The 288,358-nt window shown below is 39.7% G+C and overlaps 10 protein-coding genes across 15 annotated transcripts in view; 4 read left to right on the top strand and 6 right to left on the bottom strand.

Moving 5' to 3' along the window:
• Nucleotides 1-20,853, bottom strand: part of LOC139129662 (palmitoyltransferase ZDHHC3-like) — a 24,719-nt gene extending 3,866 nt beyond the window's left edge. Inside the window, exons 1-9 of one of the 2 annotated variants that reach the window (XM_070695335.1) lie at nt 20,696-20,853; nt 18,584-18,672; nt 16,216-16,295; nt 13,856-13,930; nt 9,552-9,664; nt 8,422-8,483; nt 7,379-7,475; nt 4,511-4,583; nt 1-3,701 (exon numbers count right to left, since the gene is read on the bottom strand). The exon at nt 1-3,701 is cut by the window's left edge and continues 3,866 nt beyond it. In XM_070695335.1, the coding sequence (XP_070551436.1) occupies nt 3,507-3,701; nt 4,511-4,583; nt 7,379-7,475; nt 8,422-8,483; nt 9,552-9,664; nt 13,856-13,930; nt 16,216-16,295; nt 18,584-18,672; nt 20,696-20,814 (903 nt within the window). In that variant the 5' untranslated portion in view covers nt 20,815-20,853 and the 3' untranslated portion in view covers nt 1-3,506. The remainder of the gene's footprint in view (nt 3,702-4,510; nt 4,584-7,378; nt 7,476-8,421; nt 8,484-9,551; nt 9,665-13,855; nt 13,931-16,215; nt 16,296-18,583; nt 18,673-20,695) is intronic. The other variant, XM_070695336.1, reaches the window with a different exon arrangement.
• Nucleotides 1-73,212, top strand: part of LOC139129659 (uncharacterized) — a 152,134-nt gene extending 78,922 nt beyond the window's left edge. The window contains exon 8 of one of the 2 annotated variants that reach the window (XR_011551637.1): nt 72,598-73,212. The gene's annotated coding sequence lies outside the window, so the exon portion shown is untranslated. The remainder of the gene's footprint in view (nt 1-72,597) is intronic. The other variant, XR_011551636.1, reaches the window with a different exon arrangement.
• Nucleotides 20,907-63,275, top strand: LOC139129660 (oxysterols receptor LXR-alpha-like). The gene is made up of 5 exons (XM_070695333.1): nt 20,907-21,289; nt 38,041-38,296; nt 43,623-43,963; nt 57,230-57,791; nt 58,877-63,275. Exons 2-5 carry the CDS (start codon nt 38,041-38,043, stop codon nt 59,116-59,118), a joined length of 1,401 nt encoding a protein of 466 aa, XP_070551434.1. The 5' UTR covers nt 20,907-21,289; the 3' UTR covers nt 59,119-63,275.
• Nucleotides 73,213-85,476: 12,264 nt separating the features above from the next.
• Nucleotides 85,477-124,281, top strand: LOC139127993 (cell adhesion molecule Dscam1-like). The gene is made up of 4 exons (XM_070693857.1): nt 85,477-85,668; nt 89,029-89,382; nt 122,641-122,787; nt 124,043-124,281. The coding sequence occupies exons 1-4, from the start codon at nt 85,614-85,616 to the stop codon at nt 124,279-124,281; spliced, it is 795 nt and encodes a 264-aa protein (XP_070549958.1). The 5' UTR covers nt 85,477-85,613.
• Nucleotides 124,282-124,574: 293 nt separating this feature from the next.
• LOC139127984 (cell adhesion molecule DSCAM-like) lies at nt 124,575-176,349 on the top strand. Its single transcript, XM_070693846.1, has 27 exons — nt 124,575-124,602; nt 125,413-125,697; nt 126,501-126,773; nt 138,914-139,216; nt 148,473-148,745; nt 150,301-150,585; nt 151,396-151,515; nt 151,798-151,968; nt 152,991-153,287; nt 154,444-154,743; nt 156,275-156,345; nt 157,454-157,694; nt 158,194-158,496; nt 158,971-159,107; nt 159,510-159,669; nt 160,284-160,401; nt 160,805-160,962; nt 163,641-163,658; nt 164,283-164,381; nt 164,812-164,997; nt 165,621-165,917; nt 166,391-166,592; nt 167,288-167,871; nt 168,848-169,096; nt 169,905-170,112; nt 170,566-170,777; nt 171,188-176,349. Exons 1-27 carry the CDS (start codon nt 124,575-124,577, stop codon nt 171,490-171,492), a joined length of 5,883 nt encoding a protein of 1,960 aa, XP_070549947.1. The 3' UTR covers nt 171,493-176,349.
• A 1,965-nt stretch (nt 176,350-178,314) lies between these two features.
• LOC139127977 (obscurin-like) lies at nt 178,315-220,648 on the bottom strand. The gene is made up of 44 exons (XM_070693832.1): nt 220,400-220,648; nt 216,132-216,229; nt 215,148-215,465; nt 214,273-214,593; nt 213,099-213,410; nt 211,605-211,919; nt 205,276-205,590; nt 204,393-204,704; nt 203,646-203,957; nt 202,891-203,208; nt 202,110-202,427; nt 201,638-201,934; nt 200,527-200,841; nt 199,302-199,619; nt 198,465-198,779; nt 197,576-197,893; nt 197,059-197,373; nt 196,114-196,431; nt 195,650-195,964; nt 195,126-195,443; nt 194,663-194,977; nt 194,168-194,485; nt 193,491-193,805; nt 192,605-192,928; nt 191,859-192,173; nt 190,831-191,148; nt 190,377-190,691; nt 189,814-190,131; nt 189,372-189,686; nt 188,778-189,098; nt 187,946-188,260; nt 186,828-187,145; nt 186,156-186,470; nt 185,490-185,807; nt 184,700-185,014; nt 184,119-184,436; nt 183,496-183,810; nt 183,042-183,359; nt 182,052-182,351; nt 181,512-181,692; nt 180,883-181,040; nt 180,075-180,365; nt 179,422-179,547; nt 178,315-179,126 (listed from the first exon to the last, which is right to left on the bottom strand). Exons 2-44 carry the CDS (start codon nt 216,190-216,192, stop codon nt 178,315-178,317), a joined length of 13,305 nt encoding a protein of 4,434 aa, XP_070549933.1. The 5' UTR covers nt 216,193-216,229; nt 220,400-220,648.
• A 6,682-nt stretch (nt 220,649-227,330) lies between these two features.
• Nucleotides 227,331-244,442, bottom strand: LOC139129649 (kin of IRRE-like protein 3). Of its 4 annotated transcripts, XM_070695315.1 has the most exons (12): nt 244,181-244,442; nt 241,087-241,190; nt 236,774-236,939; nt 236,027-236,181; nt 235,319-235,496; nt 234,753-234,907; nt 234,109-234,327; nt 232,830-232,973; nt 231,830-232,129; nt 231,335-231,613; nt 231,024-231,173; nt 227,331-230,548 (listed from the first exon to the last, which is right to left on the bottom strand). In XM_070695315.1, the coding sequence occupies exons 2-12, from the start codon at nt 241,157-241,159 to the stop codon at nt 229,404-229,406; spliced, it is 2,964 nt and encodes a 987-aa protein (XP_070551416.1). In that variant the 5' UTR covers nt 241,160-241,190; nt 244,181-244,442; the 3' UTR covers nt 227,331-229,403. The 4 variants fall into 4 exon arrangements, with proteins under 4 accessions (XP_070551416.1, XP_070551418.1, XP_070551417.1 ...); XM_070695317.1 differs by lacking the exon at nt 231,830-232,129; XM_070695316.1 differs by lacking the exon at nt 234,109-234,327.
• A 1,808-nt stretch (nt 244,443-246,250) lies between these two features.
• LOC139129648 (cell adhesion molecule 3-like) lies at nt 246,251-256,852 on the bottom strand. Its single transcript, XM_070695313.1, has 8 exons — nt 256,616-256,852; nt 254,766-254,829; nt 253,187-253,352; nt 252,595-252,728; nt 252,086-252,382; nt 251,417-251,704; nt 250,502-250,642; nt 246,251-249,597 (listed from the first exon to the last, which is right to left on the bottom strand). Exons 2-8 carry the CDS (start codon nt 254,818-254,820, stop codon nt 248,951-248,953), a joined length of 1,728 nt encoding a protein of 575 aa, XP_070551414.1. The 5' UTR covers nt 254,821-254,829; nt 256,616-256,852; the 3' UTR covers nt 246,251-248,950.
• Nucleotides 256,853-259,743: 2,891 nt separating this feature from the next.
• LOC139127968 (uncharacterized) lies at nt 259,744-277,118 on the bottom strand. Its single transcript, XM_070693820.1, has 15 exons — nt 277,102-277,118; nt 276,204-276,344; nt 275,941-276,089; nt 274,930-275,250; nt 273,619-273,948; nt 273,021-273,198; nt 272,687-272,841; nt 272,035-272,337; nt 268,276-268,596; nt 266,250-266,421; nt 264,201-264,343; nt 263,433-263,738; nt 262,939-263,061; nt 260,355-262,126; nt 259,744-260,132 (listed from the first exon to the last, which is right to left on the bottom strand). The coding sequence occupies exons 1-15, from the start codon at nt 277,116-277,118 to the stop codon at nt 260,106-260,108; spliced, it is 4,458 nt and encodes a 1,485-aa protein (XP_070549921.1). The 3' UTR covers nt 259,744-260,105.
• An 8,972-nt stretch (nt 277,119-286,090) lies between these two features.
• Nucleotides 286,091-288,358, bottom strand: part of LOC139129647 (uncharacterized) — a 23,359-nt gene continuing 21,091 nt past the window's right edge. Inside the window, exons 18-19 of the mRNA XM_070695312.1 lie at nt 288,249-288,358; nt 286,091-287,565 (exon numbers count right to left, since the gene is read on the bottom strand). The exon at nt 288,249-288,358 is cut by the window's right edge and continues 2,280 nt beyond it. Coding sequence (XP_070551413.1) covers nt 287,488-287,565; nt 288,249-288,358 — 188 coding nt within the window. The 3' untranslated portion in view covers nt 286,091-287,487. The remainder of the gene's footprint in view (nt 287,566-288,248) is intronic.

The raw sequence follows: 288,358 nt of genomic DNA, 5'->3' as shown, positions 1-288,358 counted from the left end.
TTTGAATTCTTGTCCGGACCAGAATTCACTTGTCAACAATAACAATGTAGTTTACACATGAACATGGTTGAGTTGACAAGCTGAATACTGTGTATCTCAACATACCTTGGGGAGAAAACAAGTAACTGTAGTTGACATTCAATCACAAACAGTGAAACATTCATTAAGAGTTACAGCTACTGGTCCTTCAACAGATGTTAAATTACATGTTGTGTCACAGGCAGGATACTGAGATGTCCACAGTACAGAGGTGTCTGGTTTACAGAGGTAGTGGTTTTGATAGATTTCTTTGTGTGACAACTTCACTGAATATAGAATTTAATCAGTGACATCCTGCGTCACATATTAGAACACCTTTACACTGACCAAGGATATCAACTTAACCCTTTGAGTGCTGAATTTTTCCCCAAAAAATTTTAGTCCAACATTTTACCAATTTTTATGAACTTTCCAGTAATTTTTGTGACAATTTTGGACAAAATGAATACAACGTTTCATTTGTCTCAGTTTATTATCAAAATTTTAGCAAAAATCTAACAAAAATTGACTTAAGTATATCTTATAAAGGTGACAAAAATTGACTTTGGCGCTCAAAGGGTCAAGACATTAGTGGTAGGTTTGAACATGCTGCTGTACAGATTCTGTCGCAGCATTTTGAAGAAAAAATGCAAATCTATGATTGTGACACTGGGTAAATCTAAAGAGCTGTCCGACAGTTAACAAGACAACATTTCACATACATTGAAGAACGGCAAAGGGTATCTTCAACACGCACAAGTGCAGACGAGCAGTTCACATCGATGGCAGAAAACTGAGAAATGTGTACTGCTACCGCTAGAGGGCGCTGTGATGAAAAGACTTCTGCTGTCAAATTTACAGTAATTGTGCTTGCATATAGCTTTCAGTAACAAAGTGATATCAATGGACTAGTCATGAGGCGTAAAATGATCATCACGATTTCACTTTGTAGATTTCATCTGATTGACAAATTTACTGAATTATGGTAGAATGCATGTCCATGAGAAGTATAAGACACTCAAATTTTCATGATTCCTTGCCACTTTTTAGCTCTCCACAGGGCTCATCATGTTGCATTAAGCTTTCAAGACCTTTCACTTGTAGTATCATAAACTTTTACTTTTTCCCAGACAGAACTACAAGTGTGAAACAACATTGAATTGCAAATATGCATAAAATTTGCTTTCCTAATCTGAAAATTTGCATGTTGACCTCTGATTTATATTCATGATTTTGGAATATGACATTTTACTCCCCATCACCCCTCCCCTCCCCCCCCCCTCCGGGTCCCCAAGCTGAGTAAGAGGAGAAGCTGGAAGTAAAACTGATAATTTATTTTAAAGTCCCCATGCTACCTAAAATAAGCCTGACAATCTCAAATGATCATTTACAGTTGATTTTATCATTTTTTTACCACTCTGGCAAAATGTGGTTAAAACATTTCAGCAAAACACCCCATGATTTAATGAGATTTCCTGTGAAAATTTCTGCCTCATCATAATGCAGTCACATGACTACGGAACACCCTAAGACACTGACAAACCGACCGATGGACAGTATGGAGGAACAGACTACGGCTGAAGTTCTCAAAAACACAACACATTTTCATTACCGAATGCTGTTTTGACATTGTTCACTATATCAATCATAATAAAAGGGATCTTCTAAACTACGGCTTTCGAAGCTACAGATACAAAGTGATAAAAAAGTTTGAAGTCAGGAACGTGAAAATGTTATGTTTATATGATCATAGTCATAATACAAAACCCACTAGTTCAACATTTTACTATTAGACTATTTGGTTTCAAATCAGTCACAGCAGTTGAATCGAAACTTATCAACAACAGAAAAACTGGGGAAGCCAGATTAAAGAATCCCTAAGCTACTATCTATTCATCAATTTTTAGCACCCCTAGGTTTTTACTTTACCATCAGGGAAAAGAACCCCCCTAAGCTGCTATATTTTCACCGATCACCTTGGTTGCTGTCATTTCCCACACTGACGTATTTCTCAGTTAAAGACAACGGAATCATCAATACATCTATGATTAAATCATTACTACAAACTAAAGTACTTTTTTGTATGTAAATGGTTTGCCATTAAATAAATATATACAACTGAAGAACTCTAAAACAAAAGCCAAGTTGCAAATGATAAACGTTTCATTCTGGCATGAACCTGTTCTGCATAAGACTTTGGAACCATTCAGTCATGCAATTATTTATCTTTTCTCTGATTCCCCCTCCCAACCCCCCACCCCCCTTTAAAAAATAAGCTATATAACAATAAATACAATCTCAGCCAGCAAATGAAATGTTTCTTCTGTAAATTAAAGAGGTTATAAAAGTTCCTAGTAAAGAAATAGACTGATCACCAATTCCTTCCAAACATAAATGTTAAATTTTTTTCAGAAAAACACTCAGTTGATTTATTATTAAGTCCCCTGAACTCTGTATGAGTGATAGTCTTTCTACATTCAAAATCACATTTTCTGATTTCAATTTTTTTTTAAAATTTAAATTATTCTGATGTTTTCTTCGCACCTGCTGTTTCTGTTAGTATTTCTGAACCAAAATAATCAGATTTATACAGTATGTACCAACCTCGCAGTCTGAGCTTTTTATCAATATTTTATGAGGTCTAAGGATTCTGCTTCATTTTAATCAGTTACAATGTGTCCCCTGGTTTATGACTAGTCTAAAATTTGCATGCGTAAAAAACATCTAAAAGCATAAAAAAATCAGGATGAAATTTGCAAACACCATTGCTAACAAAAAGTAAACATCACCATGGGCATTTTAAATGACTTCTACTCCGGAATAAAAGGGACGCAATGAGTTCTACAGACTCAGTACGTCCAAGAGATCATGTGATGGCGGTACAAACAAACCCATGTGTTCACACATGTATGGAAATACACATACTTCTCTTTGCATATTGCACACGTGGGTTTGTTTGTACCATGGTTCATTTGAATTCCTGGTTAAACCCATTGACTGTACACTGCTGCCTACAATAATTACTTTGCTATACGCTGCAGCTACAGCCGCTATATGTTCCATGCTCATTTGTGCCTTCTGCCTGACACTTGCACCATGAATTGAAAAAAATTCTGTATATACATATTAAAGACTCTAACTTCCCTTCTGTATATCAAAATGGCAAGCCTGCTCAGTACTGGGATCACAATAAGCCATATTACCACTTAAAACTATCCTGAGGGGTATTTTCCATTCACTTACTATGGAAGACACCCTAAGACAGGTGATTTCTACAACAAGGAAGGTTGGCCCATTATTCCTAGGGTATGACCCTGCATATTGAACAAACTGCCGTGCTGGTCGAGAAAAAATCAACATTACTGAAATAAATACAAATGCTCCTGCAAAAAATAAATCTGGCCAGATATTGATTGAAACAAGCTAGAGGCTACATACGCCCTGGGCAGCCTCGACACGTTGGTGGCAGCAGACACCATGTCTGTGTGTCACACATCATAGTGAGGAGTAGTGGAATAAGAGGACGACGACAGCTGTTGGCATGGAAACAACCAAAGGATCATGGGTCCTCTTCCGAAGACCTCACTGAGCAGGGCCATCTTGGGTTTCTTGGCTCTGGGAAGCTCGTCGCTCTTCTTTTGAACCGCTTCAACGCCCGTCTCATCATCAAAGATGGCTGTCAGCTGTAGGAACAATCAAACACAGACACAGTAAATTCAAATGCTGGATTCCTACCTATCATTTGTTGTACACTGATGGAAAGCAAAATGCAAAAATTTCACTTGCTAGAACTCAGCACCCAACAAAATTCAATCCTAAGGAACGCTAATTTCACATAACCATTAACTCAATTGCAAAAAACAGCATTTAAAACACAACATTTAAAACCCCCAGGACATCTTACAGACACTAACAGAAGAGCATCCTCATGAGATTAGACAGAAGGCAAGTTTTTTCATCAGATTCCAAGTTGGTGAATTTAAAAACAAAATAAAGTCATTTGCAACAGTTTCTTGTGTGTCTTCTACGTCATACAAACCTATTCAAAATTTGGCAGTTCACGTCGGGTTTTCATCATACCAGTACGCATTAGCTTTGAGTCTGTGCTGTGGAGAGTGAGTTTCTGCAGATGAAAGTCCCCTGTATCACGTACACCACACTCATTGTGCTCACTAATGTGTTTTATATGAAAACAGAACACAAATCATCGCATCTACCTCACTCACATTTTATATCAAAACAGAATACTCACTCACGTTTCATATGACAACAGAACACAAATCAGTGCACTCACCTGACTTACATGTTCACAAATCACAGACTTGAAGAAAGCCTTTTCTAACCCTGGTTTTACAACCACTCTCACTCACCTGCTCAAAATGCTGCTCACCAGTGAGAAAATTTTACACCAAGTCAGGGACAAAAGTGCGTGAACAACACCTATTTGTACATCCAAAATAAAAAATTCGGTAAATTGTTGGTTTCCACGTACCTGATCACAGAGTATTGCGGTGACAAAAAGTCCAAAGAGTATGGATTCGACAATTAATATGACAGTGTGTGCTCTGGCATGGAAGAGAAAATAAAAGACAAGAATGATGTCATTGTGGGTTATCAATGGCTGGTCAGCTCTGCTCTACTACATCCAGCACTGAAGAGACACATGAACGCTTTGCTGTATGTTTACATGTCTATACTGTATGTGTATATACAGATTCAACATTGGAAAGTTGAGTTAATTTTACGTTGCTGCCAATGCATGCTGGTTCACCCTTCACACTATGCTAATGATACGGAGCATGCCAGGTCACAGTTCACACTATGCTAATGATATGCAGCATACACATGACGTCTGTGTTCCAAGTTTAAGTTTTTATTCAGTGAAAATTACACCTAATTGTTTCTTCTGCATCCAGAGATTGCGTACTCCGTTTGATTTGAAAAGATGATATAAAGTGCATGTGTCAGTCCAAGCTAGAATATTGTCTGAGTTTTACTGTCTTTTGGCATTGGTAAGGTTGTCTATCAGTATCAATGTGATTGTGGCTTGCCAGTTCAAGAGATCTTGAGAATAAAATCTTGTCGGTAATTTCTGTCCTTTGCAATTTCTTCAGTGTGTGTATGTGTGTGTGTGTGTGTGTGTGTGTTTCTTTTTTTACACAGCACGAGTTTAATAGGCAGATTAACCCCCGAGGCCCCCATGCAAGGCCACTTGTGCAGTTACACTGTACAAAGGAATTGAGTAACTCATAAGCCTTCTTGTGAGAATACTTGGAGAAACGACTGAAGAGCAATGACAATGAATTGTTGAAACACGATTCAAAGCTGTGATGTAACTCACTGGGGCCTGGACGAGCTGGGGAACTGTTTGGATAAGTTGAGAGACGTGCAAATAATTAGCAGAATATTAAAGCATGGCCAAAACATTATATGTGCTTGTTTTTTATCCTGCGTGCTGAGCCCGTAACAAACATATTAAGTGATTCCTTTTTGTAAATTGAAAATTATCTTTCACCTTGTACAATCCTACACGTAAAAAGTAGATCAGAGAAAATTTGAAAGCTGTAGTAATTCTGATATAAAGCATGGTGACACTGCATTAGGGTGGAGCTGCACATTGCAAACAGGTTTTTTCAAAGCAATATTTCTTATCAGACAAGGAAACCCCTCATACTATATATTTTCAAAAAGCAGAGACTCTAAAATTTATTATGGTAGCAGTAGTTTACACAAAGGATAAGGTGGGTGTATATTTGGGGTAAAAGCCACAATTTTGGCATTAATGACAAAAATTAATTTAAGTCAAAAGCTTTACACTATTTTCTGAAATATAATATTTAACTTGAAAGAAGAGTATATGTACGAAAAAACGACCATTTTACTTTGCAATATCTATACTCATTCAAAATAGGCAAGGATTGAAAAACTGACGTTCAAAAAAGTGATTAAAATCATGATTAGTAAAATTCAAATGCCTCTCATTCAAAATGTAAGAACTTAATTGCCAAACAAAATAGTCTTTTTTTTTAAAGAGCATTTAAAAGACACAATGTGAAAATTTCAGAAAATTTGACCCTGCCAGAGTGGAGTTAAATTTTTTGGAAATTTTGAAATTGGGAGGAAAAAGAAGCCAGGAAATCGGGTGATTTGCATTCATTTGCATAAATTAACACTTCTTTATCACGAAACTTACGACTGCTTGACAAGCTAAAAGGTGAACCCCACCAACATTTTAATCTTGGGTTAACATATTAATTAAAATTGAATGAATATTGGCGAAAACGTGATTTTTGAGCAAAATATGCTATATTGGGTGCAGCGCCCCCTTAAGATCACGGTTCACAACTCTACTGTGTGTGCATGAAATTATACTTCAGATATTCACATTTTCTACCATGGATAGCACACTGTCAGTTAGTTTGTCTGGCAACCATGCAAAGATAAAAGGCTGATGCAGCTAGTACAAACCAGGTATGTGCAGAGATAAGAACAAACAGAGCCCTCTCTCTCATTTCAATAACAAGTTTCTTTTTGACACCGTTCTCTTGGCACAAATTAGAGTTTCCAATGTCATTTCATTGACCAATAAAACACATTTGCAAATTTTATCATAATTTAATCATAGGAATATCACTGATTCCCTAACCTCTAAATGAGAAACACCTCTATGCAGGAAATGACAGCAACCTTATACCATGCAAGATGTGAGGTACATGAATATTCTGCATTGATAAGGAATCATTACCACATAATTGTAATACCAAAACAATGCTCACTAATATAGTGTGCACAAATAAATACATATCCAATTCACATCTTGCAAATGAGCAACCAAAGTGATTGGTGAATATATAGTAGCTTTGGGGGTTCTTCATCCTGATAGTAAAGTAAAAAAAAACTAGGGGTACTAGAGTCCAATGAAGAGAGACCACCTTAGGGGTTCTTTAATCTGGCCATCCCAGTTATCTCTGTAGTTTACAAGTCTAAACTCCACTACTGTGACTGAGTTGAAGCCAAATAGTGTGATAATAAAATGTTGAATTCATGGATTTGGCAATATGACTATAACCACGTCAGGCAAAAAAAAAATGATTTGTTTCTGGTCATCGCGCACATCATTTCAAAGTGTGCCCATCAACTCTTTTTTTCCTGCTTTTCATTTGCCCCGATGGGAAAAAGGGAAAACTGTATCAAATTCCACAACAACTAAAAAAAAATTGAAAAAAAAAATTGCGTCGCCACATCATTTTTGCCACATGTCAATGACCAGACACAAACCTATAATTTTTTTTGGCCTAAACACAACATTTTAAGAGTCGCAGCTTTGACAGCCGTAGGTTCACATATGGGCGACACTTACATTTTTCTGCTCTGGTTTGACGGAGACACTTCACACTCTTTGCATTCCACCAGCCAGCTGACCAGAACCAAGATCAGGCTATAAATGCTGGCAACTCCTGGAATACAGAAATGTTGACGAAGTTAGTCACTGTTTTAAATATGGTGTACAGCGCAAGATAGGACAGTATCTGCCAAACTCAGGGTTGAGCAAATTATTTGAAGATTCACTGTTCCACACGTTAGTGAGCAAATAAAATCACTAGTTTCAGTTTCAACAAGCTCACTTGTCAACATTGCGTTGTTGGCTGAATAACAAACCAATCCATTGGGCTTGTCGGTTAAAAAATAACTGACTAGCCCTGTTATAAGAACTTCAAGCCCAGCCATAAAAATTTACCAGCAATGAACTTGAATTTGCGAACTCCTCACAACCCCACAAAGAATAGAATGTAGCTCTTGGTACAGTGATGTACCGTGTCATATACCATTGGCGCTAATTGTGATCGTAGGTTTCACACAAAGTAGAGCATCCCTTGCACAACATTGGAAGCTGCTGATGGAAATTCAGACAATTTCTTCTTCCATTTTTAGCCTATGTTGAGCAATGCACTTTGCATACATGAGAGCTGCGCATGGTTTCACTGTGACAGTAATCGGGTATCATTTCTTTCTCTTCACTCTTTATCTGAGAATTTTCAAGAAAGTCTTGAAAAAAATTTCTGAAAAAAAATATTTCATTTTTGCCTATTGATGAGTTTAGTGTAGCATCATTAGAAGTGAGGGAATTTTTGTAAACTGGTCTGTCTTAAAGTTGTGTAACATCGACTGTCCAAACATGAAAGAGAAAGAAATCAATTGCAAAGACTGGAAAATTATTTAAAAAGTACCAAAATATGCTCTCCACAACATTTTGTCTTCAAATGATTGGACTTTGATAAAAAAAGTCTACAAAAACGCTAATGGTGAACATTTGTGAAAAACCACTGTTAAAAGTCATTTCTATGAGATCTTTCTATGGACTCTGAATACAGGCAAAATTATATTTTGAAGACGTGAACTTACCAACATAAAACAGAAACTGAATAAAATATCTCTGATTGAATTCACCAACACAATTATTTATCCTGAAAATAAGAAAACCAACACACTTTAGAGTCTTACCCAAATAAAATTTGACAAGTCATTTTCAACGACGTAGTCCCCATCAAATATGAACAAAATGGTTGCTTGGTGGCCATATTGGGTCATATCACAAAAACAAATTAAAGTGCAGATGTATGCGTTATCCTTGTACCAAGTTTAAAAAGAAATCGGCCAAGGCATGTCTTAGTATGCGTGGACACACAGATGCATAGAGCCCAATCTGTAAGGGCAACTCAAATGTTAATACCATACGACGTAATTAAATCACCATTGAGGTACATTTGTAGTTGCAGTCAATCACAAAAATTCTGAATACAACCAGAATCTTTCTTTGTGGTCACCTTTACATAGTAGTCACCTCTTTATAGTGGTAACCATACAAAAATAATTGCATTATATTTTGTAATCAGAAGAAAACACTTGTTAGTGTGAGTTCAAGCACAGCACAGTAAACGTACACCATCAAGTTCCAGTGTTTTTGTTAGGATTGGTAAGCTGGTAAGTCAGGTAATTTCTGGTCAGTTTACCAGGGTTTAACAGGATATATCGGTACGGTACACAGTAATGTTTAACCATACGAACATTGTAATTTTTTCCATCAAAATATCTGGGCAACACTTTACCAATTTTTATTTCATCTTTCCATAATGTTTGCCATGACTTTGGACCAAATGGACATAAATTTTCATGAGCTACAGTTTTTTACCAACATTTTGGGAAAAGTCAGAAAAAATTGTCAAGATCTGAAAGAAATTGTTGGTGTTATATTCTGTAAAAGTAGCAAAAATTGACTTTGGCTCTCAGAGGGTTACGAAAGTTAGATATTTTACCAAAATTTCCCAATAAATTCAAAGCATAAGCACAAAGAATGTATTCACCAACAGTTGAAAACATACCCACATTGTACACTTTTTTTATCTTTGCACAATTTTTGAAAGAGAATACAACAGGCAACCTTTCATCATCAGACTTTGGTAAATCCCTGCAGTGCTCAATGGGGTGGATTGAACTATGTATCATGAAATAGGGGTGAAAACTACGAGACATACCACGGACAGTGGTGATCCATTTTTCTGATGCATCGACGACATATCCGACAGTGATGCGCCCTCGGTGGACGGTATGTCTCACAACGCTGACAGACGGTCCAACTTTCACCTTCCTGATTGGTAAATTGAAAAATATTGACAGTATCTTTTCAGGAAAACTGAGACAGTACTGTCTCTGAAGAAACATCTTCATTAGCGATACCCTGAATTCTGTTGTAATGCATTGCAGTTAGACTGAAAAATCCACCTCTTGAGGGCGCTGTCTACACTCCCCTCAAGCAATATATATAAGTATATGCTGTGAACACTACAAAAAACATGTTTGTATACAGTCAGTCTGACATATGTTTAAGCAGTAAACCACACTGAGCTACGGTATGCCATGAGATTTTGACCAGTTCATGACACACATGCATGTGCGATAGGGCAAATGCATATATATGTTGTGAACTGGACAAAACTAAGAGGTATACTGGCTGCTAGGGTGATTTATTGCAATTATATCATAATATTGAAATTCTGGCATGAAAATGTGAAAAAGGAATCTTTTTTCAAGCTGAGAGCTTGTGCGTGTTCAAACCATGTATATTGCGAATACAGAATGATTATTTTCACGTCTTGACCAATCAGATCGCTTTATTTGCGTCATCAATATACTGGTATGATATAATAGAGTTTATCCAACTCAATATGCGAGGTACATGAATATTCCTAGCCTGAAAGATCTGTTGCTCGAGGGCGCTCTCAGTGGTGAAGTGCCGAAAGCGCCCTCGTGGGACAGATCTTTTAGTCTGGAATATTCAATATGAGCAACATTTTGATACCCAAACAATGCTCATTAAAATAATTTGCATATATGAATACTAATCTACCTCGTACCTTACAAGTAAATGTTAAAACAGACAGAGAAAAGTAATCCTTTAAAGGCATACTGTCACCTGTTCCAATTTTGCCAGTTACCATGGAAAGTGAAAATCTAACCAATCACAGATTTTAAGCGGGTGGCCGCTTTTTAAAAACAGCGCCCTCACATGGGCATTTTGAATACAAAGGAATCCCCCTTTGACCATATATGGGCATATTTAGATTACAGGTGACTGTATACCTTTAATACCACATTACCATAATTGAATGTCGCACATTTTGCAAATACTGTTCAACTCTTTCATCAAGTTCAAGAGCAAATTGTCACCTCACTATCAAAGAGTGCTTATTGAATTTCAGACACCCTATCATTCCCATTTTCAAGTACGGTACATGTGTAAACCTCTAGCTCCAAAATTTGCAAAAAAAAATTTGTCAATCTGTGCATTATTGTAGAATTTCTACCATTTAGTCACTGTGCAAAAGCAAACCATGAGCCATCCCAGTGCATGCATATTGCAAGATTAGTGCCAACCCTCTACCGGTATCTATAATCTAGAATGAGCTTGGTATCATATCAATAACATTTCAAAAGAAACACTAAAGTTAATCCTTCTTCCTATTGTTACACTGTTTTATTGTTCAAAAGTTGTTGAGTACCAGCATGATGCCAGCCTAGTATCTATTGGGTTCTGGAAACAACTGAGCCCCGTCCCGGACCAGCAAATTCCGAAATCTAGCTATGATTTCCAGGCTCCGCAGAGCCACAGAGATCGGTGAAAGCTCTACCTTCACTTCATGCTGGTTGCTGGTCCGGGAGCTGGCTAAGATGGAGGGGAAATGACAGTGACACCAGTAAGGTTTACCAGATCAAGGGTACCATCACATGCATGTATAAAGCATTTTAAGTACACCATACCATTCTGTCTACTGAAGTATTAGAATAATTAGAATTGTATGTTTCACACAAGGGACAATAGCTGTAACAGCTAATAAAATTTTCATAATTTTTTTTTCTAGAAAACCAGCTTGTTTCCCATTCTCCTCACTAAAGTGTGTTGTTACTAATGTGTTGCCTTTGCTACCGCAAAGTAATACAATATTATCGTTGACAAATGAATGTCTAGTCCAAACTAGAATTTTGTTTCAAACATTTCATCACCTCGACAGAGTCTGTTCTGACATATCGAACAGTACATATGTTGACATAATTTTGGGAATGAAACAAGAAAATTTCCTTTTCGAACATTTTGTAAAAATACTGGAAAATACATTACCGGTACATGTTACAGCTGATGTCGCTTCAAAGACAATAGCAATCTAGTTTGAGATACAACATTGAAACTATCCTGGTATCTACAACATCATGCATATCTGTTTTTGCTACATCGTGACAGGCTACAAATATATAGATGGAAGCAAGCACTTGACTTTTTCAGAGTCATGCCTCTGGTAATTTGATCATGAAACTGGCATTCGTCTTCACTAGGAATCAAACTGGGACATTTTCTGTCAAACTGAGAAATTAGCAAATTGCAGTCTGTCTGAGATATTGCCTCCTGATCAAGCCCCCGGTAATACCCTAGCAACGGTGCTAATCCCATTGCCAGTACCGCTCATCCTGTGTTACCATGGGGACAAAAACAAGATGAGGGGAAATGTCTGAGTAATTTGGCTGGGTTTTTCAAATAAAATGGTTTCTTTTCGTTTTCCTTGTATTGTATTGAAAATTTTACTGAAACATCTCTTTGGCATAAAATCAATTATCAAGTAAATTAACATGCTGGCATACATTTCACTTGGTTTCTATGGCTACGGCTGCATCATCAGCGTTGTATAACCAAATCTCATGAAACTTACACAACCACCGAGGTGTTCAATTATGACGCATTTTCAGAGGGGAAAAAATTGTTTTTCCACAAAAGAAAAATATTTTGATGACACCTCAAGTTTTTGCACAGATGTCCTGGTCATCATAGCATTTCAGTATACGCATCAAGGAGAAAAGAGCCCATGGGAAATTACCAGGTACTCTTACCTCATACACTGGTGTGTGGTCATTTTATTTTGAAGCAAGGCGTTAAAACAACAATTGAAGCAGTCAGTTCAATGACCGTCCATCGCTTCACAATGAGAGCAGGGTGACTTGACTTGACCAAAGACTTGCTGGAGTTGGGGTGGGAAGGGGAGGGGGGGATGACGGGCGGGCAGGGGCAGCATTAATGTACAAAAAGTGACGAGTGTGCAACAGTCCAGGGACAATCTTGTGACATGCACCATGTCAGCAGTTACTGAATCGTCATGCAGGAACTACATGTGCAAAACTCAAATTTTGTACGGATGTGTCACAAAGCCATAATTGACCTGGAGTCCAATCTCCCACTATGATCTTGTATTTCCATCCAAGTTCTCAGCTCTTTCTTGTTGCATTCTTCATTAACCTTATCTCACCAAGATAATTCCAAGTTGGGTAAAGCCGGTGAGGCAAAGCATGTCCCACATTTTATATTTCAACAAAGACTAAAATATATTGAACATGTTGAAGACCCCTGAAAACAGAGATACCAGTACTGTCACAATCAGTGAAAATATGTAGAGATCTCGACTCAATACCATTCTTGCCTGACCCAGCAAGTGATAATATTGACAAATCTGGCAAGATGTGGATTAAACGTGAAGTTACAGGACCGTGGGCGCACAATAGGGGGATTTCTGATGACACAGCCATTTGCACACACTGGGCGGGAGTTTTTGAATTCTCATAGCATGGCTTTGACCGTATGATAAATTTGAATAATCATGATGGGCACTTTCCTGACATATGCAAAGAGGGCTCAAATGGTCGTACAGGGAACACATTTTGAAACATATGCGTTCTCCGACAAAAAAAGGAACATTTTTTCAGTTTATTTTTGACTCAAGTCTATAGAGTATATGCACAAACAAACATCATATGCAAGATTCAATGACAATGAACACTGAAACAAGGCAAAAATTATAGGATTCTGGGACAAAACATGGCACGTCTTATTAGTATAGCATGGCTTTTTTACATTTGTACAGATTTACAATAATCCAGCTTTTATAGGGGAAGTTTCCTGTTTAATGGCAAGGTAAATGTGTAGACCAGTGTTTGTGTGCTTGAAGAGTTTCATAAATTTTGAGTTAATGTGTTTTTGCCGCTAACTTTTTGCGCTGACAGTATCAAGAGTGTGTGTAAAAGGTGTGCACTGTACAGTACATGTAAGCTAATGTATGTGTGGAAGCAATACCATATACCTGTACAACCAACTTAACCTTCATCAAGATTCCATACAATCATGGCTGTAATCACATCTAAACAACGACCCACTACCGAAATATACCTTATGCCCCTATGCTTCATTCCACACTTCCCATGGTGCAGTGCGTGCAAGCTGCAAAACTGGGACTGGGGTTACCTTTGACTCATTCTCCTCCTGGGGCAATCTCTGGCAATACGTGTACAGCAGTGTTTCCGAACGGAAAATGACAGACTGCGTGGGCAGAGAAGGGAACACTGGCGTGTTAAACTTTTAACGCACTGAACACATGTTCTATGGTGATTGTTTATTTTCATATGCCGCTGCTACATTGTGGAATGGGCTGCCTTGGTCACATTCATTCTGCATCTAGTGATAAAGTTTTCAAATCAACCTACTTTTGCCTACCTATGCGACACTGTGTAAAGCGCCAGTGAATATTTTGATAGATACCAGGTGCTATATAAATTTCTTATCGTATCGTATTGTATGTAGGATTCACAGGCACGACACTGCATGTATGAAATGCAAAGATCCATTGCAGAAGATGTCACACTATGAGGAGATAGATAGGTCTATTGTCCACTGGCTAAAAACAAGTGATGTCAGAAAGCATTTTTTTTCAAAGACTACTTCCCGAAGCAAATAGTCTTTGATTATGTGCCTGGTCACAGGACGATGTCGGGAGTGTCGTCTGCAGCGTTGGAAATACAGCAAATGGTCACAGCATGATGACGACAAACCTCTGACAAAAAGATCAAGATTTTCCGTTCCAATAGGACTTGAACTGGGAGAGCTGCATCGATTACAAAGATTCAAGTGCAGATTAGGATTTCATTGCGTGTAAGAACGTTTTTCTATCTTTTACAAGAGACATTGGCACTATTGTAACCTCAGCGGAGAACCCACCCAGTGAATTTCACACGTCGCATTGCTGCAGTGCACACATATCAAAGCACATTAAAACAATGAAACAGAAGAGTATGAGCATGTGGCGTGTCATCAAATACATGTACCTATAACCTGGTCTTCATTCTGGCAATGTTGCCAGTTTAGTACCCTTTGTGACCGTGCATCATCAGAAACACATTCCTATATCCCTTCGGCACACAGCCGCGGGGAAATAGCAATGTATTTCTGGTAAGACTCGGAGGGGGGGGGGAATAAACAGGCACTATTGCCCTCATGACAAGGTAACAGATGCTAACGTAGATCTAAAGAGAAACCTGATTGGTTTCATCAGTTTGAAAGCTTCTACATCATACCATACACCTGTGAGTCATTGAAAAGTCTACACATACACAGCTTCAGCTAGCAGACTTTGATGATCATGGAGAGTGGTCTGGTTGCTCTTTCAAAATTTGCACTGCTTTCAACTGTTTGGAAAAATCTATCTTGTCTGCAAATTAGCAATATATTTGTTCCCTAGACACTCCACAAGACACATCTAAAGAAAAATGTATGTACTGAAGTGTCTGTAAAAATTAAGAATACATGTACGGGGTCAACATGTAAATTTTGGTACAAGAGAAACAAATCACCCAAGATTTACCGATATTTGAAATTCAAAATGGCCGCCATCTCTGTATTAACTCTATGGAGGAAAATAAAATTCTCGATTTCCACATAACTGGGCCAGTGAAAACTTCATCAACCCCACAAGCTTCATGTTTCATGCAGTAGAAAACTATATCCTGAATCAAGCCAGTGAATGCCGATTAAATAATCACTGCAATTTTTTTTAATTTCATTTAGAGGCTCTTTTTGTCATTTCTGTCATATGATGTTTTGTTTGTGAAACAGTTTGCATATTTAATTGTTCACCTTTTTATTTATTCTTGTATTTATTTATTTATTATTATAATGTTTGTCTATGGTTTGATGACACTTCCTGTTGGGATTGCTTTTGTATTTTATCATGTACCTATTTGTTCAATTATTTATCTGCTTATTTATTTATTTATTCATCTAATTTTGTATTCATTCATTCACTAATTTATTTATATTTCAATTATTTATCATCTACACCTTGGCAACATTCTACCTGGATGTACTAACACAGAAAATAATGCAATACATGGTGTAAAGAAGGACAGATAACGATGAGAAGTTCACTTTGTTATGACAAGTACCATGTACATGTAGTTCTAAAAATCAAAAATCTCTGAGAGGTGCGCCATTTTATCCCTGGTGAAAATCACTCAAAATATACCACAGACTGATAGCTAGTGCCGACGCCATGGTAAAATTGCTAAATTGGTGTAGTTTTGTCTACGCTAACAAAATATGTGTCAAACGTGAAGAGAGAAAAACAAAATCACTTTTTCATTCTGACAATGATTCTGACAGAGATCACACAGTGTATTTCTTGTTTCCAAAAAACAGTTTTCTGTGACACAGACCAGATACAAAGTGTAGATATATATCTTGCTGCAAATGAACACAAAGATTCTTTCCTCATTAAGTTTGATAAAAAAAAGCACAGCAACATTGTTTTGATGTTACCGCGGCAAACATACCTTGTCAAATATCGTCTTTGGTGGTTGACCAGCTCGGACATCAGAGAAGTCCAAAGCTGTTGAAGGGAGTGGTACAATGCCTGAAAATAACAACAATGACATCAATATGAATGTTCAATTGGCTGGAACTATAGATACATTTCAAACTTTTTTTATGTCGTTTGCCTTGTTTCTGTTTGCCATTTTGCTATGTTCAAATTTCCAAAAGTCACATTGAAATGCAATGTTTTCAGATTGTCAACACATCCTGTATCTGTAATGTGTCAAATTTTATAGTTGACCCTTTGAGTCCCAAAGTCTATTTTTGTCCCCTTTATAAAATAAACCCTAGTCAATTTTTCCCAAATTTTGCCAAAATTTTGAGACAAGCAACCTAGCGGCCGATATAGCACCGCTGTGTTTATGTAGAGAATAACTATTTTTGACACATGTTAATGAAGAAGGTGGAAATCTTTGATAGCTCAATGCAAAGGCCAGAAAAGTGGCTAAAATAGCTGCAAAATACACAATTGAAGATTTCATCATACTTTGAATATATCACATCGGATCGTCCCTAAGAACATGTCAACCAAAGCTATCTGATAAGTACCGGTAGTTTTTTGAGAATAAAATTTTCTGACCAAAAATGGCAACAATTGCCCCCAAAAATAAAAATTGCAGATTTCATCATAATTTCAAAAGATCAAATTTAGTTCATCTATAGAAACCTGTATACCAATTTCAAAGCTGTTAGACCAGTACTTTTTGAGGAACACATTTTTTGAGCAAAAATGGAAAAAATTGCCCAAAAATTCAAAATTGCAGATTTCATCATTATTTCAATAAATATTATTTAGTACATTTATAGAAACCTGTATACCAAATTTCAAAGCTATAAGATGAGTAGTCTTGGAAATACACATTTTTTGACTGAAAATTGCAAAAGTTGCCCCAAAAATACAAAATTACAGACATGGCAATACATATTACTTAGCTCATCTGTAGAAACCTGCATACCAACTTTCAAAGCTATCAGACCAGTACTTTTTGAGAAACACATTTTTGACTAAATATGGCAAAAATTGCCCCCCCCCCCCAAAAAAAAAAACGACGACGGACGACGATGGAAAATCAACCTATTTGATAAGCTCTGCGTCACTGACAGTGGAGCTAAAAAAGCTGTAGCAAATGAAATGTGAAGTCCATTTGGTCAAAAATTATAAAAAAATTACAGAAAAATTCATAAAAATTGGTAAAATTTTACACTAAAATTTTGGCGGGAGAAAATTACAGTGCTCAAAGGGATAATAACAAATGAGTTCAAGTTGAGCGAGAATACATTTTTCTACAATGACATAATTACATTGCATGGTCACGGTGTAGACAATAAAATGTAAGTAATTAATATTTTGCACTTTGACATACATGTATATGTGCCTCGGGAGAGATGCACGCTTTTTTAACCCTTTTCCTATCAAACAGTATCACTTCCCCATCTACCAAGTCAGTGAGAAGCAGTATCGTCCAAAACCGTATGTATTTTCACCCACTTTGGCTTGGTATGTTATAACAGCTTTAGTCTGGAAAAATCATGTTTACAGTGTCTTTCAGGGACCCTCAAATCTTCAATCTAACATACTTTTGTTTCGCTAGCTTTAACCAACTTGAACTGAAGGTAAAAATGAACTTTGCAGGTTCAGGGTTAATAATAGAACAATAAAAAATATTTTGTCAATCTCATTCTGTCTGGCCTATCACTGCTCAGTCAGTAAAAAGCTGTATTGAGCCAAAACCCTCTTGGCATGGTACATGTACATGTATTTTATAGCAGGTTTTGTCAACAAAAATCATGTATACAGTATCTGTTTTCAGGGCCTTGTGAAGAGGGACATGTATATGCCCCACTAGTTTTAACCAACTTGACCTGATGGTGACATATGAACTTGGCATGATTACGTTTGGCCAATCAGCTGACAACAGTGACCACTAAATAAACTTGCCAATTAGTGAGCACTGCCCCATCAAATCCAGCCAATCAGCAAGGAAAGATTTCAGAATGGCCAACTCAATGCAGTTTATATAAAACCACAATGAGCTCAGTCTTAGATAGGATTGCACCAATCAATGGCGCTTGCCATATCTCATTGTCCAATCAGCTTGGTCCGACTTAAAATCAGAGAAATATACTTGAGTCAAAAAATACTACTTGGGGTGATTCAGATCACAGTGATACCTCTTACGGGAAAATTCTCTGCTCTCTCTAAAAGTTCAATTCAGCACACTTTGGGCTTGGGTTATCATCAGTCAATGAGATTGGTCTGATTAGATTGGACTGATGTTGCATGTGGCAAGATAGTGAATACTGATTCCATCTGCAGGAAGTACTTACCGGGATCTGAAAAGACTGCCCTGGCATGGGACATCAGCAGGAAAAATATCAGGATGTTAAAAAGGACAGCGTTGAATCCGCCCCATAAGCTGAAATTGTGAAAGTGATACATAGTACATGTCAATATTGAGATTGGCATCCAGGCTATGGGCCGAGTTCCATGGGCCACCCAGCTGCGACACCCGGACATACCGGTACTACGGCATGGCCTTTGCCGTCTGGTTGATAACGATCACTGTCAATGGACCATAGTGCTAAACATCACAGATGAATTAGACAATCCCATGGCTGCTACGATCAAGTAACATTGTGCTTTCTGATCTTCAAATCATCATCCTTATGACAAATCCGATTATGGCAGATAATAATTATAATTTGTTGCTCATGTATCGTTACAAAGAAGCATGGTTGGCCAGCCACACTGGTGTCTGTATATGCAGACTGTCTTGTACTTTTGTCATCCTATTCTTCACAGGGTCAGTAAATGTAACCTTTGGTGATTTTTTTTCATTTTTTTTTGCTTGTATGTAGTTTTTCTATTCCTCAAAGCATGTTGAAAGACCCACTGCTTGGCTTATCAACACATCATCCGTACATATAAAAAGCGCTGTTGCTGTTCACGGAATTCCAGGCTGAACTAGAATTCAATTGTGTTATCTCAAAATGCTTTTGGGAATAGAACAAAAAACTCATTGACATTAAAGACAAAAACTGAAGAAATCACCAAAGGTTACAGCTACTGGCCCTTTCAATCCTTTCATCATAATGGTTTGGCCCAATGCTGTTATATTCAGTGGTAAAGTTGGACCTCTAAACAGAGAGAAATAGGGGTGAACAGGGTCATCCAAACGGTAGAGTTGTGCTATTACAAGTGGAAAGACACTGGTGTCTCAGCCACTGCTGGCTGCTCAGCCTTCATGATTTCAATCATACTTCTGTGCAGCAATACATACAAACAAGTTATCATCATTATCTTCTAACCCTTTGAGCGCCAAAGTCAATTTTGGTCACCTTTACAAAATATACCACAGTCAATTTTTTTCAGATCTTTTTCCAAAATTTTGAAAAAACTGTTGTTTATTAAATGTGATGTCCATTTGCTCCAAAATTATCAAAACAAATACAGAAAAATTCCAAAAAAAAATTGTAAAATGTTGCACTAAAATTTTGATGGGAAAAATTACAGCGCTCAAAGGGGAAAAAATAACATTTTGTGATCAGAGGGCCTAATTAAATCTGTGATGCCATTGGGGATTTATGACGCAGGCAACAAACATAATTTGTTCTTCTGCTTCGCCGTGGTCATACATGGTGTTATTTTTCAATCAAGAAAATTAGTCAATCTGTGAAAAGTTGTTGTGCTCAGCTCTCACAGGTGGTGGCCCTCAAATGTGATGAATGTGTGAATCTCTTGTCATCATGATGGCCACCAGGTTTAACCCTTTGAGCGCCAAAGTCAATTTTTGTCACCCTTATAAAATACACCTCCGTCAGTTTTTGTAAGATTTTTGCCAAAATTTTGATAAAAACTGAGACCAATGAAATGTTGTGTTCATTTGGTCCAAAATTATCATAAAAATTACAAAAAAGTTCATAAAAAATTGGTAAAATGTTGGACTAAAATTTTGAAGGGTTAAAATCTTTAAGTCTGCTTTCGCCGCAAAAGTTTACCATTGTCTTCTTTGAGACCTCCTACGATTAAAAAAAAAATGACGCGAAAGAAGCTTCCCCAACAGCTCTCGTTCTCGATACACCCTTTTCTGACAAAAACGCAATGATTTACCGGCGACTATGTGTATACTATATACCCTTCATTCTTTGCGAGTACTCTGTACGCTGATGAGATCGGTATAAAAATATCAACGATTTCCTCCTCCGCGTCACCCAGGAAATATGCAAGAAATGGGATTTCGTAATTATTATATATTGTATATCATTAATATTGAATCTCCCATCGGTACGACCGCATCTTTTGCAGCCTGAGCTATGATTATTTTGTGATTCATCCTAACCCTCCCAGTCCCATTGACTGTCGAAACTGGCCTTCACCGTTCTTGCTGAGAATTACACGTAAAAATAAAACTATTGGGTGGAAGATAGATATTTCCTAACCTGTTCGACAAAGATGGTATGATCAGCCACTCAATTACGACGTAATCAGCGTAAAACACTGCGACGTACGTGATAATTATACACGTTATACCGCAAGGGTCTGTCCTGAACACCACCATCTTGGAAACGTCATTTGGACCTCTTAACTTACTGTCAATTTTCAAGCACTGCGCATAAAAAGAACTCGTCCGAAATAAATATTTTTCAGACGTTACCAGAGGCCAAGCTGGCAGGCTGAATCGCCAGATTTCACGGCATTCGTGATTTGATAGCACACAGCTCCAAATATACCTAAAATTTAATGTTCTCTAAATTCATCAAGGCATTACAATATTTCGGCATTTTTGTACAACTGAATCAGACTAACCCACTGATTAATGGTTCATTCCAAAAGGTTAATGTTCGTTGTATTTTTTTATCGAGAATCCATGTTGTATCAGTCACGACTCCTGCATAGTGTGGCAAATTTCTTAGTGTAGCTTGTCAAGTTTGGGTTAAACTAGTCAAATATAGATTGTCAGCGGACAACGGAAAGACCGGAGCTGCTACAAGGAGATCATGTTCTTCAGGGAAGTTTTCTAATGTACATCAAAGGTGAGTGAGAGACCACATTTTCACGGCTACTTCGTCACTCCGGTCAAAACACGGTCGTGTACGAAAGTTGTGACCTGATTTGAAAATCTCAATCTCCCTTTGAACGCTTTGAGGTCTGTTTTTGGCCAACAATCCTGTTTTTACCGTCGGTATGATCTGTCATGACAGCTGTTGGTTGCTTTGGTTCGTCTTGTTTCCGGTACGTATCCAGTGCCGCTGCGAGCTGTACAAAACATACCGCGTTTACGCGTTTGTGATGATAACTCGTGACCCACAACCAGGGCGTCGATGGCCTAACACTCCCGTTAAAGTAGACAATCGGAAGTGTTCGGAAGTGTTTATATAGATGGGTGCTAATCGTTGTAGTTTCCAATCTATTTTTGTTGTCGTAACGAAATTTGTGTTTGTATGAGTCAACTGTTTCAGGTCGCTCATTCCCTCTATGCACGATGAAGTTAACATTGTACATCTATCCTTGCTGCGAATCCATAGCCTTTGCCACTTTGGTAACTTGGTCATTGGAGTGGCCCCACTCCCAAAAGAACATGTCAAGGAGTGGCAGGGCTCGTTTTCGTAGCAACATCTATCCGTACCCACTGACACAGCCTGAATGTGGATCCAATGGCGTGTTTTGTTTGTTTGTTTGTTTATTAGTTTTGTTTGTTTGTTTGTTTATTTAGTTTTGTTTGTGAGCTTCCGGTTGCCATATGTAAATATGGTAAAAGCAGCTAAAGGGGTTGCAGTTTCCACTGTCTGTCTGTCTGTCTGTCAGGTCACAGTCCCTGTATCACCAGTCTGGGGCCAACAGAAAGCCCATCGTCGCCAGACTGGTGACAGGGGGACCGTGGTCTGTTTAAATATATATATTATTATACATCTACCATCGAGAACAATAGAATTTTGCGTGCGCTAAAAAAGCCGTACGGAACGCCCGTTCCGTAACACGTACGGTTTCAAGGCACCCCATTCCCTGCGGCTGTATCTGCGCGTTCACTGTAGAACGGTTTCAAGGGACCCATTGGACGAGTGCCAGAACAAGTCTCGCGCGCGCTCTGTACGTCCGTGTGTAGTGCACACACTCCAAAACTTGCAGAAGCGCGTCCGAGATAGCGTTCCACACTAGCGCCATAAAATCGATCGACAGGAAAATTGTTGACATTGCACGAAAACTGTCACTACTCTGACATTTTGATGCCCCACTCACAAATGTAAGATGTATAATAATAAGGTTATCACGAAAATACCGCAAAGGATGCACTCGGACATTGGCGCCACGCATCGCCCTCCGCTTCGCGTCGGGCGATACGCTGCGCCAATGTCCTCGTGCATCCTTCGCGGTATTTTCGTAATAACCTCATAATATATATATATATATATATATATATATATATATATATATATATATATATATATATATATATATATATATATATATATATATATATATATATATATATATATATATATATATATATATATATATATATATCAGGGCTGTCAATTATAGCCGGTCACGGCGGCAAATCGCCGTCTGACACAGGTCTTGCCGCCGCCTGTTTTCCCTATTCAAGGCCTGCAATAATGATCTTTACACACGTTATGAATTCTTTCCTGTCCAAATTCTACCGTTGGCTGCGCTGTGCTACATTTCTGATTGGTTTCAATCGGTACTGTCAAAAGCTTTAGAGGTTCTGATTGGTTTTCGGACGTACACAATCGATATGGCTACGAAAGTCGACAGCCACGTTGGATTTATGGGTCCAAAAAGACCCCAAGAGGCTTACACTAGCTCTGGATATAAAAGTAATGTCAATATTTGTATCATTTTATTTTCCTGAGGAATTTCAGTGATCGGGGTTTCAATCCATCATTGGTATAGCATGCAATGTAGATTTCACGCCGCGTCTGAGCAAAGTGCCATAGCATTACGTGTATTTAGCGACTGGAATTTTTGATTTGTTTTCCCGTTTGCAGATCGTGAACACTCTTTACAATGAGTAAGAATCGTTTACTCAACGCAAAACAAACTTTGTGGGGATTGACATAATTTTTAGTGAGTTTTGACTACCACTGAATTTGTTTGCACCAAGCCGCCGTTCTATGAAATGTATTCATACGGTAGTACATGCTGTGTACTGTGGTTGTTTCGAAGGCCCGAGTATTGAAGTTTGATAAATATTTTCCGACATCCGAAATCTTTCCTCAAAAGCAAATATCGGTATTCCGATCCTTCAAAATCATTTACCAAGACCAACATTTTTTAATGTTTAGGGCAATCACAAAATTTAGCTAGGCTTGACTATATACTTTCGCGGTATCTTACATGTACGTGCGGCGGTAAACCATGTTTTGAATATGGATATAACATGCATGTAGTGAGCCTACCCACTTGGCAGGCGTGGGTTTCGACAAAACTCTGACTACTGTGAGGGATATCAGAATAGATACTATGATAGTCATCAGGAGAAAATATTTGATCGTTAACTTTTCACGCGCAAGGATTTACTACGTAAATAAATCAACATACTCTCAATCTTGTCGATTGAGAGGCCGACGGACGATGAAGCCACGCAAATTCATTAGCGGATGTAAACTTGAGTATTGTAATTGTTTGTATGACGTAGCGTCTACTCAAATGTCTCTGGTAATGGTCTCGTATTTACATTAGTATATTTTCACACTGGAAATTCATAGCCGGTAACTCTGAGGAGAGGTCTTGACACAGATAAAATAAAATTACAGCAGTATCAACCAGACGCAGATCGGAATTTTTCGTCGTGACGTTATGACATCAGCTTTGCAGTGGGGACAAGATTTTTTAAAATTCTAATACGTTTAGCTGTTTTTGAATGGGAACGTATTACAATTATTGAATTACTTTCTGCAGATGTTGTTTCTTAAGAAATAGTTTTTGCAGTTGTAGTTTCTGAAGCTACATGTACTGTTTCATCAGCCTGAGAATCACACAATCTTTAGGTATTGTCAGCTGGTACTGCCATACAAGCCTTGGGCTTAGACGAGTACTCCAGTGATTCTGATTATGGTTCAGATTATGATCTTTATTAAGCAGGTTGTAATTCAACACAATTTGTAGGCAAATAGTAATAACATGGTGTATCAATAAACATATGAACACTGTATTACTTCTGTTTGTCTTCCATAATTTATTTCACAAGATTCAATTTCATGTTACTTTTTATACTTCAGTTAATATAAACTTGACAGTAAATTGCCCTCAAAAGTGCCACAACAGGCCACCAATTGAAGATGAATAATTAGAAAAGCTTCAGCTTCAGGAGGGGGGACACCCCCCTCCTGGCCTCCCCCCGCGTGCGCTTGTGCGCACGCCCCGCACAAGGCTGTACCCTCCTGTTCTTTCACTTGTACCCTTCTATTCTGAAAAACATTGACAGCCCTGATATATATATATATATATATATATATATATATATATATATATATATATATATATATATATATATATATATATATATATATATATATATATATATATATGGTAATAGCTTTTAGGGATAGACTAGGGTTAGCAAAGAATGTTACCTTGTACCTTTGAGAATGTACACCAACTCCATAGAACCTCAGTCTCATCATTAACCAACCAGGTACCATATCGGTGTAGTCTGAATTCAGAAGCTGGGTTGAAACTATTACCTGATCTCAATCACCTGTGTCACGTTACACAGATAACTAGTGATATATGCGATATTTTGAAAATCAATATGAAGACATCAGCTTGGTTTCATTGGCAATATAATATGCAGTGTTCATATTTCAAATAGAACAATCACAAAAAGCAAAATCCTGTACAACAACTTCCCGATGATGAGGCCAACACCAATCTCATTTCAGTCATGGAAAAAACTGACACCACCGTGGGATCAATTTTCCACAGTCAGTGGTATTTAGCAGCCCTGTTCCTTTTCTCTTACAAAATGGAGAAACTGGAGAACGCATTCGTCAGTGACTGAAACTGAATGGGAAATCAGAAAATAAATGATGCGTCACATCTTGTAGGGCGACTTCTTATGACAGCATCGCACTTGCATCACAGATATACAAAAAAATATGCCTTGATGTTTTATATAACAACTCCTGAAATTACACTCACAAAAAAAGCCATATTGATCGGTTGAAAATATCAAAAATAGAATTGATTATCATTCTGAGAAAAGGACTGTATAACTAAGCTACCATGGAGGATAACTGTATTACATGACGGTTGTGTTGCCATCAGTGGTGCCAGAAACCTTTATATTTCATTCGTAATGTGAAACCAGGATCATGGCTTGGATTTACATGTATCACTGATGCTGAAATATTTCTTTTTTCATCCATATTTGAAAGCAAAATGTTACCTCAGTAAAGGTCACATAACCGCGAATCTCTTTTATTTGTCTGTGATCTGAAAATGGATGGGGTTGATTTTAAATGACATCAGAATTCTATCATTGATACCCAACCATTTTATTACTTGGGCTAAAAAATAAATTTTGCTGTCCTGATAACATGGTTGTCAAAAATAAGGTTGGTAGGTAGGCAGGGATATTTTTCAAAATATTTTTATTTTTAAATATGCATTTTTCAGGGGTTCAGGGCGCTCAAACACTGGCCACAACATTTCTAGAGAAATGTATCGTACATATAAAAGTATAAAAACATAAAAGACATCCTCGTTCAAGCAAAAATCAAATGCGAGGTAAAGAATCTGTGATTTTATGTTTTTGTTCTTTCTTTCTTTTTTTTCTTCTGTCTTTACGTAGCTCTAAAACGTCTAGGGTTGGCAGGTAAAAAGTAGGGTAGATCGGTTTATCTGAGCAGCACAATTTTTTTGGCTCATATTTGGTTTTATATATATAATACCAAAAAGAGCTTATATGATGACTCTAAGTGGCGTCTGTATGTCTGTATATTTGTGGGTATGTGCGGATGTATGTCCGTCACACACAAAGGCTCCCATATCGCCAAAGCTACCGTCTCGGTATTTGGTGTACAGGTAGATGTTGGGGTTGAGATATGAATTTGTTCAAATGAACACATCAGTGTCAAAAATGTGCAAATGAGGTAAGAAAAAGCGCGGGTTAAAGACGAAAATTTGTCCACGCGACAAAATACTCTGGTATGGATGCCAAATTTACAAAATCATTTTAAACTGTCATTGTTACTTGCCCACTAATCAGTGTGTGCAACCAAAAAAAGTGCCATGCCTCATACTGCAACTTAGTGCAAGGGTAGAACTACATACCATGTTTCATGTGTTTATGAAACTTGTTTCTACCTATTTACGTGCTTGGTTTAGATTTCAAGTTTTCTGTCTCCAGCAGTTTCTGGTCACCTGCAGTAGCAATGGTTTGTGCTAGCCAATATCCTAAAATGCAAACTTCAATCGGCTGTCTCCTATCTCTTTGCCCTCTAAGTCATTAACCTTGATGTCAATTTTCACATTGTTTTGAAGATGTTTTGCCATTTGTAGTAAGATTTGCACACCTGTCGAACAAGTTCAGTGGACCAATGACAGACAACCTTCTGGAGCAGCTGTTGGCAGGCCCCCTCACTGGCAGTATTCCCGCTAAAGTTTTGAGTGTATGAGCAACTTGGGCTTTGATGCCTGAAGGGTAAAAGTCCGGCAGAAGGACAGAAGTGAAAACTATGTCAAGTTATGTAAATCCAGTCAGGTACATGTAGTCACAACCTACACCGAATGCTTATGCATACCATGTACCGGTAGCGAGTGTGCTGCCAACAAGTGCTAAAACTCAAAATGCGAAAATAAATTCGGCACTGAGATCGCACCTTTCGCCTTGAGTTTCGATGTTTACCATTACCAAAACTACCGGTAATACCAATCAAAAGGACTGAAACTAAAGTTGCGCAAAACATGAAATTCCACTACAAGAGCAGTCGGAGATACCTTGCAACAGGCGCGTAAACAAGCCATAACGGGAAGACTGCCCCTAAGTGGGAAACATGAAGTCGGCGTGCATCCACATAGAGTTGAAACATTGGCACATTGCCCTTGTTCAATCAAAGCTCAAAATTCCATCAGACTGAATTTTGGAGAGTTGAAAACCAAGGGCCAGAAACCAAACCAGTGAAGACAAACACTACCTCCTGTTGACAAATGAAATCTTGTCTGGATTTAAAATTCAGTCATTAACACTAACAATGGACAGTATCGGTACACAAACACATGCTGTGTTGACAAGTTGAAAAGTACTGGTATTTTGATGTGATGTCTGGCCTTGAACAAAATGGTGTTGTACAAATTGAAAACTATTAAAAATGCATATGCATATGTAGGTTAGTAAAGCAATAGAGCTTTAACATACCTGTACAAGTTAAGCACACTGACATGATATATAAACTTTGTACTTTTGCCATTTACAAGCCAACGGTGGTATCAAGTTGATAAGTTTGCGCGTACCACTACCCAAGCATTGGCAAGACAAGCTGTGTTTGTGTCCCATACGCAGCCAAAATAGACTAATTTACCCGATAGTGCTTGAATTAAAGTATGCAGTTTTCCAAATTTAGGTCCAATCAACATACACGGTATGCAGACTTTGCAAAATTTACATGTATGCTGTGTGTACTTATAAAGATATCCAATACCGGTACATGTCAATTGTCAGTGACGATAGGTTGAACATCTTATGATTTTTTCACAGTTTTTGTTTTTTTAGGTCACCGGCAAGTTAAATAAAATTTCTTATTAAACTTGTTATACTGTAGTGTATTAGTTTTAACCAACATACATGTAAGTTGATCATGTGGTGAAAATTTTAACTTTGCAGGATAAGGGTTAGAGAGATCATGTCATATTGCAGTCAATTGTTAAATTGGATGTAATAAAAACTAGATGATACAAAGTTTTTCATCAATTTTATGGCATCTCAAATCCAAATAATAACGATTTCTTGCCATATATTAACACCCTCGGTCTGACTCTAGGCAGTAGTGTTGAGTTACAAACACATACATGTATCTTGTAGACTAGTCTGACCAATATTACGTATAGCTCTCCTTACTGGGCTAGTCAAGATGAGCCACCTGGCTGGCTTCCTGCTGCCCTAGATCATACAGTGGTTTTTTTGAAGCATTGGCATGAGACGAATCAACTAGACATGTTGTCTAAATCTAGGTATTGCCAACACTGTCGGTTGCAATTAACAGCTAAGCGGTAACATGAGTCGATCATAAAAAAAATCAACTCTGCAAAAGTTGAAACATTGTCTAGCAGACGCGGTGTAGTCAAACATCAACACCACATCTGTCCAAGCATTGTCCAAGTCTTTAACCCTTTGAACCCAGCTCGGACATAAATGTCCGATGACGTCATAGAGTACCAGGGGGTCAGGGTGCAAAGGGTTAATCACTTGCTTTCAGGTGTTTTGACTACATCTGACCTCCTGCAAGACAATGTTTCAACTTTGGCAAAGTTTATTTCTCTGTGGTCGACTGGAATTACTGCTTAGCTGTTAATTACACCTGACAGTGTTGGCAACACCTCAATTTAGACAATACATGTATGTCTACTTCGCATAATGCCAATGCTTCAAAGCAAACCACTGTGAGCTCCTAGAATCTTCAGGTGTGTTGATACAGTGTGTACAGCAAAAGATGGGCCCTTGTTCATTATTGTATAAACCCATTCAGCGCCAAAATCAATTTTTGTCACCGTTAGAAAATATACTCCAGTCAATTTTTTTCAGATTTTTGTCAAAATTTTGATAACAAACTGTAGCCAATGAAATGTGAAGTCCATTTGGTCCAAAATTATCAAAAAATTACAGAAAAATTCATAAAAATTGGTAAAAATGTTGCACTAAAAATGTTTGTGGGAACAATTACAGCCCTCAAAGGGTTAATATCCTCAACACTCATACCACCTGTTGCCCAGCTTACTACATGTACTAGGACCATCTATTTTTTTTATGTCCATGCTCTGACCAGCCTTGATGCTTGAAGGGCCAGTAACTTTTTATGAGTTTTTCACTATTTTGTTTTTATTGTCAACTATAATTTCTTGTTCTACTCCCCAAAGTATGTTGATGTACACAGTATTCAGTTTGTCAACTCAGCCTGTACATGTGTAAACTGCGTTGTTATTGTTGACAAGTGAATTTTGGTCTAGACTAGAATTCAAACTTGAAAACATGAATGACCATGCATTTTACACATGTAAAACGCTATGTTGACAAGCTAAACAGTGGGTGTTTCGACGTTTTTGGGCCAGTGGAATAATAAATTGTGATTGACATACAAAATAAAAATCATCAAGAGATAGCATTACTGGCACTTTGAACAATTCAACGATATGATACCCAAAACCTTTGTCTGGAGGTACTGCGCCACAATATACATGTTGCACAGTCCCTTGTGAGTAATTAGCCACATAAACAATATGACAGGATGCAACAAATGAGTATGGAGCGACAGGCGGAATTGCGGACTTCAGGAAATTGAATCATCCCTCTGATGGATTTTTAGCACCTCGTTGACTCCCGTCTAAAACAGAATTTAATTTAGTCGTGATTAGCGCTTGATTGGCACTAGCTGTGCTCATTGGGTAAGAGAGCTGCTACTGAAAGATGTGTCTCCGTGTCAGAAGCTAAGAGTTTTAAAAAGTCGCCTTCCCTTGAATCATAACCTGAAGGTAAGTGTCTACCCATGGATTAGTGCACTGTCATCAACCTATTCCATTGGTGTGCATCAGGAAATGCAGGAAAACATCCTTGTAATCTTGTAATTTTCTTTCTGGATAATTTTCTCAAAAGGCTTTGAATGAGATAAGTAGTCTTTTTGAATGTAATATGTGAAAAGGCAGTGTTGCTGTGCTATACGGTAGTTCAATGGAAGGATCAACACCTTGGTAAATATTTTGGGATTCCCAGTAGCACATCTGTTGCTACCTGATATGAGATGATATTCATATAAAGCAGGACAACCGCCGGTTGAAATTATTCCTAGATTGCTTCTTTTACCCACTTTCATAAAGGATAAGGCAATAATCTTTCTAAAGTTGAAAAGAAAACGTAACAAATGCGGTGAACTGTTCAAGTACAATGTATATGACATACACTATTTTTGCTAAGTTACTTCCTGGTTTATCGCTAAACTCCTGGCTCAACTCAGGGTCTCATGCTTGTCCTCCATATATCCAATCATGAGATGTACAATCTATGTGTTGTTTTCTTTGATTTGTTCATTTACCTCTCCGACATGTGACATGTATCGGCTGCTCTGCTTCGCTAAAATACAATAAGCATGCATTTCACAAAGGCATTGTGAAGTTCAGACCGTCGCCGATCCAGTGTATGCAAGAGGCACTAGATGAATTTTTGGGTTCGAGAAAGCAATACAACCACAGAGAAAGTACGTTTGGTTGTTTTATCTCGTTTCTAGTCGTGAATTTGCACCTAAACGTGGTCTGTCTAGGAGAACAGACAAGTCGATACAATGTACCAGTGCTATCCTTATGCATGTGTCCATATGCATCACATACCTTGCCGGTAAAGAGTCTATTCTGTTACGATTACGTGAACCAGCAAAGTCAATCTTCATCGGCCATACAGGATTGGATTTCGTTTGCCGTAATTTTTAGTATCTAGTGGTTTGTATGAAGAAATTAATAAACTGTGCGTATGCTCAATTATATGGGTATGTTGTACTAAATTTTGAATTTTTTAGTATCAGGTGTATTTCAGATGTAGGAATCCAAAGCGAAGGCAACGTAGCGAAATTGCAGTAGAAAATAACTGCTCTAGAAAAAACAATACAGCTGATACATGAAGAAACTGGAAACGATTTTAATGATTATGATAACAATATATGAATTGATACAATAACAGAAAAGAAAGAAAAATTAATCGAAATACTGAGTAAATATCTTTTTGTGAATGTGTTCCTGTATGTAATGTATAGCTGGCCAAGTATTAAAATAAATTAAAATCAATGTACGGTAATCTGTATTGCAATCACGCAGCACGAGCAACTGCACCACTGATTTTACTAACTCACATTCAACTAGAGAGGTTTTGGATTGTATTAATTGTACAGTTAAGGTACCTTCTAAAATTACCACCAATCAGAAAGCCTCAAAATTACTCTAAAATCTAACAAAAACTAACTTATGAAAATCCTTAACCCTTTTCCTGCCGAGCGCCCCTGTCCGTTATCCTGCCAAGTCGGTCAAAACCGGCCCCCTTTTCCGTGTCTACAGAAGATTGGCTCTCCTGCACGCTTTCCTGCCAGGCATTTGGCGGGAAAATACCGCATTTTCGGGGTACGATTACTGACCATATACGTGTTAGACTTCAAAAATTTTTGCATGCCCGTATAGAGGGGCAACCGCTGATGAGGTTGTGTCGCATAAGCTGCTGAAAGCGACTGCGGGTAATCACAGTAGAAATACCCTGCTTTCTCAGAAATGGATCGCTGGACCAATAATCCTCCACTGATGATTTACGGTCGATACCCATACAGACTAAGACGCCAATGAACGCCTGCACCTCTCGGTAGTCAGCGTTACGCCAGTGTTTATCGATCTTTCTAGCGATATATCGCTGGTGGAATTCGGCGTATTTATTAGTCTCGTCTTTTGCCAATCTGATCAGTGTAGCAGGAATAAACCTAAAAAAGTAATCGATCTCACGAGAGTGGCTGGGCAAGGTGAAGGTCGGTCCTCTTTCATGATCAAACTCGGTCTCCTCAAATATATTAGCATCGGTAGTTTCCGACATACGCCAGACAGGAGGGGTGTCGTCCTCCGCCAACACAGCAGCAACGTCATCATCGTCGTCAGAGCTTGCCTCACCTACATACTGCCTGTCATAAAAGTCATTGTCCTCTGCCGCATCCTCGTCAACCTCCGAGTCGGACTCAGCGGTGAAATCACCATCGTCTGGGCGTCTGGGCCTGAACTCGCCCGTAGCGGCATCAAGGATCATATCTGGCTCAAAATCAGGTGGGCTATCCTGATAACGAACCCTCCGCACTATCTTTTTCGGCGGGGACATCGCAGCACACGAAACTATGGCAGGAGCGGGGTGTGCAGCCTCTGCTGATGACGAGGACTCAAGCTCTTTCGCACTGGGCACAGGAACCTCTCCTGACGCAGGATGAGGGCTCATGGTGAACGCAACAGGTGGTGTCTCTCCCGGAGCAGCCGGGGGAGAACCAATGGCATCAGCCGTCTCGTTACTAACTGTCTCACTAGCAGCAGCAGACGTAGTCTCTGCAGATGTAGTCTCTCCCACCAGAGCAGATGTAGTCTCTGCAGGTGAAGTATCTCCCACAAGAGCAGCAGATGTCTCTGCAGGTGAAGTAGTCTCTATCAGAGCAGCCGGGTGAGAACCACTGGCAACCGGTGACCCACCATCATCATCATCGGCAGAACGATCAGTCTTACGTTTATGCTTACCACTGGGTTTTTCAGCCGGAGATAGCTTCGCCTCGCGTTTCTTGCCCGACTTCTTAGAATGTTTACTAGGGACATCACAACGATCGCTACCACTACCGCCCGGAGACTCTGCATCTTTGAGCTTCACTCGTCTGCTCGCCTTCAGAAAACTTTTGCGGTCCGTCAAGCTCATGTCTGGAACAGTGTCGACAGACTAGCAGGTCCCACCTTTTAAAGCCACAGGGAAACAAAGCCCTGGACATGATTGGACGCAGGGGTGTTTATATATGCAGCCACCTGTTATTATAATGGACCTACGGCAATCAGTCCACCAACCGGCGCTGACATTCCTACCCGTTATGTAAATTGCCTGTCCGTACCATTTGATATGCTAATAATACTCGTTTGCAATGCAAATCCCTCGAAGCACTAGCATAACATAGTCAATGTCATTAGCATCTCAACTTGACATTCCGTCCAGCTGGGTACGTGGCATGCGCACCTGACACCCAAGGACGTTGGCCCAAGCCCATGTTCAGTACGGGTGGGAAACCCGTATCTTTAACCTCATGTCCCTTCTAAGTATGCCCGAGCAGGGCATATTGTCATCCAAGTCGGTGACAAGCCAACACCGACAGATGCCCATTAAGCAGTAATGGACTGGCCGTCTCGTTCTTGTACGGCAACGAACAGTGCTTCAGCGGCTTGTTTAGGTCATAACCGTTGCCTTCCGAGCGGCTTACCCAACTAAGGCGGTCAAAGATGAAGGATTCCAAAATTGTCAACAGCTGTCTCGGCCTCATCCGTTGGGCAAACATGGCTCCTTCAAATAACGTGGCCAGCACGTTTACGTCATCAGCGGTGATGACGACCCGTCATTGATGCCCGAGTGCGTAAAACTTGGAATATACCGACAGGTACCTCTACCTGAGTCGGTCATACTACAGTATAAACCAAACACAGGTCTGCCAACCCCGTTAGACTCGGCCGTTAGCCGAACTTCACAGGGACAACATAGGCGTAACAAGTAGGTGAACACGGTTCACGCACCTAACCGCAGCCGCCAAGTCGGTGAACAATGGGATCAAATTTCGAGGCCTTGTTCGTGAATGGCAAGGCTGAGGCGGTGTGTTTCGTTGCACGGCTTGAACGTCTAGAGCCAAGTGCAGCCGACAACGTCCGACATCTGAGTGGGTAGTTTTTTCGAGAAGGTAACAAGTCGGTTAAAAGCGGTGGTTACCCTTCACAAATGTCGCTCAAGTCCGCTCGGATCAGTTCCATGTCAGGGACTAATCAAGCCGAGTCCGTCAAATCCGTCCGCACTTCCCGTCAATCAGGACTAAGTCCGTGATTTTCGTCTTGCACCATTGGCAAAAATTGCACCGCCAGCTGAGGCGGTCGTAGGCGGTTGCCTTATAGATTAGCGTTGCCGAGACGGTCAATTTCGGCCGCAATCTATGTAGTGCCTCAGAGCCAAGTTAGCCCAAACTCCGCTAGGATATGTCACCGTGCTAACCTGCCAAGTACGCTACTCGTCCCCCCCAAAAAAACCAGTCCCCCAACGGGGCAGGGGACTGGCTGGGTAGCTTCTGCACCTTTCCCTGTCGTTGGACTCCCTGTGAACCCATTTCGAGAGCAAACGCCGTTCCTCGCCCAGAACCTGTCCTCGAACGACCCCTAGTGTGAGCAAGGGTTTGCTACACGTAGTGCCGTCGACTAGGCAGGAAAGGGGGTACCAAAAAGTAGCCCGATTTCCACCGCCTTGGCAGGATAATGGCCGTGGCTGCTCAGATTCTAGCTACACCGAATTTCAAGCGGATTTTCACCGACTTGGCAGGAAAAGGGTTAATTAAAAGTGTTTCAAAACGTGTACAGAAGGGCTCAAAATAACCTCTAAAAACCCTAAAATCTCAAGGACGTCCTTTCAAGAGGGGGCACATAAGCTGTAACTTGTGGCAAGTTTTTCAGTATTCTGCTTCTGTATGTCAACTACCATATTTGACCCTCATCCTTTTGCCATGCTGAAATTTCAAGTATTCTTTTTGTCAACACAGCTTGTATGTGTGTTATGTAGTGATCATTGTTTATTGTTTACAAATGAATTCTGGTCCGGACTTGAATACAATTTTCAACAATAACAATGTAGATTATACTCGTATAGGTTGTGTTTATATGCTAAATACTTGGCGTTAAATTACAGTTTTGGGATTCAGTGCAGAAAGTGTATGGAAACCACAAAACAAAAGTTCAAAAAAAGCCAAAAGATACACCTTATGGAGCTTTAACAAAATCTTGAAATTACATCCCCAAGAAAATTGCTGATTGTACAGTATCAGCCTTCATCTGTGTTCCATCCTGCACCTAGTTTTGTGTGAATAGTTACTGCTGTGCATTTTGCTCTTTATTTAGAACGATAATCTTAACGGGGAAAATCTCAGTCCCTAGGTTACAACACCCTCATGTACTTTCTTGTCCCCATAAGAAGTTCAGGGTTCTCCACAAGTGGATTTTGGCCATACAAAAGAATTTGAGACACAACCAAAGAATAAGCAAATTGTGTATTGTTATGTAAATTTTTGCTTGTTATTGCTTGCTTGTTGCTTGTTAGTCCCCACGGACACCGTCCGGGGGGACTTATAGGTTTGGTCATGTCCGTGCGTGCGTGCGTCCGTTCACGCAGATATCTCTGAGATGCCTGGAGCGATTTCATTCAAACTTGGTACAAGGATTACTTCATATGTCATACAGATGCACGTCAATTTGTTTTGTGATACGATCCAATATGGCCGCCAGGCGGCCATTTTATTACGATTTTTTCATGTACAGAGCCATAACTCAGGCATGTTCCAACCGATTTTATTCAAAGTTGGTACAAGGACATCGACCAATGTCATAGATATGCACGTCAATTTGTTTTGTGATACAATCCAATATGGCCGCCAGGCGGCCATTTTATTACGATTTTTTCATGTACAGAGCCATAACTCAGGCATGTTCCAACCGATTTTATTCAAAGTTGGTACAAGGACATCGACCAATGTCATAGCTGTGCACGTCAATTTGTTTTGTGATACGATCCAATATGGCCGCCAGGCGGCCATTTTATTACGATTTTTTCATGTACAGAGCCATTACTCAGGCATGTTTCGACCGATTTTATTCAGAGTTGGTTCAAGGACATTGACCAATGTCATAGATATGCACGTCAATTTGTTTTGTGATACAATCCAATATGGCCGCCAGGCGGCCATTTTATTACGATTTTTTCATGTAAAGAGCCATTACTCAGGCACGTTTCAACCGATTTTATTCAAAGTTGGTACAAGCTTATTGACAAATGTCATAGCTGTGCACGGCAATTTGTTTTGTGATACGATCCAAAATGGCCGCTGTGCGGCCATTTTATTACGATTTTTTCATGTACAGAGCCATAACTCAGGCATATCTCAACCGATTTTATTCAAAGTTGGTACAAGGACATTGACCTATGTCATAGCTATGCACATCAATTTGTTTTGTGATGCGATCCAATATGGCCACTGCGCGACCATTTTGTTACGATTTTTTCATGTCCTGAACCATAACTCAGACATGTATCAAGCGAATTCATTCAAAAGTATTTGTATCACAGACCTAATGAAGAGGACTCTATCCTCTCTGAGGACCTGTAATCAAAATACCCATTAACAAGTGGGGACTGTGTCATCAACGATGACTTGTTGATATTACGAGATGTATCTTCAACATCTGAATACAAAAAGACATACATGTACATGTGTAGTAATTAATATTCAACTTTTTATTCAAGAAGAAACTTTGAAAGATGCAATGCATTTTAAGATATCCATCACACACCACATGGACACCATTTCACTCTACCGGTATATGTATATGACAATTTCAATACTGTGTGAAACCATATCATATATGGTAAAATCTGAGAAAGGGATGTGCGGTCTGGTGTACATTATGTACCTTTTTTTGAATTTGTAACAATTTAGTTTAGATCATCAAATTTTGTGGGGAAAAAAGGATTTCTTTCTCAACTGTACTGTCCAAAAGTTCTATATCCGTGTGAACTGTCATAATGGTGTATGCCGCAATCTGATTGGTCAGTTGATACTTAGCTGGAGGGTGTGCTTTGTTACCCTCACCGTCTGATGCTGACCTTTGTTTTATCAAGAATGTTTTAAATAACAGTTTTTAGCTCACATTTGGTATACATGTATGTATATATTTAAACCAAAAAAGCTTGTATGGGAGGTCGGTGGCGTCTGTATATGTACATGTACGTGTACCTATGTATTATAGTATGTGTGGATGTATGTCCGTCCACTTAAAAAACTCCAAAACTGCAACAGCTACCATCTTAGTATTTGGTGTACAGGTGCACCCAGGGGTGGAGATGTGAATTTGTTCAAATGAACATGTCAGTGTCAAAAATATGCAAATGAGGTAAAAAAAAGAGAAAATCCAGCAAATTGCTAAAACTCTGTAACCACAGGCCACATTTAGCTGAAACTTGGTATGCAGCTTCTTTATTGTGACTTTAGTTGGATTTGTTCAAATTGTGTGATTGGATTTTGATAGTTGTATTTTTGGAGCAATTCTTCCCATTTTTGGTCAAAAAATCTCTGAAAGCGCTCATCCAATTAACTTGAAACTTTGTATGCATGATCCTAGGGTTGTTTTCTGTCAGATTTGTTCAAATTATGGTGAAATTTTCATATGTGTATTTTTTGGGCAATTTTCCCCATTTTTGGTCAACAAATCATTTTCTCCCAATGTTCTCATTGGAGTGCTTTGAAACTTAAAACACTTCATCTTAGAGTTGTCTTCTGTCAGATTTCTTTAAATTGTGGAGAAATTTTCATGTTTGTATTTTGGGGAAAGTATTCTCAGTTTTGGTCAAAAAATCATTTTCTCTTTATTAAATATTCTGATTACTGTGAAACTTGGTATCATGTCCCTTGAGGCATCCTTAGTTGAGTATCTTCAAATTGTGGGTGAATGTTTTCATGTTTGAAGTTTTGGGGTAATTTTTCCGATTTTGGTCAAAAAACTGATCGCTTGGCCAATTAATTGCTTTGAAACATTGTATGCATGTTCCCAGGGGTAAATATAGTTCACTATACTCACTCTGGCCTGCCACATAGAATCAAGTGTGAGCCAAGTGTCATTGACGCTACATTTCAGGAGGGCAAAGTGATCTGTCTTAGCTTCAGTTGTTGGATGAATTCTGATAGTTTAACCTTGCCATGACATCTGTATTTTTAGTGTTGGAGTCTCACTCATATCTTCAATTTCTACAATGTTTATATTTTTATCCCAGATGAGTACAAAATACCTCAGTGAAGATGATGGACTGAAAGTTTGCGTTGTTTGCGGGGACAAGGCCAATGGACTGCATTACAGAGTTCTGTCCTGCGAGGGCTGCAAGACTTTTTTCCGACGCAATGTACGGCACCGAGACCGACTCAAGTGCGAAATGGACAAGCAAGGGAAGTGTGAGATGGATTTGTACACCAGGAGACAGTGTCCGGCATGCCGCATGCAAAAATGTCTGGCTTCTGGTATGCAAGTAGCAAGTAAGTCTGTTTTCCTACCATAGCGTTATTCATGGTTTCAGGTTTGTTACTAAATATAGCTGCACGCATGCGAGATTGTACACAACTGCTTGAAATTCAGACAAATTTTACTGTTGCTATGCGTAGCTGTTCTTGCAATTTGTGCTACCTAAGCCATAAATCATTGTGACTTTTAGTATGCAGTGTAACACTAGCATGTTTTATTTTTGTCCTTCTTATGGAAAATACGTACAAATATTTTTTTTTGCATATTGATATATAATAAAAGAAAAATGACGCCATTTGCAAACTTCGCTACTGATGATAAAGTTTACACTTAGTTGCGTTCACTTTGATAGTTGTGTACTTTGTGCAGAGGAAGGTACATTGTACGGTACATGTATGTCCTAGTTTTATTTTACTCATATTCTATCAGTGCTTTTTATTCAGATTTAGTGTTGTTTTAAGGTCATACGTGCCTTCAAAGTGAAATACTTAAACTTTTGCTCAAATTTTCCTCAATGAAACCTTCCACCTTTCTCTTACCAAATCATGAATAAAAAATCAGTGGTCTCCATGCAAAGTTTGGTACTAGAGATGCAAATTGCATGACATTTATCGATATTTTAAATTCAAAATGGCCGCCATCCCTGTGTCAAATCTAGAGGAAAAATAAAATTTTCGATTTTAACCCTTTCACCCCCAGTTCCCTGTATACAGGTCCAACTTTACCATAGAAAACAATGGATTTGGGACAAACCATGGTGGTGAAAGGGTTAAAACACAAAGAGGTGAAATTTTTTCTTATTTCATGAGCTTTAAAATGAGCCCCCCACAAGTGGTAGATCAGAAATAAATTGTGAAAATTTGAGAGTCTGAATGTCTGTCCCCGAGGCGCATTCTTTATTAAGGTAGAACATGCCTGAGTGACATACCGGTACTGGTATTCTGACACTACAGATGGTCAGGTAGCTTTCAATAGTTACCTGTCTTTCCTGAAAGTTGCCACCCAGGTTAAGTTTCATGTTTCTTAAGTCAGAAGCATACATGTACTACATAAGTTAGACAGTAAGAATTTACTGTCAGATTAAACAAATTGCGTGATAAACTGCATGTGATGTAGTTACGCCATGTTCACAAAATTAACAACATCATCTAATAACTACAAACGTAACTTTATGACAGCTTCATCCAAATTTGAACAATTTGAACCATATTCTGAGTCCAGTGAAGTTGTATGTGCATAGAATTACGCATTTGTACCAAATCCTTTAATTCACATGCAAGCTCTTAAGTTTCCGGACCATTTGTCTTGTGAGATTAATAGAATCTCACACTAGGACCTGGGATCAGATTTCTCACACGAGTTGGGGATATTTTGTCTCACATGAGCCGCAGACCAGTGTGAGACAAAATATCCCCAACTCGTGTGAGAAATCTGATCCCAGGTCCTTGGGGGTGTGAGATTCTTTTTCTCACATGACCACAAAATGTGTTAAATTCACATGGGGCACGTACCGGTACAACATTGTCCAAAATAGTGACAACTCTGTCGTCTGCCACTGTACTCTGACATGCTTACTTTGTAGTTCCAGCCCGTGTGTTACTCGTCATGCCATTGGATAACATTTTGCGCACGGAACGAAACAAGCTGTTTATCCTCCAATCAGAGCTCGTACTGCAGAGTGTGGGACAATTTCTTAGAGTGTGGGTTCTATTTTACCCACATCATTGATCCCACACTCCCAATGGCCAGGAATGTGACAATGAATTTTTCCCAGCTCAGCGCCAAGATTACCCCTCTTGGATGGGTTGATTGGTCAGAGATAAAATTATTTTTTCAAAAGAAATTACTTTTAAACACTTTTTAGCATATATTCTTTACAGGGTCGTGTATTTCAAGGAAATATGCCTATTAAAAACAGTAATTTCATCACTTTTATTTTTTTTTTTCAATACTATGACAATTATCAGATGTGAGGTTTTACAAACACAAGACCAAATAAGCATTTTTCATCATTTTCAGAGGACTCTTTGAAAATTGCATTAAAAACAGTTTAGAGTGACTTAAAATGTTCACTTTGTATACATTTACATGTAATTTACAGATGCCAGGTTGTGTATTTCACATGCACTCAGGTCAGCAGGGAAGTGCATCATTACTATTTCCTGATTGTTAAATCTTATTTCTGAATTATTTAACTTTTTTCCACATAGAACTACCTTTAGGCAGTTTATACTGTGGGTTAGAATTTTTCTGATTGATATATTTAATCATCGTTTGGGTTCTTTGGGTCCATATCCCACCTCATGCCCCTACATCATCAACAACAAGTCCATGCCAACAACCAATTACCTGACCTGGCCACACATTAGAGAAACTACAGCGTCGTTGACGGTATTTTTATGCTACGGCGCTAAAAGTGGACCTCAAGGCTAGACAGAGTGGGGTCGGAGCAGAGGCACGGGGGCCGTAAGCGACGTATGGGGTCTAGCCAAACCTCAAAAACAGAACGAAAGAAAAAGTGTTGTTACAACTTTAAAAATACCTTATACAGGATTTGAGCTAGAAGTAATAGAACACAACACAATTACATCACGGCTACTGTTCATTCATTCAAAGACGACCAAACTCGTAGAAAACGGGAAAAACCCTAAAGAAGCAATCGTCTTTGAAGTCTCAGGATGTTTTTATAACATCCTTTATCAATGAAAGACTGACAGAAAGAGAAGTTCTTACAAAGCAAACAAGACTACTTCAAATGTTAGTTGAAAAATAAAAAAGTAAACGTGAATACAAATACTCATAGATAAGTGAATAATTCAAATATTTGCGAGGGAAAAGCAGGTATACATGTAGTGATACAGTATCTCTCAGCGGTCACACAAAGAAGGCTGAAAGCACTGAGCATTGAAAAACAAAACCAGACATTCATTCCTCATTTCAAATTCTAAAGTGTGTTTTCAAATTATACATGGAAATACTTTGCAGCAACTGACTATTTACATTAGTTATTTCCAAGTTTTGATAAGATTTAAGTCGCTGTTTTGTAAGAACAATTCATCACACAGTACATTCAAGTATTTTCACTGATAGAGAAGAAATAACTACTTCCGGTACTTGTGGTGATTTGTTTATGTTTCTCTGTCTCAGTGTGGAGTGGCCCTGGTGTGTTGGGTAACTGAGAGCATGTAGCTAATTATTAGTAAAATGTACACAAGACCACATCAAGCCCTGCTGTGTTAATGTTCTAAAAATCGCTGATACACATCGATTAAAACAACACCTTGGCCACGTAAGTTTTGCAGCTTGATGGAATTTGAGTGCAATAGCGCTGATCACAAATAACGTCATTTTTCTTTCATTAATAACTTGAAAAATAAATGTTTGTCAGCATTTTTTGCAAGAACAATGAAAATAAAACCTGCTAGTATTACAATGGCTACTACAAGTCACACTAATTCGTATGTATTTATGTCTCAGACTACATGTACAAGCTGCAACAACAGCCACACATGCAACAAGAAAATGTCAGAATTTAAGGCAGTAGCGTCCATTGTTGCGCACATGCATCTATATTAAGTAACAACCTGAAATCGCGAACATGGCTATACCAACTTATATAAGGTGAAGTATTTTTCCATGCAACACCGGGAAGTGATATGCCTGGTGGGATAGTAAATGCATTTTCAGTACTTTTGTTGTGTCTGTGGAATGCATTTTCTTGATCTTATCCAAAAAATCTGCTCAGCATTCAAAAATCTACACAGCCCACACACATGTAACGTGACATAATTGTTTGATACATGTAGCTGAATGTCAATGTTATGCAGTCAAAGTTTGTATTCCAATACTCAGGGAGATACGACGAAAGAAAAGCCTGTTTTTATCGTTCTGAACATCACTTTTTTAACGCCTTTGCTACCATGGTTTGAACCAATCCCATTGTTTACTACAGTAAAGTTGGACCTTTAGTGAGGGAAATGGAGTGACAGGAACCAATATTTGAAAAATTAATAATTGTTATTCCAATCTAAAAACACCTAATTAACTGTTGAGCACTTCTGTCACTTTGTGTAGGGAAATACAGTATCATTCTTAAAATAGAACAAATAAGAATACGCAGGCAGAAGTGTTTCATTATTTGGGTTCAGCCTTGCTGTGATGGTAATTGACGATGATGATGTCCACAGCATCCCTATTGTTGCAGTTGTGAAAGAAATATGCTAGTTACGCAATGGCTTGTTTTTCTACGTGTTTAAGGTTACAGCTATGAGATCAAGAGTTTTAACAAATTGGAAATTTGCATGGTTGGGGGAAATGGGTTATACACTGTACATACATGTATGTGTTAGGTCAGGTTTTGACACTTCAATGATTTGTTAGGCCAAAAATAAAAAAAAATAATAGGTTTGTTTCTGGTCATTGACATGTGGCAAAAATGATGCAGTTATGTGATTTTTTTTCAATTTTTTTTAATTTTTGGTGGAATTTGATACATTTTTCCCTTAGGGGCACATGGAAAACAGAAAACGCACACACTTTGAAATAATGTGCTCGATGACCAGAAACAAATCAATTTTTTCTTCGGCCTTATACCGGTAAATGAAATTTTAGCTGACAGACTGACAATTGACAGTTTTCAGAGTATGGACTGGTATATGGACTGTAAACACTGAGGGGCCAGTTGCTGTAAAGCTCGATAATTTTTCGCTATTCATTTTTTAATGTTCAACTCTCGAATGCACGTTGAGATACATGTATGCAGTGCTTTTCTGATCAACTTAGCCTGTACATGGTGTATAGCTACACTTATAGATTGCCGAACTGTGAATTCTGGTCCTGGCATAAACAACAACAGTCAACGGCAATGTGCACATGTACAAACGTTGTGATAGCATTTCAACATGCCTTGGGAGAGTACCATAGAACAAGAACTTGCAGTTGACATACATGTACAAAATTAAAGTAGCGAAACATAATCAAAACAAGTCATCGTTGATGACATAGTCCCCACTTGTTAATGGGTAGTTTGATTACAAGTCCTCAGAGAGGATAAGAGTCCTCTTCATTAACTAGGTCTGTGATAAAAATATTTTGATACAGATGGCGCCCAATGGGCAAGAATGAGTTCCATGGTGATGAAAACATAAAACCAATGTAGGCCGCCAAAATGGCTGAAATTAATGCCAAGCAGCTGAGTAGAGCCACCGAGAAATCAAGTCACTGAAACTCCTGATACAAGAAGTTGTAGACGGCAACCAGTCTGTAGGTAAATATCTACACATGTATTTGAATGTCAAATGGAATAACATTGATGAACAAGTGATCCCTTTTGTTTTCCAGGAGTTTGGACCAAAGACAGACTTGCCACACGGAAACCAATCACCAAGAAACAAGATAAATCCGACAAGGACAGACCAGTGTCGTCGCTACCATCGCCAAGCTCTTCTTCTTCATCCTTGACCTCCTCTGTGTCACCGTTGGCATCACCAGCGTTGTCCAGCCCTCCTCCGCAAACACTGGCGTCAAAACCTTCAACTCCGACTTCATCTGTCCAGATGCCCCCTTCACCTGAAACCTTGCCATGCGAATCACAACCCATTGTGGAATTCAGCCAACAGCAAAAGGACTTCATTGACTATATTACGGTTGCCTTTGATACAGCCAGGAAAAAAATATCAGCGGTAAGTTTGTCCATAAGTACTTCAAGCCGCAAGAGCTGTGAATTTTATGCATTATTTTGCATTATTTCATGATTTTATTTTCAAACCAAAGTTGGTTCATGTAAATGTGCTAACCGAAGGACGTGTATAGAAGTATCATTGCTCGCTGATTTGGACCATGCCTATGCGTTATTAACAGGCTGAATAATAAAACTGGTGCTGCATTCATAAAATGGTGCCCCGCGGAGAAGTTCAAAAATACACAGTATTTCCTGCACATACACATTGTGATCATACCAGAAACAAGCATGATGCCATTTACTTGAATGCACAACATGATGGCCAACATTTTGTTGTTGTAATCTTTATTTTCTTTGTCACGTGATTAATTTTTGAAAATGACAGGAAATCTAAAATGATGTTAAAACATTTGCATTTACTTGTCATTGTCGACACTTATGGTAGTGTTAGACACTTTTTCAGTCATTAATGGGTCTTATTCATAGAAAACTCTTGGAAAACTGAGCATATTTTGAGATCAGTTTATCACACATTCGCAGCTATCGGAGCTTTAAGCTGAAATCCCCTGGCTGTATTTTCTTGAATTTTCTGCACAACAAATATGCTGTCCAGTCTTCGGAAGAAGTGTTTTGGATTCGTGTAATGAGCGAAAGGCAACTTTGCACAACCTGATGTACAAAGCGTGGCCAAGTACATTATGGAGTGCAAAGTTTGCTTGAGTCCATTATGGGCCGGGATGGGGTACATTATTGCTGTTATTTTATAATTTTGGCAATGCCAGTCTTTGTGAGATGTGGAAAACATTTGCAGTGTTCGCAGTAACTTTTTTCTCTTCGTGTACAGCATACGCATTAGTCTACTAAAATTGCGTAATGGCTGTATTTGCATGCGTAATTTCACTTCCGCGCTCAATTGATGAAAAAAACTGACTACAAAACACAATGAGCCATTCAATAAATTTACATTACCAATTTGGATTGTACGATGTACATGTAACATTATTTTAATGAAAACAGTTCGACGAACAACTTGAACAACTGGGCTGTGTTTCAAACACGCTTAAAGGGGAAGTTCACCAAGGATGATTTTTAGATATGTGGTAGCTCTGTGGTCATTTACCCAGGAAAACTATTTTCACTATTATAACTCGCAGGATTTTTTGCAAAAAACGATAAAATAGTACAGGAAGTTGCCCATGTAATTTGAATCATGGGAAAAAAGCTCCAAACTTGGAGCTTGCATAATGTGATATGGAAGGGACCATCTTCGGACGGGTATGGCCCCCACATTGTCCACTCACAGTAACACAGTAGTAAACAGCAACACAAAATCTGACAGTGGAAAGTTTATTATAAGTGATTCATTGTTTATGCAAGGATACTCAGTATAAACAAAAATTATGTAAATACGCACAGCCTGGTTTAAGCATGGGTGAGTGGACAATGCCATACCCATGGGAAAATGGTCCCTTCCATATCACATTATGCAAGCTCCAAGCTTGGCGCTTTTTCCCATGATTCAAATTACATGGGCAACTTCTTGTACTATTTCAATCGTTTTTTTGTAAAAAATCTTGCAAGTTATAAATGGCGAAAATAGCTTTTCCGGGTAAGTGACCACAAAGCTAGCACATATGTAAAAATCATCCTTGGTGAACTTCCCCTTTAAGCGTAACAGCAAACAACTGGGTATACATGCGACCATCGAACACATTGGGCAACCCAAAAGGTTAGCGTTATAGCAGGTAATCCAGGCTCTGGCAGTGTTCAAAATACATCAAAACATAACCATGGATATTCAGTCTCCCACTGCTCTTGGTAGCCTGTCAGTGGTTGTGGACGGGATTTTTTGGTAACCAGTGCATCATCATCATGGCTTCACTGTGGTGCTGATCCCCTTTTGCATGTTGTTGTATTGGCGACAACAGCACAATATGCCATGGATTCCGACATGGGTTCAATTTCACTGTGCTTATCGGTGTTCTCCATGTTGGGTTGCCCGGTAGTGTCTTTCGATTCACCCTCTGGATGATTTTGTTTTCACGGACTCGTTGAGCAAAGTTGAAAGAAAATAGAGTTGCATGCACACATGCATGCTGCATGTGTGCTTGATCAAATTTGGGAACAGCGAGACGCGATGATCATGCACGGTTGGTATTTAATTTGTTGCAACATTTCTGTCAGTCACTCACTTTGTGTCATCAGTTTCAGAAACTATCGCTCGCCTGAAAATTATTAACGTAGTTCATAGGCACAGCTGACATGATAACGTGCCATTGAACTACGATGCCGATTTTTCAGACTACGCCCAGAGAATCCGAAACTTTCCACACAAAATGAGTGATTGACAGAAATTTGCAACAAATTAAATGTCAAGCGAGCACTCGTCTTGTCTGGTTGTCACCTAAGCTCAGTCGCGGGGAGTGCTTTCGGAAACATTTTACTGTTATCCTTTGCATATAGAAAACGCATAAGAATGAACATGCGTAGAGAGTCAATTTCAATGCATAAATACATATTTTTTTTTTAACGTAAACGTGAAGACTGATTTTGGGCCACATAATATTTCTTTTACCGGTTCCATGATGCAGCGCGCACCAGGGTATACAAAGCATACGTTATACACATTTTTTTTTAGCCATAGGGTACACGCAGGGTATGTTACTCATAGAACCCTACAGCAGATTACACCCTGACCTATATTTTTGTCTCTGATGGTTAGAATATACACGCGACATTATTTGGTATAGCAAATTTGTGTTATTCTTGTATAACAATCCATCGTACGTCACAAATCAGTATGTTTTCGTTGTTTTGAGTGTATGTACCGTGTTTGATATAGGCACTGCAATGCATTGTGGGATAACCGAGAAAAGGTCTATTGGATCCATTATCAGTAATAATGAGTGGGGATGACATCATTAAATTTACTGGTATTTACAAAGCTGTAGTATAATAAGCTATATATGGTCTTTGAATGTGTCACTATGTCAATCCTTGGTGATCTATTTGGATGATTAAATGCAGGTGTGTGTTTATTTGTGGCAGCCATATCTGCACTACAACTCAAAAATTATTTCGTTGTTAAAATGTAAGTTGTGTGTTTGGTGAAAATGTTTGAAAAATGCTTCATGATCACACTTTGGTAATCATTGTTACTAAGTTGCATTTGATTTCAAAGCATCAAATTAAAATTAAAATGCAGAAAAGATAAATGGGGCTTTAGCAATAGAAATCATCCCAGTCAATGCTGTAAGTAATAGCTATAGCTTTTTAGTTTTTCAGCCAGCCACACAGAGCCTGACAAATTGATGGTTTTCCATCATCCTCTCACATAAAGTGATGTCTGTATGTATGTATGTATGTGTGTGTGTGTGTGTGTGTGTGTGTGTGTGTGTGCATGCATGTCTGTCTGTCTGTGTCTGTATGTATAAATATATGTATGTGTGCATGCTTGCATGCATGTATGTCTATCTATATGTTTGTCTGTCTGCCTGCCTGCCTGCCTGTCTGTCTTTGTGTATGTATGTAATATGTATTTTTGTATATGTGTATGGTGTGTGTGTGTGTGTATGCAGGCATGCATGTATGTCTGTCTTTATGTTTGTCTGTCTGCCTGTCTTCCTCAAGTTCCTGCCTGTCTATGTATGTAATATGTATGTGTGTGTGTGTGTGTGTGTGTGTGTGTGTGTGTGTGTGTGTATGCAGGCTTGCATGCATGTCTGCCTGTATGTATGTATGGATGGATGGATGGATGGAGGGACGGATTTATGGATGTATGTAACTATGTGTGTCTGTCTGCCCTCTTCAAAAACTCAAGAACCACTGTGTGGGTCATTTTGATATTTTTACAAAAATTCATTTAGCAGTTTCCCTAAACTAGCATCAATGAAAGTTTGACCTGCAGGTTATCTGTGCACTTAAATATTTTCAGACAGTAACATTTTGTAAGAAAAAGTCTTGTAGATTGGCATCTGTACACCTTTGTCATTCTGTGAGTTGGGTTCTATTTTTGTCCCTACATGACTTTTTCTATGTAGATTTTTTACCAACTCAGATGAATCCATCAGTATAATTGAACACTATTTAAAGCCCCAGTGCTGTTAACTTTCAATGGTTTTTAGCTCCCATAGCCATATGTATATATGGCAATGGAAGCTATTCTTATAGGCTAGGGAAATGTCTGTATGTCTGTATGTCTGTATGTCTGTATGTCTGTCCGTCAACATCAAAAACTCCAAAACCGCTGTACATTTCATCTTGATATTTGGTGTGTACATGGATGATGGGCTGTAGATGAGATTTTGTTCAAATGAAGTTGTCATTGCCAAAAATATGCAAATTAAGTGAAAAAATGTAAAAACAGTCAAAATTGAAAAACTCAATAACCACTGAGCAGATTACATGAAAATTAGCATGTAAGTACTTTGGGCTGACATGAAATGATTGTGCACATCTTGGGTCAGTATCTTGGACTTGCTATTTTTCATGAATTTTTTTGTAATTTTCTCCCATTTTTGGTCAAAAAATCTTCTTCTCTGAAACCACAAGTCCGATTGATTTGAAACTTGGTATGGAAGTGCATAGGAATGACCTTTCCCAAATTTGGGCAAATCGTGGTGAAATTTGCATATTTTTAGTTTACACGTCCATAGACTCCCATGTATAAGGCAGATCTCCATAGACTCCACATGTATAAGGCCACGAAAAATAAAAATTTAGTTTCTCATCTATTCATATTGCAAAAAGGATGCAGTGACACAATTTTTAGTCCCCATGGGTGAAGTCCAGGGGACTTATAGATTGGGTCATGTCCGTCTGTTCGTCCATCCATGAGTCCATCCGTTCACGCAGATATCTCGGATATTTTGACCAAATGTCATGTGACCTCGATGATCTTTGACCTCAAATATACATATTTGTCCATAACTGAGTAACCACTAGTGCTACATCCTTCATATATGGTATGATGGGAACCTTATGATGCCCCATATTGTACATCATTAATTATGCGCATATCTAATTTTGAGCGAGCCAATAGAGCTAGAGGTCTGATTTTTAGTATATAAGGATAACTTAGCAATTCATTTTTTTTGACAAAATTTCACTTGACCTTAGTGACCTTTGACCTCAAATATACATATTTGTCCATAACTCAGTAACCACAAGTGCTACAGCCTTCATGTATGGTATGATGGGACAGCTTATGACGCCACATATTGTACCTCATTAATTATGTGCATATCTAATTTTGAGCGAGCCAATAGAGCTAGAGGTCTGATTTTTGGTATATAGGGATAACTTAGCATTACAATTTTTTTGACAAATGTCACGTGACCTTGGTGACCTTTGACCTCAAATATACATATTTGTCCATAACTCAGTAACCACAAGTGCTACACCCTTCATATTTGGTATGATTGGACACTGTATGACACCACATACTGTACCTCAACAATTATGCACATATCTAATTCTGAGCAAGCCAATAGAGCTGGATGTCTGATTTTTGGTATATAGGGATAACTATAGGAGAGAAATTTTTTGACCAAATGTCATGTGACCTCGATGACCTTTTACCTAAAATATATGTTTATGTCAATAAATAAGTAACCAAAAGTGCTATGTCCTTTGTATTTAGTAGGATGGGAGACCTTATGACAACACACGCTTTACCTCATTAATTATGTACACATCTAATTCTGGGCAAGCGAATAGAGCTAGAGATCTGATTTTTGGCATATAGGGATAAATTAGCAATATAATTTTTTTTTTCAAAATATCATGTGACCTCGATGACCTTTAACCTTGATTATACATATATATGCATATCTCAGTAACCACAAGTTCTATACCCTCCAATTTTGATAGGATATTAGACCTTAAGATGTCACATCTTGTACCTCATTTATAATGCGCATATGTATTTCTTGGCTGGCCAATACTGCTAGAGGTCTGATCTTTTTTCCCGATTTAGAACCATAACTTAGACATGCCTCATGTGTTTCAAATTGGGAACAACGACATAGACCTATGTGCCCATAGATCTCAACATATACACTCCAGTGATACTTCTTAATGACCATATTTTCCTGCCCCATCAAGACTAATACTCCTATTACAAGTGGGGACTATGTCATTGTAAATGACTTGTTTAGTTAATGGTTGTATCACAGTATTCGATATATCTCATTCTGTATTTTTAGCTCCCATAGCCATGTGTATATATGGCAATGGAAGCTATTCTTATAGGCTAGGGAAATGTCTGTATGTATGTATGTCTGTATGTCTGTATGTCTGTATGTCTGTATGTCTGTATGTCTGTCCGTCAACATCAAAAACTCCAAAACCGCTGTACATTTCATCTTGATATTTGGTGTGTACATGGATGATGGGCTGTAGATGAGATTTTGTTCAAATGAAGTTGTCATTGCCAAAAATATGCAAATTAAGTGAAAAAATGTAAAAACAGTCAAAATTGAAAAAACTCAATAACCACTGAGCAGATTACATGAAAAATTAGCATGTAAGTACTTTGGGCTGACATGAATGATTGTGCACATCTTGGGTCAGTATCTTGGACTTGCTATTTTTCATGAATTTTTTTGTAATTTTCTCCCATTTTTGGTCAAAAAATCTTCTGCTCTGAAACCACAAGTCCGATTGATTTGAAACTTGGTATGGAAGTGCATAGGAGTGACCTTTCCCAAATTTGGGCAAATCGTGGTGAAATTTGCATATTTTTAGTTTACACGTCCATAGACTCCCATGTATAAGGCAGATCTCCATAGACTCCCATGTATAAGGCCACGAAAAATAAAAATTTAGTTTCTCATCGTATTCATATTGCAAAAAAGGATGCAGTGACACAATTTTTAGTCCCCACGGATGAAGTCCAGTGGGCTTATAGATTGGGTCATGTCCGTCTGTTCGTCCATCCGTGAGTCCATCCGTTCACGCAGATATCTCGGATATTTTGACAAAATGTCATGTGACCTTGATGACCTTTGATCTCAAATATACATATTTGTCCATAACTCAGTAACCACAAGTGCTACCACCCTTCATATATGGTATGATGGGACAGCCTATGACGCCACATATTGTACCTCATTAATTATGCACATATCTAATTTTGAGCAAGCCAATAGAGCTAGAGGTCTGATTTTTGGTATATAGGGATAACTTAGCAAAACAATTTTTTTTGACAAAATGTCACGTGACCTTGGTGACCTTTGACCTCAAATATACATATTTGTCCATAACTCAGTAACCACAAGTGCTACAGCCTTCATGTATGGTATGATGGGACACCTTATGACGCCACATATTGTACCTCATTAATTATGCGCATATCTAATTTTGAGCGAGCCAATAGAGCTAGAGGTCTGATTTTTGGTATATAGGGATAACTTAGCAATACAATTTTTTTGACAAAATGTCACGTGGCCTCGGTGACCTTTGACCTCAAATATACATATTTGTCCATAACTCAGTAACCACAAGTGCTACACCCTTCATGTATGGTATGATGGGACACCTTATGACGCCACATATTGTACTCATTGATTATGCACATATCTAATTTTGAGCGAGCAATAGAGCCAGAGGTCTGATTTTTGGTATAGAGGGATAACTTAGCAATACAATTTTTTTGACAAAATGTCATGTGACCTCGGTGACCTTTGACCTCAAATATACATATCTGTCTGTAACTCAGTAACCACAAGTGCTACACCCTTCATGTATGGTATGATGGGACACCTCATGACGCCACATATTGTACCTCATTAATTATGCACATATCTAATTTTGAGCGAGCCAATAGAGCTAGAGGTCTGATTTTCGGTATATAGGGATAACTTAGGAATACAATTTTTTTTGACAAATGTCACGTGACCTCGGTGACCTTTGACCTCAAATATACATATTTGTCTATAACTCAGTAACCACAAGTGCTACACCCTTCATGTATGGTATGATGGGACACCTTATGACGCCACATATTGTACTTCATTTATTATGCGCATATCTAATTTTGAGCGAGCCAATAGAGCTAGAGGTCTGATTTTTGGTATACAGGGATAACTTAGCAATAAATTTTTTTTACAAAATGTCACATGACCTCGGTGACCTTTGACCTCAAATATACATATTTTTCCATAACTCAGTAACCACAAGTGCTACACCCTTCATATTTGGTATGATTGGACACCTTATGACACCACATACTGTACCTCAATAATTATGCACATATCTCATTCTGAGCAAGCCAATAGAGCTGGATGTCTGATTTTTGGTATATAGGGATAACTATAGGAGATAAATTTTTTGACCAAATGTCATGTGACCTCGATGACCTTTTACCTAAAATATATGTTTATGTCAATAAATAAGTAACCACAAGTGCTATGTCCTTTGTATTTAGTAGGATGGGAGACCTTATGACAACACACGCTTTACCTCATTAATTATGTACACATCTAATTCTGGGCAAGCGAATAGAGCTAGAGATCTGATTTTTTGGCATATAATTAGCTATATATTTTTTTTTTCAAAATGTCATGTGACCTCGATGACCTTTGACCTTTGATTATACATATATATGCATATCTCAGTAACCACAAGTTCTATACCCTCCAATTTTGATAGGATATTAGACCTTAAGATGTCACATCTTGTACCTCATTTATAATGCGCATATGTATTTCTTGGCTGGCCAATACTGCTAGAGGTCTGATCTTTTTCCCGATTTAGAACCATAACTTAGACATGCCTCATGTGTTTCAATTGGGAACAACGACATAGACCTATGTGCCCATAGATCTCAACATATACACTCCAGTGATACTTCTTAATGACCACATTTTCCTGCCCCATCAAGACTAATACTCCTATTACAAGTGGGGACTATGTCATTGTAAATGACTTGTTGAGTCAATGGTTGTATCACAGTATTCGATATATCTAATTCTGTATTTTTTCCATTTTATATTCTGAATAAATACATTAAACATATTTCACTGTCTCCAGTACATTACATTTAAGTATTTTCACTTCATGCACTTTATCCCTTTCACACATGTTCAAATATCTGACCAGAGAACAAACACTAAATAGTCCAGGATGGGAGCTACAGTGTCATTGACGCTATTTTTTCCATTTTATATTCTGAATAATTACATTAAACATATTTCACTGTCTCCAGTACATTACATTTAAGTATTTTCACTTCATGCACTTTATCCCTTTCACACATGTTCAAATATCTGACCAGAGAACAAACACTAAATAGTCCAGGATGGGAGCTACAGTGTCATTGACGCTATTTTTTCCATTTTATATTCTGAATAAATACATTAAACATATTTCACTGTCTCCAGTACATTACATTTAAGTATTTTCACTTCATGCACTTTATCCCTTTCACACATGTTCAAATATCTTACCAGAGAACAAACACTAATAGTCCAGGATGGGAGCTACAGTGTCATTGACGCTATTTTTTCATTTTTAGCTCCCATAGCCATATGTATATATGGCAATGGAAGCTATTCTTATAGGCTAGGAAAATGTCTGTATGTATGTATGTCTGTATGTCTGTATGTCTGTATGTCTGTCCGTCAACATCAAAAACTCCAAAACCGCTGCACATTTCATCTTGATATTTGGTGTGTACATGGATGATGGGCTGTAGATGAGATTTTGTTCAAATGAAGTTGTCATTGCCAAAAATATGCAAATTAGTGCCAAAAAAGGCGTTTTTGGTAAAAAATCTCCTTCTTCATAACCGCTGGTCAGACAGCTTTGATATTTGGTATACAGGTCCCTAGGGATAACCCAACTTGGATTTCTTCAAATTGTGATGAAATATGCAAATCTGTATTTTTAAGGAATTTTTTTGTCATTTTTGGTCAAAAATTTATTTCATCAAAACCGCTTGTCTGACAGCTTTGATATTTGGTATACAGGTCCCTAGGGATAGCCCAACTTGGATTTGTTCAAATTGTAATGAAATAAGCAAATCTGTATTTTTAAGGAATTTTTTTGTCATTTTTGGTCAAAAATTTATTTCATCAAAACCGCTTGTCTGACAGCTTTGATATTTGGTATACAGGTCCCTAGGGATAGCCCAACTTGGATTTGTTCAAATTGTGATGAAATAAGCAAATCTGTATTTTTAAGGAATTTTTTTGTCATTTTTGGTCAAAAATTTATTTCATCAAAACCGCTCGTCTGACAGCTTTGATATTTGGTATACAGGTTCCTACAGATAAACTAAATATGATATACAGAATATATGATGAAATCTGCAATTTTGTATTTTTGGTGCAATTTTTGCCATTTTTGGTCAAAAAATGTGTTTCTCAAAAACTACTTGTCTGATGCCTTTGATATTTGGTATACAGGTTCCTGGGGGTTCTCTTAGTGTGATATAGTGAAATTTGATGAAATCTTCAATTTTTGCTATTTTTGGGTCAGTTTTTGCCGTTTTTGGTCAAAATATTGTTTCTCAAAAGTTACTCATGTGATAGCTTTTATATTTGGTATACATTGTTATACATAATTATGATGAAATCATCAATTTTGTATTTTTGCAGCTAATTTTGCCATTTTAGGTCAGGCCATCCTGAAATGAGCTATCAAAGATCTCAACCTTCTTCATCAATACATATGTCACAAAACGTTGCTCTCTTCATAACACAGCAGAGCTCTGTCGACCATTGGGTCGTTTGTTAGCTCCCATAGCCATATGTATATATGTTTACAAGTTTACATTTTATTGAAAATCTCAATAGCCACTGAGCAGATTAGATGAAAAATTAGCATGTAAGTACTTTGGGCTGACCTGAAATGATTGTGCACATCTTGGGTCAGTATCTTGGACTTGCTATTTTTCATGAATTTTTTTGTAATTTTCTCCCATTTTTGGTCAAAAAATCTTCTTCTCTGAAACCACAAGTCTGATTGATTTGAAACTTGGTATGGAAGTGCATAGGAGTGACCTTTCTCAAATCTGGGCAAATCGTGGTGAAATTTGCATATTTGCATTTTTTGGCTATTTTTTTCATTTTGATCAAAAATTTTTTTTAACTCTGAAACCACACGTCCGATTGAGTTGAAACTTAGTGTAGAGGTTTTTACGGGTGACGTCAGTAAGATTTGATCAAATTCTGGTGAAATTTGTATAATTTTATTTTATTGGGGGAATTGTTTCTATTTGTGATAAAAAAATCTTTTAGCTTGATTTTAGCTTGTTTTGATAACTATATGGGAGCGACCAGTGACATTGTCACTATTTTTTTTATTTTATAATCAATCGCAACTTCTTATCGTACTCCCCAAAGAATGTTGAAACACCCACAATTTAGCTTGTCAACTTAGCGTCTATATGTGTAAAATGCATTGTTATTGTTTACATTTGAATTCTAGTCCGGACCAGAAGTCAGTTTTCAACAATAACAATGCAGTTTACAACCATAGGGGCTGAGTTGACAAGCTGGATACTGTGTATATCAACATTCTTTGGGGTGAAGAACAAGGAATTATGGTTCACATTCAAAATAAAAATGGTGAAATTATCATCAAAAGTTAGCAGCACTGGGGCTTTAAACAAACTATATTCAGTGTTGCAGCCAGGACGTGCCCTTGCGACAATGTCCCCATAAATGGAACCCATCGTCCTGCATTCTCGCGTACTGCAAGTCACCTCATGAGTTGACTATATTAAATGGGTGTAGTCTGCAAGTAATATCTTTTATTGATGATGACCTTTGTTTCGCATGATTATTTTGAGGCTTACCGTATATTGACATACTTTTGAAGCTGTGATAAAAAGAAACTAAAACACTGCATTTTGCTGTAGTCGGACTGAGCTCAGATTGGAGGCAGATACGGTATAATGTTACAATTGCCTGACATTGCTTGAATTCTGTTCAGTGAAACGAATTTGTTACAAAATAATACAAAAGTTGATTGACAACTGACATGTTGTCCCCCAAAATGTGCAAAATGCCCTCCAAAGTAGAGGTAGTGGGACACACTGTCCCCTGCTTTAAAATTCCTGGCTGCAACACAGCTATATTCACTCAAATATGAACTGTATTGCCACTGTGGCCAGTTTTCAAACATTAAAAACTTTGCAATTTTGTTGCAACGTGATATTGAAATTCCTAATGCTTTCATTACGTAAAATGTGATAGCATCTGTGCACAAAGAGTGACCTAGGGAGTATGACTGAAAACCCAAGTAAAATTGGTACGCATGGTACAACCCTTTACAAAAACGCTTGGTACCAAGTGGCAGACTTCAAGAGTGCAAGGTTGTGTAGGGGTCGCAAAACGGGCCATTGCCAATATCCCAGTGTTGACGGTAACTTTTTCTCCTCGTGTACGGCATATGCATTAGTCTACTAAAATTGTGTAATTGCTGTATTTGCATGCATAATTTCATTTCCGTGCTCAATTGATGGAAAAATCTGACGACAAAATACAATGAGCTGTTCAATAAATTTATACATGATTCGGTTTGTGACATGCAACATTATTTTAATTAAATCAGTTCGACGACCATATTGAACAACTGGGCTGTGTTTCAAACATGCTGAAATGTATACATGCATACATGCGACTAGCTGTAGATATGCAGCTATCTGTGGCGGGGTAGCGTGTGTCTGTGCGGGTCATCAAAAGGTCAACCCCTCCACGGGGTTGACCTTTTGATGACCTGCATAGACGCACGTGGGGTTACCTTTTGATGACATGCATAGACGAACGCTACCCTGCCACACATAGCTGCGTTTCCACAGCTAACATGTGACCATCAAAACACATTGGGCAACCCAAAGGTTAGAGTTATTGCCGCTAATCCAGGCTCTGGCAGTGTTCAAAATTTATACATTTACACTAAGCATCAAAATGTAACCATGGATATTCAGTCTCCCACTGTTCTCGGAAGCCTGTGAGTGGTTGTGGACGGGATTTTTGGTAACCGGTGCATCATCATCACCGCTCACGGTTTCACCATGTCGCTGATTCCCTGTTGCATGTTGTTGTATCGGCAACAACAGGACAAAACGTCATGGATTTTTCGTACTCTCCAGTTTTTAACCAAAATTTTGTAAAAAATCGGAAAAAACTGTGTGGATTTAAAAACACAATTGTCTGCATTATATTTTCTAAAGGTGAGAAAAATTGACTTTGGCATTCAATGGTTAAATATGTGCTAAACAAATAACTGAATGAGTTGTCGGTGTTCTTGGTTTTAGCCGATGATACCAAAGAGTAAAGGGAGGGACCCTAAGCAAAACCTGCAAACGGAGGAGAAACACGAAGATGTCACAGAGGCGACTACAGACATTGACAGTCAGGTCAAATCAGGAGGATATGAACCCACAGAAGTGAAGGGTCAAGCGGGATCAACCAGCCAAGGTCAGCTGGGGGAAGGCAACGATGGTGAGACTGCTAAGGGCCCTAGCGAAGCAATGTTTGAGCATTTCATGGAAATGTTAATTGTGATTTTGAAACAGTTGATTGCCATTGCAAGATGCATCCCAGGGTTCTCAGAGCTGGCGTATCAGGACCAGGCCATTCTGATTAAGACATCACTCATCGAGAACATGATGCTTGGCAGTTCGGAATACCATGTGCCCGAGAAAGAAGGATTCCGCAATGTGGACAATGAGGAGATATATGGGAAGAAGGAGTGTGAGGAAGCCGGCTTTGGCAAGATTCAGGAAAGCATGTTGGCATTTTCCAAGGTCATGTCGGAACTAAAGTTGAAACACTCTGAGTACTGTTTACTGATTGCCATGACGATACTGTCACCAGGTGAGTCAGCCAATGATAGACAGGCGGTTGTGTAAATGATGACCAGGCAATAGTCAGCCAATTATAGATGGGCAACAGTCAGTCAGTGATAACACATATCGTCCGGATTCACCGTGTTTTTGCTTTTTAGTCCCCGCCGCAGATGAAGTCTGCCAGGGACGTATTCTCTCCTGTCAATAGTAGTAGCCCACTTTGAATGTGTTAACAGTCTACAGAGATAGTGTATTGTCTCTGGAGTTTTGATGTGTGCATTTTCATGCAGGAAAAGTGCATGGGAGCTGAACTCATACACGATAAAACGCCATTATAGATGTTAGAAATTTGTGTTCAGTGACACATTGTAAAGTTCAGTTTGACTGGAGCTCTGTATAGAAAGACTTAAACTTTTAATCAAACTTTCCTCAACAAAACTTTCAACCATTCTCCCGCAAAATCAAGAATAAAATTTAGGGGTCACCACATAAAGTTAGGTACTGGAAAAACAAATACTCTAATAATTAGTGATATTTGAAATTCAAAATGGCTGCCATCTCTGTGTTAACTCTATTTGAAAACCGTAAAATTTTCAGTTTTCAAAAAACAAGGACAGTGAAAATTTTCTTACTCCAAGAGCTTTCAAATGAGCCCCAACAAACAGTAGATCAGAAAAGAATCGTAAAAATTTGAGAGTCCAAAAGTCTGTCCCAAATAAGGTACTCCTTTGCGTTCTGAATACACACGTGTAATGAAGATCAGGGCCATTGACATCCCCTGTACTGGTATACCAAACAAGCCTAAAGACTGCCATCTTGAGGTATTATTTTTACCCATCATCCAACAGGTATCAGCCCAATTACAGGATGAGGTGCCCATAACCTGTTACCCAATGAAGCACTGAGGAGTAAAGTACCTTGCTCGGGGGCAAATTAGAGTCTTGAACTCACCATCCTCTGATAGTGAGTCTGTCACTCTGGACTTACCGGGTCTCAAACTCACCATCTTGCAATAGTGAGTATGGTAGTCTAACCACTGCCCCACAGTGCCACCATAACCACTCCCCCCAGTGGTGTACAAGACTTACACGTAATTTCCTGTTTTCCCTGCAGATCGTGAAGGATTGCAAGATCGTTGCAAAGTGGAGAAATTGCAGCAGGTGTTTGTGGAGAACCTGCTGGTGTGTACCAAAGTTAATCATCCACATGACAAAATCCTTTTCGCGAAAATCATCAGCAAGCTGACCCAGCTGCGGAATTTCTCAGAGCAATACACAGAGCACATATTGAATCTTCAGTTGAACGGCAAGCGGCTCATGCCGCTCCTAGCCGAGTTGTTCGATCTGTCGACATAGTATTCCCTCAAGGCGATATTGCAGGTGTTCTCTGGCAATGTGCAGCACCTCGGAAGCTTGCAGCGTATTGATTGGCTGAATATCATTGTGCTTAATGAATCATTCCAAAACAGCCAATTAGCGGAATTTCAGCCATGGTTTCAGACTCGTGAAAAATTGTTGTCTACTGATTAGCCATAACCTTCCGAGCTGCCGCCCCTGTTGATGTGCAGCATGCTTGGAAAGTTTTATCTGATTGGTCAATTGTCACTATTCACAGCAACTTAGGGAGTCTATTTGTACTATTCATTTATATTGGTAAGATTCAGCCACCCAATTGGATAATAGCTACCGAGACGCTGCACATAAGCCCTGCCACATTACGCAGATGTGAGCTAGGGGGTTTCATTTGGAATGTTATAGCAGTGCGCCCTCTGGTGGTGTAAACGGTGTAATGCTGACACAAGAATGTCCTCTGTAATATTGTGAATATTTTACAAATTCCATGTAATGGTACAAGGACAGGACAGGACAAACTTTTAAAAAAATATTCTAAATAAACTTAAAAGAGCTCACAAAATGTTGTCAGGTGAAAGGAACACTTAGAGATATAAAAAATACCTCAATTCGAAAATTTGTAACCTCAAAACTGAGGACATCCGTGACCATGTTAGTACCCCATGGTCTACTATGGAGTAACACAAAATCAGAGAGGATCTATCAAGTATTTGTGGAGAAAACCAGCAGACGTTGACTACGTTTTTCTTTTCATCATTGGGTTGGCAAAAGGCAGACTTCACATGTAATTGTGCTGCCAGGTCTGCTGAGTAAGGCGATGTAATTTTCACCTAAATTATTATTAAAATACAAAATGTTATTGTTTCGTAAGAACCAAAAAAACAAAAACGTCAAAAGTTACGGTAGTACTCTCTTTGGAAATCACCTATTTTTGAGTTGTCCATTAACTTCTATCACTCTCTATATTCCATGCAATATTGTTGTGTGCCTTTTTTTGTATGGAATGTCACTGAGTCGTCAGGACAAGACTGAAAATTACACAGCCGACATTGACATATTTTACAAATCAATGTAATGCCAGGGGTTCCAGTTGCTCCACAGAGCAGTAGAAGAACCCCTAAGGAATCTCAGTTGTTTTAACAGTGGAGATAGGGTGTTGTGATCTGTCCAAACACACATATCATGAACAAGAATCTTGCCACTGGGGGAGCTCTTCACTTTCAAAGCAAGCTGTAATTTATATAGTTTAAAACAAACCTTGACTCAGTGAATTAAGTTAATCTGAAATACTTGGAATGTGTTGCCTAACGTGTTTTGGTGAGTGTTTGAAGTAAAAGGAAAGAAATGCCGTTGGTTTATTTGTTTATCAAATAGTCCTATGTAAGCTTACATGTTATTTTATGTGGATTAGGCTGGCCCATACCGAATAGTTTTTACAAATAAACAAAAATCTTGGGGGGGGGGGGGGGGGGGGGGAGGGGGTTCTGTGTTGCAACACTGTTGAAGTGGCAGTGTAGAAATCTTGATTATTTTTGAAGGAAAGATTGGGCCAAGTAGTTCTTACATGTCACCAATTATTGAAAAATTTCTTATTCATGTTGTGGGTGGAATTTACATAGAGTGCCTCATAGAACAGTGCATCACAGAACAGTGGATTTCCTGTGCATCACAGAACAAGTGGATACTCTGTGTGTCACAAAACACTGGGTTCTCTGTGCGTCACAGAACAGTAGGTTTTCTGTGTAATGACATGGAAAATTAATTGGTTTTTATTTGCTAAATTATGATCAACTTGTCTAGGTAACATTGAAATCAGACTTCATAGTCACGAAATAGGTATTTGGATGAATCCAAATATTGCTGGAACTTTTGTTCAGCTTTTTTCTTTTATTCTGTGTCTATAATATTCCGTTCTTTGACAAAAATCAGTTTGTGAGTCATTGCGTTCTAACTCATATATTATAACATTTCACTGTGAACCTCTCTGGGGTTTTTTAAGTGTTCGTTGTTGTTTTTAACAAGTTTTAATCATCAATGAGATTTTCTGACAGTCAGTGGATGCATGGTCACAAATCTGAAGATGGTACAGTGACAATTTTTAATGAATATTCATGGTATTCAGACCATGAATATTCATGGTGGCAGCCATAAATATTCATGATATTCAGACCACGAATATTCATGGTGGCAGACCATGAATATTCATGGTGACAGACCATAAATATTCATGGTCGGCCAGTGGCCTCACAACAGTAATGCCACTGACATGTACACATTTGAGACGTTTATCATTTCCAATATGTTGTCAGAACCAGAGTCCTTATGTCAGAACTAAATCCAGGGATAAGTTTGGAAGGGCAATGATTAATTGTGTAATATGTTCTTTTTCGTGTGAACAAATGTGGAACACTTATGCCAGCTGCATTTGGAAGGATCAGAATGTAAGCAAGGAATATGTAGGAAAAGATTTTTGAGAATCATACAATCATGAGAAGACCTCAATGGCCACAAAACCAGCTCTTAACTTCATTTCAGAGAGTCAAATTTTTAATGCCACAGAGAAAAAATCTCTCTGCATGTGCAGTGTTTTGTTAAGGCAGGTACACCAGGTATATTTAACCGGGTTCAATTGGCTATGTTAATGGGTTCCCCTGTGATTTATCTGTGCAATTCTATTAGGGGACCTATTAATGCAAGATGCGAGTTATATGAGTATTAATTTATGCAAATTATATTAATGAGCATTGTTTCAGTATTGAAATTTTGTGCTGATGATTATTTATCAATGTTGGATATTCATGGACCTCACACCTTGCATTTTATACAGGGGACAACAGAAAAATCGCTTGGATTCCCACACCATATGTCCCCCAAACCTCAGTAAAAACACTCATGTGTTGAAATTGATCATGGTATGCAAATGCCTAACACATATAATAATTGAAAATATGGAAACTGTTGGACCATGCTAGTGAGCTGCATAAACCATCAATATCCATCTTGTTTGCAATTATGAAGAATTCAAAATGGCAGCCCCTCCTTTGTAAACTTTGTCTCAAAACGTTATATTATTGATTTAGACAAAAAGTAATTGTACAGAATGTGTTTGTGTATGGTTGCTCATGGCAATGACGTCATACCTACTCATTGATATGTTGCGATGATCACAGGAAATGTTGAAGGAATATTTGCATTTTCGGAAACCGCAACAATGTTAAAATTGACGGCAACTGAAATTTGGCTTGGCTTTATGCTGTAATTCTATGGCATCATCTGTAAGACCTTCAAAAAATGTAAACAGGGTTTCTAAGCTACTGGAAAGTCATTGAATTGTTCAAACCTCCTGAAAATTAAATTGAAATTGAAATTCCTGGAAAATAGGTAATCCACCCACAAATTTTCAAAAATAACAAGATCAGTTATGATATCGTAAAGAATTAAATGAATTGTAAAATGATATATAAAAATGATATCTTGTAACATGATATCTGGAAAATGGTATTTGGCCTTGAAAAGGTCCTTAAAAATTGCTTTAAGTCATTGCAAGTCCTTCAGTGACTTGGAGTGTACAGACCCTGTATAAAACAGCATTCCCGTCATGATGTTGTCTTGAGCTGCCTCAGATATGTATTAGTGTAAGTGTTTTTTATCGTGTTCCAGTGTCTTGAGGATTATAGATATCATGAAGCCTTACATGATTAAGGTATGCACAGCGTACTGCTCAGGGGATGTGTGTGTAATTATGACAGATCGAGATATATTTTAAGATAACTGTGTTGTTTCATATAGGAGCCCTAGGTAGAGCTGTTTGACAGTGAATCACTAATGAAACTGTAAAGTTGGATTTAACCTGTTCACCCCTAATTTCCTGTAAAAAGGTCCACATCCATAGTTGATAACAGTGGGTTTGGGCCAAACCATGGAGGTTACCGGGTTAAAAGCTTCTGTATGTGTACAGATATGTATCACTGTATTTCACCACTTTGTCTTCTCACGTTATTTTTGTTTCCCAAATGCTTGTAGTTGAGTCCATCATATTAGACATGTGTCCAGTAATATGATTTTTAATCTGTAATATAGAGTTTGAAAAGAGAACAAATATTTGTTAATGTGGCAGGTGAAGGTTGCCATAAGTTGGAATAAATGAAGTTTACTGTGAATGTCACAAACAGCCGTGTTCATTTCCTTCATAATGCTGACCTTGAACTTGAAGTGTGTCATTCCTTGTAATATACAGTGGGTTTGTATTCGGTGCCACCACTCTACATGTGAGACAGACAAACTGTATAATATACGCTTTTAGCTTAGATATCACCACACATTTCAAAGTCACCCACTCACTGACCAGTAACAGCAAAACAGCATGGGGCAACTCTGTCTGGACCAATAGCTGAACATGTGGTTACACTTGATCTGAACGAACGTAGCTGCTTCAGTTACAATTGCGGCCAAAAGTTAGGAGATGTTTGCTGAAGCTAAAACTCTCTCACACTCTCGAGTTGTTGCGCCGAATTTGAATTGAAACCCACTGCAGTCTCCTATAACCACTGCAGTGATTGGGCAGCTTGTGTTGATAACTGGTGTGTATACCTCTCTCTCTCTCTCTCTCTCTCTCTCTCTCGCCCTCTCTCTCTCTGCACACACACACACACACACATATATATATATATATATATATATATATATATATATATATATATTGTATATTAATATGAGTACCTGTACATGGTGCATTTGAACGAAACATTTGATGATTTAATTCATCACTGTATTTGTCTATGAAAACCTATTACCGTACCTCTGCTCTATTTACATAATTTTATTAAACAAACTTTGAACCATTGGCTATACAAGAACTAGACATATGCCTAAATTGAGGAGCTGCCAACACTGTAATTATCATCTACAGTGCGTTTCACCTGGGTACCACAACTCAGCGTATGAGACGCACACATTTCAGGTACAACACAAACGATAAGCTTGGATATCACGACACATTTGAAAGTCACCGACACATTGATTAATTACAGTAAACCAGCATGGAGCAGCCGCTCTGTCTAGACTGAGAGATACACTTTATCTACAATGTGTGGCTTTTTAGTTACTTTCTGTTAAAAATACCGTCATGTCTTGAACTCTCAGCTGAAATTGTAGATAAGTCTAGTGAACTGTTTATCTCTCAGTCTAGACACAGTCTGCCTCAAGCTGGTTTACTGTAATTAATCGACGAGTCGGTGGCTTTGAAATGTGTCCGTGATACCCAAGCTAATCATGTGTTCAGTACGTGGATTGTGTACGTCTCATACGCTTAGTTGCGGTACCTAGGTGAAACGCACTGTATATAGTAATATCAGTCAATATCAAAGAAATCAACTCTGCGAAAGTTGAAACATTGTTTTGAAGGTCATGAGTAGTCAAAAGCACACCCACACATATCCACACACATCCTGCCTCAGAATGTATCATTTGCAAGGGTTGTTTTTGTTAATCTGGTGGTGTTGTTTTGACCATGTCTTACCTCCTTCCATACAATGTTTCAACTTTCGCAGAGTCGATATCTTCGTGATCTACTGGTATTACCGCCAGACGACAGCTGACAGTGTTCGTACCCCTGAATTTCATCTTCACTTGCCAAGGCTTGCTGTTCGGGCAGCCGGACGTAGTTAGTGGAAGACTCCTGTCTGGCTAACAAGCCGTGCTGGCGGACGATGCCTGAATTTAGACAGTGTGTCTAGTTCTCCTATTGCAAATGGTTCAATGCAAATCACTGTATGATGTTTCAAGAGACACAAAGTACATGAAATCATTTAAATTACTCCATTATACCGGTAAATTGTTAAAGTATGGCGCGTAATGCATGCCAAAATTAACATCCGTTTTCTTACACCACTGACCGAATTTTTCCACTAGTCATCCACATTCGGCTTGCCGATTTCTGAACCCACTCACTGAATTATTCAAGTGGTTAGCGATTTCTGAACCCACTTACTGCATCCTTCACGTGGTCAGCGATTTCTGAACCCACTCACTTACATTCAAGTGGTTAGCGATTTCTGAACCCACTCGCTGAATTCTTCATGTGGTCAGCGATTTCTGAACCCACTCACTGAATCCTTCAACTGGTTAGCGATTTCTGAACCAACTCACTTACATTCAAGTGGTTAGCGATTTCTGAACCCACTCGCTGAATCCTTTAACTAGTTTAATTTCTGAACCCACTGACCGAATCCTTCAAGTGGTCAGCGATTGCAGAACCAACTCACCGAATCCTTTAACCACTTGCCTACATTCCGCTAGGCACCCCAGCAGGCTTGATATTTTTTCTACCATAATCCGGTCACTCAAAAAGAGACCGTCAAATTCACTCACGGATTCTGAAGGTGGCTGACCATTACGCTAGGGGGTCTTTATCAAAGCTTGTAAGATGTGACCCGGAAATAAATCTTTACTGAGTAAGTAGCCTAATACTCTAATAGATACTGAATCGCATGGTTCGCATGCCCAGCCCGCCTCACAAAACGTGTACAATAACAGTAAAAGGGGTGAAAAATGACTTATTGTCCTGACCAGAAGTCAGGCTTTCTTGACACACAAGACGAAACGTAATGACACCACCGTCAATCTACGCAAGCACAGTCCCTCTATGGATAGAGCACGGTCCCTCCACAAGGAGTGGAGGAACCGTGGATAGAGGGACTGTGACGCAAGTTTTGTTTTACTGTGGCGTCCATAGAAACCTATGCTCTTCGAAAAGGTCTGGTCAATCGAAACTGGAGACTCAGCCAAAGACGCGCAAAAGTTCGGCGAAAAACTGGAAAGATAAAAGATATAATATAGTGTTTACAGATTGTTCCGACTATAATGAGCTGTGCAAACAAACGTCTTGAACAGCTAAACTAACGATGGAGGCAGTCGATTGTAAGCTTCATGCAAGGCATTGCACGTTGTGACCGACGGTACGGAGATCAAGTTTGCTGAATGAATTGAGAGAGAAAAACATATATAAATAAAAATTCAATATTTCACCATCGTAATCATTGAATTAGTCGTTTCTTCCATTATGGAGTAGGCCTATTATGAAAATTTCGTTGAAAATAAATGACGGGACTGCTTCTGCTCCGTCTACTCAAACGAAGTTTGGTGTACGGCCGGGCTACGCTGTATGTACAGGATAGGCAATACATGTACAGCCCATCAACTTCGCATATCGTTGCCGTAATTGAAAATGCTCAGAAAGGAACAAATTATATCTTGAATACAGTATAAAAGTCTTACTAAGTAATTTAAAAGTAAGCTTATTTCCAAATAATATCAAACGTGACGGGTATCTAACTTATCCTCATAAGGACTACCGTAGTACAATTACCGGCTGGATGCCAGCACAACATTAATGGCGCTCCAGGCATGGTAGAAGTTCGAACACAAGAGAGATCCCGGCCGGCCTCACTGCAAAGTCGACCCCGTGCACACCCGGCCCAACAGCAAACTAACCTCTTGGTGTGATTCTGTTGTTATTTTTTAAAGAATTCATGACACATATATCTGCACAATTTGCTTAGGCTGTAGTCTAGAGACGTTCAGAGTGAGCTATGGCGTACCGCTAAGCATGTAATTTCGAACAAAAAAGGGTAAAAGTTAAAAAATAATGGGGCTTTAAGGCCAGGAAGAAAAAATAAAATAAAATTCTAAGCTACAGTATAAACTGCCTAAAGATAGTTCAATGTGGGAAAAAGTTAAATAATTCAGAAATAAGAATTCACAGTCCAAAATAGTAATGACGCACTTCCTTACTGACCTGAGTGCATGTGAAATACACAACCTGGCATCTGTAAATTAAATGTATACCAAGTGATCATTATAAGTCACTTTTAACTGTTTTTAATGGATTTTCCAAAGAGTCCTTTGAAAATGATGAAAAACGCTTATCTGGTCTTGTGTTTGTATAACCTCATGGCTGATAATTGTCATAGTATTGAAAAAAAATTGAAAGTGAAGAAATTACTGTTTTTAATAGGCATATTTTCCTTGAAATACACGACCGTGTAAAGAATATATGCTAAAAGTGTTTAAGAGTAAATTTCTTTTCAAAAAATAATTTAATCTGTGACCAAAGGATTTTTATTCTTTGAGTTTACAAATTCAAACATTGCAATTTGTTCAATCATCTTGTGCAGTGCAAAATTTATAAAATGACTGAAAAACAAAAAAAATTGGCAGAATTACAGTCTTTGTGATGTAAAATTATGGGTTGACATCACGATAACTGTTAATCTGTTTGAAGTACTAATATACTATAATTTAAAAAAGAAAAGATCATGCAGAAACGGTAAAATATATTGTCAGCAATGTAGTGTTAATTTTGACTTTACATCAAAATATGCCTTTGCTGGATACCAAATATATAGGGCGAAATATTAAAATCAGCCATGTTCAGCAAAATCCACACAACAGCATTGATCCTTTTCTAATTTGATTTGATTTGCTCATGTTATCCTTGTATGACAGTCAGTACAATATGGAACTTGAACACAACACAGTGAATAAGTATGCTGTAAATGAAATGGTGTGGCTGCATCCACATGCAGCAATAGGAGTGCCTTTGTCTCTCACCCCTCATTTCCAACCTGTCCCATCCCTGAAAAATAGTTTGGTCTTATATTTATAATGTTAATAATTTCTGTATTTGTTAAAATGTGCGCATCTCAAGAACTTTTGATCATAAACATTTTCATTGTTTTTATAGCTTACCAGTCAGTTAACCTGTTTATATTGAATATTTGCGCATTTTTCCGCAGTATTTGACATTTTCTGAATACCTTCTTATTCAGTTTGTCATTTTCTAAAAGTTTCAATGCTCCATTGTGTGGTCAAGCTTTCCACAAGCATCAAATGTGGTACTTCATATAGGAGGGTCTGCCTCTAGAGGGCGGGCATCATGAATAGTGTTTGTTGGTTAATTCCTCCACGTAAACTTCTGATTGTACTGTAAACATTGAACATGGCCGACGTCCGATTTTCCTGTCTAAAACTTTCACTCATTTTCGTTCATATGACTCTGAAACTCCAGGAAACGATTGGGAAGAAAGGGTTATCTTGAAATATTGAGGTACTCGCCGATATTTTGCAAAATTAAATGAGAAAAAATGCAAGGAAAATACCGACAGGCTTACACAATGACAGTTTCAGACTCGGAGGCATATGATCATCTCTGCAGATTATGCAACAGGCCAAGATCACGTGAGGCCATGAGGGGATATCCACGCAACTCAGTACCAAACACTAGCGCTCACAAAGTGAGCAAACACAAAGTGAGTACCCCTAACGTCAGCTCAGTAGTCTGTAATAGATTGTAGTCAACTAAGAAACCTTGGAGAAAGGCTTAACACTGTGGCTATGCCGCTAAGTCCCTTTTGATTTTTGTCATAGCTCAAAATCGTTCTCCCACACCTCAACCTGAGCCATGAACACCCCCACCAGTTTATGATATGACCCATCACGATGGCATGACGTCAACGGATCTTGAAGCTTGACAGACGGAAGTCTTGACAGACGGAAGTACTTGACAACAGCATACTGGTTTTCAACTCTAATACCTTCTCAGTCTATAAATAGACACGAGAAGGTAAAAATAATCCACTGACTGAGTGTGTTAGTTGACGTAACGCACTTGTTGTCGACGTAAAACTCAGAGGTCAAAGCTAATTTCGACCCCTTAGCATTCTAGTAAAATTGACACCACAATTTTTGTGACGACATGTGACGTAGCATGACGCTGTGTGACGTAGGGGTCTTGTTTCGTGTCATAAGTCGAAACTAATGAAGTTGAGCTTAGGGAGTTCAGTACTTGAAGAATTCAGTGACTTGGTTCAGAAATCGCTGTCCACATGAAGAATTCAGCGAGTGGTTCAGAAATCGCTAACCAATTGGAGGATTCAGTGAGTGGTTAAGAAATCGCTGACCAGTTGAAGGATTCAGTGAGTGGGTTCAGAAATCGCTAACTAGTTGAAGGATACAGTGAGTGGGTTCAGAAATCGCTGACCACATGAAGAATTCAGCGAGTGGGTTCAGAAATCGCTAACCACTTGAATGTAAGAAGTGGGTTCAGAAATCGCTGACCACGTGAAAGATGCAGTAAGTGGGTTCAGAAATCGCTAACCACTTGAATAATTCAGTGAGTGGGTTCAGAAATCGGCAAGCCGAATGTGGATGACTAGTGGCTCGGTCAGTGGTGTAAGAAACGGATGTTAATTTTGCATGCATTACGCGCCATAGTTAAAGCCCGGCTCGAAATGGACCGGGATCAGGATTAGTGCCAAGTTTGGGTGGGCGTTTTGGGGCATGGCTCTGCATATGTGTCTGTTGGCAACGGTTGCGATCGTTCGCATTATCTGCGTAATCTGTTTGCTCTCAAATCACACTCAGGCTTGGGTACGTACAGCCTTCGTTTCCGGTTCGTTTCAGTTATGCCATGGCAATACTCGAAAGAAAAAAAAGAAAGAAAAACTAGGAAGGAAAAGGAACACGTCAGGAAATGGTAGGAAATAGGTAAACGGCGACGTCATGACCGATCGCAAAAAAAGGAAGTTCGCGGAAGGGTCGAGACTTGCTTGAATCTCGTGTATCACGATATCTGTAATAGCGATCGCGGTCAGTTGCTCGGTTGCTTGGCGGCGGGGTGATATCGAAAAATTATCACGAGTTATGTTTATTTTCGGAGCAATTGCAAGTTTTGCTCGAAACGTTTGTTAACCTTCGACTGGAATCAATCCTCTCGTCTTTCTTTCTTCCTCCATGGTTATTGAAGGAATTAAAGTCCAGCTTTTGCCGAAATATTATTACGATGTAGCGCGGAATCAAAGCTGTCCTCAGACACGCGTATCCTAAAGCGTTTACAAGATTGGGTGATGGCGCTTAATACTTGCTCGTCTTGAACTGAAAGATTGAATGTTTCAACTGTTCAAATATCTTACAATTTTTGTTAAATTCTGATCACAGAAGTCCAAATGTAACTGGGATAATCGGTATGTCAAAACCTTACTAGTACCAGCCCTCCGAACACGACATGTCATTTCCACGTGTAAAAACACGTGTACATACGGCCGTTTTCGGGGCCAGCATATATATCCAAAACAACTGTTCAGTACCGTCACGTTCGGCCGTAGATTTGGAAGGGGAGAGTTGTTAAAAACGTGGATCTCTTCGACTGACTATAATTAAGTTGATCATGGAGGCTACCGCCATGTTTTGATGGTTATTTTCGATGCCATTCTCAATGCAAACTACGGACTCTGCTTACTACGCGCTTTTCGCTAGAAAACATCGTACTACGGGTAAGCTTACTGACTAGTCCTCTTGCTAACTCACGTCTGAAAATGGTTCACTTTCGTGATTTCATTGCACCATAAACGCTAGCAAAAGAGTTGATGGCAACACAAAGTTTTCATCCTTCGCTCGCTGATATAACTCTAAGTTTACATATAGTTTGTTTACATCGTAATTGTTCTCGTATGCACAGCAAATGTTTGACCAGTTTACGCCTCTGCACGTCACCGAATGATTGACAATTGTTTGAATCATGGAACGACTGTCTCCTGAGGGCCATTCCCTTTGTTCAGAAAGCGATTTTCCCCCTAATCGTCGTAGTTTTAAAAAACTTTGTGAAACTTTGCAGATACCTGTATGGCCTAGGTGTTTATGAAACACTCTATGTTCATGGTATGCCAATAATATATGTTTGAGCATCGTTTAGGCCGATTTTCACGGAGCGGTCTACCTAGCTATTGCCAGTTGTCACTCAAGCGCCATTATGAATTTTCAATAAGTTAGGGGCCTTTTATACCCGCACACCGGTTTAAAGTTCCGTATTTCTCTACCCAACAATTTATTCTGACATTTTGGATGTCAATTTGTTGTCAACTATAAAAAACATTTGGGTAACTTGACTGATATCTTCAGCATGATATGAAGTATACACCGGCGTGCTGCATACCCCATGGGTTCTACATTTGAGCAACTTGAATTACTGAGTTTTGATATTATAAAACGAGAATAACTATTTTATGATACTACACTTTTATAGGCTGCAAATATTTTTCCAGCAATCCTTTGAAGAGAAACAAAATTGCAAAAATGCAACGGTATCTCAGTACTTGTACACAGTTTACGTTTACATGGAAAAATTACCCATGATGCATTGGACCACGATGCCATATATTCATACGAGGAATGCCGCTTGCTGGAAATTTTGTAAGTTTTAGGACGATATGTACTACCACTTGATGTAACAATACGTCACATGTGCGCATGCGTGCTTTTTAACGATAACATTTTATCGTATTGCTCACCTTGTGACGTATCACGTGGCCGGATTACCCTTTAATATTTCAAGAATCCTGCAGGGAAGAGGGCATCATAATGTCGGTGGGAGAGTATATTTTCCGACATGTCAGAGGGAAAGCAGTTAATGAACAGCTCAACTTTCCCCTCCAAAATTAAGGTCAAAGATACCTAAAATCAGTATATCTGCCTTCGAAACATGTTTTGTCATGATTTTTTTTGAAATTGATGAAATTTACCAGTTGGCGGCACCTGCTTATCTGTGCTGTCAATTGTTACCCTGTAACCACAGACAAGAAGAAGTTGTCTATGCCTGTTAAACACAGTCCCGTGCCACTGTTATAAGGGCAGGCTTAAATCGATAACGGCTCATCGTTCAGTGTATTCTAGTACAGTGTGCGGAAATGAACATGTATTTCGCTTTTTCACTGGGTCACAATAACTTTTCGACTGTGGACAACTGCTGTAAATAAACTGCCTCGGTGATGTTAACTCTCGTGTTTTGACAGTGTGGCGACCAGTTAGTTTAGATTTTGGAATAAAGTGAATAAAAAGACATTATTACCTTACACTCGCGGTAGAATAGTGCAAGAGAAATTACCGAATACTCGATTATGCAGATACCAGTGAAAACAAACTTACAAACTTCTACTAGAGGGAATATCGTAGACCTTCACTTCCAAGTTATCGTCTTAAGTCGAATTTTTCACTTCCACCAGGTTTTTGTTTGCTTTGTTTATTTTGTTTATCTTTATTTAAGGGGTGTTTTTGCTGTATGCGTGTTTGTTGTTGTTGTTTTTGCTGTTTTGGGTGTTTTTTTATTTCAAACGCTTGTGTTTCGTAGAACCGCGCCAGTTGTTCATCGTACATGCAGACGGTACGATGTCTTTACCAGTCGGTCGTCGCAGGCTCTCGATCGCGACTTTTGTCCAGTTCTGCAACCGTTGGGGGCGCTGTGAGGCTTGCATAAATACTAGTAATTAGCGTCAGATTGGTCAATTAGAGGTCAGATTGGTCTAAAATGGGATGAGAATCTAAGTCTCACTGACAGTTACAAAGCTACTCCATTCAGCCGTCTTAATTCAACAGGAATTGTCAGCAATTCAGTAAATGATTTAAATTGGAAGATTTTCCATCGAGGCCTAGTCACAGGAAGCTTGGCCAAAACTTTCAATTTAAGTGATGGGAAATGCCATATTGTGGCCAAGAAGAAACACTGGCTTACATCTTATTTGAGTGTAAATATGTTAAAGAAATCTGGCAGAAATGTATTTCTTTCTTTGTCAGAAAACACAACTTTGATAATAATATCAATATCAAAAGATTAGCAATTGCAGGGATCGAAAATGATAATAATGCAACATCTGACATTATTTACTGTATTACTTCCTTTGTAAAATATACAGTTTGGAATATTCGAAATTCGGTTACTCTTGATTGGATTAAAGTTTCCCTTCAATCCTATGTCATGCAATTGAAATGTTATCTCTCCTCATGGATGAATACATTGTATTTCACTTATAAGATGATGAACAAAACTGAGGATTTTATCACAAAGTTTTCAAGCCTTGTAAGACTGGAAGGATCGAGAAGAATGCATCCTGAATGCATTCATATGATGATCTTTGTAATTAAACAGCTAATTATTTGTTTGTTTGTCATTTTCAAACAAGACGCATAGTAATTTTAATGAATTCACAGTTGTGTAGATTTGTTTTATTTGTGACTATGTTGAAATAAATTTATCTTTTTCAAAAAAAAAGTAATTAGCGTCAAGAAACGTAAACGACATACCAAGAAAGTCACTAAACTGGATAAAAATTCACCGTGTTGAACTTGAAACGTAGACGGAGTAACTGCAAAAGTCTCCCACACTTATTCGATCATTTTTTTAAACTTTGTTTTTCAGGTCCTTCGAATTCCCCCTTCAGAAATAATAGATTACATTTTTTAAAACGTTTACAAAACTAATATACATAACGCATATGCGCGTTGCTGCAGTTTTTCTTCTACTCGACCTCGGAAGGTTCCGCTACTGTGCACAGCTCTTTGCGCCCTGTCTGTAAAATGAAGTAACATACTGTTAAATGGTACGCTACTTACGCATGAACAGGTCCCAATTGTCAGACTTGGCGGCCATTGTTCGGACGGTATAGCACGTAAAATTCAAGTGTTTGTTCAACAAGGCCATCATTAGGCACGTGACGTGAACCAACCCCAGCCTGCCCGATCAACGAATATTTTAGTTGAAACCGACTTGAAGCATGCCGTTTCGCATGGAAACTCATTCGCGCTCTTCCCCACTAATCGAGCGTTCATGCAACCATTTTTCTAACTTTTGGGAACTTTTGAAAGTGTTCGGCAGAGGTTTTATTTCCATCCAGACACCACAGTCACTCGTGATCTATTCAGCTCTGGGACTATTCGCCCCATAGACGTGTGTACATATGCGAGAAAAAACCCTCGCATATGTACACACGTCTATGGGGCGAATTGTCCCAGAGCTGAATAAATCATAACTGTGCAGACACTCAGACATCCTTCAAACTTTTTTTTTCTGTTTTAAAAGCTAACGTGCGACTCGAAAATCAAAGTGCTGTTTTAATTTACAAACTTTTGTAACGCATGTCATAGTAGACGTGGAGAAATTTTGAAAGCACATGAAAAATTGGGGTCTATGAACAAACTACAAAATGTAAACAATCAAATTACCCGTTACTTTAAAATGGCGGCCATTTACTGGATTCATTCCGTGGGGAGAAAATTAATGAAGCGGTCGCTTTTTACAATTACAGGGGAGATGCATTTGAAACATAGTCCCTCCATACACAAAATAGGTCCACTGCATAACACGCGATCGTTGAAGTTTCACAGCCAACAGTTCTAGAACTGCCTTCGTTTCTCCTTTCTTACGGAAAAGCATTTCCCGGGGCGCTCACTCTGCACGGTTAAGTAACACTCACTGCCCACGTGCCGTTCACGAAGCATTTTCTCATGGGCTCAAACGCTGTACTGTCTCGGCTGGGTGCGTTGGCTCGTGAAGTCAGCTATACAGTCGTATCACTGAAGCGTGATGAAAAGGCGAAGATTGATCAAAAAGATCGGTGGAAAAAATATAAGCCTTGAAAAAAAATCTCATGTTTGTTCTCTGCGATACGCAAGCCGACGAAACTTTAACGCTTTCTTTAAACTTTAAACCGCACCTGTAAGATTGGACAGTTTTTCCCGTGAGACGCTGTGATTCACACCGTCCAAAGGGGTTTAGACCAGTGTGTGGATTTCAGATTAGCCTGGGGAGGGAGGGGGGTGTAAATTGGCGGACCGAACAATGCGAGAACCATGGGCCCCACACTTGATTCGCCATTTACCTTACAGTTCACCATGATAGTGACAAGTTATAACGGGGATCACAACTCTCCCGTAGAGGTCGCATGTCCACTTTACATCCTTGCTCGGCATGAGATCACAGCAAGTGTTTATCCCATCATTGGTAGAGATTGATACACGGTACTTCTTCTGTAAGGGGATACTCTCTTTACTGAGAGCGACAGACACCAGCTGCAGGCGACATGTCGTCCATAGTTCAGCTGGACACAAGACAAAATACTCCAATATATCCGCATAACAAAATTAAGGACGCTCCATGTGCATGGTGACAATTTTTGCAATTTTGTGTTTACCACCGTCGGCGCTTAAAGGGAAACAGTCGTCGGAACTGCGCCTATGCGAGTTTATTGTTTACAAACAATGTATTTCATGCACGATATCTAGATGCACCTCATCCTCATAGCTGCAACATTTAAATTATACGATGTAGATTATGACAGACATATTTTAACTTTCATCAATCACCATCGTACTTTGGATATAGTGTTGCCATTGGTCGTATGGGTCCCATACGACCTTTGACCGCAGTTCCGACGACTGTATCCCTTTAAACTAACCTACCAGATATATGCAAAATATTTTCGAATAATAGGAACTCTGCCGATGGCTATTTTCGTTCGGCAAACTTTAATTTATACATTCTTTATATATCAACACATTTACAATACATTATTCATCAAAAAGTAATTTGACTAATTTATTATTTATTTTGTCATATATCATTAAGTAGACAAAGTCTGATAGGAATGTGACTACTGCAAACACGGTGTATGAGTGAGCTTCTGCTTTCAGACTCTTTGCATTGAGGGATCGTCTCAGATTATCGCATAAGTCCAAAAAGCGAAATTCGTTCGTTTACGGGGGGAGGTGGTTTGACCCCCATTCAGTTAGTGACTCGGAACTTCACTTTCGCATTTTTTATTTTGTGATCACAAGATCTGCATTACATTGTGTGTAAAAATAAACAAAAACTGCACACTTGTACCAACAAATTTTGTTGTAACTGTTTCCAACTCGTTCGTGTCATGCTATGGTTTATACTCAAACTTGATCGATGACTTGACGATGTAAAATGGTCAGTGGATATATATTCTCCAGTGTAGCTAAAGCAGAATACTAAATTGTATTCTCAGGCCGACATCAACATTTCGCACTTTGGAACTTTAATTCAGGGGGAGTGGCTTTGACGTAAACGAAGGATTTCGTTTCTTTCACTTATGCGACATTTTGAGACGGCCCCTAACATCTCCACTCTGTTCAGCCATGCAGTTGCCATGTTCACATTGCAATCATTCGGCTTGCCAGTGTGCATTTATTAATTCTAATTTCTCCGATATCTGCCATAGCCAAAATACTTCCAAGGAAGACGAAATATCTTAATTGTGAAAAAGCGGATATTTTTACTATGAGTCTACCATTCTCATCTTGCCAAAATTATTTAAAACACCAGCTCACTCTCTTTATGTATATGCTGTCTAGAACATGAGCTCGATTCAACTGGAGTGCGTACCATCGCTCGCAATATGTCGTGCGGTAGGCCTAAAGGCAGATATTCTACATGTATCTGTCTGCTTGGCGCTCTGTATGATGTCTGTTAGTGTCTATGCCTGCACATGCATTAAAGTGCATATTGATCAAAGCACCCAATTCTTGCACTTTAATATCAATACATGTATGTATGTATCCTGTATTTGCCTCCGAAAAGATGGGTCTCACTTTTTTCTTTTTTGGCTTAGACCTATAAAATACAGTAATATTTCTAGAATTTACTGGAATGTTTTGAAAAAATATGTCAAAAGTCGATGAAGTGTTTTAGAGTGTTTCATGAAGCTATCTTAAATACAATTTTTCTTTTCTTTTTTTTTCCTTTGGCTGTTCAACAAGTGGACGCTGTTATACGAGTTTGTATTCGATGCGACGATTCGCCAAATGAGTGTATAATGCGATAGATGGCAATTCTCTCTACACTGCGTCATTTGAGTATGTTCATACATTGGGTTTTATTAATAACTCTGTTTTGTTACGTTCTATTTAAATTTTGTTTTAATTGATTCACTAGAAACATACTAATTTAAGTGTGTTAAATAACAGCGGCACGTCCTTATCTATAGACACACCAGCAAACTTAGTAATATATCGATAGCAACCTACTATATGTGGGTGTTAGCTTCAAAATACCTCATGACGAGCGAACTGTGAAATCTGGTCAGACGTGGGACGATATCAATAATCAACATTAAAATAACTATTCACCCTTTTCCAGCACTGGAGAATTTCATTTGTAATACTTTTCTTTAATTAATATCGCGGCTCTATGTTAAACATTCATGAATTAACTTGAAATGAGGCGATCGTCAGTCCGTAGTAATCAATTGAACAAAAATAAGTTCATATTAAAAAATTGTATCGCTTTATGAGCGACGATGCAATGAACTGTTGCATATAAGCCTAGCTGTCAGTGCGAATATGCGGGTCTGTTTATTAAGAGCAACATACAGTGGCAAATGCTGCCATCACAGATGCTATAACGGTACTTGTGTAAGGAAACATGCTGGTATCCAAAGGCCGGGGGTCCTTTACGAAGGGATTGGGTAACTGTGGATAAGCTGAGGCCCACGTAAAGACAGTTGTACACTCATCACTCACTCTCTCTCTCTCTCTCTCTCTCTCTCTCTCTCTCTCTCTCTCTCTCTCTCTCTCTCTCTCTCTCTCTCTCTCTCCCTTAAATGTGCGACCCAGTCATGAGTACAGTTATTATACAGTGCACACTGAATAGAGAGTGGACCTGAACACGGTCACATACAATACAAATGAGAAGCCTGACCCAATTGCCTTCACAGACAATGAACACAACGTGTGCCGCAGACAATTGTCGTCTCGGGCATTGAATAACACGCCGGCTACTAAAAATCAATTTCCAGCGACGGACACGAGTCATTTGTAAATTGATAGGACGATAACACTGTTTGTTTAACTTCTTATTTTTGCCTTTCGCCGTGCAAATATTTTGCGGATATCATTCGTTGTGACAAAGACTTGACGAGAGAGTGTTCCCCTATTGAAATTGTCACAGATGACGCCAAAGCAAACAGCAGACAGCCCCGAGAAAGGGGGCTGCTTGTTTAAAGCCTGTGTTCTTTCATAAATACATGTAGTCAATGTGCTCAACCGGTCATAATATTAGCCGTGGACAGAATCGAGGAATTTCTATTTACGCATGCGTGTGATTTTTGAAACGTGCACAGGCATAAGCTATATTTAGGTAAATCATGGGTAAATTCAGTGAAACCGAAAATTTTGGACATTCAGGGGGACTTTTTTATTTTATAAGGAGACAGGCACCCAGAACTATTCCATAAACTGCGTTTCATCAAACCTTGCGAAGCTTAGTTGAGGTTAACTAGATTCTCCTCTAGGGATCGAAAATACGTACATGCAGCGCGGTTGCTGCAGTTCCCAGTAGCCTTCCCTGAAAATTTTGTGCAGAGAGGAAAATGTAGCCCACCCCGCCACACAAAATCGCTGGTGATAGTTACGGACTACTGAACTGCAGCGAGCCGTGCGGTAACAGCTAATCTGCACGCCGCATGACAACGATGACGACTACTAAAAGCGGGTTATATTCTTGAGACAGCATAAATAAATAAAATAAAATAAAAAGAACCCAAATGAAATAGTGTCATAATGGCGAGAGACACGCGTGTATCACGTGATCCTTCATTTGCATGCGAAGAAAGAAAGGACGAATAGTACTGACAGCTCGTTCTGCCATATTTTGCATGACGTCATGTCGTCTGCTGCCAAGGCATTGGGGTATCCCTGTTTTCAATAATACCAAAGCCATTTCTTCAAATAAAGATCAGTCATACTCTTTGCATTGCAATAGCTACACTTTTGCATGGTGTTGGATCCGCTTGCCGTCGTGAAAATATACTGCAGGTACGTATTAAGGGACTGGTCAGTTTCTTCGGCCGGGGGGGGGGGCGGTGGATTATTTTTTGCCGATGTCAAAAAGTGGCTGACCCCCCTATTCCAAATTTCGAAAACAGGGTGACCCCCCATTCCAAATTTCGAAAACAGGGTGACCCCCTCCCCGCGCGCAACAACTGTAAAACAAAAGGTGGACATAAATTACATACATATATATATATATATATATATATATATATATATATATATATATATATATATATATATATATATATATATATATATTACATACATTTATATTTTAACAGTCATTCTGTGTTTTAATGAAATTGTTGACATGTCAGTTGTAAGATAGGAATTTCAAAGTGTCAATCTTAAAGTTTGAATACAGGTATTTCACACTTTCTATGCTTAACCAGATGTCCTGAACTGTTGTACAGAAATGGATGTCAATCATTAATATCAAAGAGGAAAAAGCAGTAAATCAAAAATTTTGATGGGTGTTAAGACTTGCCAGCCATCCAATTAAATCTCCTGAGGAGCCATAGAGAGACATTTTAGCCAAATCTGATGTGTGAAGTGTCTGCGATGACCTTTTCTTGTAACATTGGAACCATAACACCACAGCTAATAATGACAAAAACTGAATTTTTTAACTGTTATTTTGGTCATAAAAAAGCATCATTCTATGGAAAACCTGAGACACAAAGGAAAACTGTTGCATCAATGAGAACGAAAGATATCTTGTCATTTTTCTATCTCTAAAATAAGTCACCGTATCAATATATATTGTGAAATATTTGTGCATGTTGCTTCCTCATACTAAATTCTCATAGAGAGAACAGGAAAGTATCAGGAATTTGTAATCCTTTTCATATGAAATGCAGATTTCATAACAGTACACTTTCACTTTGCACACATCAAGATATCGCTGGCAGATATCGCTGATATATTAAAGTATGGCGCCCGAAGGGCGCGGAGAAAAATATGAAACATCCTGATATCTCTGATATATATGTCTTGTATAAGTCATGCACAGGAAGGGCGTGCTGAAAAATGTCTTATATATTAAAGTAATGCACTCGAAGAGCACGCTGAAAAATATTGAACATACAGATATCTCTGATATATGTATGCTTGATATGTTAAAGTTTGGCGTGCTGAAAAATATGTCTCATTATTAAAGTTATGCGCCGAAGGGCGCGCCGAAAAATGCAACTGAATGATGAAAATATGTCCGATTATTAAAGTTATGCGCCCGAAGGGCGCGCCGAAAAATGCAACTGAATGATGAAATTTGTGGCTGACATGATGCATTTTAGGCAATGATGAGCCTGTGTCGAAATTCAAAAACACACTGACCCCCCTATTGGGCATTTCAAAAACATGGTGACCCCCATCACCAAAGTCAAAAACAGGGTGACCCCCCCCCCATGAATTCACCGCCCCCCCCCCCCGAGAAACTGACCAGTCCCTAAACGGCGCTACAATATAGTTTCCCGTGCGAACAAGACATCCTTGGTAGACACATTTGCCCGCGGACCATTCAAACTTTTCAAAGTTCAAGCAAGGTCCCCAGTTCGACCATAGACGGTTATTCATCCATTGTCCTTGTTTCGCACAGCATTGTTAACAGTAGTAACGGTAATTTTCTGTCTCTGAATTCAGTCACTGTGTTACATGCAGATTTATGATTCTCGAGCTATCGTCTGACAAAGTTGCAGAATATTCACATATGTTTCCGGAATTTTTAAAAATTCTGAGTCACAATTGATGAAAAGAAGAGAGTACTTCTGAATCACAGGTTAGATAAATCAACCGTGTACTACGTAAAGCAGTATTCGAGATTGACGGGGTGCGGAGAGTCGCCTTGCGCTATATAATTAAAACACTGTTGGGACCGGGATTAATTATAGATGAAGTCTTAAATATCCTAAGTAATTGCGTTCTGTTAGACCATAAACGGATATTTTTTCTTACTTTTAAGTTTTTGCAAATGTGATGCGATTATACCTTACGCCTTCACGTTGTCGTAATACAATGAACAAGGTAACAGCATATTTTCTTCTCTGTCTGCCATATGCAGGGTAAGACAGACCATTTATGCACGTGCATAAGACAATTGAGGGTCATATAGGGTGTGTGTAGGTCGCTCGATAGCTCTTTAGGGAGAACATAGCTGTGAAAAGGGAAAAAAGTGGCATATGGGCATCAACGTGTTGCAAAAGTGTTACCATTATTAAAGAAACTCCTAAAACTCCCTCCCCAGGAATTCGGTCACTATTTATTGTAACCAAAACTGATTTTCACTGGTAGTGTCACGTGAAGAGATAAGTCCAAAATGCATAACACCACTGATGCTTTATCTGGTATTCGACACAGATGGTTGAAGTGCCTCGGAGTACACGGGACGGGTCTATGCAAACTCGTGTCGACCTTGCAGCCTAAGTCTGTCAAAGGCAACGGACTCATTTAGTCCTCGGAATAACCAATTCTACCAGCTCCTAAAGAGTGAGACGTATTTTTCCCTCCAGGCGTTTCTATTGTTCAGTCATCGTTCTTGTTGCTTCATCACAAACACCAAACAAATCTGTTGACAACTGTCACTTCTTTGCGTGTTTCCTTCGTATGGTACGTGCAAATTGCAGGAACCCGTCAGTCAGAATCGTAAAAATTAGTCGGTCATTCATAAACAATTTATTATCCACCGGTTGTCATTTTGATTCTGGCCAATGTTTGAAATCGGTGGATTCTGAGAGGCTTTTGACCAAACTGTACATTGCCATGCCCCTTCCAGCAATGACGTCATCATTACCTCGTCTATCGACCTCATTCATTGACCAATCAGCTATTGATTTTTTTTCCGCAAAACCTATCCTACGTCAACGTGACGACATCCCTGCATATGATAACATCGATTGCAAGCACTTCTCAAATTTGCCTTTCTTCTTCCCAAGATCAAATTTGTAATTACTATACTTATTTGGTACGTATCACTCACTCACCCACTCACTAAATTATGTACTACATTATCACCCATTTATAACTCACTTGCTCAATTTACTTACGTCGAAAGAAATGTGCCTCGAAAAAATTAACTGTTTTCGCATTACTTTTTGGGAATGAAAGAAAAATTTGAAATAGGGTAAGGATCACTGAAAACACATTATAAATTTCCGACGCGTGTTTGATTGTGTTTCAAAAATAATTTGGAACAGTGCCTTAGCCCTGTACCCTGCCACAAGGGTACATGGTCCCTTGTTTTCACTGTAGTGTTCTTGCTAGTCCCCTCTCTTACACTGTTTTCACTTTAAATCTCGACAGAGATGAGTTTTCTCCTTTCCTGTGATTTTGGGATTCATTTGCAAATGACAATATTTTATTTCTATGTGAAAGGAATGCGACAGGCGCATTAATATATCCAGATCACTTTTATGCGTTTTGTCGATTTTCATGCAGAATTCTCTAAAAACTGGATTTCATATGTAAGAGGTGTAGTTTGGCCATTTTTAAATTCCGAACGTTGAATACTAGTCAAATGATGACTATGCATATGCGTCCCGCTACACCATCACCAAGCTACCAGTTGAATCATGTGGGCCCACAAGGCGTGTAATAGAGAATGTCAGTGAGCGAAGCTCGCCACAGCCAAGATCTGGAGTTCAGGAGTACTTGTTTCGCCACAAGACCACTAAACTTGAATAAAGAATACTTCCGCACAAACGAAGAACCTGTAAACATTTTTCACTTATTTGAAGTGGTCCGAATCGAAGTAAAGTCGCAAAGTCACATCCAAGTCAAAACTCTTTTTTTCACCGTGTGAGTAGTCCTGGTCAGTTTCTGGCCGAGTTTGTTTGTTGTTGTTGCTGCCTTTAGGTAAAGTCTTATGTGAAGACTTCATAATTCCTTGGTTCGGGGCCAGCCTGAAAAATAACCCATGGTAATTAGCATGAGAATCAGCCTTGCAATCGATATCTCATGTACGTTTTGTCAGTTATTAAATATTAAAATTCAAGGCACGTTCCATACTCGACCAATAGAACAGGGGCTAATCGCCGGCAACCTCGCTGGATCATCAATGTCAACGGAAAAACTTTTCGCTGATTTTGACGGAGACTTTATAATATCGGCGTGAGTTTGGTCTCGTCATAGGCTTATTATGTTGATCTCTCTCCCACCCCCACCTCGGTAGCCCACAAAGCGTTTCATGAAACTCCGAGTTTTTAATTCAAACTATCATACTCTGCATTGAAATGCCCGCCGGGGTAAAATCGATGTTTCAACCAAAAGCGTGCTGAAACTCCCACTGCGTTGCACATATATGGCATGGCGACAGCGTTAGTATTGGGCCATGGTCATCTACGCAGACCTGGTGCGGCATTGCCAGTCGAAGACCACAGCAAACGCGATATCATTATCGTCACCATATCCTTGGCGACCCAGAAGGTGAACAGAAGCATGGTGGTCAGAACTCATAATAGTCTTGATAGATAGCAAATTTAAATAAAAGCATAGGATCATATTCTCTTCCTACCTCCATGTTCCTACCTACAAGAGCAAAGTACTTGAGTTGCTACTTGAAGCAAAACTAGATACCGGTTACCAGCAACTTCAGTCTAGGATCTCGACGTCGTCTTTTGGCCTTCGTCCATGGCATGGCGACGGCCCAAAGACGACGGCGAGATCTTAGACTTCATCACCTTGGGCGCAAAAGTAGTTTTCGCCAGTGAAAGCCGCTCGAGGGCTACAACTATGAATTCATCGTTTGAATTTTAACAACATCTGATTGTGGTCGAAGAAACTTTGAAGTCTGGAAACTAACTAAGATTTTGCTCATAAAATCATCTCTCTTCTCTCTTTACGGCGCGCCAGCACAAGTCGATCTACTAAAGGTAAATAAAACTTACATCCGTTACCATAGCAATATGCTGGTATCCTTCTAAGGACTTTCCGCCAAATAAATTATTCCATATCCGAAAGCGATGAAGAAAATAAAGGGCTGCCCATTGTGCTATGTTAGCTGAAATTCATAGCACGTTTTTTATTCTAAACACCATACCCGCAAATAAATTACAGATTTCACCCCGAGCATGGCGAGACACATATAGATAGATATGACATATATACATCAACAGTCTGTGCTTGGAATAGTTTACACACACATATAGTTAACATTGATTTGATTTGGTCTAACGACTAAGTCAAGAAACACGTAAACAGCAGATGTTTCGCTGAATGTATATGAACCGATTCCCATCTCTGGTAGGAACGGTGAGAACAGAAGTCCGCCTTTTGGCATTGTTAACTGGCCCTCACATTCGAGTACCAGCACCCTGGCCTCGGCGTTCCAGCTGTTTGTCGTTATTTCCGAGGGACCCGGACTGGGAGACAGCACGCTCTGCTGTTATCATTAAGCCCACGGACAGTTACTGTTTGTCCGTCGGACTGCTGACGACAAAGTCACAATGTCGTTTCCTTGTTTTACATTAAGGCGAAAGATACTTATAATGTTGTCTTCAAGCTCTAAAACTGTCTCGCTCTTTCATTAGCGAACATCTCGGCAAACTCTGGACGCCTATTGTTGCCAAGCGCGCAACGGCATTCCAGCAGCCGTAATATGTTTACACAATGGACAGTTTATTCTTAATAAGAAAAAAAAAGTGTGCTTCAAGTTTTCGTCACGCTGCGGTATCCTCGATGAATGATGCTTTTCTACTCCTTTATTGGCCCGGTATTGAAGTTGATAAGTTAATATGTGACCGTTAATAGTGGCCAGTACAAGGGAGGTTACGTCGGTTCTGTTGCCTTGCGACCTCTGCGCTGACCCGTCTCCCGGCGATTTGGCACAAATCTCATTCGAACGCCGTAACAATGCGAGCCGGGCCTTGTCTCTTTGAAGTGTGCCACAGAGCCCTACAATACTTCGGAAGATTTCCAAGATGTTTATGCAGCTGGGTGGACAAGATGTCGGCGTGTGGCAAATTAAGGGCCTTTGTGCTGGCACGTGGCACACTCAGAAACCATTCACTCACTACAACACCTGTTTGAACAGTGATATGCATATGAATAGCGACGGTTTCAAGGCACTCCAATCCCGCCCCTCGCAGGAAGCCATTGCTTGTTCATGTACCAGCCTTCCAAATATGGGCAATGGGGAGATGCGAAACTCTAGGCGGCACGCGAGAGGGCCGGGATATGATGTGAAAGGCAAACACGAGTTGATGGGATAGGGTACTGAAGTGGATATAAGCCGCACGTTAATACAGAGAACAACGCATTTGTTATGAGCAGTGGTTTGCCAACGTAGTGCAAACACTGGGATAATTCCAGACCAGCGCACGGCCAAGGGAAAACATTTCTTAATGGTAAATAACCGACAAAAAAGGGGGAATCAAAAGCAATTCGCGAAGGATTGGCTTATTGAATTGTGGTACGGTGGAGTTTATTGAACAATCGACCCACTTCAAAAGACAGTGAGCTACAACGGTATACACCGCTCGCTCGCTCGTATACTCAACAACGTTCACTCGATGGAATCCTACGTCAAGGCCCCATAGCGAAACACGGCGCTTGAGATTTCTCCGGGGAAAAAACACAACGACAAAAGAGAGGGATACCAATAGGTAGCCTCGATACTGCGGCCAGGATATATGAACCGAATACCGTTGTTTGTCGCGCTTTGTTGTCAAACTGGATTTTCTTCCCTTTAACTCAGCCAAGTTTACCGAGGGATCCGCAAAGGTATTTTTCAGAAGTGGATGGAAGCGTGAGCGTTCAGCATCCAGGAACGCACTGCCATTGTCCCGCGTTCAAGTGTGCGAGAATTCGCCCCGAGTGATCGAAAGATGAATCGGATTGTACTAACCGCCTTTCTTTGGACAATCATCGCACTTACACCTGGTGAGTCGGAGGTATTCAGTCACTCTATGCTTTGCTTCCCCCTCCCCACTTTAATGTAATTTACGAATTGCACTGTTGAATTGACACTCGTCTCCTATGTTTTATGAACACACGTACATATCCTGTCCTTCGACGGGTTGTCTTTATCTCTTAGAACTCCCTCGTAATAAAGGGACAAATTCTAGACTTAAGCACCTGGGTCCAATCGTAAATTTGCCTAGATTCGATCGGAAGAATATACGATTGGGGGAGGGGGGAGTTTGGTGTTCGATACGTGCGTCGTGAATTTGACATTCACATGCGATGACTTTGATGTGCTTTGTTTGTGGACGCAGGCATTTAAAGCAGCTATTGTTATGGTTGTCAAGAATACACAAGACTTGGTACAAGCTATTTGTCTAATTACCGCGTCTTCACACATTTAAAGTGGTTATCCACATTGTATAGGATTCGTCGCGTACAAAACGTGCCCTCAGATTTCCTTTGTTTCGACGCAATTTACCGAGTAAGAGTGGTTGGTGATGTTGAGGGGTATATCGTACGTCTACGGATGACCTTTGGGCCACGACCCGGGCTACTCCGTGCAAACGGCATACCCGCACTCCGTGAAGTCGTTCCAATCCGGTTGTGGACAGTGCGCCTGCGTCAATCTGACCGACATGGCTCGTTTTATTGCATGAATACACATATATATGATGGCAGCTACGTCATATAGACACACATAGACATATACACACACAAACGTAAACAAGAAATGTACCTCTTCTTCGAATGCCAGTTATCTCAAAACCTCGCAGAATTCACTAGGAAAGACTGAAAATACATATCAGGCCCTCATCGCTGAAGCAAAACGTTCCTTTGACAGGAATCGTCTACTTTGGTTCGCCATTACTCTAAATTTATACTTCATATTTCACACAAAATGAGAGTAGCATAATCTATGAACAAAAAAACGCCTATTCAAAGGTGACCATCAGTTTGTACTGATATAGAGTATCTCACTTAATCATCGTGCATGAGGTAAGTACTAAAAGACCGTGTTAAAGCACCTATAATAAGAGCATGCCAATGTAACACCATTCAGTTATATTCAAATGACTAATTGCGTCATGGTTTGACGATTTTAATTTCCTGGCATGGTGAGGAACAATAGAAAGTGTGCATCAATTATGCATTAATTATATTGTTTACGACATTTCAAGAAGCAGCGAGTGAATCTCGGGAATTTCGGTTGTTTTGTTTGTGCCGAAGAAGCGCAAAATATAGCACGTTTCCTGAACTATATCTGCATGCTTATCTTCTGTTTCCGGAGACATACTACCAAAACGTATGCTTGACTTTGTCCTATCAAAAGAGGCTTTAGGGTCGGTATATAAGTTAGCGTAGCACAGAAGCCCTTTTAATTTGGATTTTATCGTACATACTGATCTACAAAACTATCTCTATATTATTTACACGTATGCACTTACATGTACGAGCCAGTTCTTGCGTGCGTCTATGCAATAAGTGGTTTGTACCCACGTATATCTACTTATCTATCCATCAATCATTGATCAGTTCGTTGACTGATATATAATTTACTGATCTATACATACATACATACATACATACATACATACATACATACATACATACATACATACATACATACATACATACATACATACATACATACATACAGACATACATATTGTACATACATGCTATGATGCTGAAAAACCCAAATGTCGACGGTCTACCGGTGTAAGCGATAGTCGCGTCGACGACGCTGCACGAAACGTGGCGACATTTTCTGGCAGACAGAACTCAGAAAAAAATCTCCTACTTCAACATACTTGCAATGAGCAATGTCATTTTAAAGCGTTCACATTTCATTCAGAGAGTCTATATACCGATGCATAAAACCTCTCCAGGAGACACTGGAACCATAACCAGGCAGTGTGTTCTTGCGGAAGCACCCTATTGTGAGAAGCTGAGTTGCACTTTGAATAGCAATGGCGAGGCACATATGGGCGGGCCATTCGATCCCAGCGACCGTAATGATATAGGCAGACAATATGGTCAGGCGACACCACTATCATTGTACAATATTTCATGCAATTTACTTTGTATATAGAAAGCATCTTTTCAATCAAAGTTAATCATAATCTCGTTGCTCTCCGTTGGTTAATGCCCCCTGTACAATATGCACTGATCAATGAATGAGAAGACAGATTATTCTAGCGGGAAAATTCACACTACAAAATACATTATTATTTTCTATGAAACGAATTGATTTCGGTCCGCGAGGAATCGTTGGAGATTTTATGAAATGTCCGTATAGGCGAACGCTCTCCCTTGGGCAAAGAGTAAAAGATTTTACCTGTCTTGTTGGAAAAGGCGAAGTCCTGCTGAGGTATAAGTCTTTTTTCTCCAACCATTTCCTCGACAAATCCGATATCAGATCACCATTTTTACATAGATTGCCAAAACACTTTGTCATTTTGGGCATGACGTGGATACACCTCCACTCTTGAGTCCCAGGGCGATGAAAAAATTTTTTAACAACTGACAGGTTGTGTATAAACTGTTGGTTGGAACAATATGCACAGTGTATTTCTGAAAACAGGAGTGGGGAGCATGTTGTATGGACAGTCTCAGTCTGCGGCCGGGGGCATGGCCAGAAACAAATGGGGGATGGGGAGCTTACTCAATAGCACCAAGGAAAAGAAAGTTCATTTTGAATACTTACTAGAATGAAAAATGACGGAGTGAAATATGAATTCAATAAATGAATATATTGAATACAGAATGTATTGAAAGACACAAAATGTGTGTACAGAGATTTCGGAAAAACATTTTGGCGAAAATATGTTTCCGGTGACCAAGACAAATTGACCCCTGCAGTTCAAAAAAGCTGACCGTTTAATATATTTAAACTACAGAGAATAATATGCATTTAAGGTAGAACGCGCCCCGGAGACAGATATTTGGACTCTCAAACATTTCCAATTCTTTTCTGATCTACCACTTGTGGGGGCTCATTTTCAAGGTCTTTGAGTCAAGAAAATTTCACAGTCTTCATTTTTTGGAAATCGGAAATTTTTTATTTTTCTCCATAGAGTTGAACACAGGGATGCGGCCATTTTGAATTTCAAATATCTGTAAATTTTGGGCGATTTGTTTCTCTAGTACCAAAACTGCCTTTGACCCCAGATTTTTTTCTTGATTTTGAAAGTGAATGGTTGAACGATTCCCTTTTTAGGAAAATTTGAGCAAAAGTAAAGTCTTTCACTTCCAAGGCGCATATTACTTCAAATTGTGCTTGCTGAAACGTAGTGACAAATTTTTGGTCATCTTTGATTTTTTATTCATTTATAGTGATTCTCGGCCTGAGTACGACGAGAAGTAGCACGACGGCATCCCCAGCTCCAATCATCGGACCGCATTTCATCTACCAACCTCCAGGCCAAGTTGATTTTGCCAACACGCAGACAGGGCGGGTTGAGTGCAGCGCCTACGGCGAGCCGGAACCCCGCGTGAGGTGGGTGAAGCAAGACGGCAGTGCGGTGCAAAGTGTTGATGGCCTGCTCACTGTACAGGACAATGGTACTCTGATATTCCCGCCCTTTGAACCCGACAACTATAACAGAACGATCCATTCCGGTATCTACAGATGTATCGCGTCGAACGGTGCTGGGTCCATCGTGAGCCGAAACGTCCGTGTAAATGCAGGTGAGATAATTAAACAAACAGCGCGAGAATGACAATATTTTCATATTTGTACATATGTTCCGTGTTGACGCTACGGAGAAAAAAAAATGCGATTTTCTAAAAACTAAGAGGGTGGAAATTTTTCTTACACCAAGAGCTTTAAAATGAACCCCCACAAAGGATAGAATAGGTATTAATTGTAAAAGTTTGAGAGTCCGAATATCTAAAGCCCAGGAGCGTTCTACCTTGAGACAAAGAAAACTGCGAAAATTCCCTCAGGTATCGAATAGAAGCACGCGCCAATACGCCCACTGCACTGCTTCAATGGCGAAACCAAACATAAAATTTGAGCAAAGCTGAAGGATAGTGGGCCCTTACAGAACATTGTTGCATATCACCATAGTCCTAGGGGGGTCAAGATGGTTCATAAACGTAAGGAGCCCTCCAGTGAGATTGTTAATATAATCACAGCCCGAGTGTGGAGGGGCTGGGCGCAGTGTGCTTCAAGTGCGACAAATCTTCTTGGCTGGTCCCCGCCTCAGTGACAAGCACAAAGAGGCAGGTAACGGGAAACCGCCATGCATCGAATTACGAAATCTGATTGGTTGAATCATGGGGCGTTGTCATTGGCTGTTCAATTTTATTTGGAAGTAACGGTAAAATTATCACAGTTTCATGATGCGAACGTGGCTAGAATTTAACCAAGGATTTAATTGCCATTCTTACAAGTTTTAAAATATTGGCAGCTACCAGATTGGACTAAAAAGCACGCGACAAAAAATGATGCACTATGTGCGGGCATGCGCAATTAACAACTTCCGGGAGACCAAAAACTGTCTCATTTCAAAATGGCGGTTTGCCTGTATCTGCGTCTGTCTTACTACGTGCTGCGTCTAAGCACGTGAGACGCAGTGATCAGCGAACAAATCTTCAAGTTTCTTTTGACACTCACATCATACGCCAACATCAGTTATCACCATAATCTTAAGGGGTTAAGCTCGTTCATAATGCTAAGGACCACCTCCCCCAGTAAAGATTGTTCACATAATGAAGATTGGGCCCGGGTCCAGTGTTGTACAGTGTGCCAAACCCAGTCATACTAATAATATGTAACAGGTCTTACCTGAGAGCGAGCTCAGCGTAGGGTATATCGTCATTGATGTTTTCAGGCAATAGCATGCTAATTTCTGTGGTTGATGCATGTTGCATATCTTGGCCATTGAGGTTGAACTGTTGTCAATTGTTTTCTAGAATAACATTTAGGCCTATAGCAATTTAACTCGGAAATGCCAAGTTCACTAACGAAAATTATTTAAAACTGGTAAATTATATGATTCCATCAGTTTATTGTATTAAACAGGGGCGGGAACAGAGGCAGGCTAATGTAAAATACGTACTCGATCCCGTCGGTAGCTCTCAGCACACGATTTTTAATTCTCGCGTGAGTTGACCGTTCGTTCTCGCGAGAGTAGGCTTGTTTCAAAATGGCGGCGCCTAGTGATGACCGAACCGGGCCTTCAAAAGTGATCGAAAATAGTCATTTTAAACCAAATTTCACACTTTCTTTGAAACAGAGAGATTCTTTTGTCGGAAATACACATTGTGGAGTAAGATTTGTGGTAGATGATATCTTTAATTTCACGCAATCCGTGTAAAAGTATTCAAAATGGCCGCCCCCATGGAAGTGCTCTCTTTTCAAACTCGTAGGTATATAGAGATTCCATTCTAAATTTCTTGTACACACGTTAGTCTTAATGCTCGCTTCGCGAGCGGCCTTCGGCCGCTCTCGCTGCGCTCGCTATTAATAATAATTTGCAGCTGTGTTGCTTTGAACACAGCTTTTAACACTCATATTATGTGTCAACATAGGTTGAAATCCGTGATTGATTTTAAAAAGGTGTTAAATCGTTTTCCTGTGATAATAGAAATTCTAAGAGGTGCTGACTTATTTCCCTTTGTGTGTAATTGTACGCTGTCTCTCACGAAAAAAATTGCTTCCTCGTTACCATGGAGACAGCTGAGACCAATTGACTCCTGTTGAGACAACAATAGTAAAAATGATGGATCGTAAACTTCTGATTGATATCGGGTGAAAAAAAAAACTTTCTTATTGTATTCAATTAATGACATTTTAACGTTTATTTTGAATGGACTTCATCGCATCAATTGACGTGAAAGAGAATAAGACGCGCGACACTTGTGACAAAATCCAGTGTAGATTTCACAGCCGCGGGAAAAAAGGGATGAACATGATGTGTAACAGACGTCGAAAACTTATGTAGGCGGCTTGCACAGCTGCAAGGCACATTCATCGATGACTTTTTTGTATAACGCCACAGGAGTCGCAAATTAGTCTCCAATTGTTTTACGATGATTTGTTTTCTCACAAGTTAAAATGACAACTTCTTGCCCAACAAAGGGTTATTTGAAATCTCTCGAAAGTCAAGGATGTACAGGAAGTTTTTGTACCCATTTGGAGATGTGTCGTTAACCGTACAGTAGTTTTGATACAGGACCCTGGCAGATATTTCAAGAGCTGTCACCATTTAGCAGTTTGCGTTTTAAAGGACGAAAATATACTGCGTTTGGACTTTCTATTTTGTCTATATTATTTGGAGGCAGCCACCTGTACTGTCCGATTACCGGACAAAATATACTTTCAGTGGAGCTTTCTGACACAAAGCAATAAAAAGCCATTCCACTTTTGAACAGTATTGTCTGCCCGAAATACCCGTGCTTAAACAGCCTCTCATTGGACGCTTGATAGGAGCTTCATGTGAGGCTGCACTTTAAACTGAATCTTGTCAAACGTTTTGGCATCTTTTGAATTCACGCGTGTCTTTAAAAGATCCTTCACTTTTTTCTGTACCCACGAAAACAAGGACTTTGTGTCCATCCAGCGTTCGGTTTCCTGAACAATTGTATTAATTCATTTATGAAAAGTGTTTGATCATTCTTTGAATATGCAAATCAAACGATGATGAGTTATTATCAACTGAGAATATTTAATTGTCCAAAGTGTTGCATTGTCATTCAGGATCTGTCTGTTTAAAAATGGAACTACTTTGGAATCTTATACAGAGTTGCTGCTACGATTTTATCGACAGTTGGTTTCCGTGTTCGGCACTTTACCGAAAATGCCACGAAAGATGCAGAAAGTCGCAAAATTTTGGAGGACATGCTTGACGTCCCCTTTACACAGACCGCATCACATGATGCTAAAATAGTATCGTTGCGGCAAGATCTGCTGGGACTCCACACCTGCAACCAGGCCAGGAAATATTATTTATGGCGAGGCTATTTCGGGGTTTGGGGTGATAATTACAATGTATTGCTTTTCGGTGTCTGATGCTATTTCTGTACATACTCTTCTCCGACGGATTACAAATACATTCGAAATGAGGAACTGTAACACTTGATGAGATTCGGATAGGAAACGACTGTCTTGATTTTGCATGATGTGATTATGCTCCGTGCCGTGAAAACCAGACTCATCTCGTACAAAACTTGGGTGTTGAACTGTTGGGTGACTGACATCATATGATATGGCCTAGAAGCGGGGGGTTTAACCTTTACACCACATGTGCACAGGATGTGTGCTAGGGGTTATAAATCGACACAGCTAATGTTGAACCAGATGCGGAACTGGGTTTATAAGTGTTGTCAAGCCTGGGCTGATGTGGTTATCAGGAAGTAAGATTCTCTAAAGATGCTCGTATGTACCGATGTAGCGTGTGCTAGGGTCAGTGAGTTACCATTGGTACGACTCAGTGCACAGGGGACTCGTACTCCTTGTTTATTTGTGTCTGTATACAGACACAAATGTGTTTGTTATGTGTATGTGTTTGTGTTTGTTTATTTGTTATTTTTAATAAAATAACAGCGAAAAGCTGTTTTATTAATATTTGCCAATAATGAGCAGTTTATTTATTTATTTGTTTGTTTGTTTGTTTGTTCGTTTGTTTGTTTGTTGATATGTATTTCCGATGGCTAGGTTGAGGGTTAGGCTTAGGTTAGGGTTAGGGTTAGGGTTAGACTTATTCACTCCCTCTATATAATCAGACTAGAGGGAGTGAATAAGTCTAACCCTAACACTAACCCTAACTTAAGCCTAACCCTCACCCTAGCCATCGGAAATACATATCAACAAACAAACAAACAAACAAATAAATAAATAAATAAATAAATAAACTGCTCTTCTGAGAACTTTTTGTTAACAAATTGTCTTATTATTGATTTTGTCTCCCGTTTTCGCTTTTTGTGATTAGATGTTGCGAGCAACATAGTGAATGATTACGTCACGAGAAGTGATTTTAAAAGACATCGATGGTGCACTCTATATTTTTCTCTTCCTATCGAGTACTTGACATAAAAAAGTACACATCCAGCATTTTCAGGGGCAAATGTTACCCAAGGTGTATGGGAAGGCGAAGGTTCAAATGTTATCACGAAGCGAAACTGATGCAGACAGAGACACCGTCCTAAATGGGCATAGACTTTATAGAATTGCACGCATGCACCGCTGTGTCGAAAGCGTAGCTATACGACCGTTGCGTGAACCTGACAACCGTACTCAGATCGATATTTCAATACACAGAGTGGCTTTTGTTGACATGTGGGCTGGGAACCCATTTATAGTTAAGTAGCATATGTCATTTCTGCTCATGAAGGGAATTTAAATGCACGCTGTGCACTTTTTCCCTTATGTCGACTGGCAGAAGGTCCTCCCCAATACCCCGGCGAAGACGTCAACAGTGCCACAAAATAATGGATCGGTGACGCTTACAAATTACCAGTCGATGACGCGAGGGCATTGTACCGAAAATTGCTCCCACTGGGCGAAGTTTTAATGAATTTTCTCTCTCGATCTATTATGAGACTTGTCACGTCCCAATGCAGTTTAATTTCTTTGAAATATGTTTCGTAAGAAGACGGGTCCCTAGTCTGTTTCGCTGGATAGTTGTGCGAATAGTGAACAGCCCTTGGGGGCGGGGCGGGGGGGGGGGGGGTTCCGAGGCAGAGCCCATTATTAGTCATATGATGGTTTAATGAAATATTTGGTCCTATTTTCGGACTGCGCATGCTATTTGCGACTGCACCTATCAAAAACGTACGGGTCGATGTAAGCGACGTTTTTGTTCAGGAATAGTACACAGTATTGCGTTGGATTTTCAACAAGATAAAGCAACCTTGTGTCAAAACACGACAAATACGGAGTATATTAACTAATTGTGATTATAACACACCAGCTACGTAAATACCAGTTCGTATTATTCGATTTTGTAAGACAATATTGTTTCGGGGCGTGCTGACGGTTAAAACTTGCCCCCTCCCTGATTCCAACCCACGTAATATAGAAGCTTGTAAACGGCAACGCGCATGACAATGTGAAACGAAATGACTACCGACATCACGTGTTAACAGTACAATGACTTAAATTTTGACAAAGTTCTCGCTATTATCGTTCTGCAAAACAATTTCTTCTAGTGTTCGCCAGGTCGACATAATGCATTGCGCATGTGCACCGTGATTGTGTTGACACGAATCAGCTGTCAACTATAACAGGGAACATACACATATACGGGCCGTGTTGATAAGCTCAGCGCCAGGTATTTCAACATGGTTTTTAGGAAAGATGACAATATGCACGGTATAGTTTGAACAGTGCAAAGATACATCAACACCTACGGCGGTTGGGAAAGTGTACATACGCTAGGTGTGTACATCGGTTTCAAAAGATTTCTTGTGCGGTGCAAGTTCGTCTCAAGTTGAAATTTTAATTTAAGATACTTCTAAGAGAGGGTTAAAGACAAACGTCAGTGCTTTCGTTGATCATGCGCGTTTCAATTATTCAAGGCCTCTTCATGTTGGTTTCCGAAGGGGTACACGTCGTAAGTTAATTTAAACTGGCGGTGATCGTGCGACATAAGGTAAATAATGTCTTTGCCGCTTTTGAAATAATTTTAGAAAATTGCAATAAAGAAATCAAAATCACGGAGGCACTAATTTTCAAGGCCAGAATACGTCAGCTTCAATTTAAAAGGTCGTAGACACACCAACATCATGTCTGCAGTCAGTAGGCCTACCTAGTTCGTTGCAAAAAAGCCACAGTTCTGTCTTTCAAACCACCTAAATTCATGAATAAATGCAAGTCACTTTGCCGCCAATCGATCAAAGTAATTGCGACAAGACCAGAGTGCTGGCGAACTCCGCGCGGTTTTTCAGGTCCGGATAATGGAACGACCTTTCTTCGATTCAGCACAGAATGAGATTGCCCACTTTACGAGCCTAGCCTTTTTTTTTTTGTGTTGCAGTTCGCGAGAACTCTCATTGTGAGCACTTTCCCGGATTGCATTTTTGGAAAAGAGACAAAAATAGCGCAGGAACATGTTTCAATAAATGGTTATTTTGAACAGAGCCGACACAAAAAAAGCGAGGCCCGCGCGGTAGCAGGATTTGATTGCATTGGCGTTAAAACATTCACGATTTATCGATATCGCAGACAGAAAAGGAAAAAACCTCGCTTTTGTTAAACCAGTCAACATACGTACTTTTTGAAAGCCATTAAAACACAATTGCGTGTGAATTTTTCTCCACAATTTCGATTTCGGCGTCCACGTCAGCTGTGCGTTTTGTGCAAATAATGCTGTTTTGCCATAATTCCAGAATCGATAATTTAGAATTGGGGTCGGCAGCCGGGGAATGGAAAATGGGTAGTCATTCTATCCAAGGGTGATCGATTCCAGGTAACAATGTGACCAAAAGAAAAAGTAATTAAGCTTGGATCTTTGAAAGTTAGCTCTCGGAGGCCGGGCAGAAATTGTGTATGTGCTTTTGGACTAAAACGGTACAAAAACAAATTGTAACGGGAACTCGCTGCAGAAAGTGTTACTCAAATACACATTTTAAAGGCAAGGGGCCCTAGTCGTCCGAGTCGGAATTGCGCCTGCGTGGCTTTTTTGTTTACTAACAATGTATTTCATTCGCGATATCTAGATGCATCACATCAACATGACGGCACCTTATTACAGATATGCAAGGTACCTTATGACAGATATGTTTTAACTTTCATTAGTCGCAAACGTACCTAGGACACAGTGTTCACATTGGTCGTATGGGTCCCATACGAGTTTTGACGGCAGTTCTGACGAACCCCTCCCTTGAAACTTAACGTGAACGAAAGTGAATGCCATTCAACCATTTATTTTATCTTAATGGTAAGACCTAAAAAGTTAACCTAAGATGATTTCTTCTCAGGGGTCGTCGTCCACAATAAAGTGCCATTCACGCGAGACATCGTTCCTTGATCTTTGTGCTGACCTCAACTCCTCCAAACCCCGGCACTCAAGATAAAACTCTTGACCACGAAATTCGGGTATATTGTTGTTTACTTTGTCGCTTTCATTGTAATTTTGACGAGGAGTAGGGGTACCCGAATCAAGACGTCATCTCCAAACAAATGTTATTTTCCGCTTGCGTCAGTATTCTGTGTGGTCGACGGCCCCTAGGGGGAAATACTTCCCTGAATGGCAATTGGTTGCACGGCAAATAACGCCTCAAAACCGAAAGACTTAAACTTTTCCTCAAACCTTTCCCCAGGCAGCTTTAGAGGGATGCAGTCGTCTGAACTGCGCCTAAAGGTCTTATGAGACCAATACGACCAATGTAAACACTGTGTCCACGGTACGATGGTGATGGACGAAATAATAATCTACATCATATAATTTAAATGTTGCAGTTATGATGATGAGGTGAATCTAGATATCGTGCATGAAATACATTGTAGATGTACCTCATCAAGAAACTCGCACAGGCGCAGTTCCGACGACGGTTTCCCTTTAAAGCATTCTCTTGCAAAATCTAAAATAAAAGTCCTTGGAAATGATGGTACTCGCGACACAAATTACCTAAAATTTGCAGTTGCCAAGATCTATTTGATAACTCTACAAGGAAAATCAAATTTTCGATTTTTACAAAAATAAAACCTCACTTTCTTAAGATTGGCTTCAAAACAAGCCCATACAAGCAGTAGACCAGAAAAATATTTAAAAAAATTGAGAGTTCAAATATCTGTCCCGTAGGCACATTTCGCCTCTGAGAGGTATATTAATAGTAAGTTTCAACAGAAAGATAATACTTTGGACGAATAAAGAATAACCCTTAAACAAATCCTTGCAAAGAGTGAATTAGAGAAGAACTGGTAGAACTGTTGGATATGCATGCAATATCAAAAGCATCTCTGAGAGCGTCGTAGAGTGCAGGAACACAGAGGTTGTGGAGGCATCTAGCTCGTGCAATACGTTACTTGTCTTGGTACACATCCATTGAAATAAACGTTTTGGTGAAATTGGTGGGATTTCAAGCATTGCATGATTCTCAGCACGACCGCCGACTTGCCCGGCACCGGTCTATTTTTAAATATCAGAAGAGTCGATAATAACCCTGTCATTTACGTCAACAAGCTGTGCATGCCTATCCGTTACATCTTTACAATTTGTGCACGGTTTTGAAATCGATGAGTCCGAAAACATACACGCTTTTTATCGAGAAAAACGCACTTGTTTCCTGATGTTTATGCGGATTTAGGAGGGGGGAATGTGTATCCAGATTAGGGAGGGATAGTGTAGCGGCTGAATTTTGACAGCTAGATTTAACAGAATAGCTGGTATCTTTATCACGGATCCGGTAATGAGAAGGGAAGCTGGCGACTGGACTGGGAAGAGACAGATATGAGTACAGTCTGGAGGCGGACGTGTCCGGGAACATCAGCGCGTAAATATAGGGAAAGTATCGACACCATTACTTTCATGGACAGGCGTGACTTGAGCTCCATGAAAAACAAATGCATTGGTGAGCAGTGCGTTATAACACTCACTGCACACCGAGTAAATTGTGTGGGTACGGCGAAGACAAAAATAAACGCATAAACCCCCAGGCGTATCCAGATCACACATTATGAGTCGACACGTGATAGGGGCTCACTTTCCCAGCATGCTAAATCAGTGACCATTGTCGACATTTGTGCATAGGGTAACAATTAACGCTAACTGTGCTGGTTGGGGGAAAAAGCGCGTTATTAAATAACATTTCCGTTTAACAGGGCACTACTTTGTCTCTTGTTCGAACTTGGTCGCTGTTTCGATGGAAACAGCGTATCGGTTACTCGTGGCTGATTCGGTAAATTAATGTGGGTTGGTCCCACGAGAAGAGATTCGTGCGCGCTGGTGGAAACTTTGTGTACCAGCATATCTTGCGCACAAACAAACCTTTTGACGTAACAGCCTGCTGTCAAGCTTCTTTTACTTGTCATATTGCCAAGTGAATTTGATCTAAATTTTTACATAATTTGCTTTTTACGAATACATTTTTAAATTTAGTGTGCAACAGCGGCTATACAACTCTTCGTCGCAGTCTTCGTGAAAATCTACGATTTCAACGAGCATGGGCGGCAACATAAGTAACTCCCCTTGATTTATGGAACATAAACACTAAAAAAAAATAAACTTGTCAAAATCAAATAGACGCTCTTTAACAAAATAAGCGTATACTGCACATATTTTGCACATTTTGTCTTCTTTGACTCAAGAAAGCGATGGATTTAGTTTGGTCTTAGTTGGAGTGACCTTGTGACGTCACCACACTGACATTGTGGCCTTGATTGGTTGCTTATCACTTAATGAAATGTAAACAGTGTTTCCATACCTGTGTGTAATATTGTGTTAACTTCTGGAGGTGAAATTTTAAGCGATGGTACCCCTTGAACTGACGTCTTTTGCGAAACCACATTTGCATATGTCACACCTGAGAGTTGACAAAAATTTGTTTAGTTGTGCTAGGCGTGACTATAAGAAAGTATATTGTCAAACGGCATGAAGTCTGTGCCTAAACTGACAATTAAAATGTTCCTCACTTTCGTTCCACTGACACTTCCGTCCTGAGACTCTTAACCTGGTCGCGATAGTTCGCTCAGATAGGTGGTATTACTTCTAAATGTACAATAGAAAGCGATCTCACAATTATATCAGTTGGCATAACAGTTCCGCCAACAACAATATTTATTACTAAAGAATAAATCAACAACAACAGCGGGTATTCGCAGATACCCCTGTATTGTACAATGATTGACAACTCGCTAACAAGTATAGCAAAGATTGACAGTAACACATCAAAGAAATTGTTTCCGTGACGTCACAATTTACTTGAATAACACTGAAAACATGATAGCTATGTACTAGTACGCCTTAATGTCTTTGAACTGGCTGTACTCACAACACATAGAAATACACCAGTTCTCTGTTCATATGGTGTGCACTCAAACAAACTCAGCAGTCTAATAGTGACAACTCTACAGTATTTCCGGTCACTATGACAAATAAAAGTTATCTCAAAGTTTGAACACACTGTAGTAATTTTACAAGTGTACAGAAAATAAAAGTAGCCTATAGCAGTGAGGCTTTAACTCTAAACTGATACTCGAACAATGCAACAGTTCAGTAAAATTCAGTAAACACTAAACGTCAACCTGAACTCAGTTGTAGTTCTATCAAACTAATACAACAGTATTTCAGTGTCAGACAACTTGTACAAACACTCATACTATTCTAAGCCTTCTTGTAGGGAAATAACAATCGCCCACTTTTCGAACCAATTTCACCCACGATCCAAACTATAAACGTCCCTCCAAGCGGCAAAGAATCACTCATACAAAATCGACATACACTCGTGTGTGTGTGATTATTAAAGCACGATTTCGATTCTGCCGAAAGTTCGCATTCGTAAGTAAAGTTTAGGCGGTTCGAAGGACGAGAACAAGATCCCTGTTATCCTACAAGGGTGTCTATCTACTAAACCTGAGAGTTACTGTTCCTGACCTCCGGTCCGGTAGCGCGGCGTAGCGTTGAAGGTGCACAGAAGTTCCATATAGGCTGGTGAGTTCCCATTCGCGCCCAAGCTTCCGGCCTGTCCTTTCACTCGTAGCTACGTCACTCGCCCACACGTGGTCGGGGCTCGATGGATCGTTCTGTCAGAAAATGTCTCTCTTACCACATATGAATGCTCACTAAATGTTCTTGAGTCTCGCCCACACTAAAAGGTTTGATATTGAGTCGGTTCAGACGTTCACAACGTCTGAACGAAAAGCTTGAAAATCAACTGCACTCAAGCCGTGTGCGGCCATGCGGCCCCATGCCGTCTTCCAGCTTCTTCTACGTCACCAGACATGTGACATGTACGTCATAGCCCGCCAATCATTGGCGCTTAGCCGCTCAAACTTTCTAGGCTAGTGTTCTGTTTGCTGGCCACCACACAAGACCAGCAATAAGTTCATTGACTTCGTCATCTCCATCCAAAGATACGAAGATTTATAGAGTCCATGTCTCCAACAATATAACATCGCGAATCTTCTGAACAATCATTTTATTATTGTGTAAGTGTACTGAGTGCACAAAACACATTCACTCAATCATACGTGTAGAAATTGTCTGACAACATATGATAGTTACTTTTTCTCTATTAAATAAAAAATGAGTGAAATCACACATGTGATACCCTCCCTCCCCAAAGCATGTCATCCCTTATCCTCCATTTCCACCATCGGTCGATAATCGGCCGACTGGGAGTGTAAGGGGAGACATGCCAACAACCCTCCCTGGAACTGCCCCTACATGGAAATATGTACCACACAACTCTTTACAGTGGCTTTGACTACAATAGCTAAACTTCATCTTAATACGGACCTATTACATTGCGGTCTAATAAGGATGCGTTTGCTCTTCCTTGACAATCTGGAAGTCCCACCTACAAGTAACCACCCTAGTACGTAAGGTATACCAGGTAAGCCCTCTCAGGGGTGAGGTGTAAATACATGCAGTAGAACAGTTACATAATACGAATGTTCACAGATATGACCAAGGGTCATCCAAGGACAATCCAGGTGGGCACTGTTGGGGTGACTCTACAACATTACACTGCTAACCCTGCAAGCAAAAGAGACTGAAGCCATATAGGGTAATGAATGACTGGCTCCTCTGCTGCAACCAGTCAGTGTTGACTACTCCTAAAAAGAATACTGTAAGAAATTCTGTAAACACAAAAGAACAAAACCACACATAGACTTTGGCAAACACGCAGGCTAGCGACATGACAGGTTGCCGCCGTCTTTATATTTATGCTGCGTATAATTTGTTTGACCAATCTCTAACACGCCTCCACATCCAACCCGTACCAACACATCTCTGGTACTCTGTCGCCGACTCGTACCATGGCCAACTATCTCTCCGCCATATGTCACACTGTCCCCCAACTTGCGAAGCCATATGAGAAGGATAAATGTCAACTCGAAATCTTGCAATTACGCTACACGATAGCGTGTACGGGAACAATGCAGCAGGGCGAGAATTCCACCTAACACACCTGGTGGCAGGACCCTTTGAAATACTCCATCACAAACGGGCTCCTCCTTACATAGTAGCTACATGGCACACACACCTGTACATGAATCGGTACGTGGAAGCGGTCAATGCATAACTTAAAATTGTTTGGTAACATAACTCTATAGTCGTCCATGGCTGACTGTCGGTAATGGTATATATCGCCAGTCTGATAGATATGGGTTGTTTCCCAAAATAGGTGGCTTCGGCTGTGAAGTCGGCATGCGACGAATCTCATCCCTCTTGCAGACTCCAACATAACTTGGCTTTCTCTCAGAATTTCTCATGGCAGCCAGCTTTCTCGCAAAAAGCTGATGACTGTACACTTCTCTGTTTCTCAGACCAGGTAACTCTATTCTCATTCTAGTCCCCTGGATCACAGGGTAGCGAGGCATCTGAAGTGGTTCGCATCCCACTAATTCATTGTTCGGCATGAACGCTGGTGCTTCTGCATTTAACCTGTGATCGACATATCTCGTATTACTGTAGCCATAATACTGTGGTTTCTGTCGATTTCTCGTTGGATACCGTCGTTCTGTAGCTGTGTCATCTGCTACTTCCGTTTCAACCTTGACGCTAGGGGAATCAGTCACATCTTTATCATGTTTACTCTGTTCCGATGCCTGACTGGTAACATTCCCTACATCCTCTTCACAATGCACGGAACTCACTGCATCACTCTGAGCAGTTGCATCCACAGTTGGATTGCTGATATGGGTGTCTGACATATCTTTAGACTTAGCACTCTTGTCGTCGTCAGTACCACACGACATCACAGCTGCACTGTCTGGCTGAACGTCTGTATCTGCCATTCCCACATTATCACCAGGTGGGGTAGGTAGCATCACATTGCTGTTCAGGTTGTTGTCTGACGATGCTCCATCCATCTGTGTTGACTGGTTCTGTTGCTGATCGTGAGGTGGACTGGTATCTTCTGTATCACCATCAGAATGTGACTCTTGTTCAGGTGGATCAGCTTCTGGCATCTGTACTTCTGCGCGTCTTTTCGGACTACTTCGTCGTACCCTTATTCTCTGAGCCCAATTTTCATCACTGGAAGAACTTTCACTTTCTGCGTCGCTCGGCTCTGCAGCTGCTCTATTTGTATGTCTAGTCGGAGTTTGTATGCGGGTATTTTGCCGAGAGGGTTGTCTCCTTGGTACGCGCATAGGGCGATCTGGAGGAATTGCTGGTAGTGCGTAGCATGGCATCAGTAAATTACGATGGACTGTCTTACGCTTCCCTCCAAACTCTGGCTTCAGTACGTAGACTGGGATGTTAGGGCTCACCCTTTTCACGACCAGATAAGGACTGTGTTCCCACTTGTCAGCAAGCTTCTGTTTGCCTCGGATAGACACATTGCGCACCAACACACGATCACCTGGTTCTAATTCAGCTTCTCTTGCCTTCTTGTCATACAGGTACTTGTTCTTCTGCGCCTTGTTCGCCATTCTGCTGCCCGCTATCCTGTAGGCCATTTGCAAGTCTTTTCGCAGCTTCTCCACATACTGGTCATATGTCCCCTCTGCTTCATCAGTAGGCTCTAAGCCAAGGTATAAGTCTATCGGCAATTTCGGGTGTTGTCCATGCATCAGATACCAGGGGGAATAACCTGTGACCTCATGCGTTGTGCAGTTATATGCATGAGTCAGCATTTTGACTTGTTGAGCCCAATTCTGTTTCTGTTCTGGCTGCAACGTACCTAACATGCCTAGTAACGTCTGATTGAAGCGTTCCACAATTCCCGCCCCTTGTGGGTGGTATGGGGACGAATGTGACTTCTTCACGCCCAACAATGTGCAAAGGTGAGCAATCAACCGACTCTCGAAATTCCTCCCTTGATCGGAGTGGATCCTAGTTGGGATGCCGACTTCCTGCAAGAATGTGTCCATCAAGACTTTCGCAGTTGTCTTGGCAGTTTGGTTTCTAGTCGGCACTGCTATGGCATATTTAGTAAAATGGTCCGTCATGACCAAGATATCCTGGTATCCTCCTTTTGATCGCTCAAGGGAGAGGAAGTCTATGCACAGTAACTCTAAGGGCATCGTTGTCAATATCGGCACCAAGGGAGCAACCACACGACCTCCAGCTGCAATCTTCCGGCGTGTGCACCTCTCACATCGACGGATTCTGTTGATGATGTCATCTGTCATACCCGGCCAGTAAAATCGTGACCTCATCAGTTCTATACTACGCTCCTGGCCTAGATGACCCATCTCGTCGTGTAATGCATCCATGGCAGTCTCTCTATGGCTGGGTGGTAAGTATAGCTGGTACACTGTCCTACCGCTCTTTTCTGTTCTTTGCCTGTAGAGCACACCATTACGTAACCGATACTTCTTCCATTCTCGCAATGCTGCAGATACTTGGCGAGTCTCTGATGCACGTTGCTGACGGTCAGGCGGTTCACCTCTTTGGACATAGTTGTATATCGTGCCGATCGTCGGATCTGCCAGTTGTAGATCCTTCCACTCAGCATGACTAATGGTGGGTAATGTCGTAGTACCTTCTGGCACCATGTCAGCCAACGTCTGGACATTACATCTTGGAATTTTGCCGATGATTTCCATGGCTGGTACCATGGGGACAAGTTTACTTTCAAGAATTGCCACAACCATCTGGCTGCTCATTACTGTTGTTTCTTGAGGGGTTGGAGGGACCCAATCAAGCCAGTGAGGGCATCCTTCTGCATCTGTTGAGTATCCCGACTGTGGTTTCCTAGAGAGCGCGTCTGCATCTCTGTTGAGTACTCCACGACGGTATTCAATCCGAAAGTCATAATCTGCCAACCTTGCCATCCAACGATGTCCAGTAGCATCTAGCTTGGCACTGGTGGTAACGTACACGAGGGGATTGTTGTCAGTCAATACCAGGAAATGGCGGCCTAGCAGCATGTCAGAGAACTTATCCGTCACAGCCCACTTTAGCGCTAAAAACTCCAGCTTGTGGGCTGGGTATTTCCTCTCACTTTTCGAGAGCCCACGACTGGCATATGCCACCACTCTCTTTACATTTCCCTCGTGTACCTGGTATAGTGCTGCTCCAAGCCCTAGTAGGCTTGCGTCAGTGTGCAGCTCGAAAGGCAGTGAGTAATCAGGATATGCAGGACGGGTGGGTTTGTGAGACGCTCAACTAAGGTGTCGAATGCCACCTGACACTTCTCTGTCCACACAAATTCTGGTGGCTTCTGTCGTACCATCTTCCCGCCCTTCGTCCTTTGTTTTACGTAGAGTCCTGTGGTCAAGTCATTCAGGGGTTTCGCGATTTTGGAGAAACCTTCTACGAATCTGCGGTAATAGCCACACACTCCCAGGAAAACTTTGACTTCTTTAGCACTGCGGGGTACAGGCCAGGTCTTAATTGCTTCAGTCTTCGCTGGGTCGGTCTTCACCCCCTCATGTGACACAATGTGTCCCAAGAAGCTGACCTCTCGCCGAAAGAACTGGCACTTAGAAGCCTTCACTTTCAAGCCATGTTTCTTCAATCGCCTGAGTACCTCATCAAGACGCTGGCAGTGTTCCTCAAACGTTGAAGCGAATATCACAATATCATCAAGGTAGACTATACACGTGCGATTAACCAAGTCTCCGAGGCACTTCTCCATTGCACGCTGAAAGCTGCTAGCACTGTTACACAGCCCCATGGGTAAACGGAGACACTCGTAATGCCCAACCGGAGTCACGAAGGCTGTTTTCTCGATATCATCTTCGTGCATCAATAGTTGCCAGTAGGACGACTTGAGGTCAACTGTGGAAAACCAGTCGGCTCCTTTCAAGCATTCCATACTTTCCTCGATCCTTGGAAGCGCGTAGGCGTCCCGGATTGTCTTGCTGTTCAGACGTCTATAATCAATACATAGCCGGGTTGTCCCGTCTCTCTTCCCAACTAAGACAATCGGCGCTGCGTACGGCGAGTTGGACTCCCTTATGACGCCACAATCCATCATGTCTTGTATCAATCGACGAAGCTCCGCGTACTTTGCTGGCGGCAGTCGACGATGTCTTTCTCGTGTAGGTATGTCGTCCGTGAGTCTAATGCGATGTTTCACTAGGTCACACTTCCCAAGGTCTGTATCGCCAGTAGAAAATGTACCCAAGTTCCGACGAAACAAATCACGCACCACTCCAAGACGTTCCTTGGACAACAATGTTGGGTCTAGGTCAAATTTAACACCCTTTATAGTAGTTCCTTTAACGTCATCACATGAGTCACTGTTGGTATCGGCCTGGATACTGTTTACGGTTGCATCCAGTCTACTCATAGGGACACTTTCTACAGTTGTCACTGCATTGATTTCAGCAATAACACTGCCGGGTCTGATTGTTATGTTGTGGTTGTTGCCGTTGTATAACCTGACAGGAACTGTAGACTGATCCACTTGGCAACGCATCGCTGTAACAACTGGACTGGCCGTTGCTGCACAGCTGGGTGACAATGCTGGTTCAACGCTGACTATGTACTCATCATTCGCAGTTGCGCCTGACAATTTGCCGGTCACGATGACGCTACTTTCCGGGCGAATCGTAACTGGTCTCTTCAGAAGAGCACGTGCCGACCCCACATGGCCATCCTTGCCAGCAAAACGGTACCTGGACTGAATTCTGTCATACGCTCGCCTTCCTTGGACCGACATCTTGTCAACTTTATTGTGATTTGATTTTCTGATGACTGCCGCAGCTCGCATACATGGTTCTAACACATTCGTGCCAAGTGTTATGGGTATCCGGTCTCCATACTCGGTGTCGGGGACAACTATCACCAGGGCGTCCATCGTCTGTTCTACGCCATATATCGCTGACTTGGGTATACCACCCTTTCGCTGTACCTTATTTAATTCTTCCTCCAAGCGGTTTGCAAAGTCAGCTATACACTCATTGTCTCTTTGAAGACCCTTACTATAAAAGTTCGCCAGCAAGGTTTCCGCTGATTGCACATTACCATAGCGTTTGCGTAACTTTCTCAACATTTGGTCAAATGTGACTGTAGGTCCCATTCCATCAACTAGTCGGACCGCACCGCCTTTCAATGATGCTCTGATAGTTCGTAACATCGACATGGCAGACTCTTTATTTCCATGTATGTACGTCATGACTTCCCCTTCCCATGTCTGGAAGTCAACATCAGACTTGCGGTTTACATCACCAGAAAATGTACTTAACTTGTGTTTGTCTCCCAAGTACACTGCTGTATAATTACCATCGCTGTCTCTGTAAGTCGCAGGTGTAGCGTCAGAAGTTTGCCACTTATTACCATACGGGCCAATGGTCATCTTTTCTTTCTCCAATGCATTGTCTAGACGAGCGATTTCGTCTTCAAACAAGTCTTGACATGAAGAGGTGGGTATGTTATACTCTCCTGTACTCAGCCTTGTTGATATGGGGATTGAAGTCTCTCCTGTAGCAGGCGTGAAATTGGGCGATCTGGATCGGTCTGGTCGCGCAGGCGTACTCTGTGCCTCACTAGCTCCTCCTATCGCACCACCGACTCCATCATCAGCATCCCAGTTTTCCTTCCCACACCTGTACTGTTCTCTATGCTCCCAATCACGCCGTTCAATTTCTTGTTGTCTATACCTCTCTTCTACCTCTTTCTGAAATTGGACATTTTTCTCATTCTCTTCTGCCCGCATGGCTACCTTCCAAGCCTCCCTTGCTTGTCTTTCATCCGACAACCATTGCTCCTTCGCCTGGTTTAAGCGTTCACTCTCTTCGACTCTCCATCTTTGTTTCTCTTGCTCTAGCCTGAGTGAAATCTCTCTCTCTATATCTGTTTGGGTAAAGTCTTGTGGCTCGCCAGCTCTCCTACCGACTGCTGTATCTGCTGATGGGACAGATGACACTCCTGGCAAGCGCCTCACTCCCCGGCCAGCCATGCCCAACGAACGAGGGGTTGTTTCATCCGATGCCATTCTAGTCGTTGTGCAAATCACAGTTGCAAATACAAGCCACACGCACAGTGACATACAGAGCACGCAACTTACAGTAAATCACTTTGAAACTTATGTAACACTATACACTTGATAATGCTATGAAATGTAAATATTCTTAGCAACATAAAAGCTGGTTAAATAATTAATTTGTCAACTGTTTACCACCTGATCTGGATACTGGGCACAACCTTTTTGTTAGTTAATGCCCCACGTTGGGCGCCATTTATATGTCACACCTGAGAGTTGACAAAAATTTGTTTAAGTTGTGCTAGGCGTGACTATAAGAAAGTATTTTGTCATACGGCATGAAAGTCCGTGCCTAAACTGACAATTAAAATGTTCCTCACTTCCGTTCCGCTGAGACCTCTTACCTGGTTGCGAAAGTTCGCTCAGATAGGTGGTATTACTTCTAAATGTACAATAGAAAGCTATCTCACAATTATATCAGTTGGCATAACAGTTCCGCCAACAACAATATTTATTACTAAAGAATAAATCAACAACAACAGCGGGTATTCGCAGATACCCCCGTATTGTACAATGATTGACAACTCGCTAACAAGTATAGCAAAGATTGACAGTAACACATCAAAGAAATTGTTTCCGTGACGTCACAATTTACTTGAATAACACTGAAAACATGATAGCTATGTACTAGTACGCCTTAATGTCTTTGAACTGGCTGTACTCACAACACATAGAAATACACCCAGTTCTCTGTTCATATGGTGTGCACTCAAACAAACTCAGCAGTCTAATAGTGACAACTCTACAGTATTTCCGGTCACTATGACAAATAAAAGTTATCTCAAAGTTTGAACACACTGTAGTAATTTTACAAGTGTACAGAAAATAAAAGTAGCCTATAGCAGTGAGGCTTTAACTCTAAACTGATACTCGAACAATGCAACAGTTCAGTAAAATTCAGTAAACACTAAACGTCAACCTGAACTCAGTTGTAGTTCTATCAAACTAATACAACAGTATTTCAGTGTCAGACAACTTGTACAAACACTCATACTATTCTAAGCCTTCTTGTAGGGAAATAACAATCGCCCACTTTTCGAACCAATTTCACCCACGATCCAAACTATAAACGTCCCTCCAAGCGGCAAAGAATCACTCATACAAAATCGACCTACACTCGTGTGTGTGTGATTATTAAAGCACGATTTCGATTCCGCCGGAAGTTCGGATTCGTAAGTAAAGTTTAGGCGGTTCGAAGGACGAGGACAAGATCCCTGTTATCCTACAAGGGTGTCTATCTACTAAACCTGAGAGTTACTGTTCCTGACCTCCGGTCCGGTAGCGCGGCGTAGCGTTGAAGGTGCACAGAAGTTCCATATAGGCTGGTGAGTTCCCATTCGCGCCCAAGCTTCCGGCCTGTCCTTTCACTCGTAGCTACGTCACTCGCCCACACGTGGTCGGGGCTCGATGGATCGTTCTGTCAGAAATGTCTCTCTTACCACATATGAATGCTCACTAAATGTTCTTGAGTCTCGCCCACACTAAAAGGTTTGATATTGAGTCGGTTCAGACGTTCACAACGTCTGAACGAAAAGCTTGAAAATCAACTGCACTCAAGCCGTGTGCGGCCATGCGGCCCCATGCCGTCTTCCTGCTTCTTCTACGTCACCAGACATGTGACATGTAACGTCATAGCCGGCCAATCATTGGCGCTTAGCCGCTCAAACTTTCTAGGCTAGTGTTCTGTTTGCTGGCCACCACACAAGACCAGCAATAAGTTCATTGACTTCGTCATCTCCATCCAAAGATACGAAGATTTATAGAGTCCATGTCTCCAACAATATAACATCGCGAATCTTCCGAACAGTCATTTTATTATTGTGTAAGTGTACTGAGTGCACAAAACACATTCACTCAATCATACGTGTAGAAACTGTCTGACAACATATGAAAGTTACTTTTTCTCTATTAAATAAAAATGAGTGAAATCACACATGTGATACCTACTATCTATTTATGGACATATCATTGATTAAGACCGCGGAGCTTGAATTGTATTACGCAATAGACAGTGAGGTTTGTGCTTTAACACACCTGCTGAGCACAGGCCTAATGAAACGCAAATATTTATCGGCGGAAATGCAAATGTATTGACCGACATCTTACATGCGCCACGGTGAAAGCTTTTCTTAATGACTTTCCGAGATCGTCCGAACGGGTTTCCGGTTCTTGTCGATTTATCGTCGACTCGAAACATGTTTGTCTTCAGATTTGATTGTGGAAGCAGTGCAGGGACTCGATGGTTCTGTTTACATACTTTCAATTTCGCGAAGATTTCAATTATGAGTTGTAATCTTTTACCATCACTCTGGTCGAGTCATTATTGTAGTTTTTACTTACTATAACTTAACCCTTTGAGTGCTGTAATTTTTCCCTCCCAAATTTTAGTGCACAATTTTACAAATTTTTTAAAAAATTTTCTGTAATTTCTTTGATAATATTGGACCAAATGGACATTGCATTTCATAGGCTACAGTTCTTTATCAAAATTTTGGCAAAAATCTGAAAAAAAATTGACGGGGGTATATTTTATAAAGGTGACAAAAATTGACTTTGGCGCTCAAAGGGTTAAGGTAGTATGCGCCTCGAAAGTGAAAGACTTACACTTTTGCTCAAACTTTCCTCAAGGAATCTTTTATCCAGTCTCTTTCAAAATCAAGAATAAAAATCAGGGGTCACCGTGCAAAATTTGGTACTAGAGAAACAAATAACTCTTATCGATATTTAAAATTCAAAATGGCGGCCATCCCTCTGTTAACTCTATCTATGGAGGAAAACAGTCGGATTTCGAAAAACTAAGCAGGTGAAAAGTTTTCTTATACCAAGCGCTTTAAAATGAAACCCCACATGTGGTAGATCAGAAAAGAATTGTAAGAGTTTGAGAGTCCGACTATCTGTCCTCGAGGCATTTCCTACCTTAAATGTTCTCTCAAAAACCCTGCCCTGTGTTCTTATAGAATACCAGTTGTATGCAAAACGTTTAAGAATATTTCAAAACGTCATTATGCGTCTGGCGACCGCAAATTTTCGTTTTGACTACACGCATAAATGAAGTATATACCAGAAGTTACGTAATCTTTCACTGCTGTAATATGTGTTGTATGAACAAACAGTTTGACGTGTGGGTTTTGCCGGGCTATGACTGACTATTGAGGTCTCGTTTCTATACCCTTACGGGCAAACCATATGTTGAAATTACAGTTTCGTCTCGTAAAACGAAATTAGCGTGAGAACTGTAGCTGAACTAATTTCTCTCGAATCAAACCTTCGTTTTAAACCCAAAACTGCGTAACTTGGAGTAAGGTGCGCATGTCTTGGCTGGTCGGCGTAGTACAGTCTCCTTTGGAGAGTCCAGTTCCGAAAGATCCCCGGTATTTACAGTGGCTGCATCAGTGCTCAAGAGCTCATCGATTTTAAAGTGTCTTTTGCTATTCTTCGCGAGCTTTTGGAACTGAGCATTTCTAATAATTAAATGACGAAGCACTCAGAGTATACAGTCAGTCAAGATACACTGCGTTATCTTCATACAGTGTGAAAGGACACAGGCTGCCCCTGTATTTACCAAAATCGATATCGTTACAATAACCAAGTAAGGTAGAGAAAACAACTTCAACCATTATTTTTTCCGTTTTATTAGAAGATGGTCCCTTGACTAGGCACAAAACATACGTGCATTACATTTCTTTTTTAAACTCTTAGAAATTTATCTATAATCTTGTAAACGATTTGAAATCTCAATTTAATAGTCACTTTCGAAAGTTATTTTTTCCGGCGTGAAAATGCACAATGTTGTTTGAATAGCATCAGGAATGTCCTTGGCAAATTTCATGGAGAGGTCGACATTTTTTGAAACAAAAACTCATAGTTAAGGGACCCCTTGAAGAATTGACAGTTAAAAAGGATAGATCTACAGTTCACTCTGATAGGATAATATTCTGTAATCAACTTGTTGATTGAAAGATAGACCATGGGAGTATATTTGTTAGAACAACAACTACCAACATTTGGTTCGGAAACGGTCCGGTTGGTATGATTGTTTGTTTTTGCATTTCACGTTCTCCCCACCGGTAATGGTACCATTGATGTATCTTAGTGGCACAACTATGAACCAACATGCCGAGCAATATGAAAGAAAATTTATCCCCCGCCCCCACCAAAAAAGAACCCAGAATTTATACATTGATCGAATAGTAACTTGTCAACGCTAATACCTATGTTTTTCGAGCAATGAGGTTGCAAAGACGAAATGTTTCTTATGACTGGAATTGCCGCGAGACAAATGTACACACAAATAGCTTTGTTGGGACGCGGAATCTCACAACCACATTATTCCCAGTCTTACAGCGAGTTTATTTTGCTCTAGCACATAAGCCAGTATCAATTGAAAAAATTGCCCCAACGCAGGCTATTATGTATGATATAACTGCAATTTTATTATAGCTGACAAAGAAAGAGCCAGACAATACGGCAAACGGCTGAGACCCAGAACTGCACAATGCAGCAACGCTCAATGCTCCCTGTCATTAACTGTGACTTGGGGGGGAATTCATCGATGTCACCATGGTAACGGGTGATTGATTTGACCCGCGCTACCGCTTGTAGGGTGGACGTATAAAGGTCTTTGAAGAAAGCATGCTGGCAAGCAATCAATAGCATCATACACAGCGGACCGAGAAAGAAACCGCATTGCTCTGTATTTGATTCGTGACCATGGAACCCTGAACTGAAAGATTCGGGTACGTTTTTTGGGGGGTGGGAGGGAGTGGGGTACTCCGCCAATCCAGCCCCTTAACCATTGAGATGCCGGGGCACCCTAACTTGCACGACTAGACATTCCAGGTCCAACGGAACTCATGCGCGGTTTTGAATGCTGTATCAACTCCATGGCAACAGGGGTGCGAGGTTTTGTTCTCCAAACGTTGAAAAGATTCGAGTCGGCTTGTTTTGTAACCGAAATGTGAGAAAAATGTAAATGTGAGAGTAGCATACAAAATATGTTAAAAATTCCACTAGCTTTTGATTGAATTTCCATGAATTTTGTTCCGTTTGTGAAATTATTTCCTTCTTCTCCTCCTGATATCATGGCGCAATGCCAGTATTTCGATCTGTCCACATAGTGTGCAGGTCTATATAATATCCGATTTATCTTCTCGAAGAGAAATGAATTTCAGTCCAGACTCGAATTCATTTGTAAACACAGACAATATGTTTAAAAAGTTACAGCTGTTGCTCCTTCAACATCTTAAAGACAACAGAGCGCCTATATTTTTAAACGAAGATACAATTTATGTAACTTGCAACACGCAGTCCACCATACTGCAAAGCAATGGCAGAATAAGACTTATATACTAGTAGTCTAACAGTGTCACCGCAAAGCAAAAGAAGTTGCGATGCTGCGAGTGAATTAATCGGTTAATAGTGAAGTTATATTTGTATACATACACTTATACTTAGGCCGTAGTGTATGAAATTAGAACGAAACTCGAGATTTGAACATTGAAAATTCTTCGACTTTAATATGAGAAAAGCGGCATGTCACGTAAATGGAAGAGTTCCGTACATCTGAAAGTCGATAGGCGCAACGTCACGTGACCGGTTCACTGGTAACGAGGCGTCACCCGGTACTCAAAATATTGTGCCTGGGCATCGTATTTGTGACCTCGCAAGCAACATTTATGTATTACATGACTGTATATTACATGTACATGCTAACTTGCACAACATATGATTCATAGATGTGCAATACGTAATATATATTGCATAGTCAGGTATGCATGTCTCATGCCTTGCAGTGTTTATTTGCTCAGTCAGTAAACGGTTTGGAAAGTACCTTGCGATTATGTTGTATACGATGCAAAGCAGGCGTAGAAGTTAGTAACTACGTAATTAGTTACTATATCCGACGATTAGAGGTTTGTTGCACAGTTAACAGGTGTGCGATATGGTTGGTTGTTACACTGCGTGGTTTGTAGATATACCAGATATTGTTTGTATATAAATAGGAGGCATGCTAGTCTATAGCGAGTGACATAGCAGGTAAAAATTGCATGCATGAGATTTGTCTACATTACACGTTTCATACTTGCTCTACATGCTTCATTATAGTCGATATGCTTCATGTAGCTGCAGGTACCCGTCTGTAGTATGAATATGGCAACGCTCTTACATATCTTGATATACGTCCCTGACACGCGTACGGCACACTCGCACTCCACTATTCAATTTAGGAAATTGAATTCTTTTACTAATTCAAGCAGGACACCATCAGCCAGCATGCAGACTCGTTTGTCTTATCGCCAATCGTCGCCGCGCCTTTCCATTGCATCGAACTTGTTACATTAAGGTTGTTACATCCATCTTGTGGAGGCTATTTGCTATTTTATTAGTGTGATTACTGCTCACAATGCGGCCATCTGCTTGCCTACCTCATCTCAATTCCATTCAATATTGCTCCGTCTGACCCCCGGGGCTGTTCCAGGTACCTTCGATAACCCCTGTGAGTTGGCGTTTCGTCGCCAGGATAGATTTCGAGGAATCGAGCTATAGCTTTAACTGTAGCTTACTATAACAGTTACTAGAACTGTAGAACTGTTATTTAAACTCGATTTAAAGGATGATGGATGGCATCAAAACGCTTGCCAACTCACCCGTCGAGAACAAACAAACATGAATTTATCTTTTACTTTTTATGGACTAATTGTAATCAAACTAGAGGTGTTTTACTGTTTTTATGCTTGGACCGGCTCCGAGTGTTGTCCATTAGGATTTTCGCCTCTTTTTCAAATAAATGATGATGATGATGATGATGATGATGATGATGATGATGATGATGATCGGTGATGTGTTGTTGCTATTGTTGTTGTTGTTGTTGTTGTTACTATGCATGCAGGGCAAGAGATGAAGGTGTGCAATCATATTGCATAATACAGTGGTAAACTCTAGGACCGAGAAAAATTTGACTTCTCGCGTTAATCCGGCCTAGCCCTTTACTATTACCATAAATTGTTCTCATATTTGAAAAGTGAAACCAGAAGTTACATTTTTGTATTCTTCGTGGCTAATTTTCGTAAAATCGAATAAGAATAAAGAAAATTCCGAAACCATCTACCCTTTTTTTCCAAGTGCATTTTCAATTAGGCATCGCGGATCAAGTAAAACTGTCATTCGCGAAAGTCTTGGCCAGGCAGTTAGGACATAGAATTTAGATTAAAGAATTCAATTCCTCCTTATCTGCGCGTTTCACAATGACAACATTCACTCAGAACGTTCTATCTATCTGTTCGTATACAAATGTTCTAGTAAAACGTTACAAGGCATGAAAGGCCAAAGAAAACAGCCATGGAATCGTTTCTCTGTTTAGCGTATTGTCGTTACTATGCAAATGAACATCGGAATTAAACTAGCGACCGTTCGGATAAAACATGCTGGATTTTATCTCGACAGGAGCAAGAGACGAGCAAGGCGAAATGGCTTCTTCCCAGTCTAATATTCCAAAATACTATCGTTGGGAATGCATTGTTGTCAATCAGGCGCGTCTTCCTTCACGTCCGTTTTGCATACCGTGTGAATTATTAACTCCTCTACAGATGAATAATTAAAATAAAGTATTCTCAGAGAAATGCTTCTTCCGGTCGCGCCAACAACATTTGTTCAATTATGTCGACAGTCAGACGACCTTACAGAGATCTCATGCAAAGGTTATTTCCAATCATGTTCGTTTTCGTGAACAAGCAAGGGAAAGATGCAACATTTTTTTAAAAATCTTCCTACTATAACCAGCGCTGTATTTTGTAACATTTTGTGGGTTGAATTTAATCAAAAAACACATTCCTATTTTTACTAAACTAACTAACAAACAAACAAACTAACTAAATAAATAAATAATAAACAAAAGTTGTCAACGAGGCTGTAGGGTTCATTTTGTAACGGAGCAGCGCTATTACGAAGGTTATGTTAGTGTTACTGTCCACAGTCTACTTCACAATTAATCGTTAATAGGTGTTAATCGCCAATCCTGATATGAGATGTATCACCCTGAATGCTTCTGAACAATGCTCGGGTATTTAATTAGCACGCCCCGATAAGTTAATCTTACACTCACGAGAGAGGTTTAAATGACGGTAGCTAGTATGGAAATCATCTCTTTAAGGTCAGGGATGTCATTCTTAGAGGCACAGAGTAACATAGACAGAGTAGCAACACTTGCATGCCTTTTGTTCCATGGTCGTCTCGGTAGACTATTGGCTTTTCATATTAAAATGAGCTCCAAAGGTGTTAAACTTTTTGGAGGCTTTGTTTGTGGTTGATGATTACACGAGATTATGCGAAAAATACGACGAGATGGCATCGTACTGCCAGTCGCGTAGCAACCATAGTTACTTTGTGAGCTCTCAGGCCAGAAACACTGCTTCACGCCAATCAAAACATAACACGGCAGCAGTTTCATAAACATGTCCTTCCTTGACGCACGTGTAAAAGAGGGTACGACTGACCGTAAACCATTGAGTAAAACCAGACAGTATCGAGAAAAGACTTTCAATTTGGTTCAAACACACTCATTATATATTCATAAAAATATGAGAGGAATTTTTAAAACGGTAAAACTCGTTTTCCTGAAGCTCAAAACACTCCCGTTTTCGCCAGCACGTCAATTCTGCTCAGCACCACACGACAACAACAACACAAACTTTGCCGAACATACTTTCGCTTAACAATTGGCGAAAATCCGAAAACTACCGAAGGATTCATGGTCGGCACTCTTCGGAAAAGAGAGGCGACAGCAACCTGAGGCGAGGCGAACATGGATGGGTTACGTAACCGCTTCACGCCTTAAACAATACCTGTTGCCACTCTATCTATCTTTCTCTATGTTAGAGGTCAGGGAGCTGTAACTTTTGATAATTTTGCTTTAATGCCATCTACAAATTTCGTGTTCTACTCTCAGCAGCATGTTGAGATGCGCAGTATTCGGCTTGTCAACTCAGCCTGTACATGTGCAGACTGCATTGTTATTTGTCGCAGGTGAATTCTGGTCCGGACTGGAATTCAAATTTAAACAACAACAGTGAGTGCACTTTGCACGAATAGATGCTGTGTTGACAAACTAACTTGTAGGTGTTTTGACATGCTTTAAAGGTATACTGTCACCTGTTCCAATTTTGCCAGAGTTACCATGGAAAGAGAAAATCTAACCAGTCCCAGATTTTAAGCGGGTGGCCGCTTTTTAAAAACAGCGGCCTCACATGGGCATTTTGAATACCAAGGAACGCCCCTTTGACCATATATGGGTATGTTTAGATTACATGTGACTGTATAAGTGTAGAAGAAGAACTTGCCGTTGACATACAAACAATACAGTGAAGCCAACGTCAAATAGGTACAGCCGGTGGCCCTCTAAATCTGAAGCAAGGAGTATGCTTAAATCCGACGCCCAACTCACAGGATAAGCCTGGGACGATGAAAGGCAGATAAGAAACAATTATGGGGCGAAGACATCTATCTATTTGCTTCGAGGTGTATCATGTCGCATATTTTTATTCTTCCCTATCCTCATATCAAATTCTCGCCATTTAACCATAACGGTACACTGTTTGAAAATGAAAAGCCTCCAGTCTTCTATAGTAGACGTATAAAACTAAGCTACACGCACATTTTTGGGGGGATTATGGTTTGAAGCGTGGCTTTGCTTTCAACATCGGTGTAAAACCAGGCAAGACTCATTCCAACACGGATCTAATAAAACGATGCATGGCGATATAAATCCTTCATATTATGTTACTTTTTGAAAGCACAGTGTCCATGGCGACAAATTAATTAGTAAGAGGTCAACTGTATATGCATTTATCGGCTTTGTGGGCGTAATCGCTGTTCAGCACCCTTCTCTATCTTGATTGTTAATGGATAGCCGTGGGAACATGTCATCATCGAGTATTAGTTCCCAACGTCCGTGCAGAACGACGAGGCATTGTGCGGCACTAAATCGGTTTTCCATATCTATTAGCGGGTAATTCGTTCAGTACACGTCCCAATGAATGATTCGGTCGGGTCAACCACAAACTGAAACATGTCCCATAATGCAGCAGACGTCGTCGTTTTGCCGTCGTCAGATGACAACGACGCCAATTGCCGCGTATAGAAGTTACCGCCAAAAATTTTGTAGGGCAAAACAGTCATATTAATATCGTTGAGTGATTAGAATCTGGAATTTTTGAGTAGAGACTTTTTCAAATCGTTGAATTCGTAACGTTTTCATATATAATGAAAATTACACTGTTGATCGATAAATGGAATGCTCTATTTCAATTAGCTACTACTGAGATATTTAAAGTGTACCCGTATTTGTGCCATACATACATACATACATACATACATACATACATACATACATACATACATACATACATACATACATACATACAGAGGCACGTACATTAAGGCACTAATAGCGTCATCAAAAAGATACGACAAATTGACATAAAGTATGCAATATGGGAAATACTAATAAACATACAGAGACAGTGAGTTCGTCACATGGTGAAAATGTCTCCGCTCAACTGGTTTATCCCGAGTCTGGTGAACACGGCAGCCGTCATTACGAACCGAACACGCGCCATTACATCGCGCACAATCGATCTGAAGCAGGGCGGCAGACTCACAGACGCCGCTCTACGGATGAAACATCAATGTTTGACATGCGACGACCACATAAAGCGTGCTGGAGAGTAGTGAGGCATGATAACAGTACAACGACACGGCTTTCGAACTTACAAAGAACCCCACTTCATGGTCGTTACAACGTCAGAGATCAGTAGGATCCATTCTACTCTAGATATGACCGCCTTTCTGTGAAAGGTTTCGTGCAATAAATAACTGTGCGTATGACACAAAGGGATTTCGACTGGAAAATTACATTTGAGAGTAGTCTGACTTGAATTTTCTCTGATTTGTGTTTCTCATATCCTACATTTTATGTCTCCATGAAGTTTCTCAGGTGAGCAACTTACTGTCAATGATAATGAAAACTGACTACAAAATGTGTCGGTTGAATGTTAACATGTAAAGTTAGAGGGGTTCATTTTGGAACTTCGGTTGTAAATTGTGAAAAATTCAATGCCCCCCCCCCCAACTTAGGCATGGCGGCCATTTTGAATTTCAAGTGTCGGTAAATATTTGATTGTTTCTTTCATATGAAACCAGATTTTGCACAGTGACCTAATTTCGAAAGGAAATGTGTTGCCGTTTCCTTTCAGAAAATTTGAGCAAGAATCTTAAGTCTTTCAATTTCAAGGCGCGAACTACCTACATGAAAACTGACCACAACATCTGCTGTCGTTCACAATCGAAAACCGCCAATCGTGCATATTGCTTGAATAATTTGTACCCTCGGGATGTTTGCCAAAGTTCGTCATCGTGCCGGACCCAGACCACGATTGATCGGTAAACTGCTTCTCGTCATCCGGGCAATCTAATGAACAGTTGCCTCGTTTTCAAGATGCATGTATATCAAAGGCCGGAAAGCAGTATTAAAGGTATACAGTCACCTGTAATCTAAATATGCCCATATATGGTCAAAGGGGCGATCGTTGGTATTCAAAATGCCCATGTGAGGGCGCTGTTTTTAAAAGCGGCCACCCGCTTAAAATCTGTGATTGGTTAGCATTTCTCTTTCCATGGCAACTGTAGCAAAATGCCGACTGTCGTGATCATGACATTATACATAATCGTTGCAGATCGTGAACACGAAGCGATACAAAAATCATCAAGTATTTTTAATTTTTTATGTGCAACCCGTTAAGTTTCACAAACGATGAGTCATTGTCATATCATACGCATACTTTCATACAATATTGTTTCTCAAACATAATGATAAGCATTGGCACATTTTGTCATGACGCCTCGAAAACTTTACAACGGCGAGAATTTGCAAATTCAAGTCTCCCTAAACCACCAGCATGGTTGAAAAAAAAGAAAAATAAAGGAATAAAAATAAGACTGCTATTAAAAGAACAGCAAGCTCAAAAATTGAGACATGAAACAAAAGTTTATTCATGAGATGAGATCTAAACTTTTGTTTGCATTGTTTTCCACATAGATCATAAAACAGGCAGTTTCAGAATTTGTAATAGCCATATCGCAACAATACGGTATGACAGATCAATGACCCGACTGTGCGCGAAATAAATACTTTGATCGTTTGGATTCTCGGAAATTGAGTTTTGTGCGTCGTTGATATCACCTTGTCTCGTCTGAGCGATTAGTTGTCATTGCAGACCACTATTTGTACAACGACTTGATGTACTTTACAGATATTGACACGGTACAGAGTAGTAGCGGTTATTAACCTTTGAGTGCCAAAGTCACTTTTTGTCGCCTTTAAGAAATGTAACCTAGATTTCCCCCAAACTTTGATCAAACACTAGTGCCAATGAAAAGAGGTGTTCATTGGGTCCAAAATTGTCAAAAAATATCAAAAGAAATCATGAAATTTGTAAAATTTCGCATAAAAATTTTGGTGGGAAATTTTACACCACTCAAAGGATTAAAGTGCACTCCAGTGTCTGAAAAACCTATCCAACATAACCTTCGCATATACATACCCAATTGTACTAGTGTTCTTGTAATACAAGCGTGTGAGGCATTGTGTATGTTCTGTCTATCGAACAGTCGACAGTTAAAATTTTATTCCGCGTTTTTATGCTAAACTGGCTAATCATCTTCAACGTTCGGTGGAAGTACTTCAAAGTCACGTGTGATTATCTCACGCTCCCGTGGTTTCCCAGTTTCCGTTTCGAAATGGCGGCAAACACAATCAATTTCACGTATTTCCAATTTTCGACTTTGTTGCGTTTGCTAAGCGTCTTAACCCCGGAAAATAACCAAACTTCGTCAGCGTCAGATGATTAAACAGAGAAACCAGACTTGAAATCACAGAGAATGAAATAGGGAGATTTTATGGGGGATGAATCGCAATCAAAAAACCCATCCGAGTCTTCGTACAGCATAGTGTATCAAGTCCAGTTTAAAATGAATAAAAATGCAAATTTCTCTTTTCGGACATTGTTAATCAGAATGTGATATATCACTTACATTTAAATTGACAGATGTTAAAACTGTTGTCGATAATGGGGTATATGACAAAATAAATATATCTCATTCAGACAGAGAGTATTTTACTTAATTTCCGTTGTGACATAATTTCCGCTTTCAATCAGAAACATATGCTGATTAGGTAAACGATGACGCTACCTAACAACTGGGCATGGGAGCCTCGGCATGCAGGAAACTTACAGAGATGTGGTGAGTGAGTCCCATCTCATTTACCATGAGCGCTACCTGCGCGCTCGACATACTTATGAGCGCTACACTGCCTGCGCATGCGCGGGTCCGTTTTCTGGCAAGCCGCTTTGCGCAGAGGGTCTACGATCCCGTGGTCGATCATCTCAGAGGTGTCGCCGCGTGTGAAATTACAGATGTTGCTTTTCGGTGACTGCTCCCATGATCGAGAACTCAGCACTGCATGACCGAGGCTGACACGTTCGCTGACCCGTGTGTGCGACTCGGCACTAATGGACGCTCCCAGGGCCTGGAGTTGCAACGGTCGCCCGTGGGTACCTCGCCAGATGCGGACTGATCGATACTTGACGGTGTCTTTGAAAGAAGCTGTGCCGTTGTTCGCACACCCTATGCGAAGACGAGATTAGTCGCAAGCGTGATCGAACAATTATATCTTGAGAATTCTGCACGCCATGCATTGAATGTCTCAAGGCAAATGCTTTTTTCCACAACACGGTGTTTGCATGGCAGACTTGTGAAGTGGTGAAGTGATTAAATCTGGTGCATAAGTAGCACATTTTTTAGATTGAAATGAGCTTTTGGGAGAGTTACAATTTTCTTATATGCGCTATCCGGAAAAGTAGCTTCATTTTGTCGAATTTGTCCCTTATAAAAGGCACGGCATCGGGTCCCCCCTTAGACACAGGGTCGCCCCCCCAAGACACAGGTCGAGGATGGCACGGTTACTATTCTGGTCACACTCTATCTAAAAACATTGAGAATGAAGTACCCTCGTAAGTAATAGAGGTTTGGTTGTCCTAAAGTGCATGCAGATTGCACACTTCGAGTGGACACCGATACAGAAAAGTAAACTTCACTTGAAAAGTGACAATTCCTACTGTGAAAAAAATTAGACTTTCAAAGTTGTAATCATCGTTCATTTTAAAATCTATATCTATTGACTGATCGAAAAAAAATTCAATAAATAAAACCTAAATTTTCCGGTAGCCCGACCTACCCTATTTAAAACTTCTCGACCCTTAATTTTTTCACATATTTTAAAAACTACGTCTGATTTTGCTGCTTTTGATAGGTTGTCCTTCATTTCAAAAAGTTCCCGACAGACCTACCTAATTTTCAAAAGGCCTTTCGTTTGCACCAGGCCTGGAGAAATCCTGCCTTCTTTTGAAGCGCGCCACCAACGATAATTACTTTAAATTCTGAAATAATTCTCTTACATTTGCAGCTAAGCATGCCAGTTCGTTGTGTTTATTGTCGTCAAAAAGTTTTCTCTGATATTTCTTGCATTAGTTTCATTACATTCTGCAAAATGTCTTTGTAATAATCAACAGATTTGAATTATTAAAGTTAGAGAGAATCATTTTCAAGATCAAGAAAACCTGAGAATAGTTGAGGGATGGCATGATATGTAAATATGTTTTGTTTCAATGAAGTCAGATCACAAACCTTACCTCCATTGATACCACGGGTCATTAAGAGTATAATTTTTTAAACGATATATGATCGTCTGTTAAATGTTATATGATGATTTCATGAGTGACCGTGTAAATGATAATTTTTTAATTATTTATTTGTGTTTGTTTCTATTTCTCTTTCCTCCAGTACTATTGCAACCTTACGTAGTTCAAGTCTACGACGAGTACGTCATGAGGTCCAACACAGCCGTCTTCAAATGCCGAATACCAAGTTTTGTCAAAGATTACGTCACTGTGACGTCGTGGACACGAGGAGCGACCACCATCGTGCCAGGTACAAGACACGATACGATGTTCGTTTAGATGTTACGAAGTCACTTCGGGGAGGGTCGGGGTCCGATATACAGTTTTACTGGTCATGCACAAGGGTTAATAAAACAACTAAGACCTTGATCAGCTGCATCAGATCAGATTTTCATTGCTTGAACAATCAAAGTACATACACTCATGTGCGAGAAAAACAAGAGATGTGCTTCTGCAGTGGTCTTTGACAATTAGATAAAAAGGATATGTGATTGACTTCTATTCCGCATTTTAACCTATGCACTGCAGTATGAATCGACCGCGGAGAATTTTTCTACCGCACTCTACGGGTATGAAGGGAAGGCCACTCCACTCATAAAGTATTTCGTTCTGATACGAAAATGCGTCTTATCGAAGTTTCTGTGTCAGCCCATTTATAGGATTACTGGAGTTGGGATTTTGTTTGAACACAACCGTAGAAGAGGGACAAGTCTGGCGGCAGATATCTCAAAGGATTATGGGAGATGGCCAGGAACAAAATGAAATAATACTGATAGTGATGATTTCCGATGACATTCAGTGCAGCAAAAGTGACGTTGCAAAAGTCGCATTAAGGCCAAGAAAAATAAAAAGTTTGTTTCTCATCCTAGACATATTGCAAAAATGATGCGCTGACGCGTTTTTTACCTTCCCGTTTTTCTATTCTTCAACCACACAAGAACACGCAAAAAACGACAACGACATAGGAATGCTTGCAGAGATAAATGCACAGCAGTGTTGCTTTAGTATTTTTGTATCGCAACAGTTCTGCGTTTTGACTTTAAGTGCAGCAATGCACAGTTTTGACAGCTTAATATAATCAGTGACATATGTGTACAGTTCTGAATGGAATGATAGCCTTTACAGTTCAGTTTTGTGCACTATCGTCGCGTATTTTTGCGGGTTTTTTTTCAATTTTATTTCCCCATGAGTAGAAAAAAGGTTGACGCGGCGGGTCTGAATTGAAGCGCGCGAGGATGAGAAACAAACTTTTTATTTTTCTTGGCCTAAGTGATCGAAAAATAATGTATAAGTTTTCAGTGTTGATGGAAATTACTGCTTCTTGCCTCTCGCTGAAGCATGACGAAACTTCACTTTGCAATGTCATTGTTTGTTTGTTTGATTTTTGGGGGAATTGCTTGTTTTGCTTTTTTAGAGGCCAATACCTGTTATCACGCTTCCCCAGAAAAGTGTTTGCAGGAAAACTAAAGTTTGTTGTTCCCGTGTTTTCTTTCATTGGGCAACAGGTGACAGATATAGTATCCTTGACAACGGAGAGTTGCATATACGTCACGTGCGGGACGAAGACGCACAGACGAGATACCGGTGCACGACGACACACAGACTCACAGGTCAGCGGAAAACAAGTCAACCAGCAAGATTATCTGTCCACAGTAAGTTATCACAAAAATTGAAACATTTCCTCGCTCTCGTCGGAGATGAAGCAACTCCAAAGAGCTTTAAAGTTCAAAAACTACAAAGCTGACATTCATTCTTATCTGCGACTGATACATTTCATACTCTTGCCCAACATGTTCAGGTACTTTTATAAGACACGGAGGACGGGTTTGCACTCGGCTGGCAATGCACCCAAACTTACCGTCAGAGGGCGCAAGACATCAAGCTTGTCACTCTGGCCAGCTGGGCTGTTATGAATTCGCGAAGTGAGTGAATGAGAGAATTTGTGTATACAGTCGACATTATCACAAATATTGAGTTGCGTGTTTGAACTTAAAGAGTAAACAAGTTTATTTTTAATATTTTAATACATGGGACATCATGGGGTCTGAGAAGTTCCAGTTTGAGAGTTAAACATTTGGAAGTAAGGATGTTATGAATAATAATAGACCTAATATATTTACACGATTGTACTATTTGTTAGCTTTAGGTGGCAAACATACATCCGTCTTCGATAGGATTTTGTCAAAGGCGTGGGAAGAATTGAGGAATGTGGTGAAAAGCAATTGTGCGTGCCTGTGACCATCTGCTCTCGTTTCGATTGATGTTGAAAGTTGTTTTGCTGTTACTTATGGTGAAAGATCTTTATTTGCACCACGGAGCACCTGCCTATTGTGCCGGTTAGAAAAAAATATATATACAAACGAAATGAATACACCGAATTAAAATTACATGATCCCTGTTCATTGGATATGACGACCACATAAAACCACTTTGTACGATCTCAATAGAAGACGATACGTCCTGCCGTTTTGGCTTGAAAGATTGAAAAATACCCACCAAAACATAGCTATCATTTGTCAAACACGTGATTTGCTGTATTTGCCTCGTGGGGGAAGTGTTAAACAAATACTCGTACCCATGTCTATCAAAGCCTAGTCTTGCAGTCTGAGTGTAATAAATTGACCCCCTTGTTCATTTTATTAAATTTTTTTGCCGTAAGTCGTAGAAGATATAGGGATGCGTGTCTTCACCGAGCCCAGGTTAACAATCATCATTTCCACTCCTTCCAGAATATTATGATTTTGCAGAGGAAACTCTGATTGCTCTGTGCTGTGCACTTTTCTTTACAGCCATGTACCATACTGTCCTTCATTGTGTTGCACTGTGCTGCGCTGTATTGCAACGCGCTGCAGTGTAGTCTCTTCTTTATGATCAGATCCTCAAGATGCGGCGCCGGAGATAATATCCAGTGTTGCAAGTAAAACTGTGACGGCCGGTGGACGCGTGGAGTTGCCCTGTGTCAGCACGGCCTACCCCCAGCCGTCCCCAGCATACCAGTGGTTCAGGGGAAGACGCGCTGTTACCATGGACGACCGCGTGAAGCTGCTCGGCGGCAATCTGGTGATAGAGGGCGCTGTGCCCGAGGACAGTGGGCGATATACTTGTGAGTCAGAAAACGATCTCGCCAGCACAAGAATCCAGACTATATTGACAGTCACAGGTAAGGAGTCATTACGTCACCTGAAACAAATGACGAGACATGCAAAGAATAAGTATTGATATGAAAAACCAAATCCTCCAGCCGTACATCATGTGAATTTCTCGTCATTGACAATTCGACGAATGACCTCGGTAGGATGATTCTTTGGAATGTGTTGTACGTCTACAAGCACCAGTGAAGATGTTCTTATTTCTCCTATTTCATTTTATCAACAGTTAACTCAACTTTTTTCAGACTTGATAATAGGCTGAGGTAGCATGAAACGGCGTTTTCAATTTGTCATGACCTAATATATCAATACCCATTCATATTCAGAAGACAAATTTACCCAACAACTTACTGACTGAATTGCTCACTCACTCACTCACGCACTCATCATTGCCTGTATGTTGTGACTCACAAAACCAAATTTCACTTTCAACGATTTCCGTTTACATTTAGAAGACAAATGTACCTACTTACCTACTTACCGACCTACTTACCGACCTACTCCCTACATACCTACTCACTCACTCTCAACCAACCACCCACCACCCGACCCACCTACCTACCTACCTGTCTACTTACTTACTTACTTGCTCACTTACTTGCCTACTTACTTACTTGCTTGCTTACTTACTTACTTACTTACTTGCTTACTTACTTACTTACTTACTTACTTACTTACTTACTTACATACTCAACAACAACAACAACAACAACAACAACAACAACAACAACAACTCACTCACTCACTAACTCACTTACTTACTTTCTTACTTACTTACTTGCTTACTTACTTACTTACTTATCACTTTTTATAGAACCGCTATCTGTATATTTTGACCCACAACACCAAACCATCGACGTTGGTAGCCCGACTTCATTCAACTGCAGTGTCAGCGGTTCGCCGGTCACGGGCATCTCCTGGTTGAAGAACGCCAAGCCGCTAGAAGAGGACGAGCGCGTGTACACCTCGGAGAACGAGACGACGCTAATTGTCACCTGGGTGACGAGGGAGGATAAAGGGATGTACCAGTGTTTTGTCAGCAACAGCAGGGAGGCTGTCGAAGCTACCGTGCAACTAACTATCGGAGGTGAGTCGATAGAGTGGCCGTTCCCGATGCAACTCCCATTTATTTGCATATGATCCATGTTCACAAGCAATGGTTCCTTCCTTCCAGCTCGGAGACATAGCAGCCGTGTACAACATCGATATATTCGCCCACGGTCTCCCTGGTGCCAGTGCTATATCCACGTTATACGTAAAATACACGACATGATTACAAAGAGTCGTAAAATTTGGTGTTTTCAAGTATTTTTGTTCCGTTTATGAAAATACTCATTCTTATCTGACTTCCAAGATGATCATGCCTGAGTACTCAGCACCAATTTGTCGGCACAGTCTGCGTGTTAGACTGAAAGGTCCGTCGCGGGAGGGCGCTCTCTACGCTCTCCCCCTCCAGCGTAGAGAGCGCCCTCGAGCGACTAATCTTTCTGTCTATCTGGGTGTGTGTCATGTCCAGTGTTATTCGGTTACTCGGTTACTTTATCCCAAGAGTAACCGTGGTCAACGACAACATCGCATATTTTACAGAATGCGTTGTGTTTGTGAGACTATCACTTCATTTGTTGACGTCAGTACTCTAGGGAGAATAGGAAAGTGTAGACGTGTTTTTAATGAACATAACGAATTCGCTATCAAACGTTACAGCTACTGTATGTCTTTGCTACATTGAGCATCAAGCTTTGATTTGATGGAAAACGTAAAACTATCAAATTTCGAGGCTTTGAAAAAAAGAATCAGGTACTTGGTTATTGCATCTTGGCGTATAAGATCTGACTTACCAAAGGGAAAGGCGATGCCGAGGTACGTGTCGCGGTTAGAATCAAGAGATATCTTCCTTTATAAGGAATGCTTTGTTGTATCGGATTCTCCCTCGTTTATTTTGTTCCATTTCATGATTCGTAGTTGTACAAACGTTCTGACGGTCAATGCCCGTGTTTGCGGTGCACACGGAAAATCTTTGACTGTATGTCGAGAGTCGAGTGCAGAGGTGGACGTTGACGGCGCTATTCAAGATTGTCGAAACTAGCGGTACTCGACAGATCTCCCATTTAAAAAATAGTTTCACCACTGAAAGTCAAACGAACACACAGAGGTGTCTGCCGGAAGGCATTATTTCATGAAGGAAATACATCCGATTTCAATCACTCGAAAAAAGTTTGTCATGCGAGGAATTTCCATCTCGTCGAGCTTTTAAGGTATAATGCAAACTTACATACATACATACATACATACATACATACATACATACATACAGACATGCATGCATGCATGCATGCATGCAAACATACATACATACATACATACATACATACATACACACACACACACAACGGCATACTACATACATACATACATACATACATACATACATACATACATACATACATACATACATACATACATACATACATACATACATACATACATACATACATACATACATACATACATACATACATACATACATACATACATACATACACACACACAACACACCAACATACATACATACATACATACATACATACATACATACATACATACATACATACATACATACATACATACATACATACATACATACGTACAACATACGTACATACACACACACATATACATACATACATACATACATACATACATACATACATACATACATACATACATACATACATACATACATACATACATACATACATACATACATACATACATACATACAGATAGACAGACAGACAGACAAAACTGTTGGATGTATATTACTTTCGAGTCATTTATGATCAGCTACCTATTATATTTTTTCGTAAATTCCCGCTCAATTGAGCTGTCTGATATTCCCACGGCCATAGCTCCTACAGGGGATTTTAATTTTATTCATAATTACCTTTACAAGAAACAACGCGGTGGGTATTCTTTCTACCTATTGCTGCGCGATCACCTCATCGTGTGTTGTCGCCCAGTGCCAGAAAACGTGAACACCACCTCGCCACGTGTCGCGAGAGCGCCACCTATTGTTTATTTTATTAAAGTGGCGAAAGCTTCATTCTTTGGTCTTAATGAGAATGCTATAGCGTTGAGGTTGACTTTGATATTCAAATTCTGACACAGTTTCGTTAATTGAGAAGGCAGTACGCCAAACAATGCGATGGCGGGTTTAAAAGGCCCAAAACTGCAATTATTGATTGCAAACCTATGAATGGTGACTTTTTCAAATAAAGCATTATTCACTTTCAACAATGGTTTTAAATAGCGGTTGATTGGACCTGCTATGCGTGGTCAGCCATTTGCTTCAATATTATGGATACAAAAGTAATAAATTTGATTACAATTTTATTGTATCCAGCTATGCCCGAGAATATTTGGACAAGTGTCTGTATTTTTTTTGAAAATACATTACTGTCACCTGGAAACGTCATCGTGACGACTGTTCCGGTCGTGTTCAATTGTTCAGTTATATTCTTTTCAGCAGTGCGCGATCCCAAAACACGAAAACAGTCACATGACCCTACGCTAAATATTATTTCTTCAAGCTCTGCCACGATACGTCCAGCGGATGTTTTTCAGTTGCTACAAGATTCAAATTTCATTTTAAACGGGACTTTCATCCTGCGTGGTACTTATCCATATTCTGCTTATGGGATATTGCCAAAATGACTTGCTTGTCGGTAGATCCTGTGTGTGTTGAACTTGTTGTTTTAAATGACGTCATGGTACATGATTGTTTGTGATTTTACGTCGTTATATAGTTAAAGTTTCCTGTATTACCTGACTGACAGCGGTTTTCATTGATATCAGATGGCTTGCGTAGCTTTGTGTTCAAGAAGTGGCGTTCACCGCGTTTCGTTCAGAGGACCGAAACCCGATCGAAGAAATAAATTTTACTCAGAATATTAGCTTTGGTTTTCTGGTCACTGAAGTCGGACATGATAATAATATTTTGAATTTGAACGATCGGTAAATGTTGGGTAATTTGTTTCTCTAGAGCCAAACTTTGCATAGTGACCCCTGATTTTTATTCTACATTCGGCAAGAAAAAGGTTGAAAGTTTCATTGAGGAGAGTTTGAGCAAAAGAATTTTAAGTCTTTCACATTCATGGCGCCACAGACTAATAGATGGCGCGAACTACTTCAATCCTTTCAGCGCCAACGTCAGTCTTTGTCATCCTTATAAAATGTCATTTTTTCGGAGTTTTGCCAAACTTTTGATACAAAACTGTAGCCAATGAAATGTACTGTCCATTTGGTCCAAAATTATCAGAAAAATTATAGAAAAAATTCATAAAATTTGGTAAAATGTTGCACTAAAATTTTGGGGGGAAACAACGCTCAAAGGTTTAACACGGATATGTACATATCTCCCTTTTTACAATCATGGCGCGTATCTAAACCATGAATCATAGCACAAGTTTCGAGAGAGAGTAGAATGTAAACGTGTTTTACCCGCTTCCTTGAGGGCGCGGCACTCACGCGTTATTTGACATTTTCCCATTGTCCAGGCAACCACTTCTGACGACATCAGAAATAATGTTATCAGATTTTCACAAAATTTGCCCTTTCTGTGTCAATTGGCAGTGTGTGTATGCATGTACGTGTGTGTGTGTGTGAATGTGCGTGTGTCTGTCCAGAATACCTTCAATACACATGGACCCAGTACAAAGGTACCAACGCACCGAGCGTGCGAGAGTGCCTGTGTCGACTGCTCAGACACTGCCATTGTTCAAGAATTCAATAAAACGGGCCATCTGGCTGCCTTTCATGGTGAATAAATTTGAAGGGGAGGTTTTGATAGTCGATTTTCACGCTATAGTACACTTGGTGTCAGTGTTGATAGCTCTGCCTAGAATTGTAAAATAACAGGCAGTGTTCTGCAAAAAAAAATGATTTTTTTGGGGGGGAGGGGGTCGCTGTTGCTACCTCATACGGCAAGATAAGGATAAATTTCATACTCCAGCGTGACAATCAGACAGAATCTGTGGCCACTTGGCAGTGGAAGGAGACATACCGAGCGCTGCAAACTGTACTGACCGAACGATCCAATCTGGGAATCAAGCAATATACTAACCAACGTTCCCCAACCCGGTTGCGTGTCTTTTCCAATATCGCTATAATTTCCCTGCAGAGTCACCTATCAACTCTCACTTGCCTTGTCTTACCCAACACGCCCATGAGCTGACTAAACTTCGACTCGTCCACCTTGGCTTGCCTATGCACCTTCCTATATTCCCTTTCTATTTGTCCAGACCATGGAACAAGATGACTCGCTCCTCCGTTGTTGGACCCACCTGCAAACCAACCAACCAACCTTCCTAACATATTACTTACATGCTTACATACCTGCTACTGATCACTTTTGTTTTCAAGGTCTTAAGAAAATGAGGAATTTAGCTTCTCTTTACAATCAACGCACAGAAAATTCGGGGGCAATTTGAAATTCAGATATTGGTAAATTTGAAATCTAAAGTGCGAATGGTGATCCTGTGATTTCAGTTTTGTAGCAAAAGCGCTTGTTAGATGGAGAAAAAGGGCAAATTTTCAACTGTGTGTATGTATTACTTAAACTACAATCTGTCGATATTTTGGTATTTTTAGGAACATCATGGCATGAACTCCCTCTCTCTCCCTCTCTGTCTCTGTCTGTCTGTCGCTCTCTCTCTCTCTGACGTCATTATTAAGATTCACATAATCACCTGTTTCGCCAGTCTCTCACAGTATAAATGCGATAAGTGATTATCATTTCGAAAGGTGTTCGCATAATTTTCATCATGCCTGTTCGGCTGACGACGTACCGCTAGAAACCCTCGAAATGTTGAGTTTCGACGTAATAATGTATGTGGGGGAGAGGGGACAAACACTACACAGTATCTGTAGGCTTGGAAAGAAAACACATTAAAAGTGTCATTATATTGCCGTATAGATGGAAATGGAAGCTGTGGGCAATGGCACAATGGCTGTCATTGGTCAAGTCATTGGTAAAAAGCCAATTTTCTTCTAAGACGCAATCTCACTGGCGCTCTATTTTGGCACCTGTAAGTGTGAAACAGTCCACATCATCCGAGCAGACCATCTCAGAACCGAACCTTTTTGACACGGTCCACGCGCATACGACCTCTGCCGGGCATTATGTCGCACACCTACCGGGGATTCTCATTACGGGAAGAGTTTTGGCCGTCGGTTCCGAGTCTTTGTTGGACACAATAACACAGCAAGCTGGCTGTTTGCGCTACTCATCTCTGCTACTACCAGAGCTGCATGGAATTGACCAATCACCGTAGAGGCTCGACGTCACATTCCAGCTTCTATTTTTTGTGTATAATGCGGTGAGATCATTGTTAGTCCACCGCGGCCTCTGTCAACTTTTGTCCCGCAAAGTCATCGACAAACTTTCCCCTTGCCATACAAGAACACCTCTTCCGTGACAACCTGAATTTCCTCAACTATTGAAACTTTTGTTCGCAGGACTACTACAGAGAAAGCCTTTTCTGAACTTTTCTGAAGTCTTTGTCCGTGTTGGGTAATTGTATTCTGATCTATTGGCTTCTGCGGAAAAAAATCAACTTATTGTCTTCCGGCGATGCTGTCGTTCATCTCCGATAGGCCGGTCGATATTACCCGTCTGTTGGAATAACTCAGCTACGCTGCCGAACTTTCCTTCACAAAACAACAACTTTAACACAGAACCCAACCGGCCAGACGCGATGACACGGCTTCCGAGTCACCGCACGCCGATATTTTGTAGCGGGTTTGGCGTTTAGATTAATAAGGACAGGCTTCGCGTCGGAAGACTAGAAATTTCATTTTTCCCCTCGGCAGATGGCCGGGGCCGGTGGTGATAAGCAAAGCCGATGTATCGATCACAAACCACGAGTCCAGAATAAAACCCTAGCCCAGAACAAAATAACGTCATTCCTTACAGCCATGCTGACTGACACAATCTGTTCAGAGTCGGACACTAGGCTGCATATATTTTCTACGCACACAGTTAGCTGGGAATGTTATAAAAAGTTATCACACCGAGTTATTTGCATTCCCATCTTTCATACAATGACTACCACATAGAAAAGGCACACCCGACAAACCATTTACCTAATTTAATTAGCCTAATAAATGTTATCTTCATTCTTGGTTGTTCCCATGAAGCTCACTCGCGGTAGGGTGGGGTGGGGTGGGGTGGGGGTGGTGGATTTCAACTCTTCAATGGTGTAATTTGCATCGTTTTAGACTTTTTTAACGATTTCTTAGCTTGCCTTGAGTTATTGCACCGCGGATCTTCCAGGACTTGTCGCAAGTCGCGTCAACAGTTGTTCATTGTCAAAGGTCGTTTCCCGCTCGAGTGAGAAACGACGGTGCATGCATGGTCACGCGATCTTGCAGAAACACGCTTACATAAGGAAGAAAAGAAAAGAAATGAAAGAAAGATGTCATAAATGGGGAGCTACGGTGGTCAGGGAAGCCACGCTCAGAAATGGACGCCGGGGGACGAAGTGTGCGTCGCAAACGTCGACTGGAAAATAGTTCTACAAGTGTGCATTTGGACGCTTTTGTTGTTACCATGGTAGGCGCTCAGCGCTTTTGGCGCACATCTGCATCATCACTTGGAGGAACGAGACGCGGGGAATTGGAGGGGGGCCATATGCGCCGCAAAATACACTTAATGGGCAGCGTAACAATGGAGCTAACGTGGAGTGAGATTGATGCGGCCCGATTGAATGGGTGGGTGTCGTGTGTCCACCTCGCGTCAACTCCACTTACCGTGCCTGCTTCTGTTATGATAGAGCGCCCAGTCACTGACGCAAAAACTGCGCATTGTTTACAAAGCACAGCCAAGTGTGGAAAGAACTCCTAAGAAAATTTCAAGTGAGAGCCGTTGTTTTCTTTTGAAAGGATGAAACAAAAAGAATTGAACAAATCACACGGCTTAGAATTTGAGATAGACGTGACGGTACAGGCAGGCCGTGGTCTTACAATCCATACCGGTTCACAGGTTTTTCTCTGCACTGAATCGCCCGGCCGTTGACTGCAAACTAATTGCCTGTGATGTGTTGTTTGTGAGTTTACCGTACAGGCTACGCTACCAGACTCTCAAGAGAACCTGCTCGCGCGTGGTGAAACATGGCGGGTAGTGTGAAATAGGGTGATACCTTGGTCTTTCTCGACCTGGTAAAAGACGAAGACATTTCAAAGTAAACACTTTTGTACAGAACATTTAATCTGCATTTTTAGTCGTAAGTTAGTGAAAGTATCAGTAAAGAACTTTTCCTTCTCATGCGCACAAACATCAGGCACAAAACACACATGCACCTACAGCGCCAGCTAGCAATCTCCCTCGCCCCCTCTCTGTCTCTCTCTCTGTCTGTCTCTCTGTCTGTCTCTGTCTCTCAGAATTATAGGGACAACTTTATAAACAAAGCAAAAAATCAACAACTTCGACAACTTCAAAAATAACAAAAACAAAATAATAATAATAATAATAATAATAATAATAATAATAATAATAATAATAATAATAAATATGTTACATGTCGGAATGTATGAAGATTGCACCTATTAAATTTTATACAGAAATGTTAAGCCTAAGGTTTGCCTGATGACGTATGTATGACAAACAAAATGTGTTTGAAGTTTCAAACTTGAGTGATAGAGACGCTTTGACGTGCACACAACTCACTTGTTTTGATCGACATTTTAAGGCCACTTATTGACATCTATTCATTGAAAATCCACTTTTTGATCAATCAGTAGGTTCGGAGCACACAATGCAAACTCGTAGAATGTAATAGAAAAAGTCAATATTAGCTATGAAGCACTGTTGTGATGATAGTAATTAAGGATCCACATACACCCCTTTTTTCAAAAGCCTACTCGACCACTTGTGTAGTCGCGTCCCATTGGTCATCTCTGCGATCAAGTCGATAGGCGCTCACGCTCTCCGTCGGACGCTATCAGCCAATAGTGGCGAGTCTAACAAAGGCCACGGGAGGTTGCCCGCCGAAAGTGACAGCTGTTTGTCGAATGGTGGCTGGCTTTTGTGGGCTGTGTGCGAGTTACGTCAAACTGACAGATGTCGCGAGCGCTGCTCGACCCGTTCAAACTGTTCGCAGTCAGTCATATTCCGTGAAGCTGGCACTCACCACAGCCACGCCGCACTGGCAAAAAATATCGAAAGAACTCTTTAATTTTTGGTCACATTGCTATGGCATTTTAAGTCGGCGTTGGAAAATGTTTGGACTTGCGACACGAAGTTGTCTGTTACTTCTGCTGTATGTTTTTCAAGTGCAGTCTGATATTCCAGAAGGTAAGATCGAAACATGTCCCGTAGCGCAGTCGCGTTTGGGCTATATCACAGACAGACAGAGAACTCTTTAAAATGTATTTTAATTCTCATTCGCTTTTAAATCCGCCCACATCTCATGACCGATCGTGGTTTTTACTTAGTTCCAACTATTCGAGAATTCGATTTCGTCGATGTTGAATTGTACAAAATACTGAGTTATAATTTGAATTTCTTCTCGTGGATGAAAAAAAAAAGATACGCTATCGCATGAAAAGCATGGTTACTTTGAGCCAGATGGGTCTACTATATCGTCTGATTCACTAAAAGGGCTTTGGGCACTCATCTCGACGGCGGGAAACATCCTCTGAGAAACCGCACTTCGTTCGTGAAATTGTTATAATTCGACTCTTGTTTCCCGCGAACTGATCAGTACTTCGAAATCGTCGTCTATAAAATGAAGTGAATGATTCTACAGCCTCTCACTGTCAGTGAAATTCCCCGAGAACTTGAAAACAGGCTTGAAAAAAATTGAGAACCTTTTTTGTTGTATGAATCCGGTTCAGAGGTTCTGTAACCGAGCGTGATGACACGGGACTTATTAAAAGTGAGGGTTTTTAAAAGAAGCCCTGCCACGAGTGAGTCTATGACGTAGCAACTGCGAAATAAGTGACGACAAATCTGTGCGAGACAGACATCTTTGAAAATTCGATGGAGTCTGAAATGAAAACATTACGCCGGACTCGGAGTTGCTATTTTATAATATGAACTGCAACCCCGCGCGAATCGTAATCCAGCCGTGGCGGTCTGAGCAATAGGTTCAGTAAACCTAATGACGGGGCTTTTTGAATCAATCATTGCGCCATATAGCTCTCTCCCTAATTGATTTGAGAGACATAGGCTGGACTGTTCTCAACAAAAGCCCGTGATTAAAATAATGATAGTTCCAAATCTTACGCTGATGCCACAGTGGCGATGTTAAATATACGCCCATTCCACACTTTTTGTTACGGACATTCCATACTGCACACCACAAACTGAACTTTTCTGCTATATTTTCAAACTTAGAACGCGCAGCGTGCTTAACTGCGTGCATATATTCAAGTGGCATGCGACTGAGCAAAAAGAATTGCGCGGCGGCAAGCCTGCTTATTAAAACCTCACCACAATAGCATTGTTTCCAACTGACCGGCTTTTTAAATCATAGATGCTGAACAGATAGAGAGACTACATTTTTAGGATGTCGGTGTGTCTGTACCGACAATCTTTGACCCCAATATAGGGCCCCTCTTTCTCTTTCACTGAGGTTGGCCGGTCTTATTTGCATAATTACGAGTTACTCGCACCTAGCTATTAATTTCATACACTTCACTTGCTTGATTACTGAATTTCACACAAAATTTATTAATTAATGAGAGAAATGAATGGCTTGCGGGGTAAAACTGGCTTTGTAACGCGTCAATTAGTAGGCAAAGATTACTGTCGCTTAATTTGGTGTTTTGTCGGTATTTCAGTGGAAAACACAAAGCGTCGTCTACATATAGCTGCACGTAGCGGCTCCTAGTGTGCGTTACTTATTCCAGGCTTTTTGCATCCAATTCAGCGCTAATTCCCCTTTCGAGCGTTGCCATGGATACACATGGGTTTTTAATCCTTTGAGCATTTAAGGCAGCATTACCGATAGTCACCATGCATTACGGCAGTGTTGATATTTCAGCTGCTGAAAGTTTCCGGAAGAACCTGGTGTGTTTGTTGTTTGTTTGTTTGTTTGTTTTCTCCCAAGGCATTGTGTTCTTCTCACTGCATTCGGTAAAAATATTCCCAATGATTTTTTTTTCTGCAGAGTAACATGAGTTGTAGATATTTGAAGTTTTAAAAATTTCAGATCATAGTGGTTTTATATTTCAGCCAGGTTTAGTGGAATGTAATTAAAAGTACCATTGTCATCGGATCGGACCAGTGGTGTATGTAATCAAATTAATTAAAACCCCATTAGTTCAAGATCTTGCAGTTTGTAAAAGAAAAAGATTCTAAATCTCGCTCCCCTTCAAATTATTCCAAATTTCGCAGTGTACAACTTGTCGACATGGTACGACGGAATCTCAGTCCGAACTAGATCCCGTCTGTCGGTGATAACCTCGAGCGTTGCACACAATTCGTGGTGTATGTTTGTCGGGTTCGAATTTTTTGTTTCAAGATGGAGTGGAAGAGAAGAAACTGACCTAAATGTGGAACGAAAAATAATCTGAAAATACTTTCTGAAGTTACAGCTAATGCCCCTTCCAGTATAATAATAGCGCATGGCCAACTCCCATTCTGCCATTTGTTATTCAATTAGTTCCCCACTTTCCGCCTATTATTCTCCTCAGAGGAAGCGACACCACATAAAAGGAAAGCAGGGGAAAAGAAAATGAGCAAGAATGAGGTAGTCTGTCAGACTGAGTTCGCTTTGCCTAAGAGTCTCTGTAATCTCACGCTGTAAAGTGGAGCCACCCTCTCCATTCTAGTTGAGTTCAGATGGCGGGAAATGCGAGCATGTTGAAATAGACCACAGCGTAACGAACACACAAAAGGCTCGCTTCCTATTAGCCCCGTTGTACTGGCAGCGCCGCAATAACATCACTTCCGGAAAATTAACTTTCAAACTCCCGCACGTCGCGTCGCAGATGGTGGCTGGTGTGTGTGTGGGACGGGACTTGAAGGTAATACAAGGCAAGATCAGGACTCTGGGAACCATAAAAAGGCCATTTTACCAGGCAGCCAATTCAGTCACATCTGCTCTGTTGTTTAAAACCATAATGGTATTTTGAATGAATCATGAACTCGCTTCATGTTCTTGTTCGTTTACACTAATATTGGGCTCATCAAAACACAGCGCATTATTCGCGATAGTGGGCCATTTAATTTGTCAACTTTACTGGTGTACTTTGAGGAGACATAAAAACGAGAACGTATAGAACCTCTTCTTCCCTACTAGGGGTTAAGGTTATAAACCCTAAAATATCAACGATACCTGTGTGTTCATTTCTGTTCAACGTCATGATTTATCTGCAGCACACGATCGTATGAAAACGATAAAAAATTTACTGCTCGAATTTACATTCATTGCCTATGATTTAATTGTCGGCCTGGTTGTGCATTCAAGTCGGTAGTTTTGAAAATAAGGTGATTTCATTAGCGTATTTCCCTGATGCAAATATACCCAGTTACTGAGATAGTGATCACGTTATCAAGGACGACACAATGATCATGCGCGCTGAATTATACCTGACGAAAAAGTATGAACTTATCAATTGTTCACGGACCACGCGCATCTCATTCGAGCCGCGAGCGCAACGCCAGACATGATCCAACGAATTTAATCAGAATTATACCAAAACGAAACTTGTCAAATCCAAGATACGGGAACATGACAAGAAGCCAAACTTGAACTATCTCACGATCCATCTCCTATCCCGGCAAATATCCAAACAAGACCAAACCAGTCTGTGGGCCAACTATAGTGGGATATACCAGAACCTTGAAAAGCGGAGTCATTCTGTGGCTAAACCATGACGTGCTAATTTTATGTTCACCTTTTAAAAAAATCATAATTTTATAATTTTAACAGTGTGTCGTCTGTTTCTTACCCATACAAAGGCAGGGTTTATTTAGGATTTACATCTCGCCTAACCTGCCTTGCATTCCAGTTTGTTGTCATAGCAATTGAATACGCGATTAGTTGAAGCAAGACGTGATTTTTTTTGTCCGACGCTATAACGACAATCGTCATCGGAGTGGAACTTTTCTAAACAATATTGCGGAAAGACACCACTTTACATGTTGATGAGAAAGTGTTTGGTATAGCAGAAAACCTTGATCATAACTCTCCTTTTCTTTGTTTTGTTGTGTTTTTGTAGCTGCATTGCCGGTCGTTTTAGACAGTTTTGAAGAGCAGACACTACAGCCTGGACCCAATGTCCAACTCTCTTGCAAAGTCGCCGGCAACCCTCTCCCGAACGTCACCTGGACGCTGGACGGTCTCTCCCTGTGGGCCATCGACAACGGCCGCCTGAGCGTCGGCGAGTGGATCAACGAAGACGGTGACGTCATCAGCCACGTGAACATAACCGGGATCAGCGTTATGGATGGTGGACTGTGGCGTTGCCAGGCAACGAGCGAAATTGGGGAAGCCCATTACGAAGCTAGAATAAACGTCTTAGGTGAGTTATTAGAATCTGTAATCATTTATCGAATTTTGACGTTGATAGATTGCTCGAGGAACATGTTAAACTAGCAAGCGACGGTTGTCAAAGGGCACTTCACAATTAAACACCATACATTTCCACTCACATAGCATATAGATATTGGAATATTACGATTTGTTTTCTAGAGTCGCTTGTTACATTTATTGGAAACCATATAGCATTTCTACGTTATTCAAATCCTCTTAAAACCTCGCTTTTACTTGCTATCCGCAAATAGTGAACAAAGCGTCTCGTATTCCAAATAGCTGTCGTTGCCATGGCATTTAATCTCTCCGAACCAGCTCAACGCAAGCCCAAAATTTCTAGCTGTGTACGGATTCGAAAATCAGACCTCATACTCGTATGTTTGGTCACCGCGTGAAATTCCACTTCGATGCTGTTTTCGGTTCACAGCGTACAATGTAAGCACGGTTATGGTACTCACAATAGTCTAATTAACCCTTTGGGTGCTTAATTTTTCCCACCAAAATTTTACTGCAACATTTTACCAATTTTTATGAATTTTCTGAAATTTATGATAATTTTAGACCAAATGGACATCACACTTCATTGGCTACAGTTTTTCATCAACATTTTAGCAAAAATTTTTAAAAAAATTGACTTGGTTTTAATCTATAAGGGTGGCAGAAATTGACTTTGACGCTCAAAGGGTTAAAGAAAGTGTTAAACTCAGGAGAAGAGAGTCGTCAGTAAACGGCAAACACGAATCCGTAAACATAATTTATCAAATGCCATATTTTGTCTAGTTTTACCTAGTTCCTTACAAACTAAAACAAAAAGAAAACAAACAAACAAACAAAAACAATTTAAATATGTTGATGAGGTCGCATGTCGAGAGCCATCAGAAGACGAACCAATTGTTGTCAATGGTGATGGTGGACCTTGTTTCAGAGGATTGAGGCTGAAAGTTTACCCGTTAAATAAAAGACTTATGTAAACGATCCCCATCGATTAGAATGGATTGACAGCGGAATTATGGAAATGGTTTGACCTATATACAGAGAAATGGCGGGAATGGTTTGACCTATATACGGTTGAATGAGTTGGGATCGTAGAGTCAAAGGGACACGGCCACATTCGATAGATGTTATCTGTATAGACGTTTGATTGCAGAGAAGTAAATTATATCGCCAAATATAAGTTTTGTAGACAAGGCAGCTGTACACGGTTAGGTATCTGGATATTTGTTAAACAGCTTCATCAAAAACACACACACATCTGGCGTCTCCTACCGACACAAAACGGACGAACTTGAACTTAAAAACCCATGCCTGTTTTGCAAGCCACAAACTCCAATCTCAAGTCCCCAGGTCTGAAGTTAAGTGACGCTACCATTCCAACTCGTCATGAATTACTGGTAGACAGCGTCATTCAAGTTCATAGTTGATTACAAAAACCTATTGTATTTCATCCTTTATTGATCTCAGTATTTGTATTGTATTTTTCTGTTTTACTTCAAAGTTGATCAAACTTGTGCAGATTAATTATTTTTTTCTAAAGATTTAAATGTTTTTGCTTCTGCTACGCACACTTCTGGAACTCGTGTCGACGCCGGGATGGGATGTCCACCGGAGCGAAATTTCATCCGTTTCTAAAGACCCGTGCATGCGCACTTCAGAGAGACAGGAACTCGCACAGGCACATGCAAAAGAAAGAATGAATGAATGAGTCACTAGCAATGTGTAAGTGCCTGGATCCTCATGGCCAATAAAACTGAAATTGGAGAAAAAAACCCAATTAGGATGTATCACTGAATGGGCCGTTCTCGAGGACGATATGATTTATGCTCACCAAAATGATGAATGACAATACATATTTTGGGTGTTGCCGTGCGAGCAGGGAGGGAAATTTATCCAGCGTTTTGATCTCAAATGAAAGCACCTGAATTCCAGTGTCTAATATCTTCAGATATGTGTACGTTTAACCGATATCTTTACAATTGTCATTATTTGCTCTATTTTAGTTCCAGCTATAGTAGATAAGAAACAATTATGATAAAATTGCAATCAATCATACCGGTATGTACAGACAGGACATTCCTCTCTGTTGCAGAACAGAGTAATTTATCAGCTCATCCGGTTACAATGAAAACGACGCAACCATTACTTCAAAAGAAATCAAGTACGCTACTGTATTCGTTTATGAAGTAAAAACTTTCACGTTCGCCAATTTATGCCACTCAGACAGACAGACAGACAGACAGACAGACAGTATATATATATATATATATATATATATATATATATATATATATATATATATATATATATATATATATATATATATAAGTATATAGATGTCCTCATGGGAAATTACAGTGCTCGATGCTTAAGCAGAGGGTTATAAATAAATAATATTTATTAATTTATACATACATACATATATATATATATATATATATATATATAGATATAGATATAGATATACATATTCTTTACTTAAATTGTGTTTGTGATTATATATATATATATATATATATATATATATATATATATATATATATATATATATATATATATATATATATATATATATAGGTGCCCATGTAGATTTAGGAAATATATATGTAGGTATTCATGTGTGCATATAATCAAGACATTGTTCTGGCGTAGCGTAGTAACTGATACGATGTTAGCTGTGCAGGAGAGAAATACTGAGGAGAAGGAATTGAATTAGTGCGTAATACAGTAGCAGCAGTCTCATAAAGCCGTGCGTAATAGAGTAGCAGCTGATAGAGGTGAAGCCTGGCGCAGTACACTTCATAGCACTGCACTGGAATTAAGTTAGTGCGTAATACAGTAGACCAAATTAAATTAGCGGGCAATACATCAGCGCTGGATGTAGATGAATTAGTGTGTAATACGGTATCGCAAAATCGCGGGGTGGGAGCCTTAGGTAATACGCTGGAAGCCTGATAAGATGGAATGTAGGATAGGTACCGTTGTGCGTTATACACGGTCCCTTGGACGGACTTGTACATCTTCATGGGTAATAACCCGAGTTCTGCAAATTCGACTGATTTTCGTGACAGTTTGTTTGTCAAACTTCAAATCTTGAGCTTCAAGGAGAGTGCTATTAATAGAGAAATGTGTACATGTATTCAGTAACAAAGAGTCTCTTCATATCAACCGTGACTTATACGACTCTGAAAAAGTAGCTTGTTGCCCTTGTTTAACGTTTTCACTGTAAGATATTGTCCCTAAATATATGTTGTCAGGAAGAGAAGAGTTTTTAATTGAGACCTTTCTCCATTTAAAGATCATTCAACAAATTCTACGGTGCGAAAATCATTCAGCTTTGGGATTTAATCGTGTTCTGAATCGGTTACTGCAAGCAGAAAATAGGGTAGGTTCAGATCCAAGCTGCAGTACAATTTCGCGTTATTTTTTTGCCCACCTATCGAATTATTTTTGTACTTAAAATTTGTGCATCGGACAGGTGCTGAAATCATACAAACAGGTCCAACAGAAACGTGTTTTGGTCAGAACTCAGGCACATGCACTAAGTTATAATTTCTAGCGAAACTATTCAGTCAAACTGCGAGGAAAATCGAACTTCTACTAGATGTATCGTACCGTGGTCAGTGACCCTACCTTGCTCCAAGCTTGTTGACTCCCATGTTTATCGACTTCAGTTCAACCCTTGTTACATCGTTGTTATAGCAACGATGATTTTCAGTGTTTCATTTCTACACATGTACACCAAAGGCTCTTTCAGCATGTAGGCCCTGCCAGCCGTTCTATTAATAAGCAATGCAATCACCTCATCCCAAACAGTCTTATAATTGTGGTAATACCACTTAGAGTTTACCTCATTGTGTCATACTCCAATGTAGTTTTATACCGAATATCAAATAGACTCGGGGTGTATTTTCATTTGTCACGGGAAAAATCGATGTCTGATTTGTTTAAATTGCCACGCATATCAAATATTTTATTACTATTCAGCGTTTCGCTGGTCGATAAGTCGCGTTGCCACTATAATCTGTTCTAAGGACACTTACGTCGTAACGCGGTAAACACGCTGGATGTCGCTAAGCACGTTCTGATGTCCTGTTTTCTCTGATAGTCTCTCATACAAGTGCAATGTACGTTGGTTGAAAGTTTGCGCACAAACACTGAGTGAATTTTCACACTTTTGAGACTGCATGGCAGTAGCTCAGATGCCGAATTTTATGATCACTTAAAATTTCCAGACGGTTAAATGCCAACAATCGAGGAAATAGTGAGGCAGAACACTTTGCGGTAGATTTTTGACCACAAATATAATTCTCTTATTTTATGATTTATGTATGTTTGGCAAATGCAGGACCATGATACCATCTCCCCAGACGCTCATATAAATTTTTAATTTCCGACCTCGTTTTACACTGGTGTGTTTTGGCGAGAACGCCGGAGAGGGTTTTGAGATATTTCAACTTAAAATGCGATGAACCCGTCACCAATATGATCTTACTTGGGAGATTACGTCATTCCACACGTTGGAGTGACGTCATTCACTGGGGACTGATCGGAAATGAAACTTGCAACTTGACGAAGCGTCAGCCAATCAGAATTCACGGCATAATTTATTCGAATGACGACACTAAATGTCGTTTTTATGAACTGCAGACAATATAGCTTATAAAACATACTGTCGTAAAATTCAAATATTTTGAAATTTTCTGGTTTATGTCGGTGCTTTTTCCCTTCACCTTTAAAACTTCTAGATGTTGTTTTCGCCATTATCTGCCGGTAATAATTCAAATTGATTGTTCTCTAAATTCTTTACAATTATTATAAACATTGAGACAGCCAGTAAGATGCCATGGACATACAACAGAGATATTTTCAGAAATTTAGAATTATGAAACGAAGATAGGTGACGTAATTTGCCACAAGTTTGATTATCGTTGTTTGATTCAAAGCACTTGTAATAAGATGTCTTACATTAAATTATCGGCAGACAAACTTACTACGGTCCTGTTTTGGGATAGATTTATTCGACTATAAATGCATTCTGTTAATATTTTGACATCTACGCTCTACTCTATCAGTGCCTGATCGCCATTTATATTATTTTATGAAAAATGTGGACAGTCTGTCATTCTTCAGAACTTGTGATTACAACGAACTTAAATGTAGTGTATGCGCCTCGAAATTGAAAGACTTTGAACTTTTGGTCAAGTTTCTTCCCGTCCAAAAAATAAAGTGTAGGACTTGCCGGTCAAAGTTTTGTATTATGGAACAAATTAGTATCTAACAGTCACAGAAATTTGAAATTCAAAATGGCCACCATCCCTGTATAAACCCTATGGGTAAAATTTACTGTTTTCTATTTTCACAAACCTGAGAAGGTTAACTCTTTAGTCACTCCATGAATTCTCAAAAACAGAAGTCCAAATGTATGCCTGAAACCCTACCCTCTGTGCCCAAGTTCAGAGGTTGCCATAGAGCCATTATGGTGATTACCGGGAGGGCACATTGTATACATTTTATATTATATATATATTGTATACATTTTATATTATATATATATTGTATACATTTTATATATATATATATATATATATATATATATGTTTTCGAATGTCGATTTGGACTGATGTCGTCTTCACAATGTTGCACGTAGTTAAGACAAAGAGTGTGATCGACATAAAGTATGTGACCAGCATGACATATAGCGTATCGGCTCTTTTTCATATGTTTTGCCCGGAACTGAACCGTATCCTTAGAATTGACCGACTCCTATTAAACCGACCCACGGTAATCACATCAAGAAGACAGGGCAGTCTTACACTTCACTACCCACGCATTCAAGAAATACGTGCATATACTTAGGTTAGTAGCGTAATTTGGTAAATTGACATTCAATCTGGAGTTTGCAACAAAATTTATGTGCAACCATAAATTGATTTTTTTTTTCTTTCGCGCACGCCATCCAATGAAGATATCGGATTTCTTTCAATCAGAAGACTGCGTTATGGAGTGATTTTTTTTCCATCGCTTTGAAGTCTCGTTTGTAATCCCGCATTTTCTACGAACTTATTGGTATTTCATTACAGATTTCTTGTACACGTTGTGATATATTTGTCAGCAAAATCTCATGTTCACTTATGTGAACCGAAGTGAACCATCTCCTTTAGGCAGCCACGTCGATGTCAAAGTCTTTTCCCAGTCTTTCTGTAATCACACTTACCCGTATACCAAATGTCTGCAAACTTTTAGGAATGTATTTCTCACATCATAATTGTAGCCATGTTTAGTTCCTTGGCAAAGAAGTACGGCTGAATGCGTTGAAAACGCGACTCAGCAAATCAGCATTTCAAAATCTGGGCTTCATCGCGCCAAACTTTATTCCGATAGCACATGCCCTATTTAAGATCCGCATACCCAATCAATTTTTGTTCACATTTTGCGTACAACTGTGATTTTCAACACCTCTCATTTGCCCTTGGTGAAAGATACTGAAAAACACGAAACGTTATGTTCAGATCGACGTAGCCATCATTCTGAGACGCGTCTATTAATTATGGAACGCGTTTTTAAGTTCTAGCTTTGCCCATAAGTGGACAAACATTAACATCCATATATGAAAATATTATGTGGTTAAAATTGGCTTGCAGTAACTACGTATACACAATATGTAAACTATTAGTAACCTATTATATATTCTGTTGGTTTTTCCCCAAATTTTACAAAGTTTTGTTTGCTTTTGACATATTTTGCGGCAGAGATCACGGCCAGTGCCGTTGAGTCATAGAAAGAACACGGGCAACAACCGACACGGCGGAGAACGTCCGATACGGTAGACCTACAATAATCAAACTATATGCTTGCGTGAACTGGTTATGGATGGTGACCATGTACGTATACGGCACCTGTTTAACCTGATCACTGGCCACGATGATCGTCACCTTCGTGAGAAAACACTGTGCTCCCTATTCATTCCTCTCTTTCTCTCCACATTTACATTTTCAGCACATACATCTGGCTATGTAGCATGAAAATTACCAATTAGTTTTATCTTTGGACTGTCTGGCTGTACTTGTCTGCACGTGCGCTGTTTGGATTATGTCTCCAAGCTTGAACGGCATTCAGCGCTCGTCGCAGTCGTAATTCGGTGCGTGCCGTGTCGCTGGCTACTCCCTCCGCCGTGACTTGAATTTCAATGTCCCGTAACATTTCCAGTTGAGTGTGTGTAACGACATCGGTCACAGTCCCGTCGCCCCGGAAGGGAAGAAGTAACGCAACGAAGCAGAGAGAGAGAGAGAGAGAGAGAGAGAGAGAGAGAGAGAGAGAGAGAGAGAGAGGGGGGGGGGAATCACATGCGAAAACTCCCAATCATAGCGTTTCGTAAATGTATTGTGTATGATTGACGTGAGAGCAATTTTATCAGTAGGGTTATTCTAGTAACATCGGAGTGTACAATCACGTTTACAGAATAAATGCGAACTTTTCACAGTGAGTGAGTATTCTCAATCACGCCATATTTCAAGTGCGTTCGTAATGCCACCTCCGTAAAGCTTATTCTCAGTCTCTCCAACACGTTCGCATTCACTTTCGGTTGTTCTCTTCAGTACAGGCCTCCTGCGAGTTGTCTCTCCCGATGGGAAAATCGGCCCTTCAATGGACCGATCGCAAAGGACACGCGACTTATGTAACTTTCTGACCCTTTCAGACGGAATTACACCCTCCCTTCGGCGCGCCTACCCGTCGGACAAAGCCCTGCCACGACGGCCTATTTGCATCACAAAGGTGCACCGAGCATCTAATTTGCATACAGCTGCCTTCCTGGAACATTTTACGTACCTGTCAAAAAACCATCAATGACGTCATGCCTTAGACGTGGTGGCTCCATGTGGAAAATTTGACGATATTGTGATAAGTTTGCAAATTAGGTCATGATATGGAAAAGGAACAAGAAAGTTTTTCTTATTGAAAACTGACAAAGAGGAAAGCAAATTATAGAAGCGACAGTATGAATAGAGGGGAGCCATTGTTAGAATAAACAAAACTTGTATGTATGTATGTATGTATGTATGTATGTGTGTGTGTATGTATGTATGTATGTATGTATGTATGTATGTATGTATGTATGTATGTATGTATGTGTGTATGTATGTATGTATGTATGTATGTATGTGTGTGTATGTATGTATGTATGTATGTATGTATATATATGCATATATATATATATATATATATATATATATTTGTGTGTGTATGTAAGCAGTAAAAATTACTTCAAGTAAAAAGTACTGACATATGAGAAAAAAAATTGTGATGATATTTTATAGAAATATGCCATACCCTTTTCTTTCATGCAGTTAAATTCATCACACTGTTTTTAGACCAATGCGAGTCCCAAGAAATTGGGGAGGGGCTGATTAAGACTGAAATATCATTATTCCTGAAATATCATTATTCCTGCAGATTAGGGTTACATAAAGTGAAATTTAGATTGTACGAGGAAAAGTCTGTGTTGCTGACCACGCAACGAAGTCATAACAATGCATTTATCAACGGCGAAAGAAAGCGCCGAGTCAGCATTATTTGAACTTCAAGGTTCTTTTGTACAGATTGGAACAATCTTGACATGCTATCTTGACGCCTAGCCACTTGGAGGGATATAATTTTCAAAATTACTTCTTATTCTGAGACTTTTGTGAAAGTTTCAAGAAATGCACATTTTTACAAGCTAAGTGTGTTTTATTGCATTTCAATGCACATTCAAAACAATGGCATTGGGCTACACTATGGTACGTTGTCCTTGGCGGGCTGTCCCCTGGCAGTACTTGACAATGGATTAGGCCTAAGGTAGAATGCGCCTCGGGGACAGATATTCGGACTCTAAAACTTTTACAATTCTTTTCTGATCTACCACTTGTAAGGGCTCATTTTAAAGCTTTTGGTGTAAGAAAAAAATTCACCGTTTTAGTCTTTCGAAAATCGAAAATTTTATTTTTCTCCATAGAGTTAACACAGGGATGGCAGCCATTTTGAATTTCAAATATCGGTAGATCTTGGGTTATTTGTTTGTCTAGTACCAAAATTTGCACGGTGACCCCTGATTTTTATTCTTGATTTTGAAAGAGTCCTTAAGGAAAGTTTGAGCAAAAGTTTAGGCCTAATTCTTTCTCGTTCGAGGCACATACTACCTTAAATAAGAGTCACTTTTTATATCGTTATATTTTATTTCATGCTTCATTTTCTCGCTTGTCGTTCACCAGGTAATCCAGTTGTGAGAGCGATGCCCAACGTGACGGCAGTTTCCGGACGGGACACCACCATAAACTGCAGGGTAGCGGGTTATCCCATTGAAAGTATAGAGTGGCGTAAGAACGGGGACACCTTGCCTACCAATTTACGGCAGACAGTACTCTCTGACGGCACACTGATCATCGCCAGCACGGAGAAGGGACGAGATGAGGGCGAATACTCGTGCATCGCGACGAACCCACTGGGAACAGCGTCACGAAAGAAAGTTTTCGTCACCGTTAGAGGTAAATTCATTGGAGTCCCGAGTAGCCCTGCGTACGATATGCTGTGTGTTCCCGGCGTCATACCGCCGACGCAGCATCATATGCAGGGCTTAATAGAGTCTTGAGTTGTAGAATGCGGTTCTGTAGCGCACAACTGTCCCCGACGATTTTCGCCGACTTTCTCCACCATGCAAAAAATCGCCGAGGTCAGTCGTGGGATTCGGAATAGCTGTGGAAACGCAGCTATCTGTGCGCGTAGCTACAGTAGTGTAGCTCGAGGTTTTGCCTGGGTATTTGGGCTGGACGTCAAAACCAGACCAAATACCCAGGCAAACCCTCGAGCTACATGTGTGGCGCGGTGCCTACACTGTGTTTTGTGTGTACTAGTTATCTCTGGTAGTGATAGGCCCTTTTGTTCAACCCAGCTCAATGGCATGTCACACAATCTTTATTATTATTAGGGTGACCGGACGAGAGGCCCTATTCCCTACAATGGGGCTGACACAAGTTTTCTGAGAGTGAATGCTCGAAATCGAAGGCATAAAGGGGGACCCAGGTAGTGATAAATTGTACAAATTCACCTTAAGTATGCAACAGTTGTGCACATTTATGTCTATGAACAAGGTAATGACGTGAAAATCTTGAAGTTTATGAACACATTTTGTCAACAAACGTCAGAGGGGACTCCATCTTGGAAGTCGTCTAATCGCACGCGAATGGTCACTATGAGAGATCGCGTGAACGGAAACACTTGCATTTCACAGTGAATGTTGTGAAGACTAGGAAGTCAAAATAAGTGCAAAAAATTCGTAAAAAGGTTTTTTTTTCCTTCCGAGAAACTGCTGACGAAATTTTTACTTTGAAACGGCTATGACTTTTGGCATCATTTTCCAGGAGGGAAGGAATGGCCATGCGGGCAAATTGTACCTTAGATATTTTTCTACTTGTTTTGTGCCCTAAAATAGCTCAGCTATGCAGCGCAAATTAGCGCCCACGGTTTTTCCAAAGCAGGAAGTAAAGTTCGCAATAGTGCCGTACTTGAACAACGTGCTTTTTCACCGGTGCGCACCTGTCTCTGACCAGAAACGATGGCTTGTATCCATGATACTGTAAACACAAAGGTCAGCGTGAGGACAATCTTCCATTTTCTTTCACTGAGACTCATCAACCCATACAATATTCTCACAGAAATAATTTGGAAACTATCAATGCACCTTTCACCGACTCATTATTGTACAGTTAGTCATCTTTGAGCCATTTTAACAATATTTGATCCAATTTTTGGTCATATTGTCTCATTATTCCTCATTACAATATTCTCAGGGAAAGAGTTTGGAAACTTTGATTTTCCAGAGGCTGCCAAATTGTGATCATGCTAATAAGCCAAATTATTTTTTCAGATTTGGACTTTGAACCAACACTTTCAACAGGTGCCATCAAGATTTTGGCAAAAAATTTCAGTTTTAAAAATCGTCCGGTCACCCTATTATTATACTCAACTCACACTGGCAGAGAGCATGGTATGGTAAATTCCAAAATCTTTAAAAATCAATATTTTCCCATTTACTCCATTCAGTTCCTCCGGAAATCGATCCCTTTGAATTCCCGACCATGCTGCGGCAAGGAGACCGAACCCAGTTCCCCTGCGTGGTATCCAAGGGAGACATGCCCATCACGATCACTTGGAAGAAGGATGGCAGACCTATCCCAGAAGGCATTGGGATCTCCATCACCAACACCAACCTCTTCAGTAGCACTCTTTCCATTGGAGATGTCTCTCCCCATCATGAAGGGAATTACACCTGCGTTGTCCGCAACGATGCCGCCAAGGTCACATACACCAGTGAACTTATTGTTCTAGGTAAGCATCCTGTCGCATAATTCGCCTTGTAATTACTGCTAACATCAGTTACACTAGAGCAGGTGTTGTTTCCAAGCAGGTGTTTGAACTCAGAGGTGCATGAGAAAACAAAAATCACACCAAGATATCGCCAATAACATGTCTGTGTCAGTTATCTTTGAAGTCCTAACAATATCGCTGTAATTGAACTTTCCAGGAAATTGTGTTCCGTGACCCAGCTTTGTCAAGTTAATCACAGCTAAGGGGTTCTTTCTCCAAGTTCAGTATCATGATCAGATCATAAATTGACACTTATGACATTTGTAATGCCACACTCTGGGAGTAACAGTACAGTAATTTAATCCTTTGTCTTTGGTATAAAAAATGTAATTGCATGATGTGCTGCAGTGGTTCTGAATGTCGGTGATCGATAGATTGCCATTATTTACAGCAACTTGAGGGGTCTGAAACTACGGCTACTGTGAAACACTTTGAATTAGCTGCATATATGCATTTTAGCGTTCTTGGATTTTCTTTGCAATCAGCAGGTTCTTGAATGATCTACAACGACATCCTAACCATAAAAAATATCAGGAAATCCAATAAAGGATATATTGAACGTAATCCCAACCTGATTGGTTGTTTTGAAATGTACAGCAAGAAAATTGAGTTTCAGCCAATCAATTGGCTAAGAGCTTCTGAGGCACTGTACATATACCCAATATGTGTCAAACATTAGAAGGAGCCCTGCAAATTCAAAAGTTAGACTTGAGTCATTATGACAAGTTTATTCACATGGATATTCACGATTGCGCTTTGTTCTCCTCACAGTGCCTCCCAGATTTGTCAGCACACCGAAGGATTCATCGGTTATCCTGAACAAAGCTGTGACCATACCTTGTTCTGCGGCTGGTGCACCAACTCCCACAATTCAGTGGAAGAAGGCAGTCGGTAGGTAATACAGTGATCCAAATTTTAAACCTTGGGGCTCAGTCATATGGATTATCTTTACACATTAAATCATGATTTACAACACTTCAATTGAAATATAGTGTTAGTAAATAAGATTGAGGTCAAAAATTCGGTGCATTGAAAAGTTCCTTTCATTGAAAGCAATGAAATAATTGTTATCAAGAGCATTGACTAGCTCAGCATGAGGAACTGACCTGTATCAATATTCATGTTGCAGGGCCCCCACATTGTCAATAATACTTTTCCATATTTATGTTTAAGGCCCTGGAGCTTCAAATTTTGTTGCACTTCCAACTTACCAACGAATACGGGTGTCAGAGAGAGGCAGTCTCACCATTATTGGAGCACAGAAAGAAGACAGTGGTTACTACCTGTGTCACATTGGCAACATTGTTGGATCGGACAGCAAAACGGCCATGCTGACTGTGTACAGTAAGTGGCCAAACATGTTTGAAGTCAAACTTTTATTAAAAACTATCTACTGTTGATTGACCAATCAGAGTGCTCAATTCAGGGTGTTTTATCTACTCGTAAAGCCTTGGTCACCAAATTCCAGAAACGAATGACAGCGCCGTGGTAAAGTACTGTCCAATCAAAAGTGAACGTCATATTCTGTAGACATCTGGTACGTTTTAATATTCAAATTTGGTAACACAGTGGAAACCAGCTTCAACACAAAATCTGCTGTGGTACAAACATAAACTAATGTGCCCTAGGGCATTTATAGGATGTTCCATTACATTGGAAGGCTATTTCACAAATAAAAGTTTTAATTCATATCCTAAACATGTTACATTGACAAAGGGACGGTTGACGTAAACACATTGAAAACCAAAATATATCAGTTAGGGGCGATAGTTTTTAAGTCGGATAAAACCCTCGTACTCGGGCTCTTCTGGTATATAAAGTCCAACCCTGCGATAAAATGTCTCGGCCTGCGGCCTCGACATTTTATCGTTGGGTTGGACTTTATATACCAGAAGAGCCCTCGTACTCGGGCTTTATCCTATACAAGAGACCAGTCCGATAATGATTCCCATGGTGGACCAGTTATCACCCTCCCTTGAAAGAATATCCTATATAGGATTCTTTCTAGACTTCCATAGGACAAAATTCCATCCCACAGGATTGCCAATGGCAGACTACAAGAGTCAATAGGAATGTAGACACGTGGGACTACTTTGTGACTGAAATCCATCAAGGGTCCAAGACTACAAGAGGAGTCCTGTTTAATTTTCGTTAGTTATTACTGTGGGGTTTTGACATGAAATGTTTAACCAAAGAAATAAATAAATAATTTGAGATACAAAGTTTTGTGCAAATTTTGTTCAGATTTTGTAATCTGTAATGTCCTCCGACAAAGATCTCCATTGTTTCCTTGTCATAGACACAACAAAGTGAATCAGCTAAGGATTGATTTTGAAGTTCAAGAAATCATTTTACTTAAATTTCAGTACCTGCATACTTTGAGAGCCACATGGAAACCAAGGAAGTTAGGAAGACAGAGGCAGTGACCTTGACGTGTGAGGTCAAAGGTCACCGACCGATCACTGTGGACTGGAAGAAAAATGGTGAATTGTACACAAACCTGGAGACTTCAGAGTATCAGATTAGGACCAGCAACGAAGGTGATATCGTGGTGTCCACAATGAAGATTCTAGAAACTAAGAGAGGCGATACAGCCAACTATACGTGTCATGCTGCTAATGGGTATGGTTCTGATGTCAAGCAGTTTAACCTTGTCGTTCAAGGTATGAAACTTCGCGTCTGTGAATTTCTTTATTTAGCAAGTGTACAAGAGAAAGTTAATTTTGTGATGGTAGCTGCAAGTATGTAGAATGTATGTATGTATATGTGTATGTATGTATGTATGTTTTCACATAAGTACGTGTACTTATGTACATATGTATGTGTAATGTACATATGTATGTATAATGTACATATGTATGTATAATGTACATATGTATGTTTGTATTTACCACTTGTGCATGATTTTACTGTGATTAAATATTGCTCTGTGAAGTCAGTCTACATCATTTTCATCAAAAGAGGGATTTCAACAAAAGTTTGGATTTTGACTTTCTTATTACAGTTATTACCCTGTCGTGATGTGTTTTTTTTCCCCAACAATTCTATACTTCAAGCTGATCCAAGCATTCATATGCTGTGCACTTTCTCTTCAACAGCGCAAGTGTAAATTGAATACAGCTGATGGTATCACCTCATTTTGAGTCAGGGATAACGCTTATGAACTCGAAATAAACTTTTTTCATGTAAAATGACCGCATAAGACTCTGTTTGATTAAATTCCATGAATTTCATAAATGATCAAAATATGTTCAAGTGAAGAAGACTTGATTTCGACTTTTCAAGTGACTAGCAGAAAGAAATTGAAATTCTGCGTTGAAATGGGTTATAGACAGAGAGCTTATAAAGTGCAGAGAGCATGAAGTTGTAATCACCATAGTAATTACTTTCAACTTGCATATAGCCTCTTTAAATACAAAGTTCACGTTTCAGATCAGGTCAAAGGTCATTCCTGTTTGAGATGGAAAATCTAATCTGGGTGAGACGAATGGGAAAAAGTCAAACTTGTCAAATTTCTGTCAGTACAAGAATTAATATATTGTCACCTACTTGGAAACTTGGCATGTATGTCACAACGGGTCAAGTCAATCAACATGTTTACACTGTCTATATTTTGTGAGACTGAAAAACGTTAACGTCTTTATTAAAATGTGATGTATCCAACATGGTGTAGCTCCCTGTTTGGTTTTTATCTGACTTAAACTGACAGTGATAGATGAACTTTGCAGGATACTATGTCATATTGCCACAAAGATTATTTCTTGTTCTGAGATCATGAATGCAGACATTCCATAAAAATTTGTTTTATTTTTTTCACAGAGCCACCAGAAACTCCGACTAATCTATCAGCCATTAATCGGGGCAGTAGAAGTACAACGATAGCATGGCAACCCGGATTTGACGGAAACACCCCACTGACTGGGTACACTCTGGAGTATAAGAATGACTCTGACGCCTGGCAGGGTGGGTTGCCACATCTACGTGTGGAACCCAACGAGACGTCGCACACAATCACCGGACTTCATCCCTATTACACTTACAATGTACGCATATATGCTTTCAACGCTGTCGGTGTGAGTCAAGCCAGTAAAGATACCATATTCACCACACTACAAGAAGGTAATACCAATGCATTAAAAACATATCTTTTAGTGAATGTGTATTGCTATTGTGTTTTGTACTCTTTCTTCATAAACTAACTAGCTCTCGTTTTTTGCTGACACTCTTCTTGTACTTTTTCATATAATATAGCTATTTGTATATATCTGTGGGTGCAAATCTCTGTTCAAATACATGAATAAGTAAATGAATAAACAGACAAATGAATTAATATGGTGGAAGATGAAAGACTAAGTTATATTCACATTTTGCAAATTCATTTGAAAATACTGAGTATCGATGAAAGATATATTTGCAGTGTTTTGGTGAGAGTAGTGTTGCCCTGGTATATTTAATCAGAGTTTCCAAATCAATGTCATCGGGTTAGGGATTCAGTTTTGTAAATCAAAACAGTCATATTAAGGGACAACTTCTGTATTGCTGCAGCTCCCATACCTTTCGTATGTGTTCCCAAACCAATATTTAACCTTTTTACCACAATGGTTTGAACGGTCCTGTTGTGTTTCTATGGTAATCTTGGACCTCTAGAGAGGGACATGGGGGTGAAAGGCTTAAAACACTGAATTGGCTCATATGTGTCTGTTTGTAATATAGTCAACATTTATTTGCTTTGAGAAAGAGGACATCATTTAATTAATATCATGTGGCAGATAGATATTTATGTGATGTTTGTAGTTAAAATCACTACGATTTATTCTATTGAAGTTGCATTTTTCCTTCAAAGCAAATTCATCCTGTCGCCAAACAATAAAACCCTACATGATCTTTAAACGCGATTAAATTTCTAATCCATGAAGTCAGAAACTCATCCTTTTTTTCAATAAAAACTGCACAGCAGTGGTGACTGGATTAAATTAGATTATCTTTTGTTGGAAAAATTGAAAAAGAAGGATGTAATGTTCTCTGGACATGAAATTTTAATGAAGCTGCTTTGTGTTTTGTGTTGGGTTTCATTAAATCATTAACACGTTAAAAAAAATTTCTATGCATGATGATCAATTTATTAGAAATCTCTTATTCATACAATAGAGAAGTACAGATCTGCATTTTATGGGTCGATCTTGACTCGGCAGAGTTGTCAATTTTAATTAATTGACAAAGTATTTTCAATTTTAAGTGAACATCATTCATAGACAATAAATTATTGAAAATAGTATTTGACCATGTGAACCCTCTCATATCTGTTTTGCTTGAGAAAAGTCCAATTTCGTTCAAAATAAACATAGAATTGTACCACATTTTTAGAGGATTTTAACCTGATCACCCCCACTTGCCAGTAAACAGATCCACAATCACTAATGATAACAATGAGTTTGGGCCAAACCATTGTGGTGAGTGAGTTACGGGGTAAAACTATATGACAATTTTGAACTCTTTCTTTTTATTAGTAAATTTCATAATTTCTTGAAATTTATTTGAATGAATCATACACCAGTACATGTGTTAGACATTTTTAAAATCCTTGTTTCGACAGTCACTTATTTTGCAAAATAGGCATATTGAAGTGTGAATCTCCTTGCTTTCATTATAGCTCCATCTGGGCCACCTCTCAACGTTGAACTTGAAGCTGCAAGCTCTCAGAGCATACTTGTCAGATGGAGGGTGAGTATAAAGTGAATAGAATTATTTATTTATGGAATATCTGAAACATGCATGACCTGGTAACTGAACAGGTGAATAGCCAAGATACCCTTGTAGCAGAGCTGCTTGTGCGAGAACCTAGCTCCTTCCAGATTTTGTCACATCGTCAATTGCTGTAAAATATTACAAATTACAATGGCAGGTGCTGAAGTGGTTTTCTTTCTATGCAAGACAGCTGGTTTGAAAAGAGCCATCTCCTCAGGGTGTCAGTTGGTGTGGAATATTTCACAGCGTAGATTCTGTGTATCGCGTCAAACACAATCACAAAGCCACACTTCTGGTGCATACAGTCACCAGTTTAGAATGTTGTAGACTCAACTCAGACTCAAACTGTTGGCATACCATGCCACGGACAGTACTATTTCATTTGTTTAAAAGTTTGTACTGTCTTAAATGTATTGAAAAATGTTTTTACATATGTGCAAACTAGTTCACAATGCAAATTAGTTTACAATGCAAATTAGTTTCTGTACTGTTTGATCCAGCAGACTACAACAAATAGCTTTAATTTGGTGAATATTACGGACCATAACAGAAAGAGACGAAAGTGCCAATACATATCTTGTTACTCTGTTTGCACACAAAACTCCCTCATGATTACAACAGCTAAACTGATAGTCTTGCTTACTTTATACCGGTACATAGAAACCATGATCAATGTTCTGTTGATAAAATAATTGTTTGCAAGCAGAAATATTTTGATATGTGCAATGGATAACCAGTGACCCCAAAATCTGTAATTAAGCCAAGTGATTGGATTAATGCATGCATGATGCATAGGTCACCATTTGGGTCAGAGTTCAATGCTTGCATGATGTCACAGGTCACCATTTGGGTCAGAGTTCAATGCTTGCATGGTGTCATAGGTCACCATTTGGGTCAGAGTTCAATGCTTGCATGTCACAGGTCACCTGTTGGGTCAGAGTTCAATGCTTGCATGGTGTCATAGGTCACCTGTTGGGTCAGAGTTCAATGCTTGCATGGTGTCATAGGTCACCTGTTGGGTCAGAGTGCAAAGGGTAAAGAGCAGCGTGACTGAATTGTGATATTGATTTTCTTTGTTGCTTAGCAACCGAGAGCCGACCAGCAGAATGGGGTCCTAGAGGGGTACCATATCGGTTACCAGGAGTTCAATACATCCAGCCATTACTTGTACAGGACAGTTAATGTGCAGAAAAGGCGCAACGGCCAGGAGTTCACTGTGGAAAAACTGAAAAAATTCACCAAGTACAGCATCGTGGTACAGGCATTCAACAGTATCGGTGCCGGACCGAGAACTGACCCCAAGGTCATCATGACCCAAGAGGATGGTGAGTCTGGTCGCCTTGGATACAGTTTTTGAAAAACCGTCTCAATGAAGATCTTGATCACCTTTGAGGGAGTGGGTTATAGCACTTACAGATAGTGAGACTAATATTATAGCTGGAGAATCTGAAAACTTACATGTTTTTGAATATTTTTCTTTCAGTTTACATTTTTCAAATTTTTTTCTTACCATTATTGAAGTTTTTTTGAAATTACATTTGACTAGACACATGAATTCTATTTCACCATTTTGAAATGTAAAATATGTATTATAAAGTGGTGTTTGATTGACAATAGAAATGAGGGCAACAGCATACATATATCACATGAGGTATGATTTGTGTTATAGCAACATTTAACATTTTTGCAAAAACATAAAGTTGAAGAAATGCAATATCTATGATTACTTCTCCAGACAGTACTTTGAAAGACTGATTCTGTTTGGTCTCATTTTTTCTTTGAGGCCTGAAGACAAATAAACATTCATTCAATTTTTCTTTGAAGTGCCAAGCCAGGCCCCAGTCGGTGTCCAAGCCATGCCCCTCAGCTCAACCGGCATGAAGGTACTGTGGGGGACGCCACCCCTCTCCTCCCTGAATGGAATACTCCAGGGTTACAAGGTCATCTACAAGCCAATCAGAGACGACGAGGATGAGACGCAGACCTTTGTCCAGCAGAGCAAAGGGTTGTTTGTCAACATCTATGGACTTGAAAAATTCACCAACTACAGTTTCGAGGTGCTCGCTTACACCCGTGTGGGAGATGGCGTGAAAAGCTTTCCTATCTATGAACAAACGGAAGAAGATGGTAAGTACCCGGAGAAAAAAATATTTATGACTTTTTCTGAACCTTTTACCTTTCAGACAGTATCACTATCCCAACTGTCAAGTCAGTAAAAAGCAGTATTGAGCCAAAAACTAGAGTATTTTCACCAACTTTGGCTTGGTATGCTATAGCACTTTTTAGTCTGTAAAAATTATGTTTACAGTGTCTCTGTTTTTAGGGACCTTCAAATGTTCAATATTGCGTTAAAATGCGCCATATGGGACATATATAGTTTGTCCAAAGGTTTTCCAATAGTCAGAATTCTGCAAAACCAACACAAAATGATAACAGTTTGTCGTACCTTTGCTATACTAATATAAAACATAGAATATAAATAACAATGTGGCAATGTAAGCTTATTTAATGCTGATAATAAAACTCATACTAGCAAAAAAACCAGATTAGTCAGTTTGTAAAAAATTATTATTCACCATGAAACCTAATTTTTTTTTACAGTACCTGATGAGCCTGCTGACATAAAGGCACACGCTGTGTCCCCTACCAGTATAATGGTATCTTGGCAGCCTCCCATCTATCCAAATGGAATCCTCGAATCGTATACCATCTTCATCAGACACAGAGAAGGCAATGAGGTATTTATACAATCCTGCAAAACAGCAGAGTGTTTACTGTGATGACTGTGTGAAGTTGAGATTGTTATAGGTGTCAAGCAGGAGATCTTCGGAGGAAGAAAGGTGGTCAATAATGAAGAAAAAGACCTGCTGTGCAAAAAATTACCGAAGAAAAAAATTGCTGCCATGCTGCTATTTGTGTAAAAGATATTCAAATGAAATTAGATGGATAAAAATGTGAAAATGGGGGGTTAAAAAGTATGCATGCCATACAAAGTAAAAAAATTGTCAAAAACTTTCTGTATTGGTATTCTCACTTACCCCCTTCCAAAGATTCAAAGGTTCATTGCTAGGGCTATTTCAGTGTCAGTTGTTGCTTGGTGACATGCATTTTGTAATTCACCACAATGGCTGTTTTCACAGGTAACAGAAGAGTTACTGCTGAAGCCGCCGCCAGCAATATTGTACCACACCATCACAAACCTTCAGACAAACTTTGAGTACGACTTCTGGGTGATGGCCTCCACCAACAGAGGGAGAGGTCAGCCTTCCAGGATTGTCACAGAGATACTGCTTGAAAGAGGTAATGGACAACCCTGTGTAGTCGTAATGTATAGCTGCTTTTACAATGTACCACGGCCACTCACTGTGCGAGGCAAGCATGTTGCCTGTACAGTGTACAATATACAGTAAGCAGTTTTGCGTACACACAAATGAGAGTCACAGAGAAAGCTGCTAGCTGGGATGGTAGTCAAGATGATTTGCAGTCTGGCTTTGCATGCTGACTGACTTTACTTAATTAATGAGTCGATGAATGTGATCAGTACACTGTGATATCAAAAGTAATTGCCTATATTGTATGTACGGTGTGCTTATGCAACACAGTGATTTGGCTAGCTTATGGGAATTTTACTTTATGACTCAGTTAATTTCACAGACGTTGATAAACAATGCGGATTGCTGAATTTCTGAGACGTGCTTACTGTCGTCACACGGCACATTTCTGGGATTGCTGAAAAAAAGATCTTTGGTTCATTGGAATGACTTATCATTTGCAATAGTACAGCAACAAAGAATATAGGTCTACAATCTGTGGTAATGGTCACTTGAATTTAATGTAGTCTTGATGAAATGGAGCAGTTACTTTTATACGATCTTGCTTCCTAATTTTGACATCAAATATTTTACCATTTACAGTGGCAGCAAGAATCAGTTCCTTTCCTCTCATCTTGACAACGCCATGGAAACAGGATGTGGAGCTGCCGTGTGTTGCCGTTGGAGACCCCTTACCAACAGTCCAGTGGAAAAAGAACAGGTATACCATTTTCTCATCTCAGTTTACTGGTCAGTTCCATTGACTGTAGCTTGTCATTATGCGGAAAATAGAATGCTCAGAATTGGAAGTTATATATAATGTACCAACTGACTGCAAGTGACCAATAAAATACTTTCTCTAATATATTGAATTTGAATTGTTATTACTTCAAGTTTGATATTTGTAGAGCAGTGTAAAGAGTTATGCCATGGTTATCCAAAGAACATGATTTCAATAACATCACCGTAAGCACTGGTATATGTGTGCTATTCTTGACTGTAGAGGGCGCTGTTGACAAACGTTGCCTGGTCCCCATCAATTTGCTTAACTGGGTTATTGTGAACTGATGTATACAGCAGTCATTCAGTTTGCTAATCACTGCTGTCTGTTCAATGTAATACAGGTTAACAACACCAATAGAGCCGTCAGAACAGCTTCAAATATTTCAGAACGGTTCACTGTACATTAAGACTGCGAAGAGCCTTGACGCCGGTAACTACACTTGTAAAGCGGCAAACAAGTGGGGCACTGATGAAATCACCGTCCAGCTCAAAGTACAAGGTGAGATAATATTAAGGATATTAAATTTTGGTGCAGATGAAGATTTCATTTGAATTGTTGTATGTGATGGAAGCTGTGTAGAGATGGGACTCATAAGGTTTGTAGTTAATTGTCATGGTAATAGTGGGTTTGAAAGGGGACACAGGTAATCTATGGGTTATCACATGGGATATGGAGTATCACTTAGTGAGAGAATTTGCTGTGAGAGGGCACTGTTGCTGGATGTAGGTATGTCAATTAATTTGTCACACACAAGGAGTAAATACCGGTATTGTCATTGTTACTTCACTAAGCTTTGAAATTTGCAAAGTGTATGTGACTATAGGTTTGGCGCTCTGCCAAATACCACTAGGATTGTCATGTGACATTCATCTAATATGGTGCAGACTACAGCTGCCAAGTTTTGTATCACTTACTGGAATGTATGATGTTAAAGAGACATTCAGTAAATTGAATGAAAACTCATTTCTAAAAATTACATCTATGCGAGAATTAGTTGTTAGGCCAAGGGATGTTGACATGTACGTACCATGCGCTCATCAGTGACCAAAGTCACATGACTGCCAGTGGCCGCACAACAAAATTCGCGTGCTCATTCTATAATAGCAAAAGTCACAGTCACTATCAATAAGTCACATGATTATTAACATAAGTCATATGATCATTGATAAGTCACATGATTATCAGTTGCTGAGAGCAAAAGCTATATGATTTGGTGGGATAGACAGCATATAATGTTAACTACTAACATCAGCACATTAACCATTTCTTTCGCAAGCCGACCCATGGATCAACTCCCTACTAACACACTTCTCTCCCTATGCTGCTGGAGTACTAACCAAATACTAATCATTGTACTAACATAATCTTAGAAGTTGACAACATTGGTGACGACATGAATCAAAATGAACTGCATTGTTACATTTTGTATGAGACGCACATCATTGATGTGTGGGATAAAATGTGGCTGAAATTCCTTGGACTGCATAACAGTGTGTGACATTTAGAGTTATATTTTGACATGTTACATGTGAGATCACCAACATGTATGAAACATGGAGGAATGTTTCATTGAATGGGACTAGTATAGCCGTCATGGCCATGTGTTGGACCACATGATGATATACATCATGTGGGACGTGTGCAGCCATACATATTATGTTGATAAGTAATTGAAAGGACGACTTGAGTTCATTGTTTGTGGAGGTATCCATGTATCGAAAATTAAAGCCACTCTTCAAATTTCCAGTCATTCTATCTGTGAGAACATAAATATGTGCCAGCATTATTCTTTTTGGGTTTATGTTGTCCTCATTTTCATAAATCTGTTGTTAAGATGAACCTGGAAAGGTGGAAACTAGAAAATATCATTGAATGTGTTTACCAATGTGTTTACCAAAACAAAATCTGAAGCTTTCCCCAAGTTTGTGACTTTTGTGTCAAAACATAATGTTTAGCAATTGTTTTTCAAAACTAGCATTGATTCAATGTCAACAATTCACATAAAAACAGTTTGTAAAATTAAAAAAATGCTGAGGAAACCAAGATTTTGTGCGGAATATTGTTTACAAAAATCCTGAGTGATGCAGCATATGTATCATGTAAAACTTTTACAAAAGTTACAGACTTCATCACTTGGAAGCAAAAGGAAACACTGTATCTTATATCAGGACAGCAAATATACCATCTTCTATCACTGATTCAGAAATAACAAATTTAAAAATAGGAAGGGAAGGAGATATAGATAGAAAAGTATGAATGAACAATGATTTTGGAAGTTTGTTCAGATAGTGAGCATTATATTTTGTATTCAGGAACAATAGAGAGGACAAGGAAATATTTCCAGAATTGTAACCTGCATGTCTCATGGTAGACTAAAAATCTGTTGCCTGAGGGCGCTGTCTATGCCTCTCCCTTGTAGAGAGCGCCCTCAAGCCACAGATCTTCAGTCTTGTCTCAAGGCCTACAATGTACAGAACGTTCACAAGAGAAGTGTCATCCTTTTTTGAAATCATATGAAGATTGGTACATATTCTTTTATGGCACACTTGCAAATTACTGTCATGGGAATCAAGAAAAAACATCACAAGAGAATAGTGTCAATCCTTAATTTAAAGCTAAGTTTGGAATTCACTCGTGATTTGGAAATATGAATTGAATATTTGATCGTTTGAATGAAAGTCTGAAATTAGGATGAAAAAAACACATGTACTAAAAAGCCATGAGACATGCTCATTATTATGATACTAACCCAAGATTCTTATTAAATGATAGTATGTACCTCAAAAATAAAGGAACAGAAAAGTTACAGTTATCAATATGTGTCATGATATTACAATTTTAGGGTGTTGATAATTTCATGGTAAAAAATAAGGAAATTTGTGTCATAGAAACAACACGTTTTTTTGTCTGTAAAAAAGTTATACTCAGAATAGTAAGCCATTTTGAATTTATTTGTAAATTTTCATCGTCAGATACAAAAACTCCTGATTTCCAAACATTATCTGTTAAATTTCACATGAATGATTCAAAATCATCAACAAAATTGGACAATACATCATTGTTTTTGAGGTGCATACTACCGTAATGCTTGTTTTATTTACTCTGCATGTTTATTTTTAACCCTTGCATTTTGTTACCTTATTTTTATTTGCTTGTTGCACGTGACGCCTTTCTAGTGAAAAGAGAGGGTAAATGTAAGTACTGGGACCATCGGGAGAAACATCAGCTGGAAATTTTCCCACCAAAATTATTATGTGCAACATTTTACCAATTTTTTTGAATTTGTCTGTAATTTTTTTGACATTTTTGGATCAAATGAACATCACATTTTATTGGCTTCAGATTTTTATCAAAATTTTAGCAAAATTTAGAAAAAAGTTGACTGGTGTATATTTTGATATCGGCAACAAAAATTGACTTTGGCGCTGAAAGGGTTAATGAAATATTGTGAACCAAGAGAAGAGTTTACCAAACTACCAATCAACATTTCTTTCTCCTCCAAAATAAATTTTGTGACTATAGCCCTATCATTTTGATCTTACATGTACTTCTGAAACACCTATTAGAAGATTTGATCATTGAAAAAATGGTTGTGTATCTATTTACAATTGAAAGAAATGACAATGTCAATATGTTCTGTTTGGGAAGGCTGTAGTGTATTGACAAGAGTAGCTCCAACCAGTAAAGCAGACAGGGTCCGATTTTCGTCACCTAACGATTGATAATCGGCTTTTTGACACTGACTTATTTTTTGTGATTTCCTTAATTGTGATTTTTTAATTTATTTTTCGATTTTAATGCAAAATTTTATCTTACAGCACCACCAAAGGCACCCCATCTGACAGTGGCATACACGACGATGACGTCAATTCAAGTCAATTGGACAAGTGGCAGTAATGGCGGAAGCCCAATCAAAGGTAAGCAGGACTTTATCGATGGCCATTTCTTATCCATTGTAAATGAGATCTTTGTCACACCGGTTTGCCTTTTGATATGATCCAATATTGCTGTGGCAAACCAAAATATTTTGTGGTTTTTAGCCTTTCAATGAATAGGACTTGATTTTGCATGTGTATGATGAGTGCAAGTGTCCGCCTGACAGCTCTCAAGGCGATCTACGAAAATTTACAGTACTATCATGTCATGTCTAGCCAAACATGCATGTTTATGTTGGCCACACTAATAACCCTCTTTGTCAAAATTACTGATGGTTGCCAATAAATTCCTTCAAAGTGAAAACGCTATGCCAGGTATATTTGGAAAAACAGTATAAATCATTATGCAGCAATTCTAAAACCTAAAATTTATCCTCTAAAGTACATTTTGTGTTGTTTTTTTGAATGCCAGGTTTCCGCTTGTTTTATAAGAGAGACCACGGTCAGTGGGAAAATATGAGAGTGAATTTGACCGAGAGGTCCTACCGATTGGCAGAGCTATCCTGCGGCACTCCGTACAAGTTCTTCCTGGTTGCATACAATAGCATAGGTGAAGGCGACCACAGTTCTATCATAGACACACGGACTGATGGATCAGGTAGGTAGCTGTGTGAATCAGTGCTGGTGTCAGATTGGGTTTTCTAGTCATGCTACTGTACATGTGTATGAAACTCTGCTCTCATTGATTAGTTTTCTAACATTGATGAAACCAAACTTTTAGGGAAATAGCCAAACCAAATTCCTTTAAGGTAGATCATGCCTCGGGGACAGACATTCGGACTCTCAAACTTTTACAATTCTTTTCTGATTCACCACTTGTAGGGGTTCATTTTAAAGGTCTTGATGTAAGCAAACTTTTCACCAGCTTAGTTTTTGGAAAATCGAAAATTTTACTTTTTGTTCACAGAGTTAACACAGTGATAGCGGACATTTTGAATTTTAAATATTGGTAAATTTTGGGTAATTTGTTTCTCTCGTACCAAAATTTGCACGGTGACCCCTGATTTTTATTCTTGATTTAGTAAGAGAATCGCTGAAAGTTTGATCAAGGAAAGTTTGAGCAAAAGTTGAAGTCTTTCATTTTCGAGGTGCATACTAGCTTAAAGACCCAGTTCCCAACAATATCACTTGTAGTATTGTAGCTCCCATGTAACAAAGTTTGCATTGCATGCTGACAAGCATCTCAGTGTTTAACCTATCTGTCCATTTTTACATTTCCAGCGCCCATTGCTCCGCGACAGAGTCAATTCCTGAAGGAAGTGAATTCCACTTCGGTGACTATCAACTTACAGTCCTGGCAGACTGGAGGTTGTCCAATCAGAGGTTTTACCGTCCAGTATAAATTCAGCGAAAAGGACGAGTGGACGCTAGTGGCCAATGACATCCCTGCAAGTGAAGATTTCTTCGTGATTGAAGATCTGCGCCCGGCAACTCACTACAACCTGAGAGTGACGTCTTACAATGCGGCGGGTCCCAGCGCCATGGAAACTAGTGTTGCTACACTGAAATATGACGGAAGTAAGGAAAACTTTGATGGAGCCATTTTATTCCATGCTGTGATATTCCAGAATATATGTCTCTCCGTTTGATAGTTTTTCCATCGTCTCCAAGACAAGGCCAGTAGGCAAGGGAGATGTTTCTTAGTTCACTTGAGAAATCATTTTATCAGAATTGCCATGGGATCATGATGCAGTAGTTCTATGCAGTCATAGAGGAATAGAGGAGTAGAAATGTTACTGAAGTAGTTCTGATATCATGTATCTTCCCCAACCTCAGTGGAAACACTCATGTCAATCTCTATTTGAATCGTTTTCTCAACGCTTTGACTGCTCAGTATAGGTACATGTATGTTCTACAAAATCATAACTATCCTGGTGGGAAACTCCTCATTATCTGACATTCAGATAAATGAAAGTCTTGAGTCAGGAAATAGAAGTGGCCACCTTTGATTTTACCCCGCCATGTCTTACATTTTTTCCCCCAACTTACAGGCACAGTTCCACCCATGATCCTTCACTTGGAATCCAAAGGGAGGGGCCTACTCTTCTACGAAGACCCCCGCATCATCGTTCCGATATTCGTAGTGGTGACCTTCTTGATCATCGGTATCATGGCGCTTGTCTGTGGCTTTAAAACCCGGTGGAAATCAAAGCTTGTGAAGCGATCTCTGTACCTGGCCGCTCTAAATGAGAGGTTAGTTTATGTGTCTTGGTTTGCTCTCTCCTCAATTTCATGGAATTTTGTTTAATTTTGAAGAATGCTTTGAGATCCAGTAATAAAATTAACCGTACTACTATGAATCAGTGTGAAAATGAAATGCGCCACCAACAGTTTGCAGAAGCAGTAGTCCATGATAGCTCAATACATAAATTGTAATGAAGCCATTTGTATCACGTCAAGGGCCAAGCTCTCTGAGACTCTACAATTCACTCCTGAAATAGATAGGACCTCAGATACGACAGATACTCTTTGAACATTATTAAGAATCCTTAGATTTTTCAGCGTCCCTAACATTATTGACCTGAATACGTCCAGTGTAAAGGGACAGGATGTCTGCCAACTACATTGTGGGTCATCAAAAACTTTCTCTTTGTTTGCTGTGATGTGGCATGAACAATGTAATATAATGGAATGATGTACCCTGTACTTCCATATCAGCAATGGGGACGACTGAGGATTAGGTGGACGCACATTTCCTTGTGAACTAAAAGGGATTTTCTTAGGGGGTTCTAAATAAATGTGATGATATGAGTTGACTCCCTAGGCTACTGACAATTTGAACAAAATTTCTAATGTTTCCACTAATCTCCAGTCTTGCCCGGCATTGTACTTGAATGAGAAATCCCACTCTAAAAGGTAGGCACTAACATCGTTATTTTGATTTTCAGTGGTGTTGGGACCGGTTTTGGTGGACCTAGCACTCTAAACGGGGGCTACAGAGATCCAGCGAATCGGGGGGTTAACGTGATGCCAACGGCAGAGAATGAACCGTTCCTCTTGCCGACTGCCGTCATGCTGAACAACTCACCATCAGGGGAGTCGACAGATAGCCGACCAGAGGCTGACCGTCCAAGGCCGTGGGTTTACAAGTCAACTGACCCCGAGGAGAGTCAGCCATTACAGGCGGCCGCCATGCCGGACAAGAATAAAGCTACTACGTCACAGGATATGCATCTTGCAAGACCGAGCGGGTCGGTGCCGCTTAGCACATTCCATTCTCTCCATCATTCCGAAGAAAGCATCTACGCCTCGGCCAGCGATGATGGCAACATCAGCAGTAGCGGGATCCAGTTACAAGAAGCGTGCTACTTACCGTCGCCATCTAGAGACCGTTCTCCCAATAATCATACGTATGCCAGTGTGGATGAAATTGCAATGAACGGGCTGCCACCACTGCCCAAGCGTCCAAAGGAGTTATCCGTTGCGCCCTCAACCTCAACATTTGTTAAACACAGAGGCTCTCCTTTTCAAGGTAAGTTCTATGTCTTTTTCTACATCATTACAAAGTTTTGAGAGTAGTTTAACCCTTTTCCTGCCAGACAGTATTAACACAATTACTTCCCCATCAGCCAAGTCAGTAAAAAGCGGTATTGAGCCCAAACATGACGTATTTTCACCCGCTTGGCTTTGTATGTTACAGCATCTTTAGTCCAACAAAATCAAGTTTACAGTATTTATGTTTTCTACAGCCTTCAAATGTACAGTATTATGTTAAAATACACCATATGGAATAAGTTGTGTTTCATTAATTTTAGCCATCTTGACCTGATGGTGAAATATGGACTTGGCAGGAAAAGGTTAAATGAACAGAATAAAAATACCTGGAGAGACATCAGAATTGAAAGCTAATGACGCTATGAAATTTCCTCGAATAAAGTTTAAAAATCTCTGTTTCAAGTCTTGTACCACTGGTAAACTAAGCCTCGCCTGATTAGCCTTGTTCCAGCAATGTACACCTGAATGACATTTAGAGATAAATGCTTTTCTATCGATAGGGCTAGTGGATGATTGAACAGACTCAACTAGCCTTTAACAGTTTTATTTCCGTCATTTTACTCCTATGTGCTTTTTTGATCAAGTTTAAAGGCATGCGTCAGACGTCAGATTGTCTTGCCAGGAAATTTACATAGTTTACTAGATTACAATTTCAATGGAAAACAAAAGGCTATGACACCTTCATATCCTCTTACAGACTGGAACAAACTCGATCACTGGGATGGAGTCCTCTACTTTTAACTTTGTGCTAACATGGATTTTAATATATGCATTTTAAATTTTCATATTTTTTAATAGATATATATATATTTGTCACTGCTGCAATGCTAATTGCTCAAATTGGTATAATAAAGATTGATTGATTGAGTGAAACAGGTTTTTGTTGTGACTTCAATTAAATCCAGTTTCTATGGTAACTAAGCACTAATTACTCACTTTGGTTGGATATTCAGACAAACACAGGCACAGTGTTGCATCAACAGAAACAACGTCATCAACACATGAAGAACTGACCAAGGCGTTCGATGATAATGGGAACACAGAACACATGACATCAATGCCGTACGGTGTGCCACATGACCCTACAACACAGAGTGATATGGACAACGGTATCAGACACTTCACTGCCTCCCCACCCTATCCATACGTGCCTGAGAGGAGAGACAGCAGGCCAGCACAGCAACCAGCGTACGCCAATGCAGGTCAGTGTGATTGCAAAACTATTTGGGGGCAGGTTGGAACAGTGTTGGGCGGGGTTAGGGGGTAGGGCGATGGTAGATTGTTACGCAGTAATTCACACAAAAGAATGGCTGTAAGTTCAAAACTACAGTAAAAATCACTGTATTATTTTCAATGTGTTATTGTATTGATGTACTCAGGCATAGCTACTGTAAGTTGCCATTTACAGACTTACCATACTGCCCTTACAACGAGTCTGTAATACAAGCTGTCATGGTACCATCCCGGGGTACCATACCCTTCTATATACCAGTATAAAAGCCCAGTTCAGCAACACAAAACACATCTTTTAGTCAGTTTTTTTTGTCCTAAAAGTAGTTTTAGAGACTGTAAAGATCCATTATACCGTACTTTCCAAATTTTTGCATATCTGAGGTAGGGTAGGGTAGGGGCTTATACACGCATGTTAAAGTACAGCATTTTCAAAGTAGTGGAGGAGCTTGTACATGAATTAGGGAGCTACACTCAGATGGGTATGGTGGTAATTGTGTGGAACATGAGAATTAAAGGTATACAGTCACCTGTAATCTAAATATGCCCATATAAGGTCAAAGGGGCGTTCCTTGGTATTCAAAATGCCCATGTTAGGGCACTGTTTTAAAAAGTGGACACCTGCTTAAAATCTGTGACTGGTTAGATTTTCTCTTTCCATAGTAACTGTGGCAAAATTGGAACAGGTGACAGTGCAACTTTAATAGATGACAATATCGATTCAAACACTTAATGCCATAGATTGGCATTGATAGATTTTCTTTTTTTTCCAAATGGCAGTTCCCAAAGGCAGTCATTCTAGGCAATCAAATGTGAATTCCAGGAGGTCCAGCGATGGCAGTGAAATTGAAATGGCAGAGCGCCCTCAGGTGGCCGTGTACAGACAACCTCGTCACAGGCCGCACAGACGACACCAGCGGAAGGGCGCTCAAGTTGTCGGTCGTCCAGTCATCAGGGCATCCAGAGGGCCAAGCAGGAGACAGAAGCGGTAAGTTGTCTCTGTTGCTATCAATTAGTGGATAATTTTCAGTCAGATTTAATAATGTGGATTTTGTTTCTGGACGACTTGGGTTGGATGGTTTGACCAACTTGTTTGCCATGTTGTCAATGATGTTTGTCATGTATGGTCATTTTAATCTGTTGACTGAAATGATTGACCTGTTGACAAATATCTTCTCCATCAAAGTGTTGTATTATATAATTTGCATATTATATGCAAATTGCATGCAAATTTTTTTTGTCTGACATCATAGCTTCTGTCACAGCCCAGAAATTTTTCAGTGTGGATTGTGAATGAAACAAATAATTCCAAATACAACAACTCTTTTGAAATTTGAAATCTAATAGCTACATATTTGTATTTTCTAGCATGAATATTAATACCCGTTTCTCTCAGAAAGTGTATTCATGATATTCTCTGCAAATATTTTTTTCAATTCAGTGGTGAGAGTAGTGGTAGCAGCAGCAGCAGCAGTCCAACAGAAGACATGGCATTCACAACAATTGGCGATAACTTGTCCAGTCCATCAGAAGGTTACCTGTCCTACCAGTGTGACAGTCGGACTGGAACGCTCGGCAGTGGGCTACCCAGTGTTTGTACAGACAGCGACAATGACACAATCACTCCCAAACACAGCTCAAAGTCACGTGGAGGTCAGTATCCTGTAAAATGGCTTTTTGCTTTCCTTATCAAATTAGTATCAGTCGATAGTTAACTTGTATTCCCATGGAGGGAATACAACATCATCAGGAAGAGGATAATTCACAAGGTCTTTGTTGTAGTTTAGCGCCCTCAAGTGGTCAGTTTATGGGAATGAGCAGCACCAGGTATTCTGAGCCAATTACTTTGTGGCAATGTTAACGTTCCCTAAGCCTGCCAGTCCTGAAATCACTTATAATATTATCTTGAATTGATCAAAAACCTGAATAAAGTTTATAACAAATCACTTTTTTGCACAAAAGAATCGTGTGACACTTTCAAAAGTAAATAAAGGCTTGTTGACTTTCTGATTTCTTTCAAAGTATGAATGTAACATTCTATAATACATGTCCATTGCTTTTAGGATCAGTCAGTGAACCTGAGAGAAGTAGAAGACCGCCCTCTATGTCAACATTCAGACCGAGACCATCGAAGACACCGATACCCATGTCACATTACCATGCAAATTCACCGATGCCGAGTGGCGATAACATTCCAATGGGCAGTGTTGGACAGGGACAGCAACACTGGGATGAGCCTTGTGATCTGAGTCCATTGCGTTCCAGTTCACCGCCGGAGGGAAATGAGGAAATTGAAATTCACATGTTATCAGAACCAGCACTGAAGGGAAATACCCGGGGATACAAAGAGGAATATACAATTGTGTAAAAAAAAAGGTACATAAACCTTCAACGGAGAAATATATACTCTGAAACATTTTGACTTTTTTCTGTGTTTCAAAAATACAGAAACATACCCTGCTGTGGTTTGCTCATGACAGCTATGCTGAAGTGTACCATGGACAGGATCCCTGGACTGTCATTGGTTTCTATGGCAACATAGGTCACTGACCTTTAGAAACTTTGCAAACAGGCTCACAATGGAGTCAGCGTGATACTGAAAGTATACATTGTCTGCATGTTGTCATGGCAGTGTGTTGCCATGACATTGTGTTGCTATGGTGGTTTGTTGCCATGGCAGTGTGTTGTTTGTTTATAGAAGAGGTGGTAACCTCTAAAACTACCATTTTAGTGCAATGATTTCCCAAAAACCACCTTAAACAAATATTTATTTGTGCCCCAGTGGAGTTGATGAGGGCGGGCTAATGAGTACTGTGCCATTTTCGTTGAACACACTCCACAAATGTGATGTACAATAATTTCTTCTTTGCATGGTAAAAGAGTTGCATTCTTGTTACGTAAAGGAAGAGGCAGATTCTGCGCTCCATGGATTGAACTTTGACATCTGTCGAGAATCACCGTAACTTCAAACATCAAAGAAGGAAAGAGTTGAACTTTGACATACAGTGACTCTTGAAAATCGGTGAATTTCAACCTTAACATTGTTGACCATCCAAACACAATCAGTAGACTCAAAACCTTCAATGCATAAGCTTCAATACTAGGTAGTGATTCTGTGTATTGTGCAAATGAAAAAAAGTACCTGTTCTGAATAACAGACTAGGGACCAGAAAAATAGCCACTCTCTTGTTGAAGAGATATACTGGATACCCTCAAACTTAGCACAAAGATAACACAAAGACTTGAGCTTCAATGTAAGCTGCATCCCAAGACATCACAATCTTAATGTGATGATCTGGACAAGAATATTACATGACAAGATGCCCTGGAAGAAATGGAGAGCTGTACGGATCCACCCGGAGAATGGTGTGATCAGTTTTCAGAAGAAAAAGTGTACTGCTTATGCAATAACTTGAACTGATAATAAACATCCCTTGGAAGATTTGACTGATATCAGACATAGAGATCATAGACACTATACTAAAATGTAGCTCATGAACTTGGAGAATCTGGAGACACTGGAAGACATCATTCCAACTATGAAGTTACACATGACAACAGAAGAAGACATAACAGAAATATCAACATAAAAAAAAATGATACCGTAAAATCGGAGTTGGTAGCAAATTAGCCACTCAAAAGTTTTTAAGTTGTTGTGAAATAGACTTTAAACATGTTCTATGACACCTTTAAAGACATCAAGTGCATCATCAGAAATATCAGACACAAAACAGATGAAATATGCGTGGAGACATATCAATGTGATTACAGTGCAATGAGAGACAATCAGTACTATATTACAGTGGAGAAGGTGCAAAATATCGCTCTAGTCCACACCAACGTTCACCTCTGTTACCATGGTGATTACAGGTAACATAACAACAACGTCCCGATCAGCAATATTACTGGCAGCACACCATGCTCAGCATATTGTGATGTTGTCATCACATTGTGACACAATGCTGTTCAAAGCCGAACAGCTATAGAAATTCTGTGACTCTGATATACAGTGTATATTCACAACATTTTTACTATGCTGATACCAAAATGTTTAAAAAAGCCTTACTCACAAGTATTACCAAACATGAAACTATCAATTGATCTGAAATAATCGTGCCGCAAAAAATTTTGTTTTATATCATATGACATACCAAAGAAGGGCTTTCATTTTTCTCCACATTTTCCATTTATGAGAGTAGACAATTGTCTAGAAATGACATTCGTTTTTGCCACAAAGATTTTCTTATTATTTATAGTTGTAATTTATGCAAAATTATGTTAATTTATTCATACTGGGAATTGTGCAAAAGCTTGTTTACAAGTAGTTTATTTATTCAATAACATAACTGTTATATAACTATATCAAATGATTTATTTATTATTTACTTTTCATTTAATTTCACCAAGGAGTTTATGCAGTGTGTATGTTATGGAGAGAATGTATTTGAATACTTAAAAATTTTCCATCTATTATTGTTAATGGGACCAACATATGATGTGCATTTTATGTTATTTGTTGCATGATATTTCTACATAAGCAGATATGTGATGATTTTCAAAGGACAGTCAAAGAAGCTATTTTCCAACAAATTTTGATTCTGCAATGCTCTGTTTCTTTGTTTGTGGCCATGCTGTCATTGGATGAGTGACAGAGACAAGCTTGAGTTGAACTCTTTAATGGTTTGTTGATGAGATTTCATCGGTCTTAAATACCGGACAATTTGCATAATCACAGAGTACATCTGTCACTGCCTCTGCAAATACTGTTTGATTTGCATTATAACAATGAGTACATTTTTTCACAGTGATAATAAAGACTGTTCATTCTTTGCACTGACCAAGTCAGGATATGCATATATCAATGAGGCAAAAAATACAGTTCATTTTTGTACTGTGATAGGGAGTAGTATATTACATAATTGTCGTTGTTAAAGGAAATACAGCTATTATTGTGATGATAGGGAGTATCTCTGCCATATTGACATGAAATATCAGTACATTTCCTACCTTAGTAGAGAGTAGATTTATAGCTATAACGGGAAATAGAAATCCTTTCACAATTTGTCTGTCATTGCGATGGAAGTTTATTTTGCATTGTGATAGAAAATAGAAATAGAATAGAAAATCTGTTACTGTCTGGTGGAATACACAGTTAAACTTGATTTCTGTGAACTTCAGAACTCTTCAAATACAAACAAAAAAATCACATGTAACTTTTGACATGTGTGTTGTGTGTGTTTTGCATTACATTTCACAACTGAAATAATGCATTTCTGCAGTTGCCTTGTCTGGCTTACAAATTTAACATAACTGTCTCCTTTATTTGCTGGTTTACTGGAACATTATTTTTCACAAGAGAATGTATTGTAGATGTATGTTTCTGCAGACAACTGGTATTTCACTGGTGAATGCTGGTGTGAAATTAACTGAGTTTTCTGATTCCTGCACTCAAGCAAGTTTACCCGTTAGCTGTTTCAGAAACTATTCATCAATCATGATGTATATATCTGTACATTACATCTTTACATCGCCCATGAGTACAGTACATCACAGTGGATGTACATAGAGTATTTGTACAATCTAGCTGTAGCATTGCCAATATCACAAAGTACAGAACCAGTAGATTCTGGATATATGTCTGAAGCTTTTTACCACTATAGTTTGGCTTAAACCCATTTGTTATCAATAGTGACGGTAAATCTGTGCACAAGGAACTGACATCAACAAATTAAAGAACCCAGCTTTCCTACCATCTTTTGCTTTTGTGTCATTGTCAGTGTTTAGTAAAGACAGCAAGGCTGCCTCTTTTTAACATTTTTCTGTACATATTTATTTTCTTCCATGTTTTACAACCCCTTCCTCAAATGATTAACCTCTGGTTTTTCAACAAATAGGAAAATATTTCAAGATATTTTTCAGCTGCGACAGCAGATTCAATGTTGTGTACTACATACGAATGTTAGATTTCAGTGTGACCACAAATGAAAAATTATGGACGATGTCCAACCAGTATTTCATGAATGTTATGGTTTAGGTGGCAAAGTCATCTTGCATTTCGAGTTTGATCGGCCATATTTTCACAACTGTAGCTATTTTGTTTAACCATTGTCATTGCAGAGATTAGATATAAAGGATTGCAAGTCTTTGATAGTCTTTTTTTCAAGACTTGAAGTAGGTTTAACATCAACAATTTCAACTATTTGTAGATATCTATTCCAGGACCTGCAACAATGCCTTCAGCTGAAAAGTTTGCCACATGAAAACATTTGATATTCAATGCTATGGACGTTAAAGACCACTTTAAATGGCTATTCAGCACACATTTCCACTTGTGCCTGCATATAAAAACATCATTTTTTGACACAGCTGATGTGTTCATCAGCCTCACAATTTGAAATTTCGACTTTTTTACCAACAAAATCTGAATCTATTTAGGGCATGAATGATACTTGACAGTAGTGTTTCCGGAATTTTGGTTGAGAAAGAATGAATGGTTTGTTTGTTTTGTACATGTAACTTAAATTTTTATCTCCTACCTAAGTGGTCTGTCAATTCCTTGACCAAGCTGTTTCTGAAGTAGTTCAGCCAGCAATGTATTTCATATTGCATTCCAAGAAGCACTGTTTGCATTGTATATGCAATTTGTGCATATGTAATACATTATTGCATTGTTGTGGCATTATTACATTCCAAAGTGCTCAATTGCTCGTTGCATGTGCGATATTGCATATGCAAATTGTATATGCAATATTGCATATGCCATCTATCAGGTCAATGACTGTGTTGCATGGCAGGCGAGTCAGAGCACTGTAGGCATATAATCGTAATGCATTTCCGCTATTGCATTGCTGTACATTGTTGCATGCAATAGTATTATTTTATGAAACATGTATTACGGTATTGCTGACATATTATGTACATAAGTTGAGGCATTTTTTGTAGAATATTCCATCAAGCTGCTTTATTGACTTGCACAATGTTCAGTGTTTCCACAATGTCCTTGCTTATCACCCTGTCCACCTGGCACTGAGCGTTTTCAATTACCTTAATTGTTTGTTTTCTTTGTCACCGATTGGCTTTCTCTGTATTTATTATTACACCGCTGTAAATATACCCAGAAAATTTTTATGACTATTAATTTTTAATATTTATTACCATACAGACAGGTATGTGTAAAAGTTGTGCTGATTCCAATAAAAATTAATTTATGTAATGGAACATTAAATCTTAGTGGTTGTGGAACTTAATTTTGCTTTATTGTTTACAAGGATAGAGTTACAGCCCAACTACATGGACATTATTTTAGCTATAATGCACGCCTAAGCAAACTTTGCACTCCATAATGGACTTGGCTACACCTCGTACATTATATCATGCAAAGTTTGCTTTCATCCATTAACGACCGGGAAGGGGTACATTATTTGCTATCATTTCATAGTTTTGGCAATGCCAGTGAATTTGGAGATATAGACAACATCCGGGGCCACAATGCTGGATAATCGGATATATTATTAGTAATAGTTGGGAGGTGAAGTTAAAAAATTCTTTGATATTCTCAAAGTGACAATATCATTGCTGATATGACTGATCAACAGTGCATCAACATCATGTGAATGGGGATGTCATCACGTGCTTGTAGTGAGATACACGATTTAAACAGATACATAATACGTATTTGTGGCAAACATTGATATTTTTTTACATTTATGGATTGAGATTGTAGCATGTCATTGTGTAATTGAGCATATTTGCAGAGAAAAACCATGCTTGCTATTCACATCAGAACCTTCAAAGTCGCCCATTCACAAAGCGTCACATATTGAAGTTGTGGAACTCGAGCTGCAAAATGAAGGCAACGTGTATTTGATTATACAGAGATCTTTCATAAACATGGGATATAAAACTGAAGTGCTCATAAATTAAGCTTGTGGAGGCTACTGTGGTCTAAGACTGTCACACATAGTCAAATTGTAATGTTTGAGATTTCATAAAGAGCAATCACATAACCTACCCTGTAAGCAACACCACGGTTACTCTACCCGTGGCCGCATTTGCAAGATGAAATGTAATGTGCGACTCGTAGTTCAATGTTTCTCGAGAATCTTAGTGACTTGAATGAGTAGCTGAACAGGTTTTGCCACTAATACTGTGCCCACAGGACGTAAACGAACAACATCTTTGTAATAGTACGTAGCATAGAAATCGATCGATGTAGTGGTGAAGAATCCGGGCAAGCACTTTTCAGACTGAGTTCAAATCGCCAGGAAACGAGATTTGAAAATATTTTTTGGCGGAAAAGAATGTCAATGATTGGAAGAGCAATTACTGGAATTTTAAGCTAGGTAAATGTTATTGAAATATGTTTTGACATGTGGATCTCGTTTTGATGACTATGTTGTGATGGTATGAAGGCCCCGACCAGGCTTGGAACCAACAGTGCAATGTGAAACTCGTAGTCAATGATATTTTTCTCTAGAATCTGAGTTAGTAACTAGAATGAGTAGCTGACAGTTTTTGCCACAAATGAAATGCTAAACCCACAGGACGTAAACGAGCAAACTCTTTGTAATAGTACGTATCATAGAAATGCATCGATGAAGTGGGGGGAGAATTCGGGCAAGTTTGTTTCAGGCTTTCTGAGTTCAAATCGTCTGGTAACGAGATTTGAAAATTTCTATACTGACAGACCAAGAATTCCAATGATTGGAAGAACACTGACTAAATTACTAAGCCTGCTGAATGCTATTGAAGTGTGTTTTGACATGTGGATGTGATTTTGGACAACTGTGTCAGAATGGTACGGAGTCCTCAACTAGTCTTGGAACTGACAAGCTTTACTGCTTAGACTCCAGTATATCCAAATTGTTTTCAGTGGTCTAAAAGCTTACGCAGACCTACATGAAGAGTGATTTGTATGAAGAGGTAATGCTTTTATCATTCGTTCATCATAATCTGGATGCACATAAAGTTGACGCAACTCGTATAGAATTTTATTTACAGTTAGTGTTTATTAGAAAATTATAAATAAGCTTTATACAAAAATAATAAATTTTACATGAATTAATTCATCAGCGTTACTATAAAACAATGTTCATAGTGTACCAACATTTTAAATGTTTAAAAAACTAGGGATATTGTTCGAACAGATACAGTTATATGAATGTATTATGAATTCTGTATAAAAGCAGGACTAGTGGTTCAGGTCAAAGTTCTCTCTTTGGATTCTTGCTCTTTGTAACTGCTGGTGTAGCATTTCCATTTGATGTTCCCTACTGCTGCCGGAAATCAGCGCATTTCCATGGAAATGGGGTTCTGGAATTGTTGTAAGAGGTAAGGGAGTATGAGACTCGTGCAACGGGGCTTCAACTGGAGACGGCGTTATCCTTATGGGCCTCCGTTCTAACGGTGCTAGGCTGCTGAAGATAGATTGTGGGAATGCGCCAAAATGGCGCCCTCTACCGTCGTGGACAAGTGGAGGTAGTTGTTTTGTCCTGCGCTCGTCAGAGTATTGTCTTCTTTTGCCTCTTTTACGACGTCGACGACGATCTTCCCTCGGAGGGCGATCGCTTTCGTATGCTGGGGACATTTCTCCCTCTGAAGGTACCACCATTTCGCTGACAACTTTTTCTGCTTTGGAACCTTCCCCTCTCGTCATATCATATTTGCCCTTTTTCTTTCTTCTGTTATCTTTTGGTTCCAACCGCTCAATGTATTCCTGCTCCCCAATGACGTCACGTTGCATGTGTTTCTGTTTCTGTCTCTTTTTCTTACGCCTTGGTCTTATTGGTTCTTCTTCATCGACGTTTCGCTCTGCCCGTGGCTTTAAGTCGCCAAACCCTCCCATTGGTAGCCCGCCTCCGACATCACCCACCTCAGCAGTCGCATCAACGTCACCCGTAATGATTGGCCGGGCGCTCGGTTCACCTTTCTCTGGTAAGTTGTCGAGTTTCGCGTCTTCCGGCATGCCAATCTCAATGTTGTTTTGAAACTGCGAAGGGTTTGCTGAAAATCAAGACGGGAAAAAAGCTAATGTTACTTCCATGACACCTTATCGCCATACGTTGTTTTCAAGAGCAGGTGAAAACCCACTGCAAGCATTACTGCCACTGGGAGCTAATTACAATTAATACTGAAACCTCTGATTGCCAGGTTTTAGATTTGAATATACAACTTTTGATACTGAGCTATCACGCGTCACCAACTAAGTGACGAGTGCTACTGTATTGTGCTTCAATGAAGTCTGTTTTAAAGGTGAACACTTGAATTTCTGATTATCAGGATGTCAAAGTTCACTCACCTTTCTGTTCTTCTCGTCTTTTCCAAACACAGTAATACACTATGATGCCCACGGCGATGACAGCAACGATGAGCAATGACAAAGTTACCCAGAATGCAATAGTGCCAGCATTACTGCTACTGGGAGCTGCGATTAAAACAGAGAAATATTGCATTTCAGATAGACGTTGCAACATTTACAAAAAAAAAACCCTCAAAACATGTTCACTATGTAATTCTAATGTCATGAAACCACATATGATATATTCATGAACAAGGTAGAACGTTAATGCATTGCATCATAGACCCTCGAGAAATGGTCTATGATAGCATGTAACTATTAGCGCCTGTGTCGATCTAATTAGGCCATTAAAAGAAAAATCTTGGTTTGCCGTCCTTTGATTTTTGAAAAACGTACCAACCAGCCAGGAAAAAAACAAACACAGACATAAAACACAAGTGCATTTACATAAGCTCACTTTTATAATATTTTTATTTGTAATAGTGTTAACATTGTGTTTGTTTTCTTAATTTTATCCGAAAACCTACCAGCACGCTGACGGCAAACAAATAATTTTATTTAAAGCGCCTTATATCACAAACAAAATAGATATTGAGTGATATCGAAACATAACATAAATGATTTAATAGACAAGATGAAACAAATAATCTTACCTGTCACATCAATTGGACCAATAGTACAATTGCGTGGCGTGGTGAACGTCATGTGAGTTGATGTGCATGTGAAAACAGCGCCCTCCAAATCTGACGTCACGTTGACTTGCAGCGTGGCAGTGTACACGTCCAAAAGCACGCCACCAATCGTCAGTCCATCCTGATCCCATTCAAGTGTCGCTGGTGGCGTGCCTCCCTGAGAATAGCACGTCAGGACAGCAGTGTCTCCAATAATGAGATTTTCGCTTGATATCTCGCATACAGGAAACCCATCGTCCGGCATCACTGGGTCTGTAAGGGCAATCAATTATCAGGTATTTTCGTGCGATATTGACTGAACTCGTGGAAACTCACAGATGGGATTGGAGAGAAGAGAGAAGATTCTGAAGTATTTATTATGAAATTCCAAACGTTATTTTTTTCGTGTAGGCCACTTCTACACTATTACTTGTTTTGCTGTCTCCCATTATTATCGCTGCAGTTAAAGAGTTTTATTTGTAACATAGAGGAAGTAGAACATTTTATTGTCATCAGAAGAAGCAAACTTGATAAACATAAACGTAAAGGGGAACATTTGTCACGAATGTTTACAAATTTCTCGTACTGGAGAAATTTACACTTGGCGTATTATATTATTTCCGGGACACAGTATCAGTTTCACTCAGTTCTGTAACCTTTTGTTTTGACTGCAACAAAAAGTAATTGGAAAAAATCTGGGATTCTTTAAAGAAAGTCTATAGTAATCTGAGAAAGAAAAGACACAGCTACGTTGTCACCAGCAAAGAGACGACTTAATTTTGACACTCACCACCGACGTTTAATGTCATTGACCTTGAGGCAACCATGGGTGTGCCGAATTCGCTGTTTTGATTTAAAAGGCAATAGTATGAACCGCTGTCTCTCTTACGAACGTCGGAAATTTGTAGGTTGTATTCACCGCTCGGATGATCACCAACGACGTCATACCTAAGAAAGACAAATTCAACGTCAGTAAATGTTTCAAATTATTTTACATGATGTACACAGGGAAAGTGTGGGTTAACAGGTAAGGTAATTTACATAAAAATCTTCCCAGAGTTCCTAATTGTGAAACCAGTGGATATTTTTATTTCAAGTATTAATTTGACAGATTTGTTAACGCTGTCCCATCAACCAATAGCCTTCAACAGACCCGTCCTTTCCATAGAATTAGATTTTGCAGCAAGATGGTTTAATACACATAGTAAAAGGTACAGAATGCAGTTGGCGTGCAGACTCTGTAGGCTCGGTGATTTAACCGTTACGTCATGCAAAGACATTACAAAACATCTAGCCAACAGGCATGCTCGATTTAAATTGTCAATTTTTAACGAAGCCGTTTCTATTTCATTTGTATTATTCAGGTTTAGAAACGACACAATCATCTGACAAACACGGGTGGTTGTGGCCCTCGCTTACCTTGAGCTTTGTTGCTGGTCGGATTCGACTTGCTCGTCCGTTGATATGACGTCATTATCCTTGACCCAATGGATAAGACCACGCTTGTTAGGGACTGCGCATTCCATCGTCACATCCTGCCCAACTACCGCGTCCCTCTGATTTTGACTGAGAAAAATGTCCGCCGAGTTCGATTGCGAACCTGAAATATGCAAGAGAAAAAGGTGAGGGGCTGACATGGTCTTTTGGGACTATGAACAGCGTTTTGTCACTTGAACAGAAATATTGTATTTTCAAATTACAGGTTTCAAAAACCTCGTCAGAATTTCAAAAAAAGCGTTGGTTATGATGTCAACTGAAAGCTTACTTTACCTTCCCTGTTAAAAAATTCGCGTACATAAACTTTGATGAAATATTTAAATTTTAAAGAACATTACATATTTTTGCATAATTTATTCCAGGGCCTAGTTTTTTAATACAAATCCATGCGTCTAATACACAGGAGTGACCTTTTCGCTTTGGATTATTTCGGGAGAGGGATGGTTATTAACCAGTTCTTACTGTCGACTTCCAGTGGCCCAAGCTGACACGTGTCCGGTTCTTGGAACGTCGGATGATCGGAAGAACATACAAATACGGCATTATGCATGTCTTCAGTGACAGTTAACGTCAAGCCAAGTCGATCGAATTCACCGTTGCTGACTGCTACAGCCTGTTGCAAGTCACCATCCTTGGTCCATTCTAGAGTCGCTGGAGGGTCACCACCCTTGGATTCGCATATCAACGTAACGCTTTCACCAATCCTGAGGTTGTCGGTTGAAAGAGTGCAAATTGGATAGGCTATGTCTGGCGATTCGGGACCTACACAATAAGATTAATAATAGAGAGTTGCTTATGAATAAAATATATCCGGGATCCTAAATCACAATGTTTACAAATGTTTATAAGATCAATCTAATCCACAATCAATATAACACAGAACAAGAGAAAAGACGTTAAAATACATGGCTAAATATGTATTTGGAAGAGAGCATTAGCCTTTCCCATATGTGATGCACACCACATTAGGTCTTCATTGCAAATCATCAGATTTTGGGTAGAGACACTGATCAAAGGAAGAGAAACATTTATAACGAGATAATGCCTTTCAAATATGTAAACAGGTCAACTTCAATAAGGATATCGTCAACCAGCAAAGTTCAGTTACTTTTTATTTCACTGTCGGGATTTTATAATATATTTAAGATCAAGTTCAAGATGAAACAGGGAAAGAATGTATAAAATAGTACGATCGTTTAACAAGGCATGATTATCTAGTGTAACTTTGTAAATTATTTCAATTTAGTATCAGCTCTTATTTCATCAATAATATTTCAGTAAGCCCTGTTTGCTAAATCACGTTTAGGGTTCCGTTACATTTTCTCAGATATCTGATTCTTATATTTTTGTACTATTTGAATTTAATATTGTCCTGACTATTTCGTAGTGACATCATTCTAACAAATGATGGTGCAGTTACTCACAAAGTCTGAACACGGTTATTTTCATTACCTCTTATTGTTATTGTCATCTGTTCGCCTCGTATTTCCGGGCTGTTGTCGGACGCTGTCACGCGGTATTCGAAGACGCCGGAGTCATTGACTGACGAGTTGGTGATCTGCAGAATGTACTCTCCAATGGAGTGATTTCCAGTTATCGAATATCGACTGTCACCATTCAGGATGACGTCATCACTGCTGATATCGACGCCATCTTTGCTCCAGATCACGGTTCCTTCTTTGTGTGTGACTAGACAGAGCAAAACGACGTCACCTCCTTCGGCTAGGAGTTGGTCTTCGGGCTCTGAGATGAATTCGTGTACAGCGAGGTCTAGATAGGAAAATGTAAATTTCATCAGTCAACAAGTCACGAAAGAAATGAATAATTACAACAGATTAGTAGGTATGCATATCTGTAGTACATGAAAATTTGAAATTATACAATCATGTGATTTGGACAAACTTACCGAAAACTGTCAATTCTGACTCTTCACTGTCTATGCGCTTGGCGCCATTGGCTGTCTCTGTCACGTGACAGGAATATTTCCCGGCATCATCCATCTCAACGTTCTCGATATGCAAATAGTAATCGGTACCAGGCTGTGGACTCAGTATGGCCAGACGACTATTAGACACGACGATGTCCATATCACTACTCAGGATGACGTCATCCTTCTGCCATGATACGACGCCATGTTTGTTGTTCACTGAGCAAGGTAGAGTTACACGTCCTGTTTCCACAGCTGTGAGGTTAGTTGGCTTCAGTCTGAAAGATTGTTGATCTGGAAGACAACGAAGATGTTGATAATTGTATGCTATAAAGCAGAATATATATCGTTTGTGAGAAATCCTTAATTTTTCGTGGACACGGCTTTTTAAAGCCTATGTACCTGCATATTTTGGTGTTTCAAAAACCAGAACAAAGTACGTCTAAGCTTACGTAGGACGAAAAATTAAGCCATGAATAAAGCGGTAGCTTTCTGTGGATAGAAACATTCCCTATGTTATTCAAAAATGGTTGTATTTCTTGAAGAATTCAACGTTTGTTGTAAATTTTTAGATAAATCACTTCATTATAAAATTCCAATACCTGCAACAGTTACTATCGCGGCTTCTGATTGGATTTCAGGACTGTTTTCTGCTGCAGTCACCTTGCAAATGTACTCCCCAGCGTCCTCGTGACTGATGTCGCTGATTTGCAATGGGTACTCCCCGAGGGAGTAGTTTCCAATGATCGAGTATCGGCTATCATTCACGGTAATGACGTCATCACCGCTGATATCGACGCCATCTTTGATCCACATCACTAAGCCTTCTTTGTGGGCAATGTCACAGTTCAACCTTAGCGTTCCACTTTCCACCATTAACGTATCCTCTGGCGTTGAGACGAATGAATGGATCTCAATGTCTGAAAATTTCAAATTGGAATAATGAGTCACATCAGAAAGGTTGCTAACTGATTTGATAGTTTATGGTGTACTTCTGAAAAAAATTAAAGATTTCCTGTCGTGCTTCCATGACTGATTTATACATGAAGTAATTCTTTCGTTCACAAAATATGAATTATCATGTCCCGTTAATTTCAGGCTTAAGTTAAAATATTATCTTTTACAAAAAAAACATTCTTCATAATATCTATCCGTCTGGTACATTAATATCTATATATCTCACCGTAGACAATTAGCTCAGCTTCTCTGCTGTGTATAGCTACTGCACCATTGTCGGTTTCTCCTACGTGACAGGAATACTTCCCAGCATCCCCTAATTGCAGATTACTGATGAGCAGATTGAAATCGACATCCGGCGTCGGACTCAGAATGCTCAGGCGAGGATTGGCCACCGTAATGTCCATATCACTCGTCAGAGTGACGTCATCTTTCTTCCATGACAGGACGCCATGTTTGTTGTTGACCGAGCAGCCAATGACAATGCTCCCTTCCTCGACAGCTATTAGGTCAGTAGGCTCGCTTTTAAATGACTGTTGATCTGAAATTATATGACGTAAAACATTCATTTTTGACGATTAAATATCGGGAATCAGCCAAATAGCTCTTTAGGAAAAGTTGTTGAACTTTGTTTGTGATCAATGCTTCTAAACCTTTGTTCAAATCACACATATATCATTGGTAAGTAATGTACTGAAACATCGACACATAAACTAAGACTTGTCATTTAGTAACCTCTAATTAACATCGGTACATGCCAGTATAGGTCTTCAATGATAGGGTACACTTTTGTGATGTCCGTCTGATATAAAACCTGATGTATCGAGGCATATTTCCATATTGCTATTTCTTCAAGCTAAAGGAAAAGTTTTCGGAATTTCTGGAAATCAACACTGATCAACCCCATCAAATGCCGATCGTGATTTGCCGCTCACATCTGTTTATTGAACAGGACAACATGAATTTATGGTTGAAACTGCAGAGAAATAACCTAACACGGATATCCAGACACCTACCCTCCACAATCACTGTAGCAATATCTGAATATATTTCAGGACTATTTTCAGCCGCCGTCACTCTACAACCATAATCGCCGGCATCGTCTTTGGATATGTTAGAGATTTCTAGGTCGAACTCTCCTATAATATGATCCCCGACTATGGAATACCGGCTGTCGGCAAGAAAGCTGACGTCATCATTGCTGATATCGATTCCATCTCTGCTCCAAATGACGACACCTTCTTTTTCGATGACGTCACAGTTCAGTCTGAGAGTGCCACTCTCGACCATTGTTGTATCTTCAGGCGTTGACACGAACGCGTGGACTTCAATGTCTAAGTCAAAAAAGAGACAACGTACTTACAGTCATAACATTATTACATTTAAAAGCACGTACCTATCCACGTACGACGATATATCGATGCATCCATCCGTACAAAAAACGATTTGTGTATCTTTATAACTTTTATGTTTAAATGAACAATATTTTCATTTTGCTTAAAAATTCACTTGCGAATATTACAACTGGAATTTTGTTTCCGCTCATAATATTATGTTTCGTGATACTTTGATGGGTATTATGGCCACTGGTTTTGCAGTTTTGTAGTTTTGTTTAGTAATCATATTTGACCCATGTTTTCGATGTCATGTTCATGGCACCAATCCTTTTGAACATATCTTACCGAATACTGTGAGTTGAACATAGTCACTGCGCAATGCCTTGGCTCCATTGGGTGTTTCGCTAACGTAACATGCATAAATTCCAGCATCGTCCAGTTCCAAGTTTGTTATACGCAAATTATAGTCAACACCAGGTGTTGGACTCAAGACAGTCAGGCGACTATCGGGCACTATAATGTCCAAATCACTGCTGAGAAGAATGTTGTTCTTCAACCAGGAGACGATGCCATGTTTGTTGTTCACTGAGCATTGTATGGTAGCAGTTCCTTCCTCGACAGCTTCGACGTCAGATGGTTCAACTCGGTATGACTGTTGCTCTGTGGATAAACACGAGTAAAATATGAGAAATGGTATTATGAATGAAGTTGAGAAAGTCATTTATTCCATCTGTCCCAGGAATATAGAGCGAAGTGGTGTTAGAATGCAGTTTTGGCATTTGAAGTCATAGAAACTAGATCCATACCATTGCTGTAGTAATTAAGCTCTATGTATTATCACGGTTCTTTGTGATAGGGCCTATAGGGACCGTGGTATTATATTTTCCCAAGTATTATAACTTATTCAAGATATGTAAGGGCAGAAAGAAATTGAGGCAATGTAGAGTCATAACATAGAAATGGCCCGCAAAATATTGCATCACTATTATTAGCTATGAAGAGTCAAACCAACCGTACCAGCGACAGTCACCATGGCAACACCTGAGCTAATTTCAGGACTGTTTTCAGCTGCTGTAACATTGCAGACGAAGTCCCCAGCATCGCCGAGAAAGACGTTGTTAATTTGTAGTTTATACTCTCCAGTGGAATAGTTTCCCATGATGGAATAGCGGTCGTCATCAATGAGCATAACGTCATCAGCGCTAATATCGACGCCATCTTTGCTCCATACGACAGTTCCCTCTTGGTGGTTGACGCCACAGTCCAAGCTGAGGGTTCCAGTTACCACCATTGGTGTGTCCTCTGGTGTCGTGAAGAACGAATGGACTTCAGCATCTGTGAAGTGACAGATACGATATGCAACGTCAGCAGATAGATACAATACTTACAAGCTTATGTATGTGCTCAAAACTCTCTAAGTTTATATGTAAATACAGATTCTTCTTCTCATCTCAAAAGTATGACTACATGACTAATATTCAACTCGTCACCATAGGCTTCATGAGTGCACTGTACAGTGTTATTTTTAAAAATGAGTTCAAGGTCGGAATACAATTGATAATTTTTCCTAAAACGATATTGCATGTTGAACATGTGCTCTGTCGGCTATACCATTACTTCGTATTTCACCATACGTAGGAGGAGATTGAGGGAGAAATTCCCTTTTTTCCAGAAAAAATGATAAAAACCGATGGTACTGCTATTGCCATTATCTTTGAAGGATGTACCGCAAAAGAATTATCTCAATGACCATACCGAAATGTTTTATTTTTGAAGGATTAAGTACTGTCGTAGAAAGTAGAAGTCACCAAACTTTGTTATGTTTCATTTCTGTTGGTCTAGAAATTGGTGGCACTTTAAGGGTTCAGGTGTAGATGGCTTAAAGTTACTTTTTTCCAAAATCAGCCTTGTATCAAATACATTGGTTTAAAAGTTGGTCATGGCAGTAGGATTAAAAAAAGTGCCGAAATATTCAGTACGGTGTTTCTGGGACGCGTGCTTTGTTTCTCTTGTACGCACGATAATATAGTTCGTATCTGTCACACAATATTTGACCCTACCATCGAAGATATAAGCAAACTCACCATACTAACCCTACCACATATTTAGGAAAATTTTGTTGATTTCACACTTACCATACACAGTTAAATACGCCTCCTGACTATCAATTGCTCTATCACCATTAAAGGTTCCAGCCACATGACATGAATAATTCCCAGCATCTTCCATCTCGAGATTCTCTATGTGCAAGTTATAATCGATACCGTCAGTTGGACTTAATATGCTAAGTCGACTGTTAGGCACAGTAATGTCCATATCACTACTCAATGTGACGTCATCCTTCCGCCAAGATACGACGCCATGTTTGTTGTTAACCGAACAAAGTATCGTTGCGCTTCTTTCTTCCACACCTATGACATCTACAGGCTCCAACAAGAAGGTTTGCTGCTCTGCTCAAAAGAACAATCCAGAACAGGGGCGTCAATGTGCAAAGTGTAAAATTATGAATTAAACATGAATGTACGCCATCACTTTAGAACGAGAAAGTAGTTTTACAATGGCTAACTGGCAGGCGTTGGTATTTGCTATATGCACATATCTATTGAAGACTTGTACTGAAGTGATTACTTGTATCAACACAAAATTGCAGGATTTTCATTATACTGTGACGCTAAATGTCATCCTTGGGACACAGGTGGTACCCTCAAATTGAAATTCTACGAAGAGTTCGGCAAGTGTTTAATATGTAAATTACATTAAACAATTAAAAATCAAGACTTAAAACAAAATGGTTCGCTTATTGTGGGCGTAATTCCTCTTTACTGGAAGCATAATTTAACAAATGTAGATTGATACCCAAATCGTTATCATAATGGTTTCCTACGTTTTTAGCATAGGGGTCAACGCTTAGAATTGGCTAGAGATTACACATTTAAACTAAAAGGGTCGAACAATTAATACACAAACCTTCTACAATGACTGTTGCGACCTCTGAACGGATTTCAGGACTGTTCTCAGCAGCTGTGACTCTGCACACATAATCACCGGCGTCATCTAGACGGATGTCGTCGACGCGCAGCATGTATTCGCCAACTAACACGTGGTCTCCCGTTATAGAATAGCGGATATCGCCGATTGTCATGACGTCATCGCTGCTGATATCGACGCCATCTTTACTCCATATGACAGTGCCTTCTTTGCTGGCGATGACGCAGGCCAGCGTGAGAGTTCCGCTTTCTACCATGAGTGTATCGTCGGGTGTGGAGAAGAACGAGTGAACTTCAAAGTCTGAAACAAATATAAAAATATATAACTTTTTCTATCTTGACAATATGCAAATAGTGTATGATGTTGTGACAGTCTCCTTCAAGAAAACCTTTATCCCCTCGCATAATTAACAAGTCGAACTTATACAGATTACGTACTCATATACCTTCCTTCGCACACGTCTAACAAATTTGTAAACATTACTTTTCGCCGATTCAACATATTTATTACTGTCAACTAGCTCAAAGTTGCTCACTTGAGGACACAATCTTTGTAGGTAAACGAGTAACTCACCATAAACAGTAAGATGAGCTTCCTGACTGTCTATCGCTCTATCACCGTTCTCAGTCGCTGTAACGTGGCAAGAATACTTCCCATTGTCTTCCATCCTCAGATCTTCAATGTGCAAGTTATAATCGATACCGGGTGTCGGGCTCAATATACTCAGATGACTGTCGGGAACGATGATGTCTGTATCACTGCTCAGGGTGACGTCATCCTTCTGCCAAGACACGATGCCGTGTTTGTTGTTTACGGAGCATTGTATGGTAGCGCTCCCCTTCTCAACAGCCGTGGCATCCACGGGTTCCAACATGAAGGTCTGCTGCTCTGTATATGAAAATTGAAAATTTTTATCAGTCTTATTTTTAAATGAATCTTTAAAAATCATACACAATATGGTATCGATGCTGTATTTACTTTAATTGCTGCATTGAGCTTTTGAATGTGTCCATACCTTCGACAGTTACTGTTGCGACATCAGAACGAATTTCAGGACTGTTCTCAGCGGCTGTCACCCTGCAAACATAATCACCAGCATCACTGAAGCGTATATCGCTGATTTCCAGTTTGTACTCTCCGATGACATGGTCCCCTACGACTGAATATCGTTCCTCATCAATAGTCATGACGTCATCGCTGCTGATATCGGCGCCATCTTTGCTCCAGACAACAGTGCCTTCCTTGTGTATGATGACACAATTCAATGTGAGGGTTCCCGTCTCGACCATCAACGTGCTATCTGGTGTCCTGAAGAAAGAATGGACCTCAATATCTGGAAAGAAAAATATTTCTTGATGTCAGGAAAAGGTATTTTAAAGTTTAGATAATCTGTAAGATGTTACTATCTGCTTAAGTTAACAATGGTTTCGGCCTATATGATAAAAAACTGGAAGTAAACAGCATATATTATTACACAAACAATACTTCTGTATTTTACACAAAGCAGAACAATATCATTTTATTGAATCTCTCATGATCGCATAACATTACAAGACTACTCGAATACAAGTGACTTACCATATACTGTAAGTTTAGCAGCTCGACTGTTTATGGCCCTGTCACCATTGGCCGTCTCGGTCACATGACATGAATAATTCCCGGCATCCTCCAAGCTCAGATCCTCAATCTGTAAGTTGAAGTCAATACCGGGCGTAGGACTCAAAATACTAAAGCGGTTGTTCGGTACAATGATATCCGTATCGCTACTTAGGGTGACGTCATTCTTCTCCCATGATACCACGCCATGTTTGTCGTTAACCGAGCACTGCAAGGTGGCACTTCCTTCTTCTACAGATATGACGTCTGCAGGCTCCAACATGAAGGATTGTTGTTCTGTGGGAAAGAACAGAAATATCCCCATTGCCATGTTGATCACAGCTTTGCAAATGTAAGTCATATACTCACATCATATGACACAAATATTCATTGATTCAATCTCTACTTCAATCACTGAATAATCTGTACTGTGTACCTTCTACGATTACTGTCGCTGCTTCAGAGCGGATCTCAGGACTGTTTTCAGCCGCCGTCACCCTGCAAATATAATCCCCAGCATCCTCTTGACCAATGTCCTGGATTTCCAACTTGAACTCTCCTATTATGTGGTCCCCGATGATAGAATATCGACCACTATCGACGGTTATGACGTCATCGCTGCTGATATCAACGCCATCTTTGCTCCAGACAACGGTGCCTTCCTTGTGGATGACGACACAATTCAATATCAGCGTACCAGTTTCAACCATTAAAGTGTCATCCGGGGTCTTAAAGAACGAGTGGACCTCGATATCTGGTATTGAAAAAAAAAGTAAAATATTCATATTGCTTGATTACAGTTGATTTATTTTGCACCGAGCATTTTATTGCATTTTTAATATCTATTAATCGGTGACATGTATTTTTTCTCCTTACTGAAGGTTGTGGAATCATAGCTCATTGTTTTAGCTCATTTCTGGCCATGGACTTGACTGGTCGTAGAGGAATATTCTCATGATCCAAATTAGATAAAGTTTTGTTTTCATCGTATTTCTTCCTTTGTTACTTTTCTACAATTTTTTGTTACACTTTGATATTAATGCTATCGTATTAATTATTCTAATAATCACTGTAATTATCATTGATCATTTTCATATCTTTATCTAGTTAAATAACAATTTTCAGTTTTCAACATAAAAATACGGATAAAAATATGTGAGACAACTAACAAGAATAATTGTGCTGGTTAGTACAGAGAAGGCAACAAAATATGTCCGATTTGGTCAGATGTTGGTCAAGTTTTCATTGAAAGTTGGCAGCATTACATCAGTTTACCGTCTAGAAATAATTTTGAACTTGAAAATGTTAGAGTCTGGGACAGGGTACATAATAAAATTCAGTGTATACAAGACAGTAAAATGTTGTCTCTGCGGAACAGAGTGCCTTAACGGCAAATGGAAGCATTGTTTTCAAAACAATGACATTTAGCAAAGAACAGGAGATATATCTTAATCTGTTACCAACCGTAAACAGTGAGTTCGGCTGCCCGACTATCTATAGCTCTGTCCCCATTGGCCGTCCCAGTCACATGACACGAATAGTTTCCGGCATCTTCCAACTCCAGATCCTCGATACGCAAATTGAAGTCTATTCCAGGTGTAGGACTCACAATGCTTAGGCTAGGATCTGGCACTATGATGTCACCGTCGCTGCTCAAAGAGACGCCATGCTTCTTCCAAGACACGACGCCATGTTTGTTGTTTATTGAACACTGTAGAGTTGCACTGTCCTCTTCCACAGCGATGACATCCACTGGTTCCAACATGAACGATTGCTGGTCTGTCATGCAAAAAGTTATTAATTTTTTGTTACTTTTTCGAACCAAAACGGCTTTTAATTTTTCAGTCTATTGGCAAAGATTCGTTTTTCAAAACTAGATACATGTATATTAATCACATTGTCTGCTTTCAGCCGGTACAGTACTAGTGTAATAATGGTTAGACCATTTAAAGAAAATTCTTTGTTTACCGTCCTTTGATTTTTGAAAAACCTGCCAGTCAGGCAAGTAAAACAAACATCAACCAAACAGAAAAAAAAACACAAGTATATTAACATAAGCTCATTTTTTATTTGATTTCTTTTGGAAAAATAATATTTCTATTTGTAACAGAGTTAACATTATGTTTGTTTTCTTCATTTTCTCTGAAAACGCACCAGCACGCGGACGACTTACAAATAATTTTATTAGGGCGCCTGATGTCATAACCCACCTTCTACAACTACTGTTGCGACTTCCGAACGGATTTCCGGACTGTTTTCATTCTCTGCTGCAGTGACCCTACATACATAATCCCCTGCATCTGCGTGACTGATGTTCAAAACTTGCAACGAGTACTCTCCCGTCAGTTCGTCTCCGAGCACAGAATATCTACTGTCGTCTAAGATCACAGCGCCATCATCGCTGATATCGACGCCATCTTTACTCCATATGACGGTGCCTTCTTTGTGAGTGACGGCACAGCCCAGGATCAGCGTCCCACTCTGTACCATCAGTGTGTCCTCGGGTGTCCTGAAGAATGAGTGAATCTTCACGTCTGTTGGAGAACACAGAATGAGCTGTTAACTCGATTTGGTCGGTCACAATTGCTAATATCTTATGTTCACACAGAAGTTGTTCACTCTCCATCGATACATTAATCTTTAAATTTTGAAATAGGGTTATACGGGAATGCAGTTCAACAAGAGATGTCTTGTCCATAAAACGCTGAATTTTTCGTAATGGTTTAGAGGGCAATAGTATTAACTGATGCTAGTATTTGCATATTTTCAGTCAACGAAACACAGTTTTTTCTTCTTCTATGTCTCCCTTAAATATATGAAACACTAAATTGTTAGCGTTGCCAACCTTATATATTGTATACAGCACGCAATGTTATTGTTGAAAAGAGAATTCTAGTTCGGACATAAATTGTGTTGTCGACCACAATATTTGATAGTATAAACAACAGACTGTACTGAGAAGTTGAAAACAATGTATTTCGACATGATTTTAGGTGTGTAAAACAATGGACCGTTTATTTTACAGGTAGGACAAATATGATTGGGAAAACAAAGCAAAAGAGACAAATAAACAATTTTAAAATAGCAAATACGAACCATAAACTGTTAGTCCAGCTGACCGACTTTCTATGGCTCTATCGCCGTTTGCTGTCGCTGTCACGTGGCACGAATAATTCCCAGCATCCTCCAATTCAAGATTGTCTATGTTCAAATAGTAATCTATGCCAGGTGTCGGGCTGAGTATGCTCAGTCGACGATCAGAGACGGTAATGTCTGCATCACTGCTGAGGGTAGCGTCATCCTTTCGCCATGATACGACGCCATGTTTGTCCTTCACTGAACACTGAAGAGTCAAACTATCCTCTTCTACAGCTATGGTGTTCACTGGTTCCAACATGAAAGATTGTTGTTCTGAATGGAGAAAGCCATTGCAAAATTTAGTCCTATTGCTTTCATGTAGAAATGTGATTTATCATATTCATGGCATTAATAACACGATTGGAACTATTTTGGCATTATTGGATCCTCAAAATTGATATGTGCCATGTAGCTGAATGTTTAAGTTGCAATATTACAAATTACTGGTAACAACAAGTATATGACTAAAAAGAGAATCAGACAAGCTTACATTTACAGGTTAAAACGACCTCACTTCACCATCTAATTATCCGAAATTAGTTCCAATCGTGTTTAAAATAAATGGAATGTACATGTGTGTGACTAACAAAGACCTTTGTCCTACCATGGCACCGAGAACTTTTGAATTTACTCACCTTCGACAATAACCGTTGCTACCTCTGAACGGATTTCGGGACTATTTTCGCCTGCCGTCACCCTGCAAACATAATCGCCGGCATCTTCTCGACTGATGTTGGTGATTTCCAACTTGTACTCTCCGACTATATTATCCCCGACGATTGAATATCGACTGTCGCCATTTGTGAGAGCGCCATCACTGCTGATATCAACGCCATCTTTACTCCATATGACAGTGCCCTCTTGGTGTATGACGACGCAGTCCAGTTGCAAAGTTCCGCTTATCACCATTAAAGTGTCGTCTGGCGTTCTGAAGAACGAGTGAACTTCGATGTCTGGGAAAAAGAAGCCATCGTATTAATTTCAGATTCCAGAATCGCAACTTCAACTTGGCAAATAAAAACAGTAATTTCTTTCTAATATTTTGATTTAAGCAAATATTGATGTTCTTACATGAAATAAGTTAATTGATAAATATATACAATGAAAAAATCATATTGCCAATAACTTACCATAAACGGTGAGTTGGACTGTTCGACTATCTATAGCTCTATCGCCATTGGTTGTTGCTGTCACATGACATGAATAATTCCCAGCATCCTCCAACTCCAGATTCTCAATATGCAAATTGTAATCAATATCGGGCGTTGGGCTTCGGATGCTCAGGCGACCATCAGACACTGTAATGTCCAAATCGTTGCTCAGAGTGACGTCATTCTTCCGCCATGACAGCACTCCATGTTTGTTGTTGACTGAACACTGTAAACTTATGCTGTCCTCTTCTACAGCTATCACGTCAATTGGTTCCAACATGAACGATTGTTGCTCTGTTTTATGAAAAAAAAATTAAAAAAGAAAAAGGAATTTTAGTCGACAGCTCATACGCTAACAGACCATATGCAAATCAAGAAGCAGTACTTGTTATTCTTCCGGTCAATATCATGAACAGGTAGGTCAATAAAACTATTATTTTACCTTCTACAATCACTGTAGCTACCTCTGAACGAATTTCAGGGCTATTCTCAGCTGCTGTCACCCGGCAGACGTATGCTCCGGCATCTTGTCGACTGATATTGGCGATTTCTAAATTGTACTCTCCGAGTATATGGTCTCCGGTGATAGAATATCGGCTGTCTTCGATGGTCATGACGTCATCACTGCTGATATCGACGCCATCTTGACTCCATATGACAGTGCCTTCCTGGTGGACAATGACGCAATTCAGTCTGAGGGTTCCACTCACTACCATTAAGGTGTCGTCTGGTGTTGCGAAGAATGAGTGAACTTCAATATCTGTTAAGGAATAAAAACAACAATTTAACGTCAAGTCTTTAATAGCGAAAGTTGTTTTGCATGGAATACACAGATTTTATAACCATCTACAAAACATGAACTACTTACAATTCTATTAACAGAAAGAGCAGCATACCTCATTTGATACAATATTTGTGTCATGCGATATATGACACAAAATATATCACATAAACCGGCCTACTCACCATACACAATAAGCTCAGCTGCCCGGCTGTCTATAGCTCTGTCGCCATTTGCTGTCCCGGTCACGTGACATGAGAAATTCCCTGCATCCTCCAGATCTAGGTTCTCAATATGCAGATTGTAATCGATGTCGGGAGTTGGGCTCAAAATTCGGAGACGAGGATCAGGCACTATGATATCAAGGTCACTGCTCAGAGTGACGTCATTCTTCCGCCATGATAGGACGCCATGTTTGTTGTTCACAGAACACTGCAGTGTTAGACTGTCCTCTTCAACGGCTACAGTGTCCACTGGTTCAATCATGAAGGATTGTTGTTCTATTTGTAGAAAAAAGATATTTTATCAGTCAGTGCTTCTATTGATAAAAATTCGTGTGCAAGTTTAATCTCATGTTATTATAAAACAAGGGATATGTGAGCAATAAACACATTTCTAGCATAGGTGACATATGCGAAGTTCTAATTACCTTCTACCGTCACAATTGCCACCTCAGACCGGATCTCGGGACTATTTTCAGCGGCTGTAACCGTGCATACATAATCTCCCGCGTCGCCCCGGCTGATGTTCGTGATTCGCAACATGTACTCTCCGAGTATATGGTCACCAGTGATAGAATATCGCCGGTCATCGACGACCATGACGTCATCATTGCTGATGTCGACGCCATCCTTACTCCACACGACGGTGCCTTCTTTGTGTACAACAACACAGCTGAGTGTTAGGGTTCCAGTCACTACCATTAAAGTGTCGTCCAGTGTGGCGAAGAATGAGTGAACTTCGACATCTGTAAAGTAGAAAAGAAGCACATGCTTTATCTTCTGTTATTGCCAGCATGTCTACACCCTTCCAGTGACGTCAAGGTCAGGGGTAGGATAGGGTTAGAAATTTTAAAATACTTCATAATTTGCTAATAATCGTCTGCAGCCTATTTGAGGCTCGTAGCCCGATACAGCTTCCATCATCTTCATTTAAGAGGATGTAAAAGTTCATTGTTTTATCAAAGAGCAAACACGGTGGTACAAGGACCACTTGATTATCAAAATATGACAGTAATTTGTTATCTCAAATCCTACAGTTTGCTAGGTGACTATTAATTTTATTCCGGATTTTGCGCAAGAAAGAGGGAAATTTGAGCACGGATTGAAACCATTCAGTTTCCAAGCGCGTATACAAAGCAACCATTACAGTGATACCTAGAGGATAGTTTTTCGTTTAGTTTGTTGTCAGTCATTGTTTATTACATCAACAGATTGTTGAGTATTAATGAGCATCGTGTAAATAGCGGTGAGTCCACTGACTTTCCAATGTAGTACATGATGGAATTTGCATGTTGAAATTCTACTTACAACTGTTTTTACACCAATTCACTTCAGAAGCCAATTGTAAACTTTTATGCGAATTAATAGCTTACCATATACTGTCAGTTCAGCTACCTGACTGTCTATCGCTCGATCACCATTGGCGGTCTCTGTCACGTGACATGAATAATTCCCGGCATCCTCCAACTCGAGATTATCAATATTCAAATAGTAGTCAACTCCGGGCGTCGGGCTTAAAATCCTCAGTCGAACATCAGGAACTATAATTTCTGTATCGCTGCTTAGCGTGACGTTGTTAAATTGCCACGACACAACACCGTGCTTGTTGGTCACCGAACACTGTAGAATTGTACTGCCCTGCTCAACGGCGATGGTATCCACGGGCTCCAACATGAAGAATTGTTGTTCTGTTTACAGACAAGAGCAAAATTGAAAAGTATTTACTGTCAAATTTTATCAAAAACTAAGAGTGTTAATAAAATTTCGTCGTTATCTATCTCTGACGTTTCTTAAATGTTGATTTATGTTAACCAATGAAAATGCATGTTAGAGTAGGGGTGCGGCTTGATAAAAGCAAGCCTCCTATTCAACAACAATAAAGCCGTTTACCTTCCACCGTGACTGTAGCAACCTCTGAACGGATTTCAGGACTGTTTTCGGCCGCCGTCACTCTACAAACATAATCCCCTGCATCTTCAAGGCTGATATTGGTAATCTGTAACTTGTACTCGCCGATTGAATAATTTCCTATGATCGAGTATCGACTATCTCCTTCGAGAATGACGTCATCCTGGCCGATAACAATTCCGTCTTTGCTCCAAAAGAGAGTCCCCTCCTTTTCGATGACGACACAGCTTAGGATCAGAGTTCCACTTTCAACCATTGGCGTGTCCTCCGGCTGTGAGGAAAATAATTGAATTGCGGCATCTGCAAAGACATTAATATTTGATCAGGTTATTCTTAATAGACTAAAAAAGTACTTGTTGAGATTGACACAAATTAACCAAACAACGTAAAGAAGACCTTGCAATAACCTTGCTATTGTAAAGGTAATTAAGCTACAGTGTGCCTCGGATACACGTATTTGGACTCCCAAACTTTTACAATGTCTTTGGGTCTACCACTTATGAGGGCTTACTGAAGCATACGGAGTAAATACAGTTTTCATCTGCTTAGTTTTGTGAAAATCGGGAATTTTTTCCACTACAACCATAAGATGGTGGCCATTTTCAATTTTATATATTAGTAAATATTGGGTAATTTATTTCTCTAGTACCAAAATTTGCATGGTGACTACCTATTTTTTATTCATGATTGTTAGAGATGGTTGAAAGTTTGCTCGAGGAAAGACTGAGCAAAAGTTCATTTTCGAGGCGCGCACTATCTTGATACTGAGTATCACGGGTCAAATATTGTGTCTTATCACTCTGTCATTAAACTGTTCAGTTTGTTGTATGATGCATGAAGTTCATGTAGAAATCGTCGAAACAATTCTTACCGTAGACGGTCAAATTCGCGGCGGGACTTTCGATGGCGCTGTCACCATTCACGGCCTCGGATACATAGCAACTGTAGCTGCCTTCATCGTCAAGGATGACACCGCGGATTTCCAGGTCGTATTCTACTCCGGCGTCGGCTGTGACGATGTCAAATCGCTGATTCAGACCTATGATGTCCATGTCGGTGCTGATGATCACACCGTCCTTCCTCCACGAAAGAGTGCCGTGCTTATTGGCCACGGAGCACTCAAAGGTGGCGACGTCGCCCTCTACGAGAATCCTGCTGACTGGCACCTCGACAAAAGACTGGGGAACTGTGAAAAAAACGAAGGCATCAAGTTAATGAACGCAAGGTAATGGTATTGAGTTGACACAGTCGCTTACTGTTGGGCTATATTATCAACACCGTACAACAAATTGTTATTCTGGAGGTAGATTCGAGAACATTCGATAATTTACTTTGTTTACATGCCTGTACCGAAGTGTTTTCTAGAATTAACGCTATGACTATGCTACATGTTGTTTAGCTCTGTATCGCCATTTCAGTGATAAACAACTAGTTTATATTCGTCTAGAAAAGTATGCTCAATGTATTGGTGACTTTAGTAAAATATTTGCATTTCTTAGTACCGTCGCCTAAAGTGCTGTAAACTAAGCTTACAGTTGTCTGATGACGTGTCACTACTTTAACAAGTCAGTGCCAAAATGCAAAGACATACATCGGTGTAACATTTTCTGAACTATTATTATTTTTCTCGAAAAAATACTTTGCGGCATCCACAGCTGAACACGTGGTCAGCACGTGACCAGCCAAAAGATAAGCATATCATTCTTACTTTCTATAGTAACAGCAACCTCTGAAGACACCAGTTCCTCGCTGTTGTCGGCGGCTGTCACCTGACACTGGTAATCACCGGCGTCCCCGCTACTCACGTTTGTGATTTGTAAGTTATATTCTCCAATAATTTGGTCTCCCACCACTGAATAACGCGCGTCGCCAGTGAAGACATCGCGGTCACTGCTGATGGCTGCGCCGTCTTTATACCATACGAGCGTCCCTTCTTTGTGATCCACCACGCATGCCAATAGGATCGTTGTGGTCAGTACCCCTGATGTGCTGACCGGTTCCGACAGGAAACTTTGAACTGCAGCATCTAAAGTTGAAGATGTGACAGAAATCAAATTACATTTTTGCACGTATTATTTCAATATTATTTGAAATGAGAAAACGTTTATGAAACCTCTGTTAATATGCTAACACAACGTGTTTTGTAGAGACTTTAATTATTTGATTATGGCACGGCGTGATGGTGTTTTGTCCTATCATGCATGTGAATGGTCAGTCCATCCCTGCATTGACCATAACTTACACAGTTCATCTCTGGAATCGGCCATCATTAGTCAATTCCTTGATGAACATAATTAGCACATGCCTGAAAAACTAGGGGTAAAATTATCCCTGAATTGGCCATGGTTAGTCCATTCCTCCTAATTTGGCCATGATTAGTCCGTTAATGAGTGGCCATGTTTGGTCCACCACTGAATTGACCATGGTTGTTCCATCTCTTAAATGGCCATGGTTGATCCATCTCTAAACTGGCCATGCTTATTCCACCCCTGATTTGGCCATGGTTAGTTAATCCCCGAATGGTAAATCCCTGAATCAGCCAATCCCTGATTTGGCCATGGTTAAGTCCGTTAGTGGGTGGCCGTGGTAAGTACATCTCTGAATTGGCCATGGTTAGTCCGTTCCTTGAGTGGCCAGAACCATTACAATTAATGGTATCGTGCTAAATCGATTTGTCTTAGATGTCACTATCAGAAATACCCAGAAAGTCGTTTTTAGATACACCAAATGTCTTCGATGCTACATTGTATATGTGTGTATAGTTCAGAATAAAATTAATCTATCTACTTTCACACCAACGTTGTATTCTCTCGGATGATAATTATCATTTTCTCCGTTGATATTCTCTATTTCAAGGATTTTGTTTACATTTTCTGGTTTTACAAATCAATTTCAAATACACTTCAGTTTCAAAACAATATTTTAAAACCCACCAAACACTGTTAATCTGCCACGACTGCTTTCGACATCAGGGTCCCCGAGGGCGCCCTCGGAGAGGTAGCAAGAATAGAAGCCATCGTCAGTCAGACGGATGTCCTCTATCTTGAAGTTGTACTTTTTGCCCGGGTTCACAACGATCACTCGTAGACGCGTGTCGTTGACGATGACTTGGTCTTCTCTGGTAAGTGGGACGCCATCTTTCAACAAGTATATGTCACCGTGTTTGACATCGAGAGTGCAGGCTATTGTGACCCGTCCCCCTTCCACGACCTCTTTGGAGGCTGGTCCCTTGGTAAAATTCTGAGGCTCTGAAAACACAAGAAAGCGCCATAAAACCGTGAGCAATCACATTAAACATAGACTCCTTCACTTAAAATTAAGTACATTTAACTAGTTCCTTTCCATTCAATCTATAAAGAACGGTAAATGTTTCATAAACAAACTGGCATTATTGAACGCATCCCATGTATGACGGGTTGCCAAGATTACTGTCATAATCGCTGACGTTTAACATCATCTTAATACTATTTCATTACAATATTAAACATGATATATTTAATCCTATTACTCCTGTTATGAGTACAAAAGTGGCTATGTAGGTCTTATGGGTTTGTAACTTATAAGCCCTGTAATGTAAATATGCATATATGGTCAAAGGGGCGTTCCTTGGTATTCAAAATGCCCATGTGAGGGCGCTGTTTTTAAAAAGCGGCCACCCGCTTAAAATCTGTGATTGGTTAGATTTTCTCTTTCGATGGTAACTGTGGCAAAATTGGAACAGGTGACAGTATACCTTTAATTAATGAACGGTAACGCTGAAATATGACTATAGACATTTTGTTTGCCCGTCGACTTTAGACAGAATAATTACGTGTGTTAACGAAATGGATAGGATCGACGCGTGTATGCGTGCAGGTATAACAGTTCCTTGAAACTTTGAACGTTGAGAAACCATTTGGACAAATATAACTTTTAAAAATAGGCTGTGGTATATATTGTTAGGGGAGGTATGTTAATCCTTCAGCATAATTAAAACGGTAATTCTATTTAGGGGAATGATAAATACTTCAATATTGTCACAATGATGACTGCTACACAACTTACCTTCAACATTCAAGGTAACTGTCGGGGATGTTATCTCGGGACTGTTGTCTGCTGATGTCACTCGACACTCATAACTACCACTGTCGGTTGCGGTAACACCACTAATATGCAAACTGTATTCTCCTTGATCTGAGTCACCGACGATGGATTTGCGACCCTCTAGGAGAATGCTGAAGCCATCTTTTGACCAGATGACATTGCCCTCGATGTGGTCGACTTGACACGCTAATGTGACGTCATGTCCGATTAGAACGTCGGTGTCTTCAGGTACTATTATGAAACTTTGAATCTCGGCATCTGGAAATGCATATGAACCGAAAGTAATTGGTTAGCGAGAATAGGACGTAAAACTTCAGAAACATATTACAATAATCGATGACAAAATATTTATTTTCGGGGTGGGAGTAGGGTCTATGGTTAGACGTACTGTACTGTACATAGATTATATTTGCGACAATCCACATGTACTTACCGTAAACTGTCAGGGCTGCTGACCGACTCTCGATGGCTTCGTCACCAACCGAATCGTCCTCCGACACGTAGCACTTGTAGCTGCCGGCGTCGTCAAGGGTGACGCCTGATATTTGTAAGTGAAAATTAACTCCGTCTGCGTCGTCCACAACAGAGAAGCGGGGGTCACTGACAATGGTCCTCGTGTCCCTTGTCAAGATGGCGTCACCTTTCTGCCATGACGCGACGCCATGTTTGTTTTCCACTGAGCATCGGAGCACTGCATTCTCACCTTCTACTGCTGTGGTATCGCTTGGTTCTTCTAGAAACGACTGGCGCCCTGCGTGAAAAATAAACATTTTGCGTGATCTATTCCGAGGCAATGTCTTCGTATGGAGATATAGCAAGTCATTTGCTGTGGGAAGATCGAACAAATTGTTCCTTGCAGAGGAGGAACTTGGGAAACTTTCAAATTATTGTAACCGATTCCGATATTCTGTTTGCATTGATCCATTTACCCCATTCCGGTTAAAAATTGTCGAAATAACCGAAATCACAGACCAAGGTAATATGCGATATTTTTGCTCATGGAAAGAAATCGTTTTGATTAATTATTCCCCAGCTTCAGGTTTCGAAACCATTTCCATTATCCTTTTAGTGCTGGCGTAATATAAAGCGTTTATATTTATATTCTTGATTTTGAAAGTGAATGGTCGAAAAATATCTTGAGGAACATTTGAACAAAAGATTAATTCTTTCACTTTCCGTCGAAAATGTTACACATGTGATGGATAAGTTCTTACCTTCGACCTGCAGAGACGCTGGTGGCGACTGTATTTCAGGACTGTTGTCGGCTTCGGTGACCCGACACTGATAGAGACCAGCGTCCTCAGGCACTACGTCACTGATCAGAAGCTCGTATTCACCGTTGCTATGGATTCCCACAACAGAGTAACGACTGTCTCCATCATTGACGATGACGTCATTGGTTATGTCGTCGCCGTCTCTCGACCAGATCACAGTACCTTCGCGATGATCAACAACGCAGCTCAGGCTGACAGTGACGCCTTCGACAACGGAGACGCCCTCTGGCGTTTGCTTGAAACTTTGAATTTGCAAATCTACAAAAAAGTAAAAAAAAAGGTATCGTTGCTAATTCCTTATTGCTTCATCTGAAATGAGGTTTAGATATCTTCGTTGATTTATTGATTTGTATTTACACTATTTCACCATCGGAATTGTTGAAAATGTGCTTAGAGATGTGACGCAAAAGACTGATGACTGCATTAAAACATAGACCCTAGAGAAAAAAAGTTTTCTAGGGTTTTTCCTAGAGTCTATGCATGTATCATGCGCCAAGCGGCACAGACACTTCCAGAATACGATAGGTCGAGCGGGAACCTCTTTGGTCTTTAATGCTCTTACTCGTTGTATGACTATCAAAACTTTAAAATCTGATGAAGGTAAAACGCTTTGTGGCGTGTGGATTTCATTTATGGTATGTCGGGACACAGAAATAGAAGTGTTCAACGGCAAGTGAATAGTGTCTTAAACTTACCGAAGACGGTGAGTATCGCAACTTGACTCGATATCGCGTCATTCTCACCGGCAGCCGAAACGGTACACCGGTACTCCGCGGCGTCTTCGAGACTGACATCTTGTATCTGGAGGTCGTAGACCTGCCCGGCGGTTCCGCTTGAGATGCTCAGCCGAGAATCTGACGTCGTCATGGTAACGTTTTCACTGATGACCACGCCGTCTCTCACCCACGACACGATGCCACGTCGGTTTTCTACCGAACAGGAGAGCTGAGCTACGTCGCCCTCTACGACTTGAGTATCTGTTGGTTCTGTCAGGAATGTCTGTCTCACTGTTACAAACACGTGAAAGAAAAAAGTGTAAATGCCCTAACGGCTGAAACTTAATTTACAAAGATATATTTTACTCACATTTACATAAATCTAAATTGTCTATTTCATTTAACACTATGAAATCTCGCAGAAATTAAAATACTTGCAAAAATCGTACTTATTGAAAACACTAAAACCATTAGCATTAGTCACTGAGAGGTAAATTGAAAATGTGACCAGTAAAGTAAGTAATAAGAGCGCCTAAGTCAACGGATATAATAAACTGCGATCGTACTTGGAACCAATTTCTTAATTTTATCACTCATGTGTCATGAGTGTGTTTTTGAGGTAAATAAAATATTCTTGTTGTTTCTTGCCTACTGTATGTGTTATTGCACGATATGAATGTTATATAATGATGACGCCATTTCCCTAAAATTATGCTTGCAACTTACGTTCCACTACTACGACTGCAGGGTCGGAGGTCAGTGCATCGTGTCCCCCCGACCTGCTCACAGTGCACGTGTATGTACCAGCGTGTTGAATATCAATGCCACTGATGGCCAAGTTGTAGTCAACGCCTTCCAAGGGACTGTCAATGCTATAGGCTGTGTCTGCTGTGATCATCGTGTCGTCGATGTTCAATTGTTCCCCATCTCGTGTCCATGACAACTCCCCTGCCTTGTCGCTGATGGCGCAGGCCAGTGTTGTGGACCGTCCCTCCAGGATAGTCACGCCCACGGGTTGTGTTATAAACGCTTGGATTTCTGGAGAAAGGAAATGGGTTACAAAGTTATGATCGTCGTGAGATGGCCACATTCGGTATTGTTAGAGGGTTGCTAGGTTGTCACGTGATCTACCTGTCACATTCCCTGGTCACTTTTAATCACTGTCATAACATGTTCAGATACAGGAAGTTCAACGTCGAATACCTTACCTTGGGTACGTGACGATGAGGTTCAAGATGGAACTTGAATCAAACAAAGCAGTCTTGTAAAAACACAATGCAGCCGTCTTTAGAGAATATGTCTATTAAATACTTATTCCTTTTTGAATGATTTGGGACAGTATGTTATCGCGATAGGAAAAGTTAGCCGTCAAACGTCCACAAAGAACCGCTGGCTTATGTGACGCATTGAGTAATGCAACGATGTACTTGTAATTTCTGGCGTACACTGAACCTGAAGTCAAGAAATCATTCGCGACGTAACGCTGATTGGATGATTTGTAAGCAGAAAAAATAAAAAAAATCTGAATCGAGACAACGCGAAACAGTAACATCGATCTCGGAAAAGGCAAATATTCTGTTCAAAAGATGTTATGATCTCTAATTCTTACGTTCTACGGTAAGATTTGCTGTAACCGGTCCAATTTCAGGCTTGTTATCAGCGGCAGTCACTCGACAAGCATACTCTCCGGCGTCTTCTAACACTGCTGAGTTGAGCTGTAGGTTATACTCTCCCGCCGAGTGATTACCAGAAATTGAAAGTCTGTCGTCATCGGTGATGAGAACTGAATCGTCATTGGTCAGATCAACTCCATCCTTAGACCAGATGGCGACGCCCCCTTTGTCTTCAACGGTGCACTGAAACTCTACCAAGCTGCCGACGAGTACTGATTGGTCTTCTGGGACAACCAGGAAACGTTGTAGACCTACAACAGCGAAAGAAAAATTAACAGGTGTGTTTTGATTGGGACTGATGCGTACTAGAAAGCGCGATGGAAAAGAGTTCTGCATGTTTTGGTTATTTAAGATCAACTCTCCAGTATAACCTTCAAATCGCCGGCGGCATTGTCATAGGAAGGTTTTTTATACTAAAACGTTGTGCCGTTTTTACCCTAGTCTTGGTTACCGAGACTGCTCTGGGACCGGAAGATAGCCGGCAAAGCAGTCTGGGTAACTGACTCTATTTTGTCACTTTTTTGCCTCAGACTTCTGACCGACGAAACATTTATGAAATGTAGACTTTTGACCCATCTTTTACCTGAAGCACAACCGTAATTCTCATCGTCAAATTGTGTCTCGAGTCTTTGTGCTATACGAATTTTATTACTATCTTTCGGTTTTGAAATGGGCGTGACTTGAATATACGATGCTGGTATGTTATTAGTCTGGTTCCCTGACCCATTTCCCCGGTAGAGGGCGTGGGGAAATATAGGTTTAGGTACCGGGTAGCCATCTTGAACAGAATTTTGTTCAAGATGGCGGAGGTTAGTCACCTGACAGAACATGCTACAACAAATATGGCTGCTACCATGAAAACGCCGGTCAAAATTCGACTGGATCAGAATTATGTTCGAACACTGGTATCCGAACCAAAACATTGGCACACGAGACGGGAAACATAAACTGAAAGGATTAATCCAGAAGTACGGGGAAATAGAGGTGATTGAAGGCTGGCTGTGATATCGCAGCAGTACTTGTTGTGTGTATCGAACGCGCTAGGGTCATTGAGGTCATCGCCGACTGTGGCGTGACCCCAATGACCCTAGCACGTTCGATACACGCCACAAGTACTGCTGCGATCTCACAGCTAATTGAAAGCAAACTTTGTTGGAACTGTGAACGACGATTGATTTCGATGGATAGAATGGTGTCCGAATTTCGTGAAAAATGCCAGGCATCATGTCGACGTTCTAAAAGTATTAAGAGGTGTGCTAAATCACAGTGGCTAAATCATGGAGGTAGAAAGGCTTTCTTTCTACCTCCAAGGCTTTGTGGTACAAACAAGAAGTTGGTGTCAAGTGTATGGAAGACCGGTCACGACATGCGACATGCGACCTGCGACTTCAAAACTGCGACCTGCGTCCCGCGAGTTTGAAACATGCGACCTGCGACTTCGGCATTTAGACCTACGTGTAACCTGCGACTTCACAACAGCGACCTGCGTTTTTGTCAAACTGCGACCTGCGACTTCACAACTGCGACATGTGACAACAACACGTAACGTTTCATGGTGTTTTCCTCAGTATTAGATTGGAGGCGTCTTGCGTGAACTTTAATCCTTTGAGCGCCAAAGTCTATTTTTGTCCCCTTTATATATAAACCCCTGTCAATTTTTCTCCAATTTTTGCAAAAAAATTGGGAAAAACCTGTAGCCAATGAAATGTGATGTCGATTTGGTCCAAAATTATCAAAAAATTACAGAAAAATCATACAATTGGTAAAATTTTGCACTAAAATTTTGGTGGGAGAAAATTACAGCGCTCAAAGGGTAAAACGTGGAAAGGAGATTTAACGTTCAACATCGATCAATTAATAAGCCATTGCTTTCGCTTTGGTAAATCGTTCACCAAGTCTGGCAAAACTCAATTCATGTACACACCAGTTCACTCATTTTCATCTGGAGAGATAATTTTATGACGGAAATGTTGACAGTCCGTGTTAATGCATGGAAAATAATATGCTACGTGATAGGCATTTATATGTTTATATTATAATTTCAAATTATTTTAGATATTCTTCGTCTGCCTTACCTCGCTTCTTTCCTTATGTTATCGACAAACTTTTTGATTTTTAGAAATCTCTGGTATTTATCCTCATTTCACTGTGGTATAACCATCTAGCTGTCTGTTTAATTCATCAGTTGTCCCCCTGTATCATAACTGCGTCAGTGTCATTGCAAACATTCGAATTTTCAGTTATTGTCGTTCATTTTCTAACATTTCCAATTTTGTTCCAATTCTCTAGTGATTGCATGAGAGAAAATGCCGAGAGAGTTTGACCGGTTGACCTCGCTGTTAATTTTATGCAGGAAATTACAATAACAATGCTTGGTCGAATGACGCAGTGCCTTGAGGGTGGGATCGCCAGTGGTATAGGGGGAGGAGTACCTTCCCGATGGTGATAAGTGGTGCGGATTACCGTCGCCTAGGTGACTGGCGTTGCAAATACCTGGACTGAACCCACGCGTGGACTGAACCATTTGGGTTTTTTTGGGTGTCGATGGTACTTTGACAATAAAAGTAAAGATGCACAGATATCGAGTTTATTGTCTTGTTTATGAGCGGCCAGTATTTCCAACAGCATGAATTACGTACTAGAAGAAATAAATAATTTCGAATAAAACATCGCGAATATAACCACATTCCTTAAGCTCGACGTACCCCAAAGAACCATGAAATCGCCCGACTTTCGATTGAAGAGATGAGTTTTGCCAAACCGCGTATACAGAAAAAGTGGCAGATGACTTTATTTTTAGAATCATAGACAGTATAGCGAGATGTAAAAAATGTGAAACAGGCTCCCCATCTAACTATCCTAAATGTTTTTGTGTCGAGTTTGTGTTTGATTCGTTTCGAAAATGTGTTCCTACATTCTTATCCGATTGTGTGTGTTAATAAAAATGTTTGTTTCGCTTTGGATATTTGTAGAGAAGTTTGGATTAGTGTGTACGGTAATGTTTTGTTTGTGTGGGGAAAGCTTATGGCGAGACGCAGCCGGACCTATGTTGTTACAAAAGTTGATAGAGTCGCCCTTTGACGCTTGCGTTTCGAAACCCGGGTGTGGTTTCTCATCAGTCGCGGTGTAGATTCTTTCCTTAGTTTGTGTTTGTGAAAATTTATTTTAATGCATTTTAGTGGTCTTGCTTTTCGATTAGCGAGGCAAGTATATTAATTTTTGGTCACGTTGTGAGTCCGTTTGGTGGTTCGGTTTGTTCTATGTTTCTTTACTTCGGTAAATTTTGTTTTGACTGGTGTGTCTTTAGATTTTTGCGGAGGTTTGTGAATTTTTAGGCAATAAGTACCACTGGGGGTACGGATTTTATGTTTATTGGATCAAGATACTCACAAGTATCCTGGTTGATGTGCTTGTTCTCGTACATTTTGATTCATAGTTCGTTTACTTTGTTTACTGTTTGTTCTGGCTTGTTGTGTATAATACTGAGTGTTGCGTAATTGCCTTTCGCATTCGAGTACGTAATCGTTTGTGTTGACAATGACGAAAACCCGACCCTTGTCGAGGTTTTTTTTCCCCGAAATTTGTCTATTGTTTGCAAGCTGGTTTATCGCGATTCTTTTAGCACGCGACATGTTTTGTTTTCTTGTTTGAAAGGGTATCTCTAGAAGTGCGAGTTTAGCAGCTTCAGATAGCTTTCAAGTTTTTGGTGTTTGTTGTTTGTGGAGCCCAATTTGACTTTTCTTTGAATTTGTGTTGTTGCGATTGTTTGTGTCTCACGATGTAGCGTAGTCACATTTTACGACTTTATTTGTTGAAATCCTGAGGTGGTTTTATTCTGTTTGGTTTTGTTGGCGTCCGAATTAATTTTAAGGCCTTTGCCTAGTACTATTTTTCGGAGTTTCATAGTTTGAGCGACGATAGGTTGTTGTTGAATTTCATGTTGTTGTCGGCTTTTCTTTGGAAATAGCTGATTTATTTCCACGGCCATTTTTTCTGTCACGTTATTTTTATGTGTACGATTTTGTTATTTCTTTTAAGTGTTTGTGTGTTCTATGTCATTTTATGGTTTTTTTGGTAGTTCTCTTTTTGGAGTGTTGGTGGCCCTGAAAAGGGCCGCTCGGTATGGGTTTTTGTTAGCGCTTGGCGCGTTGTTTTGGCGATGAGCCTATAGCTTTTTTATGCTTCTTTCGCCGATTCGATGTGCTTGGTGAGTAGGTGTTTGCCGCCTTCTTGTCACTGTGTGTGCGTACATGGACAGTCTGCATAGCCCTTGAATGTGGTCTCGATTTTGATCAAACCATGGAGGTACCTCCATGATCAAACTTACAATTTAGGAGTATATATCAAAACTGATAAATGATTTATGTTTCACATGGGTTCACAAAAAGTTTCGCCCCGGTGTTCATTTTTAGCCCAGGAATTCATCTACCCACCCTTTACAGAGTAGTAAGCTTATGGGGCAAGTGAATATGGATGCGCCGGTGCGATTCAACGATCAACCTGTATATCGCATCGAAAGTCAACAATTTTACGGCACGGACTATGATTTTATAAGTTTATACACAGTCCCTCGTGGATAGAGAGACTGTGGTTTATATAAAAATTATAGGCGCGGGGTATTATGTATTGACTGATTACTGTAGCTATAGATAGGCTACATTCAGGACGGGCAGCGACGGGCAGTAATTAGTAGGCAAAACCACGGTCCCTCCACAGAGGGACCGTGGCAAAACAGGTGGTTTTCACCGTGGGCAGAACTCGGTGCAATGATACTGAACATTAATAGTAAGCCTGTCACCTTGAAGGTAATGCTGTAGGTGAAACAAGTAAGCTTACTTCAAACGCACGATGGTACAAACATTCCTACCTCCATGGTACAAACAACACCATAAGTGAAACACGGTGGTGAAACGTAAACATAGAAATACACGCGTTCCTACGTTGTGCCCACCCGGGCCACGCGATTAAAATATGACTGATACTGCTGGATAGTGTTAATTGGGTCGGTAAACAGTCAATTAATAGTTTAATTGACTACCTGGGTGATTGGCAGGTCGTGTCCAACGATGCATATGCAAAGCAGGCCAAAAGACAAAAGCCCCCAAAGTTATTGACAGCTGGCCAGGGGTCACCATGAATACGTAATGAAGCTTCATACGCAGAAACTGCGTAGTCAAGCCCTTCTTAACCGGTCAAACTCTCTCGGCATTTTCCGGCATGTGATCATCGGATGTTGCCATCTTTTCGTCTAATTTCATTTTTACTTTTCGTCAAAAATCGAATTGATCCAACTTTTGTTCAGTAACTGTTGTCTACACAAATAACATATGCAAAGTAAAGCAGTTAAAATAATACTGATATTGACAGAAGTGCAAACATATTTGCTAACCATGAATAGCCAGAGACCGACTCAAGTTCTTTATAGATAACGCGAGTTAAAACTGTAAAACAGGACATAATTAAACCCTCCTACAATCCTATTTCAGTCTTTAAGCCTAATATGTACATACTATAATATGTACATATTATTTTTGTGTGTATATAATATTTTAGATCATGTAGGCAGAAAGTTCCAGAAACTATTAAACACTGATGTAGACGTTTAAAACCCTATTGCTATTGCATTATTTCAGATCGGTTTGCCTTTCGTAAGAAGGAAAATAAATTTGTGCTCTTCGTTTGTGGAATTCTCTACCGTCACAGCTTCATGCACTTCTATCGCTGGTTGAATTCTTTCGCTGGCCGATTTTGCGTAGGCCAGCGGTGCGAAAATAATGTCTGGTCGCGAGAATGCGGTAAACCGGCTGTTTTAATAAAGTGCAATGGTGTCCCTCGTGTTTTCAGGCTCGTGTTCAGAGCAATGGTGCGAACAAATCAAGACTGATATCGCAGTTTGACAAACACGCAGGACGCAGGTCGCTGTTGTGAAGTCGCAGGTTAGGCCTACACCTTGGTCTAAATGCCGAAGTCGCAGGTCGTATGTTTCAAACTCGCAGGACGCAGGTCGCAGTTTTGAAGTCGCAGGTCGCATGTCGCATGTCGTGACCGGTCTTCCATACAAGTGAGCCTGAAAGTGCGAAACCCAAGAAACATGAGAAAAAGTTACAAGTGTTACTTTCATCCAATCACAGCTTGTTTTATTTTAACCCAATAGCGTCCATGTTTACATTAGCCGGTACCTGACCCTATATTTCCCACGCCCTCTACCGTGGAAATGGGTCAGGGAACCAGACTAGTATGTTATTCGAGGTAGGACGCCACTTACGTCTGACCACGGTGACGGTGGCTGGTTCCGAGACGAGAGTAACGATGACGTTGTTTCCGGTCACGGTACACACGTATGCACCAGCGTGACTGAGCTCAATATTGCTGATGACCAAGTTGTAGTCGACACCTTGCGTCGGACTGTCAATGCTGTACGCTGGGTCAGAGGTGACCATTGTCCTGTCCTCGTTCAGTGTTTCTCCGTCCAGTGTCCATGACAACGTCCCAGTTTTTTGTTGAATGGAGCAGAACAGTGTGACGGTCTGACCTTCGTCGGCGCTGACGTCTTCAGGTTGAGTGATAAATGACTGTTGGTCTGCAAAATTTAGTAAAAGTATGCATATAGTCCATTTAAGTACTGTATGCTTAAAATAATCCGAAAGGAAAGTAGTTTTCAATTACGTGACATAATTTAGCTGTAAATCGTTCAATGATGGATAAATCTTGCAAATGAAACGTAAGTAGATACATTAGGTAGGTAATGGGTAGGTAGTTAGGTAAGCAGGAAAGTAGGGAGGAACGTAAGTAGGTATGCATTCATGCATTCAGTTTTTTCCGATGCTTGTAAGCAAAAAATGGATGACTCATTACTCTAGAAATTTTATTTTTCACTTTATAAATGCGACCCTTTGTATGGTGCATGGTTGCAACTAAATTAATGAAAGCTGGTGTTTTGCTGCTTCCTATGCTTGCTTTGACAACTATGGACCAACTTAATAGGAACATAATATACTAACCGACACAATAACATCATATGATAAAAGTAAGTGATACTGACAAATGCCTCCTAGTTTAAATATTATATCTGTCATTCATCCCAATTTTTATGGCTTTAACGTTTTAAGACGCCTGTATTTAAGTTAAGCGGTACAATCCCTTTAAAGTATACTGCAACTCGTACCTGCTACACTCTTAGTTTGGCTGCCACAGAAGGCGATAAGGTTGACGCTAGCAACAAGCCACCTTGCTTAACTTTTGCTGTATATTACCTTAACACTAGCCTGTTCGTTTTATCCAGACAAATAACAAATTTGCCGGCTGTTCATTAAAATTTTTTTGCTGACTATTTTCCATTTTCAATTTTACATCCATGGTGGGGGACACACCCTCCGTGAACTATCTCCCCCTCCTGATCTGCCCATATACGACAATTTAAACTTTTGCTCTAACTTTCCCCAAGGAATCTTTCAATCATTCTCTTTCAAAATCAAGAATAAATATAGGGGGTCACCGTGCAAATTTGGGTACTAGAGAAACAAATTACCCAAGATTTACCGATATTAGAAATTCAAAATGGGCGCCATCCTGTGTTAACTCTATGGAGAAAAATAAAAATTTTCGAATTTCGAAAAACTAAGCCATTGAAAAGTTTTCTTTCACCAAGAGCTTTAAAATGAACCCCCACACGTGGTATCAGAAGAGAATTGTAAAACTTTGAGAGTCTAAATGTCTGTCCCGAGGTGCGTTCTACCTTAACCAACTATTGACCGATTACCTTTCATTGTTAGAGTGGCTTCCACGGGACCTATGGCGTCGCTGATACCCGCCGCCGTAACTCTACAAGCATAGGTACCGGCGTCGCTCTTCACGGTCGGTCCAATCCTCAGCCTGTATTCGCCCTCGTCCGTGTCGCCGACGATTCTCACCCTGCTGTCGTCGGTGATCACGGTCTCGTCATTGCTGAGGTCCACCCCTTCCTTCGACCAGATGAGGGTGCCTTCCTTGTCGTCCACGGCGCACGTGAAGACGGCGGTGAAGCCCACGGTCTTTGACAGGTCCCCCGGTTCTTCCCGAAAGCTCTGCGGTACTGTGGGGTGCAAGGACGGGTTAAAGTTTTATCAGTGTGATTTTCAGTGTGGTTTTTCAGTGTGATTGTGACTTTCTTGTGCAGACAACTGTGGCTGGAACTTTGATGTTGTAGGGCAAAAACAAAGCACTCATGTTTGTTACACAATAATACTCGTCTTTATCAGGAACTTAAAAGAACTTTAAATATAAGATGTACCTAACGAGCGAAACACCATTATTTCAGTGTCCATGATGTTTGACAGAAAAATGGTCATACAACATATACAGTACGTCAAGGAGGCTTATCTAGCAGGATATGTTGTTTGAATGCAGTAATTTGTGTGAATTTTTGCTAACTTTTGATGACGTTACATGGCCAAACTTTCGAAACTACTTGCACACTATCTACACTGCACTGTGATTGGTCGAGAGTGGATGTCCATATTCATGAGACGGGCATATTAAGAGGAAATTCCAACACCAAGGTGTTCCATCACACATCGGAGTGAGAGCAGTGCTATTCACCCATCACAGGTACTAGCTTGGCGTGTCCATAGAGCCGTAAGGAGCGTATATCTCCTTTTGCACGATTGAGCGCCATCTTATTGGGCACTCCACCGCTCCATACCTCTATCTGAAACGAACCCAAGCGTACTGAAGATAGGGAACTTTGCGAACGTGACTTTGCGATCATTATGTTCGATGTTATGATGTTGATAGGCAATGCGACAGTGGGTTGGTGTAAACTGCTGTGGAATAAATATCAATATGATCATACAGTCCTATTCATCGCAGAAATATGCTGTTTGCTCCAACAAACACTCTTCCCGTATAACCTTCTGTATAAGGCACTTTGGAGTACATGTACAAACGATTCTTACCGCGGACTGTGAGTTCAGCCTCCGTCGGCCCGATCGCATCGCTGCTCCCGCCGGCCGTCACCCGACACGCGTACGTGCCAGCGTCGTCCCCTACGATTGACCGTACCCTGAGGTTGAATTTTCCGGTGTCCAGGTCGAAACGCAGTCTGTACCGGCTGTCGTCGCTGGTAATTGTGTCGTCGTTGGTGATGTCCAGCCCGTCTTTGGACCAGATCACCGTGCCTTCTCTGTTGTCGACCGCACAGTCAAACTGGACTGTGTCCCCGGCGACAGCTGTCAGGTCACTCGGTGTGGCCCTGAAGCTCTGTGTTACCACGGCATCTGATTGGAGAAACCAAAGACAGTTACAGGAGATGATCATGACGGTAAAAGAAATCACGGTAATTTTTCTAGGGGTTGATGTAAAAGTTTGGAATATGTTAATACCTTCTCGAATATAATTATCTTGGTCTAGTATTCAGTTTAACATTTCGCTTTTAGTAGTATGCAGTCATGTCACTTTCCAAAATTTACATATCAGAAAAAATATTAAGTTGGAAAATGGCGATTTGAAAAATACTTAAGCGGAAATTTAACTCTGTAATTTCCATTGTTGCAAGAATTGAAAATTTGAAGTTTCGAATGTCACTTGCAAAAGTCAGCAACACACGGAACGTGTATATGAAGACATTTTTGCCAGAATCACATACAACATGCTGCAGCTAGCTGGTAAATAAATTGAACATAGCGGTCGTGGTGAAAAGCTTGAAGTTAGAAGTATGTTGTCATCACAAACTCGATGCTCACTGATATTATCCGTATTAAGAAGTGCTACTATACGTCGTTGTACGTCGCCAGGTTCAACATTCACGAAGGACAAATGCCTGTTTTCTCACCTACAACTGTCAGGGTAACTTCATCGGAAACCACCGCACTATCGCCGCCACCTCTCGTCACCGTGCACTGAAGAGTTGACTGGTCATCGAATGTGACGTCCGTTATCTGGAGATGGTAGTCAACCCCGGACTCTGGGGTCACTATGGAAAACCTCGAGTCGCCGATGGTCATCAGTGTGTCAAAGTTCAAAGGTTGGCTGTCTTTCAGCCACGTGACGAAACCTTTCTTGTCGGCGACGGAGCAAGAGAAGAGGGCAGTCTCCCCGACGACGACCGTCAAATCTGTCGGCTGTGTCGTGATACGCTGTGCACCGTACGCTATAATGGAAGGAAATCAAAGTCAATCAATAAATCGTATCGTCTTAGTATTTATGAATATTAAAGTTTCTCATAAGAGGGTGGAAGATATCAGTTGGCCTTTCTTTTTATGTCACGTAATATGATATACGACTTTCAATGTATTATGGACTCAACTGAGATCGCTTTAGCACATGCGCATCGGTTACGACATATTTCTTGTTAGTCCAGTGGCTTTTGAAAACCGAACTGTTAGGTGATTTTCATAAATTATACAATCGTTTTCTGGTTCTGTTGTGTGCACGAATAAAGGAAACGGAAGACATTTCTGTTGCCAGCCAATCTTCAAGTATGTTTGAAGATGCTGAACAAGACTGTTATCGCAGTAGCCAAATCTGTTTAATAGTTTATTTAAGATTAGGTTAAACATTACTTGAAACTGTGTACCAGGCAGCACTTTAGGCGTACGAAAAAAACATTGTGTGTGTCCGTTAACAAGCTCTAAGGAAATAAGATATCGATCGAGAACGTTTTTATTTTCATTGTTATGTCAGTTTGACCGATCAAAAACAGTAAAATTTGGCAAAATCATGCGTGAAAATGAGAAAAAAAAGTGTACGGTCTGAGGAAGTTCGAGCTACAGGAAATAAACATTTTGGCCTTAACTACACGTGTTTTAATACTTACCAGTTTTGATGAGATGTAAACATATTGCAATTAAAAACCAGTTGTTGATATATTTTCTCATATTAAAATCACTGTCTTCCGAGTGTGGAGTTTCTAACCTGGAATGAACAATGGCACATGGACAATAAGTCGAATAGCGAGATCTTGGTAGTTCAGTCTAGTGACAGGGACACCGGGAGTGCAGGGTGCCAACAAAGTTTTCGTTGCGACTACCTGGGGACGTATTCGACTAAATATATTTTTGTTACACACCGGCCCCGGATGATTGCGTCGAAAGGTTGCACAACACATACATTGCACAGTGATATGATATGCCGACCAATTGCAACTAAAATACTATTAGAGAGAACGTCTCTCCCACAATTAGAATTTGATATAAAAATGATCAATTTTCCTCTGGTTCTGATGAACGACTAGCTCAGGAAAGGGACATTAATTTAAGAGACATTTCGTTATTTCGAATCATTTTTTCTTTCGCGAGAAAACTTTTATACTATGATTCACTGGAACTTGGCTCTTCCAGGTTGCTAATAGATTTAACCGCATAAAACACGCCCCGATGACGTAATTTCTGAAGATTGACAGATTGCGTAATGGACTCCGAACAACCGGCAACGACAGTAGATTTGAACCAACCAGAATTTGGAGACTCACTGACAGACCAGTTACTGTATACTTCAGTCTATGCTGCCACCAACGCCAATGCCCCACGATTATCAAATCAAATATATATACCAGGCCAATGTCAAATGACAGTTTTTTCAACACTTGCATCCGCAACTCATGACTGCTGCAGTTTTCGAAAGCAAATCTACCGAATATGCAGGAAGAATGCTTTGAGGAAAACTGTGCAGTGTTTTTCTAGTCTCCCCAGCAAACGGTGTCTTTGTGAATTCAGAGCCGTCAGACGAACAGACAATGCGAGTCTGGTTTTCTTTCAACCGTTGTGTATTGGCAGTGGTCATTGCCGCGGGGCGTTGAATTAGACTTTGAAATCTAGTCTTAATAATTCAGAGATTTGCGGAGTGTTTTCACCTCTCTAGTTTTAAAGGTCAGTAAATTTGTCCAATGTAAAGTGGTAATTATTGTGTACTTCTTCAACAAAACCTCTGATTATCTAGAATTACCGTGCTTACACAGCTCCATCTCTCAAAAGGTTTATAACTTTTATTTGATCCTCGTGTTTTGTTGCGTTTGTTAAATAATAGGTTTCTTTTCTTCCGCCGAAATCATGTCGAAACACCATGTTGCTCGAAATGCCAACACAGCCTACATGCTTGATGTTCAATTATTGTTGACACATCTGAGGTTTGACTTCAGAACTATAGTTAATTTATCATAACAAAACACACATTGCATATTGTACGTGAAGCGTTGAGTTTGCATGGAGATTAAAGAGATTTATAAGTTTTATGGAACAAAAGCAATGAACACATCTTCAAAGGGTAAAGCTATGGTCAGCTAAAAATAATCAGAATTTATTCAGACATGGTGATCCATCAAGTGTGTTACATGCTGTCTTCATCACCGGTAATAGAGTACCACAACAACCGCTGATCCCATCACTACCCTATGCAATTGTCTCTGATCTTGTCAAGCACAAATAGGTACTACAAGCTGTTTGCTAATCGGTAGCAACGTGGAATCATGCCATGTACAAAGCTAGGTTTTGATATTTCAGAGACTTGTGGAAGACACGACTGCGTACAAATAGGAACTGTGAACTGTATCCAAACTATAGAGAGACATACCGTCCCTGATTATCATCATAGCCTACGGCTAGCCATCTACCTTAAAATAGGCATTAGCTGCGAAGATTGTATTGGTTAGTGGAGCAGAACAACTGCAACCAGTTAGTGAATAGTGAGTAAGGTATCCCACAATTCTGCATCTTAGTAAGGTATCCCACAATCCTGCATCTCAGTGAGGTATCCCACAATTCTGCTTCTCAAGGCCGTTTTGAAATAGTCGTTCCAAAGTAATGTAAGAACAGTGAACATTTCTTACATTGTTTTGCCTAATAATCTTGAATTTGGCTCAACACTTCGATGTGCCAAACCTATGGATTTTTTTTAATTGCTATTTTTCAATTCCATCGATTACTTCAAGTTCTGCGGAAAGTCTTAAGTATTGTCGTGGAGGTTGCGGTTGCGGTAAAGGTAGAATGCGTCTCGAACACTGATATTCGGACTCTCAAACTTTCTAAGATAGTTCTTAGGCCCAACACTATCATGGGGGCTAATTTTGAAGCTTGAGTAAATAAAGTTTTCACTGGCTAATTTTTGCAAAAAATCTGAAATTTAATCTCCCCCGTAGAGTTAAAGGGACATTAGCTGTAACTTTTGACTAATTTTTCACTACTCTGTTTCAATGTATCAACTACAGAATTTTACTATAATCCGATCATCATGACCAATGCCCGGTGTCCTGCTTGCCAGCACAGCCTGTGTATATGTGAAATGACCATTGTTATTGTTGATAAATGTATTTTAGTCCGGACCAGAATACAAAATTTAAACAATAACAATGCAGATTATACCCATATAGGGTATATTTATGAGCTAAATATTAGGAATTTCTCCACGGTTCAGGGATTCAAACCAGAAACTGCAGATGATACACAGAACAAACAAAATTTAAAAAATGACCGAAGTTACAGCTAATGGATCTTTAACACAGGGATGGCGGGCATTTTGAATTTTCAGTTGTGCTAAATATCGAGCCTCTTCGCTTCTCAAATACCCAAATTTTGAATGATGACCCTCAATTTTCATTCTCGATTTCAAAAAGAAACGGCTTAAAGTCTCCAAATAGGACACTCCGTTTTTAGACGCGAACCACCTGTTTTTAGAAAATATAATGTTATGACGTCATTATTCACTTTCATTTTCACTTCTGAAACATATCAACTTGCGATATCTGACTCAATGGTTTGGTATCAGTCATCTCTTATCATCATCGTCCTTACTTAATTCAAAACAGATATTTTAAAAGGAATACTTAATTTCCTATACAGTGTATCAATTTTCTGAAAAAAGAAGATATTACATCATAAACCGCCATGCTGAGAGTAAATATCGTTTTTTAACATCAAACTTTTACCTTTAAAGTATACGCATCGGAACTGAAAAACTGAAATTTTCCTAAAGGAAACTTTCAAAAAGTTTCATTCCAAAATAAGAATAGGGTCACCATGCAAATTTTGTTAGTATTGAAACAAAGTGTCCAACCTTTTGCGATACAGCATTTAGAATTCAAAGTGGCCGTCATCGCCGCATTAACTCCGTGGGAAATAATTAAGTTTTTTATTTTACAAAAATAATGCGGCAAAATTTTACTTTCTCCAAGAGCTTGAGAATAAATCCCCCACAAGCTATAGATTAAAGAAATATTTGAAAAATTTTAGAGTCTAAAGATCTGTCCCAAAGGCACATTCTGCAAACCGGACAAGTTCCTTTAACATTTAGCCTGTACCATAACAGTATGATTAGCGTAGTGTTGTTGATTTGCAGATCTATCATTCATCGCATTTTTGCAGTTTAGGTATTTTGTACAGAAAATCTTGTCACCTAACGCATAATCCATGAAATAATATCATCTCAAAAAATCAATACAGCTGGCGCTGCTTTAAAATATTCTTGCGTGAAGACGAGAACGAGACAAACTCAAATCAAGTTTCCTGCATAAAAATCATTTTCTCGTACTAAAACTATCATCGTCGGGACGCTGCATTAGTTTTGTTATATTTAGGAAAGAACAAAATCATATCGTATGATATAAAAATAGACTGAGCACGACCAAGGAGACGAATAGAGACCTCAGACAAACTCGGTCAGACTCAGAAGGTAATATTCATAAACTTGGAAATATATATACTGACTCCCAGTCAATCAGTAAAATACTTGGATGTTAGAATACCAATTTTAGCATATTGATGTTACTGTATTATCTTTTTATATATTGGTGATAGCAAATTTTGAAAATTGACGATAAATGAGCTCGGGACAATTGAACAGACATTGGCATAATGAACGACGCCCTCGCACAAAGGTATCCATTGCAAGTAATTACGTCTTGTAATTGTTGTCAATAACACTCGGTAATCGCTGTTACTTACTTTTCAATTACGCTGACCGTTATAGTCAGTGTAAATTGGACCAGATCACTTCACATTTTTCCCATTTATAATGACGATGTTAATGTTGAACAAACATTAAACTGGTGAAGAGGACAGGGGACTGGGAATATAAACAGAGAAAGTGACTTACTTCGCGTCTTAAAGGTCGGCATGTAAACAATTTGAGATTGCTTTTACGTAAGACAGGTGGCGTCCGGCGTAGCTTGAGTTTCTCATCCATCGATGATGTCCAGGGTTGGAATCTTCATCATCTTGATTGATGTCTCTCAGTGAACGAGCGCTTCAAGTAAATTGGTCTGGGTTGTTTTACGACCTGTCCAGGTTAATGGTCGCTCATTACAATGAAAGGTGATATACTGTATCCGAGATCAGACCAGTCGGAAACTTCACACGCATGCGTTGATTGGCGAGAGCGTTGCTTTCACAAGCAAGCGTGCGATTGGTCGAGCCTCCATAAGTTGTCCCCAGTCAGCCATATTTTGACCACTTGCGTTGAACGTTTTATTCGCGCAACGTTTGTTGATGGTTGCCACCGACAACAGTCTGGTATTATCGCCGATCGATAGTTGGGCCGTCAAAGACTATTGTTGGGTGGAATGAAAGAAGCCCCGCTAATTGTTTATCAGCTTGTCGTCTTTTGTTCGGACGCTGTAGCGTGTTGACCTAAGCAGTTACATTCAAAACACTCGGTGCATTTTTAAACTAACTGTTCCTTCTGCCAGAGTAGGTAGGTGTGTGAATCGCGGACCGTTAAACCTATGGAGTTGAGTCTAGCCTGTTCTGAAGCAAGTTACCACATAGACACAAGTGAAAATTACGGAAATGGGCAAAAGCGACCAACTTGGATACTGTCACAGTAGCACGTTGTAAATTATGGAGAAAGCTTAGTGTTTGTTCTTCTGTCTATTAATAGACGGAATGCTATCTGTAGTTTGAAAATGGCGCGTTTCAAGTTGGAAATTTCTGGTCTCAAACTACAAGGAAAAAGGCGCCATCCCCATAGGTGTGTGGTTGACAGATTGTGCAACGCGAAGCCGACTTCAAGTGAATCATCGTTTTGATTTTCTTCAAGCTCACTCGAAACTGACATAAACATAGAGTGTGTGTCAAGATGTTGGCGTCCAAAATTTCATCGGCCGGTCGCCATAAACCACGTGACTTCCGCATGGACCAAAATACATTCTAAACTTAGAAAAACTATTCGGGCCTACGGCATGGCAAAATTGATTAAATCGTTTTGCACCCCCTCGCATAGGTTTTTGGAAGTTTACATGAAAAACAAACAAGCAAACAAAGAATTTAAACAGGACTGTATCGCATGTGTTTTCTGTCTAAATATCTCTCTTTGCAATTTCGTAAAATGTACTTTAAACGCTCCCATGCTTGAAGAATATCACACTGTAAACACGATCGGAACACGAAAGTGAAGTAATGTCGGTTTAATCTGCAAACGTAAGCTCACCTGCTTTTCTTTGTTCGCAATTGGTAATTTGTAATATTGGAACTTTCAGCTGCGCACCTAACACTTTTGAGAAATTTGAACAATGATCCAATACTCCCAAATAAGTTCTAATCGTGTTCAGTAGTGTACATTCTGAAGGTGAAAAAAGTATCCGTCTGCCTTTGATTTTACAAATTTGGGCATGTGGAATTTTGTGCACATGCGTTTGAGTCGCTTACCCGCCGGGATGACATGAAAAATTTAGAGTCGATGCAGAACATAGAATATAAAACACGATTGGAACAATTTTGGGATAATTGGATCTTTATATTTTTCGAATTTCTCAAAAGTATTAGGTGCCATATAGCTGAATGTTGATATATTACAAATTACTCAAAAAACAAGCGATCAACTTTAAAAGAAATGCAGATAACCTTCCATTTGCATATTAAACCGACATTACTTCATTATTCAATTATCCCAAATTAGTTCTAATCGTGTTTATATACTTTACTTTACTTTATTGCTCAACAACACACTCAAGGAGTGCGGTAAGGCAAAAATTACAAAACTCCGCAAACACTGGATGAAGCTGCTGCTGGGGGAGGAACTAACGTACAAGAAATAAATTTGGCAAGAGGTAGTTTGTTTCGTGAGTAAAGATATACATGAACTTTTCTCTATCATTCAAATCATGAAAGCCAGGATTATACAAACTAGTGGATGAAAATAGACTATCTCGATAAGCTCTGTATTTTGGACATTCTATTACAAAGTGAAATTCATCCTCAACTAAAGACTTACAATGCTTGCAGAATCTTTCATTTGCAGGAACTTTTGGAATTGACCTTCTACCCAGTTCTATTTCTAGGTGTGATCCGAAATTCTTAGTTTTGTCAGCCACCTCCTATAGGTAAAAGATCTTATATCTAGCAAGTAACTTTCAAATTCAAATTTTGTCTTAAATAGTCTGTAAGTTCGGAGCTTATTCCTCTGCATTCCACACTTCCTTGTATCATTATGAATATTTCTCAACCATGTTTGATCATAAGTTTCACATAAACTATCATATACATTATTAACTGTGGAATTGATATTGCAAACACAAGACCATATATCACTCCCACTGTAAGAGTTCAAAATGCTTTGTATATAATTAGACCAATCTGAATTCAACCTGGATGTATAAGCAGATCTCAGTAAGATGTCATCTGATAAAACTAATCTATGCCAGTATTTGAGCATGTGCTTTATCACCAGAAAGTGAATTGGATATCTACCCAGCTCTCCAACAACACCATCAGACGGTGCATGTTTAGAGACTCCTAGGATAAATCTATAAAAAGGTATACTAACATCATTGAGAAAGTTACATTTGTCATTAATTTCATGTCCCCATATTTCACAGCCATATGTCATAATAGGAACAATTAAACTATCAAAGAGTGATAATGCAACTTTTACAGAAAGTGAACCATTTTGAAGGCCCTTACGAAGGCTGAAAAGAGCTTTCATTGCCTTCAATTTAAGATTATGAAAATTACCTTTGAATTTACCATTTGGGGTAATGACAAAACCAAGGTAACAGTACTCTTTCACTAAGTCAAGAGTCACTCCATTGTAAGTGAGTGTAACTCCTTTTACAAGATGATTACTTTTGTTAAACACAATAACTTTCGTCTTCTTTATATTAATAGACAATTTCCATTCACGACAAAAACTATGAAGTTTATCTAAGCAGCTTTGTAAGCCTGTTTCAGATTCGTTACACGTGTGGAATTAAACAGCTTGATTTGCCTTGAGTGTAGAGGGCGCTTTTCATGACTATCATACCCGAATCACTACTTTCGAGGAGCAGACATGTTTACATTGCATTATGGGAAACATAGCTGAAATAATAGGGTCATTCGTGCCAAAATGTGCCACGGCGCGGCCTCAACGGTACGCATGCAGGGTGTCTGAATGTCAAAACAAACAGCGTCTTGGTACCGTACTTTCATGCGCGTACAAGACAAACGTCTTGTATAACGACAAAATTCCATATCTAGGGCGATATTTTCCATATATGTTATTTATCTTTTATGAAGGTAAACGTGCGGGGCAACCCCAGCCTAGCCCTAGACCTGGTTTGAAAATACGAAACACACATGATAGGCCTACAAAACTGACACTCACAAACACGAGATCCATAACAGAGAAAAAGATACAGACTATCAAAATTGTTTCTTTTAGTGATTTTTTCTTGGTTCATAACGGTTTTCAGGATACAAGAGATCCCAGCCCCGCAACCAACCCGGCCCCAAGGCAAAGTCGCCATCCGTATTAACGCACCGGCCCACAGCAAACTCACGTCTTGGTTTTGATTCCGTTGTTTATGTAACTTTTGTAATGAGTGTATTATACATATATCGGAATTAAAAACTATTTGCTGTCGACTGTGATTTTAGCTGTAGAGAAGATCGTTTGGACTGTGATCGTATAGTTTAGCAAGTGCCGCCTTCCATTTGCATCATACTCAACTCACACTAGCAGAGAGGTATGGTACATTACAAAATTGGACAAAGTACAAAACTGAACTTTCAAAAGGACTACATAGTATCCAAGTTGTACAGTTAACAAACTGTTTAATAGTGAGAATGCTACTGGAGGGTCGAGCACAGATCTAGTGTTATTCAAGAATATAGGGTCCCTATCAAGACCTACAAAATTATACTCCATAGGTAAACCCTTTTTAAGATTTAAGAGCCTTTTCCGTTTGTGTAACACTGGAACAAGCGGAGAAATCTACCCCATGGCACTTTCCTAGAACAATAAAACTCGTTCTGTGATAAAATTTGTACCATGAAACTCATCATCTATTCCAATTCAATACTTAAACTATGATCACTCAATCTGAATTTCGATAAAGCTCTGAGAAGAGTAAAACTTGACAAATTGTTCAGGTATTTTTTCAAAATAAAATTCAGACTTGAAAGTTCTGTACGTAAATAATTTGTCACAACCTCTATTTTTCTTGTATCACTAGTACTTGACATATTCTCCTTACAAGTGATCCCTGGTAGTCTTCCTTTTATTTTCTTGTTTAACTGGGTAAATGATATCACTCTTTCGAGTCGAAAAACATTCATATGATTGTAACTTCCCAAAATACAAAGAATAAAATTTGCCCTGGCACCAATATTTTAATAACAGACAAATAAAGATTGATCCTTAATGGAAATCTGTCCAACTTTTCTCTAGTCCCTTCAAGTAGGGTACATAATTTTACTCACTCCCAAGTTAAATCTGTAATAAGACATAGACCTTCAAGGCAATTATTAGTACTTGTAATTTGAAAGAATTGTTATGATTAAGTATCAATACTTTTAGACAAAGTTTTGGACTCAACACCATTTCACTTAAAATTGACTTTCTGATGCTGAATAAAGCTTTCATTGCTTTATTTTTAAGAGTAAACTGATTCTGTTTGAATTTTCCATTTGGTGTAAAAGCTATACCTAAATATGTATACTGATTTACAGTTTCAATTGCATTTTTCTCATATTAAAATGATTGTTTCTTTATTGAACGGTTACCTTTACTGAAAACCATTGTTTTTGGTTTTACTTAAAGATTGTAACTTATTCAAACAAATCTGTAGATAAGTTTTGATACTAAATCGTCAGCATATAAAATACAATTTAACTTTAGATCTTCCATATCAACGGGAAAGAAAGAAATGTCCCCAAATATATTCGGAAGATGGTTAAGAAATATGTTAAACAATGTAGATGAAAGATTACAACCTTGTTTTACCCCCCCCCCCCCCCCTCTGAAGAAGAAAGAAACCAATCTGGAATTTTGATTGACGTTTTCACGTTATACTGAGTATTATCATACATGGAATCACAACTTTTGCATTTTTAAAAATAAACCCTTTCTGAAACAGAATCAAAGGCTTTTTAAATCAACAAATGCCACATAAAGAAGGTTTGATGATTTTTAGGCCCTTTAGTAGTGTCATTTTATGCGTGGGGCCATCTACTCCTGCATGAAGCGGGGCAGATAAACTTAACGATTTTCAAGGGTCAAGACGTAAGCATATATAAGCTTAGTGCCTGAGGAGCGCGAGCTGCTGGTCGGATGCTGAAAGTGGGTACCTTGTACAACGTTTCAAGTATTTGTTGTGGAAAAATAGCATCATCGTTTCTGAGACTACGTCATAATGTCACTGTCAAAGGTCCAAGGGACCATGATTGGGTGGCGAAATCATGCTTCATTGCGGGAAAGCCTCCAATGGGTTTGGGGTGGTAATAACAGAGATAGGCCGGGAAATCACGGCGTCAAAAACGTATTTCATTTTGGCCAACTTGGCCTATGTGACACTGACATTACTTTCAATATTTTGCCCAATATGGTTTCACGGTTTGACATCTGAATGCCAGTTTACAAGCGACAGAAGTAATAGTTGAAGTATGCAATGGTCACCCTCTGCCTCTCGGATCCATCGTCAATGTTCAACCTACCGTTACATCATACGTAACATGCATTGTATATCATATCGCTCACACATACATATACAGTTACGAACCGGCCGCAACGCCCGTGTCGACAATCATTGCACTGTCGTCAGTGAAGGAATGGTCACACAGATGCTCGTTAGCTTGGTAGTCTGCTAAATCAATCGATTTTCGGCTCGATCTATCGATCCCGTACTCGATCTGCGCGCCACTGCAATCTAGAAACTGCTCCATTTAGGCACGGTCCGGACCGTGATTTAGGTTGCAGTGGCGCACAGATCGAGAGTAGGGGGATCGATAGATCGAGCCGAAAATCGATCGATTTAGCAGACTACCAAGCTAACGAGCGCCTGTGAATAGTGTAAGGTCAATTTGTGCGGAAATACTAGCTATAGCAAAATAACAAGCAATAGGCAAGGTTCAGTCGCGCGATGTCGATGCCACGTGTGGATGTGGTGTGTCCACATGTGACGATTTGAGCGTTTTGGCACGAATGACCCCGTGACCTAAGCTTTATTTCCCACAATTCATTGCAAACACGGCCTTCGTTTGGAAGTAGTGGTTCGGGTATTCTTTGTATGCCGCCGTCTCGTCGTCCCTGTAGTTTGTTCACAGTCTCTCCACGCAAGTCTCTCCACACACCGGTGTACGTGTGTATGGAGGGACTGTGAGTTTGTTTGTTTCAAAATGTGAACTCGGTCATGGCCATGTACCAATGATACAAAGGTTGGAAACAGAGATCGGCGCCGTAACAGTCATCATGGGGTCGGTTACCACGGCCCGGTCAAATCACAAATCACAAAGTTGTATTTCTACGTCACGTTACGTCATGACTGCAGCCGAAATAGACAAACATCATTATGCAGTTAATTTTGACTGGCGTCGACATCATTCATCTGTTCAAAATGAAGCTCTGTTAACCAAATAACTTTAATCCTTTGTTATGATAATCGACTTCTACTTGGTGTCTGAAAGAAATACGTCATGACGTCTGATTTCCACCAAGTAGATTTTCTTGAGGAGAGACTGTGCAAACATACTATATATTTATGTCAGGTGTTGATGAATTCTGTCGTGGAGTCATAAACGAAATGATACATGAAATTCTCTCAAGATTTTCAAAAAAATGTGATATTTATTACATATGTATTCATTGGTTTTTACCATCTCTACTCATAATAATTAAATATATATATTTATCAGTCATGGAATTGAAACGAATCCATTTCAGTAAAGTAGGTATTTAACTGAGACTCAAAAGGGCGGTTTTTATATTGAGTTGATAATACTGCCTGTTTGGGAGATATCAAGGTAAAACTCGCCTGTGTTTCAGAAAATGAAAGTCCTCCACAGTAATTTCATTTTGACCCTTTAAGCTAGTCATTAAAAACTGACAATAACATGAAAGCACGAACCCCAGCGTTTTTCCGTAAACGAAGTTTTGTGAATCTTAGGCACTCTCGAAATTCTCCACACAACAAAACGCATATTGGCGCCATTTTCTTGATGACTGTAGTTCAATAGTTTTCCCCTGAGAAAAATATGGACAAAATTATTCTAGCTATTTTGACTTTCATTTTCGAGGCCGTGGTTGTCTGAACTATCATGGAAAATTACACTGTATTTACACGGGAGGGGAACCAATTTATTAGATGGAAAGTTATAAATGATACGAAACCCTTTGGCGGGAAAATTTGAAGTTTTTCAGGCACTATTTACGTATTCTGACTTCGTTCACGGAGAAAGAAAATGGCGTCGAGATCTGGCACAACATTACAACATTTTTCAAAAAATACTTTTGCCAGTGCGTGCCTAAATTTTCTTGATATCGTCTGATACATGTTTGTATGACTTGAAAATGACATATTTTTGGCGGGCTTCTGTCCTGATTTTGGTCTTCATTATTATATGGACACTGATTAACGAAAAAAAAATAACATCACACGTGTGTCAAACTACATCTTATTGTCATAATTTTAAATTTCAATAAATCGGTGCTACAGATTAGGTTTTTGACGCGGGGTTTTTCGTATCTAAAGCTTCTTGAATAGTTCAAATTGTTTATAAAATATTCATTTCTTGACAAGTATAAAAAATATAGAAAGATAGTAGTGCATTGGTACGATACTGTAATGTTTTGAGTTGGCACTAAGCATTTTTTATAGAAATGCAAAATTATAAAATGTCGGGTATTTTAAACTCACACCAACATACAAAGGCATTTGCTGTACTTGTAGGCACATTAAGTCGGCGGGTGGACTGGCAAGCTCGCCAACTGATTTTGCCCTGACTTTTGAATTCGGACACCTCTTTCGGTATGCTTCCGGAAAGAGCCGACTGCTTCGTCTTTCAACGTCAACTCTCAAGGATTGGGTCAACACAATTAGCAAGACTTTGTCATCGGCTAAAATCATCTACTTTTCCGGCGACAAAATGACAATGATTCATGACATAAGCAGTGAATTTTGCCATTAACTTTCATCATATGTTACACGACGTGTTCGATATTGAAAAAGTTATCACCATCGAACACAATCTACGTTAAGTATTTTCACGGTGCGCATGTGCACCGTTGGCCGAGTTTATGCAGGTGATAAGAACCGATGTGGTTTAAACTGTTCAAATTCTTTATAATTATGTACATTTTATCCACATCATTTGAAAAGTTCGCCCAAATTTTACAAATACACACACCACTGTAAGACAGACGCTACCGCTATATACATATTTAACAATGTACACAACAAACGATCACAATATACTACAGTACTTAATGTCAATGTTCTGTTCACAAGGGGACAGCGCCATCACAGCGACGAAATATTTACAAGGAGATCACAAACTCAGCAAAGAAAAGGATGTTCTCTCGCGTGAACAACCACGGACACGAGACAAAAGCCAGCGAAGACGATGTTCATTCTGGGCTGGCAACAAATATTTCAAAAACGTATGTTCCGAGCAGAAAACAATTTGTCGTGTACAAATCGCACAAAATCAGAACAGCAAAATTAAATGGCGGACTAGGCATTTTCCTGCTGAATCGATGAAATCGTCCTGTGACAAAGAAATAAAGTTTTCGACACAGTTTCTTTGGATGTGTTCACAGTTACAAAAAAGTCATTGCTTCTGTTGCCAAACCAAGAAGCAAACTTCGAAGTTCATGCGATACACAAACGCAAGATGCAACATGATGTTTACTCGTCTCTTGGAGACCTCTCCCTGTCTCGCGAGCGACTGTGCCTGTGTTTGTCACGTGATTTCTCGCGCCGCTCCCTGTGACCCCTGCGAGACCTCCTCTCTTCTCGTTCGTCGTCAACTTCCGTGGTGGCCACATCCGACTCTTCCGTCTTCCGTAGTTTCATCTCGAGCTGGTGTCTGTCCAGGCTGGAACTGATCGGCGGTAAATTCTTCGGGTGCCTCAGCCCGACGTCGCTGTCTTCGCTGTGGTCTGGGCGTGCCGGGGCGCTTTCTGCCAGCCTGTTTCTGTGATGGCTTGATCTTGGTCGGTGGCGACGTTCACGTCTTTCGCCTTCTTCTGCGTCGTCCCTCGAACGTCGACTACGACTGCGGTGTCGCCGCTCAGAGGAGTCCCTGTGTCGACGCTCTGACGACGTTCTGTGCGGGCGACGTTCTCTCGGAGTGGCTTCACGACTGCCGGCCGTTTCATCGTCCAGCGATCGACGACGGCGATGCTTGCGTTCGGAGGACTTTCGAGGTCTGTAACTCTCCGGGGTTGGCGACCGAGGTCGCTCTCCATCCTCTTCCGGTGCGGGATCGAATTCGCGCCGACTTCTGGAAGGTGACTTGGACGGTGTTGGCCTTGGTGTTGGTTTTTTGTCTGTTGATTTTGGTGTCTCCGCTGGCACCTCGTAATCCTGGTTTTGCCCCACAGAGCCGCCGTCGCTAATGGAGCGTTCCTTCTCTTCGTGTCTGTTGTCCCGTACGTCCTCAACGCTGTCTACCACGAAGTGGTCAAGCACACGCGGTTTGTCGCCATATTTGCGCGCATTGATTTCCTGCAGTTCCTGCGGCCCAATGATATTGTGGCGCTTTTTCTTCTTCTTGTGTTTGCGCCGGCGCCGTGTACTCGAGTGCATTGGCTGGTCTCGGCGAAGCTCAATGTCAGCGGTTCCCGGTCGTGCTCCAACGGGGGTGTGGCTCCTAACTGGAGGCAGCAAATTGGCTTTGCCGTACGGAATCTCTTGCTCCACGTGGTATCCTTGGTTGGCATAACCATTGTTACTGAGACCGTTTTGTAATGGCGCAACTGCTGGGTTTCCGCTTCCGACCGGACTCTGCGCAACCTCGGCCGTGTCTTCTTCAATGATTTGTTCGTCGGCTGCAGATGGTAAAGAGAGTCACGACAGAAGTTATGCTTTGTGTTTAAAGTTGGGAAAAGTGAAAAGACAACTAGATAAGATCTACCTTTCTCTGTACATCTGTATTTTATCTCCATCTCAATTTCTATAAGACTTCAACACATAGACTTACAAATGCCAACATGAATGTATGCTTACATAAGACAAGTACACAGATACATGAAACATCCATCCATACATGCAACCATGCAACCACCCGCCTATATTCTCCATCCATCCATTAATCCACCCACCCACTTACCCACCCATCCATCCATCCATACAGCCACATGCATGCAAGTGTACAGGCATTCATATACGCATCATTTTTAAAAAAGATTTTGAAATGACGAAATTAAAAAACATTAGGAAAAGGGATTATCTCTTTCTGAACACCATAAAGTCACTCCCATAGCCATCTTTGCACTGATAACAGAGAAAATCATTTTAACTTACGTTGAGGTTCTTTTTCTTTTCTCTTTTTCCACCAGAGACAATAGAACAACACCAGTGACACGATAATGACGACAAGCACTACAATTACTATGGAAATAACAATGACCAGCGACATTGAGTCTGACGACGTCGAGCTATCATTTCCGGGGTCTGCAAAAAAGAAAACCGATTTCAAATAAAATACATTAGTATATAATACCAATACCTCGTCATATGTGAAATTGTATCAAAATGGTACAGATTAACATCACAACACGTAGAGGTGACTCCAATTACATCATGTACTACCTTAGATATGCAATTTTCCTTACCAATTATACCTATAGTTGCAGTCGCCGATTCGGTAAAGTTGGCAGTAGTCACTGTACATTTGACCTCCGATTCGTCCATCGCCTTTGTGACGTTTGGCAGATACAGCTGGCTTCCGTTTACTCGGAACCTGTCGTCTGCGCTGTCGATTTCTTGATCATCAAAATACCACATGTACCCTGTGATTTGATGCTCAGTCTCTGCCTCGCACTCGAAGCTGCCGTCTTCTCCAGTGTTGGCGATCAACACGTCTGGGTTGATTTGAACTGTAAGTTCATTCACTGTGAAAGAGGGAGGCAAATACATTGACACACAGGCTATGGATGTCATAAAAGCTCATGAAATTAGTATCTATTAGTACTCACGTTAGTCTGTTTTTAGCTTAAGTAAGTATTCTATTTTACATTTGCATTAATATTTTTATAATACTCATTGCTACTGTTTACTTTTAAAGTTTAAGCCAAGCTCATGCTTTTCAACTTTACCGAATCGCTTACTTTTGATATCGAAAGGCGGAAATTGACAAGTCAGTGCTTGAGTATACGACGGGTGCGTAGAAGTGCAGGTGTACAGCGCCCCCTGGAGGTCGGCGCTCAGAACCAAACTCAGGTGAATCCTTCTTTCCTCGTCAGTATTGACGTACGATGGTTCTACATCGACGCCGTCTTTACTGAACTGCAGGTTAACATCCGAGTTACCGCCACTCGAGATACATGATAACACAACAGAATCGCCGTAAAATAGCTTTTGTGTGGAAATTTCACATAGTGGGGCTTGCGAGACGACAGTCACCAAACCTAGGTAAACGATACACTTCGTAATGTCAACTTGTATTTCAATCATGGAAGTTCTGCTTGCAAACCATGTACAATAACATTATAAGAAAATCAAAGTATAATGCATGAAAGGTGCGCTACAAATTCCTACGATAAAAGGAATAGAAAGACTAGAGGAAGACTTACAGATATTGATAGACACGAGTTACAGTGATTCAATATTTGCATAATCTCTCTCTCTCTCTCTCTCTCTCTCTCTCTCTCTCTCTCTCTCTCTCTCAATATTGCCACTGACAGTTGAAAAATAGCAAAATAGAAATTCCTACTTGCATCTCTAGACATTACAATATGATACATTAATTGTGCCTAAGATCAGACTCTGCCTGTACAAAATAATGGGTGTGTTAACATCTGAATAGTTGAGGGAGAGTGTACTCCGACGTAAGGCCTCGCCAAATGTCCTTCATTTTAATTCCAAAGAACAGAAATTTGTCTGTATCAGCAGAGCTTAACAATTAGATGACCATGTATGTGTTTCTGTCAATATTTTGTAATTTTAGTCACGATTAGAGAAAAATACATGTTTGAAGTGAGTTCATGATAACATCGACAAGATAAGTACAAACAATATATATTTTTGTAACGATTTCAGTGATTGGTTATCGACACGATTGCTGACAAGCTTTGCCTCTTGTATGCCTTATTGGAAGAGTTCACTTACCTTCTGTTGTCGATTCAGATGTCGTCTGACGTTGTTCCTGGGTTGTTGGTTGAACAGTGATTTCTGACTTGGTAGTCCTAGCCACTGTCGTTATTCTCCGAATAGTTGTTGCTTGTTTGGTTGTGGCAGGTTTGGTCGTAGCAGCTGTAAACAATAACCATTGTCGCAAACAGTTCGTTAGATTTGTAGTTCGTGTAGCTTGTTGAAACCACCAATCATCACCTCCGTCTTAAACGTGTACAATATCTACATACTGTCACTCATCGAATGAAAATATTGACAAACTATCATGTCTCTTCCAGCTCCCGATTTTCTTTCTCTGTCTTTGTCTCTCTCTGCTTCTCTCTCTGTCTTACCAAATCATTCGTCCTTCTCTTTCCAAGATTTGACACTCATTACACTGTCTTTCTATATGTATTTCTCACTTGCTCTCCCTCTCTCCCATTCCTGTATGTATGTATGTATGTATGTATGTATGTATGTATGTATGTATGTATGTATGTATGTATGTATGTATGTATGTATGTATGTATGTATGTATGTATGTATGTATGGATGGATGGATGGATGGATGGATGGATGGATGGATGGATGGATGGATGGATGGATGGATGGATGGATGCCTCTCTCTCTCTCCCCCCCTCTCACAGTACAAGAGATTTCCCATAATACATCATGATTTGTACCAACGTAGATTCCCCTGTGAAGTCAACCATGTCTCCTATGTGTAGACAAATTCCTGGACTAGTTGTAAAAATTCTGAAAACGTACTTTTAGAAACACCATTCTCCTCAAGTCCAATTTTAAAGGATTAAGAAAATTGTGCTTGATTGAGAGAAGAGAAAGGATTTTTGTAAATTTTCCACTGATTGTGTCCTCAGCCATACAGAATAAAGGGATGAAAAGTAGGGAGACTAGTTGCACCTGCTTTATGAAACAAAAGGATATTGATTTTGTCCAAATAGAAAAGACAAAAGAAATTTACATGCTAACTTTTTTCAGAGAATGACCCCTTCAGTTAGTCATAACTTGCTTCCCAAAACTGTGACATTTGTAGTACCTGCAGAATGTGACTTTTATGGTTATTTAATGGTTTCTTTGAAATTTATACTGCAATATTTCAACGTACTTTTAATAAATATAATTAATCAATTATCGTGAGACTTCACATTATTGCTTTTATACAAAACTGAAAAAGTTGTAAGAAAGCTAACGTCGTTGGTACAAATCAAACGGCATTGTGGGTAATTTATTGTACTGTGCCTCTCCCCCAACTTACCAATGCCTGTTGCTAAGGGTTGGGTTGGAACTGCCACCGGTGTCGTAACAACTTTGGCAGAGCCTGGGGACGTGGCTGCAGCAGTGATGGTCACAGCATTGGTTGTGGGGGCAAGTGTGCTTGCAGCATGTGTGGTAGCATGAGTAGTAGCAGCAACAGTGGTAGCAAGGGTGGTAGCCAGGGTAGTAGCGAAGGTTGTGGTGGGTAGTGTTGTGGTAACTACAGGAGAACATCACAACAAGCTCAGTGAGGTGCAGGACACTACATGTAGCCTACTAGCCTTCTACAAGGTTGCCACTTTTTGGAACTATGCTACTAATGTATCTGTGGCAATGAAACGAATTTCTAGCAACTACTCTACCGTGCTGTGTAAGATAATGTCAGCGTCGAAGAAAAGGAAAACGGTGATTGCCGGGGGTGATTGTCCTATTGATGGAACATGTGATTGTGTTCAGGCATATCTTTCACGCTATACTCTCTGGTGCAGACAGCATCACGTGCGGGCGCTCTGCGACCTCCAACATCTTGCTGAGAGGTTAAAGAGCGTGCGCGTACGATTCAAACCTTCTGAGTTCCGAAGACACAAGTGTTAGCGTTGGGATATTATAATGCCGGTTGTCCCTACATAAATATAATTATCTTACCTGGCGAGACAGTGAGCTCTGCTTCGTCGGAGGCGATGGATGTGATACTTCCCTGTTCGCTGACAAAACACGTGTAGGTACCGCTGTCGTCAGGTACCGCCGCTGTTATCTGAAGATTGTATACCCCTGCGCTCTGGTCCCCTACGATTGAATACCTGCAGGAAGATCAATAGAAAGATGAACTACTGCGTTCGTATTATGCAAAAGGTATTATGGGTGTATGGATGGTTCGACATCAGGCACTTTCGGTCCCTTTGCTTGTATGTCATAGGACAAAACGACATGTGACTTCTCAGAAAAAAATGTTGTCAATACGACAACTTGCAATTATATTTGGAGCCTTCATAGCTTCGAGTAGCGACCAAAACTTCATATTAACAATGATTTCTTTCATGATCATCAGACATTTAATATTTTACTCCTTAACAGTTGTAACTCTGAAGATGCAGTGTCGGCAAATTTAGCCATGTTGCCGGCAATTTTTCAGGAAAAAAACATGTCAGGAGAATTGAAAAAGACAACAGACAGTTTCAGAGACCATGAGACAGCGAACATGAAGTACATACCTTGTCGCTAGCGAGGGATCATTTACTAAAGTTTCGCTGGTGATCTGGCCAACTCCTGTTTTCAGCCAGGCTAAATCGCCAACCTTGTCGTTGACGGCGCACTCCAGCACAACCGTGTCGCCCTCCTTCGCGGTAGTGTCCACTGGCGTCGTCTGAAAGCTCTGCTGGGGCGGGGTTGCTTTAAGGTTGAAAGAAGGTTTATGAAAAATTTAATACTAGTCATACATAAGACTAGTCATATATAATAGTTTGAAATTTCCCAATGTGTTCTTTCAAGGGGCAGTAGCTGGGACTTTTAAAGGTTTTTATCCCTATTGTGTGTTTTTTGTCAATTGCAGTTTCTTGCCCCACTCCCCAACGAATGTTGAAACACCTACTATTTGTTGTCTACACATGTAAATAATTGTTATTGTTTACATTTGAATTAAAGGCTGTACCAGAATTGACGTGACCCAATAAAAATACAGTTTACGCATGTACAGGTTGAGTTGATAAGGTACATACTATGTACATGTATCTCAAAATGCTTTTTGGAGCCGAATAAGAAACATTCACAACATTTCAGCGATTGCCCTTAAAATAATTTTAAGAAAGTGAAAATTGTAGGTGGCAGTTAAACATAGCGCGCACTGCATACTAAAAGTGTTTCATTGTTAATCTGTGTCGATACTTTCACAATTATATTCCATTTGAAAGAAATTGGCTTACTTGTATCCACAGTAAGCTGAGCTCCAGGCGACGCTGTAGCTGAGTTGCCTCCCCCTTGTCCAAGAATACAGAAGAAACTGCCCGCGTCGGCGACTTCTACGTCAGTAATCGTCAGGAAGTACTCTCCCACAGACTGATCACCTGTGATTGAATACCTGTAATGCACAGAGCAACAAGCTGAGTCAGGACTGTGTTTGAGTTATGCCTGAGTATAACTTAACTGAGATAACTTGTAACAATTATATCAAACAGTGGTGAGAGAAAAAGAGAGCTTATGTGTACTATGAAACACTCCCCCGGCTAACTTTCAGTACAGTCCCATAGAATTTGTCCCTCTCTCTCTCTCTCTCTCTCTCTCTCTCTCTCTCTCTCTCTCTCTCTCTCTCTCTCTCTCTCTCTCTCTCTCTCTCTCTTTTGATTATTTTTAGAATTTAATGATCATGGATGTTCCATAGCACATGCATATTTAGGAATTTAAAATACACTGTATTTCGAAAATGCACTTTTACAGGAAATTTTTTTTGCTTTCAATCACATCTCAAACTCGCAAGTTATTTAATGTAATTTACTTTAATTTTATCCCTTTTTTATTTTATTTTAGACAATTTATCTTATTAGAAAATCATACTTATGTGACCCATCTTTTTTGTATTTATAAGGTTTTTATTTGAGTCACATAAATGGAAATACAGTCGCATTATTCATTACCGTCAGAAGTATCAAAAAAGACCCCCCCCCCCATCTTACCTGTCGGCGTTGAGAGTGACTACTGTGTCCTGGCTGACCATTCGGCCACTCTTGATCCACATTAGTATACCGGTTTTGTCGCTGGAGGCGCACTCCAGCGTCACCGTTGCCCCAACGAACGTTGTCGTGTCGGAGGGTCTGATGTCAAACGTCTGCTGTGCCTTGGCTAAAAGAAATGGTAAAATAGACTTATGACTGACACGCACGTGAGCATGAACAATATTGACACGATATTTTTTTACCAGTTATGATTTAACCGTACATCTGAGGAGAGATGTTCAAGTTGGTCACGTGCGATACTCATGTTGCCTTCACGACGAACAGTTACTCAAAGAGTCTGCAGTTTTCGACAACAGTTATGTTTACCATGGAGGTGAAATCTTCATGCTAGTAAGCACAACAATACGTAGTCGTGCTCGACAAAAACATGTGGCCCCGTCTTCGGTTCACACAAAAATACAACAAAAACGTGACCATGAATAAAATGTGTATTGTGATTAGCCTTCAGTGCCGCGGTGACCTTTGTAACCGGGCTGAATACTAATTCCTAGAATCATGGTTCTCATCGCCATGGAGACCAGCCAGACAACAATTACAAGACCTTAACCCTCTCCTGTTTAAGATAGAGGAACACATCTCCCAGCAACCCGAAGTGAAAAACCTCTCCTCTAAACTAATCGCACAGATTTATTGCCTGATATTTATGTTTCTGTATCTTCTATTCCGACAAAATGACGAAGATGATGATGTTATGGACTCTACGGCGGAACCTGCCAAACTTCCACTAAGCCTTTGAGTGCCAAAGTCTATTTTGTCCCCTTTATAAAATAAATCCCAGGAAATTTTTCTCAGATTTTTGCCAAAATTTTGAGAAAAAACTCTAGTAAATCTGTAGTAAAAAATGTTGTGTCCATTTGGTCCAAAATTATCAAAAATTACAGTAAATCATAAAAATTTGTAAAATGTTGCATTAAAATTTTGGCGGGAGAAAATTACAGCGCTGAAAGGGTTACGCTGGTCAAATTGAAGTCAAATTTGTCTTTGTGGTAGAGTGTGCCTTCTATGATTACCAACTTCTCCCCATAGTCAACGCTGCTTCCCATTCATAGCCTTCGGATATTTCAAAGTACACAAAAGTCTAATTCTCACTGATTTATTATAGTTATATTATGACTTATCTGTATGATAGTAACATTTTGTATCGTATTTTTGAATCTTGACAGACGGAGAATTTACGTGGATCGTTGGGACGAAAACTATCCACTTGTTTCACGTGACCTCACCATTGCCAGCATAAGTCTATCAGCTTCGCTTCCTGAAAGTCACGCGCCAATCTCTTTTGGAGCAATGCCTACTTTTCAAAAAAATATCGACCGTTAGTGATTAAGGACCCACGGTTACGTCACATCAACAATGGGTTCTCCAGGCCGGGGAATTGCAAGGTAATGAGCTTTGGAAGACGTAACACGTCGACCATTTTAAGGGTCGCTAGTCTGTTATTACCTAATCTATACACAGACTGACTGAAATTCACTTCATCTTCGACGGTTGTGTGTTTCGCAAACAATTCCCAAATGCAGGGCCAAAACTCTAGACGTTCGTCATCTGCCTCTGATATGAAGCAAAACTATACAACAGCCACCGGAACATTCTGAATTGATTCAACAAAACTGCGAAACGACTTCATTCTTTATCTGTACATTTGATGAGCGCTAAAAACCAACACGCGTCAATAAACACTTAAAATCTTGATCACACCTAGGCATAGTTTTACTGGAAACACAAACATTTGGAGAGAAGCTGTGAAAACATTTCGATTCGGGAGTTCAAACTGTAATTGCAACTGCCAAGCTAATGGTAAATTTATACACTTCTTTGCCATGGGTTGTACAAGAAGCACTGCCCTACAAAGTTGATAATATTGTACACGTGATTCCAACACGGTTCATCTTTCTCGACACAACGTACACAAAAATGGCACCTGATCGACCGGCAGACACACAAATACCTTTCCATTGGCAATTAGCCTCAAGACAATAGCGAAGTAATTGGACCTGAAATCGAGAACGAAACTCACAGCCTTACATCCCCTGTCATGGGCGGTGGATAGCGCCCTCTCACGACCAAAGTTAGCCACATAATGAGCAATGGGCTAAGTAGATTATTAAGTAATATTCTATTCTATTCTTTACCAGTAGAAGGGGTTACTTTAATCTATTCCAAGTTAGTAATCATCTCTGCATAATCCGGATTAAGCTCTAAGTGTCTACTTTCTAATTTGTTCTTTAATGAGTCGTAAATTAATTTGCCATAATATCCATTCATGTCATAATTTATTTACTAACCTACTAGTATCTGTAACTCATTACGTAGTAAAATGGCCATAGATGTTGTGTATCGAATTTTCAAGGATTATTTTTATCTGCTATGCAGAATTGATTTCATGAGCACTAGGTACTTGCATCGTCCAAGCAAAACACGTAGCGGCGATCCATCTTGATTGAATAGTGATGGATTAATGGTGTCAGAGGAGAGAAAATTATACGAGATTTCAACTCTGTTGATTAAAACGGACAGCCGAAGCACAGTTCACGTTGCTGTTTTTTTTGCGCAGATGTGTCTATAAAATCAGTCAGCGTAGATAAGTGTGACGTCACACAACTAGTCGTTCTGTAACGTGTGGACTGAACTGTCCACAGCAGGACAACTCCGTGTTGCACCACGGTGAAAATATTCGGCTCCGAGCGAAACAGCAAAACATCCAAGCTGTCGTCAGGATGGTGGCTTAACAGGACATTCAAATCGCTTTACAGCACCGTTCTTAAGATTTAGAATAATCGCAGCGTTACAAGCTTATTTGTTTTGCAGAGCGGTGTTTGTAATGCCACTCGACCTTTCACCTTTGCAAACAAATCTTTTTGTCCGCTCCACTTTTGCTTTCTTCCCCGAGGATAACACGATTATAGCCCCCTTCTGCGCATGATTGAAGAGATCTTTGATCTTCGCGTGGATTCGACGAGGTCACATTTTGTCGTACTTTTAGTAGGTGCAACCATTTGTAATGGTGTCGTCACAACGTAAGTGGCTCGAACAGCGTTCCCGATAATATCCCCTCTAGAAGATTGCTTGACAACAAAATTACATAGATTTTATTTTATCTCGAGTTAACAACAATAGCTAAATACGTGAAAAGAAGGCATTATATCCTAAAAATCAACACTCTGAAAAGTGTGTGTGTTAATCACGCGCCAGATTTGTTGTTCATGTAAATATTCGTGTTTTTTTTTAAAAAGGTCGTCTGGTTGAATTTTCAGGCGTGTCTGTTTGCGCAGTCTCAGAGTGGGCACCCATCCGTGTAAAATCGTTTCAATAGTTTACTCTCAAGAAGAACGACAATTTTTGTAATATTGCAACGTACAGCAGGGTCGTTAAAATGGCGATCATCATCTCGTTAACGTTTCTCGTTCCGAAGAACTTTAAAATTTTAAGCCCAAAAATATTTCCATTCACTGGAAAATGAGATTTTGTGATTACTACCTGTAGGATTTTTTGGATTCATTTCAAGGCAATACGGGATTCAGCGAAAATAATGACACCAGATACGTGAAAACATAGCCAATTTTACTTCGACAGACGTGGCTCTCAGAAGAGACGCGACTTTTAATATGTGGGCGGCTTAAGACCATCGACAGTGTAGCTCTCTCCAAACAATGGCTGGTTATCAGGGCGATAAAAATGAAAGTCGTTCAGTATTGAGCTGCCGTGGTCGTAAACAGCGATAAAGATCTAGAAGAGTGCTACCTGGCTAAGATGACAACACCCGTGTCAAAGGTCACTGGACCTGTCGAATTAACCTTTGGTGGCGTATGCAACACCAAAACATAGTAAATTTAAGAGACTCATGTCTCAAAAGTAATTAATCACAGATTGCATAAAAGGTTGGTGTTTGTGAGAGTTGAAAGTTGTTTCACAATTATGACCACGCATTGGTGAAGATTTTGACATGTTTGTGTGGAGTGTGTCGCGTCTTCGTGTTGTGACCCATCTTGTAACTGGTGACGCAAAAAAGCTACATTTAAGCTCGAAGCAGAAGATTTGATATAAAAAATAATGTAACAGAGTTGATTTGAAAACTGTCCAACATCGCATAATCCAGATTCATTTCTGCTTGTTCTCGAAATTCTTGAGTGTAATTACTGACGTCATAGGGCACTATCCGATAAATTCTTGTGTGTGTTTAAACTGTAGACCTCCCTGCTTCTCTTTTTTTTAAAATTAAATCTTATCGAAGACGTGAGAGCTTCAGCACTTACCTCCAGTTATGACCAACAAACAGGTCACCAGGAAAATCGATATGTGATTGGTCCTGCGAGAAGACGCCATCATTGTTATTCCACCACCTCGTAAGTTCTGCACCCTGTCGATAAAATGCACAAAATATAATTGAAATGTCCCCTAGGAGTTACCAGTAACCGGGGTGTCTGGATCGAAACGCGCGGCTTGCTAGACGCGGCTAGACCAATCTTCATGGTACTGTTGTTTGCGTCTGATCGGGGGGCATACACGTCTCATTCAATTTGAAGATTTCGCTTACAATATTATTCATATTATCGAACCGAGTAATTGTAAGCACTGGAAAAAATTCAATATTTTATGCATAATTGAAATACGAGCATTGACTCAATAACTCACGAAAGAAAATTAGTCGCAATTACTTCCACGCGTTGTGGAATTCAATGTGTACTGTGATTACTTCTATGTATCCCTGTAGACGTTTGGCTAATGCGTAAAGGAGCTTCCACATACAGCTAGCCAAGATTTCTGGGCAACTGCAGGAATCATTATTTTAATAGGTTGATGCAAGTTTTGGAAATACAAAGAGCAGTGACGTATTGCAGTGTGTCGTATGGTGTTTGAAGAAACATGACAGAGATCGATGAAATGTGGTTGCAATCTAGGCGTGGTGGCTTAAGAGCGACAGTCCCACTTCCAGGAATTTGTTTTAATTGTCTGAAACTGAAAATGAATAAATGAAACTGAATTGTAAATAAAAAAAACATGAATTTGAATTGGGAATAAAAACTATTTTGTTAGTCATTATTGCTTCATAGGGACGATTTTGAAGCACTCAAAACGTTACGTTTTAATGATATGCAGGACTGCTTTAGTTTTGAAAGGTAAACATAGAAGAGATCAGTGCTTTTGACAATCTCCCTGTCATTCAGAACACACTATGTTCCTAATGTTGCATCTCAGTGAATGGCAGCTAATACTGTATACGCACCAAATTGACAGAAAAGGGTTCACTTCACAAGTGAATGTGCACGCCATGTTGACACAGATGAACGCTGACCTCTGCAACGCACTTGGAAAAAATGGAATTACAATTCTCTGTGTACGTCGAGAAAAACAGCGAAGTGAATCGTCAAGACTCAACATTTTCTTCCCTTTCCAGGAATAATAAATTCATCAGTCTTATTCGAACAGCACTGACAGATGTGTGGTTAAATATATACAGTGTGGTTAAATATATACAAAAAAAAGAAAACGAAGAAATCGATGGATTTATGACCTGCTATAATTTAGCTACACATCCGTGCATAATGTGAAATATTTCTTCGCCTTCTCTTGTGTATGCTTACGATATTTCCCCGCAGGCAAGGAAATATATCTCCGTCAATTTCTCTGTTTTCCATTGCGTGTACGATTCTCCAACATATAAATACTAGCTTCAGATGACGATTTTTATATTAGATAGTCGTTTTGTGTATCATTTCAATATCAGGCTCGAATATTTCTACTCACTTGAACAATGGCAATCGATAGATTACAAAATAAAATTTATTACTGCAGTATTATTTGTCGTTAATAAGTATTAAGGCATATGGTCATTTTTACGGCAAATTTTTGAAAAACGATTTTGCGAATATTTCTACTCACTTGAACAATGGCAATCGATAGATTACAAAATAAAATTTATTACTGCAGTATTATTTGTCGTTAATAAGTATTGAGGCATATGGTCATTTTGACAGCAAAATCTGTGAAAAAAGATTTTGCTTTTCTTGTTGTTTATGATAGTCAACATTGAAAAATGTCGAGTGTTTCTTTATGTCAAAAATGGCAGCCACCTTAATGTTTAAGACACGGATTGCTCCTTTACGTGGGTGAGAATGTATATCGCAACGAGAAATTCATCTGTGCCACTCGGTGAAAATTGTGACTAAGATGGAAATTTTACTGCCTGAATGGAAATCCCTCTATGTCACTTCATGCAGATTATTTAAGCTGATTACGTAGCCACAGAATTTGAACGAACGCATTTATGTTAACGGTTCGACTTTCGTTTTCTAACGATACAATCTGAGATTCTCTCCGGCTTCCATGCCAACAGCGAGTTTATTCGTCATGTCGTACATATTGATTTGTACAGAAGGGAAATTGGTTCGCTCGTCGCCGCTGATCGCGAGAGAGATAAAATCCGTGGTCTGCTTGTGACACGGTTGTGTCTGGCAGCCAAGGAATGTGTTGGTTGCGTTCAACCCTCCACGTTTTCTCGCCCTTTGTTCTCAGACAATGCGGCGATGCCTTTCGAAACCACTTTCAATAGCTCTGCAGTGCACTCTCAGGGTTACGGCACCACGTCAGTACTCACTGCATGTTTCAAGTGTGGGAATATATTCCCGTTCTTTTGAACTCCCCTGAAGTGAAAGCTCAAAATTGGCAGCACCGACTATCAAACACTGCAAACTACCTCATGGTGTAGAGTGTAGTGTACACATTTGTAAGGAACTTGCTGCCTGTTTGTGCCACCTTCGAATGTCAACTGGAACCTTAATTATGTTCTATAAGCAGTGACCCCTATCCATTCACTTGAATCATTCGTTTCACACAGTGTTTGGTGTAAAACCATTTCCATGCGGGAATAACAAATGGTAAACAGTTCTACATTTTCACAAACTGGCGTTTACAACTTGACTATTTGGCGACGGACAATTACGGTCTTTGACAGTGAATACACTTTTTATTAATTAAGAATTAACGACTTAAACGCAAACACTCCACTTTTACCATTAAATTGGTTGAAACGGGCACGTAAATCAACACACTGACGTAAAGAATTATGAAAATATAATTGTGAATCCGTGAGGAAAATCGCGAAACGCTTCAATATGATACAGCCGTCTGAACGGAATGTGGCCGTGTTTCTGTGTTGTGAATGAATAATTTATGCACAGGCAGTTAGTCACCTCGTTACAGCGTCGCTCACCGTGATATCGCGTGCTTCCGAGTTTCATTTCAATCAAAATTAAACTTCCTGCGACACATTATCGTTTGCTAGAGGCCGGTTAAGCTTAACTTAGTTTGGAGTTATTTACGATTGTGTACGCTTAAAGGTGTACTCACCCCGACCAACGACTTCAGGTATTTACATAAGACACTCTCAGCTCGAACGTAAACTTTCACCTTTCCTGTCCCGAAAATCAAAACGTGCTTCCTTGTCGAGACTCCCACTTTCTTGGGATATCCAGATTTTACATATAGCTGATAGAACCGTCGAAAGCAGAAAGCATATCCGACGAGGGGTGGAAATATCTTGCCAATCCTCTCCACTAGCTATCACGTTTGAAAGCGAAGACGTTTGAAACTTTAAGCAGATGACCTCACTGCCACACCCACGCATGCGCGCGAGCAGCCAATCGCGTCTCTTGTCGGGCTAGTCGCCAAGGAGACATTTGTGTTTGTTTACTGGCGCGGTTTAAAAAAACGGGCTACGTCTTGTGAGTCAGAGTACAATGTGTCGTCTGCGTTTAACGACACACCCTCAAGGAAGAGACCGGACAATACTAACCAATCAATCTATGGTAGGGTGGTGAAGGGGTTCGCCCTTCTTAAACAATGACCATCTTCTATTGTTTTTTTTGTGTAGAATGCAGAAATACGATCGAACAATGTGACTCACTGAAAATATAAATGGAACAAAAATAACACGAGGCAGTCTCAATTTAGAAGAGTCAAGAGCAACGTTAAAGATGATTAATGGCCAAGACTTTAGAAATCTTACGAAATATTATCGATAACAGGGAGTAACAGTAAAAGATCGGAATACATGTACCGGGAAGTCGGTAGATAAATTTACCACCGTAATGCGGACAATCGTTGTGTTGCCAATTGTACAACAGTACAGTCCTTCCTCAAAAAAAACACAACACAACACAAAACAACAACAACGACGACAACAACAAAAACAACAACCGCACAAACACGTACACAACAACGTTTATAAAGAAATGACGGTGGCTCTTGCAAGGTGGTTGCAGTGTGAGGGCGTACTTTACATTCGTTGGCACGATAATTTGTTGACATTCTATTTATTTGCACGCTGGGTGCCCTTTCGATGAAAATTTTGCATTTTGCTCTAACCGGAACAAAAAATGATCGAAAAATCGTACAGTGTAATGATCACGATCATAAAATATATTTCTTGATACTTTCATTTTCTAATGCAACGCGATATCGGAAATGCCAATGGGAATTGACCCGCTAATACTAGATTACGAGCTATTACAGGAAGTTGAGCTGACGAACTCAAGTACCGCTAAACATCTTAGAAGGGAGAGCAGCGCCACAGTTAGGTCAACTCATTCATAGAAAGGGTCTTGAGAGATCCACACCACCGGTGTGGGCCACCGTAAATTTTCGCCTCAGAATGATTCAACCATAGGGATCAATAAATTTCCCATCCGCTCATTGTATGCTTGCACTGTCTAAATGTTTTAATTAACTTGCATTCATGGCTTTTCTGTTTCAATTTCACGTCGTATCGATTCTGGAGGAATTGTGTTCACGTGCACCGTAACATGGGGAAAACTGAAGGCCAATTAGCATAAATTATCGATGTGTTTGGCATTCTTTTTGTTTGTTGTTTTGTAGAAGACCCTTTCTTGTTCTCCTCCGCAGATTACGTCGAAATGATTTACCTTCACCTTGAAATCGTCGACGGAGATTGTATTAGAGGTCCAATGCAATTTGGTAATTGCTGACCTAACCCTGACATCGAGGTAAAATGCGCTTTGGGGTGAGATATTTGGACTCAAATGTTGATTCAATTCCTTTCTGATCTATCATTTGTTGGGGCTCACAAAGGTGTGGTTTCCTAATGCAGTAAAAGCCCATATCCCTTCAGAGGGTAGAATTCAGAGAAAACCAGGAGAGAATATGAAGATATTTTGAGGTCAAAAATTTCAAGAGTTATAGCTAGTGGGGTTCAATGTATAATAAATTCACCATAATAGTTTTTCGAAAATCGAAACTTTGTTTTTCGCACTGTGACCCCAGATTTTTACTCTTTATTTGGTGAGAGAATGGTTGAAAGTTTTACCCTAGAAATGTTTAAGTCTTTTACTTTCGAGACGCATACTACCTTAATTCATTTGTCAGCAATGACAATGCTTATATAACACTAAACATTGTGTTGTCGATGAATGGGCTAATACTCTTTATTACTGTATATACTTTACGAACAAGAATATTGAATAAAATTCTCTAAGTATATGTCAATCGTCCCCTGAACGGACAAAGTGACAACGCAGTCAAACTTAAAAAAAGAAAATTAATTGTGGATTTATTGCTTGAAATGGATATTACAATTTTTTACAAAAAATGAACAAGCGCTAAGGAATATAACATCCTATTAAAACCAATAGCTGAATGACCGTGACAAACTACTTGAATGAGCGAGCAACTTACATTCAAATTAATTCATTTCAAAATAAACACTGTACAAGGCGAAAGACAGTCGGCAAATCGTTATTGAAAATAGATATCTGCAGATTGATTTTCAAAGATCTCGATATTTCTAATAATTCTAAGTCAGTCGGTACTGTCTCTAAGGTTTTGATATGATACATTAAATGCGATAACTTGCAATTTTCACATTTTTAAAATCTTTGGGAGAAAGAAAACCACATTCTGTAATCATCGAGAACTCTACTGTTATAATTTTCAATTGTATGATCATAAACTTCTTTAAAAAGCAGTTTGAGTTGCTTGAGCTAAATGATATTCTCAGAAATGTGAAATTTGTGCAAATGATCGAATTCACTCTTTGTAATGGCGATTTTAACTATTATCTGAAATACTAAGACTACGGTTTTACCCGAATGTTTTTTGTCCTTGAGAAAATATATCTGGGGCATTTCATCTTTGCCATTTGTAACATGTTGTTGTGTTCAACACTATCATTTTCCCAAACGTCCGACCCTGTATTTGTCAAGTTGAGGTTGAAAGTAACATGATTGGAACTAATTTGGTATAATTGGATGGTGAATTAATGTCTGTGTAATCTACAAATGTAAACTCATATGCTTTTCTTTTTCAGTTATACACTTGTTATCATGTGTAACTTGCAATATTGAAACATTCAGCTATAGGACACCTAACACTTTTGATAAATTTGAAAAATATAAAGATCACATTATCCCAAATTAGTTCCAATCGTGTTAAGTTCTGCCATACTGAGACCCTGTATTGATAAAACATCTAATTGTTCAAAAGCCTCTTGACTTCCTGTTTTTTAATTCTTTCTTTATATACATAATCACTTTTCCTTGATTTTTGATTCCTGACGTTCTGATCTGCTGGAATGTTGTTTAATATAGACGGCACACTGTGCGTCTTTTGAATGTTATCGTCCAAGGTGGCATTAAACTGAATCATGACGTCATGCTTACGTCACAGTGTCCTCTGTACACGACACGGAATCATAAAAATATATATCAAAATCTGTGAAAATTTGGCACTTAATAAGTATAATACATTGAAAGCATACATAAGCTTAACTGCAATATTTCATCTCAGATAACAAGATAGCCTGTACAGGAATGGAAATCTCTTGTTTCTATCAAAAGTCGAAGTCAACGAGAGATCACAGTAAATTTTCCCGTGGCTACTGTCGAATGATGCCCTCTTGAGATCTCTTTAAAATATGTTATTTTACAATATTTACAATTACTACGCCTGGTACGTCTACAAGGTGAATGGAAATTTGAAGACTAACGAATGATGAAAAGTGTACACAGTTAACCAACCCGAGGGCAAATTCAACTTAACACCCCTATGTACACAACGCCCATAACATGGCTTCGCTGTACTTTCAAGAAAAAACTATTTAAATTATCCAAAAAGTACCAAAAATATAAATAAAGACAAACGGAGCTTATAAAAACATTTTTGAACATCTCGTATGATTACCATTCATCCTCGAAGGTTGAAACCCGTTGAAAAATCCGTAACTAGTCAATCAGGTGATCACGTGATACTATTGTCCTGTCAAGCCAGAGAGGACGAAGATACGTTTCTTCTGTACTTTTAACCCTCCCGATAAAACTTGTTCAGAAGATTTCATTTCATGGAAGGAGAACACGATTAAACAATCTGTTAAAGCATCTGTGAGTCAATCTATGAAATTTGTTTGATGAGTTTATTTTATTTCGTTTGAAATTTTGCATATAAAATATCAGTATTTGTTGCCGTTTGAAAGAAGTTTGTACCCTGCACAACTATTCAACGAAGCTGGCGCTCTGCATAATGGTAATAACGTTATCTCTTTCGATATTACGTGGACATCTGTGATAGCATTGAGAGTAGCAAGAGTGTCACTGTACTGCACAGTGTTTCTCACAGACTAGAGTCAGATCGATTACACATAAGACAGGTACAATGAAAGTAGATTAACCGCATATCAATTGGCACCGACCTAAAACGACAAATTCATGAACTGCCGTGATAGAATGTTGATGTCCGGATGTCGTGATAAATATGAATCCATCAGATCAACTTCTGTAAACTATTAGTGATGGGAGGAAAGTTGATTGAACTAAAAGCACCAAGCAAGCATTCTTGAGAGACCAACACAGTGGTGGCGTTTGTTATAAGCGTTGTTGTCCTTTCTTTGAATCATGCACATCCCCACCCAAACCCGAGTGGTTGAGTGCTCTGCTCCAAGAACTGCCCCGTTGAGGGATGAAGCATTCACACACCAAGGAAATCTCCTCAGCGAACAACGGTCTTATGGCTTTCCCCTCTTTCTATTATCAAAACGTTGGCTGAGCTCGATGCAGAATATCTGAGTTGCATAGTCGCTAAAGTATGCTTAAAGAGAAGGTGAAATGCGTTCTAGTCATTTTCTGTCCTTTCATCTGCCTTAATGCCTTCATCAGGCGATCGGTCCCGTTTGTGTTTAGAGTCACGTGACCGCTTCTTGCGTCGTTTCTTTTTAGATTTCTTGTAGAGATCTTCGTTTGGTAGCGTCATGGATCGTTCCAACTCCTCCATTTCATGACGTTGCATTTCCAACTCTGCCCTCTTGAAATACTCGCCGGGTGACAGTGACACTCGGTCTGGCCTTCTTGGTCTTCTCGTCTCGCTCTGAGATCTCGGCGTCTCTTTGGCGGTCTCGTTGTCGGCGCTGTTTCTCTTGGGTGACTCGGATCGTGACCTGTGCTCCGCGGGAGGCGTTGGCGGCCTTTTCTTGACGGTGACGGGAGTCAAGTAACCGTCATTGGAGCCCGGCTCCTTGCCTTTGGCTTCACTGCTGTCTTTGTGGCGATCTTTCTTATCGTCCCGGTGATGGCGCGCGTCGCCGTTCGGACTCACAACGTTGTGCTTGAGGACACGTGACTTGTCCTTCCTCCTGTGTCGTCTGCTGCGTCTGTGGTCGTCCTCGTGGTGTACGTAGTAGTTTACGCCGCTTTGTGGGTTCCCAGCGCCCTGCATACTGCTGATGACGGCCAACTTAGTCTGTTTTCTCAAAATCTTCTTTCCTGTAACAAAAGAATATCCCGTCAAAGATTCTTCAAAGCGAAAACTTGAATAATAGGTAAGAATACGGCTGGGGAACAGATATCCGGACTTTCAAATTCTTACAATCTTTTCTTGTTATTTACCACTTGTGTTGGAATGATTTTGAAGTTCTTGGAGTAAATGTAAATTTCAGAGTCTTAATTTGTGAAAATGTAACATTAAAGAGAGAGGGGTCGTCGGAATTCGGCTCAAAGGTTGCCAGGGAGCACTACGACCGATGTAAACACTGCATCTCGGGTACGGGTACATTGGCGATTGATGAAAGTTAAAACATGTTTGTTAACAATGAATATCGTAAAATTTAAATGTGGCAGCTATGTTGACGTGATGCATCTAGATATCATGCATAAAATACATTGTTTTGTAAACAAGAAAATCGCACATGCGCAGTTCCGACGACTCTTGCCTTTAAATTTGTCCCTTATAGAGTTAAGGCGGCAGCCATTTTAAATTTCAAATTTAGTTTAATTTTAAGGTACTGATTTTTCTGGTATCAACATTGCAAGGTGATAGGTTTGAGCAAAGGTTTAAGTCTTTCACTTTTGGAGACACATAGAACCTAAATTGAAATATATTGCACGTGTTTCTGCTTTAGCAATCTGTATAATTACATGTAAATACATCGGTCTGCTGAAATTTCACCACCATATACACTTCTTTAGTTAGCATGGAAGGATAAGTACACAAATTTAGTCAAAGTAGGTTATGCCAGACCACGTGATTGGCAGAGTCCTCTCATTGTGGATGTCGACCTATATGTCTCACTGTAAGTTGAAATTAGGAAGCGGTCATTAATGATTTCGACTCAGTTTAATGTTTGAAAATACAGGGGCATGTAACATCATAGCATAATAAATCGCTTACTTTGCTGTTCCCTGTTGTATTTCCTGTAACAGCAATACACTGTGATTGGGATTATGCAGCAGACGATGAGGACGATGAATAGGACGAGGCCGCCAATAGCGGCGATGAACTTGAAACTGAAGCCTTCGTCCACGGGAGCACCTAGAAATTGATGACAGAAAGGAAGTTGACTTGAATGAAAGCGGACAATTCTCTCTCTCTCTCTCTCTCTCTCTCTCTCTCTCTCTCTCTCTCTCTCTCTCTCTCTCGATTATAAATAATTGTACATGTTGTTGTTCGAGCACACTCTGATTTGACAAGTTAAGTTGGTGCTTCGGGTAATATTACCACAGATTAGCAATTAATATAACACATTGTTGTTGTTTACCTTGCTGTCCGTTGATGTTGACTATATTATGTTACCCAACACTGGGTACTATGTGTTGCCTGACTAATGTAAGCGACACACTGCCCACTAAGGGCGCATTACATAATATGAGAACTTTAATTTTCAAAAGAAATGCTGCGAATTTTTCACAAGTAAAAATTATTGATTTGGACACTAAGATAACGGTGAGCACAGTCCCTCCACCCCCTAAGGGACTGTTCGCTGAGTCAAAACAATACAGACGTTCAAATCTATTTGCAAAGAGTCGGGTCTTATAGAACCACTTTATGTACACGCCTTGGAACTGAAAGTTTCATACCTTTTAATAAGGCTTTAAGGAATTTGGTAAATTATATATTGTTCATGTCTCCTGAATGACTTTATTCTTGAATTTTGTAAGTGTGAATCAGGCAACCAGATAAAAAATTGATGACAGCCAATCAGAGTCCTTTATTCTGTGCTGAACTAACACGATTTCTAAATTCTGGCGACAAAATATCACAAGTTGAATATCAAATACTGCAGAAAATACATTGTCGTGTACTTACTGACGATGGTTATGGTTGCCGTAGCATAGCGGGTATCGATTTTGTTGCGAGCGACGCAGCGAAGTTCGCCTCCGTCCATGTTCTTCTCCCCGCTGATGACCGTCAGCGAGTTGTCGTTCTGGTCGAAGCGAAACCGTCTGTCCGTGTCGTTGATCCGCTGGGTCTGGTACTGCCACAGGTATGACGTCACTGGCGGGTCGCCGTTGGCGTTGCATTCGAATCTGGCGCCCTTTCCCTCGGCGATCTCCATGGTGACGGGGACGACGGTCACAACGATGCGGGGTATGACTGTTGGTTGACAAGGACGCAAAGGATGAAAAAAATAGTGATAAAAAAGTGTGCATGAGGCAGTTACTGACTGTTATCAACCCTTCAGTCTGCTGAAAATTAATGCAGCCTCTAGGCGACATCAATAACATTGTGTACCCGATAATTCTGTAGTTTCTCACTGTATGGCGGGATCCTAAAATTTCTCGATAAAATTAGCTCTTTTCGCACATATGTTTGAAAAAACCCAACTAATAAATGTACAAGTCAGCGGAGATTGAAAAATATCAGGAAAAAAGATGCATTTTATGATGTTTCAAAATAATCTGAAACTAAATCAAGATTCCAATGATCTTATCAGGCTATAGTATTTCGCGCCATTTCCTGTCTCACGAGACTTACGTTCAATATCAAGTGCTGGGAGGGAACATCGCTTGGCGCTGGTGTAAGTCGGGTGGCGGCCCGTGCAAGTGTACACTTTCCCTTGTCTCTCGGCCGTCAACTCTATGTCTAGCGAAATGCTGACGTCATTGCTTGTCTCTGTCGTGGTTGAGACCAAATCCCTGCCTCCGGAACTCCAGGTGAGAGCCACCTTCGGGTCACCGCCGGTGGACTGGCACACGAGGCTGACATCATCGCCCTCTTGAAGGTCCGCCGTGTCAATGGAACACGATGGATCTGTTGTAGGCGCAATTGCGTCTGTGGAGACAATAACCAGCAACCAATTATTATAATGGCGGGAAAGATTTACTTTCAGACGAGGTGAAGACAACCGAACAAGCCAAAGAAATATGAATGATTGTCGTTCTAGTGGAGGTGAACATAATGATAAATGCTCGTGAACAATCTCTCTCTCTCTCTCTCTCTCTCTCTCTCTCTCTCTCTCTCTCTCTCTCTCTCTCTCTCCTTACCTTGAACAACAATATTGCGTCTTTCAACCTCGAGGGTGTCAGCACTACAGATGTAGGTACCGGCGTGAGCTTTCCGAATGTCGATGATTTGTAAATTGTACACCCCTGTACTGACATCTCCGATAACAGTATACCTGAATAATTGACAAAAAATGATGTCAGTAGCGTTCCCTTTTACTTGTCTTTAACTCTGTATTCATAGGGCTCTCTTAATGGCCGTGTCCATGCCAGCTGACGGCATCACAGAGGGCAGCGCAGAGCTCTAAATTCTTTCTCTCCTTCCGTCCCAAAATAGCAGTAACGAAAATCTGCCCTAATAAACCAACGCCAAATACACATTCTCTCTCTCTCTCTCTCTCTCTCTCTCTCTCTCTCTCTCTCTCTCTCTCTCTCTCTCATACAAGCACAAACATATACATTACCACTCTCCTTTTACTATTTCAATTTTACGTCCTACAGTATATGCAAGACGGAGGCGGCTTTGTAGGCCACAGGGCGTGCGCCACCAGCAGTGTGGGCAACCATGACCTATCGTTCGGGACGACGGAGTAGCGCGTGTCGTCATTTTCCGGCATTGCGACAAGCCACTCACCTGGCGTTATCTGTAACCGTCCCTGAGATGATTTCCCGTCCCTCAGTGATGTGCTCGGTGCCGTGTATCCACCTGACCACGGTGGAGTTGTCTGCCACCGTGCAGGTGAACAACACGTCATAACCCTCCAAGACCACTGTAGGGTTCGTTTCTATTTGAAGTGTCACTGAAAAAAACCATTAAAATAGCAAATACGATGAAAATGATAAGAATATGGTTGTAAGCGTTTGGGTGTACAGCATCGAAAACTGCCAGGAGATACAAAACCTTCCCATTTTAGTATCATTAACATTTTAGGTGAGTTGTTAAATTCATTTTCAATTTTGTTACAAATTTCTGAAATTTCAACTGTCTTCTCCATCGACCATTTTTAGTTTCCATGAAGTGTGTTATAGCGTGTCTTCAAAGTTCAAGGTTTACATCGTAAACGATAGTCAACTGTTTTCGATGGAAGAGCTGCACTGCAATGGATATTTTTAGGGCATCTTAGGGATACTTTTGTTCAGTTTTATCACTCGTTTCAAAATCGTCGTCGATGAGAAAGTATGTTTTGTCTGAATGCACTGTATTCACAAGTCGATTTTCACGAGACTAATTTTCTATATTGACTAAAGAAGGCATTTCAATTTTTAGATATTCCCTATGTAACACCATTCACCACGACCACTTTCCTCGGTAAAAACATCGGCCATTCTCAGCTCAACGGCCTCATCATTTATGACAATTGTTTGAAAAATAACAAGGTCAGCGACAAATAATAAAAATTGTCATATTGGAAGGCAATTAATATTTCCACAGCATAAACACAGTAATTGCAAAATACTAAAGCTAGGTGAGTAAATGTAACCGAGTACTCATGATATATAGAGATTGTACTAAAGCTATCATGATATCGACATGGTCCATTGGCGAGAAATATTTCTAATTAATAGCGTTGTGTCATGTAGGCTTTTACAAGAACGTAAAGACTACCAATATGCTATATATCTGTGGGTTGTCATGGTGACTGAAAGCGTCTGTTACCATCACTTGATCCGATATAATTGCTATGATCTCTCCAACTAAAATTACACTGTGTGAGTCAAGTCGTTAACGGTGTTTACGAACGACTTTGTAACCGTGCATAAATTCCACTTTCTATTTTCAATGCTGTGTGTCGTACTGAAGTGGAGACTTATAAATTTGTGAACTATGGTCCATTACACAGACTTGACAAATGGAGTATCGAACATGTTGTGTTTCCCTGACCACAAATGACCGCGCCTTTTCATCGCCATGACGAACGCGCTGTCGTCACTCCCAGTTGATAAACGCGACGCGACAACGGGTAACAGTTATCATAAAGATTAGCAATGCTATTGTAACCGTGAAAGCAGATTTTTCAAAGTAAAAATCGCTGACAAAAACGAGTGAATTCCCCTGGCATCTCCTCGCGGAAAGCCACTCTATAGACACGCACGTGAGATCAATGAATATTTACAATATCATATTCACACCCGTTTTTGTCTCTGCCGTCAAAATCAGTCTACCACCACTGCCTTGAATCACCAACACCAAAAGAGCAAATATCTTGGCTTACCTGTAACCATCACCGCAGCAACGGAGAGCACGGTGTATAGCGTGACCTTTGACATGGTGTCAACCTGTCAAACAAGAGGTCAACAAGAAGAATTACGACGGGGATTTAAAAGGGTGACCGACAATGGACGATTGAATCTCTCGTCTGTTTGTAGCTTCAAGACAATCTGCTTGTGTCACTTAACATCGCTAACTACATTAACTTCAACAAGCACAGTTTCCTTAGCGATGACCTTAAATATGAATTGACATCACTTTTGACTTCACTGGTTCTGTTTGCTTCCTTCAGAAAACCTTTGTTAACGGATTGACCCTCCTTAATCACGGGACTGCGGCTAACGTAATGACCTCGGCATTGTGTTGTCAATGGACGCTATTGTCGCATCAGAGCGTAGGCAGAGGGTTGTACTATGTATGGCTTCGGATTCTGAGTACTATCGCCATGATCAAAGCGAAAATTCTGCCCGCAAGTAAAGAGCTAGGCAACCTCACCAGGTGTCTCGTCTCAGACACACAGAGTGGGCCGTCTTCGAAAAGAAACGGTGAACAAACACGCCAACCCCCCTACATATACTTACACCGCTGTTGTCCGAGTTTTGAATTACAGCGATCTAAAAAAGCAAACGAAACACAAAACTTCGCACACAACATGTGCAAATTTCAGTGGCGCTTTTTTTGTGATCTTTACCAGCTCTGTAATATCCGTTTGTGATTTCAACTTATTGCCAGTGTTCAGTCATGTAGGCAGAAGTGTCAAATTAAAAACGTACTCCGCTTTCCAGTTTTAGCCCCGATGTCTCTAAATATGTTTTGGCATGGAGCCCTCTCCGCAAGCTCCACAGTTTTTGATCACGTTGGCGTGTTTTGGCATACGCTTCACTGTGTTCGTATTTCCATGGCTTCGCATTCTCCCGCATCAATGGAAAGCAAATATAAACAGGCAAATAACTACAGCCACGCTTTTCAATTTTGCGAATACCATTAGAGTTGGAGGAGGGACTGTGCCAGTACTTGAGATGGCATATCCACAGCAAACTCAAGCATGGTCCAACCCTTCACACATCAAGAGTCGCTGTGTGACCCCCGTGTGTCTTGTTACCGCTAAGCAATCCTGGCCTTTTGAAAGTGATTTAAATGGCACAAAGGGTTTGCTTTGTGAATACGCAACGCCGACGGCTGATCTTAACAACAGTCGTAAAAAGAGAAAAATGGCGAATTGACTTCATTTGGAGAAGCCCTCTTAGACATCGAAACTTTAGCCTGACTTCATTGATTACTGCCCATCGGTTATCAAGACACACAGTCGGGGTCTGGGTCTGTGCGCAGGGTGGTACAGAGAATTGTCCGGGCAAAATCTCTGTCATTTGTCTTGACCAGGCACTTAAATCGATTGCAGGGCCAATCTCAGCGTGGCTGTGCATTGGTTCCATACAAAAGAAGACGCCATGCATATAAACCGGTTTTTATGTTGTCCTACATGCAGGGGCAATGGCCGACCGATTCTGCATTCGGTTAACAGTGCGACAAATTAAACGACGCGTCTTTCCTCGATCAACGAATTCGGTAACATGCGACACGTACGGTGCCGTCTAACGCAACATGTAGTGGTTCGACATGGCGAACAAATACATATTACCGAATTTGCATGCTTGTATTCTTATGGTGTACTGCTTTCTGAAAAGCATTATTCAAACTACAGTACAAGTATATATGTCCCAGGGCAGTCCTTTGGTCAGGCAACATAAAACAAACACAGCATATTATTCATATTATGAAAGGAATATTTGATCAAGTTCATTCAACGGAAGACCAAATCTCCAATATCCGATAGCAGTGAAGACAGTCACTCACCTGAGTTGCCGTCGTTTCTCTTGAAGCCAATCAATTTTTAACCAGCGCTTTTACGTGAGTTTCGCTCCGTCGGAATCGTTATAAACTGCCGAAATTGACGACCGACACCATATCATTGTCGTTGCTTCTCAAGCTGTTTTCTCCCGCGGTTATCGTGCTGGGAGTATGTGTGCGCTGGTTGTGTGTTTTGCTCAGTTGCTAGGATGACCTACCAGGTACTGCGCATGTGCTGGGTGTGCGTACGTCTTTCCTTGGCTGTGCTCGAGCGAAGGTTACTGTACGTGACGTCACAAACAAGCGAAAGTACTGTACGCCGTTATATACTCCCCACAGTTTCTTGCAGTGTCCATTCTTTCGTTTTTGTCCGGAAATGTGTCATGCAATTTTCGCGATAAAATTTTATGCCACCAGTATGCGATTGAACATTGACTTATTTAGGCCTGCGCTTTTTTGATTTTAGTAATTTTTAGAGAGCTAAATTTTACAGGCAAGACACAAATATTTAAGTCAATTCAGTTTAAAGCGTTAGTTGTAGTGCCATTTTCTCTCTGCATTTGGAGATCAATTTTTTTAGTTGTCGTTTAAGTAGCGCGTTCGTTACAAACAATTAGGACAACTAAAGACCATTAACAGACTATCGCTAAACACCTCATAGGTCACGCAAAGAGCCACGGTTTTCTGTTAACATTTGAAAAGACAACAAAAGATGAACGGGCAATGACGGTTGTGAAATTCATAAGTATTCCATAATACAAATAATTCAAATTCATTGACACCTTAATTAGTTATCGGTTATCTCCCCTCAGTCAATCCTTACGTAATTGAACCAGAAGAAATATAAAGATGAGGGCAGGACCTACTAATAAAATCAGCCGATTGAAACTACATACATCCAATTGACTCAAAAGACCCTAAATCGCCCATCTGGAAATACACTGAGATTACATAATCTACCTCGATGTGTATATGAATGAAACAGTCCATTGTGCTGTCCGTACGTACGGTTTGGTAAGGCCGGGGCCATAAACGTCCTTACCAACACCTGCTTTGACAATTCAAGATAATATTTGAAGCAAATTGACCTTAGCTTGAATCTAGTGAATCAAGAACAGCAAATGTTATAAAGTAACCAGAATAAAACTTATAATTTTGCGTTCAACTTTGTTATTGATACAACACACATGTAGTATGTGATCTTTACAGGGTGATACACTGTTGGATCGAATGCAGCTTTGACCTTGGCCATAGACTGTTTTAAAATCAGATTCTTGAAATCTTGATGCCACCGACAGTTATATTTGTCGAGTTTACTGCACTCGTTCTTTGACTGTTGGTCAAATTATTGGTGGGGAAAGAACGCCACTATATATGTTCCCCGGGGCCACTTGAAGGCGTTGACATTTTGAAGTGTAAACAGTAGTAGGAACGAGTTACATGAATGATTGCCATTTCTGGCCGTGCGATGGCAGTGTCCATCGAACAATTTATGGCCCATTACGCCAAAGGTTGTGTTTCGAGAGGAGGTCTCTGCCCTCAGCAACCCTCTTGGCGGGCAAAGTTCGAAACAGACGTACTCTCAGGCCTCATCTCCATTACAAAGGTGAGTGGCGCCCTCAAGGTCAGCAGAGGACAGGCAGGTAGCCTCGTTTTAAAATATCGCCATCTTGTATCCGTCTGAACTGACGAAGCTGATAGAAAGAAACGGTGAAATGAAGTATTGCTTAGTGGACGTCGTCTCTCTATGATGCATATGTAAATCACATGACCTGTATCATTTGTTGCAATTGTGTATTTGAACAGATTATTTAAAACGAGTACCAAGATTGTACGAGAAACTTGCTTTGGAAATAATAACAGCTCCTAAGCCCAGCAATCATACCTCTTGGCAATGTCTCACTCAACAGATTGTAAACACGTGATTTAACATCTGAAAATGTCACCTTGTTCCTGTCCCGCTGTCAAGTCTCTCAAATTAAAAACACAGCACTCTGTAGAGGTATGAAGTAAAAAGATCTGGAACTGGTTATTGCGTCCTTAGAGTACATTATGTATTTAATGCGACAACTTGAACACGCTGATAAAAGAAAACAGCATGATCTACACATTCTGCGTAGTGAGTTGTTAAATCAAGCTTTTTTATTATAAATATGATTCACATTTGAATTAATGCCGGCGAGTTCATATAATTCTTTCATTACGTATAAAAATTATAACTTCCTAGGGTTTGTGGGTTTCTTATTTTTTCCGTGTGAAAAAAATTAACAGCAATTGTGAGAGCTATTGTAGTATCCGTTTTCTTTGAAAATGTGAGACTAGTCAATTCTTACAATATATTTATGGAATGTAGGGTCCTGGTTTTATAATGACCTATGATATATTGTATTTACTATGATATTATACAGAAACCGAAATTGAATACAGTAACTTTGGTAAAAATATTATTGTCAAAAAAGACAATGATAAAAAAACACCAGAATTGTATCATGTAAAAATATAAATTCACACAGAGTTACAAAACAGTTAAGATTTCACACACGACCAGGTAAATACGAATATGGTTGATAAGTAATAGATGTTGCCATTTCAAACATTTATATATTGAGTTACACGGATGTGACATAAATACATGTTTCTATGAATATGACCACCCATAGCCAACCGGGCAGTTTACAGCAAATTGAATTCGTTATAAATTTGAAAAATAATGAATTTCTAGCGTTTCAAGGAGCAATTGTAAATAGTAATTCATATAGTAATTCAATTCAAATCATATTTTCTCTAGGCACAACAAAGCTCCCGACTTACAATAAAAAGCACAAACACACATGTACAATCTGAAAAAAAATCGGTGGTTTTTGATATTACATTCGAATTGTCGGTACAGAATGACAGTCTTTCTTCTTCTAACGACTGTATTTCCTACTGCTAAACGACCACTTTATATTTTTGCACTCTGGTCTTTGGAAAGATAAATTAAATTACAATATACTACACTAGTTTCTAACGCTACGACATTTCAACAGCAAAATATCTGTCCATTATGTACTCTTAAGATGTTAGTTAACTGCGTAAGTGCCATAATGCTGGAGCTGTAAACAGGTTCTTACAGGTTCTCTTCTGACTACAGGTATATACTTACAGGTTCTCTCTGACTACAGGCCTTATTGGGCCTCTAATGTCAGCTCTGATCGGTTTTGTCAAGTAGGTAACTCGTCAGCAATATTAAATTTGAAGGGTTGATGTTTCCATTCAATCTATTTTCAAATACTTGTACTGTACTTGTAAAGCAACCTTTCCGGCAATTAACAAGTCTGTCTTTAACGACGAATAGCGCTTCATGGTTTAGACATTCAAATAAGCACGCTGGTGGTAGGATATTCGAGATTAAAGGTTTTATTGTTTTTATGAAATTGTTTGGCTTTCATCTATTTCTTGTTCGTACCATTGATCGATGTTGCTTTCTTCGGGTGCGTCATCCAAATCCTTTTTTTCACTTTTTCTTCTTCTTCTTGGATTTCTGCATCAAAAAAAAGACAAACAGAATTCTCTATTATTGCAAACTGATATTATAATTTTTCATAAAATAGGGACAGATATACAAGGTATCGTGCGGTAATGTCCGGACTTATACAAGGTATCGTGCGGTAATGTCCGGACTAATTCAAAGAATCTCTTTAATGTTCCTAACATATAAAATATGATGCTCATCTATCATGCTCTTGAATTCATTATGTCTTACCTTATGTTTCCTGTCACCATGGCTACCACTTGCGACGCCGTCATTTGCAGTTGCCATGTCAGTTTCTTGGTCTCTGTCGTCAGTTTCATTTACTACGCTGGACGTTGTACCTCCTGTGTGGTCATTGAGTGGCACTCCAGCTGTATTCTCATCGATGTTGTCACGTCCCGCCATGACGTCATCACCATCAGTGTCTCGAACTGCTGACTCTCCACGACTGTCTGCTTTGTCTTCGTCGTTGTCATGTAATTGACTCTTCCTCCTCCTCTTCTTCTTCGGCTTTTCTCGTGAACCTGACGTTCGTTCCTTTGCATTTGCAGCATCCATGTCATGCGATTCAGATTTGTCTGCATTTTCGCGATCACGTTGTCTTGTCTTGGTCTCGTCCTTGCTGTCACGTGATTTCAATTTATGTTTCGTCCCTTTTCTATCGGATTCGTCTTGTTTCTTTTCCTTGTTTTTTGATTTGGCGCGCTTTTCATCATCCATGTCACTATTTGACTCAGAAGACGAACGAGACGATTCATGTTTTTCTCCTTTCTTCTTTTTCAATTTGATTTCTTCATCGCTACTTGAGTCTGATGAAGAGCTGGATGAGCAACTTGTATTCTCTTTCTTCTTCCTCTTTTTCTTTGATTTCTTTTTGAGTAAGCGACTTTGTGGCTTATCATCTTTGGTTGATGTGATTTCTCTCATCTCAATGTCGCCATCGCCTCCCCTGTAAAGTTGAGAAGCCTCCCAAATGTCATTGTTGGTTGTTGCTTCAGGACGATATGTTCCAGCATCATCAGCGGGAGAGGCTGATCTTTTGCTGTGTTCGGATTTCTCGCCCTCCTCGGAGCCAGTTTTATCGCCTCGATGTTTGCTCACTAGAACATCAGCGTCGTTATCCCGATGTTGTTTCGCTTTGTCACTTTTCTTTGTCGATGTTTCGCGTTCATAGGGATGTGTTTTATTTGAAGTATGGATCGCATCTCGCGCACCTTTGTGTTTCTGCACGTTGGCGTACTCATCTTCGACATGGTCACGAACACCACGTTCGCCCTGAGGGTCAATATGTTTACCCACTTTTCTACCACTGGTCCTTTTTGACTTGTGTTCATCTGCAAAATGCGCATGTTTCCCCGAGCCTCCTTCCCGGTCTGTGCGGTCATCTCTTCTACCAGTGCTTTGGCGCTCCTTTTTGTCAACATCATAGTCCCTTTTACTTTTACCATGGTGAGATCCATCGTCGTACTCGCCAATGTTTCTTATTCGTCTCGTACTGTCTTCTCCATCACTGTAAGGTCTTCGATAACCCTCATCGTTGTATCTGCCGCTTTGACGTCTTCCACCACGTTCATCCTGATAGCTACCAGCGTAACTCAAATCACCCGACCCGTTGCTGACATCGTCTTCAGAAAATCTACCGAACGTCTCACGATCATCTCCCTTTCTGTCGTCTTTATCAATCTCTTCTTCACCTTGTTTCCGAGCAACTGTTGCCTCTTTCGGTGTAGATGCCGTGACGGGCGTTTCTTCAACATTTTGTGGCGCGACGACGTTCCTGTTATGCAGTCTGCGTTTTGCTTTCGCTGACTTGTCGGACTTCTCGTCGTTGTATTCGTAACCCTCTGTGTGATGCGGGTAGAAGGTTTTTGGCCGCTGAGGGCCAACCGTCTCGGCGGCCTGGCTGTACCTGATGATGTCCATGATATATTTTCCCGGCCTCGGCACCGCAGAATCACCCGTGTTGGCGCTGTGACTGTCGTCGGTGACTTCGTTATCTTCAACTGCAGACAAAAAAAATCACGAAAGACGAATCCCTATATTTCAAACATTACCAAACATGTGATTGTAGGAAACACCAACGGCCATCGGTAATTTGTGGAGGCAATAAATATGGTTGACGTCTGAACGTATTCTTTCCCTAAAATTATCATTTTTTGAGGAAAAAATAAGTTTTTATCCTCACATAAGCTTTAATCGGGGAAGAATTGATTTCGAAAACCATAGCAAAGAAATCAAACAGGTTCAATATTGTGATCATTGCAATAGTTATGCCGACTTCCGTGAAAGTCCCTATTTTTAGCCTAGGATTCAGGATGGCAAATGGCGTGAAAGCTCTACATAATCTGTAACTTTCGACTATTTTTCTCCGTTTACTTCTATTTGTAACATACACATCTTTTCCTTCTTCCTTCAAAATCTTGTCGAAATGTCAGCCGTTCTGTTTATTAACAAACTTGGGGCTGTACGAGCGTTGAGATTCAAAATGTAATTTTTATCGCATAAATTTTAGTTACAGCTAGAATTCAATGGTAAAAACTAACACTGTAAGCAATACAATGTACATGAGTTTGTACATAACGCATTGTGTTGACAGGGCTAGCAATACTTGATATCTCAGTCAATACACTGTGGGGAGTAGAAGAAAAAGACAATTTGCCGGCAAACATTTTCAAAAGTTACAGCTAACTGTAAACAGTTGAACCAAAACAAACAAAAAACAAAAAATCGATGGGCAAGGAAGAAGCGCGTACGTCACATGTCGACAGTTATGTATGTTATATACAATACTGGATGGGTAACAATGCCTGCCTACCTTTCTTGGCTGAAGTGCATTTACAATCTTTGACGAATTTCATCACTATGACAACGATGACGAAAATGAGCGCGACACACGCTATGACGGATAAGCTGATAACCAGGGCTTGATTCTTCTTGCCTTAGGAAGGAAAGACATGAAATGCGGAAATCGATAAAGGTTCGAAAATATTTTTTTTATCACTGTACACTTCATCTTCAGCGTATCTGTACATATGACACACCTAAAAACTACCACATTTATCTGTGATAACACGTAATCGTGTCGGTAAATTCCATGGCAAAAGGGATGCATTTCCTCTAGTTTTTGACACAATCAATCATATGTCAAATGATTCCCTGTCAATGACATATAATTACTACAATGATACTGCATCCCATTTTTTCTTATTCATTGCACATGCACAGTATTCATTTCTACATTATTTTACCATGATCAGACCGGACAATCGATATTGCCAAACACAATACTCGCAATAACTTTTTACTTACATTTGAAGTTCAAGGGGCCAATTGTGCATTCTTTTGGCTGCGCAAAAGTCACGTGATCCGACGAACAAGTGAAAGTAGCACCCTGAAGGTCAGAGGTCAACACTAGTTGTAATGATTCTGAAACGGATTGGTAATCATAGACTGTGAAGTCAGGGACGAGTTGGTCATTGTCATGTTGCCATACCAATGTTGGCATGGGATCCCCACCACGTGACATGCATGTGATTGTAACGTTGCCACAAGTTTGCAAATCATCTTCAGTTGGGCCGCTGCATGCTGGGTAGTCCGGACTTGGAGGCTGGGCATCTACAGGTGACCATACAATTGACAGTCTAGTCAAACACTTGTTCGTGTCTGAGCAAAACCACATCACAAACACATTGGATGATTTTATATTCCGATGATGGTCTCGTCAAATTTCGTCACAGTTCACTTATTTGACGAACGAGTTTCCTTTTCATGGTCGAAATCTGATCTCGAATTTGTTTTTCTTTACGGTTCAGCAGACAAAGTGAACAAGTGTAGCGTAAATGAATCTGTTTATATATGAGACTACAATTTACATAATATATGAAAATGAATGGCCAATTGAAATTCTGTCTCTCTCATTCTCTCTCTCATTCTCTCTCTGACTTCGTGGCTTTGTGTGTTTCTATATGTGTCTGATGTTTGAAAATTATCTTCTGTGCAATTTTAATTGTCTGGCAAATCTAGCAATATTATATACCCAGTAATATTGACGCCAGGTTTTATTTGTTTATGACGTACCTCGTAACGTCAGTTGCACCGGAAGTGACGACTTTGATTGACTTCCGGTTGACTGGCATTTGTAGACCCCGGCGTCGCTTTTAAACAAGGGTTCTATTTTTAAAAAGTATTCTCCTCTATCTGCATTTCCAGTTATGGAGAATCTATCACAAAGTATTGGAAAAAAAATACTGTAAGGCAAGGTGAAGAAAAATGGTGAGGGGGTGTAGGAATTGAGCGTTTCGAAAATTCTGTGGGTAGTCGACGGGAGACTTGAAAGTTTTGCTCTGCCTATAGAGGGGACCTGAAAATATTTTGGTTTCCAACATTTTGTTGTCGTCTAATGGTTATATAGTTAGTTATAATCGAACAAAGACTAAAACAGTTTTGTGGCATTTTATATCTTTGATCTCGGAAAAATCTAAAAATGTATGAATACCATTAAATATTCGTAAAAACATAAAGTTGACCTCGTAACGGGGAAGAAGCTGCAACTGTATATATTTTTTTAGTATTTCTATGCAATGTATCAAATACTGTTTCTTGATGTCTCTCTACAGCATGCTGAAACACACAGTATTCAGTTTGTCAACAAATCCTATATATCTAAACATTAGTGATAATTGAAATAGAGTCCAGACTGAAAGTTACTGTCAATGATATAATGCGCACGTACACACAGGCTGTGTTGGCAAGCTGAATACCGGAAAGGTAAACATGCTGTAGGAGGTAGAACAAGAACGCGGTTGTATAAACTGAACAAAAATTTTGTCAAAATACAAAGTTAATACAGCTACTGCCCTGCCACTGCCTAAAGGCAGCGTCACATTCACTGCTTACTGGCAGTGACAGTGATAGCTCTGACTCTGATGTAGTCGAAGAGTTTGGGTCACATGACGCTAATGACAGTGACACATACTTGCACACAAGATCAGGCCAAGGAGCAACACATGGAAGACTAGGAGGGGTAGGAGACTTAAAGGGGAAGTTCACCAAGGATGATTTTTATATATGTGCTAGCTTTGTGGTCACTTACCCCGGAAAAGCTATTTTCGCCATTTATAACTCGCGCGATTTTTTACAAAAACCGACATAAATAGTACAGGAAGTTGCATTTTAGGGCTTTATCAACTCCATGTAATTTGAATCATGGGAAAAAGCTCCAGGCTTGGAGCTTGCATCACGTGATATGGATGGGACCATCTTCCGATGGGTATGGCATTGTGCACTCACCCACGCTCAAACCAGGCTGTGCGTATTTACATAACTATTGTTCATACTGAGTATCCTTGCATAAACGATGAATCAACTGTCCACTGTCAGACTTTGTGTTGCTGTTTACTACTAACCACTGAATCTACCACAAGCTTCGATGGTTATAGGAATATAGTCAGAACTATCACCCCACTCCATTGTTAAACAGCCGGGAAGGCTTGTGGTAGATTCGGCAATTAGTAGCTAACAGCAACACAAAATCTGACAGTGGACAGTTTCTTATAACCGATTAACTCAAGTCGGCTTAGACTGCTAAATCCAAGAAGTCCCCTGATGCATTTAAAAATGAATCAATTTAAGAATTTGTCCTAGGAATATGGCTCTATCATAAGAATAATGGTTTGCACGATAAGGACAACTTGATTAATCAAATGTCTATCAACATTTCCTATTTTGTTTTGTTTTTATTATATGTAGCATCCACGTACAGTCGTATACTCTTAGAAATGGTGAGACCCTCAAAATAAGTCGGTGGGATTTTGTGCTGGCTGCGAGATTTTAACTAGAAGATGTAAAAGTTGTTGATATGGAAATGGCTGCCTGCCATTGACTTTCAACGACGACAAAGATTGATGTATATTGAAATTCTGGAATGTGAAACCGGTTAGAGATCTAACAAAGACACAACGCTGCTATTAAAATATGCCAAGGCACGCTATAAATTCTAATGAAACATTCAAAATGAGTCATTATCACAAATCTGCGTACTTAAATACCGCACATTATATTCTGCATAAATAAATACTCCCAGGCCTATGTTTCGCTTTATGCAATCACTCTGCTAAATTAACTTACCTGTTGCTATAACCTTCTTCAACATCACGATCAGTGCTAATTAAAATGTCGTCTTGGTACCACAGCAACTGAGAGTTTACTTCCTTGTTGACGATTGCGCATTTGATTTCAACGCTGTAACCTTCACGTGACACTCGATCAGCTGGCACCATGTACAGATGTGGGGTTATGGCTGAGACAAAATGACAAACATAGATATGATGCATCTCGTCGTCAATGTGTCAAGCATTAGAAAGATTTATTTAGTTACACCATGGAGGTAGGTAGGTACTACCTCCATGGTTACACGTTACTACGTTCGATCAGTAAGCATAGCGTCTTTGTCACGTGATAACCAGACGTAACGTACGTGTAGCACAGACGTACGGAACGTCAAACGACGTTCCTACACGCAGTCATAATTATGTGCAGTATTTTTTAGATTTTCTCGATGATTTCGACGAATTTACACAAACAAACTCAAAAGGTGTCATTGTAAATCAGCAAACATCTTTGATATCAGAATATTTCGTAGAGTTTGCACCTGTACAAGAAGTAATTGCTATAATTTCCTTACATAAACGAAATATTGCAGTCGCATTAAACTTTTTATCTGCCGCGTACAAAAAGAATTCTTTAAACCACACAAATAACTGTATCAAAGAAAATCGGCCGATTTAAGGTACTTCGAGGATACAAAGAGCTACTATGAGAGTAGTCCTCACATAAAGAAATTAATATTTCTCAAAAATTACACAAGTTTCGCATGTTTCTGAGAAAAAATGCAGCAATATCATCGGGAAGGCGCAACTAAACCAAGCAGGGATACGCGCACACCACTGCGCGCCATAAGACGTACACGTAATAACGTGTAAATAAAGATCTCTTATTTGTTCAATTCCGATGTCAATTTACCTGACTTTCTGAGAATTTCAGAGCCATTGTGATTATCGTATTACAACCAAAAATATTATAGAACTTAAATTCTGCTGAGGTTTAAGTACAGTGGACCTTCAGAATAATATATGCAGGAATAACATTCATACCAACAACAATATTCAGTTCTATTGCGGACCTCTTCCAAGTCAATCCTCACTGTAAAAATAGCGGACGCCAGACGCGTAATTACGCGTTCAAAATGTAGATGTCCGTGGTCAAATTTGAACATCTAGTGTTCATATTGTTAACATCATGTTAAATATTATTAAAACGCTGATGTTCTAAACCTGAACACGGTCCACAACCATCTCTTTCAAGTGTTCAAAAACTCAGCAATATAAAAATTTTACAATTGTGTGAAACAATTAACTGTCTTTACTTTTTTTACTTTACTATGAATGGTTCTATTAAATTTACTACTGCTTCGCTGTCCGCCGAACGTACATGGATTTTGATGTAATATATTTCACACTTAGTGAAAAATATCCCCGTCTACAATTGCTGAAATTATTTTTTTTTCTAAAAAAGAAATTAGTATAGAAAATAAATTTACACTTTTAGTATGGGTTGAAATTTTGAAAAGTAGAAAACAAAACCAGAAAACCACCATCTACGTTTCTTGCATGTACATCGGCGTGCAAGAGGTGTTCTACTTCTAAACACTTGGTTTTGTGCCTTTTCTTATTCCATCATACATCAAAATTGAAAGCCACCAATTCATTTGGAACCCGTAAACTGTAGTGTTCAACATCTGAACACGTTAAATTGAACATTTGTAATATACAAATTTGAACGTGTAGTGTTTCTGAACATCTAGACGATTCAAAAAGTGTTACAAAAAGACGTGTAATTGATGTGTTATCCTTGAATATTTAACCTTATAGTTCTCGATCTTAGAAATAAATCAGTAACCAACCAACCAATCAATCGATCAATCAATCGATTAATCAATCAACAGACCAATCAATCAGTCAACCAATCAATTAATCAATCAATCAATGCTTTTTGGTGTGTTAGTTCAACTGGTAAACTCTTTAGGCGCCACTGTCTGATGTCATAATAGCAAACAGACCATCAATTTAAGATGACTAAATGATCTAAACCTTACTATCAACGTGGAGATACGCCGACTCGGAACGACCCTCCACACTTCGATTTCGTCTTCTTATTGTCGACTTGACCATACCACACTGATAGAACCCCGTGTCGTCAGCTTGGATGTCGTTTATAAGCAAATTATATACTTCGTTGCTATGATCGCCAGCTATACGGTATCGGCTATTGCCATTGGTTATTGTCGTATCACTACTTATAGCCACTCCATCCTTGTACCAAACGACACTTCCGATTTTCCGTCCAATCTGACATTCCAGAGTTATTGTTCCATATGGGAAGACTGTGGCGCTTTTCGGAGACTTTTTGATCCATTCTTGTGTGATAATTAAAGAGAAAATCACAAATGTAAAATTGCAGCATAAAAACACTAATAATATGGCAATGTAAGACAGGCCACTTTGCAGGGGCCAAGAAATATCAATATTGCCTGCTTTCATGGCAAGGAAAGCGAAACTAACAATGGGATATGTAACCAAGTGAAATTATTTCAAAGCCGCTCATATAGTACACACCGTTGTTTAACTATGAGTTGTGCCTTATGGTAATTAATGTTCTTTGTGTGAGACAACTTTTCAAGGTCGAGTCAGTACCTTTAATATGTGGCAATCCGCTCATATTGAAATAGTGTATCTTTCCGCGCCTTGTTTACCATACATGCAACAGAATCTGATTTTCATTCTTGTTGTTAGCTAGCTACAAACATGTTCTTTGGAGCGATTACCATCACATTTGAAACTATTGTCCAAATTAACTGCGTCAATTGGATCAAACCAACCCCATTACAGTGTATCTGTTATTAAATTAAGCTGAGCATTTGCCTTACTCTAACAATGTGCGGACGCGATTAATGTAGGGCCATTGGACTCGATACCCACAACATTACATGGCATACCAAAGAAACAAGATCATGCTCACTTCCGTACTTTAACAATGAATGATTGAATTCAACTACAAGGAGAGGAGCCTGTAGTGAGTCGATTGATATACATGAAGAACAAGGGACTACTTCTATCTAAAATGGATTTTAAAGTACGACTTGCTCTCAAGACTTTCCTTCAGGAGAGGTGTGTTGTATAGGAGCAGAACTGGGGTAGATTGTAAAAGGCACTATCAACTTGTTGTGCCGAAAGCCTACCACAAGATTGCATTGGCAGCTCATGATCACACTGGACATCTTGGACAGGAACGCACTCTTGACCTGTTGTGTCAGAGATTTTCCTGGCCCAAGATGTCCTAAAGATGTGAAGAACAAAGTTCTAATGTGTGAAAGGTGTACTGGAAGGAAAAATCCAGCCGAAGCCAAAATAAGTGCCCAACTTGTGACTACACCAACCAGTCAGCCTTTAGAACTGGTCTGTATGGACTTCTTGTCTTTAGAGGAATCCAAAAGATGTATCAAGGACGTCCTAGTCATAAGGGATCACTTTACAAAGTATGCTGTTGCAATAACGTCGCATGCGTAACCAAGCTGCAAGAACCACCGCCAAGCAATTAATAGCAGTTGATATTTCACTAATGGATTTCTGAGCAGACTGCACTCCTACCAGGGACGCATTATCAGGGAGTTTAGTAAGATAACAGGTGTTGACAAACGTGGAAAACTCCTTATCACCAACAAGGTAACAGACTTTGTGAGCGCTTCAACCGCATACTTGTTGAGATGGTAGGAATTTTGGACAATGAGAAGAAAAATAACTGGAAAGACTATGTGGCTCCCTTGGCACACGCCCACAACTGTACAAGACATGACAGTAGGGGATTTTCGCCATACTGCTTAATGTTCGGTAAACATTCACGTTTACTGTACATTTACCTTGCTGTGAAGCTGAATCACCCTGCACCAGAATCTTTAAAATCATTTGTGAATGAAATAGATTTGAAGAAATAGTTTGAAGAAGTAGTTTTGAGTTAGCTTATGATCACGCCACAAAAGCTGCCGGTAAAAGGGCAGAAGAAAATAAACTGAGATATGACCAGCGATTACATGATACATTACCTGTGCTCTCCCTGGCCTTTCGAAATTGTTAGTAAATTTACGAATTGGGTTCAAAAAATATTAGTAAGCAAAAATTATGTTATTCTGAGCCCACCAATTTTCAACAAGCACTTCTGGTACTCAATAAATGATTTTAAGGGGATAGAAATGATGAATGATTTCACTATAGACAAAGGAAAATGATATTCTTTTTTTTGTTTTTTTAACAATGAACACTATGGAAAGCCGTTCGGGACCCCTCGGCGAAAACTCTTTCCCCATTGAAAATGCATAGGTTGAAAACAAAAAAAGTTTTCCGTCGAAATATACAAAAAAATACCACCCGGCTACAACATAACTTTTAGCGGCGCCGTCAACTATCCGTATTAGCTATATAACACACCTTTTCCAGCGAAGAGTGTACAAGGCTGCTTTGTGTGCATCGACAATGTGTGACCAGCTGATTTGACAATAGACCATAATCAGTTTAGATTGGAACAATGAATGCTTGCACTTGTTGATCGGAATAGGGACCTTTATCAGCCTCAGTCATAACATAAATTACTAACGCGTAACTGTTTAGCTTTGCTGGTTCAGGTTGTTTTGCGCAAGAGTTCAAATATTACTTGTAACGTCCATGAGTAAATTCATGATTGTTGTCCTATTTCAATACAAGAATTTAACAGATCATCTCAGTGTGTGTCTTGAGTGATTTCCATCTAAGCTTACCCAAGTGACCTCTATTATCAAAATTAACCGTGTCAATCTGATCCAACCGGTCCAATTCTCTGCAGACAACTGTTTGCTGAGAATTTGCCTTACTCTAACATTATGCGGACCGGAATGCTTACATATACAATGCTGTTGTAGATTTGTTCATAAAATGCAGAGCATGGCTACTCTAGTAACCCATTTTATAGTAGTTATCTTAGAGAAAAGTGAAAATAGGCTGTTGGTACGACTGCATATAAGTGGACACACCGTTTATGGTGAATTAAAAAGGAATTTTCTTAGGAGTACGTAATGGGTGATCATATGAGTAGACTCCCTTCTAACAATTAAAGCAAAATGTTTGTGTGTCCACTAATCTAAAGCAAGGCTTTTGAGTATTTTTATCTAGATGTAATCTTCCAATAAAAATTCACTTTATGTTTCTTAATCCTCATTACTTACGCGATTGTTAGTATCTAAGCAATGACGTGAGCTGATAACTACACCTGTACAAGACAGCCCTTAAGCAATTGGAATACTTCTTAGAATATATCATGTAATGACAACAATATACATACAAAGCCAAGGAGACTGTGTACATACGCAGTAAAACAATGACAAAGAAGTAGTAAGATAAAATGACCTTCAAGTACGGGTATGCAAGTTAGTGCATAACCTTTTCACCAACCTACTGGTAGGCCCTGCATCGACCTTGCCAACTTAATTGATGATGGTGTCCAAACACTTGTGAATAAGCACGGGTTTATAAAGTCTTATAGCTCACATTTTAGCAACATCGTTGGCAAAATATATGCAGTGTACAACAATCGTTCAGAAAAACAGGACAAAGGACAAAATGGCTGCTTGTGTACAGCGTGCTCGGAAGGTTACATCTGATTAGTCAATTTTTACTTTTCACTGCAACTTAGGGAGTATTTTTGTATTATGGTAAGATTCAGCCAACCAATTGGATAACAGCTTCCGAGAAGCTGCACATTAACAAAAGTGGAGGTCTACTATCTCACATTTATCTTTTCTGATAACATGGGTTAAATAGTCACCTACCTATTTTCAACGGTCCAATGTTACACGTTTTTGGTTCACTAAATGTGGCATGGCTAGCAGTACACGCGTAGGTCACACCATCCTCGTTTTCGCTTACAGAAAGTTGAAATCCAACTTTGACCCCGCTCGGTGAATCCATGTTCATTTGTTGTATTGGTTGCTCGTCTTTACTCCACTGTAGACCTGGCAGCGATCCAACGCCTTGAAACTCGCAAGTAAAGAGTACAGTATCACCAAGATAGAGAGTGTCGTTCCTCATTTCTATTCGGCAAATCATGGAGTCGTGTGAGAGTAATTCGGGGGCTGAAAAATCAAATAGTGTAGCCTAAGTCTCCAATAAATTCCTTGCATTTGTGAATCTGAGCTTGTTGATTTTAGATTTCTATACCTATTTTTCACAACGAAAGAGCCACAAGTCTCGTCGTAATCTACACAAGTAGTGGTCTTCCCGGACGTAGATATCGAATGATGTCTAAAAGACAGGAAGGCTGCACAAATGGGAAAATGAGACCTTTATATAAAATGGCGTTTTACCTTGAAAATTACCTAGGCTATAATAAAGGTCCGTTTTCATGTAAATCTGCCTTCTTTTAAATCCCGGCAAACTTTATGTTGAAAATTACTTAGAATATGAATTGTCCTCATAACTCACATGTGATAACTTTCAACTCAGCCGGTGTCGACCACACATATCCCTGAACGCCCTCTTCCGTCAAATGACACGAATACTGACCAGCGTCGCTGTTCTGTAAGTTGCATATTTGAAGGATGTACTCTCCATTCGCTTGGTCACCGATAATTGAATATCTAAGTTTGATAAAACAAAAACAATTAACACAAATGCATCTGACCTCGAATTGGTGAGGTTAACACCCTTAGCTGTTGTTTACCTATAATTTCTGAAAGACTTGGTTGATACTGGAAAGTTACATTTCACGACAAACTGACTTTTTATTAGATCATGGCGTTCTACTGTTGACACTCACCTGTCTGAGAATGCTGTCTCCATACTTGTGTCTGTGCTGATCTTCTTAAGACTTTGTTGATTGTCTTGACTTCGATACCATTTCAGATATCCAACTTTGTGTCTTGTTTCACACTGTAAGGTAATGTTATCTCCCGGTTGTCCAACTCGTGACGTGGGTGATTGGGAGATAGTTTGCTCTGGTAACAAAATTAAGCTGGGTTAATTTTCCTGTTCAATGTTTTGACATGAGAAATTTGCTATTATGTTATGTACATTGGCAATGCGACAGGTCAAAAGGTAATCTTCAGATTCAAAGAAGAGCAGTTAAGAGCCTGCTTCATCATAGTTGCAATTGTCTGTACTGTTGCAAAAACTAAACTTTCTCCACCACCCCACCACCACCACCACCACCATCACCACCACCATCATAATCATCGTCGTCGTCGTCGTCATCGTCGTCGTCGTCATCATCATCAGCAGCAGCATCAGGAGCATCATCACCAAAAGCACCACGACAAAGAAGAAGAAGAACAGCAACAACGTTGACGGCATCAAACCTCTCAAAAGACACAAACGATTAACCTAGACGTATGGAGAAAAACGTAGCAAGAACTTACCTTGAATAACAATGACAGTTGCTGCCCTCGACATCAAGTAACTTGAACTTCCAGCTGCAGTAACCGTACATGTGTACGTGCCTGCTTCTTCTGACGTCACACTCTTTATAATTAAGTTATATTCCACGCCGACATTGGTTGGCGCCTCTACTTGATAAATGCGACTAGAAACGCCATTGTTCAGAATGTAATCACTGTTTAAAGGTTCGCCATCTTTTTGCCAAATGACAACACCTTCCTTGTCACTGACAGAGCACTGTAAGGTGTGGTTGCTGTCTTCTAAGAGAATAACACTGCTCGGTTCAACCAAGAATGATTGTAAACTTGAAGCTGAATGAAAGAACGCATACCAGAAAAGTATTTTAAGGGTAGCAGTTCTAGAACGCTTCACTAAGTTGACTTAAAGTAGAATTCCTCTCGGAAACAAATATTCGAACTCTCAACTTTTAAACTCCTTGCTGGTTCACTGTTTATGGCGTTTCATTTTTAGTTATTGGAGTCAGTGGAGTTTCTCTGGCCTACTAATTTTTTGAAAATCACAATAAACTTCTCAACAGAGCTAAATCAGGGATCGCGACCATTTTAATTAAATAAATTTTCAGGTATTGCTAACTGTTGGGTAAATGTTTTTCAAGTACAGTACTTTGCCCGGTGATCCCGGATTTTTATTCTTGATATGTTTCATTTGGGATAATTTAATCAAGAGATCGAGTTCTTCAATTTTGAGTTGTGCACTACCTTAATGGCGAAATTATTCAAACTCCACTTTCAGTGTACCTTGACTGTTCCACTCTCTCAACATGTGAAATATTTAGCCTTCAAACACAGCCCTAATAGGCGTAACATTCAATTGTATTATCCACAGCGAATTTTAGCTTTGACCAGAATTCGCTCTTCGACAATAACACATCATATAGAACGTAATGAGTCTTGCTGTGGAGGCTAACGATTTACATTTCAACATTTTCTTTGGAGAAATCAAGAAAATGCATTTTGTTTGAAGAGGAGAACTGTAGTGAAAATCTGTTTAAAAAGTTACAGATATTGTCCAATGAAGTAAGTATTGACTGACACGAAATGTCTATGTTCGAAGTATTCACTGAGTTCGATGTTGAGGCCCAAATGATGCTCATCGATGTATGGCAGTCAAACACTGAAAGATACTCAGTGTTAAAAGTTTACCATACCATGCCTCTTGCTAAAGAATTCGCACTAATGTCTGTCGATGTATCAAGAGCATTATCTGCACTTATCTTCAAACGATCGTTGACACAGTTAAGATTTTCGAAATATGACGACAGAAGTGCTTACCATTTACTGTCAGCCTGACGACACTGGACTCGATTCTGGGATTGTTAGCAGCTTGAGTAACAACACATTGATATATCCCAGAATCCTCTGCGACGACTCGATGGATGTTCAAGTTGTACTGTCGCTGTGACTGCCCCACGACTATACTGTACCTGTTGTCATAGGCGACAACACGTTCGTCTGCGCTGACGGGGCTGCCGTCAATGAACCAAATCAATGTACCTACTTTGTTGGCGACAGCGCATTCAAATGTAACGTTGAATCCAACAGCGGTTGTAATAGAAGTAGGTGTCTTTATGAACGTCTGCAATTCAGTGTCTACTGAAATATTCAAAAAATGCTTTTCACTTAAGAGTATACATATTTCATGTATATTCCTAACTATATCACCGGATAAAACTATACATCAGCCAACCATTCCTTACATCCATTAAACCATCCAACAAACACCCTACCCCTCACCGACCAGCCCATCTACCCGCACTATAACACACACACACACACGCACACACACACGTGCATATATGTACATGCACACAGATACATACCTACCTAACTACCTACCTACCTACCTACCTACCTACCTACCTACATACATACATACATACATACATACATACATACATACATACATACATACATACATACATACATACATACATACATACATACATACACACATACACACACACATACATACATACATACATACATACATACATACATACATACATACATACATACATACATACATTAATAATAATAATAATAATAATAATAACATACATACATACATACATACATACATACATACATACATACATACATACATATACATACACACACATACATACATACATACATACATACATACATACATACATACATACATACATACATACATACATACATACATACATACATACATACATACATACATACATACTCATGTGTAAACGCATGTCAATATCACAAAGATACAGATGAAGACAGAATTGATACATTGCTTACCTACATTCAGCTGAGCGGCGTCTGGAACAACCTGGCCATGGTTGTCTGACTTCGTCAACAGACATCGGTATGTACCCTGGTCTGAAGCTGTTAAATTGTGTATCTTTAGGCTGTACTCGTCACTGTCGCCGTCACCAACAATTTCATATCTGGAAATAAAACAGGTTTGAAAACACCAACCGGGCCTCAGTAGTCGTGCTGAGTAAAGAGAACTTACAAGTAAAAGCACTGCTGCACCGGAGACTTGAAATCGTCATACTCACCGATCGTCTGCAGCTATAATGCGATCGTCTTTAGATATCACCCGATCGTCATTGTGTAACCATAGCAAATGACCTGTTTTGTTGACAGCGACACAAGTGAGAGTCACCGTTCCTCTGATTGGTGCAACGGTGTCGTTTGGGCTTGTGATAATATTTTGTTACTGACCTACGATATAAGCATGTATGAAATATTAAATGGATTAGTTAACCTACAATTGCCACAGTGTGTATTCTTTAGTTATCAACGCACAGCGTAAGAAATGTCAGGCAGTTTAAAGCATATTACTGAATTCGTCCAAGATTTAAATTACAGTAGTTTGCTTTGAAGCATTGGCATTACGCGAAGTAGACATATTGTCTAAATTGAGGTGTTGTCAACACTGTCAGATGTAATTATCAGCTGAGCAGTAATTCAAGTCGACAACAGTGAAATCAACTCAGCCAAATTTAAAACATTGTCTTACAGCAGGTCAGATGTAGTCAAAACAACTACACCTGAAAGCCAATGATAAGACTTGGACAGTGCTTGGACATATGTGGTAGTGTTGTTTAGACTACGTCTGACCTCCTGCTAGACAATGTTTCAACTTTTGCAGAGTTGATTTTTTATGATCGACTCATTTTACCGCTTAGCTGTTAATTGCACCTGACAGTGTTGGCAACACCTCGATTTAGACAATATCTCTAGTTCACCTAATGCCAATGCTTCAAAGCAAACCACTGTACTGTTTTACTGCTGGCGCCAAACTTAAGGCACTTATGCACATTAACCATGTTGTTTCAAAGGCTTTTAAAATGCTTGGATATATCAAGCGTTTTTGTAAATATTTTAATAGTATCAAAGTTTTAAAAACATTGTATGTCTTCTACGTCAGAAGCCACGTTGAATACTGCTCACCCATCTGGTCCCCTCATCAATTATATTTAATAAAGAAATTAGAAAGAGTCCAAATAAAATTTATCAAGTATCTTTGTTTCCGTTCATCGATGGCTTACTCAAAGGCTCTGTATACAGGGCTCGAAATTAGCGGTAGTCCCGCGTCCACAGACTACCAACTTTTCCCTGGGGCTACCAAAGTCCATGAAATGGTAGCCCACACGGACTACCAAAGCCTGGGACATGAAATACTTGGCGTGCGATGTCCGTCACTTTCGGACGAGCTAAATGCAGTCAACATGCAGTTTCATTTGTTTGAAGCAATTATCCTTTCATCTATAACACGATTGGAACTAATTTGGGATAATTGGATTTGCATATTTTCAAATTTCTCAAAAGTGTTAGGTGCAGTATAGCTGAATGTTGCAATATTGCAAATTACTCATAAAAACAAGTGTGTAACGTAAAAAGAAAAGCAGATGAGATAACATTTGTAGATGAAATCGACATTACTTCACCATCCAATTATCCCAAATTAGTTCCAATCGTGTTCTGTGAAGAGTTTTTTCTGGTGACTATTACAATTTCCACTGCTATGTTGTTGTTTTCACAAGATGCATCTAGCATTTGATACTAGAATGTTGAGTTGCCTTTCCGTGTGCAGTCTTTGCATGCCAGTTCACACCATGCTGTTGATCGACAGCATACAAGACGTACGTGCTTGTGTCAAGTTTTAGGGTTTTGATGCTGAAATTTCACAAAACTGTAACTTCTATATCAAGAGATTATGTAATCAGTTTGATTTGAAATAGTAATATAAAACACTGTGTCAGTTAACTGAGTTTCGCTGTCTTTTATCTATGGTTGTCGATCAGTATCAATGTATTACGTTCTGTATAGAGAGACTCGGGTGTAACAAGGCATGCCAGTTCATAAAGATCATGAGAATATTTTTTTCTTTACTCAAGTTACAATTTCTTTGGATGTATAAGCCGATTTTGAAAGTGATAGAAAGTGTTAAAATATACATAAATTAGCAGAAATTAAGCGTTCGTGACACATAACATGGGGTTTCTCGAGTTGAAGCCCCTAGTTTGAAAACTAGCCGTATTTACTGCTATTTTGTGTTGCTGAACAGGGGCTTATACTCGGACGAGTACAGTATCCCTAAACTAAAATATTCATGGACTACCAGCCATTGTCACTGGGCTACCAACTTCAGAAAATGGTAGCTCAAGTGGACTACCAGGGTAAAAAGTTAATTTCGAGCCCTGGTATAGTAACCTATGTTATGAATTTCGCCTTCCAACATTGGAGAACAGGCGAAAATTTTTAGACACTCTTTTTCTTTATAAAATCCTTCACTCAGTTTATAGTGTACCAGATGTTCTTGCACAGATTCATTTTAACGTTCCTGCTTTTACCTTGCGTCGTGCTGTTCTTTTTAGACCAGTGTCAGCACGTACGAATATCTTGAAACACTCATTTTTATCACCATCTCAGACATATTTTAATTCTATCTGTAACAAGCAAAATTTAGATATTTTTAATAACTTCCGTAATTTTCGTCATGGATTATGTAGATCCTTTTTTCTGAATAATTACTTTTATCTAGATGTATTTCTGTGTATCTTTCGCTGTGTTGCTGTTTTTTTTAATGTGAATTCTCCTGTCTGTTTGTTTTCGTTGTAACTGTTATATATTTTTCGTTTTTGTATTATATTTTAATTTTCAAACGAACCTGTTATTGGGGCAACCTGTTGGTTCGAGATTAAATAAAAACAAATTACTTGTGTATAGTAATCAGCGACCGCGAACTTGAAAGATACCGTCGAAGTAAATCAAGGCCAAGCTCACATATACTTTGTTACATGTACATTACGTCACAATATGCACACTTAATATGTGACTGCACAGAAATGGACTTTTTCTTGTGGTTCACTTTGCTTACCCTTTGAGCGCCCAAGTTAATTTTTGTCGCCTTTGATACAGCGGTCATTGTTTTTAGGTTTGTGCCATAAAATCTAAACCAGAACAGAACTGAACACAATATTCGCCGTTCATTTCTTTTCATCGATTACAAAGTCACGCAGTAAAAAAGAAACTATTTGAAGGAAGTGTTATCCTCGATTTCAATTCTTAACATTCATTATAAAGCGCCATTTACCTGTACATGATGACATCGATGACGTCAGCAGAATCGAGAATAGGATCAGTGAAAACATTGAGGTAGCGTAGGGACTCTGGGTTGACTTGTTAAGGCTGCAAAATATTAAAATAAAAATATATTTTTAGTGATATCCATTCTGGCAAAGAAATCACATTCATTCAATCGATGAAATTGGAGTGTATAGTGATTTAAATATTGCCTTTTTCAACAGAATGTCATTCGCAAGTAATTCATTATAACATTGCTTAACGAGCAAACTGGTATTACAGCAATGTATCAACGTTGTAGATTGATTTGAACATGCTGTTCGCTTCTTTAAAATGAAGTATAACTTTAAATATGACAATTATTATTATTATTATTATTATTATTATTATTATTATTATTATTATTATTATTATTATAGACAGTATGCGTGTTTTCTTCCCGTTCTCTCAAAATATATCGATATACAAATTGTCATGCTATCTCTCCATATAATACATTCTGTACATGTTATTGTTGACAAGTGAATTCTCGTTCGCAAATGACGTCATTGATATATTTGTCCGCTTTCTTAGATTACACTTTTGGACGATGATACGACAATGATGCGACATATGCACAAATTGAATATACGGTGGTTTCAATCGGTTCGAATTCACAATGTACTGTACCCAGTCACCTGGCGGAGAAGCCACAGACAAAACCGCTTGGCCAAATCCCCAATCTCAAAAAAGATTGGTTCACTAACCGAGCTTAGTTGTTTACAATTTTTCTGACTGTAACCCCCTCCACACGCTGTAGAGTTCGTGAAGCACTCACACGCTCACTATCACACATCGCACAAAAACTTTATCGAAGCGAAGTAATGAATACATCTATTAAACTGGGCGAAAGAAAGCCTCAGAATGCGACGGCTAAGACTACAAGCTGCAACAACAGTCATACATGCAATATTGACAAAATTTGCCCGCGTTTCAAGCAGCGGTGTCCGATGACGCGCATGTGCAGCTATATTTAGTAACAAACTGTAACTGAGAACAGCGCAAGTTAGTTGACTGCGCTGGTATGTCCAATAATACATACTTTCACTTGATTTTATTGGGGGGGGGGAGTAAGAACAAGAAGTCGTGTTTTGCTAACGTTAAAGAATGTAGTATAGTATATCACAATTTGCAGTCTATGCAGTTTGAAGCTGTGCTTCTCCCGTGAAGCGTAAGACACACAACTGGATTACAGGTATCGGTTCTAGAAACTATGAGAGTTTTTCGAGACCTTTAGTTAGCATAACGGCTAAACTTTGTGCAAGCGGAAAATGTAAGTTGTAATTTGATTTCATTACTTGACGTGTGGCATTTTGACTTAATCGCGTTCTCTGGGCGTTTCTTGTAAATCAAGATGAACTACAGAAATCACATGTAGGGTGACTGTTGAAGAACCGCAACGCTAAGTTCACAAATACTCGAGATTTCAAATCATGATCCGACACTGAACCATTCTTTGTCACTCATAAAGCCAGTTTAGAGGTCCCTGTGTTTGGCGTGGTCGTTATGGCGACACTGTTGTTAGTCACACGAGACGCTATGACATAATCTAAGGGTGATGACACGCCCTGCAATAGTTATACCCTGACCTTTCTAGACTGTCCTTATAAAAGTTTCCTTTCAACCGTGACTGAACCGAAGCGTTTTACACACTGTCTTGTGAGTGCACTAAAGGGCGGCCATATTTGTTTGTTTCTTTCCTAGCTCCCAATTCGCAACTGATACGTTATATGAACACGAATCAATGTGTTTTTTCTTGCTTCAAAGATCAATGATGAAATTCTTGGACATGATTTCTAATAACATACGTCAACACCATCCGTACGGTGTTTGTAAAATCGCCACATAAGGTCTATTAGTCATAAATATAACTATACGTTTGATTTTGAGAACTTTAAAGAGTTTGTCAACTTCATTTTTACCACACGACTACATATTTGCGAAATTATCAGAACGTCTCCATAAGTACATGAGATTTTAGCGTATTTTCAAAGCGTTTCTGTTCTATAAAATTCCTTGTGACACGAGTATTTTTGCAGAACATTACGTTACCAATGTTTACACAATAAAGTATATGATGGGCGATTTGTGAGGATTTTCAAACAGGTTACCATCGATTAGGACATTTTCGAAACGGCAAAATGAAATTTTATAAAGGAGCAACAAACAAAGATAAATTATTTTTTTTTAATTTCATTGACAAATGTGGTGCAATCCTTCAGGGCAACACGCTGTCATTTTATTCTGCGTGTTAGTCTACTATCACGGCCAATCAGACTCTAAATGCGGGTTGTGATGAAGTCCCGAACTTTGACATAACAGTGATCATGAACAAAAACATAGCACACTAACATAGAATTTCAAACAATGGCAAAGTTTTTCTTCCCAGAATTGTTGTGCCTTCTGAGGTCACGGTCACTTCCTTTAAGAGAACAACTTCTGAAAAAGTCACTATTTGCATTGCCAGGCGTTACCACTTTGATCGGTCTTTGTTAACGCTCGGTCGACTACGAGTTGCCTTGAAAAGGAATAGGCTGCATGGTATATACGTACAGATCACTGCGAGAAACGAGGTCACTCTAGATTCTGCAATTGTTCCAGGATAGGCAAGAGTATCAACAAAGACAATCACAAAAACTCACATGGTTTTACGACAAGAAATACATAAACAAACCAAATGAAAACGTTTTTATCACATGCAAGTGACATAACTGTGGGTACACTTGCGATAACTCATAAAGGCGCGTCATAATGCTGTTTGCACAAAATAACGATGACGTCACCAACGGTAACAGTAAAGATCTCGTCTGCGACTTTCCAATTAATGTAACTTAGTTTAATTTGTTTGCCTCAGGTGTAAGACTATAGCTAGGCTTATCCCAAATATTCATATAATTTTAATGGCTTCACTGTTATTTGGCATGGAGAGTTCTTAGAATACTTCTAGCTGATTTTTTTAACTTTAAAAATCTCAACAATAAACTTCTTACCCGCTGGAGAAAAGTCGTTAGACACAGCCACCGAGCTCAAAAATATATTGCTGTCGTTCCCAGACTTAGTTGGTTTAATCCGAAACCATTAGCTTTCTTCGGTATCTCCTATGAGACCAAACACCACATTCAGTGAGAGTAATTCGTCATTTCTCGATGTACTCTTTTCCCCCGACTTGTGCGCCGATGTAAACTGTTTACACAAAACTGTCTTGGCTAAAAATATCTCCACTGCGCATGCGGTCATGCCGATGTCCCTTTCATACTTGGGCAACCGTATCTCGCATTACACTGCAAAACTTCATCTACTCAGGTTTCTACCAACACCAGAAATTCAGAAACGACTCTTAACCCGACAACAGCAAATGTGGCTCATCATAGACAAGTGGATGTGTATAGTTGATTGTCTGTCTGTTTGCCCCTGATATTGGTAGCAGGATAGAACACTTTAAACAAAATGACATTTGGTATGAAAATTTAAATAAATAGAAACAAAGGACATTTCAAGGTACTTCTTGTGGTAATTTCTCATTTTGCTCATTATCACGAATATCAGAGAGTTTAGACCATTTCATATTTCAAAGAAATCGATGGAGCATAAATATCATTGACAGGGCTCGGGCTAATGTGCGTTGCCTGACTTCAAGGAGGGTAGTTACAATTTAGTGCTTGAATGGAGATCGGAACCAATGTTCAATTCCTCAAGATGCAAGACATTCTTTCTTTTTCATTTGTGCAATTGTACTTATTGTCGTCAGCGATGGAACATTCCTCTGTTTAAGAGGGGATGCCCGAATGCTTATAAATTCACTTGCATTTCAGAAAGGCGGAATATTATTGGACATTTCAATGCAAGCAGGAACAAAAGAGATGCGATGACATCATTATGTCGGTCGTGCAAAGATTTATTCTGACAGGTTTTGGGGAGAGTATGAATATTCCAATTTTAGAAGGGCACACGTTCTCTTTCGATGCAAAGGTAGAGGCAAGCATTGTCTTTTATTTGCACCGGAATCACGTGACATTTAGGTCACGCGATCACTGATATTTTAAAAACCAGACAGAACAGGTTATTGTAATACTATTGGAGCTTTACATTTGCAAATTTCTGAATAAACTGGCCGTTTTGACTGCTATTTTAATGAAGGGTCATGATAAGAGTTTTTTTTAAATCCTCATTTATAATTGGCTGACAAATTACTGGAGGAAATGTTCTTCTATCGACAATACTTGACTGTTGGTAAGTGTATTATATATGGGGAGGGAATTGGACGGAAATTTACGATTCTTTAGCAATGCATACCTTTTAAGGTACACTGCACCCCGGGAACAGATATTTGGATTTTCATATTTTTCAATAGCGTTCTGGTCTACCTTTTGCGGGGACTTATATTTAAGATCTTGGAGTGAGAAAAATTTTCATCGTCCTCTTTTTTCGAAAACCGAAAATGTATTTCCCTGTACAGTCAACACAGGGATGGCGGCCATTTTGAATTCCAAATATTGATAAATGTTACTTTGCACGGTGACCCCAGACTTTAATTCTTAAGTTTGAAAGAGAAAGGTTGAACATTTTATTGAGAAATTTTGAGCAAAAGTTTAGGTTTGCCTCTTTCGCGGTGCCTACTACCTTAGTCCTTTAAAAATCCGAAACAGAATCTAAGTCAAGCTTACACTATGCCGATTTTATTTCATCGTTCTTTAAAACTGGTACAAAGCATTTCAATTTTATCAATCATAAAGACAAGGTTACAAAATTGTACAGTGCCTATTTACAAGTTGTTATTAGTTACAAAAAATGAGATTATTTCATACAACACGATATACACAACTCAGAAAATGATACCGGCGCTCTTATTAAAGTTAAAAATAGTTTATACTCATTTAAGCGGCTTTTAAAAAAATGGTACCGCGATTTTTAAAAGAAAGACATTTTTGATTACTAGACAGGGTTTTAAGTAAATATTTCGAAATGTAGGTATGTAATTCTCTAGATTTATTCGATGTTAACCATGCTATATTATCACACAGACGTGCAATCAAGGTTAACTTTAACAGCAACTAGCAAGTAAACATGAAAATGACATGTAAAATTCAGTTATCTACATGACATTACTATTTGATATCGAGTGTGATATTCAGTCGTTAGCTAAAACCAGGGTTGAAGTGTTACTCCTGAAATGCTATCTCGACTAATTTCACATTTTCACGGCATGAAAACAGCAAATCAAGCAAGGCTGTCGGGAAAATCGCCAGCTTCAATGCACTTGGTCGATTAGTATTTTGCCTTGGAGCAAATGTTATGCCACCCGTAACGTTTCACAAACCTAACTATGACGATACATCATGTTGAATTTTAGGATTTCAAAGTACGTACAAGCCTTTAAGATTCCACATTGTTTTGGTTTCATAATCGATTTTCGAACCTCTTCCCATTATAGCCTGAATCACCAGAACCAATCGATAAGACGACCTACTGACTGACCTTTGATTTTTCTCATTTTGACATAGGCAGAGTTAGTTCTGCCATGTCGTCTGCACCACATGCCTTGCCGTAAATAGTTTAGAGTGACATTGTTTCTTCTTAAAATGCCCTAAAATGATTCTTTCGTCAATTGCAAGTAATTGTTGCAGACCTATTAGTAGGCTGTTAAACGTTCGGAAACCCTGTCTTTCCAAACCCTTTTACGGAAACTTATCTTTAACATGACAAAGATCTTACTCTAAATATACATTTAAAAATATTCGATATTCGGTAATCTGCCCTTTACATGACAACATATTTATCGCAAAAAGACAGATAAATGATAGTGTTATTTCATCATATAAAACATGAAATTTCAATGTACAATTAATTTTAAAATGACAGAAAAGTAACATGAGGAAGTGTTGTGCATGGAAAGGAAAATACACAGTCTTGAAACCGTCGGTGGTTTTGGGGTTGGTTTTCACTATATCTGCAATACTAAAACCATAAACTTCTTGCCTATTGTTCTCTGAAATTGATAACTAGCGCATTTCATAGTTGGCTTGTTACGTGAAGATACAGTTGGTTGTGTAAATTATGTCAGATGGTACTGCGGTTGTACGGACCAGGGTGCAGGAAAAAAGTGCCGCGGGCTCCAATGGCGCCAGTGTCTGTGCGTCGCCTTTGTCGTCCCCTGGTTACAGACATTATACAAAACCGTTCAGCTTTAATCATGTCAAATCTAGTGAATAAGAGGACTCACTATCCGAATCTTTTTAAAAAACGCATTATAAATCAAAATGTCGAAAGAAGGGACAGGTAAACGAAGACACTGTATGCAGACTAGCTTTTGGCATTTTCGCTGGTAACCATGGCAATTTTCGTGGCTCTGCACAATAAAGACTGAACAGTATTTCTATGCTATTACAACATGCTTTATGATTTTGTACGGTATTTAGTACACAAGTTATTTCCTACAACTAAACTAACTAAAATGTTCAATATATGATATTCTACCTGTTACACTACTAGGTCACGTGAGCAGTGAAATTTCTGTTAAAATAGATTCTCCGGTAAAACACAGTTCAAAGGTTACAGGATGCTATTTAGTTTGATGAGCTAGCAGACTACCTACTTAATGCGACAGCATGATATTAGTTCGATGGGCTAGCAGTCTGCCTACTTAATGCGACCACAAGAAATCAACTACATGTACATAGTATAAGTAGCTGGTTGACTGATTGGCATTTACCACCATGCTGCACATGCGCAGTTTTGGCGACATTGAGAATCTGGAAAACAGCGCCAAAGCCAAGCAATCGTACCTCTGGGAAATGTCGATGCCACACTCAACATATTATAAATATGAGATTTTAATAACATCCGAAGATATCACCTCATCCAATTTCCCAGACTCTCAAGTTATAAACAGAACACTGTAGAAATATTTAACAAATACTGAGATCGTGAACGTGGAAATAATTCGTTCTATAAATACATGCACAATTGATGCGACAACTAAACATGATGGTGTAATTTGAAAAATACAGAATAACTGAAAATAGCATGACTTACACTTTCTGTACTGTGGGTGTTAAATCAAAAGTTTTTATTATCAATTAGGCTTCATAATTAAATTAAAGCTCGCGAGTTCATAAAATTTATATCACTATGTCAAAAAATCATCACTTTCTAGGGCTTTTTGTTTCCTGACTTTGTTGTTGAAAAAACGACTCGACAAAAACTTTTTTACAGCAAATGTGAGATATAAGCTTTGAGGCAAAAGTTGAAAATCTATTTCAAAAATTCACTTTTTTGAAACGTGAGACTAGCAAATTCCTACACTATATTTATAGCATATAGCGTCCTGGTTTTATAATCATATATTATATTATATTTAAGATATTATACAGAAATCGATATTACAGTGACGTTTGTGAAAATAATTCAAATCGTCAAAATACAATTATGAAACAGATTACCATATTTTCTTCCTGTAAAAGTGTAAATTTACAAAAAAGTTTACAAACAAGTTTACATTGTATACAAATAGTTACATGTTGAATTATATAAATGAAACATAAATACTTCTTTCATTAATGACCACCAATAGCCAGTCAGACAATTTACAGCAAATTCAATTCTTCATAAATTAAAAACAAAGGAGTTTCTAGTATTTCAATGAGAACTTGTAAATGACTTTTAAAGCATGGACGGTAATGGGTGGTTTGTTATACAAGTTGTTGCTGAAGATTGGAAGTCGTTCTACCTCGACCGACTAAATTTCATACTACTAAACGACCAATGTATATTTTTACACCCTGCTCATCGAAAAGACAAAATAGTACTGCTTTTTGTGATAATTACTTACTGAAACGTACTTCACAATGTACTAGTTCAGAATTCTATCACATTTCTGTAGTAACAATATTTGTCCGACATGTACTCTTTAAGTGTGTTCTTTTAGTTAACATTTAGTTAAATTTATTCATTTATATTTGTCCACCATCCTTTTCGGCAATTAAAAATCTGTCTTAAACGATGAACAGCCTTTCACTGTTGAGATGTTAAGCATGGTTGCAGTAAGTATCCGTTAACGCTCTCAAGCGTACTTTTCGGCAATTAAAAAGTGTCTTTATCCATGAAGTCTTTCAGTAATGAGATGTTCAGCTAAGCACGGTTGGGGTAGAGTATCCGTGATTTAAGGTATCATAGCTAATTTGTAAATTTTTGTTGATCTGTTTCTTGTAAATATCATTGTTGATCAATGTTGCTTTCTTCGGGCAATTCATCCAAATCTTTTCCCTTCTTTTTCCTCTTCTTCTTGGATTTCTGCATCAGAGAAGAAAAGATAAAAAACACTAACATAATTCTAAACCATTGTCACATGATGTTATGGATTTCTCATACAGTAGGATATAGACACAGGAATCACGAGTTACCTGATCTGGTAGAATGGCATCAATCAAATGAAATCAAAATGATGACGACGATGTATATTGTTGTTGTTGTTGTTGTTTTTGCTGTTGTTGTTGTTTACTTTATTTTAGACAGCTAAAAAGCTGTTTATTGGATCAAAACAAAGAAAGAGTAAACAACTAACCATACACAATTAAGCAAGGATACACGAGACAAACTTTACAACAATAAAGAACAAACAAAAAATGTAAATCCTGTACACAACTTAATTCAGAGAACAATTCTTACATAGCGTGATTTGTGTCATCATGACGTATTGTACATGACAAGATACAGTATCTCTTTCTACGAATATAGTAGTCAGAGATTGTTTTGATCAAAGCTAAAAAGGTGTAGTATATAATGCTGATAGTTTCTTTGCATCTTTCAATGTTCAGATGTCATTGATCTGTGACAAGCATTGGTAAGTGATGCGTCCTGGCGTGATAATCGTGGTACATGACAGGCCATTACCAAATTGAAAGACTATCTTTAATACCCTGTATATTCAATATCGGATGCTTGTCTATCATGTTCCTGAATTCACTGTGTCTTACCTTATGTTTCTTATCGCCATGGCTACCACTTGTGATGCCGTCATTTGCTGTTGCCACCACAGTTTCTTGGTCTCGGTCGTCAGTTTCATTTACTACGCTGAAGGTTGTAC

This window comes from Ptychodera flava, chromosome 3 (assembly GCF_041260155.1).
Source record: "Ptychodera flava strain L36383 chromosome 3, AS_Pfla_20210202, whole genome shotgun sequence".
Lineage (NCBI taxonomy): Eukaryota > Metazoa > Hemichordata > Enteropneusta > Ptychoderidae > Ptychodera > Ptychodera flava.
The sequence above is the reverse complement of the archived record's forward strand: the minus strand, read 5'-3'. Positions and strand labels throughout refer to the sequence as shown.

Bases quoted from the DNA above. Each gene is read 5' to 3' on its own strand.
- LOC139127984 (XM_070693846.1), top strand. From the start codon at position 124,575: ATGGGGTCTGAGAAGTTCCAGTTTGAGA. The intron at 151,516-151,797 runs GTAGGTAATACA...TTTATGTTTAAG, and splicing joins TCAGTGGAAGAAGGCAGTCG to GCCCTGGAGCTTCAAATTTT. The intron at 154,744-156,274 runs GTAATACCAATG...CTTTCATTATAG, and splicing joins ATTCACCACACTACAAGAAG to CTCCATCTGGGCCACCTCTC.
- LOC139127993 (XM_070693857.1), top strand. From the start codon at position 85,614: ATGAATCGGATTGTACTAACCGCCTTTCTTTGGACAATCATCGCACTT. The intron at 85,669-89,028 runs GTGAGTCGGAGG...ATTCATTTATAG, and splicing joins AATCATCGCACTTACACCTG to TGATTCTCGGCCTGAGTACG. The intron at 89,383-122,640 runs GTGAGATAATTA...TCTTTCCTCCAG, and splicing joins AAACGTCCGTGTAAATGCAG to TACTATTGCAACCTTACGTA.
- LOC139127968 (XM_070693820.1), bottom strand. The intron at 272,338-272,686 runs GTGAGTTATGAG...TTGATTTTTCAG, and splicing joins TGAGTTGAAAGTTATCACAT to CCCCCGAATTACTCTCACAC. The intron at 263,062-263,432 runs GTAAGTAAAAAG...TTCCTTCCTAAG, and splicing joins TGGCCCCTTGAACTTCAAAT to GCAAGAAGAATCAAGCCCTG.
- LOC139129660 (XM_070695333.1), top strand. From the start codon at position 38,041: ATGAGTACAAAATACCTCAGTGAAGATGATGGACTGAAAGTTTGCGTT. The intron at 43,964-57,229 runs GTAAGTTTGTCC...TCTTGGTTTTAG, and splicing joins CCAGGAAAAAAATATCAGCG to CCGATGATACCAAAGAGTAA. The intron at 57,792-58,876 runs GTGAGTCAGCCA...TTTTCCCTGCAG, and splicing joins CATGACGATACTGTCACCAG to ATCGTGAAGGATTGCAAGAT.
- LOC139129649 (XM_070695315.1), bottom strand. From the start codon at position 241,159: ATGATGGCGTCTTCTCGCAGGACCAATCACATATCGATTTTCCTGGTG. The intron at 234,328-234,752 runs GTAAGATAATTA...GTTCTCCTGTAG, and splicing joins AGAGCTCACTGTCTCGCCAG to TTACCACAACACTACCCACC. The intron at 230,549-231,023 runs GTAAGTTAAAAT...TACCATCTGCAG, and splicing joins AAAAGAAAAAGAACCTCAAC to CCGACGAACAAATCATTGAA.
- LOC139129648 (XM_070695313.1), bottom strand. From the start codon at position 254,820: ATGTCAAAGGTCACGCTATACACCGTGCTCTCCGTTGCTGCGGTGATG. The intron at 253,353-254,765 runs GTAAGCCAAGAT...GGTTTTTTTCAG, and splicing joins TGCTGCGGTGATGGTTACAG to TGACACTTCAAATAGAAACG. The intron at 249,598-250,501 runs GTAAGCGATTTA...CTTTTGTTACAG, and splicing joins ATACAACAGGGAACAGCAAA to GAAAGAAGATTTTGAGAAAA.
- LOC139127977 (XM_070693832.1), bottom strand. From the start codon at position 216,192: ATGAGAAAATATATCAACAACTGGTTTTTAATTGCAATATGTTTACAT. The intron at 194,486-194,662 runs GTAAGTTATTGG...TCTTTTTCCCAG, and splicing joins AGTCCAACTCACCGTTTATG to ACATCGAAGTTCACTCGTTC. The intron at 181,693-182,051 runs GTAAGAACTGGT...TGCATATTTCAG, and splicing joins TGGGCCACTGGAAGTCGACA to GTTCGCAATCGAACTCGGCG.